The 206,862-nt window shown below is 39.9% G+C and overlaps 5 protein-coding genes and 1 long non-coding RNA gene across 11 annotated transcripts; 5 read left to right on the forward strand and 1 right to left on the reverse strand.

Moving 5' to 3' along the window:
* Positions 1–5,611: 5,611 nt before the first annotated feature.
* LOC119543927 lies at positions 5,612–9,330 on the forward strand. The gene is made up of 3 exons (XR_005218705.1): positions 5,612–5,655; positions 6,534–6,591; positions 9,142–9,330. It is a non-coding gene; the product is annotated as an uncharacterized LOC119543927 (long non-coding RNA).
* ZNF502 (zinc finger protein 502) lies at positions 9,331–22,188 on the forward strand. Of its 2 annotated transcripts, XR_005218703.1 has the most exons (4): positions 9,331–9,468; positions 18,153–18,266; positions 18,767–21,446; positions 22,115–22,168. XR_005218703.1 is itself a non-coding variant. In XM_037848763.1 (3 exons), the coding sequence occupies exons 2-3, from the start codon at positions 18,212–18,214 to the stop codon at positions 20,335–20,337; spliced, it is 1,626 nt and encodes a 541-aa protein (XP_037704691.1). In that variant the 5' UTR covers positions 9,331–9,468; positions 18,153–18,211; the 3' UTR covers positions 20,338–22,188. The 2 variants fall into 2 exon arrangements, 1 of the variants encoding a protein (XP_037704691.1); XM_037848763.1 differs by having other exon boundaries at positions 18,767–22,188.
* ZNF501 (zinc finger protein 501) lies at positions 18,198–39,874 on the forward strand. Of its 5 annotated transcripts, none has more exons than XM_037848781.1 (3): positions 18,198–18,266; positions 36,894–37,002; positions 37,564–39,874. In XM_037848781.1, the coding sequence occupies exon 3, from the start codon at positions 37,874–37,876 to the stop codon at positions 38,687–38,689; it is 816 nt and encodes a 271-aa protein (XP_037704709.1). In that variant the 5' UTR covers positions 18,198–18,266; positions 36,894–37,002; positions 37,564–37,873; the 3' UTR covers positions 38,690–39,874. The 5 variants fall into 5 exon arrangements, with proteins under 5 accessions (XP_037704709.1, XP_037704742.1, XP_037704729.1 ...); XM_037848801.1 differs by lacking the exon at positions 18,198–18,266 and adding an exon at positions 29,496–29,511; XM_037848791.1 differs by lacking the exon at positions 18,198–18,266 and adding an exon at positions 34,313–34,350.
* Positions 39,875–50,580: 10,706 nt separating this feature from the next.
* KIAA1143 (KIAA1143 ortholog) lies at positions 50,581–56,493 on the reverse strand. Its single transcript, XM_037848836.1, has 3 exons — positions 56,338–56,493; positions 52,653–52,797; positions 50,581–51,997 (listed from the first exon to the last, which is right to left on the reverse strand). Exons 1-3 carry the CDS (start codon positions 56,443–56,445, stop codon positions 51,786–51,788), a joined length of 465 nt encoding a protein of 154 aa, XP_037704764.1. The 5' UTR covers positions 56,446–56,493; the 3' UTR covers positions 50,581–51,785.
* A 125-nt stretch (positions 56,494–56,618) lies between these two features.
* Positions 56,619–159,016, forward strand: KIF15 (kinesin family member 15). Its single transcript, XM_037848847.1, has 35 exons — positions 56,619–56,718; positions 70,836–70,878; positions 71,399–71,582; positions 74,009–74,085; positions 78,869–78,906; positions 82,933–83,030; positions 83,635–83,814; positions 99,280–99,489; positions 103,398–103,523; positions 103,697–103,819; positions 107,307–107,430; positions 107,987–108,063; positions 108,316–108,525; positions 109,410–109,587; positions 110,969–111,110; positions 111,825–111,966; positions 118,221–118,418; positions 119,902–120,009; positions 120,441–120,546; positions 129,527–129,692; positions 132,058–132,208; positions 132,414–132,499; positions 136,086–136,155; positions 136,541–136,627; positions 139,936–140,040; positions 140,871–140,993; positions 146,037–146,183; positions 146,820–146,921; positions 147,216–147,380; positions 148,876–148,985; positions 151,454–151,526; positions 151,976–152,013; positions 157,563–157,728; positions 157,959–158,090; positions 158,435–159,016. Exons 1-35 carry the CDS (start codon positions 56,700–56,702, stop codon positions 158,495–158,497), a joined length of 4,167 nt encoding a protein of 1,388 aa, XP_037704775.1. The 5' UTR covers positions 56,619–56,699; the 3' UTR covers positions 158,498–159,016.
* Positions 159,017–164,378: 5,362 nt separating this feature from the next.
* Positions 164,379–171,781, forward strand: TMEM42 (transmembrane protein 42). Its single transcript, XM_037848859.1, has 3 exons — positions 164,379–164,623; positions 166,381–166,527; positions 168,708–171,781. Exons 1-3 carry the CDS (start codon positions 164,432–164,434, stop codon positions 168,846–168,848), a joined length of 480 nt encoding a protein of 159 aa, XP_037704787.1. The 5' UTR covers positions 164,379–164,431; the 3' UTR covers positions 168,849–171,781.
* Positions 171,782–206,862: the final 35,081 nt, after the last annotated feature.

Genomic DNA, 206,862 nt, shown 5'->3' on the forward strand with positions numbered 1-206,862 from the left:
TAGTGTGTGGGATGGGCAGTAGGAACATTAGAAGAAAATTAAGGTTCCTGGGCAACAAGGACTGCAGTTGAGGAATATGTATAACCCCAGTGTGTGAAATTGTTCTGGCTGGAGTGTGGAGACTGGGTTGGTGAAGGGAGAAAAGAATCCTGGAGGTCACACACGACAGCTTTTGTCACAATCTAGGAGACACATTGGGATTCTGAACCTGGGCAGTAGGAGGGGGCCAGAGGTGAAGGAAGAGATCTGATGTTTAGGAACTGGAATGAGCCGGCCATAAGAGGCATAGAAGATCAAGTAGCTAATTCCCAAGGGAGTCTGGGCCTTCATGCCCTATTGAGACTTAACTTGTGACAAATGGGGCAGGTCCACACCAGAAAAGTCCTGGTTTGCCTGTCCCTCCCTAGAGCTGTCCAGGGAGTTGAAGGAGAGGCAACCAAAGTCCCAGCAGGCTGCCTGGCTACCCCAGGTCAACTGGGGTGTGGGTTCCCATTTGTCCCCATGTATGATTTTCCCAGATACCTGGGATCTCACTGGTATTTTCCCTCCAAGGACCTCTGTTCCCATAAGACAAACCCCTCCCCTCCCCGCTGGGCCAATAGCTAGTTGTAACAACCACCACCTTTTGTTGAGGAAGCACCATCCTAAACGCCAAAAGTGCTTTATCTCATTTAATACTCACCTTAAAAGGAAAATTCTCTTATTATCCCCATTTTCAAAGCCACACAGTCAGGCAGGATTAGAATCCGACTTTGAGGCCAAAGCCTGTGCCCCTTCTCCCTCAACTCTTTCCAAGTGGGCCTCCAGGGGACCCCCTCTCCTCATCTTTCTGTTTACTTAATAGTTCTTTGTTAAATTGAAAGACGAATCTTGCATTTGGTAAAAAGTTCAAAAGTACAAAAAAATACAATGAAAAATGTTTCCCTCCTACCCTATACAAACAATCCCCTACCCTAGACGCAACCAGTGTTAACTTTCTTGAGGACCCTTCCAGATACTGTTAATGAGTTTGCAATCTTATGTATCTCCTTTTGAACACACACAAATACACAAATGGGAGCTTACAGTACACCCTGTCTATGCCTTACTTTTTTTCACTTAGTGTGTCATGGAGATGTTTCTATATTAGTATATAAGCTCTAACTCATTTTTTTCTCCCACTGCTGCTATGGTATCCCATTGCATGGATGTACCATACATAATTCATATAGTGAGTTCCCTATTGGTGGACACCTTTTGCTATTACCAACAGTGCTTTGGCAAACATCCTGTACACCATCCTTGGCATGTGTGTGTGTATCTGAAGGATAAATTGCTAAATCAAAGGGTAGGTGCATTTTGATATTTGTTAGAAATGTAAACGCAGTTACCAGTATGTGTGTGAAAAAGCTTGTTTCCCCAAATCCTTTATAATATTATGTATTTATTAAATGCTTTATCTTTTCTGATCTGATAAATGAAAAATGTTCTCATGTTTTAATTTGTATTTAATTATGAGTGAGACTGGATATCCTAGCCTGTGTTTAAAAGCCATATCTTTAGCAGTTTTTCCATTGGGTTGTTGATCCTTTTAAATTGGTTTGTACAAGCTCTCTATGTAGTAAAGAAATTATTCTTATCTGCCATGGGTTGCAATTATTTTCCCCAGTTTTTTGTTAGTCCTCTTACTTTTAATTTTTGCTGTTTGAATATTTACATTTTTTTGACACAAGAAAGATCTCCCCTCTTAAAGATTATACATTCTCCCATGATTTCTTCTAGTACTTTGAGAAAGGCCTATATGAAATTCATTTTGGATTAAGGAGCAAGTTGGATCCTGGCTCCGATCTTCCCTGGGTCCAGCAGGAGGAACCGATGAGGAAAACCACAAAGATAATGACACCTCCCAGCTTCCTAGAGCAGCCAGGCAAGAAGCATGCAGTAGGCTCTTCCACCCCGGCCGGACTCACTTGGCAGCCGACCGGCCAGAGGGTCCTAGTCCCAGGTTCCATCGGGCTACACTGCCTCTTTGTGTTCATAGTGAACCCTGATTGGGGGTTTGGTGTGAGAAGATCGCAGGGGAGGGGACTGTAGCCTGAGGTCGGGGGGAGAAGGGAGGGGAGGGGGTAAGGCTGTAGCCTTGGACAGGGATGGGGTGTGTTGGGGAAGAAGGAGAGGGAGTGGGGGAGATCAGGGTTATAGCCTGGAAGGCAGGGATGGGGAAGACAGGGCTGAAGTGGAGACCCAGAGGGGAAGTTTTGGGAAAGGGGAGGAGCTGAGGCCTGGGAAATAATATTGGTCTCAGAGTGGGGACTGGTGGAAGGGGAAAGAAGGTGTTGGGAGAATTTAGCTGGTGATAACAAAGGATAGATGGTCAAGAAGGGAGGAAAAGAAAGCAGCGAGACACCACAGGAGGCAGTTGGAGAAGTCTAGTTAGTTACATCTCAGACTCCTGCAGCTCCAGCAGGTGCTCCTCCTCAGCCAAAGGGGCTCACAAATATCTCTCTCTAGTCTTCATTCAGCTGACAATTTATAGAGCCCCTTGTATGCTGACAACCATGGCAATGAGGGAGGCCCATTTCACTGAGGCAGGACCTGGGACGTGAAGGAGGAAGAGGACAATAGAAATGCCTAGGACCTGGTGAAGACCCAGACCAGGGTGACAGGGTGCGGGGAATGGGAGTAGGCGGGAGTAATCTCCAGATAGGCTTCAAAAGGCAATGGTAGCAATTGAGCTGCAGAAGATGAACAATGGGCTGGAATCCCCTAAGGTACCAACCAAAATTTCTGGGCTTTCTGCTGTTCAGACACCAGATAGGGCAGATAGGGGTTGGGGTGGGACACATGAATAAACCGTGTCTAGTACAGTGTTGCTTAAGTCAGGTTTCTGGTGGTCACGCTCCCTGCCATGTGGCAAGGGGATACCTACATAATATGTGGGGACAGCACGCTTTTGACTAACAAAAATGAGAGACAAGACTGGAACTGAGGGCTGAGTCCTGTCTCAGACCCTGAGACCTCTGGCTCCTATGGATTCTGTATTATCTCGGTATGCTTCCTAGTTCCATTATCCATCCATCACCCAACAAATATCTGAGTTACCATCACTGCCAGTGCTGGTCCAGACACTGGGGATATTACAGTCAACAACACTGTTTATGCCCCCCTTGGATTTATCTTCTCGTGAGCTTGGGAGGCTAACGAACAGATAAACAGGATGGAGATAGGTATTATTGAGAAAATAAAAGGGAAGGAGGAAAAGGAATATCAGGCCCATAGATGCTACTGTATATAAGACCACGAGGAAAATCATCTCTTATCTGGTGATTTTTGAGCAGACTTAAGGGAAGTGAGGAACCAATATCTAGCAAATATCTGGGCAGAAAGCATTCCAGACAGGCTATAGCCAGTGCAAAGGGCTTGAGGTAGGAGCATATTGATGTATTCAATGAATGGCAAGGCCAGGTGTGCACTGGAGCATAGTGAGAAGCTGATAAATGAAGTAAGAGAAGACAATGGGAGGCCAGATCATTAGAGCCTTGTAGGCTTCTAAGGACTTTGGTTTTAACCATGAGGTGGGAGTCATTGAAAGATTCTGAGCAGAGGAGTGGTCTGACATCTTCTAAAAGGATCGCTTCAATTGCTCTGTTGAGAATAGACTGTAGAGAGCAAGAGTGGAAGCAGGGAAACCAATAGGTGGCTATTGCAATTATCCAGGTGACAGATGATGATGGCTCAGACCAAGATGGTAGCAGTGGAGGTGGTGGCAAGGGATGGGCCTGGAGGTGATGGCACTGGGATAGAAGATCAGCTTCCCTTCTGGACTTTTTGTTTTCCATCTTTCCCTTTTATCTCTTCCCATTTTTTCTCATACGTTCTTTCCCACCACTCACTCCTTCTCTTCCCTTCTGCTTTTCTCCTCTTTTCCTTTTCCCTTTTTTTTCTTCCTCAACTCATGTTGTCATTCTTTTCACTCCTCTCTCTTAAGCAATCACTTTCAGATAATTCATGTAAGTGCTTAAGGCTTCCTGGTGGGTTGTGGTGGGGAAGTAGTATTTGAACTGAGTCATGAAATGAGAATTTCAAAGGGTAGAAAGAACTCAGAAGTCAGGCATTCCAGGTCAAGGAAGCAAGGTGAACAAAGATACAATGGTAGTAAAGTAGAGTGTGCTGAAAAGGATGCAGTGAGAAATACGTTGGAATGGTAGACCAGAGTCAAATCACATTGGCCCTTGTAATGCCAGGCCAAAGCTTTCAAACTTGATTTAAAAGATCTGGAATTTGCATGGGGCAAATTCTCTCTGGTGTCTGAACAGCAGAAAGTCCAGAAATTTTGGTTGGTACCTTAGGGGATTCCAGCCCATTGTTCATCTTCTGCAGCTCAATTGCTACCATTGCCTTTTGAAGCCTATCTGGAGATTACTCCCGCCTACTCCCATTCCCTGCACCCTGTCACCCTGGTCTGGGTCTTCACCAGGTCCTAGGCATCTCTATTGTCCTCTTCCTCCTTCACGTCCCAGGTCCTGCCTCAGTGAAATGGGCCTCCCTCATTGCCATGGTTGTCAACATAACTTCATTCTAGTGAGGACCTGCCTGGGAAACCTTCTGAACTTCAGTGCCCTCTAGACTGACAGGGAGTGATCACCTAAGCAGAAAGATATCAAAAACCATTGTTGACAAAGAAAAATCGCTGACTGCCCCCCTCAACCCGCCCCCCTCCAAGTTCTGGGCCCAGCTAACCAAGGCCCCTCATTAGAGCCAGCCCCTGAATCCCAATTTCCAGGAAGAAAACCAGTGGCTGACACTGCTGAACGTCAGAACTTTGCTTAGCAGATCTCTCTTTTTTTAAAAAAAAAAATCTGACAATCTTTCACAAATTCTAGTGTATAAAATCCAGAGCTGCTCTGGTGAAAGTATGAGCAGGTAGCTCGTAATCTACATGCTTAGCTGCCTAAGAGCCTGCCCAGGGGCCCCAGAAGCATCTCTGATCACTGCTGGGCTAGGTTATCTCTTAGGTCCCATCTAGCCCTAATTTTCTATGACTTCCAGAAAAATTTGAAAACAAAAAACCTGACTCTAGGGTAAGAGAACCCCTCACAAATCTCCAATAATATGCATTAATTGATCCTATTGGCAGATAGGATCCAGAGAAGAACAGATATGGATCTTCATTTCCTCATTTCCATTGACCAGGCTTGCTTTGGATCCTAGCCCCATGGGGTATTGGAAGCCAAGGGACAGATGATTGAGGGGCACTGACACCCTCACTGCTACCAGAGGTAAGGGGGATGGGAGGCAGGGGAAAAAAAAGCACAGTTGGCTCTAAAATTCTGAATATTTGGGCAAATATTAGGAAGAACATAAGGGAAAAAATGGGAAGTTTTCCCTCAATTTGCCCCATGTTGTTTTTCAAGCTGCTGCCAGCTATGGCTTTCTATATGTTCAGTGTCTATTTGGTTAGGAGGCTTATCATTGTGTTCCCTCCGTGGTAACTACAGACCTTATATGGCAAGAGTTTTGTGGCACATGAAGAACAAGCTGTCAATGGAAAATGAAGCTTCTGGGGGAAGAGGTCCTAAGTGAGGAAGATTCTCAAAGGAAGAGGTGTCTCCATTGCTGTTCAAAGCCAAATCTCTCACCTAAGCTCTGGATCAGATTCCTCAGAAAACTCCACAAGTATGCACCTCCTTTCCTTCCTGTGTCACCTGCCTCACACTCTCCTGTCTGCCCATAAACATGCTCACATCTCATTGACTCTAAAAAGAATCCTTCTTTGACCAAACTTTTTCCTCTCGAGGTAGACCCTCATCTCTTCCTTCTCATCCAAACCTTGGGAAAAAAATAATTAGTACTTTTCTTCTTTCAGGCACTCTCAACCCACTGCAAACTGCCTGTCACCCCAACCACTCTAAGAGAAGCTACCGGAAGGTTGCCAGTGCCTTCCTAATTGTCAAGTCTAAAAGTCACTTTTTAATCCTCTCTTATTTGACCCTTGGGCATATATAACTACTTTGTTAAATCCCATACCCTTGAATGACAGTGTCCTTAAAACTCTATCTTAGCTCACTTTTTTCTCACTCCCATTCTTTATAGGATCTTGCTAAGTTGGAGGTTAAAGAGCCAATACCTTAAGGGCTAGGCAGGTAATATAAAGGAATAAAGAAACAAGCAGAACTATGTAAAATAATCGGGAGTGGGAGGGCCTGAGATGAACTGGAGAGTATATGCTCATCTAAAGGAGACACCTGCTGCTCACCCTAGTACACAAATGCCCTGCCGAAATGTGAGCAAGGTCTTGCCAGATCTTCCAGCTTTTCAAGAAACACTACAAATGTAGACTTTAACAAAGGATCTCATAATAAAAAGTTGGCAACTACTTCAATTTTTAAAAAACACTGTGCAGGCTAAACAAATCCTATCTGGGAGTCTGATCTGGCCCATGACCCTCTAGCTTGTGATCTGTGCCCTAAGCTATCTCATTCACTCTCATGGTTGTAACCATCACCTGTTAATTATGATTTCCAAACCTTACATCTGTTCAACCTTTCCCCTAGCCCCAAAGACATCTAGCCAGTGCCTCCTGGAAAGTGTTACCGGTGAATGTGTTCAGAGGTAAGCTGATTATCTTTCTCCTAAGAAATCCTGCTGTTCCTCTTATGATCTTCTCTCAGTTAACAGCACCATCACCTATCAGGCCACAAGTCAGAAACCTGCAGGATTCCTTACTTTCCTCTGTCTCACTCTTCAATCACAAGTCCCCATGTGGTTAAGAGCACACTCTGGAGGCAGACTGCCCGCGTTTCAATCCCAGTTCTGCCACTTAGTAGCTGTTTGACCTCATGCAAATTAACTTCTCTGAGCTTCAAACAGTACCTGCCTCATAGGGTTATGAGAATTGAATGAATCAAGCATTTAGAACAGTGCCCGGCACACACTACGCATTATACAGGCATCTGCTATTGTTTGTATCTACTTAGTGTCCCGTATGTATATTTATTTGGTCACTGCCGTAGTTTATTCTCACATTCTCTCAAACTAATGCGACAGTCCTCCGATTGCCGCCTCCACTAATATACCTTCCTCCTGCCTCCACCGCCAATTCCTAATCCCCAGTTCTTCCGTAATACAAGTCCTTGAAGGAGTTTACAGAAGACTCCCTCCCCACCCCGTCCCAAGGCCACCGCTCTCTACGGCCAAGTGCCACAGGGATTCCTCCGCTCACTAGAGTCAGCCAGCTCGGTGGAGGCGGCTCCGCTGCAAAGCGGAAAAGCCCGCAGCTGCCGGCAAGCCTGGGCTCGGATCCCGCGGCATTCTTGCCCCCCGGGCTCGCTCCCCACGGAATCCTGTCACTAGGCCCGACAGACCCACGAAACGCGGCCTTTACGAGTGAGCAAGGGTAAACCCTCCCTTGACCTTAGAAACAGACCCCTCCGCAAGTGAAGCCGGGGCTTCTTCCACGCCACTGGACCGACCGCTCTAGGAATCTCGGAGGTCTCTTGATCTCGACACCTCCCTGCATGAGCCTCGTGCATCCGAATGGGAAACGTCGGAATCCGTCTATGCCAATTAAAAATGTGCAGTTAGGGGTCGGGGAACAATCTGCAATCTACGTGGTTGCCACAGAAAGCGAAGGAAAAAATTAGGAGTGTTAGCAGTATGTTCCACTCTACCTGCTTTTCCTAACTAAAAGCAACTCTTGAGCATTTGGGGGGGAGGTGCTTATAGAGGTAGAAGATTCAGGTTGCCTTCCAAGACAGTGCTCTTCGCATTGCGAAGGGATGGGTAGGACAGTGAAGCTACCACAGGGATTCTTGTTTTGTCAAATCAAAAACAAATCAGGACTTCGGTAAGGAGAGCCTTATTCAAAAGGACAATTGCCAAAAAAGGAAAAGGACTGTTGCAATAGGGGGAGACAGACTATTGCAGAAGGAAGAATGCTTCCACCATAAGGTCTGCAAGTATCTCAAAGATCAGGCAGAAAGGGTGGAAAGAACAGGGTGTTAGGGAGTGGGATGAACAGGTGTCCTGATCAGACAATTGATCAAGGAGTATCTTTCCTTGAGGTCAACTGAGATGGGAAGGGTCATTAAGGAGGAGTTCTTCCACATTCTGCTGCTGGGTCAATCTGAGGGAGAGTGAAAGTTAGAATTAGATACAGATTAGAAGGAGAATTAGATACAGATAGGTCAGTGAATGCAAACAGTTCAGTTACTCATTTGTAAGCAAAGAATGAGAATTTGGAGGTCTGTGTCTGATCTTGTCACAGGTAAACAAGGCAGACATCCATAAGTCTTATCTAAGTCATGTGGGGAAAGGTGGCTCTTTCCAGTAAGCCCTTTCCTGGAACACAGAGGGTTGGAGATCTTATAATCCACGGCTGCTTTCTAGGAGCACAGGGCTCAGGTAAAGTTTAGCATTGCCAGACACTTGGAAAAAATCAGGTTATCTATTCTGTGTTGGTATTTAAAGGAAAAATATCAGATAAAAAAGAAAACATGCCCAAAATTGGTATTATTGTTTCCCATAACTCTTAATGCTGATGCCTTTTTAAAGCTATGTTGTGTGCTGGGTTCAAGGGTATACTTAGAGAGTTTGTATATATGTGAGTTATCTTCAGAGTTAAATTAGTAAACTGATCACTTGGCTGATCATTTGAGCCTGGGAAATTTGTAGCTCAAAGAGCCAAGATTTGCCAGAGGGTCTTTTGCCCAGGCAGAGGCACCTTCTCCCCCTAACCAACTAACATAAGTAACTGGTCTCCTTGGCATGTGTATGTGTTTTGAAGAATCAGTATGACTTGGATGGCCAAAGTGTGGAGAGAAAGGGAGAGGGGAAGAAGACTATTCCAAAAGGTCAAAAGCAGGGGAGAAAACCAGTCTCAGGAGCAGGCAAGGGATTTCAGGGGGCCAATGGGAATTCAGTTATGATAGAGGAAAATGTATATGATAGAATAAGAAATGTTACTAGTTGCTGGTTAAGGTCAGCGTGTGTGGGTCTAGATTGAGAGTTTATCCTTTATGCCAACTAAATAGGGAATCATTCAAAATTCTGAATTAGGAGCTCTGATCTCACAAAATAATTATTTGAAGCAGATGGAATATATTAGTCCTTTGCCGAGATGGGTCATTCTAACTCTCACCCAGAACTCTTCCCGTCCTTAAGGTCCCCATCTGCACTTTCCCTGAGGAATAAGGTAGTTACTGTGCACCGAGTCAAGGTGGTCTTTACTGGGATCTCAGGAACGCTGCTGAGTTGGAGGAGATAGAGGCCCCGCTCTTCTTCTTTGAAGTCCCCATCTAGATGCTCCTCCTCTTCCTAGAGAAGCGGCCGCTGGGCGCGCAGGCTGGGACCGCAAGGCCGCTGGTGACGCACTGCCGGCCGCGCCGCTGTTCTGCAGGCCCGGGAGGGCAAGACCTGCCTTGGGCTTCCGTGCACCTCGGGGCCCGCGGTCACCGTCCCGGCCCCGCGGGGGAGTCCGCGGATCTCGCGGTGAGCTGGCTGGGCCCCAAGAAGGGGGGAAAAAAAATGGTTCCGAGCGGGACTCCGCGGGGGCGGCGGGCCAGGGGCGCATGCGGGAAGCGCTGCTCCCGGCCTCGTTCTTCCCCTGGGGAGTAACCAGCGCGTGCGGCCGGGCGGGGCCCAGGCTGCAGCCTCAGGATTGCAGTCCCCAGGGACACAGTGCCCAGCATAGAGGAGATGGCCTAGAAAGATGGTGGAATGAATGAATGAAGGATGAAGCGCTAGGAGCCGTGTCGGAAAACGAAATCCCGCGGCTGAGATTTCTCTGTCCAGATACCAGCTTCTTCCCCTCCCCATCCCCACCCGCGACAGATCCTGCAGCACAGACACCGTCTTAACAGGAATCGGAAAACAGTGTAAAGCGCCCTAGGCTGAGAGTCTGCAGACCTGGGTTACAATTCCCTAGTATACAGTGTTTCCTAATTTCTGAAGTTGGATTGTCTGGTAGTTCGTTGTCTTGCTTTCTTCGCAAAACTCAATTGATAGCATGCATATGAGCATGCATGTCTTCCAATAAAATTTTACTATCAATGATATGCCAAACACAGAATTCAGGGGCGGTGTTACAAAATGAATGACTTGAGGGCCTGCCACATGGAAGATTATTTATCTAGTGCTAAGAAGATTATGTATATAGCCGTGCGAATATTTAAATGTACATTTATCCGGCATTTACCATCTGCCAGATACCTTTCAGATCAGTTGTGCTAATTTATTTAATCTTCACAAAAACCTAATATCTGTTGTTTTTAATGAGGAAATTGAGGCACAAAGAGAATAGCAAACTTACCCAAGAGTACATTGCTACTAAGTGACCCATGGCTGCAGAGGTGATAGGTACAAAGTGCTGCTGGAGCCCGGAGGGGTGTGTTACTTTGTGCTAACAGGCAAATCAAGAAGGGCTTCTGAGAGGAGTGACATTTAAATGTGGTCTCATTGAAGGCACTGTGGTTTCAAAGCCTTGAAAAACCCTATCTGCCTTGCCCAGACTCCTGTGGCTAATTATTTGGGGATAAAGAGATGGCAGTGGGGAGAAAGCTTGCAAGGGATGAGCAGGAAGCTAGATCCTTACCAGTTTTAGCAGGAGGTTTTCCCTTTTATCTTTCTATTTGGGGGTTTGGGGAAGGGAGGTAGGGAGGAGTCATCATTATACCCCTCTCCCCCCAAATCTGGATTCAGGTAGATTATTTTAGCATCTTAAAAAGAATCCAGATTATTCCACACTAAGCATTCTTTCCTTTCAAGGGAATTTATAAACCAGAAGTTGGCAAACCATGGCTCATGGGCCAAATTTGATCTTCAGCATTTTTTTTTAAGTGTTATTGTAACACAGCCATACTCATTTGTTTATGTATTGTCTATTTTTGCTTTCAAACTACAAGGGCAACTTGAACAGTTGTGACAGAGACCATATAGCCTGATAAAGCCTAAAATCTTTACTCTCTGGCCCTCTACAGAAAAAGTTTACCTACCCTTGATGTAGACAGATGGCCCACAATTGGAGGAGAGTGGTCATCACCCACATGTCTTCTTCATAGTTTTTAGTGTCAAACACAATGACACTTAACCCCTGTTGAGTGCCTGCCACGTGCAAGGCTTCTTTCAAAGTGCTCTATGTGAATTAACTAATTTAATCAAGGATTTGCAGAATGTTAGAGCTGGAAGGATTCATGGATATTATCTAATTTGCCATCTTTTTCAGATAAATAGCCTGTCATCTAGGCCCACTCATATAAGTTATGGCAGAGCAAAGTTTCCTGACTCCCAGTCAAATCCATTTTCATCCTATTCTGAGTGGGAGACCAATACCATATCCATTGGATCACTCATTTTAAATAATTTTTCTGATTATAAAGATAAGGTGTGTTTATTGTAGGAAAAGTGAAATATTTAGAAGAGTATAAGGACAAAGTAAAGGTGCCCATTAACTGGCCTAGAGATAAGTGTGTTAACATTTTGGTGACTGTTCTTCCTGTCCTTTTGGGTTTGTCTATTTTGTGTGTATCTGTGTATTAACAATAGTTTCTGCTTAATGATTGCTTACTTACTTATAGTATATGTGTGCATTTTTTTGGTTTATAGTGTTTGTATCTTCCAGTTTTAACATAATGCATTTCCTCATGAATATTCTTTGGAAATGTGATTTTCAATGGCTTCGTAATATTCTATCATATTGATGTATCATTAGTATTTGCCTCATTTTTACAATTATAACGACGTATTCTTTGTACATAAATCTCTGTGCCTATCTCTGATTATATTTTTTTACTTTCTTTCTCTGATTACAGAAGTTATTTGTTCTTGTGGCAAAACTTTCAAACATTGTAAGAAGATAGGCCCTAAAGGAAAAGTTAACCATAATATTATCCCTCAGGGATGATCGTGGTTAACAATTTGATGTATATTCTTAAAGGTTTAAGTTAATTTTTAAAAAATTAAGCAAAATATCAATAATATAGGAAGTTTGGGAAATAGAGGGGAAAATCATTCATAACTCACCATGTCACCACCTTTATTTTTCCTTCTCAATCTTATTCACATGCATATTTTAACATACACATATAATGTTATATTGTACTTGAGATTTTAATGTCCTTTTTTTTCACTTACATAAATATGTTTCCGAATGGTCACATATTTTCCTTTTTAAATGGTCTTAATGGCTATGTGATTTTTCACCAAGTAGAAGTACCATAATTTGCTAAACCCCAATGTCCAAAAATGGGAAAATAGTAACAACAGTTCAAGGAATATTTTTCACAGGTAGTGAATTCATGTTTTTTCCTTTCTGGGGAATCACTTCTTTATGAGAAAGTTCTTGTAGTAGAATTACTAGGTCAAATATACAGGCATTCTTATGATACAGTGATGACTTTGAGGAGATTCTGACATATCAGGTGTTGTATATATAGAATGAGTCTTCTATTCTGAGTCCCTATACCTACAGATGGTGATAACAACGTCCTAACTACAACTCATATTTTGCTGAATCACCTCCAGAAAGATGGTACCAGTGGTGTGTGAGAGGCTTTCTTTCTCTGCACCTGTGTTTTCTGTCCAGCAGTAACTACAGTGATGCAATGAATTACTCGAGACAAGAGTTAAGAGAGGCAAGAGTGAGAACAATTCAAGGGAGAGTGTCCTTCCCAGCAATTCTCATCTCAGTTTTTATTGAGATGGAATGTTGCTTTGATATGTTTTTTTGGCCTTTTGTAATTCTTGCTGTATTCATTGTGCTTTTCTATTTTTCTATTCATCCTTTTTCCTTATTTCTAAGGAGTTTTTATGGATTAAGTCTATCTACAACTTGATATTTAAATGAAAATTATTTTTTCTAGCTTGCTTGGCTTTTACTTTTATGTATGATTATTTTAGATATACAGAATAATTGTGTTTCTGTGACCAAAATTTATCTATATTTTCCTTTGTGGTTTTGTGCTTTTTTTGCATAATGCTTAGAAAGAATCTATCCAAACCCTAAAATAAACAAGCATTTGCCATATTTTACTATTTTGTGGCTTTCATTTTTTTATATTTAACTTTTTTAAATCAGTTTAGATTTATTTTGGTGTTTGGAGTGAGGAAGGAATTACCACCAAATGTTTTTTTCCAAATATTAAGCAACAGTCTCAACATAATTTATGAATAACCTATTTTTTTTTTGATGACTAGAAATCTATGCCAATCTTACCATGTATTAAATTCTTTTATTTATATCTTTTAGGGAATTAAGAATGGCATAAATCAAAAGCCGGAGTTAAATTTCAGTTTAAACATGTAGACTCACTTTTGAGGCTTTCCTGGTTGTACTCCTTTGATGATTTTATCTGTTATTCCCATTATTTCAATTATCATTTCTATGCCCAAAACTCTAAATATATGTTTTTGGCCCATACCTCTCCTGTACTACAGATATTTGTGTCCTACTTTCTACTTAGATATTTCAAAACTAAATGTATCTTCTTCCTGTGCAAGCCAGTGTTCCTACTCTCACTAAAGGGCACTGTCATCAAGTAATTGTTCCAGCCCCAGACTGGTAGGTTACCCTTGCCTCCTCCCTCTCCCTTACTGTTTCCCCCGATACCCATCCAGTCCTTAGGGTCCTGTCCCTTAGTTAGTCCAGTCCCCTCACTGAACTACTGAAACAACCTCCCAAGGGGACTTCAGTGTTCACCCTGCCTCTACTACTCCCCACTCCTTTCGTATAATCCATCCTCTGCATTATAGGTTGGAGGATACAGATCTAATCATGTTCTCTTCCTTTTCAAACAGTTTCAGATCCTTTTGATGGCTTTCTCCTGACTTTAGGGTTAAGTCCTTAAAATGGTTTGAAGGGTTCTGTACGATCTGGCCTTTGTTTGGAAGGGCTTCACGTCTCATTTCTGGTGCTTAATACTTTGGCCTTGCTGATACCTCTTTCATTCTTCCAATGCATTTTCATTTATTCTGTTCCATCTCTGATATATTCTTTTCCCTTTTCTATCTGTCTCCTATTTATCCCTTCTTCAGGGAAGCTTGATTTCCCAGACTAGATTGGGACCCCCTTACTTTCCAAAGCACTGAATATTTCCACTTTTGTAACTTTCATATTTGTAATTACTGGTTTAAGGTCTTTGTCAAGCTATGACATAAGCTTCCGGCAGGCAGGGACATGTCTGACTTTTTCTACTGTTTACACACAAATCTCACTGTACTGCATGGGTCTCCTTAGGGTTTTGTAGTAGTTGACAGGTCCCTTTTATACCCCTCCTATGGGAGAGGATCATGAAAACGTGGACAGGATCCTCTTAGACCTTCAAAACCCAATTGAGAGGCAAGGACTTGATGAGAAGGCCGCAGAACCTTCAAACACCCTCCTTCCATTCTTCTGAGATTTCAGGATCTTGACTCTGGTGAAAAAACCATCTCTCTGACCTTCATTTTCTTGAAATAATGCTACCACATTCTACTTCTCACTTCATGGTTACATGGAGAGACAGTCTAGGAGGAAACAGTTTATGTTTTGACATTTCTGATACCAGGGTATACAAAAGTTCTCTGTACTATTTTTTGCAACTTTTTTGTAAGTCAAGAATCATTCAAAGTTAAAAGCTTTTTTAAAAAACCCTGCAAGTCTACACTCTTATATTGAACCCTCCCTGAAGAAAAACAAATTGATAAGACACCTAGAAGAAAGGATAATCAATATATCTGTAGTTTGTATCAAGTAGGGAGAGTTCCTGAACCACTGGAAGTGAGTGGATCAGTCTTTTTCTTTTTTTAAGTTTTTATTTTGAAATACTTTCAGTCTTACAGGACAGTTATACAAATATCACAAAACCCATACAGAGAACTCCAACATACCCCTCGTTCTAGTTTGCTAATGCTGCCAAGAATGCAAACACCAGAAAAGGATTGGCTTTTATAAAAGGTGGTTTATTTGGTTACACAGTTACAGTCTTAAGGCCATCAAGTGTCCAAGGTAATCAGTAATCGGGTACCTTCACTGGAGGATGGCCAATGGCGTCCGGAAAACCTCTGTTAGCTGGGAAGGCACGTGGCTGGCGTCTGCTCCAAAGTTCTGGTTTCAAAATGGCTTTCTCCCAGGGCGTTCCTCTCTAGGCTGCAGTTCCTCAAAAATATCACTCTCAGTTGCTCTTGGGGCATTTTTCCTCTCTTGGCTTCTCTGGGGCAAAAGTCTGCTTTCAATGGCCGTCTTTAAACTGTCTCTCAGCTGCAGCTACTCTCTCTCAGCTCCTGGATGTTCTTCAAAGTGTCCCTCTTGGCTGTAGCTTCTCTTCAAAATGTTGCTCTCAGCTGCACCCCCGTTCCCCCTGTCCATCAGCTCATTTATATGGCTCCAGTGACTCAACTTAGTCTCAACCCGAATGGGCGGAGCAACACCTCCGTGGGAATTATCCAATCAGAGTCATCACCCACAGCTGGGTGGGGCGCATCTCCACAGAAACACTCAAAGAATTACAGTCTAATCAACACTGATAATGTCTGCCCACACAAGATTACATCAAAGGTAATGGCGTTTGGGGGACATAATACATTCAAACTGGCACACCCTATCTTGCCAGATACCCAGCACCACCAATTTTAGCATTTTGCCACATTTGCTGTAACTTTCTATGTATCCATCTAGTTATCTGTCTGTCTGTCTATATATCTATCCATTTTCTAAACACTTGAGTGTAGCTTGTATGCATGATACTCTTGAACACTTAACAGGGAATTTAACATTGATATATGCTTATAGTCTATATTCCAATTTTTCGTATGTCCCAATTATGTCCTTTTGAGCCTGTTTTTTTTTTTTTTTTTTTTTTTCTGTCCTTATTAGATCCCATCCAGGGTAATGTATTGCATCTAATTGTCATCTCTTTAGTTGCTCTTTCTTTTTTTTTTTTAATTGTGGGAACATATATACAACTTCAATTACCCCATCTCAACCACTCCCAAGCATACCATTCAGTGGGATTAATCACTTTCACAATGTTTCGGTACCCTCATAACCTTATATTACTAAAACTTTCCCATCTCCCAAAACAGAAACTCTATGTCCATTATGCATTAACTCACCATTCCCCCTGCCACCCCCACCCTTGGTGACTTGTATTCTAATTTCTTTCTCTATCAGATTACGTATATTCTCTGATATTTTCTTAAATTTAACATCTCATTTACTTTGATGTCAACCTAACTTCAACGATATATACAAATTATGTTCTTATGCCCCTCTGACCCCACACCTTTATGTAGGTCTTGTCACAAATTACATGTTTATACATTATGAGTTCCAAACCAACTGATTTATCATTACATTTATACATTTGCCTTTTAGATCCTGTAGGAGGTAAAAAAGAGGAGTTAAAATAAAAAACAAACTAGTACTGGTATTTATACCTACGTCATTGCCCACACTGGAGATCTTTATTTCTTCACCTGGCTTTAATCTATTGTCTATTGTCCTTTTCCTTCTGCCTGCAGAACTCCTTATTTAGCATCTCTTGTAGGGCTGATCTAGTAGTGACAAACTCCCTCAGCGTTTTTTTTTTTTTGGTTTTGTTTTTTAATCTGGGAATCTCTTCTTCATATTTGAAAGACAGTTTTGCCAGACACAGAATGTTTTCCTCTCAGCACTTTACGTATGTCGTTTCACTGACTTCTTACCTCTATGGTTTTTGAAGAGAAATCAATATTTAATCTTAATTGAGGCTTCTTTGTATGTAATATGTTACTTCTCTTTTGTTTCTTTCAGAATTCTCTCTCTCTTTGGTGTTAAGTAGTTTGGTTACAATATGTTATATTGTGGGCCTGTTTGGTTTTATTCTTTTTAGAGTTAGTTGAGCATCCTGGATGTTGATATTCATGTCTTTCATTAAATTTGGGAAGTCTTCAGCCAGTATTTCTTGGAATATTGTCCCTGCCCCTTTCTCTCTTTCTTCTCCTATGTATTTTGGTATGCTCCTACAATGTGTTCCACAGTTTCTCTAGTCACTTTTCTTCAATCGTTTTTCTTCTCACTCCTCAGACTAGATGATTTCTATTGTCTTATCTTCCTGTTCACTTATTCTTTATTCTGCCAGCTCCAACCTGCTTTTGAACCCCTCTAGGGAATTTTTAACTTATGTCACAATGGGCTTTGGCTCTAATTAGTTCCTGTTCATAATCTCCACCTCTCTATTAATATTCTCTTGTGTTTATCTGTCATTTTCCTGATTTCCTTTAGTTCTTTGTCCATGTTTTCCTTTATCTCTTTGAGCATATTTATGATCATTTTTTCAAAGTCTTTGTCTGGAATTGCTCAGGTCTGGTCCTTCTCATTTAATTATTTTTCTTTACATGGGCCATTGCTTACTGTTTCTTTGTATGTTTTGTAATCTTTTGTTGAAACTGTAGGTTTTGCTATTTTAATGTGTTATCACTGGAATTTATGTTCTGAGGCATCTGTACATTAAGCTTGTACCCAGCTAGTGTTCTGACAGAGCTTTTCTTGAATGCCAGGAGTTAACCGGAAAAAAAAAAAAAAGAAGGAAGAAAGAAAGAAACACAATGCTTTTCACAGTCTTTTTCTTGATTGGGCACTTGCCTGTCAATGCAACCCTTTAACTGTTTTCTGCAGCTTTGAGAAAGGTATTTCTGTCGGTTCTTGTTGGTTGTTCAAAGCATCTATGAGGGGATGCAGCCCTGAAGTTTTTCTCTGCCATCTTGATTTGGTGGGTCTGGATCAGTCTTGATGCGTTCACTTGGCTCTGAGGTCATTTCACAGGCATCTTTTGATTATATTAATTGATATTTCATACCAGTCATTGTATGATAGACAGAATGCACTAATTGGCATTAATATTCCTATCTATTTCATAATTATCCTTATAAGGTAATAAATGCCATTCTGATTTATAGATTAACCTCTTCATTATTTGGTACTATAGCAGTCTATCTGAGCCTGCCACTTTTGGGACAATGAGAAGTGGAATATGTGAACCTGGTAAGCTGCAAGCTAACCCTGATTCTAGCTGATATATTCACATTCCTATCCTGGCTGGTTTGGGATGAGTGATTAGATAGCATCCATAGCTAACTGCTTTTTTTTTTTTTTTTTTTTTTAATCATTTTGCTGTTTATTGGGACAGTTATATCCCACCCTCCTTTTTTCCTATGAGCAGGGTTCCCAGTTTTCCAAACTTGAAGTGTTTTCCAATCAAAGCAAAGAGAAAATTTGTGGATGTCGAATATGCAAGGAACTGAAAAGAGCAAGAATGGACGAAATACCTGTCCAGGTGAGTGAGCAAGAGACAACCAGTGGGAGAAACAGCAAGGCAGGAGGAAGACTTTGAAAATCTTGTAGAGAAACTCTGAGTGAAGCTCAGGAGAAATCAATGTAGGGATGTTGGGACAGGTAAATGTGAACATCTCTTGGGGCTAACTTTCCCCCACTGCTCATTTTATCTCTCATTTTGCCCTTTTACATTCTCTACTATATAGTCTCTTAATATACACCATACATATTTCCAGTGTTCTCCTAATTATAGCCTGCTGTTGTTTGTTGTATTCCCTTTCTCTCCATTGCCTTTGATTCTCTCATTTCCTGGGTCTCTGTAGCATGCTTTTTCATGGGGATTTCTCATTAGTGGTGATTATTGACTTTCTTGCCCCATTTACTTTTACTGACCATATCTCAAAAGTCATGACTGAGATCTGTCATAGTCCGGTCCCCCAAACTTCAGAGGCCTCCACTCTGCTCTGTACCAGAGACATTTACTGTAATGCTTTTTTACAGGTTGGGAGAACAGGCCTGCTTCAAAGCAGGATGTCTCTGAAGTTGATTCATCAGGAATAGTAGCAGAGAGATTCCAAGAGAATAAATATCAGGATTCTACATCTGAAGAAAAATATGCATGTGAGAGCATGAAGGAAAACTCCCCTGGAGAGGTTACTGGACCATACCTTTTCCAGGAAGGAGGTTTTGCAGGAATAACTTTCATCCACAAGGAAAGACACCCTGAAATGATAACCCAAGAATATAATTTTGAGAAAAGCTTGCTTTTGACCTCTAGCCTTGTTACACATCTTAGGGTTTCTACAGAAGAGAGCCTGCATCAGTGGGAGACAAGTAGCATGCACACTGAGATTTCAGATCAAAGTAGATGTCCAACCCTCTCTACACAGAAAAAATCTTGGAGATGTAATGAATGTGGAAAAACCTTTACTCAGAGTTCATCCCTTACCCAACATCAGAGAACTCATACTGGGGAGAGACCCTACACATGTGAGGAATGTGGGAAAGCCTTTAGTCGTAGCTCATTCCTTCTTCAACATCAGAGAATTCACACTGAAGTGAAACCATATGGATGTGAGCAGTGTGGGAAAGCATTTCGATGTCGATCATTTCTTACTCAGCATAAGAGAATCCACAGTGGAGAGAAACCTTATAAATGTAATGAATGTGGAAATTCCTTCCGCAGTCATTCGCATCTCACTGAACATCAGAGGATTCACGCTGGAGAGAAACCTTACAAATGTAACAGATGTGGGAAAGCATTCAATCAGAACACACACCTTAAACATCATCAGAGAATTCACACTGGTGAGAAGCCTTATTTATGCAATGAATGTGGTTCTTCTTTCCGCAAACACTCAAATCTTACACAACATCGGAGAATTCATACTGGAGAAAAACCCCATAAATGTGATGAATGTGGGAAAGCCTTCCAAACAAAGGCAAATCTCTCTCAGCATCAGAGAATTCATACTGGAGAGAAACCCTATAAGTGTAACGAATGTGGCAAAGCCTTTTGTCAGAGTCCATCCCTTATTAAACATCAGCGAATTCATACTGGAGAAAAACCTTATAAATGTAAGGAATGTGGCAAAGCTTTTACTCAGAGCACCCCACTCACTAAACATCAGAGAATTCATACCGGGGAGAGACCCTACAAATGCAATGAATGTGGTAAAGCCTTCATTCAGAGCATTTGCCTTATTCGGCACCAGAGAAGTCACACTGGAGAAAAACCCTATAAATGCAATGAATGTGGGAAGGGCTTTAATCAGAATCCCTGCCTCACTCAGCATATGAGAATTCATACTGGAGAGAAGCCCTATAAATGTAAGGAATGTGGGAAAACCTTTGCTCATAGCTCATCTCTTACTGGACATCACAGAACTCATACTGGTGAGAAGCTCTATAAATGTAGTGAATGTGAGAAAGCTTTCCGCAAGTATGCACACCTTAGTGAACATTACAGAATTCACACTGGTGAGAAGCCTTATGAATGCATTGAATGTGGAAAATTCTTCAGACATAGTTCAGTCCTTCTGAGACATCAGAAGCTTCATGGTGGTGAATAATCTTGACATTTTTAGTTATGACCATTTGTCTAGAGATAATGACTAGGAATCTGGCTTGAGAGATGGTGGGCAGGTAGAAAGGTAGAGTTCCTAGAGGGAGGGATGAAAGAACCCTGACTACTGCCTTCTGAGAAGAGTATTTCTAGAAATGGAGGCAGGAGCTTGGAAAATTCTGGGCCTACTCTTGGTGGGCATCTGAAAATACAGGGTAGATACAAGGAAGTTCCTGCTTTTCTGATAAAGCCCTGCTGGTTGCCACTCCTCCCTTCCCATGTGGCTCTTCTACCTATGAGTTGACATTTCAGCTAGCACGTGTGTTTCCTATACTGCCCCAACCTTCCCACTTTGTCATCTGTGTTCACTGGCTGTAGGTGAGATGCTTTTCCACACAATATCATTCTGAAAGTGGTGACAGCTCTGAGGTAGTACTAGACAGCCTCCAGATATTTGAGGCAGTTGTGACCAAGCTGCTTAGGGGAGGCTGCCCACACTGTGAAGTGGGAAGTTGCCCATGAAGGGGAGAGAGAAGCAAGTGAAACCAAAAAGAAACAAACAAACAAAAAAAAAACAATCTAATATGTGAATAAAGGAATATGTGACAAGAACTGGGCTGATCCTTGCATACATGCTGGCAAAGAAGGCTTTTAACAGGGTGAGGAAGGACTTTCCTTATCCTTTCAAGCTTGTGGAGACTTGGGGTTAAGAAAATAAGAGACTTCATTGGGAAGTAGGACAGATGTGCTAAGAGGGCCTGGGAAAGGAGGACCAATGCTCTGTCTTAGAGGAATGCTGACTTACCCAGAAGAGAAATTATCTGTCCTAGGTTGATGTGGTAAGAGGCCTTGGAACAGGAAACCTACATGCAACAAACAAGTCAGCTATTTACCCCTACCCTGGATTTAGGTGTATACCTACCTCTCATATGTTTGGCCGGGCCACTGGTTAGCAGGGACCAGGGAAGAGAGACCCACTAGAGTAACAGTGTCTAAAAAGTGGGACTTGGCTTGTTGAACTGTAGGGAGGAGAAAACATTAGTGAAGAAGGAAGAAGACTCTAGTTTGGCTGGAGTTGAGGCTCTGCTGGACCACTTCTAAAGAGAGTGTTGACAGGTATGTCTTGAAGGGCTGGGTTTCCATATTAGATTTCAGGTGTTTCTCTTTTTATTAGGACTATTATATTCTTGGATATTTGCCCTTCCCTGCATTTAAGGAGTATCTTGGAAAACACTTCTCATTGAATAAATTTGGAAAGAGTCCTGGAGAGAATTACTTGTTTTTCAAATCCCTGAAAAGATAGCATGGTTTGCCACTGACTGTGATGATATTTTATTATTTTGAGGGAAATGGCACGGTTTTCCTTTTATTTCCCGCATTCCCGTTCATGTTCTTGAGTCCTACCCAGCAATTGAGCTCCAGAAGATTATGAGGTTAGTCTTTGGCCAGTATTTGAAAAAAGTTTCTAAGCTCTCAAGACTTATAGAAGTTGAAAAAATATGACTATTAAAATCAACTAAGGTAAGTTGATTCTGGCATAGTTGATAGTTCGGAACTCAGCATTGATTTTTCCAAACCAACTATTTTGTCAGCATTGGTTTGGGCCATTAATTACCATTAATGGGAATGCAGCAGAAATATCGTATACAATTTTCCCTCTCTAGTTATGAATATTATGTTCTGAAAACTCTCCATAAAGGGATTCATCATTGAGGAAATTACTACCTTATGGGCAAAAACAGCCCTATGAACCCTCTCTCTCTCTAACTGAGCCATCTCGATAGGTGAACTCGCTGCCCTCCCCCCTACGTGGGACCCGACTCCCAGGGGTGTAAATCTCCCTGGCAACGCAGAGTATGACTCCTGGGGATGAATGTGGACCCAGCATCGTGGGACTGAGAGTATCTTCTTGACCAAAAGGGGGATGCAAAATGAGACGAAACAGTTTCAGTGGCTGAGAGATTCCAAATGGAGTCGAGAGGTCACTCTGGTGGACATTCTTATGCACTATATAGATAACACCTCTTAGGCTTTAATGTCGGGGAGGGGGGGTGGACTAGAGGAAGTTGAACCCAAATCAAAAGACCAGAAGAGACACAGCACCTAGAGCAGCTACTCAAAGAACTAAAGATGAACAATGAGACCATAGTACGGGATATGAAGGAAATCAAGAAGACCCTAGAAGAGCATAAAGAAGACATTGCAAGACTAAATAAAAAAATGGATGATCTTATGGAAATTAAAGAAACTGTTGACCAAATTAAAAAGATTCTGGACACTCATAGTACAAGACTAGAGGAAGTTGAACAACGAATCAGTGACCTGGAAGATGACAGAAGGGAAAATGAAAGCATAAAAGAAAGAATGGGAAAAAAATTGAAAAACTCGAAATGGACCTCAGGGATATGATAGATAATATGAAACGTCCAAATATAATTGTTTTTTTTTTTTAAATCCTTTTTGCTTTTTCTAAAACAATTACTCTAAGAAGCTCAATACAGAAAGCTTCAAAGAATTGAAATTTGGGCACGTCAAGTCAAGAGCAGAACTAAGAGAGCTCTGAGACAAAAGGCAATAATCCAGTGGCTGAGAAAATTCACTAAACAACACAACTTCCCAAGAAAAGGGGGGTGTCCGCTCACAGCCACCATCCTGGTGGACAGGAAACACTCCTGCCCATCGCCAGCCCCATAGCCCAGAGCTGCCCCAGACAACCCAGTGTGACGGAAGTGCTTCAAATAACAGGCACACACCACAAAACTGGGCGTGGACATTAGCCTTCCCTGCAACCTCAGCTGAATGTCCCAGAGCTGGGAAGGGGGAGCAGTGTGAATTAACAGAGCCCCATTCAGCCATCATTTGAACAGACTGGGAGCCTCCCAACACAGCCCAGCAGCCCAGAACTGCCCTGGGGGGACGGCACTCACCTGTGACATAGCACAGTCATCCCTCAACAGAGGACCCGGGGTGCACAGCCTGGAAGAGGGGCCCACTTGCAAGTCTCAGGAGCCATACGCCAATACCAAAGACTTGTGGGTCAGTGGCAGAGACAAACTGCGGCAGGACTGAACTGAAGGATTAGACTATTGCAGCAGCTTTAAAACTCTAGGATCATCAGGGAGATTTGATTGTTAGGGCCACCCCCCCTCCCCGACTGCCCAGAAACACGCCCCACATACAGGGCAGGCAACACCAACTACACACGCAAGCTTGGTACACCAATTGGGCCCCACAAGACTCACTCCCCCACTCACCAAAAAGGCTAAGCAGGGGAGATCAGGCTTGTGGAGAACAGGTGGCTCGTGGACGCCACCTGCTGGTTAGTTAGAGAAAGTGTACTCCACGAAGCTCTAGATCTGATAAATTAGAGATAAGGACTTCAACTGGTCTACAAACCCTAAAAGAACCCTATCAAGTTCAGCAAATGCCACGAGGCCAAAAACAACAGAAAATTATAAAGCATATGAAAAAACCAGACGATATGGATAACCCAAGCCCAAGCACCCAAATCAAAAGACCAGAAGAGACACAGCACCTAGAGCAGCTACTCAAAGAACTAAAGATGAACAATGAGACCATAGTACGGGATATGAAGGAAATCAAGAAGACCCTAGAAGAGCATAAAGAAGACATTGCAAGACTAAATAAAAAAATGGATGATCTTATGGAAATTAAAGAAACTGTTGACCAAATTAAAAAGATTCTGGACACTCATAGTACAAGACTAGAGGAAGTTGAACAACGAATCAGTGACCTGGAAGATGACAGAAGGGAAAATGAAAGCATAAAAGAAAGAATGGGGAAAAAAATTGAAAAACTCGAAATGGACCTCAGGGATATGATAGATAATATGAAACGTCCAAATATAAGACTCATTGGTGTCCCAGAAGGGGAAGAAAAGGGTAAAGGTCTAGGAAGAGTATTCAAAGAAATTGTTGGGGAAAACTTCCCAAATCTTCTAAACAACATAAATACACAAATCATAAATGCTCAGCGAACTCCAAATAGAATAAATCCAAAAAAACCCACTCCGAGACATATACTGATCACACTGTCAAACATAGAAGAGAAGGAGCAAGTTCTGAAAGCAGCAAGAGAAAAGCAATTCACCACATACAAAGGAAACAGCATAAGACTAAGTAGTGACTACTCAGCAGCCACCATGGAGGCAAGAAGGCAGTGGCACGATATATTTAAAATTCTGAGTGAGAGGAATTTCCAGCCAAGAATACTTTATCCAGCAAAGCTCTCCTTCAAATTTGAGGGAGAGCTTAAATTTTTCACAGACAAAGAAATGCTGAGAGAATTTGCTAACAAGAGACCTGCCCTACTGGAGATACTAAAGGGAGCCCTACAGACAGAGAAACAAAGACAGGACAGAGAGACTTGGAGAAAGGTTCAGTACTAAAGAGATTCGGTATGGGTACAATAAAGGATATTAATAGAGAGAGGGAAAAATATGGCAAACATAATCCAAAGGATAAGATGGCCGATTCAAGAAATGCCTTCACGGTTTTAACGTTGAATGTAAATGGATTAAACTCCCCAATTAAAAGATATAGATTCGCAGAATGGATCAAAAAAAATGAACCATCAATATGTTGCATACAAGAGACTCATCTTAGACACAGGGACACAAAGAAACTGAAAGTGAAAGGATGGAAAAAAATATTTCATGCAAGCTACAGCCAAAAGAAAGCAGGTGTAGCAATATTAATCTCAGATAAAATAGACTTCAAATGCAGGGATGTTTTGAGAGACAAAGAAGGCCACTACATACTAATAAAAGGGGCAATTCAGCAAGAAGAAATAACAATCGTAAATGTCTATGCACCCAATCAAGGTGCCACAAAATACATGAGAGAAACATTGGCAAAACTAAAGGAAGCAATTGATGTTTCCACAATAATTGTGGGAGACTTCAACACATCACTCTCTCCTATAGATAGATCAACCAGACAGAAGACCAATAAGGAAATTGAAAACCTAAACAATCTGATAAATGAATTAGATTTAACAGACATCTACAGGACATTACATCCCAAATCACCAGGATACACATACTTTTCTAGTGCTCACGGAACTTTCTCCAGAATAGATCATATGCTGGGACATAAAACAAGCCTCAATAAATTTAAAAAGATTGAAATTATTCAAAGCACATTCTCTGACCACAATGGAATACAATTAGAAGTCAATAACCATCAGAGACTTAGAAAATTCACAAATACCTGGAGGTTAAACAACACACTCCTAAACAATCAGTGGGTTAAAGAAGAAATAGCAAGAGAAATTGCTAAATATATAGAGACGAATGAAAATGAGAACACAACATACCAAAACCTATGGGATGCAGCAAAAGCAGTGCTAAGGGGGAAATTTATAGCACTAAACGCATATATTAAAAAGGAAGAAAGAGCCAAAATCAAAGAACTAATGGATCAACTGAAGAAGCTAGAAAACGAACAGCAAACCAATCCTAAACCAAGTACAAGAAAAGAAATAACGAGGATTAAAGCAGAAATAAATGACATAGAGAACAAAAAAACAATAGAAAGGATAAATATCACCAAAAGTTGGTTCTTTGAGAAGATCAACAAGATTGACAAGCCCCTAGCCAGACTGACAAAATCAAAAAGAGAGAAAACCCATATAAACAAAATAATGAATGAAAAAGGTGACATAACTGCAGATCCTGAAGAAATTAAAAAAATTATAAGAGGATATTATGAACAACTGTATGGCAACAAACTGGATAATGTAGAAGAAATGGACAATTTCCTGGAAACATATGAACAACCTAGACTGACCAGAGAAGAAATAGAAGACCTCAACCAACCCATCACAAGCAAAGAGATCCAATCAGTCATCAAAAATCTTCCCACAAATAAATGCCCAGGGCCAGATGGCTTCACAGGGGAATTCTACCAAACTTTCCAGAAAGAACTGACACCAATCTTACTCAAACTCTTTCAAAACATTGAAAAAAATGGAACACTACCTAACTCATTTTATGAAGCTAACATCAATCTAATACCAAAACCAGGCAAAGATGCTACAAAAAAGGAAAACTACCGGCCAATCTCCCTAATGAATATAGATGCAAAAATCCTCAACAAAATACTTGCAAATCGAATCCAAAGACACATTAAAAAAATCATACACCATGACCAAGTGGGGTTCATTCCAGGCATGCAAGGATGGTTCAACATAAGACAAACAATCAATGTATTACAACACATTAAAAACTCGAAAGGGAAAAATCAATTGATCATCTCAATAGATGCTGAAAAAGCATTTGACAAAATCCAACATCCCTTTTTGATAAAAACACTTCAAAAGGTAGGAATTGAAGGAAACTTCCTCAACATGATAAAGAGCATATATGAAAAACCCACAGCCAGCATAGTACTCAATGGTGAGAGACTGAAAGCCTTCCCTCTAAGATCAGGAACAAGACAAGGATGCCCGCTGTCACCACTGTTATTCAACATTGTGCTGGAAGTGCTAGCCAGGGCAATCCGGCAAGACAAAGAAATAAAAGGCATCCAAATTGGAAAAGAAGAAGTAAAACTGTCATTGTTTGCAGATGATATGATCTTATATCTAGAAAACCCTGAGAAATCAACGATACACCTACTAGAGCTAATAAACAAATTTAGCAAAGTAGCGGGATACAAGATTAATGCACATAAGTCAGTAATGTTTCTATATGCTAGAAATGAACAAACTGAAGAGACACTCAAGAAAAAGATACCGTTTTCAATAGCAACTAAAAAAATCAAGTACCTAGGAATAAACTTAACCAAAGATGTAAAAGACCTATACAAAGAAAACTACATAACTCTACTAAAAGAAATAGAAGGGGACCTTAAAAGATGGAAAAATATTCCATGTTCATGGATAGGAAGGCTAAATGTCATTAAGATGTCAATTCTACCCAAACTCATCTACAGATTCAATGCAATCCCAATCAAAATTCCAACAACCTACTTTGCAGACTTGGAAAAGCTAGTTATCAAATTTATTTGGAAAGGGAAGATGCCTCGAATTGCTAAAGACACTCTAAAAAAGAAAAACGAAGTGGGAGGACTTACACTCCCTGACTTTGAAGCTTATTATAAAGCCACAGTTGCCAAAACAGCATGGTACTGGCACAAAGATAGACATATAGATCAATGGAATCGAATTGAGAATTCAGAGATAGACCCTCAGATCTATGGCCGACTGATCTTTGATAAGGCCCCCAAAGTCACCGAACTGAGCCATAATGGTCTTTTCAACAAATGGGGCTGGGAGAGTTGGATATCCATATCCAAAAGAATGAAAGAGGACCCCTACCTCAGCCCCTACACAAAAATTAACTCAAAATGGACCAAAGATCTCAATATAAAAGAAAGTACCATAAAACTCCTAGAAGATAATGTAGGAAAACATCTTCAAGACCTTGTATTAGGAGGCCACTTCCTAGACTTTACACCCAAAGCACAAGCAACAAAAGAGAAAATAGATAAATGGGAACTTCTCAAGCTTAGAAGTTTCTGCACCTCAAAGGAATTTCTCAAAAAGGTAAAGAGGCAGCCAACTCAATGGGAAAAAATTTTTGGAAACCATGTATCTGACAAAAGACTGATATCTTGCATATACAAAGAAATCCTACAACTCAATGACAATAGTACAGACAGCCCAATTATAAAATGGGCAAAAGATATGAAAAGACAGTTCTCTGAAGAGGAAATACAAATGGCCAAGAAACACATGAAAAAATGTTCAGCTTCACTAGCTATTAGAGAGATGCAAATTAAGACCACAATGAGATACCATCTAACACCGGTTAGAATGGCTGCCATTAAACAAACAGGAAACTACAAATGCTGGAGGGGATGTGGAGAAATCGGAACTCTTATTCATTGTTGGTGGGACTGTATAATGGTTCAGCCACTCTGGAAGTCAGTCTGGCAGTTCCTTAGAAAACTAGATATAGAGCTACCATTCAATCCAGCGATTGCACTTCTCGGTATATACCCGGAAGATCGGAAAGCAGTGACACGAACAGATATCTGCATGCCAATGTTCATAGCAGCATTATTCACAATTGCCAAGAGATGGAAACAACCCAAATGTCCTTCAACAGATGAGTGGATAAATAAAATGTGGTATATACACACGATGGAATACTACGCGGCAGTAAGAAGGAACGATCTCGTGAAACATATGACAACATGGATGAACCTTGAAGACATAATGCTGAGCGAAATAAGCCAGGCACAAAAAGAGAAATATTATATGCTACCACTAATGTGAACTTTGAAAAATGTAAAACAAATGGTTTATAATGTAGAATGTAGGGGAACTAGCAGTAGAGAGCAATTAAGGAAGGGGGAACAATAATCCAAGAAGAACAGATAAGCTATTTAACATTCTGGGGATGCCCAGAAATGACTATGGTCTGTTAATTTCTGATGGATGTAGTAGGAACAAGTTCACTGAAATGTTGCTATATTATGTAACTTTCTTGGGGTAAAGTAGGAACATGTTGGAAGTTAAGCAGTTATCTTAGGTTAGTTGTCTTTTTCTTACTCCCTTGTTATGGTCTCTTTGAAATGTTCTTTTATTGTATGTTTGTTTTCTTTTTAACTTTTTTTTTTTCATACAGTTGATTTAAAAAAGAAGGGAAAGTTAAAAAAAAAAAAAAAAGACAAAAAAAAAAATAGATGTAGTGCCCCCTTGAGGAGCCTGTGGAGAATGCAGGGGTATTCGCCTACCCCACCTCCATGGTTGCTAACATGACCACAGACATAGGGGACTGGTGGTTTGATGGGTTGAGCCCTCTACCATAAGTTTTACCCTTGGGAAGACGGTTGCTGCAAAGGAGAGGCTAGGCCTCCCTGTATTTGTGCCTAAGAGTCTCCTCCTGAATGCCTCTTTGTTGCTCAGATGTGGCCCTCTCTCTCTGGCTAAGCCAACTTGAAAGGTGAAATCACTGCCCTCCCCCCTACGTGGGATCAGACACCCAGGGAAGTGAATCTCCCTGGCAACGTGGAATATGACTCCCGGGGAGGAATGTAGACCCAGCATCGTGGGATGGAGAACATCTTCTTGACCAAAAGGGGGATGTGAAAGGAAATGAAATAAGCTTCAGTGGCAGAGAGACTCCAAAATGAGCCGAGAGATCACTCTGGTGGGCACTCTTACGCACACTTTAGACAACCTTTTTTAGGTTCTAAAGAATTGGGGTAGCTGGTGGTGGATACCTGAAACTATTAAACTACAACCCAGAACCCATGAATCTCGAAGACAGTTGTATAAAAATGTAGCTTATGAGGGGTGACAGTGGGATTGGGAATGCCATAAGGACCAAACTCCACTTTGTCTAGTTTATGGATGGATGTGTAGAAAAGTAGGGGAAGCAAACAAACAGATAAAGGTACCCAGTGTTCTTTTTTACTTCAATTGCTCTTTTTCACTCTAATTATTATTCTTGTTATTTTTGTGTGTGTGCTAATGAAGGTGTCAGGGATTGATTTAGGTGATGAATGTACAACTATGTAATGGTACTGTAAACAATCGAAAGTACAATTTGTTTTGTATGACTGCGTGGTATGTGAATATATCTCAATAAAATGATGATTAAAAAAAAAAAAGTAGGTGCTGGGAAAAAAAAAAAACAAAAAAAAAAAAAAAAAAAAAAAAAAAAAAACCCAGCCCTATGAAAAGTTTAGAAATACTTATGTTCAAAAAAAAAAAAAAGCAAATGCCAATGTATTTCTACTATCTAAATGAAAAATAACACTCTAGAATTATTTACTGGCACATTTTAATGTTCCATAAATACTTATTTGTTGAAGAAATATATTTCAGTCACTCTTTGCCCACCAAAAACTTTTCAGGAAATTCTTTGATATATAGGTATTACATAGTAGTATTTATACATGACTGTTTTTGGAGTCTTGAGTGAAAAGTAGAGAGAATAGGGAAAGAATTTTCTCTAGGAAGAAACTGAAAAGCCCTAAGAGTGAATGATATAAAAAAGATTTTCTAAGATAAAATGAACATGACCCTGAGTTTTTAATACTCAGGCTAAGGGAGTCTGGCACATACTCACTTCCTGGGGAAATAGGAAGGAAAAGAACTCATCATCTCTCTAGTACCATCACCCTGTATTCTCACACTTGCATATATTTGCCCCTCCTGATTTTGTCTCATTTGCTGGCCTGTCATGTGCCTAGTCACTCCAGCTGGGCCCCAAACCTAGAAATTTCCTCTTCCCTCAATCCTTTCTCTTTTTCAATCTTCATGTCAAACCGCCTACTATATCCTTGTTCTGGTTTGCTAATGCTGCTATTATGCAAAATACCAGAAATGGATTGGCTTTTATAAAGGGGCTTATTCAGTTTCATATTTACAGTCCTAAGGCCATAAAAGTGTCCAAACTAAGGCATCAACAAGATGATACCTTCACTGGAGAACTGCCAATGGCGTCTGGAATACCTCTGTCAGCTGGGAAGGCATGTGGCTTGCATCTGCTGTTCCTTTGCTCCCAGGTTGTGTTTCAAAATGGCATTCTCCAAAATGTCTCTCGGCTTGTCTCTCTCAGCTTCTCCTGAGCAAACTCTGGGCTAGCATCACTTAGCTAAGTATCTCCAAACATCCTTCTGTCCGCATCTCCAAGCATCTCTTAAGTGTCAGCAAGAATCTGGGTCTTGGCTTAGCATATCCCGGGGTGTTTTCGTCTCTCTGCTCTCTGCATGAGCTCCCTTTAAAGGACTCCAGTAGACTAATCAAGACCTACCCTGAATGGGCAGGGTCAAATCTCCATGGAAACATTCAATCAAGAGGTCACACCCTAATCAAAAAGATTAACAACTCTGCCCCCAGAAGAATGCATTAAAGAAAATGGCTTTTGAGGGGACATGAGATATCCAAACTGGCACAATCCTATTGACCTATTTCCCAAATCTGAAGGCCATCTTCATTGCTGTTGCTTAGTTCGGGTCCCAAGAGGTTATTTCCTAGACTGTTTTCCTATTCTTCTAACAAGTCTTCTAGTCTCTTGCCCCTCTAGGACATCTTTCACATTTCTTCTGGATGATCTTTGTAAGACATAACTGTGGCTGCTCTGTTCTCTCAGAATAAAGTCCCACCCCTTTAAGGAGATGCCCCACATCTGGCCCATGGCTACATCTCTAGCCTAAGCTACCATTTCCTATCTTGCACATTCTGTTCCATAGTACAAATTCCTTATGAGTCTACAGCATCACCACTGATTCTGTACTTTGGTTCCTTTGCACATACTGTTCCTATTGTTCCAGATTTCCTTCTTTGCTCCTCCTGGCCTGAAAACCTCCCAGTTGTCTCTTAAGAATGTACTCAGGCAACATGTCCTTAAAGCATTCTCGCATCTCAATTATATTGCATTATTCTGCATCATTTTATGGATCATGCTGTATTGAATGGTTTGTTTACAAATATTTCTCTTCTCACTGGAATATCAGCTCCCCAGGACAGGTGGATAAATATTTGCTGAACTCAAGTAGAACACTGAGTCAGACATTTTTCCATGGCAGCCAGCAGGTTGTGACTTAGACCTACGGTTAGTAGTAGAAAGAAGTTATGGTGTGTGTGGTGCCATAGTGTTTGTCAGGAGGAAGAATTCTGAGCCTTTCCCCAAGATACAAAGTATGGTTGTATTAAGCAGAAGATCCCATAAGAAAAAGTGATATTTTGAGGCAGTGAGACAAACCAAGAATTTAAAGTCCCATTGCGGTTTAACAGAGTGGCTTCAGATGTAGATTTGATAGGAAAAGGGAAATGCATGTAGCTGCAGAGGCGCTTTTATGTCAACTGGATAATCTTTGAAATAAGGTAGGCAGTAATTGAACAGTGGTGCTGGCTTGGCATCAGAGCAGCTGGACCTTAGAAATTGCAAAGAAGAAGTACTTTTTGAGCTCATGGCTTCTACTGGGTGCTGGGATGATAAAGAACTGATATGTGATGCTCATTCTCAGTGTACTGAAATTTAATTTCTAATTCCAGAAAGGCATAGTGGTAGAAGGCCATTTCAGATCCTCAAAATGACAGAAGAGAAAACAGAAATGTAGTTAGACTTGCCCACATTCACACAAACAGGAAGTGTTGGGTGAAATTTAAATTCGAGTGTCCCTTCTCCCTTTCATTTAGATTTCTCCCTTTATTGGGCATATCTTTGATCCATGGTGCCGCTTTACTTGTGTCTGTAATATTGATGAGTACTTATGGCTCCAACCTTGCCCCACTACTAAGAATGGAAGGAGCTCACATTAGATCAAAAAACTTTTTCCTCTTAGAATCTCAGACTTTCTTGTGTGTAAATGAGAGAAGTCGATTTTGCATTTTGACCATTCCTTACTTCCTTCACAATGAAGAAACTTAACTTTGATCTCACGTGACTCCAGGTTCACTCTCCTTCACCCACTGGCCACATTAAGGCTAAGGATATTTTAGTTCTGTGGAATATTTTTGGTGTCTGTCCTTTCCATTCATTTTCCACATCTCATTGAATGGCTCTCAGCCCAAACTGCTCTTAAGCCCCAAATTCCTCTTTCTAGTAGCCTGCTTTGCCTATAGTACCCCACTCCAGGGTTAGTTTCCACAAAGCAGAGGCATCTGATTAAGAGATTCTTTGAAGACAAAAAGGTTAAGACAAAATGATTAGACCAAGTCTCTTTGGCCTATGGAGAAGTTAGGACTGGAAGGAAAACTTGCTATCTGATTCCAAAGAGCTAAGAATGTGACTTGGCTAAAATATAAGGTGAGCTCAGCATGTTCCCTGGCATGCCAGCTGACAGTTCTACAGAGGGCCCCTTTCTAGCTGGAGATGGTCAGTGCAATTGGTGATGTCTTCAGCTCGGTCAGCTCCACTCCTGATTTAAGCCTCCCCAAAGACTCCATTCTGGGAAAACAGTCCATTAGAAATTTGAGCAGATAACTTTACTTCTGCATCTCATTCGTTGATTCAGCAAGTATTAACTGAGTGCCTGCTCTGTGCTACACACCAGGGCTATGATGCTAAGCAAAACACCTCATTTTCCTGAGCTTGCAGACCGTTAGGAATGCCTGGGGATGGGTCAAGTGCACTGCTGCCCAAGCATTCATCCCTGGAAGGCACCTGTTAGGTTGAGCACATGGGTGCAAATATTTTCCAAATGAGACCGAGCAAGACTTGAAGTTTTGCAGAAGTTGGAGAGCTGTTCCTGCTCTGCTGAGGGCTGGAAATGTAGCTGAAACCAAAGGGAGATTGGGGAAAAGAGCTGGGATTTGAGGAAGTGGTGACAGTCCTACCATTTACTGAACATTTTTAAAATGCCAGATGTCGTTCCTGGTAATTTACATGTAATACCTCGTTTAATCCTCACAATTCCATGAAATTGGGTACCATTATTTTATCTTTATTTTAAAGGCAGTAAAACAGGCAGAGAGGTAAAGTACCTTGCCCAAGTCTACGCTGAGAATCTGGAATTTAAGCCCCAGTAGTGAATCCAGGTCTCATACTCCCTTGGCCAAATTTTGAACAAGCATCTCGAATAAGGAGGAAGTAAGGTCTTTGGGGTTCCTGTGAGGAGGTCAGTTTTGTGGCAGGTAGGATGTTCTTAAGGAAGAATGAGGCCAACTAGTGAAAACATTTGAGAACCTTCAATTGGTTACTGACATGAAAAAGGGAGAATTTTAGGAAGATAAATGTGACCAGGGTGCAGGGTGAACTGGCACCTAATAAGAACTTCCTGCGGCCGACACCCTCTCACTTGCATTCAGCTTCCTTGAACTGCAGAGGGAGGGTTTGCAGGGAATTTCTGGAGTAGGGGCTCCTGGACCCGGCAAGGCACAACCGAGATGATTTTCCGCGTTCCTAGAGAGGAGACAGTAGTTGTTATTGGCAGGCGCAGTCTGGTGACGTCACGCTAGCCGGGCGCGTTTTGGGTTTGTTCCTAGCTACCTGGGAGCACCCGAGGACTCGAGTTTGGCGAGGTTCCGCGAGCGTCTGGTGAGCGGTGCCGACGGTCCCCAGCTTTGCGTGTTCCGTCCCGTCCTCTCCCTCGGGCCCAGGGGGCCGACCACCCGCAGCGGGCGAATAGGGACTTTGGGGGCGGAGGCCAGGGGTCTGGGGAAAGCTTGCTGTGAAGGGGGTAAGGAGAAAGCTGTTCAAGAGCCCTGATGTGGGAGTCGGGAGACCTGGTTTCCAATTTAACAACTTGAGCGAGTCAGCGAACTTCTGAGCGCTTCAATTTTCTTATTTACAGTAACCGCCACTTCACAGAGTTGTGCGGATTGAATGAGAATATATAGTTGCGAGTTATCTCCTTACTTTCATTAAGCATTTTTCGTCTCTGATAGCAACAAAATAGGTAGCGTGCGAAGACATATAGATAATAGTTTAACATTAGTTATTATTTATTGACTGTTTACCGGCCAGGCACTCTTCTAGTTGCTTTCCATATATTAGCTCATTTATCAGCACAACCCTATGAACTTACTGTTATTGTCTCTGTTTAATAGTTGAAAAAACTGGAGCACAGAGAAATTAAGTAACTTGTCTAAGTTCACTTGCTTAATAAATGGTGGAAGGTGGATTCTAACCCAGAGAGTCTAGTCCTGGGTTAGAAGTATGGCCTGTGCCATACTTGTGTTCAGGTTTAGTGGAGGAAGACAGAAATGTAATCAGAGAGTCAAAACGGGAAAGTGCTGTGGTAGAGAGATGCGAAGATCTGAGAGCATGTGGAAGAGAAAGGGCCTTCCAAAAGTCAAGAAAGAATTTCTACAGGAAAGAGATGCGGTGCTTCATATTTGAGTTGAGTATTAAAGTTTGACTGGAAGTTTGGGGAAAAAAAATTTGTTCTGTGTCAGATAAGAGGTGCTTGTGTATAGGGGTGGCTTAGACTATGGAAACAAGGTCCTTGCCTTCTAATATAGTGTTCTTTCCTTTAGGAGGGGTCCTTAACATCTTTAAACAGACTTGCCCCTGATAGTAAGTAAATTATTGGAAGATTCATTTGCAAAGGTGATTAAATGTTTCCTCAAAGAATGTAGAATGGCTCCTGGGCCTGTTTGGAACAAGAGCTTAAGTAATCACAACTGCCATTGTTATTGGCTATCAGAAGGCAATGTGGAGCCTAGATGCCTGTCACATCTAGTGAAGAATAGTATTGGGTAAACTAGATTCTTAGATTATGGGAACTCTGTGAGTAGATCATTAATTTATGTCTGGAAAAATTCTCTATAGTCTAATGTGTATATATCTATGTCTGTCTATCTGTCTTTATCTATCTATCTATCTATCTATATCTATCTATCTATCTATCTTATCTATGTTTGTGTGTATGTATATGCATTGAGAGATTACTAGTAGAAGGTTCACCAAAATACCAACTATTTTTTCTGGGAGCTAGGATTTCAAATGATTTCCTTTCTGGACTAATTGTTTAATTGGATGAGCATGCATTCTTTGTATGATTAAAAAAAGAATTTTTCATTTTCAAGAAAAAAGTAAAGAAAATAAAAGTTTGGTTAGCGTTTTGGTTTTACAATTAGCTGTTTAAATCACCTGGAGTTTATTTTTGTATATGGTATGTCCATACTGGAAGTTTATACAGCCAATAAAGACAGAGAGGTAGGTTCAGGCAAGATATTCAATATATTTTAACAACCAGTGTGGTACAGGCTTTTCTCAATCAGATCAGTCTCACCGTAAACAATTGGTGTACATATACCAGTGTGTGCCAGCTGGCTCTCAGCCCCATTAGATCATATGTACCAACATGAAATGATCTCTGAGACACATTCTTAAGTGTAAAAGATAAATAAAGCTGTAGAGCAGTACCTATAGAACAGACATAGAAAATATATATAGAAAAATGACTGAAAGACTATGTACCTCAAACTCAATAATTATCTATGGGAAGGGAATGGGTTTGTTTGAGTGGGATGGGGTGGTAATGGCTATAAAAATGACTTTGTTTTACTTATTATATTTCTATATTATCTAAATATTTTACAGTGAGAATTCTGCTTCCCTCAGAGGCAGTCCTCTTTATTATTTTCCAGAAATAGAGAATAAGAATATGTCAGTGTCTACAATGTCATCCAAGAAAGAGGTTGCTCTGATGTTCAGCAACTGAATATCTACTCTCCGAGTCCATGTGCCCATATTCTTCAGGGCATCAGGGTTTCAAAGTTTGATGCCATTAAGATCATCCAAGTATTCCTCGTTTTCTGTAATTAAATGCCTCCCAAGGGGTGGCCTGATGATAATGATTTGGTTCCTATATGATTGATTTTTCAATAGTGGAGAGGGTAAAATTTTTTCATTGTAAATTAGTAGCTGACTTTCTGTTTTTTACATCATTCCCCTTATGAATTTGGTTAGTATACATCAGATTCAGAAGCATTTCTTTGGCTACAAAGATGAGGGCCAGATCCTGGACCATGATGTTATGGTCAAGTTACTGCCCTATGAGAGGTTCTTCCCTAGGGACCACCTCTATCTCACTTTTTTGTAAACACAACAGTGATTATTTTATTTTCTTTCAGTAAGAAAGACTCTAGTTTTCAAACCTTGAGATTTCTCAGTTGGAATTAGTGGAAGAGCTATAAATGCTGAATGTTTTGGAAGAAAGAACAATCCAAAACACCTATCCAGGTGAGTGAATAAGGAAGGAATGGCGAAACTGAACATAGTGAAAGTTAAAGCCTGGATCACTTTGAAATCTTCGAAGGAAAACTCTTCAGGTATCACTAGTCTGCCAAGATATTGCTTGCAGGCAAGCTAAGGAGATATAATTACTTTCACCTGTTTTTTTGAGCGGTAGTGACAGTAGGTGGGCAGTAATTTCTCCCGACACTTAATATACCCATGTCTAGGACACCTGTCCTTTTCACGTGCTCCTACTGTTTTATCATTGTGTGTGCAAATATGGAGGGTCTCAAAATATCAGCATTATTTTTTAGTATTTGATTGTTTCAGAATCAACCACTATAGTGAATTTTAAAATTCCCAAGATCTGTCACCATTAAATCTCTTTGATGTCTTCCTGCCTGTTCTTTGATTTCTCCCTTCTTCTATCAGTTATTCTAATCTTCGCCCCAGGTCACTGTGATCTTCTTTCTCTATTATTGAGAAAAGGATAAGAATCAAGATTATGCAATGCAGGTTCCCTGTTTTGCAGAAGGGACATTTTCTTTTGTGATTTTTTTTTTTCAGGCTAGAAAACCAAGCCAGATGCTTCATTGTTAAGTGACCTGGAGAAGAATTGGAGAATCACAGAATTTGTTGATCAGAACTTCCGATTTGCAGGAGTTGAAAATGCAAACTGAATAAGGAAGAGGGAAAATCCTACAGGAATGATTGACAGGACAACACATTCACATGCACCCACATATACCTTTTCAGGGAAAAAGTCTTACTTTAAGATCTTTAAGAAAATACCTGGTAAATACCAGGAATTTGAGAGAAGGCTTCATCTGAACCTAAACCTATTGGAGAGAAGCCCCATCAGTGTGTTATAAGCAGCATGAGTTCCAGCCAGATTTCACTCCAAAAGAAATATCAGAGTCTTAATATGCAGAAGATAACTTCAAAGTGTAATGAATGTGGGAAATCCTTTACTCAGAGATCATCTCTTACCCAGCATCAGAGGATTCACACAGGAGAGAAGCCCTATGTATGCAGTGAATGTGGAACTTGTTTCTATAAACAATCAAATCTTACTCAACATCTGAGAATTCATACAGGAGAGAAACCTTATAAATGTAATGAATGTGAGAAAGCATTTCTAACAAAAGCAATCCTTGTCCAGCATCTGAGAATTCATACTGGAGAGAAACCCTATACATGCAATGAATGTGGAAAAGCCTTTTGTCAGAGCCCATCCCTTATTAAACACCAGAGAATTCATACTGGAGAGAAACCCTATAAATGCCCTGAATGTGGCAAAGCATTCCGTCAGAGCATATGCCTTACTCGTCATCAGAGAAGTCATTCTGGAGTTAAACCTTATAAGTGTAATGAATGTGGGAAAGCCTTTAATCAGAGTGCATGCCTCCTGCAGCATCAGACAGTTCATTCAGGAGAGAAACCCTACACATGTACTGAATGTGGTAAAGCCTTTAGTCAGAACTCTTCCCTTGTTGAGCATAAGAAAACTCACACTGGAGAGAAACTTTATAAGTGTAGTGAGTGTGAAAAGACTTTCCGCAGGCAAGCACACCTTAGCGAACATTACAGAATTCATACTGGAGAAAAACCTTATGAATGTATTGAATGTGGAAAATCCTTTAGGCACAGTTCAGCACTTGTTCGACATCAGAGACTTCATGCTGGAGAGTAAAACTTGGGATATAGTGAGTGTGGAAGATTTCTATGAAAATGTAATTGTTTTTGTAAATTCCTGGGAGTTTAAGACTCATAGTCATCAGCTGGGATGAATGTTCTGTATTTTGAGTAAGAGTAGTGTCCTAAAAGGTAAAAAAAAATTGGTCTCAGAATTAGATAATCCTGAGTTTGATGCCTTCTCTTACGCAAATTACTTATCTTCTCAGAGTTTCACTGTCCTTGGCTCTAAAAACAGGAATAATGGAGACACTTCCTAGGGTAGTATTGAGAATAAAATGAGTCATATAAAATAGTTAACTGCCATTGTTTGGTTTTGAGTTACAGATGATGCAAAATTTTTAAAAATCTAAGTCTGGCTGTGGAAAGCAAGTGAACTTCAGCATTAGGTTTTTTGGTTCTTATAGTGTATTTTTTCTTAAGAACATTCTTTGTAATTAGACTGAGACTTAATGCTTAATCTACTGAAGCCTATTTAAATTATGTCCAGATTTAAATACACAATTTAAGACCAATGCATCCTTCAGGAAATTCAGACCTCATCAGAGAAAAATGAAATTATTGGGATTTCAGTGGTGTACTTCTGTACTTCAAGAGTTTTATTTAGCTTTTGATAGCTCCCATTATTGGATCTATCACTTTTAACTTTAGGCTTCTCTTTTCCATGAATATTGGAGGTGGGGGTGGAGGGAGAAGCCCCAATGACATTAACAATAAAAACTCTTGGTTAGGAAATTTTGTGTTTTTAGTGGGATTGGGAGGCACATGAGTGTAGAGATATTCCTTTTGTTAAATAGTAGGATATAGAGGACAATGCAAGCATGTTGAACACATGGCCATACTTGTTTTGAATTCTAGGAGCCCAGCACTAAAGGAACTTTTTCTTAAGGGAAGAGGAGGGTAAGACACATTGAGTACGCAGATGCTAGCAGGTGGTGCCACTGATCACCAGTTAGTTGCCTTTCAAAGGAAGAGGAGAAGAGTGTTTTGAGGATGTGTGTGGGTTGAAGGTATCTCATAAAGAATGACTTTTTTAAGCTATGAAAAATTTGCACAGAAAACAAAGGATACTTTTTAATGGTGCTCAGGCAGTGCTAAGCTCTTTTTTTTTTTTAAATATTCATTTTATTGAGATATATTCACATACCATACAGTCATACAAAACAAATCGTATGTTCGATTGTTCAAAGTACCATTACACAGTTGTGCATTCATCACCAAAATCAATCCCTGACACCTTCATTACCACACACACAAAAATAACAATAATAATAAAGTGAAAAAGAGCAATTAAAGTAAAAAAGAACACTGGGTGCCTTTGTTTGTTTTTTTCCTTCCCCCATTTTTCTACTCATCCATCCATAAACTAGACAAAGGGGAGGGGTCCTTATGGCTTTCCCAATCCCATTGTCACCCCTCATAAGCTACATTTTTATATAACTGTCTTCAAGATTCATGGGTTCTGGGTTATAGTTTGATAGTTTCAGGTATCTACCACCAAGTGCTAAGCTCTTTAATGTAAATAAGCACATCTAATGCTGAAAGTACTTGTTAAAAAAGTAGAAGTTATTATCCACATTCCAGAGTCAGGGAATCAGAGAAGTATTTGACTTGCTCAAAGTCAAGCTGATAATGCCAGAGTTAAATCTCAAATCTAGATCTTCTTACTCCAAGTGTAGCCCTGGTTTTTATAGTACCAAACTCATATACAGGTAATTTTCCATCTTTGAACATTTACTGTTATTAACATGTAAGATAGAAAATTGTAGAAACCATTTTTTAAAATATAGGGTTTTTGTTTTTTTTTTCAATTTAATGTGTGCCCTTAGAAATACATTTATAAAATTAGAAGAATGGAAAAATTAAAACTATATGCTTTCCCCATTCAATTATATTCATTTTAATATATTTTCTTCTTGCCTTTTTCTCTGCTTAGCTTTTTTCTTTCTTCTCTTTATAATTGATAAATGTAAATAAATTACTAAATCCATTTTTTAAATTTTAACCTAAGAATTTAGCTATAATATTACAGATTTTCTATAAACTTCCTTTTAATGTCTGCCTAACACTTAATTGAATGGTTATTAATAGGATAACTTACTGACTCTTTCCCCTACTGTTTAATCTTTAAGTTAATACCATTTTTTCTTATAAATCAGCTAATCCATTTAGGGCAGTGCTAGCAATGAAGCTTTTTGTATATAGAGCTTTTTCATCATTTAAAACTATTACCTTAGGATAGTCAGAGGATATATCTTTTTGTTTATTTTAAAAATGTTATACACTTTTTTGACTGAAGAATACAAACTTATGATCTGAAATTCTAAAAGTACAAAAAGTTGACTAGTGAAGAGCCTTTCTCCCACCCCTGTTCCCTGGCCTCCCAGTTGACCCTCCACTCCATCCCAGACATCCAATATTATCAGTTGGTTTTTATTCCTGATATAGATAAGTATAAACAAACAGATGTTTCCCTCCCTTTTTCATACGAAAAGTAGCATAATTTATACAGTTGTCCAATTAGTTTTTTTTCCACTTACTATATCTTAGAGATTGTTCCATATCAGTAAAAGATCTTTCTCCCCCCACCCCACATAATAAGTAGACCATTATTTAATTAGTTCCCTATTGATGGATATTTAAATAGCTTCCATTTTTCTATATAAGCATTACAGAATATACAACATCCAGTGATACTGATGTACTCAAATGACCAATTCTTGAAACACCGGGTTTCAAACAGAGAAAGAGTTTATTGCCAAGTGCGAAGCAGGAGATCAGATGGCCTATCAGCCTAAAAATCTTTCTCCCTGAACTGCAGAAACTCTGGTAGTTTTATAGTATCAAGATACGGGTAGATTTTAGGTTATTGAGAACAGTGGCTCTAGATGATATAATTAGAGGTGACCTAATTATTGAGTGTGTGCAGATGGATTACAGGCATAGTCACAGAATGTTATGTAAGAAAATGGCAGCCTTAATATGATGATGGGCATGATTTTTAGGATTGTAATGAGGTAGCGGTCCCTTACAGATTAAGATACTACACATGTCTGGCAGGCCAGTTTGGTTAGATTCAGCTTCATTTAGCAAGACAGTTTCGGAAATGGGATGGTTAGTTCTGGGCTGACTCATGTTCCTTCATTAATAAACATTAGGGGCTGTCTTTTGTGATCATAAGACTCTAAAGTTGAAAAACAGGATTAGGGGGTACATATGGGGGCCAGTTATAAGATCTTTATAATCACAATATAAAGGTTATATAGTTACACAATCATTATCAATGATTAAGTCAGCTGGTTTACAGTTCAGTAATTTCAGTTGTTTCCCTCTGGTTATTCTAAAATACTAGAAAGTAAAAAAGAAATATCTTTATAATGATTCAGTAATCATAATCATTTGTTAAATCCTAACTTCTAGGTTACACTAGTCTTTAGATACAGGTGCAAATTATTTTTAAGATAATTTCCAAAAATGGATTTGCTAGTTAAAAGTGTGCCTTGGTAGTTTTGAAAAATACTGCCAATCACTTTCCATAGAGGTTGAATCATTTAATCCTCCCACTAGCAATGTTTGAGAAGTGGGATCATTTAAAGATATATCACATGGATCACACCCCCTTTATCTAGTGTATGGATGAGTGGAAGAATGGGGATAAAAACTAAAGGACAAATGGGGTGGGATGGGGGGCTGATTTGGGTGTTCTTTTTTCACTTTAATTTTTTATTCTTGTTCTGGTTCTTTCTGATGTAAGGAAAATGTTCAGAGATAGATTGTGGTGATGAACGCATAACTGTTATCATACTGTGGACAGTGGATTGTATATCATGGATGATTGTATGGTGTGTGAATGTATTTCAATAAAACTGAATTTAATAAATAAAAAAAAAACACCAAAAAAAATATATCACAAAAGGTACAGATTAGTAACAAATATTCCACAATTCTCTTACAAAAATAATAACTTAAAAAATACCAATGCCACATCACTGACAGAACTGCCAGCTGTGCTGTTTTAGTCATCAACACATCTGAATCCATCTGCATTTGTAGCTGTCACATTCGCAGTGATTCTGCATAGGAGCAGACACTTGACTACCTCTCTCTGTCTCCTACTGTAGTCATACCCAAGCCTTTACATATTGAATTATTTATTATTTTACTATAAATTGCATTCTGTAATTCTAAATATTAAGTTAGGGCAGTTTATTGATTTTTAAAAAATTATATGTGTAGGTAGTATATAATTCCTAGGACTGTCATTTCATGGTAGAAAAGAAGGTGTTATAAAAATAAATGTATAATATGGGCTATGAGTTTGACAAGTTCTTAGTGAAAGTTCCCTGGCATCATGAGACTAGAATTTGAGCCCCAGCAGTGTGGCCCTAGGCAGGCTAATAAACCTTGCCTCCTTTTACTCATTTGTAAAATGGAAATAACACTGATACTCCAGGACTTCTGTGAAAATTAAATTCGCAAAAATAAATTTGAGATGGATCATAGACATACATAAAACCTAGAACCATAAATCTAATTCCATACCAAAAATTTGGAAGAATATCTTTAAGAACATTAAGTAGGTAAATATTCATTGGACAGGGTACAAAAAGTATTAACTACAAAAGAAAAAACTTGATAAAGAATTCAGAAAATAGATGAAAATGAAAACTATCTGCTCATCAAAAGACACCTTTAAGAAAATGAATCGACAAGACAAAGGCTGGGAAAAAATATTCACAAAACATATATTAACAAAGATCTTATATTCTGGATGTATAAACAGCTCCTGCAAAACAACAATAAAAAGATGAAAATGCAATAAAAAATAGGCAAAAGACTTGAAGAGATACTTTACAAAAAAAAAAAAAAGATATCCCTGGCCATTAACACATGAATATGGTACTCAGAGTCTTTGGTCCTTGGGGAAATGGAAATTAAAACACAATGATATACCAGTCACACATTTTAAAATACCTAAAAAGAAAAGGCTTGTCAACACTTATGTATTAGTTTTTATAGCCACTGAAATTACCACAGACTTGGTGGGTTAAAGCTACTGAAATCTATTCTCTGTGTTCTGGAGGTTTGAAGTTTAAAACCAGTTTCACTAGGCTGAAATTAAGGTGTTGGCAGGGCTCTACTCCCTCTGGAGGCTGTAGGGGAGGATCAGATTCTTCTCTCTTCCAGCTTCTGGTGACTGCCAGATCCATCACTGCATCCCTCCAATCTCTCCTTCCATCTCCACATCCCTTTGTGTGTCTAACCTCTCTCTGCCTATTTCTTATACAGATATTTATGATGGCATTTAGGGCCCATCCAGATAATTGAGGATAATTTCATCTCAAAATCCTTAATTTAAACCACATCTGCAAAAACTTTACCATATAAAATAACATTCACAGGTTCTAGGGTTTAGGCCTGATATCTTTGGGGGACCACTATTCAGCCTGCTACACCTTATTAATGTAGAATTTGCCAAATGTTGATTTTGTTTTCATAATTCCTTCTACATTATTACTTGGAACTGTACTGAAGGAAGAGCTATCCCTGTTTGTTTGCTTATTGTTTATACCAATAATAATTTTATTCCATGGCTTGTAATCCATTGCTATCATAATTTAATTATTCAGATCCTGCCAGATTTGACCATTGGGAACTCCTTCAAGTTGTCACCTATTACTTTTTTTTTTTAATTGTTGATTTCTTTCCTTTCAGCTTGTTATTTTGATATAATTTCACACTTATGGAACAGTTGTAAAAATAATACAAACTCTGTGTAGAGAACTCCAATGTATCCCGTCCCCAGATACCCAGAACCAAGTTTTAACATTTTGCCACATTTGCTGCATCATTCTATCTATCTATTCTGTCTGTCTGTCTATCTATATCTATCTATCCAATCTATACATCCATCATTAATCTGTCTACAATCTAGCAATCCATCTATCCATCCATATGTCCATTCATCTGCCTGCCTGCCCATCTATATATTTCTTTTCTGAACACTTCAGAATATGTTGTATATGTCCTGCTCCTTGAACACTTAATACTTCTATGTACATTTCCTAAGACAAGGATATTCACTTATGTAATCACCTTAAGTGCAGTCATCAAGTTCAAGAAATTTAACACTGATACTGTAACCAGCACCCTGCTGGCAACAGTGCCAGGCAGAACCCTGTTCCTGGTTTGGGACTCTAACCATGGAAAGAATTCAGAGATGTGAGGGTCTGGTAGGTATAAATAGTAAAGCTTATTAAAGAAAGAGAGAAAAATACATGTTAAAGCGATAACCCGGATGTGTTAAGGGAGAATCTAGCCCTGAGTGGGAGTGGGTTAGCCTGTTATATCGGGAAGTTTTGCAGTGATTTTCTTATCTTGAGCTTTGAACACCAGGTGTCTTCTTTGTTCTAGGAGGAGACAGCTATCAGAACATGTGACCTGCCATCACATATCTAAAATTTGTCTTTGGGCAGACGTTTAACAACCTTTATGACCCTATTCTTTCTATCATTAACTAAGAATTTGTTTTGGGCCCATGATTTTACAAGCTTTTATGGTTTGGGGAGGTTTAGGAGCTTTAGGGGAAAGTTTTGTCCTATGAGGTTTGCAGCTGAAGTTGCAGCTCTACATTAACTCTTTCAAAACTGAATAGAACTTTGAAGGATTGTATATTATATGGATATATCTCAATAAAATTGCATTAAAAAAAGACTGAATAGAAGACCAGGGACCAAAGCCTTGATGCCCTATTCTATCCTGCCTTAATCAAAAGTTTACAGTCTATATTCCAATTTTTTCATTTGTCCCAATAATGTCCCTTTGAGCCTTTTCTCCTGTTATTAGATCCCATCCAGGATCATGTATTGCATTTAATAGTCAGTGTCTCTTTAGTTGTTCTTTCTTTTCTTTTTAATTATGGAAATATGTACAAAATAAAATTTCCCATCTCAACTACTCCTGCACATACCATTTAGTGGGATTAATCATACTCACGATGTTGAAGAACCCTTATCTCCGTGCATTACTAGAACCTACCCATCACCCTAAACAGAAACTGTACACCCCCAGCTTTTTTTTTTTTTTTTTAATCTAGGAATGTTTTAATATCTCCCTCATTTTGAAAGACGGTTTTGCTGAATATAAAATTCTTTGTTGGCAGCTGTTTTTTTTCAGCACTTTAAATATTTCATCCCACTGCCTTCTTGCCTCCATGGTTTCTGATGAGATATCAGCACTTAATCCTATTGGGGCTCCCTGTACATAACACATTGCTTTTTCTCTTACAGCTTTCAGAAGTCTCTCATTGTCCTTGACATTCAACAGTTTGATCATTATGTGACTGCTCACTGTTCTCTTCCAGTTTATCTCATTTGGGGTTCATTGGGCTACTTTAATGTGTATATTCATGTCTTTCATTAAGTTTGAGAAGTTTCCTGCAATTATTTATCTGAATATTCTTTCTACTGCTTTCTCTCTTTCTTCTCCTTGCAGGACTCAAATAAAATGTACATTGGTAATCTTGACGGTATCCCACAGGTCTCTTGGGCTCTGTTCACTTTTTTTCTTTCCTTTTTTTTTTTTTTTCTACTCAGTCTGAATCATTTCAATGCTCTTTCTTTGAGTTCACTGATTCTTCTGCCAGCTCCAATCTGCTATTGAAACTTTAGGGAATATTTCATTTCAGATATTGTGGTTCTTTAACTCCATTATTTCTGCTTTGTTTCTTTTAAAAATCTTTTTTGAGATTCTCATATTGTTCATTCATTGTTTTCCTCTATGCCCTTGAGGATTTTGAGGATCATTTTTTAAAGACTGTCTGGAATGTCCAAATCTGGTCTTCTTCCTTGAAGGTTTCTGGATTTCTATCTTGTTCCTTTGGATGGGACATAATTTCCTGTTTCTTTGCTTTCTTGTAATCTTTTGTTGTACACTGTACCTTTTAATATTTTAAAGAGTTAACTCTGGAATTTAGTCCTTGATAACTAAAAATAGGGATTTAGTCCCTATTTTTTAATTTTGTTTCTAGCTGGTGATATGAAAGAGATTTCCTTGAGTGCCAGGAGTTAACAAAAACAAACAAGCCAATGCAAAACACACCTTTCACAGTCTTTGAAATTTGGCTCTGTGTTGGCTGGCACTCTCCTACAGACTAGCTCTGCCATCAAGATCAGCCCAAGGCAAAAGTGAACTGCAGGGTCCTCTGTGTTTTTTTTTGAGCCTGTATCTTATCCTGGGCTTGTGCTTCTTTGTGGCTTTAGGAATTCCCCTATTTAAAGGAATTTGCATGTCCCCTCTAGTCCTTATGAAATACCCCCCCCCCCCCAAGGTGCTCTACTGTGTCTTAAAGTCTGTAATCCTTTGTTCCAGGCTTCTTTGACTTACATTTTTTTAAAAATGTAAGTTTATTGAGATATATTCACACACCCTACAATCCATCCAAAGTATACAATCAGTGGTTCACAGGATCATCATATAGTTGTGCATTCATCACCATGATCATTTTTAGAACATCTGCATTACACCAGAAAAATAAATAAAAAGAAACAAGAAAACCTCACACACCCCATACCCCCTACCCCCGTCCCCCCCCATTGACCATTAGTATTGTGCTTTACTCAATTTTAAGACCTACAATAGAGGTAGGTTAACTATGACAATGTAGTATTGTCAGAGATAGACATATAGGCTTGCTTGTTTCTTACTGCTTTAGCTGTCTTCAAGGTGCTTCTATCTGCAGGGCAAATTCTGGGAAGGCCAGCCAGAGAAGTTTCCTGGTTGTCTTTCAGGCTGCCATCTAATATATATTATCATTTCAGGAAATGCTTCACTGAGCAGCTAAAGAAAGAAGTGAAGGTTCTCTAACCGTCCGGCTTATAAGCCTCCAACTGATCACCCGGACCAAATCCAGCCAATTGCATTCTCTGACTGTGGAAGCACGCCCCTTGATGAGTCATCAGTCAGCTGCAGTCAATTGACTGATGATCCGACAAACCAGCCCGTTGGATTATTAACCAGCCTCAAATATCCTCACAGCAATCGTCAGGCCAGTGCCACCTAGCCAAGTTGACACATGAACCCAACCATCACAGGTACCCATATATATACACCCTAGTATGTGCACAGGTATTACTCTCATCCCTCTGGAACAGGTCAGGGACCACATTGGAAGTGCAGGCTGGCTCCACAGTGTGCTTGGGAAGGAATTGGGGAGGGTCCAGCAAGTGTGCAAGAAGCTCCTCCTACCATTTTTAAAGCTGTTTTCTTGAATTGGCAGTTGTCCAGTTACTCCAACCCTTTAACTGTTTACTGCAGTTTTGAAGAAGATGATTTTGCCAGTTTTTGCTAGTTATTCAAAGATTCTGTTGGGGAATGGCACCCTGGAGTGCCTTACACTGCCATCTTGGTTGACTTTAAAGCCCAAATAGGTTTTAAAAGGTCATAACTCTTGATTATAGTTTTGTTACAGTAAAAGGAGACACATAAGAGGTAGCCAGGAGAAGAGAAACATAGGGAAAAGTCTGGGAACGTCTCAAACCCAAGCCTCCATGCCCTCTCCATGTGCAGTCAGAAGATGTGACCCCTCCCTGTATGGCAGTGATGTTATTTTCTGGGACATGTAAGCATCTCTGAAATTACTTTAAAAAAAAATTTTTTTTTTAAATTAAGAGTTGTAGATTTACAGAAAAATCATGTAAAATAAACAGCATTCCCATATACCTGCTCCTATTATTAACACTTTGCATTAATATGGTACCTTCATTACAATGATGAAAGAATATTATAATTGTACTTTAAGTACAGTCCATAGTTTACATTAGGTTGTATGCTTTTCCCCCATATACCACCCTATTATTAACACCTTGCACTAGTGTGGTACATTTGCTATAATTCAGAAAGAATACTTATATAATTGTACTATTAACTATAGTCCATCATTTACAATAGGGTTCACTATGTTGTACAGTCCTATGTTTTATCTTTTAATTTTTATTCTAGTAACATATATAAGACCTAAAACTTTCCTTTTAATCACATAATTCAGTGCTGTTAATTACACTGAATTAATTACAATTGATAGCACCTTTTAATAATTGTACTATTAACTATAGTCCACGGTTTAACTTTGTGTTCACTGTGTGGATTTTTTAAAAAAATGTTATTGTTGCCAATATATAATCTAATATTTTCTTTTAATCATATTCAGATATATATTTCAGTGCTGCCAGTTACGTTCACAATGTTGTGCTACCATCACCACCATCCGCTTCCAAAACTATACAATCAACCCAAATAGAAATTCTGTACAAATTAAGCATTAATTCCCCATTCCCTACCCCCACCCAATCCCTGGTAACCTATATTCTAGATTATAACTCTATGAATTTGCTTATTCTATTTCATATCAGTGAGATCATAAAGTATTTGCCCCTTTGTGTCTGGCTCATTTCATTCAGCATGTCTTGAAGGTTCACCCATGTTGTCACGTGAACTAGAATTTCATTTGTTTTTAATGTTGAATAATAGTCCACTGTATGTATATATCACATTTTGTTTATCCATTCATTGGCTGATGGACACTTGGGTTGCTTCCATCTTTTGGCAATTGTGAATAATGCTGCTATGAACACTGGTGTGCAAATATCTCTTTGAGTCCCTGCTTTCAATTCTTCTGGGTATATACCCAGCAGAGGGATTGCTGGGTCATATGGTAATTCTATATTTTGCTTTCTGAGGAACTGCCAAACTATCTTCTACAGTGGTTACACCATTGTATATTCCCATCAGCAATGAATGAGTGTTCCTATTTCTCCACATCCTTTCCCACACTTGTAATTTTCTTTTTTTAAAATAGTAGCCATTTCAGTGGGTGTGAAATGGTATTTCATTGTGTTTTAATTTGCATTTCCTTAATGGATAATGATGTTGAGCATATTTTCATGTGCTTTTTAGCCATTTGTATATCTTCTCTGGAGAAATTTCTAGTCAACCCTTTTTGCCCTTTTTAAAATTGGGATGTCTTATTGTTGAGTTGTAGAATTTCCTTACATATCCTGGATATTGAACCCTTATCAGATATATGATTTCCAAATATTTTCTCCCATTGAGTAGGTTGTCTTTTCACTTTTGTGATAAAGTCCATTGATGTACAAAAGTTTTTAATTTTCTTGATGGTCCCATTTATATTTTCTTTTGTTGCTTGTATTTTGGGTGTAAAGTCTAAGAAACCATTGCCTACACAATATCCTGAAGATGCTGCCCTACATTTTCTCTGAAATCACTTTTAAGCATTTTTTACTGAAGGCACTTAAAATGGGGGAAAGAAATGTGGTACCAAAGTCATAATATGGATGTTTTGAAAGTCACAATTTCAGATGGGTGTGGTTAGTAAAGTATGGGATCTGAACACACCCCAGTTTGAGTGATTTGTTATAATGAGGAAAATTGTTATGATTAAGCAGGGTCTTGAGGAATCACCTGCAAAGGCTCAGATTTTCGAGTGCTTCCCTCTCCTCCTCACCCCAATGCTTGAATCTCCTTTCTCTTCACCCAACTGAAATAAAAATAAATAGATTTTATGAGAAATCTTTCATTCAGGTTTCTTTTCAAGTGAGTGACAAACAGATTATGGTTCTAGGAGAACTGATTATTCAAGAAAAAAGTATATCAGAATAAATTTCAGATGGAGTAAAACTAAAAATGTATAAAATAAAAACTAAGAACAGAGAGTATAGGTGATTCTTTATCTGATACAGGGGTTGAGAAACAGAGAATCATCACCAAAAAATAAAGCAAAGGATTGACCGAGTACATAATTTATAAATTAGTAAAGAAAATATGACAATAATGGAAAATAAAAAGTTAATTCAAAAAAGAAATACAAAATTGTCCCTTACCATATGGAAAAGTTTAATTTCTGGTAGACAAGAAAAAAGGCCAATTAAACGATAAAATACCATTTTCAATACATCAAATTGACAAAATTTAAAGGGGTAGTGCCAGCACTGAAATCATGGTTGAGGTGAAATGGATTCTCATAGATAGTGGAAGAATAAACTGATAAAACACCTCTAGAATGCAATTTGACGGTAAGCATAAATAGCTTTAAAAATATTCAAATACTGTGATTCAGTACATCTGCCTCTAGCAATTTATTCAAAGGAAATCATCTGAAGTGCACGTGAAGATTTCTGTATAAGCATGTTCTACTACAGTTACTTACTGTATCAGCTAGGAATGCATTTGGCTGTTTGTAACAGAAAACCTAACTGAGGCTTAAATCAGCATGGTGTTTACTGTTCTTATGTATCAAGCCCAGAGGTCACCATCCAAGGCTGGGACAGCAGCTCCATGAAGCATGCCATCAGGGATCCAGTGATGCTCCTTGAATCTTTCCACTGTATCATCCAGAACAAGTGGCTGGCTTCCTCATGCCTAAACATGTCTAGGTACTTCTAGGTTCCAAGTCCGTGCTCCAGGCAGTATAAAGGGAAAATGGCAAAGGTTCAGGCTTTCCCTTTTGTACAAAAAAACCCCAGTAGCTTTACTGAGCAGACTTCCACTTGTAGCTCTTAATTTTGCCAGAGCTGAGTCATACGGCCTCCCCTAGCAGGAGTTGGGGAGGTATTTTTAATTAGGCACATTATCATCTCCCTCACCCTAAGCAGGGTTCCACTAATAAGAAGGATGCAATAGGGGTTCCATTTAATTTTGAAATCCCTTGTAGCTATAAATGTCAGGTTTTAAAGTTTTTTGACCTGGAAAATGTTCACAGTTAATGTCAAGTGAGAGGCAGGACACTGAACATATACAATAAAATCTCAATTTTGTTTAAAAAATATATAATTTACAGGGGCACACCCACACATATGAGAAATAAAATATTAATGGTAGTTAACTTTTATACTGTTAGCATTTCAAGTCAGAGGGGTATTGAAAGCTGGACATAGTTTTTATCTTATTAAACTTTTTTCTGTATTTTCTAAATCTCCTATAATGAACTTGTACTACATCTTTAAAATAGGAAAAAAAAGTTATTAAAAAAAAAATACCCCTTATACTCCCCAAGGAGACTAAGTCCAAAATGTGTATGCTTATTCATTTTCATCTTCATTATCAAAAGAAAGGAGGCTATTGTTTTTTATTTGCTTTTGTGAGTTCTTTTTAACTGAGTCCTTATTTATTTCATCTTCATTTGCCATTTTCTTTTTTGAGCTTGCTGTTAAACCTGAATATTTTTCATCTGAGGGACGCTTGACTGGTTTTCGATACATGATTCTTCCATCAGCTGGAGCTGGTTCTTCATCTGCAGCAGAAACAAAGTTAAAGAACTTTCTCTCTCCTCATTATTTCCCCTTTACTGGAGAGTCAAATGACAAGAAAATCTCATATTGTACTGAAGGTCTGAGTCAATTCAGTTCAGTTGTCTCCACTGCCTCTAGCTATAAGTGTCACAAGACTGAATAAAAACTCAGTGAAGCATTCCATACTCTCGTCACAGTCCCCAATTAATTACAATCAGGTTGTATTTTATATTTTGAAAAAGTGATTGTTTGGAACTCCAGTATTTCCCTCTAAAACAATGTAATGAGTTTTAAAGAATGATGAAAAATATACTAAAAAGGACCCTTTAGGTACTAATTAAATGGACCTTTGTTGATTGGTTTGTAAACCTAACCACCTTTTTTTATTTAAAAAAACAAAAGGATTCTTTTAGTTAAATTCACATTTAATACTCATAACAAGTCAATAAGGTCAGTATGACTATTGATTGATGAGAAAATTAAGGCTCAGAAGTGAAATAAGTTGCTCAAGATCACATATAAGTGTTAGAGCCAAGGTTTCAACCTAGGACTGTCTCCTTCAAACGTGTTTTCTTAACACGTCACACTATTAAATAAAATAAAATAATTTCATCCTCCAGACTCCTTAAATTGTTAGAAAAACCTGACTACTTATACCTGCTTTGGCAGCCTTTATCTCTGCTTTAATTTTCATGACTTCTTCAGCTGATAGGTCTCCCTTTTTCAAAACCACCACTTGAGGTTGTTCATCTTCCTTGTCGCTGTGATCACCATCTTCATCTGGGAGCTGAGGCTGGATTCTCTAGGGGAAAACACAAACACAGTCTGTAGGTTGCTGACCTTGACCCAAATATACCCACTCTGTCTGTGAAAAACTATATTTACTGAAGACAGAAGGGTCTTTATTAAATAAATGTGTTTGGCAATGAATTCTTAAGTAACTCCAAAGAGCCTAACCTCACCCTACCAGGGAAAAGGTTCATCTGCCACTTACCTGGAATGCCCATTCAGTGGGATTCATTTCCATTTCAGCAGGACCCCAGCTTGCAGTTCCCAGTGTCAGGGTCCCTTTATTTTTTGTACTGCCGTTATTCCCAGCCTATCCAAGGCAGCACTGAACCACTTCAGTTTTCTCTGCTCCTTATCAACCCCTTTCACCTCCATTTCTTCTCAAAATTAGACAAAAATTAACCAAACAGCACCAAAGTACATAAAGCAGCAAGAGGTTCTCTTTTTCCCACTTCTGCTTTTCCCTTCTCCCTTCTGGCAACCTCGGTTTGATGGGTATCCTTTCAGCTGTTTACTAAGTGTATAAAACATTTAGTACATAAATAGGATACTGTACATACTACTTTGTGACTTGTTTTCTTTCTCCTTATTAAATTATGAAATTTCACAAAGTACAGAGAATAACATAACCAGGTACACATTATACACACAGAACATATGGTAACATTTTGCCAGCTGATTCAAATTAAAAAAAAAGTTGTGAGACCATAAAGCCCTACTTCCCCAACTTTTTTTTATTTAAAAGTATCTTCTTATGACACTTTGAGAGACACAGCATTTTTAAAAAACACTGACTGGGTTTTAATTATATATATGGTCATTTCATGATTTGACCAATAAGGACTCTGTAAATAAAAATTTAGGTTGTTTTCAATTTTTATTAATGATGAAAAAACATCTTACACATTTTTTTCATTTTTGCCAACTTATACGTAAGTTCTTGGTGTACTTGATGAGTTTAAAATATATATAATAAAATGTGTTTCCACACATTATTCAAAAAAGCTTCTGTTACTCCACCGCTGACAAGCCTTTCTTGTGTCCCAGTCAGGGGAATAAAGCCCTCCATAATCTGTCCTCGGCCAAGAACGACAGTTTTATCCTCTACCACTCTCTCCAGCCAGGTTTCAGTACTTGGAGATGGAAGAACCTATCAGTGTCTCTGCTCCCCCATCTCTCTTCAATTCCCAGTATCTTTGCCCAAGGTCAACTCCTACTCAAGCTGCCTTCGAGACTTAGATCCTCTAGAAGTGGTTCCCTGAGGTCATCTCCTCTTATTTCTTACACCATGAGTAGCATGTATCACATTGTGTTATAAATGTTTTTCTGTCTCCACCAGATCTCCTTCTAGAGAAGTACTGTGTTTCATCTTCTGTCTAGAAAGACATTGCCTAGAACAAAGCAAGGATTCAAGAAATATCCGATCTACTCATGAATAACCACTAGGATGAAATGCGATGAACTACCACCTGAAGCCTAGACAATTTGTTCACAAGCACATTCATCCATTTTGTTACCAAATTTCTAGCTCTGCTGTTACTCCACAAGTACATGCTCTTCAATGATATCCATTTTAGTTCATTAATTATTAATCAGTTTCTGCCTATTTTTTTCTGAAAGTTTCCAATAAATGACCACAAACAAGTGGGTAATTAGTGAAAATGTTATCTACGAAAATGGAGAACTAAAACAAAATCGTTCCTGGTGTTCATCAGACTAAGAATCATACTTCTGATTCTCTTTTTTTATGTAACTGGCTGGAAAACAAGAGAAACAATATAAGAACACTGGGAACTGCTGCTGCTGAAGACTGTTCAAAGTCACGCCCAGCTCAACTCTCAAGAAGGCGAATAAATTACTTCAATAACATAATGATATACCTTGAAATCTTTTCTTTTTCTTAACAGAGTACTAGAATGCTAACTGTATTGTCAAATATTTGAAGTTTGGTCTTACAAAAACAGGAACACAAGATCCATAGGAACCTGGGGTACTAAGGAGAAGTTTCTTGATTAAATTACTGAACCTAAATCACTGATATTAATTGGAAAGATTTCTCCCCCCAGAGTGCTCTTAAGACAGCATTCCAAGCTGTAATCTTGAAGATGTTAACGATCGTCACTAGGACTCAAACAAACTGTCAAGTTAGGTGTAGTTTTCTCCCCTTTGCTAAGCCAAGTCCATTTTCTCAAATCTCATCCCCTTTTTCATCTTCACTGATCCTTAGGTTTAGTCACTCCCTGATCACATTATCTCCACCCAAAAATGGTTCCTTGTTGCTACATAAAACCTCATCTCAAACAGTTCCTCTGTAATTTCTAAATGCTGTCCCTGCCTTATCACCTCTATCTATACATGCTAACCTACCCATGCTCAAGATTCAATCTAAATATTTCCTCCTCAATGAAGTCTTGCCTGACTAGTTACAAGCACAGTCATCCAACTAGTACAAATGATCACTCATTACTTGGTGCCAGGCACTGTGCTAGGTGATGGGAAAGTACAGAGTGGTGGAGACATACAGGACAGCAAGCAGCTGCAATACAAAATGATGAGTATTACAAATGAGATAGGGACAAAGTGATGAGAACAGAGGAGAAATTAACTGTCTTGGAGAGATTTGAAGGGTTTCACAGAAATGGTGGCCCTTGAAGGCAGAGATGAGGCCAGGCAAGAAAGTGTTAAAGAATATGACATTGTGGAGATCCATCTCTTTGTCCTTTCAGAGCTTAGCACCATGCCTCCGTTTTCAATACTCACCAAATGTAATAATTTCAAGTGAGCCAGGCAACTTGCCTCCTTTACTACATTGTAAGTGAACTGAGGGGAGGTCTTAGTACAAATGCTAAATAAATCCTTTATCTCTCCACACACAAACATAATGGATCTTCTTACTGAAGAAGGTAGGGTAGGTTTTGGTTTGAACCTGTTGGGGTCAAAGCCTAGGAGGGCTCAGAAGTTGATTCTCACCGACTCCCATGCCTAAAACTAGTCAAGTGTAGCTCTATCCTGAAGCTTCTTTTTACGTACAGGACTTGACTCAGTCAGATCCACTCCTCCTGAGGCTTATTATTTTTTTTTTTAAACAAAGCACAGGGCTAGATCCAGGGACTTCTTCCAAACATGTTTCAGACAAAGTCCTAGTATTATGTTCGGTAATATTGTGATCGAGTGGCCTCAGTTTCCTTATCTGAAAAACGGGGACTGTGCTACCACCCACAGTGCTATCTCTAAGGTTTTGAAATAAACAAGTACAACCAAGACGAAGGAAAGTGATTATTTCTTAAGCATCTACCAAGAACCAGGCACTTCATTGGCGTCAGGTCATTTTCAAGAATACAGCAGTGCTCTGAAAAGACAAGAGGCTTCCCGTGCGCAAGAGGCTGTGGTTGCTGGAAGAGAGACAGTCCGGGGTCCGAGGTCCGCCCTGATCGGGGGCTCGGCACGGGTGACAGGGGGTACCGATTAGTACCTGGCTTCTAAGTCAAAGCAGAAGCCGGAAATGGCGCGGTGGGACGCGATATCTTAGGTATCGCTACTGACAGGCACTCACCTTGGTCTCAACAGTGGGTCCTTCCCTGTAACCGACCCTTTCTTTGAAGCGAGCCAGGAAAGTCGGCTCGGCGGGCCGCACGTACGACACTTGGTTGCGCTTGCTCATGGCTGCTCCAGAGAAAAAACAAGCTCCCGGGGCCGCCTCGTGACGTTAGCGAGGCGACGGCACCTCCCCACCTAGGCCCCGCCCCCTGAAGCAAAGGCCCGGCAACATGGCGGCCTCCATGCTGGCGTCAACGTCTTTCTCGAGCGCCAAATTCAAATTCCGGCCATCTTGACCGGGCGGAATCCCGGCGCGCTGCAAGGCTTGGAGGCGGGGGCACCGCGGCATTGGTATCTGGATCGAGGGGTGACGGTGCCATGGCGCCTGGTTGCAAAAGTAAGTAAGGAGTCCCGGCTTCATGATCCTGTATTTCCGTCCCCAAATCCAGTTGTGAAATGACGACCCACCGGAGGGTTGTCTGCTGGACAAGAAGGGCGGGAGTTGACTGAGTGGCGGGACGGGAGGGGGTGGGTTGCGTATGGAATCTCTAGCTCAGAGAAGGTGCACTGTTGGAACAGTTCGCATCTCTTCCATCTGTGTATTGGACGCATGCTGCGAGCCAGGCAGTGTTCCAGGCGCTCGGGTGAACAGTGAATCGGCAACGAGAGAGTCGTTATCGAGAGACTGGTGCACAGCAACGCGATCGTTCTTTCCCTTGGTTCTCCCGGTCCTGCTTTTTCTTGTGTCCCGACCCTGGCTACCTCACTCAAAGCCTTGCTTGAGCGTAGGCCATCTCTCTCCTCACCTTCTACGTATCTCCAGATTTTGATCTTCATGTTCCAAACACTTCTTTCTCCTGTTGGAGATCCCGCTATAACCCCTCCTTAGATAAGGGAATTTTAAAGCCCAGATTTCATCAGTGTGTTTGTTCTCACAATCCCTATTTTCTCCTCAAGGAGATCAGTCCGATTTCTTTTTTCTTTTCCTTTTGTCAGCGGGGAGCGCTGTCGGTTTTGCTTTTGATTAATCCTTCAATATCATATCCACTAATTTCTACCCTGGGGCTGTTCCTTTGTAAGTGCTCCACTTTTCCATTTCCTCATCCCTTAAAGAGTCTTGCTTTTTAATACTGATTTTGAGCATTTGCTGGATCTCTGTTTGGTAGCTAATGATAATTAGGAGAGAACTGTGTTAAAAGCTTGAGAAAATTGTGAAGTTTTTTTGTTGTTGCGATTAGAGCAACAGCAAGTTATTTTAACAAGGGCTTTTTATGCTTAGAATAACTCAAGGCTGCTTGAGTGAAGTGATCTTAATAAACAGTTTTTTTTTTTTTCTATTGGCTATTGAAGACTATACTAAGCATTTTCCAGCTAAGTAATTATGTTGTGTATTTTCTACTTATCCAGCTATCAAATCCCCCCTTTTTATGAGACATTTTCTTATTCTTAAGAAAGGGTATCTTGTGAGCATCTCTTATAAAAGGGAAAGTGGGCGAAGGTCTGTCTTCTGTAACTGCTTCCTGCTGAGCAAGGGTAAAGAGGTTCTTATATTAATCTGGAAGATGGTCTGGACATAAACCCACAGTTACAATACAGGCAACAACAAGACAAACATATGGCAAGCAGAATGAAAGTTATGCTAATAAGGGCTATTCTCCATTTCATAGGTAAGTTCATTAACCACTCAGAAAATGAGTTCAGTCTACTGTAATTTTTAACATGATCAATATCATCCTGCATATGATTTAATATTGAAGAGACATTATTATATTGATCTGGTATATAGGTGCAGCACTTAATGCCACTGAGAGCACAGGTCCCTCCTTGAGCTGCTGTCAGTAGATCTAAAGCTATTTTATTTTGAAGAACAACTTTTTTCATTTGAGCAAATTCTTTATTTAACAGACTGAGCCCTTGCTTGGTGTTTTGCATAAACTGAGCTGTGACCTTAGCTAAGGCACAAACTTGTGAAAGGGCATCTAATGCAACCCCTCCTGGGAGGAAGATAGCTAAAGGCTGTTCCCACCACCGCAAGGCTTTTTATTTTATTTATTTTTTTAGGGCTTTACCTTTTTATTTTGAAATGTCAAACTTACAGAAAAATTATGAGAATACTGCCCAGAATTATTGTATATCCCCGCAAGGCTTTTTTGGTCCTACCTGAGTATAAGGCCTTCTTATGCAAACTTAAACAGGTCTCTAAGGCCTTTATATTACTTGATGTTTTAGGTAGACTTTTAAGTATTTGCCCAGGCAAAAGGGGGTATCTGATGGTGCATCTCCCAATCCAATTATATGGCAAATACGGCCAGAAGTTAGACCCGCAGAGCCACCTGGCTCCATCTGGGGGCAAATAGGCTGGTAATTCTTTTCCTACGGAGGCTAGCTCTGGAATTAGATTCTATGGCTTTAATGGTTTCACACCTGGCCATTCATCTTTCTAAGGAGAGATGATTATATCACACTTAGAATGGGGTATATCTCCTACAAAGCTAGGTTGGGCAGAGGTGTTTCTTGTTCTACGCAAAGGGGGACATTACCATGTAGTCCCTGCTTTCTACTATTAGCCATCCTTTCCCATCCCGAGCTGAAGTATACAAGGGGGGACTTGGACTGGATGTACTTTTCCTGGGTTGCTGTGAAGTTAAACTGAGGACTTTCCCAAGGGCTTATGTTAGGGCCCAGGCTGGGTGTTGAAAGGTCCCATCGTGTATGGAAAAGCGGGATAGTAGGATGAATTAGGATTAACCAATCAGACTAATTTTGTGTTGAGAAAGGTAGGATGGCTCAAGGCAAACTTGTGCTTCCAGCAGGAGGCAAATAAGTACAAACCCAGCAATCATTCCTCTGGTGGATATCTGCTACTGTTGTGGTCTATTTTAGGAGGTTATTACCTTGCACAAAATAGAATAGGAGAAAAAGGCAAAAGGTGTACAACTTAATCCTTATAATTATACTGTTTTAGGCAATTTATGGGAGAGTAATTTTAAATCAGCAGCAGGGATACGTGAGGAGGTGTCATGGTCTACTTCTTTCTCCTCTGGGGCTGGCTTAACTTGCGAATGGTGAATCCAAGGCTTAATACCCTGCAGTTTTAGAGAAGAGTGAGTGATTAGCAACACAATGTAAAGTCTTTTCCACTTGGGGGTAAGTTGATCTTCGGGGTGTTTATTCTTCCACGTTTTCAAATAACACTTGGTCTCCCGGCTTGTAAGTGTGTAAGGCTATATCTGTAGGGAAAGAAAGTCGATTATCAGCAGACTCAGAAATCATCTTAATAGTTCTCTCCAGGGAGATGACTGCATCCCTTTGCAATTTATCATACAGGGTTTGCATAGACATATTTTCAACTGCATTTTTGAGGAAGGGCCTCCCGTAGACCATTTTAAAAGGACTCAAATTTATCTGCTTCTAGGGGGTATGCGGATTCTGAGGAGAGTAATAGGCGAGACCTTGTCCCAGGTGAGGTTAGTTTTTTTTTTTTTTGACATATTTTAGCAATAGTCTTTTTCAGAGTATGATTCATTTTTTTTTCAGTTTTTTTTTCAGGTGATCGAGGTCTCCAAGATACATGTAATTTCTACTTTATCCTAAGTGCCTGTGAAAATTCTTGAGTTATTTTTGAAACAAAGGCACTGCCATTATTGCTTTAAACAGTGAATGGTACCCCAAATCTGTGTATTATTTCTTTTAACAATACTTTTATGACTTCAGTTGCTCTTTCAGTGAGGGTGGGGAAGGCTTCTACCCAACCCTAAAAATGTGTTAAACATCAGGAGATAGTGGAAATTTCTAGCTGCTCGGGGTATCACTGTAAAGTTCATTTGCCAGTCTTCTCCGAGTAACCATGAGCATGCATCCCTACTGTTAAATGGGGTCTGCTAGTTTTTGGGTTCTTTTTATGATCTAGGACACATTTGCTCATCACTTTATGGATTGTTGCTTGGACTTTTGGTCCTGCAATATGCCCTCTGACCCAGGTTGCAAAAGCTTCTTTTTCATAGTGAGTTCCCTGGTGCAAATACAACAGCACAGGTTCTACTAGTTTTTCTGGTAGCAAAATTCAGCCTAACTTTGATTGCAGTCATCCTTTTTCTGTCTTGATATTAAATCCCCATTCTTAAGCTCTGTTTAAGTCTTTCGTTTCATAAAGTGGGGTGAATGATCAGAGGTCTGCGGTTGGGATAAGAGCTAATTCCTTGGTGTTTTGGGGTTCAAAAAGTATCCTAGCAGCTGCCTTTTCTGCCAAATCCGCTTTATGATTCCCTTTTGCTAGATCGCTCTTTGACTTCTGGTGCCCCAAACAGTGCATCATAGCAACTTCTGATGGTAGCAGTACAACTTTTAATACAGCTAATGTAGTCTCTGGGTGCTTAATTTTTTATTATTTTTGGTTAAAAGTCCTCTTTCCTTCCAAATTGCACCATGAGCATGCATTACAGAAAAGGCATAATGAGAGTCTGTATAAATATTTATTTTCTTACCTTGTCTGATGATTAAGGCTCGGGTCAGGGCAATGAGTTCAGCTCTCTGGGCTGATGTACTTTGTGGCAGGGATTTGTGTTCTAGCACCTCTGTTAGGGTTACTGTGACATATTCTGAATATCGATGTCCATGGTCCATAAAACTGCTTCCATCTGAGAACATTTCCAGGTCAGTTTCCTTTACAGGGGTGTCCCCCAAATCTAGTTGACTAGATAACACTTCCTGAATCACCTGAAGGCAGTCATGCAAAGCAGGTCCCTCAGATTGAGGTAACAATGTAGCTGGATTTAAAACTGTAAAAACTGTAGAACTTGAGTATCGCACATTAGGGTTATCTAATAATATGGCTTTATATTTTCCCAGCCTGCCAGCATTTAGCCGATAACTTCCTTTCTGCTCAAGCAGAGAGAGCACATTGTGTGGAGTGTGTACTATAATCTCCTGACCCAAGGTAAATTTTGTAGCTTATTGTAAAATATTACAAGTGGCAGCCACAGCCTGAAGACAAGGTGGCCATCCCCGTGACACTAAATTCAAGTTTCTTTGAAAAATATGCTATAGGTCGTCGATGTCCCCCGAAGTTTTGTGTCCCCCAAGCTCTATTCCCTGCCTTTCATGTACAAACAGATCAAAAGGCTTGTGCACATTACGCAGTCCCAAGGCTGGAGCAGTGCTCAGCTTTTCTTTAATTTGATGAAAGGCCTGGTTACATTCTGCAGTCCATTCCAGGGCTTCTCCGTCTGAGCCCTGCACAGTGTTGTGCAACAGTTTGGCAGTAAACCCAAAATTGGGGATTCAGATGTGGCAGGAACTGGCCATTCCTAGAAATCCCTGTTACTGCCTCTTTTTGTTTTAGGGGCTTGGCGCCTATGAGGCAGGAGGGCTCTCTGACCTTGGGAAAACAAATATCCTAAATACTTTACACAGGGCTTAGTGATTTGAACTTTCCTCTGAGACACTTTATATCCCCTAGCATTCAGAGAGTTCAGTCTTAATAGTATTTGCTTCTGCATCTTCAGCAGTTTTGCTGGCTATTAAAATGTCATCTATGTATTGCAAAAGGACCTTTTGATGCGATTGCAAATCACGCAAATCTTTCTAAGAATTCTCCAAAGAGTTTGGGAGAATTCTTAAATCCTTGTGGTAAAACAGTTCGTGTAAGTCGCTCTTTAACTTTAGTGTCTTGGTCTTCCCATTCAAAAGCAAACGGTTCATGGGATTCAAGGGCCACAGATATGCAAAAGAAAGCATCCTTTAGGTCTAATACAGAGAACCATTTGAAATTTCCAGTCAGGGTTGTCAGTAGAGTGTAAGGGTTGAAATTGATGCTGCAAATATTCTTTTCCAATTTTATAATCTATAGGCTGTAGGAGCACCATTTGTTCCAACCATCATAATTTGCTCATTTGTTTCAACGGCCACTTGCTGGTTTATCACAGAATAAGTTGCTCCTGTATCAATTAGAAAGTTCACTAATTTACTTCCCACGTTTACCAGAGGTTCTTGGTGGGATATAGGTATGGCAGAAGAAAATGCTGCCAATGCCCTCGGGCACCGCTAATCACGTTCTTCTAGTCCGGATCCATGGGCCATTAATGCCATTTCATTCTTTTCTTTTTTCTTATTTGTCAGTTTGGGACAGCTTTTCTTCCAATGTCCTTCTTCCTTGCAGTAAGCACACTCATCTTTATTAGATTTCTCTTTTTTTTTCCTCCACCATGACCTCCTCGTGCCCGGCTTAGAACAGCTGCCAGAAGGCAGTCTGTTGCTTCATTTGCTGTTTTTGCTGAACTTGTTCCCGATTGTTGAATACCTTGAAAGCAACATCTATAAGCATTGCTCACCCTCTAGCTTCTGTAATTTACATCGAATGTCCAGAGAACTCTGATAATAAAAGTCATGTTAATTATTCTGGTATTTTCTGGACTTTCCAGATCTATATCAGAATACATGTGGTATGCTTCAAAGATTCTTTCTAAGAAAGCAGAGGGATTCTCATTAGGCTCCTGCTGCACCTCCCATATTTTGTTCAGAGATTTTTGTTTTGGGGCCCCGTTCTCAAGGCCATCCAAAATGTATGTTTTACAATGCTCTAAACGAGCATGCTCCCCAGGGTCTTTAGGATCCTACTGGGGATCCGCTTCAGGGACAGTGGCACTGGGGAGGGCAGCACTTGGGACGGCATAAATGGAGTCCTGGGGAGACACCTCTTGTAAGCATTCTGCCTTCTGCCTTGCTTTATCTAACACCATTTGTCTTTCCTCCAAAGTTAGCTACACATTCTTCAATTACTGAATATTGGCCCAATTTGGGATGTGTTTGGCAAAAATGGACACAAACAGTTTTTTTTCATTTGGTCCGGATCAGCCCTGTAACCAGGCGTGCTATTTCTCCAGTTTAACAAGTCAGATATTGAAAACAGTGTGTGAACCAACATAGCTCCCCAAAAGTGTCCCTTCTCACTAACTCCTAAAGGGACCTGATGCATTGGAAATTGCCCTGCTCCAGAAGCAGTAGCACTCTGTCCAAGTTGCACACCATTAAGGGTATGAGATGGGGAGGTCATTCCTCCAACAGGATCATATGGGAATGCCGGAGGAATGCTAGGGAGCTCAGCCAGGCTCACTGGTGGCAGAGGAGGTGGGAATGGCACTGCCATCAGACCTGCATCTGCTGAGCTTGCAGGCGGTGATGGCGCTGCTGCCAGACTTGCACTGGGAGGCATCACTACTCCCCCAGAGGTCAGAGACAATGAGTGCAATACTCTCTCTGCACAAACAGGTGGAGGAAGTGGAAGGTAAGGGGGAGGAAAGAAAGTCATCCAACGGGTCCTGCTCACAAGTGAGGGTTTCATGCAAGGCTTTTAATATCCACCTCTTTACCCCTCGGACCTCGTTAAGGGGCTTCTTTTTAAATACCTCATGATGTTTTAAGGCCTCTTCTATAGGTTCCTTCTCTCTTGCAACAGGCGTTTCCTGTATAGCTCCCTCTGAGTCCTCTAAGTACAGTAAATTAAGTCTCTTTACAATGTGTTTATCTTTACACAACCCCACAAATGGTTGACTATAAAGCACTTACTCTAGTCTCTTGTTTTTCTTGTATTATGTCTCCAATTGGATAATCACCTGGAGGTCAAGAGTCCCATTCTCTGACCACTCCACCCCTTAGCTTAATTTATGTTGTGGCCACAGAGTTGCAATAATGTACTAACGATTCCTTCATTAAATGACACTCTCCAAATTTAGGCCAATCATTAAGAATAGTTTCCCAAGAGAGATGTAGCCAGCACACTTTGAGGTTTCCCATGGCTGGGCAATACCAACAGAAATCACGAAGACAGAACACCAGAGTAGGAGCTCCTCAAATACAACTGGGTCCCCACACAAATGCAAACTGTAAAACTGCACAAAATTCAAAAGGAGAACCACAAATCCTGAGTCACGGATAGTGGAGCTCAAACCCACCAAGTCCGCATGTACAACCCCAGATCAATTCAATTAGCCTTGTTACACAACAGACTAATTGAAATAAAAGGAAGCAAAGTGAACACAACAAACAAAAAATCACACACTTAACCCAGCACAGGGCAAGTCTTGATTGCAGTCACCTTCACCCAGATGTGCCTGGTGTCCATCCACAGCAGGTGCCTCCACCTGGATCCTCCAGTCCCAGTCCTCCAGGAAAATCCCCGGCCAGCTGCTAGGCACAGAGCCAAGGGGTCCAGAGGAGCCCCGTAGCTGACAAGACACAGATCAAGGCTGCGTTAAGGCAGCGGGTATCCCACTGGGGTTGTCAGTTGTCACCGTTAGACAATTAGTCAGACCTGCCTGATCCTGCATCAAACAGAGAAGTGAGTCTCTTTGTTTTGGTTAGAAGGTAAGTTTGTTGTTGCTGCATCAACAAGGAACTGGAGAGGAAAAAAAAAAAAACCTTTCCAAAACCAGTTCAGAGTGAGAATTGTTTGGGCTTTATAACCCCAAACAGACAAAGAAATGGCTAGAATCCTGAAGAAAGCAGAAAGAGGGGGAAAATAGAAGAGAGAAAGCTGTTTGGTTAGCATCTCCTGTAATCTTGAAGTCCTCCCCTCATTCAGGGTTGTTTTTCAAGAAGGTACTGCTTATCAGACTATATGGTTATCCTCCTGTGGGCAATGCTGGGAAAGTTCCTGGGAACAGAGAATGTTTTTTTGTTGTTGTTGAGATCGGAGCAACAGCAAGTTACTTTAACAAGGGCTTTTTATGCTTAGAATAACTCAAGGCTGATTGAGTGAAGTGATCTTAACAGCTTTATTTTTTTTTCCTATAGGCTGTTAAAGACTGTACTAAGCATTTTCCAGCTAAAGAATTATATTGAGTATTTTCTACTTATCTAGCTATCATTTGTATGTGACTATTAAAGGACTCTATCCTGTCTCTAAAGCCAAACTTGAAAACCTTTCTAAAACTGATAACACAGGGAACCCTATTATAAACAATGGACAATTATAGATACTAATATATACTTAATTTATATAATTTAAAGCTCTTATATCAAATATTAATGTAAACATGTTAATTTAAATTATTAATATTTATTTATAAATTAATACTTATTTGTACATATTAATAGTACAATTATAAATCTGTTCTTTCATGAATTATAGCAAATGTACCAGACTAATCCAAGGTATAAATAATAGGGTGGTATATGGGCACTGTGTATTTTATGCATGATTTTTCCATAAACCTACAACTTCTCTAATAAAAAAACAAATAAAAAGTGATGGGAATAAGGGTATTCACAGCTCCTCCCACTCCCTTAAGTTTGTTTGAAGTTGAGGTTAATGATATCCCAGGTGTGCCAGTTTGAATGTGTTATGTCCCCCAAAACGCCATTATCTTTGATGTAATCTTGTGTGGGCAGATGTATCAGTGTTGATTAGATTGTAAGTCTTTGAGTGTTTCCATGGAGATGTGATGATTCTGATTGGATAATTTCCATGGAGGTGTGGCCCCGCCCATTCAGCATGGGCCTTGATTAGTTTACTAGAGCACTATAATAAGCTCAGACAGAAGGAGGGAGCTTGCTACAGACAAGAGGGACACTTTGAAGAAGGCACAGGAGCTGAGAGAGGAGCTTCAGATGAGAGACAGTTTGAAGATGGCCGTTGAAAGCAGACTTTTGCTCCTGAAAAGCTAAGAGAAGACATATGCCCCAAGAGCAACTGAGAGTGACATTTTGAAGAGGAGCTGCTGCCTAGAGAGGAACGTCCTGGGAGAAAGCCATTTTGAAACCAGAACTCTGGAGCAGTTGCCAGCCACGTGCCTTCCCAGCTGGCAGGTGTTCTGGACGCCATTGACCATCCTCCAATGAAGGTACCCGATTGTTGATGACTTACCTTGGACACTTTATGGCCTTAAGTCTGTAACTTTGTAACCAAATAAAACCCCTTTTATAAAAGCCGATCCATCTCTGGTGTTTTGCATTCCGGCAGCCTTAGCAAACTAGAACACCAGGTAAAATACTTCTTGGGTTCCCAGCAGAACAGAGGCCTGGAGTATGAAGTGGAAAGTCAAGGGAAGAAAGGGGGACTAGCATTCGTGCATGTGGTGCTCTCTGCAATGTTTATTTTTTTTGCCAATGTAGGTCATCTCTTGTTACATCATTAGTACCGTGGGTTGGTGACTGTTGTTATGGAGTGAGAAAATGAAATGTAACCCTAATGAAAGTGACTGAGTTTAAGATTCCCTTTCTGAACTTAATCATGTTTGGTCAAATGATGGATAAGTATTTATCTAGAGAGTAGAGGAGTAGAGTAAAGCATTTTATGATCTTTTTAAAGCAAGAAGACTTTTTTTAAATTGTAGTTTTATTCAGGTAAAACTTACATACAGTAAAAGGCAAAATCTTAAGTGTACTGTTCAGTAATTTTTTACATGCAAATATATCCAGATCAAGAAATTGAAAGTTTCTTGCACCTGAGGTTACTTATGCCCCTTCCTAGTCAACAGTTACCCTACCCCTAACTATTACTCTGATTTCTATTGCCTGTTCTTGAACATCATATAATGGAATTGTACAGGTATGTAGTCTCTTTGTTCTGCCTTGTTTCACTGAATGTTATGTCTGTGAGCATCATCCATATATTGTATAAGTAGTTAGTTCTTTTTAATTGTTGTGTAGTGTTCCATTGTGTGAGTATACCACAGTTTGTTTATTCTCCTGTTGATGGCCATTTGGGTTTGTGTAGAGTGGCTATTACGAACAAAGCTGCTTGAATATTCTTCAATATATTTTTAGGCAGACATATACATGATTTCAAAGTTGCAAGAATTTTTACAGTGAATGCCTATAAAGGACTTCCTTACAATATTAAAATTTGATGGCATCCACTTGGTAATCAACTGTTAAACTCCCTGCAGTCTTTGATCAAGAGGCAGTATAATGAGGTGGTGAAGGGTATGAGCTATGGATCCAGAGTACCTGAGTTCAAATCTAGCACTTCTCAATGACTAAGTTTCTTCATATCTCAGTTAAGAATACTGTCAGAATGATCTACCTCTATGCAATTTTTTATTTCATTTTATCTCCACTATTGTCCTATTAGCTTTCTTCATTTTTTGTTAATAAATTTTTATTTTGGTATAATTTTAGATTTACAGAAAAGGTGCACAGTTATCCAGATCAGTATTCATCCAATCATTTGGGGAGTCCTCTGAAGATATCGAGAGCTTACTCTATGAACCTCTCTTCTCCAATATTTTACAGTACAAATGCCAGCTGCCATGACTTTCCCAAACTCCAGACTCTTTCTCTTCAACCCAACAAGATCACCAAGCTCTCTTTGGACTCTGCTCCCTGTGCTGTGGCCTGAAAGTCTAGGCATTTAAGCTGGGGCAACTGAAGGGTTCACTGCCTTTGTTCCCTTTCTCTCAGGATCACTTTACTGTGCTGCCTGTTGCCCAGTGTTTGAAAACTTGTTGCATATATTTTGTCCAATTTCCTAGTTATTTAAATCCAGTCGCTGTTACTCATGGCAAAAAGTTGAAGTCCAGGTGTCTTTTTGGTGTATCTTTACTCCCAGGATATAGCCTTTCAGTTTCCCATTTGAAACCCTGGGCCACTTACTAGGCATCAGAACACTAATTCTCTAGTCTGTGAGTCTGTTACAAATTCCACTCAACTTCTCAGCTTCTCGGCAATACCTTTCAGAATCAGCAATCCTTTCAGGAGAAAATGCCACCCATGATGCTGAATTCACAACTCTGGGCCTCCATCCTCTCTTGGATTTTCGACCCACATTTCTTTGCCACCTTAGTGGGTTTCTGGTGCTTCAAATAGCTGTTTTCTATATTTTGTCTGTTTTTCTAGTTGCTCTCAGACAGGAGGACTGGTCTAAAATAAACTATTCTTATAGTTTTGGATGCAGAATCCATCAATGGGACTGTGAAAGTAAGGAAAGCCTTGCTCTAATAAATTACAGTTTTACTCTATTAAAAAAAAAAAGTATATCTGAGGAAGCATTAAAAGTAGAAAAACGATTAAAATAAGTCCTATTGACATAAGCAAAGGCTACAACTACTGCCCATTGTGGTGCCATCTTTTTCTGCTATACTCTAACGTATCAATTCAAATCCTGGGTGTACAACTGCCAGTGCTGCTGTTTGGGGATGGCCTGAAACTTTCAATTTCAAATAATTAAAAAAAACGAAAAGAAAAAAAAAATGCATTGATAAAATGTACTCTCTTCTGTTGTCTTCTTGACGATTCTTGGTTTTTGTAAATGATGATGATGAAAGAGGTGATTTGTCCATTTGTATAGCATAAAGAGCTCAACTGCATTCATTGACTGCTTTTACTGTGGTGTGTTTAAGGACAGCTGAACTTTAGGTACCCATTCTGACTCTCCTTTCCTATACCTCCAAAACATTCATCTGAGTGTCTACCTGACTTAAGCCTGTGTTTCTATTTGTTAACAACCATTTTGGCTGTCAGGATATATGCTGACTCTTGCCCTTATTATATATTCTAATCTAGTTTTCTTCTTTCTTCAGCTTTTCATGAGGACTAGACCTCATCTTTCCTAACCCGAAAGCATTCCTATTGTATTTTTTGGGTCTTTTCATTTGTTTTAATTTTTGCTAAAGGTGCAGAGGAATTGTTTCTTTGCTGCAAAGATTCTTGGAGGAATTGTGATGGACAGGTGGAGGACTGGGTGGTCAGTGATCTCTTTCCTGCTTCACAGACATTCATTTGCCTGAGGGTGCAGCTGGAAGAGCAGTCTCCAGAAATCAAGTTGTTCTGTCGTAGCTTTTTTGCTTTGAGCTTTTATGCTGTGAGCAGAATAGAAATGATATCCTTTTTACTGCTGTACTAGTATTCATTCATTCAAAAATAGATATTGAGTGTTTACTCAATTTATTGAGTGTCAGGCACTGTTCTAGATAATGCCTTATAGTCTATTTGGGAAAGACAGAGAATAAACAAATTTTATGTCATAAGATATCTTATGATGGCAATAATAAGTTCTTTGAAGGAAAATAGGGCCAAGGAAAGGTAGTGAGAGTGAGAAGTGGGGAAACATGCTGTTCTTTCATATAGCGGGTGGTCATGGAATATCTTAATGAGGTGATAATTGAGTAAATACCTGAGGAAATTGAGAAATTGAGACTTCCAGGCAGAAGTCACAGCGCTTGCAAGTTACTGAAGTGTGTTATGTTCAGAGAAGAACAAGGAGTCCACTTTGACTGGAGTGGAACAAGGAATGTAGTAGGAAATGAGTTGTGGCGGTGGGGGAGGAGATGGCACCAGGTCATGTAGGGCCACATAGGACCTTGCCTTTTACTCTGAATGAGACGGAAAGCCACTGCAAGGTTTTTGAACAGAGGAGTGACTTGCTATGACACACATATATTTACTTATTTTAGTAACTTTTAATTTTGATATAATTTAAACTAATAGAAAAATTACATGACTAGTACAAGAAATTCTTGTATAATACCTTTTACCCACATTAATCAGTTTACATTTTGCCCCATTTGCTTTATCATTCTCTCTTCCCCACTCCCTCTCTCCATATATAGACATTATTTTTAATATTTGTATTTAGGCCTATTGTTTTTTTCTGAACCATTAGAGAGTAAACCTGGGACATCATTTACCTTTACCACTAAATGCTTCAGTGTGTAATTTCTAAGAACAAGGACATTCTTTTACCTACTCACATTGCTTGATAGTCAAAATCAAGAAATTCTACATTGATCTAGTACTGTTATCTATTCTATAGTTTGTATTTTACATTTGTCAAATGTTCCAGTTATGTACTTTATAGCTATTTTTCTCCAGACCCAGATCCATTATAGGATCTTGTAAGCATTTAGTAGTCATTCAGTTTTGTGGGTTGAGTATAGATGGAGATCAGGGTAAGGATGTGTGAGAGAAGCAGGGGAGAGTGTTTTAATAACCCAAGTAAGAGATGTTGGTGGGTTAGATCCAGTGTGGTGGCAGGAGATTTGGCAAGAAGCTATGATTCTCAGATATTTGTTGAAGGTTGAGCCAAAGGAGTTGCTGATAGCTTGGATATGAGGGGTGAGAAAAAACAACTCAGGAATGTCGCCAAAGTTTTTGGCCTGAGCAACTGCAAAGATGAAGTTGTGATAAACTGAGATGGAGAAGCAAGTTTGAGGTGAGGGGAAGATCAGGAGCTCAGTTTTGGGTGTGTTAAATGTGAGACATTGCCTGTTGGACATCCAACTGGAGGTGTCAAGTAGACAATCAGGTGTATAAGTCTGGAGCTCAGGAGAGTGGTCCAGGGAGAAGGTTTAAATTTGGAAGCCATCAGCATATAAATAGGATGTAAAACCATGAGGCGGGGTGCCATTACCAGGGGAGTGGGTGTAGATAGAATAAAGAGGATCAAGGCCTGGGCCTTGGAGCACTTCATTGTCAAGATGTTGGGAGGATAAGCAATTGAGGAGCAGGCTATATATGGATAGGATTTTTATAATGAAATTGTAAATAACTTTAATAATTTCTCATCTTGCTTTCTAGCTGAGTTACGGAATGTGACAAATACTCAGACTAACCAACCAAGGTAAGGAAAAAATCTTACAACTTTATGAGGATTTAATTCCTATCAAATCTTATGATGAGCCCTAGAGAATTAGACATGTAGTAGTCCTAAAATAGCCATGTAGTGTAATAAGAGATACATGTTTGAAAATTAAACTTGGTCCTAAGCTTGCTGGAAATCTGGGGAAATAATATACCTCCCTTATACTCTCACTTTTCAGGCTGAAAGATGGAATTAATAATATAATTCTCCCTTGGAATGACTTATTTTATTATTGCTATTAAGAGGAAACAGAGACAACCAGGGCTTGGATCCCCTTGAAATGACCTCCCTTTGACACAGTAAATGGTTGTGAACAGGATTATGAAGTAAATCAGTAAAGGGTCATGAGAAGCTCAAAATAGATAAATATCAATGGGGTAGATCTTGGGCTTTGTTGGGAAAGCTCCTAATATAGAAACATTACAGGTATTATGAGACTCAGACCTTTTTCAGTTTTCTTTTTTCCAGTAAATTTAGCTTTTCCATTTTTTGTCTTTAGTAACGAAGGCGATGCCATCAAAGTTTTTTTGCGAGTTCGTCCACCTTCAGAGGGTCCTGGATTAGCTGATGGAGAGCAAAGCTTATGCTTATCTGTGCTCTCCCCCACAACTCTCCGCCTGCACTCCAATCCTGAGCCCAAGACCTTCACGTTTGATCATGTTGCAGACATGGACACCACTCAGGTAATGGTAACGTTGGAAACTTATCTTTTCGCTTAGAACACATAAGGCTTTGTTATTTGTAAGGATTTCATTTTTGGTAGATGTCAGAAAAGGAGGCTTAAACATTCCATAATGTGTTTTTCCCCCATATTTCTTTTATTGTGGTAATATATATATTTATCATATATTATATATTATATAAATATATATAATAAAACAAAAAATTTGCCATTTTAAATATATAATTCAATGGCATCAGCTACTTTTATAATGTTGTGCTACCATCACAAAACATATTACTAAAACTTTTTCATCACCCAAAACATAATCCCATTACCCAATAAGCAATATCTCCCCATTTGCCCTCTCCCCAGCCCCTGATAACCTTTAATGTACTTTCTGTCTCTGTGAACTTGCTTATGCTAGATATTTCATATATGTGGAATCATACAATATTTGTCTTTTTGTGTCTGGCTTATTTCACTTAGCATAATGTTTTCAAGTTTCATCCATGTAGCATGTGTCAGAACTTCATTCCTTTTTATGACTGAATAGTGTTCCATTGTATGGATAAACCACATTTTGCATATTCATTCATCTGTTGATGGACATTTGAGTTGTTTCCACCTTTTGACTATTGTAAATAATGCTTCTATGAATATTGGTGTACCAGTATCTATTTCAATCCCTAGTGTCAGTTCTGTGGCATGTATACCTAAGAGTGGAATTATCGTATGATTTAACTGTGGTGTATATACCTAAGAGTGGAATTATCGTATGATTTAACTGTGGCGTATATACCTAAGAGTGGAATTATCGTATGATTTAACTTTTTGAGGAACTGTCAAACTGTTTTCTGGGTGGCTGCACCATTTTACATTCCTACTGACAATGCACAAGAGTTCCAATTTCTCCATATCCTTATTTTTTAAAAAATAATAGCCATCCTAGTGGGTGTGAAATGGTATCTCATTGTAGTTTTGATTTGCATTTCCCTAATGGCTAATAAGCATCTTTTCATGTGCTTTTTGGCCATTTCTTTGGAGAAATCTCTATCCAAATCCTTTGTCCATTTTTAAATTGGGTCATATGTCTTTTTATTGTTCAGTTATATTCATAAATATGTTTAATTTAATTTTATTAATTACCTTGTTTCTTCATAAAAACTTTGTACTAGAATGATAGAAGCCTGTTTTACTTTCCCTTTTCATCCAGTGATGGAGGTTAGTGAGGATATACTTTTCAGAGTCACTTAGATGATTGATAAATACAAGTGAACTGCCTAATTTAAGAAGAGTGATAGATTTAGGATTACTCTGATGTCAACAGTTGCTTTTCTAATTATGGACAATTTAGTTAAGATCTAGTCAGTGCTGTCTGATAGAACTTTCTGCTGTGATGGAAATGTTCTGTATCTGCTCTGTCCAAAATAGTAGCCTCTAGCCACTTGTGGCTATTGAAGTTTAAATTAATTAAAGTTACTAAAATTGAAAGTTCAGTTCCTAGATACACTAGTTACATGTGGCTATTGAGCACTTGAAATGTGACTAGTGTGTGTGAGGAACTGAATTTAAAATTTTATTTAATGTTAATTTAAATTTAACTAGCCACATGTAGCTAGTGCCTACTGTATTGGACACCACAGATCTAGATTGTTCCCTTATACTAATGGATGTTTTTGGTGAGGTACTTAAGTCGTTAGAATTTCTTTTTTCTTTTCATCTAGGGAGTGCTTGCCAATAGAAATATTAAGTGAGCCACATATATAATTTTAAATTTTCTGGTAGCCACATTAAAACAAAGTAAAAAGAAACAGGTGAAATTAATTATAATAATGTGTTTTATTTAACCAGATATATCCAAAATATCATTGCAACATGGAATCAATGTAAAACAAATTATTGGTGATATTTTTTATTCTTTTTATTTTGCTCAGTCTTCCAAAATCTGGTGTGTGTTTTATACTTAGAACACATCTCAATTTGGAACACCACATTTCAGGTGGTCATGTGGCTCATAGCTACTGTATTGGACAACACTGGTCTAGGAGTTTTTGCACTGTATTTTACTTATATGTAAAAATGGAAATAATCAGAGTCTGATTTTTATAAGAAATCCCTGAAGAAAATAAAGAACTATGTATTTCATGCTAAAACCGGTATAATATTTGCATGCATATACTATTCAAATTTCTATATAAAGTTTAGACGTGAGCTTTAAATCTATAATTGTCTGTATAGGGGATTAATGGGCAAATTATGTTTAAAGTTTTATCATCTTAGATGTCTTAGATATTTTTCTATAGTGGGTGTAATTTTCCTGTTACTTTATCACAAGTGTTGAAATATCTAAGCACACAATTTTCATTGTTATATTATAGAGTGTCATTTAGGAAAAATGTTTTCATTTTTCTGCATTGTTAACATGTTCAGTGCTTACATTTACAGGAGTCTGTGTTCTCAACTGTGGCCAAAAGCATTGTGGAGTCTTGCATGAGTGGTTACAATGGCACCATCTTTGCCTAGTAAGTTGTTGACTATGTCCTTATACAAGGGTACAGTACAATAGTAGGTGCTTGTATGGGTATTCTATGGCTGCTATAACAAATTACCACAAGCGGAGTGGCTTGAAACAATGCAAATTTATTATCTGTAGGTCAGAAGTCTGACATGGGTCTCTCCAGGCTAAAAAAATCAAGCTGTGGGCAGGGTCGCATTCCTTTCTGGCAGCTCTAGGGAAGAATCCATTTTCTTGTTTTTTCCAGCTTCTAGAGGCCACCCATAGTACTCAGTTTATAGCCCCCTTCCTTAGTCTTCAGAGCCCACAACACTGTATCTCTATGACCTTTCTTCCTTAGTCACATCTCTGATTATAGCGGGGAAAAGGTCTCCATTTTCAAGCACTGTGTGATTAGATTGGGCCTACTTGGATAATCTATTTTAAAAACCTTAACCTTGATGACACTTCAAAGTCCCATTTGCCATGTAAGGTAATATATTTGAAGGTTCCAGGGATTAGAATCTGAAATTCTGCCTACCACAGTGCTCATCCAGAAATATGAAGGTATTGAGATCATTTTTTATCATGTTTTGAATTGGTGACTTTAATTATTCACATATACATGCATACTACATACATATATAAGTATACACACTCACACATGCATCGTTTTTGTTTTTCTGTAATGCAGTTTTTTAAATTAATTAGCTTTTAATTTGGGAATAATTTTAGATTTAAAAAAAGTTGCAAAGATAGTACAGAGAATTTCTGTGTACTATTCACCCAACTTCCCCTAATGTTAATGTCTTATAGAATCAGGTACCTTTGTCAAAATTAATAAACTGGCACTGGTACATTATTATTAACTAAACACCAGACGTTATTTCGATTTCATCAGTTTTTCTATTAATGTCCTCCTTCTGTTTCAGGATCCACATAGCATTTAGTTGTCATGTCTCCTCACTCTTCTCTGGTCTGTGACAGTTTCTTAGTCTTTGTTTTTTTGTGACTTTGACAGTCTAAAAGAACAGTGGACAGGTATTCAGTAGAATGTCCTCCAATTTGGGATTTTCTCATGATTAGATTGGGGTTATGATTTGGGGGAAGAATACCTCAGAAATGAAGTGTCCACCTTTCACATCATAGCAAGAGATACTTGATACCCCAGACATCACTGATGATGTTAGCCTTCATCACTTGGTTAAGGTAGTGTTTGCCAGGTTTCTCCATTATAAAGTTACTATTTTTTTTCCCTTTCTATGCTTTTCTTTGGCAGCAAGTCACTAAATCTAGCCCACTGTCAAGGTCATGCGTGGAGTGGGGAGAGATTAAGCTCTACCTCCTAGTTTAGAGGGTATTGACATAGAGTATTTGGAATTCTTTTGTAAGGAAGAATTCTTTTCCCTATTTATTTATTTACTCATTATTCATTGATATAGCCTGAACCCGTGTATATTTACTTTATACTTTGGATTTTAATCCAATAATCATTTATTCATTTATTTTATTGCTTAAATTGTTCTAGTTTTGGTCATTGGGAGCTTTTTCACATTGCTTTCTATGTCTCTTTGACATACCCCATCTTTTGTTTTTTTTTGAGCACTTCCTTACTTCCTAATCCTACAAGTTTCTTCTACCTTCATTTTATATATTTCCCTGTTCCAAGCTAGAATCAGTCATTTCTCCAGGGAGGCCTGGTTTCTTTTATCAGAGATTGGTTTTAGAAATCAAGGTTTAGGCACAATTGCTACTGGCGTGTCATTGCTTCTAGGCTTCTTCTGCAGACAGAAGTAAGTAATACAGGTAAATATACTAAACTGTGTATGCACACATATCCATAATTGTTTCTGTCTCTCTTTATCTACATATAAATGTGAGTTCATCTGATGTCTCCAATTCTAATCCAAGTTACACAAGGTTCTTTTTAGCTTTCCTTTCTTGTTTATCTGTAACTTTGCTTTCTGGCAGTGAGAAATCTGGTTCCCACCTTCCACCATTTACATATTTGTTCAACCCTAATACACATATAAAGCAATTTCAGAATTGTTAACCCGTATCTCTGTGGGAAACAAGTTTACCAACTATAGTATAGTGTTTATGTATAGTTGCTTTTTTTTAGCCCTATAGTTTTCATCAAAACGCCATTCTTTTTTTTTCAAGTTTATAACATTTTTAAATTTAATTAATTTTTTTCAAGCATTGCATTTTTTTTTGGAGTGAAGTTGTAGGTATGCAGAAAATACAGAGTTCCCATATACCCCTCCCCTCTTATTAACATCTTGCATTAGTTAAAAAATGCGTTTTCTAAAATTACTTAGGTCAGCTCTTCCCTTCCCCCCATTCAGTGCAGTTATGCCATATATTTGTAATACAGTTAGATTCATTCCATTCTGGAATCCCTGACATCCTGGTTGATGTGTTTTGTTTCTTTAGTTTGCATACTTTAAAGTTCACCATTGTCAATATACAAATTGTTTTGACAAATGAATAGAGCTATGCATCTATCACCTCAATGCCATACAGATCAGTACTCTCACCTTGAAAGTTCCTTATGGTCCTTTCTGGAGTCAACTATTGCCCCCTTCTCCCACAACCCCTGGCAACCATGTTACACTGACAGTTTTGCCTTTTCCAGAGTGCCGCATGAATATAATCATACAATCTGTAGTCTTTTAAGTCTAGCTTCTTTCACTTAGTAAAATACATCTAAGATTCATCTGTCTTGTTACATGAATTAATAGCTCATTCCTTTTTATCACTGAATAGTATTTCATTGTATAGATGTACCACCATTTATCTATTCCCCTGTTAAAGGACATCAGTTTTTAGCAATTATGAATAAAACTGCTACAAACATTTAATGTCAGTTTTTGTGTGAGCGTAAGTTACCAAATCACTTGGGTAAATACTTAGGAATGTGATTGCTGGGATATAAGGGTAAGTCTATGTTTAACTTTGTAAGAAGCTGCCAAACTTTCAAAGTGACTGTGCCATTTAACATCCCTACAGTCATATGTGTTTAAAATGAGTGATGATCTTGACTTTCTAAATGTTGGTAACCTCAACACATTGCCATAGGTTTGAGTTGAAATATAAGTTAGAAGTCAAGAAGGCATTGTGATGGCCTTGCGGTTATACAAGGTGATTTTTAGTATTGTTTCAAACTTTATCTCATAAGTAGGAACACAATTTTTATTGTAATTATTGAATTATTGAAGCACTTTTTCTTTTAGCAATAGGCTTTCTAATTCTATTGCGACTAGAGGTTTTTACTAGGTAATAATGAATTGTATAATTCATTTTGAGCAGCAGATGCTTCTTTTTTTGTGTGTATGTGCCTCAGTGTTTTGTCTGTAATTTGCTCAAAATGTAAGAAAATATTAAAAAATACATTGTGATGTTAAAAATCTGTTTTTATTGTGTACACATTTTACTGTGAAAATTTGCCTAAGTTTTTCATGCTTATTTAACAAGGGAGTAGTTATTTGTTCAGAATTAAATTTTCTCTCTTGAGCAATGAGGCAGATAACAATTTTCTCATATTTTCTCAAGGGAGTAAAGATTATTTTTTTACACAATAGTTTGAGTGGTGAAGTTCAAAAATAAATTTGAAATAGCAGCCACAATTGCCAGAAATTATTTATCTTCAAAGGTGTTTTCTTTGAAGACCACTTAGGCATACTAATTGTAATGTTTAATTTTGTGATATGTTTTAATGACTAATTGCTTTTGGAAGTTGGTTGATATAAGAAACACTGGAGAGAAATGAGTATTTTATTGGTTGGATAATATACTTTCTTGCTTACCCAGGACATCTCAATTCTAGAATAATTCTTAACAGTGTCCCTTTCACTCTCAAGTATTGTTTGGGCAAATAATTTATAGGGTCACTCTACTTGGAGGGAACTCAGTATCCATTTTCATTCTACATTAGTAAAGAACTTTTTTCCCCTACTTCAAAAAGAATTAGATAAAGTACTAGTTCCTACTGTTCTAGGGGCATTTAACCAAAAAGTAAATTCAAAATTTTATATTTTTGTTGTGAATTCAAACTGAAGTCGTTTGATGCCCTGCCTGACATCTATCTTTAACAATAGTTTTTTGGAGACTTATCTTTCTGTTAAGTGGGATTAACAGAGTAGATATGACACTACATACACAAATCAAACCTATAGCTTAAGGATTTTTTTGTTTTGCTTTATTTTTAAAATAAAGACATTTTAGTAATTTTTAAAGACAGAATTTAGGAAAAGAATTGCTGTATTATTTAGAATATCAAAACTTGGAAACAGAAGTCCAATTGGTGGCTGTAGCACCTTCCTGAGCTAGTTTTCTCATGGAATATTTACCACCGACTCCTCAAACAAAAAATAAAAGTCCAGTTGGTTGTGGTTAAATAAAATATGCTACATCAACAGGATACTGTATAGCTATGAAAATAATGAGGCAGATCTCTACTGACTTAGAAAGATGTCTGAGATAAAATTGAGGGAAAAACCAAGTTGTAGATTAGAATGAAAAGCATGATCCCAATTTTTGTAAATTAAAATTAAATGAAAACTCTTATGGCCTGTGTTTGTGTAATTTGGAAGCGTTTATTGGACAATTAACAACAGAGAACTCTTGGGGATGGGATTACAAAGAAAGAAGGTGGATCATTTACTTTTTATTTCATATAACTTAAGAAAAGAAAGATTATAAGCTAATTTGGGGGGGGGATTTATACACTAGTAGACCATATTAAAATAAGAGTGTAGATTTCTAAATTTTATGTATAAAAATAATATGTATAACATTCTTTTTTCTAGTGGACAGACTGGCTCAGGGAAAACATTTACAATGATGGGTAAGTAAATTAAATGTTAACATTTTCTAGTTTGCAGTCTTAATCTATTCCTTTTCTTATGATAGCACTAAGATACATTTTTGGGGAAAGGCATAATTTCTATTTCTGATATTGACTTTATAAAATTAGGACTATTCCCCAGGCTTCTGCCAGATTGTGAGTTCCTTGATAGCAAAGGCTATATATTGATCATATCTGTAATTATGTTCACCAGCTTAATTCTTAGCACAGAGTAGATGCTCAATAAACATTTTAAAAATTGAGTTGAATGAATTTTTATGTATTTATACAACTATGTAATGCTATTCAGATCAAGATTCCTAGTCAGTAATTACCCCCACCCCTTGTCCCCTGCAGTCTCCATTACTCTGACTTCTGTGACTTCTATCATCTTTAGTTTTGCTTGTTCTTGGACTTCCTACAAATGGAATTTTTTAGTATGTACACTTTTTTTGTCTGTCTTCCTTCTCTCAGCCTTAAGTTCATAAGATTCACTCATATTGTTACATGTAGTATTAGTTTATTTCCATTGCTATGTAATATACTGTTATATAAATGAGTATACAAATTTTCCATTCTACTGTTTATGGACATTTGGATTACTTCCAGTTTTGGACCCTATAAATAATGCTTCAGAGAACATTTTTTCTTGTACCTAGCTATGTGTCTTTGGAAACTTGTTTTTATTGGGTATATCCCTAGGAGTAGAATTGTTAGGTCACAGGGTATAATATACTGTAATAATAATAAAATATACTAAATATATTCAGCTTTAGTAGATACTGTCAGTTTCCCAAAGTGATTATTCCAGCAGTATATGGAAGTTCCAGTTGCTCCACGTCCTTGTCCACACTTGCTATTTCAGTTTTTAAAATTTTAGCCAGTCCAGAATATGTGTAGTATTAACTCATTGTATGTTTTATTTGCACTTCTCTGATATCTAATGTCAATTGAGATCTTTTCATATGAGTTTTGGACCTTTGGATAGCCTCTCTGAAATGCCCATTCAAATTTTTTCTCATTTTCAAAATTAGCTTGTCTTTTTCTTACTGATTTGTAGGAATTCTTTATATAATAGAAATTAGCCATTTGTCTATAGGTTACCAAATTTTACCTAGATTTTTCATTTGTCTTTTGACTGTACCTAAGATTTTTTTTTCTGTGTTGAAGTTTTTATTTTTATGTGATCAAATTTCAGGGTTTTTTTTTTTTTTTTTTATGGTTTCTGAACTGTTAGTTGTAGTAAGAAAGATCTTCCTCTTTCTGAGGTTATAACAACAAATAATCGAGTGCGTACAATATGCCAAGCACTCTTCAAGGCAGTAGTGGTCTATTTGAGTACAAGGCAATGTCCAGGCTCACATCGAACTTGTATTCTTGTGGAGAGATGTACAGTTAAAAACAAATACATCTATGGCCCTCTCTCTCTGGCTAAGCCAACTTGAAAGGTGAAATCACTGCCCTCCCCCCTACGTGGGATCAGACACCCAGGGGAGTGAATCTCCCTGGCAATGTGGAATATGACTCCCAGGGAGGAATGTAGACCTGGCACCGTGGGACGGAGAACATCTTCTTGACCAAAAGGGGGATGTGAAAGGAAATGAAATAAGCTTCAGTGGCAGAGAGATTCCAAAAGGAGCCGAGAGGTCACTCTGGTGGGCACTCTTATGCACACTTTAGACAACCCTTTTTAGGTTCTAAAGAATTGGGGTAGCTGGTGGTGGATACCTGAAACTATCAAACTACAACCCAGAACCCATGAATCTCGAAGACAGTTGTATAAAAATGTAGCTTATGAGGGGTGACAATGGGATTGGGAAAGCCATAAGGACCAAACACCACTTTGTCTAGTTTATGGATGGATGTGTAGAAAAGTAGGGGAAGGAAACAAACAGACAAAGGTACCCAGTGTTCTTTTTTACTTCAATTGCTCTTTTTCACTCTAATTATTATTCTTGTTATTTTTGTGTGTGTGCTAATGAAGGTGTCAGGGATTGATTTAGGTGATGAATGTACAACTATGTAATGGTACTGTAAACAATCGAAAGTACAATTTATTTTGTATGACTGCGTGGTATGTGAATATATCTCAATAAAATGATGATTAAAAAAAAAAAAAATAAATCAAATGAGAAAAAAAAAAAAAAAAACAAATACATCTAATAATTATGCCAGAGACAATAAGAAGAAAAAGAAAACAAGAAGACAGACAAAAAAAGAGTACATACTATAAAATTCCATTTATAGGAAGTCCAAGAATAAGCAAAATTAAAGATGATAGAAGTCACAGAAGTCAGAGCAATCGAGACTTCAGGGATCAAGGGGTGGGGGTAATTACTGACTAGCAATCTTGATCTGAATAGTATTACATAGTTGTATAAATATGTGAAAATTCATTCAACTCAATTTTTAAAATGTTTATTGAGCACCTACTCTGTGCTAAGAATTAAGCTGGTAAGGGAATGGAAAATAGGTAGGCAGGTCAGGAATTTGAAGGAAGTACTTAATGAAATAGAAGTGAATTGTGAGACTGTCCTGGAGAAGAATCTCCCAGGAAGAGATACAGCCAATGCACAAGTCCAAATTGGGAGCATGCTCATGAATATTCAAGAAATAGCAAGAAGACCTGAGGGCTGGATTGTTGTTTTCCAGAATAAGGGTCTAGTAAGCACGGAAGTCAAAGCTATAGCCTGGGGCTGGGTCATACAGGATCTTATAGTCCCTGGTGAGGTGTTTAAATTTTATGATGAGTGGGATGTGAAGTCATTGGAAGGAAGGGTTTTTTGTTTTTGTTTTGTTTTGTAAAAAAAGAATTACATGATCTGATTTACAATTAAATGGATTGCTTGAGCAACTAAATGTAATAGACTGTAGGAGGGTCTAGAGTGGAACAGGATTCAGAGTTACTGCCGTAGACTAGGCAACAGATGATGAAGTTAACCTTTAAGAATACATTGAATATCTTTGTTTGATATTTAACAGGATATGATATAAAATTATCTGTATACACATATTCTTTGTCTTCTTTGTTAATTGACATACATTTTTCTACCTTTGTTTTATGTTTTGCCAAAAATAGTTTACAAGGGCCATTTAAAATATTCTAGCCAAGGATAAGGCCTTTACAAGACACTATAATATTTTAAAATTTATTCTCAGTGCCTTTCTTCATATTAATTATTATTTATAATAACTTCTAGATCTTTTCTAGTTAAATATTTTTTCTGGTAAATATAGTTGTAGTTTGAATTAGTATTCCCTAAAATCCCGCTATTTACATATTCACTCATATTTTCCCCTGCCCTCAATGTAATAAGGTAGAGATAGGACTACTCTGCATTATTCTGTGTAGAAATCTTGTCTGTCTCACCAGTTTGGCTTTTAATAACCAATTAAAAAAAAATACTAGTGAATGTTAAATTTTAGTATTTAATGTATTTTTAAAGCACTACTCTAAGCACTTTACCTTTATACTATCAGTTTATCCTTTCCGACAGCCCTGTAAGGTACTTATTACCATTATCCTCATTTTATAGTTGAAAACACTGAGACTTAAGAGATTAAGTGATTAACCTATGGTGACACAGTCAGTGTAGGGCCTCAGCCTGGACCACAGGTCAATGTGGCTTCAGATTGCTGTTACCCATTGGAACTGAATATCATATGCAGTAATACACAGTAAATAAAGTACAGTTGTTTGGTATTTCTTTTGATTTTGGTACCTGGTATTAGGAACATTTTCAGACTTTGTTCCTAGATGGATTATTTTGTTTATCAAACAATAGCTACTTAAAATTGGTTGGAGTCTGTTCTGTGACTTTCCATCATTCCCACTGATAGGCAGTTTCTATTATAGTATCTTTCACAGACCTAAATTTATCTTGTTTTAGAGCACCAGTAGAAAACTGATTATTCTATGTTTCAACCCATTTCGGTGTAAGTGGCCTTTTGGTGTTGCCAATTTAAAGTGCTCCTATAATAGAATAAAAATGAACAGCTTTTTAAAAAAAATATTTTTTTTTTTAGGACCATCTGAATCTGATCAGTTTTCTCATAACCTGAGAGGAGTAATCCCACGAAGTTTCGAATATTTGTTTTTCTTAATCGAGCGTGAAAAAGAGAAGGTAAAACTTAGTAAAAACAAAGTGTTTTTATGAAATGTCTAGTTTTGAGGAGTCAGTTATTAATAATTAGCTCATAATATATGAAAAGGACATGGGTGGTATTCTACAATGTGGATAGGCTAGTGTAGTATAAAAAATAATTCTTAAGATAAAAGGATTATATTATTTTCAATTTTAATTGGGTTTCTAGATTATAAAAGATATATCACCCTTTAACCCAGATTGCTGGTTTAAAAGAAAGAATAAAGTAGTACTTCTTAGGCCCTCAGATTTTACAAGAGAAAGTCTGAAGAAAATCTCAAGTGAGGAACATGGAGATACACTGAGCCCCACCACCTACCTGTCTGACTCAGATGACTGCAGGTGTGCGCAGATCCTCTGGAAACCTCTAGGGCTCCTAGGACCACAGTTTGATGTTGCTTAATATGAAATGGTGTGTTGAAACTAGTTATCTAGATTTTTAAACTGATTTTTAGGTATCTTATATTAAAGAATAATATGTAGAAAAATTATATCATATGAAGCAAGTGAAAGATTAGCTCTCAAGGAAAATAGGGATGAACACATGAAAACAATACATCTAATTTAGACTTCTCTTTTACAGGCTGGAGCTGGAAAGAGTTTCCTTTGTAAGTGTTCCTTTATTGAAATCTACAATGAGCAAATATATGACCTACTGGACTCTGCATCGGCTGGACTGTATTTAAGGGAGCATATCAAGAAGGGAGTCTTTGTTGTTGGTGCAGTGGAGCAGGTGGTAACCTCAGCTGCCGAAGTCTATCAGGTACTGTGCCTTGAGCTATTTGATGATTAGACAATGTGGTATGCTATAAAAGCATCTGGATCTCCAAAAAAGCAAGAATTGAGGTGTTAAAAATGTTTTGTAAAGGCATAACACAAAATGTTCATGAGAAGTAAAGAAAAAGGAATATGACAGTGTTGTATATCTCTCCCCTTAGTTCAAATAGAACTTTGAGCCTCTTGATTTTGCATTTATCTTTGTGCTATTCATTCAAATCAGAAAGTCTTAAAAACCATAATGCAGGTCACTGGGAGTCAGTTGCATCAATATGCCTATTTTTTTAGTGCTTCTTCCTGGCTGCTGCCTGTTTGTATGAGGGACTCCTTGGGAGCTCTGGGTTTTAAACCAGCTAGCTGTTCTCTTCTTATTATTTTCTACCATTTCTTACTTGTTAGGTTTCAAAAGCACTTCTAGAGTCAAAAGCCAGGTTTTGAGCATTCAGCGCAGGACAAACCCCTTGATAGCAATTTTTATAGACTCTGACCTGTCTAGTTGATTTTAAACAATTTTTATTATGTATTATTTGATTTTGGTATATACAAAACATTGACACATGCATGTAAGTTACTAAGCATAAGGTTAGTTGAACCTGAACCCTCCCACTTCACTGAGTTCGTTTGTTAGCTCTAGTGGCTTTGTTGTGGACTTTTCGGGATTTTTCCATATATAGGATCATGTCATCTGCAAATAGGGAAAGTTTTGCTTCTTCTTTCCAATTTGGATGCCTTTTATTTCTTTTTCCTGCCTAATTGCTCTGCCTAGACCTTCCATTACAATGTTGATTAACAGTGGTGTCCTGGTTTGAATGTGTTATTTCCCCAGAAAAAGCCATATTCTTTGATGTAATCTTGTGTCGTCAGACATATGAGTGTTGATTAGATTGTAATTCTTTGAGTGTTTCCGTGGAGATGCGCCCCACCCAACTGTGGGTGATGACTCTGACTAGATAATTTCCATGGGGGTATTACCCCTCCCATTCAGAATGGGTCTAAATTAAATCACTGGAGCCATATAAATGAGCTGACAAACAGAAGGAACTCAGTGCAGCTGTGAGTGACATTTTGAAGACGAGCTACAGCCAAGGGGGACACTTTAAAGAAAGCACAGGAGCTACAGATTAGAGACAGTTTGAAGATGGCTGTTGAAAGCAGACTCTTGCTCCGGAGAAGCTGAGAGAGGACAAATATCCCAAGTGCAACTACGAGTAACATTTTTGAGGAACTGCAGCCTAGAGAGGAATGTTCTGGGAGAAAGCCATTTTGAAACCAAAACTTTGGAGCAGACGGCAGCCACGTGCCTTCCCAGCTAACAGAGGTTTTCCAGATGCCATTGGCCATCCTCCAGTGAAGGTACCCAATTGCTGATGTGTTACCTGGACAGTTTATGGCCTTAAGACTGTAACTGTGTAACCAAATAAATCCCTTTTATAAAAGCCAATCCATCTCTGGTGTTTTGCATTCCAGCAGCATTAGCAAACTAGAACAAGTGGTTAAGTGGACATCTTGTCTTGTTCCTGATCTTAGAGGGAAAGCTTTCACCATTGAATATGATGATATATTCACATACCACGGAGTCATACAAAACAAATCGTACTTTCGATTGTTCATAGTACCATTACATAGTTGTACATTCATCACCTAAATCAATCCCTGACACCTTCATTAGCACACACACAAAAATAACAAGAATAATAATTAGAGTGAAAAAGAGCAATTGAAGTAAAAAAGAACACTGGGTACCTTTGTCTGTTTGTTTCCTTCCCCTATTTTTCTACTCATCCATCCATAAACTAGACAAAGTGGAGTGTGGTCCTTATGGCTTTCCCAATCCCATTGTCACCCCTCATAAGCTACATTTTTATACAACTGTCTTCGAGATTCATGGGTTCTGGGTTGTAGTTTGATAGTTTAAGGTATCCACCACCACCTACCCCAATTCTTTAGAACCTAAAAAGGGTTGTCTAAATTGTGCATAAGAGTGCCCACCAGAGTGACCTCTCGGCTCCTTTTGGAATCTCTCTGCTACTGAAGCTTATTTCATTTCCTTTCACATCCCCCTTTTGGTCAAGAAGATGTTCTCCGTCCCACGATGCCAGGTCTACATTCCTCCCCGGGAGTCATATTCCACGTTGCCAGGGAGATTCACTCCCCTGGGTGTCTGATCCCACGTAGGGGGTAGGGCATTGATTTCACCTTTCAAGTTGGCTTAGCTAGAGAGACAGGGCCACATCTGAGCAACAAAGAGGCATTTGGGAGGAGGATCTTAGGCACAACCATAGGGAGGCCTAGCCTCTCCTTTGCAGCAACCGTCTTCCCAAGGGTAAAACCTGTGGTAGAGGGCCCAACCCATCAAACCACCAGTCCCCGTTGTCTGTGGTCATGTTAGGAACCATGGAGGTGGGGTAGGCGAATACCCCTGCATTCTCCACAGGCTCCTCAAGGGGGCACTACATCTTTTTTTCCTTGTTTTTCTTTTTTTTTTTTTTTTAACTTTCCCTTCTTTTTTAAATCAACTGTATGAAAAAAAGTTAAAAAGAAAACAAACATACAATAAAAGAACATTTCAAAGAGACCATAACAAGGGAGTAAGAAAAAGACAACTAACCTAAGATAACTGCTTAACTTCCAACATGTTCCTACTTTACCCCAAGAAAGTTACCTAATATAGCAACATTTCTGTGAACTTGTTCCTACTATATCCATCAGAAATTAACAGACCATAGTCATTCTTGGGCATCCCCAGAACGTTAAATAGCTTATCTGTTCTTGTTGGATTATTGTTCCCCCTTCCTCAATTGCTCTCTATTGCTAGTTACCCTACATTCTACATTATAAACCATTTGTTTTACATTTTTCAAAGTTCACATTAGTGGTAGCATATAATATTTCTCTTTTTGTGCCTGGCTTATTTCGCTCAGCATTATGTCTTCAGGGTTCATCCATGTTGTCATATGTTTCACAAGATCGTTCCTTCTTACTGCCACGTAGTATTCCATCGTGTGTATATACCACATTTTATTTATCCACTCATCTGTTGAAGGACATTTGGGTTATTTCCATCTCTTGGCAATTGTGAATAATGCTGCTATGAACATTGGCGTGCAGATATCTGTTCGTGTCACTGCTTTCCGATCTTCCGGGTATATACCGAGAAGTGCAATCGCCGGATCGAATGGTAGCTCTATATCTAGTTTTCTAAGGAACTGCCAGACTGACTTCCAGAGTGGCTGAACCATTATACAGTCCCACCAACAATGAATAAGAGTTCCAATTTCTCCACATCCCCTCCAGCATTTGTAGTTTCCTGTTTGTTTAATGGCAGCCATTCTAACCGGTGTTAGATGGTATCTCATTGTGGTCTTAATTTGCATCTCTCTAATAGCTAGTGAAACTGAACATTTTTTCATGTGTTTCTTGGCCATTTGTATTTCCTCTTCAGAGAACTGTCTTTTCATATCTTTTGCCCATTTTATAATTGGGCTGTCTGTACTATTGTCATTGAGTTGTAGGATTTCTTTGTATATGCAAGATATCAGTCTTTTGTCAGATACATGGTTTCCAAAAATTTTTTCCCATTGAGTTGGCTGCCTCTTTACCTTTTTGAGAAATTCCTTTGAGGTGCAGAAACTTCTAAGCTTGAGGAGTTCCCATTTATCTATTTTTTCTTTTGTTGCTTGTGCTTTGGGTGTAAAGTCTAGGAAGTGGCTTCCTAATACAAGGTCTTGAACATGTTTTCCTACATTATCTTCTAGGAGTTTTATGGTACTTTCTTTTATATTGAGATCTTTCATCCATTTTGAGTTAATTTTTGTGTAGGGGGTGAGGTACGGGTCCTCTTTCATTCTTTTGGATATGGATATCCAACTCTCCCAGCCCCATTTGTTGAAAAGACCACTATGACTCAGTTCGGTGACTTTGGGGGCCTTATCAAAGATCAGTCGGCCATAGATCTGAGGGTCTATCTCTGAGTTCTCAATTCGATTCCATTGATCTATATGTCTATCTTTGTGCCAGTACCATGCTGTTTTGGCAACTGTGGCTTTATAATAAGCTTCAAAGTCAGGGAGTGTAAGTCCTCCCACTTCGTTTTTCTTTTTTAGAGTGTCTTTAGCAATTCGAGGCATCTTCCCTTTCCAAATAAATTTGATAACTAGCTTTTCCAAGTCTGCAAAGTAGGTTGTTGGAATTTTGATTGGGATTGCATTGAATCTGTAGATGAGTTTGGGTAGAATTGACATCTTAATGACATTTAGCCTTCCTATCCATGAACATGGAATATTTTTCCATCTTTTAAGGTCCCCTTCTATTTCTTTTAGTAGAGTTATGTAGTTTTCTTTGTATAGGTCTTTTACATCTTTGGTTAAGTTTATTCCTAGGTACTTGATTTTTTTAGTTGCTATTGAAAATGGTATCTTTTTCTTGAGTGTCTCTTCAGTTTGTTCATTTCTAGCATATAGAAACATTACTGACTTATGTGCATTAATCTTGTATCCCGCTACTTTGCTAAATTTGTTTATTAGCTCTAGTAGCTGTATCGTCGATTTCTCAGGGTTTTCTAGTTATGAGATCATATCATCTGCAAACAATGACAGTTTTACTTCTTCTTTTTCCAATTTGGATGCCTTTTATTTCTTTGTCTTGCCGGATTGCCCTGGCTAGCACTTCCAGCACAATGTTGAATAACAGTGGTGACAGCGGGCATCCTTGTCTTGTTCCTGATCTTAGAGGGAAGGCTTTCAGTCTCTCACCATTGAGTACTATGCTGGCTGTGGGTTTTTCATATATGCTCTTTATCATGTTGAGGAAGTTTCCTTCAATTCCTACCTTTTGAAGTGTTTTTATCAAAAAGGGATGTTGGATTTTGTCAAATGCTTTTTCAGCATCTATTGAGATGATCAATTGATTTTTCCCTTTTGACTTGTTAATGTGTTGTAGTACATTGATTGATTTTCTTATGTTGAACCATCCTTGCATGCCTGTAATGAACCCCACTTGGTCATGGTGTATGATTTTTTTAATGTGTCTTTGGATTCGATTTGCAAGTATTTTGTTGAGGATTTTTGCATCTATATTCATCAGGGAGATTGGCTGGTAGTTTTCCTTTTTTGTAACATCTTTGCCTGGTTTTGGTATTAGATTGATGTTAGCTTCATAAAATGAGTTAGGTAGTGTTCCATTTTCTTCAAAGTTTTGAAAGAGTTTGAGTAAGATTGGTGTCAGTTCTTTCTGGAAAGTTTGGTAGAATTCCCCTGTGAAGCCATCTGGCCCTGGGCATTTATTTGTGGGAAGATTTTTGATGACTGATTGGATCTCTTTGCTTGTGATGGGTTGGTTGAGGTCTTCTATTTCTTCTCTGGTCAGTCTAGGTTGTTCATATGTTTCCAGGAAATTGTCCATTTCTTCTACATTATCCAGTTTGTTGCCATACAGTTGTTCATAATATCCTCTTATAATTTTTTTAATTTCTTCAGGATCTGCAGTTATGTCACCTTTTTCATTCATTATTTTGTTGATATGGGTCTTCTCTCTTTTTGATTTTGTCAGTCTAGCTAGGGGCTTGTCAATCTTGTTGATCTTCTCGAAGAACCAACTTTTGGTGATATTTATTCTCTCTATTGTTTTTTTGTTCTCTATGTCATTTATTTCTTCTTTAATCCTTGTTATTTCTTTTCTTCTACTTGGTTTAGGATTGGTTTGCTGTTCATTTTCTAGCTTCTTCAGTTGATCCATTAGTTCCTTGATTTTGGCTCTTTCTTCCTTTTTAATATATGCTTTTAGTGCTATAAATTTCCCCCTTAGCACTGCTTTTGCTGCATCCGATAGGTTTTGGTATGTTGTGTTCTCATTTTCATTTGTCTCTATATATTTAGCAATTTCTCTTGCTATTTCTTCTTTAACCCACTGATTGTTTAGGAGTGTGTTGTTTAACCTCCAGGTATTTGTGAATTTTCTAAGTCTCTGATGGTTATTGAGTTCTAATTGTATTCCATTGTGGTCAGAGAATGTGCTTTGAATAATTTCAATCTTTTTAAATTTATTGAGGCTTGTTTTATGTCCCAGCATATGATCTATTCTAGAGAAAGTTCCATGAGCACTAGAAAAGTATGTGTATCCTGGTGATTTGGGATGTAATGTCCTGTATATGTCTGTTAAATCTAATTCATTTATCAGATTGTTTAGGTTTTCAATTTCCTTATTGGTCTTCTGTCTGGTTGATCTATCTATAGGAGAGAGTGATGTGTTGAAGTCTCTCCCAATTATTGTGGAAACATCCATTGCTTCCTTTAGTTTTGCTAGTGTTTCTCTCATGTATTTTGTGGCACCTTGATTGGGTGCATAGACATTTACGATTGTTATTTCTTCTTGTTCAATTGCCCCTTTTATTAGTATGTAGTGGCCTTCTTTGTCTCTCAAAACATCCCTGCATTTAAAGTCTATTTTATCTGAGATTAATATTGCTACACCTGCTTTCTTTTGGCTGTAGCTTGCATGAAATATTTTTTTCCATCCTTTCACTTTCAGTTTCTTTGTGTCCCTGTGTCTAAGATGAGTCTCTTGTATGCAACATATTGATGGTTCATTTTTTTTGATCCATTCTGCGAATCTATATCTTTTAATTGGGGAGTTTAATCCATTTACATTCAACGTTATAACCGTGAAGGCATTTCTTGAATCAGCCATCTTATCCTTTGGTTTATGTTTGTCATATTTTTCCCCTCTCTCTATTAATATCCTTTATTGTACCCATACCGAATCTCTTTAGTACTGAACCTTTCTCCAAGTCTCTCTGTCCTGTCTTTGTTTCTCTGTCTGTAGGGCTCCCTTTAGTATCTCCAGTAGGGCAGGTCTCTTGTTAGCAAATTCTCTCAGCATTTGTTTGTCTGTGAAAAATTTAAGCTCTCCCTCAGATTTGAAGGAGAGCTTTGCTGGATAAAGTATTCTTGGTTGGAAATTTTTCTCACTCAGAATTTTAAATATATCGTGCCACTGCCTTCTTGCCTCCATGGTGGCTGCTGAGTAGTCACTACTTAGTCTTATGCTGTTTCCTTTGTATGTGGTGAATTGCTTTTCTCTTGCTGCTTTCAGAACTTGCTCCTTCTCTTCTGTGTTTGACAGTGTGATCAGTATATGTCTCGGAGTGGGTTTATTTGGATTTATTCTATTTGGAGTTCGCTGAGCATTTATGATTTGTGTATTTATGTTGTTTAGAAGATTTGGGAAGTTTTCCCCAAGAATTTCTTTGAATACTCTTCCTAGACCTTTACCCTTTTCTTCCCCTTCTGGAACACCAATGAGTCTTATATTCGGACGTTTCATATTATCTATCATATCCCTGAGGTCCATTTCAATTTTTTCAATTTTTTTCCCCATTCTTTCTTTTTTTTTTTTTTTATCATCATTTTATTGAGATATATTCACATACCATGGAGTCATACAAAACAAATCGTACTTTCGATTGTTTCCAGTACCATTACATAGTTGTACATACATCACCTAAATCAATCCCTGACACCTTCATTAGCACACACACAAAAATAACAAGAATAATAATTAGAGTGAAAAAGAGCAATTGAAGTAAAAAAGAACACTGGGTACCTTTGTCTGTTTGTTTCCTTCCCGTATTTTTCTACTCATCCATCCATAAACTAGACAAAGTGGAGTGTGCTCCTTATGGCTTTCCCATTCTTTCTTTTATGCTTTCATTTTCCATTCTGTCATCTTCCATTCTGTCATCTTCCAGGTCACTGATTCGTTGTTCAACTTCCTCTAGTCTTGTACTATGAGTGCCCAGAATCTTTTTAATTTGGTCAAGTTTCTTTAATTTCCATAAGATCATCCATTTTTTTATTTAGTCTTGCAATGTCTTCTTTATGCTCTTCTAGGGTCTTCTTGATATCCTTTGTATCCCGTACTATGGTCTCATTGTTCATCTTTAGTTCTTTGAGTAGCTGCTCTAGGTGCTGTGTCTCTTCTGATCTTTTGATTTCGGTGCTTGGGCTTGGGTTATCCATTTCGTCTGGTTTTTTCATATGCTTTATAATTTTCTGTTGTTTTTGGCCTCCTGGCATTTGCTGAACTTGCTAGGGTTCTTTTAAGATTTGTAGACCAATTGAAGTCCTTATCTCTAATTTATCAGATCTACAGCTTCGTGGAGTACACTTTCTCTAACTAACCAGCAGGTGGCGTCCACGAGCCACCTGTTCTCCACAAGCCAGTTCTCCCCTGCTTAGCCTTTTTGGTGAGTAGGGGAGTGAGTCTTGTGTGGTCCAATTGGTGTACCAAGCTTGTGTGTGTAGTTGGTGTTGCCCGCCCTGTATATGGGGCATGTTTCTGGGCAGTCACGGAGGGGTGGTGGCTCTAACAATCAAATCTCCTTGGTGATCCTAGAGTTTTAAAGCTGCTGCAATAGTCTAATCCTTCAGTTCAGTCCTGCCACAGTTTGTCTCTGCCACTGACCCACAAGTCCTTGGTATTGGCGTATGGCTCCTGAGACTTGCAAGTGGGCCCCTCTTCCAGGCTGTGCACCCCGGGTCCTCTGTTGAGGGATGACTGTGCTATGTCACAGGTGAGTGCCGTCCCCTCAGGGCAGTTCTGGGCTGCTGGGCTGTGTAGGGAGGCTCCCAGTCTGCTGAAATGATGACTGAATGGGGCTTTGTTAATTCACACTGCTCCACCTTCCCAACTCTGGGACAATCAGCTGAGGTTGCAGGGAAGGCTAATGTCCACGCCCAGTTTTGTGGTGTTTGCCTGTTATTTGAAGCACTTCCGTCACAGTGGGTTTTCTGGAGCAGCTTTGGGCTATGGGGCTGGCGATGGGCAGGAGTGTTTCCTGTTCACCAGGATGATGGCTGTGAGCGGACACCCCCCTTTTCTTGGGAAGTTGTGGTGTTTAGTGAATTTTCTCAGCCACTGGATTATTGCCTTTTGTCTCAGAGCTCTCTTAGTTCTGCTCTAGACTTGACCTGCCCAAATTGCAAGTCTTTGAAGCTTTCTGTATTGGGCTTCTTAGAGTAATTGTTTTAGAAAAAGAAAAAAGGATTAAAAAAAAGGGCCCTCCTCAGAGATCTAATGGGCTATTGAAATGCTAAGAGACAAAGCAATTAGGGCCATTAAGGAAAGGTACACAGGGCAGAGAAATCAGCTTTTCTTTGGGATTTGCATATTAGCCTCAGGGCTTGAGCTCTGTCCTTCCCCTTTCTATGTTCACCAGAACTCCAAAAATCCTCCGCTTTTATTTTGGAGTTTTTCGTGTTGTTTTTTTTCTATGCCTTTCTCCTCTCTGCTGGGCTGGCTGCTCTCAGATTCTCTGGTGTCTGGTCTCAGTCTATCTGTGGTTGAAGTTTGGATCAGTAGAATGAGTTTCTGATAAGGGCTGCCACTGCGGTTCTCCCTTCTCCTTCCCGGAGCTGACAGCCCCTCCTCCCACGGGACTGAGCCTGGCAGGGAGGGGTGCGGGTCCCCTGGCCCCAAAAACTTACAGATTTCGCTGATCTCAGCAGTTCCACGTTTTCATGAGTGTTGTATGAAGTATGCCCAAAGTCAGATTGCTCTGTGGTGTCCAGTCCACGCAGTTCCTGGCTTTCTACCTACTTTCCTGGAGGAGTAACTAAAACATACAGCTCACCAGTCTGCCATCTTGCCCCGCCTCCTGAATATGGTGTTTTATGGGATTATATATATATGCCCTTTGTCATGTTGAGGATGTTTCCTTTTATTCCTAGTTTTCTAATTTTCTAAGTGTTTTTATTAAGAAAGGGTGCTAGATTTTGATGTGTTAATTGAGATGATAATGTGGTATTTTTCCTTCACTCTATTATTATTGTATGTGACAACTGATATTCTTATGGTGAACTACCCTTGCATTTCTGGGATAAATCCCACTTGACCATTGTATTAGGGTTCTCTAGGGAAACAGAATCAATGAGAGTTGTCTCTGACTATAAAAGTGTAAAAGTGACTCACGCAACTGTGGGTATGCATGAGTCCAAATTCTGTACAGCAGTCAGCAAACTGTCAACTCCAAGGAAGATGTCCGATGAACTCAGGAAACGAACCGGCAACTTCGACGAACTCCTCAGGAAATGAACTGGGATCTTCGACGAATGTGTTCGATGAACTCCTCAGGAAACGAACTTGCAACTTCGACGAACTCCTCAGGAAATGCTTCATTTGGGCAGCTGAAGAAGAAGTGAAGGTCCTCTATCTGTCTTGCTTATAAGTCTTCAACTGATAAATTGGATTAAATCCAGCCAATTTCATTCTCTCATTGTGGAAGACACGCCCTTTGGTGAGTCATCAGTCACAGCTGCAGTCAATTGACTGATGAGTTAATAAACCAGCCTGTTGGTTTATTAACCAGCCACAAACATCCTCACAGCAGTTGTTAGGCCAGTGTTTGCCTGACCAAACAGCTGGGTACTATCACCTGGCCAAGTTGACACATGAACCTAACCATCACAACCATGGTGTATAATTCTTTTACTGTGCTGTTGTATTTGGTTTGCTGGTATTTTGTTGAGGATATTTGCATCTTTATTTATAAGGGATATTGAGCTGTAATTTTCTTGTGATATCTTTACCTGGCTTTGGTATTAGGGTGATGCTGACCTCATAGAATGAATCAGGAAGTTTTAAAAATATACATTACCTAATATTATGTTGCTTTTCACCGATAAGATTCGTGACTGATGCTTTTCTTTTTTTTATGGATCACTAATTTTCAGTAATAACAAAAAGACCCAAATGCCTGAACCAAAAACTATTCATTAGTTTGAAATAGAAAGCAATCTCCCTAGTTTTCTCTCTCCTGACAAGGGACAGGCCCTTTTTTGTTTGAGTAATTTAATATTGACCATTAAAGATAAATAGACTGACAGATGATGACAAAAATAACTAACAGAGAAATTTACAGGAATCCAATAGCTTTCTTTTAATCCAGATGTACGGTCCATGGTTCTTAACTCCCCTCTCAGGAGGTACTGAAAAATCTCTTATTTCCAAAAGTGAGGTTCAGCAAATGCTTTCCAACTTCCCCTTCCACGTTAATCTCTCAGCACTTACTTTAGCAAATGCCTTATGTCCTGGCTTCCCACATCAAGGGCCAAAGATAGTATTTTAGCCCAAGCCAGTCACCAAGAGGGCAAATAAAGAGACATCTACAGCCTAGATACATTGTAGTGAAAATGCAAAACACCAAAGTCAAGCAGATATCTTAAATACACCCAAGAAAGAAGGCAGATCACCACAAAAATCTACATGTAGCTTGACTCCAGATTTTCAACAGCAACAAGCCAGAAGAATCTAAAAAATATGCAATAATCAACAGTGGCATAATAGATGTGGATCCTCTTGTCTCATCAACTCCTGGCACTCTTGTTTCATCTGCATCCCCATTTACTTCTGCCCCTTTGTATTATTTTGAGGCAAATTCCATTATCATATCAATTTATCCATAAATATTTCAGCATGTATTTCAGAGATAAAGATTCTTTTTAAAAAATATAACCATAATACCATCATCACACCTAAAAACTTAACCTGTAATTCTTTAATGTCATCAAAATTCAGTCTGAATTCAAATTCCTAATTCTGTAAGGCTTTGTGTGCACATGTGTTTTCACTTCCCTTTGGTAAATAACCTAGGAGTAGAAAAAGTGGCTAATATGGTAGGAGGATTTTTAACTTTTAAAGAACTACCAGAATGTTTTCCAAAATGGTTGTAGCATTTTACATACCTGCCAGCAATTGATGAGAATTCCTGTTCCTCCACATCCTTGTGAACACTTGGTGGTATGGTCAGTATTTTAAAATTTTAGCCATCTTAATAGGTGAGCAGTGATATCTTGTTGTGGTTTTAATTTGCCTTTTCTTGATTGAGCATCTTTTCGTGTGATACTGGGCATTCATATATCTTTTGTGAATTATCTAGTCAAATCTTTTTCCTATTTCTTAATTGGGTTGTTTGCCTTATTGAATTTTAAGAATTCTTTATAAATTCTAGATACAAGTTCTTTGTCTGATATATGTGTTGTGGATATTTTTTTCCCAGTTTATGACTTATCGTTTCATCATCACACCTAAAAACTTAACCTGTAATTCTTTTGAAAAGCAAAAGTTTTAAATTTGATGAAGTCCAATTTATCAATCTTTTCTTTTATGTTTCTTCCTTTTTGTATTCTGTCTAAAAATTGTTGTTTACTGCATGGTTGCAAAGATTTTTTCTTTTTCTTTCTTTTTTTTTTTTTTTTTTAGAATAGCTTTTTGTTTTACAATTAGACCAATGATCCTCTTCAAGGTCATTTTTGTGTATTGTGGAGATGTGTCAGTATCCATTTTTTTTTAATTCATGTAATATTTTATTTGCTGACCTCTTTAAAACATTCCAGAATTCATAATGGCCAATGGAATTTTCCATGCTAAAATGTTGCTCAACATGACAAATTTTTAACAAAAGATATTTTAATGTATAGTGCCTTCATTTTACTCTTGAGGAATCAACATGTGAAAATTACATTTAGATGGTAAAACTCAGGTTACAAATACAAGATAAATATCAACTAATATCATATTTCTGGTTTACTGGAAAAGATAACAGTTTTGAATGATGCTTAACACCTTGGTTAAATAAAGGGAAAATGGGCAGGGGTGTCATGGGGGTATGCAAAGATTTAACCGTTCAAATAATACTTAGCCCTTCTGAGAAATTATAGATAGGATATATGTAGTAATTATTTCTCTAATATGGTGATTTCAGTCATTAGTGACCATCATGTGTTCAAAATAATTGCAGTTATTTTTGATCACTGAAAACTGGTTTCAAATAAATTACAGCTCAGTGAGCTAAGGGTACTACAAATACCTTACATTCAAAAATATAGTTTAAATCTGGAAAGTTTAAGGTAAGGAGTATTTGTAATTCATAATTACCTTTAGATATAATTGAGACTACACTACTATACTTAATTAGGCGTATTACTATGCATAGTTAATCCCAATTACCGTATTATATATTTATGATCATCAACAGCACAAAATTTTATGCTCCAAAAGAATTATCAATCCAGTAAAATGGCTATATTTAATTTTCTTTTAAAAACAGATGAACTGAATTGAAGTAAGATTGGCTTCTCTTAATATCTTTTTCAAATTCCTGATATAACTTTACCAAAGAAATAATTATATATTTTGCCTAAAATCAAATAATCTGCACAAAGTTTGTAAGATAGGCGTATTTCATGTTCAATTTCCAAAAATAAATAGAGGCTTTCTAACTGAAAGCATTTACATTCCTAGGTCTCTAAAGTAAACATTAAAAAACAAAATACAAAAAATGATCTCTTGGCTTTTGAATATCCCACTTAGTTAAATAAAGTATTTTCTTTCCCAACACTTCCTCAAATTCAAAAGATATTTATTTACTTTCTAAGAACATGACAGTCTTCATTTCAAACCATTCAGTCAGTTTCCATGGTAACACTGCAGGATTCCTTGGCTACCATAAGTCACATTAGTTGACTGTGGATTTTCTCAATCTTCTTGACATCTCGAGCTTAGTCTGTTCTATACACCAAACAAACTAAATCATCTGTTACTTTAATACACAGACTCCCATCAGAATTGAATCTATAGATCAATTTGGGGAAAATTGACATTTTAACAGTATTGGGCCTTCCAATCCAGAAACATTCACTGAATATCTTTGTTTCTTTTTTAGTTTGATCTTTTTATTTGCTTGTGTATTGTTAGGGTTCTCTAGGGAAACAGAATCAATGAGCGATATCTATAAATATAAGATTTATAAAATGTCTCACGCAACTGTGGGTATGCACAAGTCCAAATTCTGTAGGGCAGGCAGCAAACTAGCAACTCCAATGAAGATGTTCGATGAACTCCTCAGGAAATGAACTGGCAACTTCAACGAACTCCTCAGGAAATGCTTTGCTGGGCAGCCGAAGAAGTGAAGGTCCTCTATCTGTCTCGCTTAAAAGTCTTCAACTAATTAATTGGATTAAATCCAACTAACTGCATTCTCTCATTGTGGAAGACACATCCTTCGTTGGCATTATCAGTCACAGCTGCAGCCAATTGGTTTATTAACCAGACACAAATGTCCTCGCAGCAAGGTTAAGCCAGTGCTTGCTTGATCAGACACCTGGGTACCGTCACCTGGCCAAGTTGACACATGAACCTAACCATCACAGCTTTTTTTGCTTTCTTCCCCTTATGTTGCACAAATGATAATATACTATGCAAATTTTTGTTCACTTGCTTAGTTCTATGTAAGTTATTTTTTTACTATATGAATCTATCATTTATTGAATATTTAATATACAGTATTGAATATGAATAGGAAGCATAAAGTACTAACAAAATATGCAAATAATTGTAATTTTCTACTGTGCCTGGTTAATTGAGATGGTTATAGTATCTGGTGTCTGTGGAATCCTTAGTATGTATTTGGCAAGCACTGTGCTTGTATACATTATTTCATTTTTTCAATATACTCTTTTAGAGGTACTACTTTCCCCATTTTACCCTATACATATTATGACCTTGCTATTCAAAATGTGGTTCTCAGGCCATCAGCATCACCTGTGAATTTGTTCAATATATGGAACCTCAGAGCCCACCTCAGACCCACTATATTAGAATCTGCATTTTAACAGGCTCTCTAGGTGATTCATCACACGTTAAAGTTTGAGATGTTCTGCCCTATGGAGTAGAAACCCATACTCCCATTTTACAGATATGGTGACTGAACCTTGAAAAGGTTAAACTGGCTCTATACCACTTAGCTAATTAATGATAGAGCCAGGGTTTGAATTCATCCTCATCCGATTCTGGAACCTGGAGTCAGAACCTTCATGTATCTTGTAGGGAAAAAAAATCCTTTATAGAACAAAGAACTGACAAAACTTTTGGCTGGAAGATAATTTAGAGATTTGTTTAGTTCAACTTTTTCATTGTCTAGGTAAAGAAAGAGGTTCAGAGAGATTTTGTAATTTACAGAAATAAAGAGTGACAACACCAATTCTGGTTCCTAAGCCTTCTGATTTCCTTTTCGTTCTCTTTCCATAACATGGAGAGGAAACAGAAAGAGGACAGAGGAAGGATAATAATTTGAGGATGTTCCCTAATGGACCAATATGCCTTCTCACCACCCCTTACTAATTTCTTAGTAATGATTTTGGGGGCTGTTGTGTACCACTTGTAGCTTGTGATAACATAAATTCATTTAAAGAGCAAGATAACAATTGCAAGGCCATAGGTTCCCACCCCTGTTTTAGAGGGGAAATATGCTTTGTATAAATATTGTGTAAGTAGATAATTAACGATATGTCAGTGTTTTTCTTATTAAAACAAGTGATTCTCACGAGCTTATTTTCTGTCTTAAGTTTTTCTTAAATGTACTTTGTTGCTTCTTTCAACATATTTTCCTTTTGCCTAGGTGTTGTCTGGAGGATGGAGAAACAGACGTGTGGCATCGACATCAATGAATAGAGAATCCTCTAGGTCTCATGCAGTCTTTACAATTACTATAGAGTCAATGGAGAAAAGCAATGAGACTGTGAATATACGGACTTCCCTACTCAATCTGGTGGATTTAGCAGGATCCGAAAGGCAAAAAGATACCCACACAGAAGGGATGAGGTTGAAGGTAAGAATAAAGTTATGGTCTTCAGTTAACTGAGTGAATTCAAACTAAGTTGTGTGAGGGCTACATAGGAGTAAGAAATTGCTCCCATTTACAGGAACAGAAATTTTTGTTAAGAGGTGGGGACAGTAAATATCCATGGAACGGGACAAATCTGTCAATAGCAAAAATGTTTGATTTCATGCTGGAAGAGATGATGGTCACCGGTGGCAGGGTTGAGAGGAAAAAGGGAAAAAGGGTATGACATGGAGTGCTTTGGGAAAGTGTGGGAAAGAAACGGTTCTTTTTTTTTTTTAAATACACAAGTACCTTTATATTGTCTCTGATAAAATGCTTATAAAATTTTGCATTAAAACAGTATACATATTTATGCGACACTTAATGTAGCAATTGAGATTTTAAAGCAGACACAGAAATTCCTCAGTTTACTTAGATGCACATGTTCAATTTAAAGAAACATACTCCACATAGAAAAAGTACATTATCATTGTTTATCATAGTATTTAATTAAATATATTATTTTGAGTTTCTAATTTGTCATATGCTTTTAAGTCACCACATATGTTTGAATGCCTTCTTTTTTCCTCGCACCTTAAGGGATTCAGAGTCAGGCATATTTAGTCACATTCCAAAGACACAAGACCATTAAATAAACACTGAGGTAAAACTTCACAGATATTATACTTTCAGCTTGTTGCTTGTCTCGTTAATCAAAACTCTTTCTTTCGCCTTTTAAAATATGTAGAGATAAACCCTTTAATATGATACTAGGCTTTATTTTCATAGATGTAATGAATTATACTCACATTATTAAAAAAAATCCAGTATTGTACATAATGAATTCTTCTCATTCTCTCTGCACCTGTTCGCTCTCATTACATCAAAAAACTTGGGATCATCCCAAGTGCTCTGTAATGACTTTTTTTTTTAAATTCAGTTTTATTGAGATATATTCACATACCATACAGTCATCCATGGTGTACCATCAGCTGTTTGCAGTACTATCATGTAGTTGTGCATTCATCAACCCTATCTCTTTTTGACCATTTTCCTTACACCAGAAGGAATCAGAATAAGAATAAAAAATAAAAATAAAAAAGAACACCCAAATCATCTTCCCCATCCCACCCTATTTTTCATTTAGTTTTTGTCCCCATTTATCTACTCATCCATCCATACACTGGATAAAGGGAGTGCGATCCACAAGGTTTTCACAATCACTGTCACCCCTTGTAATCTATATTGTTGTGCAATTGTCTTCAAGAGTCAAGGCTACTGGGTTGGAGTTTGGTAGTTTTAGGTATTTACTTCTAGCTATTCCAGTGCATTAACACCTAAAAAGTGTTATCTATATAATGTATAAGAATGTCCACCAGAGTGACCTCTTGACTCCATTTGAAATCTCTCAGCCACTGAAGCTTTATTTCGTTTCATTTTGCATCCCCTTTTGGTCAAGAAGATGTTCTCAATCCCATGATGCCGAGTCCAGATTCATCCCTGGAAGTCATATCCTGCGTTGCCAGGGAGATTTACACCCTTGGGAGTCAGGTCCCATGTAGTGGGGAGGGCAGTGAGATCCCCTGCCAAGGTGGCTTAGCTGGAGAGAGATGACCACATCTGAGCAACAAAGAGGCACTCAGGGGGAGACTCTTAGACACAGTTATAAGCAGGTTTAGTGTCTCCTTTGCAGTAACAAGCTTTATAGGGGCAAGCCCCAAGACAGAGGGCTCAGCATGTCAAGCTGTCAGTCCTCAATAAGAAATGGTTCTTGAGTGTGGTCTCAAAGGGAACAGAATTTGGGTAGAGAAAAAGGAGCAGGGAATACCAGTCTGGTCGGGGGACATTTCAAGAGTTATTGTGGATATAGACTCATTATGGCATTTCAACATGGACCCAGTGCATGGGTTGGAGTTAAATAAGCAGATAAACCCAGATCACTGAGCACCAGGTGTGTGAGGCCAAGTTTGCATTCAACTCTGCAGACACTGGGAAAAACTTAAAAGTTTTGAGCAGATGAGTAATTTCATGAAGTAAACTTGTTTTATAAAATCTTTGCCATCTGGCCCACCAATGCCAGATTCAAGAAGGGAGAGTCTAAAGAAAAAGGAGACCAGTTATGCTGTTTCATATTTCCGGTATGAAGAGTTAAGGACCTAGTCCTTGTCTAAGGTATTAGCAGTGGGACCAGAGGTTCTACATATGAATTGTCAATGTTTATTGTATGTATTGTAATATGTGTTGTCAATAAAATACATGTAGATTCTATGGTTTAGGAGGTATGGAGATCAGGAGAAAGGTGTCAGGAATGGTGAAGGAGAAACTTATTTTTTTGCCTTAAAAGTTAGGATTTGAGGTTGTGCTTCTATTGAGATATAAAGCACAATAATAGCATATGATTATAATGGGACAAATGCCAGGCCTGTTCCAAGTGCTTTACATATATCAACTCATTTAACTTGCCCAGTGTTCTGGTTTGCCAATGCTGCCACTATACAAAATATAAGAAATGGATTGGCTTTTATAAAGGGGGTTTATTTGGCTACAAATTTATAGTTCTTTAGCCATCAAAGTGTCCAAATTAAGGCATCAACAAGAAGATAGCTTCACTGAAGAATGGCTGATGGCATCCAGAACCCCTCTATCAGCTGGGAAGGCATGTGGCTAGCATCTGCTGTTCCTTTGCTCTTGGGTTGCATTTCAAAATGGTGTTCTCTAAAATGTCAGTGGGCTTGTCTCTCTTAGCACCTCTGGAGCAAACTCTGGGCTAGCATCTCAAAGCATCAGCTCTGGGCCTGTGTCAGCTCTTTTTGAAGGATTCCAGTAAACTAATCAAGACCTACCCTGAATGGGCAGGGTCAAATCTCCATGGAAACATTCAATCAAGTGGTATATCCTAGTCAAAAAGATTAATCAATCTGTCCTCATAAGATTGCATTAAAGAATATGGCTTTTTCTGGGGGACATGTTTTATGCAAACCAGCACTCCCAGCAATTCTGGGAAGTAGTCACCATTATCCTTTCTATTTTACAGTTAAAGTTAAAGAAACTAAAGTAAATTGTCCCACGTCTCATAGCTAATAATGGTAGAGCTGAGGTAGTGCAGCTCCATAGACAGTATTCTCAACCGCTTTATCGCTCTTTGAATGGTAACAAATAGTAGCAACTCTGAATTCAGCACATCTTGCTTTATAATCTCCATTATTTTTCTCTTTTTACTATACTTCCACCACTGCAGATTGAGATACCAAACAAAATATGCTACCTACATTAAAAATCCAGTGTAACATATTTAGCCTAGACATTTTTTCTCCTTGCCCCAAACCACTGTATTAAAGGGATTTTATTATACTTCACAGAATTAGACTGAATATTCTCTTGTAATATGTTCATCAGTGGCTTTGGGTGGCGAGAGGTGAGTTATTAGTCATCATATACTGATAATTTTTAACATACAAGGATGGGAAAATATTTCTATTAAATATATTTCTATTAATATACTATTAACATACTACCCCAACTTTTTATTTTTTACTATTTTTACTATTAACACATTACCCCAACTTTTTTCCTCTGGGTGTTTTTTTTTTTTTGATTTGATTTTTGTTTTTTGTTGTTGTTGTTATATTGAAGGGGGGTAGTATATCCTTACTTATAGGTCAATTTTAAATTATTATCATCATGAGGTAACATTAATATTTTTTTTCACATGATTTTGGTGTTTGTCTTTGGATACTAAAATTGCAGTGTACATCAAATAGGAGCAAGTTAGGGGATAGTTAGTTATCCTTCACTAATGTTGTCCCTTATTTATCTTTGTCCAAAATTGTCATCCTTACTAGGTATATTTTATTTCAAAATACCAAAAAGTAACCAGTCTCCTAAATGTTTGCTCTTTTTCCCCAATGCCTTAGGAAGCAGGTAACATAAACCGATCATTGAGCTGCCTGGGTCAAGTGATTACTGCACTTGTCGATGTGGGCAACGGGAAACAGAGACATGTTTGCTACAGAGACTCCAAACTTACCTTCCTACTACGGGTGAAGTAGATCATTGGGTTCCTTGGATTATTTTGTTGTTGCTGTTATGTTCATTATGGTTGATAGTGGGACAGTCTCTCTGGCTTACTAGCAAGAGTATGCGTTTTCTCTTGCTGAAAATACATCTTTCTATTTCTCATCTGAAAATGTACACCATTCTTGTCACTAAACAGGATTCCCTTGGAGGTAATGCCAAAACAGCCATAATTGCAAATGTTCATCCTGGATCCAGGTGTTTTGGAGAAACCCTATCAACGCTTCATTTTGCTCAAAGAGCCAAGCTGATTAAAAACAAGGTAAAATCCTTCTAAGTATGCTTTATTAAGTAAATTAGAAAAATACTTAAGCTTGCAGTGTCCCATTTTTGTGATTGCCCTAATATTATTATTAACTTGTATTTATTTCTCTCTGAAAGCTTATCTTAACTTTAAGGAAGATACGCATTTCATCTTTCCTAGTCCTCTGTATTACAGATATAATTCAAGACTCAGCTTAGATCTTATGGTTGCAATTGTTTGACTAGCTTTTCCTTAATGGAAGGCAAAGTTTTTCCATAGTAATTGGGTTGTAGACTTAATTTATTTGCCTTAACCATGTTAGCAGATTTGTGTGTGTGTTGTATGTGTGTATGTATGTACGTATGTATGTATATGAATGATGGGGGGGTATGCTATGAAAATAATTTGTTAACATTGACAAAGCTCATCTTTCAACTCCAAGGAGTCCCTATTTTACTTTTAATACACAAAGCTTCCTTGATGTTGGTGTACACCAGGGTCAGCAAACTTTTGTATGAAGGGCCAGATGGTAAATAGTTTAGGCTTCTTGAACCAGATGGTCTCTGTTCCAACTATTCAACTCTGCCCTTGTAGTGCAAAAGCAGCCATAGAAATATGCAATCAAATGGGCATGGCTGTGTTGTTCCAATAAAACTTTACTTACAAAAACAGACAGCGGGCTGGGTCTGGCCCATGAGTAGAGGTTTGCCTAACCCTGCTGTAGACTGCCAAAAGACCAAGGAGTCCACCACTTGTTCAGGAGAGACTGGAGAGCCTTTGGTTCCAGACAAAAGAATCCTAGTGCTGTACAAATTGGTAGATTAATTTCCTCTCTCCTGCGAGGGGAAAATCAGTCATTTCTGACTGAAAACTAGACACCATAATCATCTATCGTTTGATTAATATGAGAGTGAAGAGGTCCACGTTGCTGCCCGTTTCCCTTCAGCTAGAACAGTCTCTTCAGTCCCTGAGGTGGTCACTGACTATATTCAAGAGAATGAAGAAGAGTATAGGTCTGGTCATTCATTTTACTTCCTTGAATTATGATCTCTAGTGGCGTATTTGTAATGTGGTGAGAAAAAATCATTAGAGGTCAAGAAGCTGGGGTCTTGTTTTTGGTCTTTGAAGAATAGAGTACTGTAGTGATAATTAGAATTATGATATCACTGATGTGACTGATGTCAGAATGTGCAGGAGTGCTTTGACATGCAGCTGGCCATAAGAATCAGAGGCAACTAGAAATGGTTTCTTAACACACGAAACAACAAACATAGGAGTCTTAAACTAGTCACTATCAATGGTAAGTCCCCCGGCTACAGCTTAGCAGTGGGAATTGTCTCATTGTCACTCACCAGGATATCTGGGACTTGTTTAAGGATGAACTATTTAAATATTTCAGTGGGCAGGCTGGACCTATGACAAGAAAGCAGAGGACCTTGGGGTTTTTAGATTTTTTTCCTCCCTAGAGCATTGTTTATTTCAGAACTGGGTACTTTTTTTTTTAATTCACTTTTATTGAGATATATTCACATACTTTACAGTCATCCACGATGTACAATCAACTGTTCACAGTACCATCCTATAGTTGTGCATTCGCCATCCCAATCTATTTTTGAACATTTTCCTTATACCAGAAAGAATCAGAATCAGAATAAAAAATAAAAATAAAAGAGCACTCAAATTATCCCCCCCATCCCACCCTATTTTTCATTTAGTTTTTGTCCCCATTTTTCTACTCATCCTTCCATACACTGGATAAAGGGAGTGCAATCCACATGCGATCCACAGGGTTTTCACAATCACACCATCACCCCTTGTAAGCTACTTTGTTATACAATTGTCTTCAAGAGTCAAGGCTACTGGGTTGAAGTTTGGTAGTTTCAGGTATTTACTTCTAGCTATTCCAATATATTAAAACCTAAAAAGTGTTATCTATATAGTGCATAAGAATGTCCACCAGAGTGACCTCTTGACTCCATTTGAAATCTCTCAGCCACTGAAGCTTTATTTCGTTTCATTTTGCATCCCCCTTTTGGTCAAGAAGATCGTCTCAATCCCATGATTCCGGGTCCAGATTCATCCCCAGGAGTCATATCCCACGTTGTCAGGGAGACCCTTGGAAGTCAGGTCCCATGTAGCGGGGAGGGCAGTGAGATCACCCACCAAGGTGGCTTAGTTAGAGAGAGAGGGCCACATCTGAGCAACAAAGAGGCACTCGGGGAGACTGTTAGGCACAATTATAAGCAGGTTTAGCCTCTCCTTGCAGCTACAAGCTTTATAGGGGCCAGCCCCAAGACAGAGGGCTCAGCACATCAAGCAGTCAGTCCCTAGTGTTTGTGAGAACATCAGCAACAATCCAGGTGAGGAAGTCCAACACCTCTGCATTCTCCCCCAGCTCTTCAGGGGGGATCCGAATATATATTTTTATTCTCCACCCAAATTACTTTAGGATGTGTTGCTATTTCATTCTAATCTATACAGACCTACCATAGCTCACTTCCTATTCAAAGTTCCAGTTAATTGTAGTGTTTGAACAAACTGACTGTAGAAGTTATATTGTTTAGAAAATATAGATCTTACACCAAATAAACATCTCTTCCCTTGGTCTCACATGGAAGTTGAAGTTTGAACACAGTCAGTTTCAACCTTTACCCTTTGGCCCGATTTGCCCTAGTCTTAACGAGATCTGCTTTATTCATATCTCTGATGTCTGGGCTCTAGTCCAGCTTTTTTTTTTGAACAGTTGCTGTATGCCTAAATACTAATGTTCATATCTGCAGCACTCCATCTCTGAGTTTCAGGTGTAACACAGATACCCAATGCCAGAACTGGGTACTTTTGAACTGGGTGGTACTTAGTTGCTGGCACTTACCACCCTGGGTTTTTTTTAAACCATTTAGAAGTCACCTCAAATGAGACATTTCTTTCAGTAAATGAAGATAGCATTTAGTATGGTGCAAAAACAGAGATAGTGCTGTCCAGCCAACCTCTTCTTCCAGGAGGACTATTGGAAATACATGTTTGGATTTCTCTGGAGAAGGTTGTTTCTGCTTAGCTGATGGACTTCAGAGCAGCTCTACGAGTAATCACACCCTTGCAGCAAGGCTCCCTTTCCACTGTATGCGAGGACAAAGAGGAAATGACACCCATTGAGGTGTTTGCCCTGGAGCTGTTCTCCTCTGGGAGGAGGACATGCTAATTGAACATACCAGGGCTGCTCAGCAAAGCAGGTGTTAAGAGGGAGCCTTGGGGAGGAGTAGGGGTGGGGCAGGGATTAGAGCTTGGCACAAGGTGTGAAGGCACAAGGAAGGGGAGCTTCCTCCACACTCCCACACTCCAGCACACTCTGATTCTGGTGGCCTGTTGATTGCAAGACAGAAGTGCAGTTTTGTTTAGGGTTCACCACTCCAAATCATACAAACAAACGTAAACATAGGACTGTACAACTCAAAGAGCATTCTTTTAATGTTTTTTTGTTTGTTTGTTTTTTTAATTCTTGAACTAGGCAGTGGTAAATGAAGATACCCAAGGAAATGTGAGCCAGCTGCAAGCTGAAGTGAAGAGGCTCAAAGAACAACTGGCCCAGCTTACTTCAGGGCAGGTACTATCAGAAAGCATTCAGATCAGAGGTAAGATAAGCAAAATGTCCTTTACCCTGGGGAAGAACCTGTGCTCATATTAGTATGGGAAAACTCCAATGATAGATGGGCATAACATGACAAGACTACCCAAACTTCTCATAAGTATCTGCTCCTATTTACTCCTTTTCTGTTTATTTCACCTGTATAGGAACATGGTAATTGGTCTGTAATCAGATATCAGAGGCACTGAGTTTTGTGAGATATGGTGGGAAGGGGGAATCAAAATGATTTTGAATAATTCATCCCTAATAAGTGCTAAAAAAAAAACGAATAAATTTCGTTAGAACCATTTTCAAAATTCTGCCACACCATATGTAATCTATATATGGTTACTAAACAAACAGAAACTTACTTTTCTTCATAAAATAGCTAATATGTAGAATGGGTTAACTTGAAATCCCTGATCTAGTGATGACAGTCTAGTTCTTTGAGATTAATTTGGAGCAGTCAAAGTCTGCCTATTTTTGCTCATCTCTTAGTTTTAAAAGTTTGAGAAAGAAACATGTTTTCTCTTTCCCTTTCTTTCTTACTGGGTCAATTACAGACAATGAGAAGGCTAGTTACATGAACTATTTCCGAGAGGCAATGTTATTCTTTAAGAAATCTGAACAGGAAAAGAAGGTAGGAAACTTAATTTAGTATAATGGGGATTTGAGATATTTTAGGTTGGGGGTATGTGGTTTTATTGACTTACAAAGTGAAATAAATGGCACCAAGTAGATAAAGAAAACAAAGGAAGGTTGTGAAAAAAAGCTAATTTTGCCTTTAAAATTAAATGTGAGGTCAGTGTTTGTTAGGGGGCTTATGAAAATTTATGGAAGCTGAATTATTTTTCTTTTTTAACCATAATTAAGAAATTATGAATTTCTCAAGTGTCTGTTAGAAAAAATTAGCCAACTAGAAGACCTCACCCTCAAAAAAGAAAAATTTATTCAATCAAATAAAATGATTGTGAAATTCCGAGAAGATCAAATAATGCGCCTGGAGAAGCTCCACAAGGAAACCCGGGGAAGTTTTCTGCCTGAGGAGCAGGACCGTTTGCTCTCAGAATTAAGGGATGAGATTCAAACTCTGCGAGAACAAGTAAGTACATGGCATTTGCAGTATTTCTAAAAACAAAAGAAATTGAAATGAAATATAACTTTGTCAATGAATACTTATAATTTTTAATGCAGTGGAAATAATTTTAAATAAATTTACCTGACAGAGCATGATTGCGTAATTCCTTTTACCCCCTTTTTCAAAATAGTAAATCCTGAAAGGAAAAGGGAGGAAGTTGCAGTGGTGTTGCTACCATAGCCCTCAGCCCTAGCAGGCCAAGCAGGACTTCACCCCATGGGCAGTTATGGTTTTTAGAATCAGAAGTTTCTTTAGAGTTGAGAATCTTTGACGTTTTTGTTGTTGTTGTTGTTGTTGTTGTTGTTTTCCTTTTCCCTGGGGAGAATGGATGGGTAAAGAGGCAGATTGTTAAAAAACAAAGATAATCTGTTTTGTGTGTGTGTGTGTATGTGTGTCTTTCCACAGTTTTTTATAATACTCAAACTAATAGGATAGATATCATTACTTTTATTCCTTCATACCACAAAAGGCAGCAGGCTGTATGCATTTTTCTGTATCTTTCCATTTTTACTGTTATTTCTTATAGGGCATTCAATCATGGTTGACAGAGAGGTTCCTTATTTATTTATTTTTTATTTTTGTATGGTAATTTAATCAGTACCTTTTGCACGGGTTGTCTGCTGCAGTACACAGCCTTGTGCTTACCTCCTTGGGCTCCTGGGTGAAAGGAGACATAGAATACACATTTTCGATCTGATCACAGTTGCCACATTGCTTTCCACAGTGGTTGCAGCAGGGCACCAGCAGTGCATGCAGGTTCCACATCTTTTCTACAGGATTTTCAGAAAAACATGTTCATTAAGGAAATGTATATAAATACATATGTCTGTAATTCTTCTATGTCACAGATAGATCACCACCCAAGAGTTGCAAAGTACGCTATGGAAAACCATTCCCTCAGGGAGGAGAATAGAAAACTGAGATTGTTAGAGCCTGTGAAAAGAGCCCAAGAAATAGATGCCCAGACCGTTGCAAAACTAGAAAAAGCTTTCTCCGAGGTATCTGACACAGAGAAAATCGACAAAGGTAAGAAATAATTGTTGCGTACGTGCCTTGTAAGGAGAGTCTGTTTTAAAGCACATTTATAGTGCCTTGTAGTTAGAGCCTTCATTTTCACCTCCAGACCTGGTCTGCTAATTTCTTATATGCATACTTATTCTTTTAATTTTTATTAAATTGAATTTTCCTGTATAAAGTATTTGAAATGAAAAGTGCTTAACCATTCACAACATGCATAAATGCAGGGTTGCAATGTTTATCAGCCTGGTGAAGGTCTGTGCAGTGTCGGAGAGCACAGGGGTCAGATTCACGGTCCACCAAGCACAGTGTTTTCGCTGTGTTATCGTGGCTGCCAGTCATACTTGCCAGCGTAGACTTTCTTACTTATTCATTATTTCATACATATTTTTACTGTATGAAAAACGGCTTAGTTAGTGTTGAGTCTGATTTACAGGCTTGGCAGCTATCAGTGTTAATGCCCTGGGATTTGGTAACAAAGTCTGTGTTTGCCCCATTCTTAGAGTTAATATTTTCCTGGTCTTTTATCATACCATGCCTCTACCTTTGTTTCTTTTTAGGCTGAAATTGAAAAAGCCTTAATCTTTTTTATCTGCACTCATAAAGAAGCCTGTCTCCTTGCCTTTAAAATTTTCCTTTTCCAAGCCTGCTTCCATTCTGTTATGACTTAATGAAAGAATACAATTCACTGTGTTCAAGTGTAGAGAGTAGGTTTTAGATGCAAAGCTAAGAACACTTTTTGTTTACTATTTCAACTATTTTTTCCTGTAGTCTTCTGTATTTTGTTGATCATTTTGGCTTCAATAGTACCTTGACTTACTGCTTCAAAGATACTAATGATAATTTCTAGACCCCACCAGTTTGTAAACATCCTTTGTCTCTAAACTACTTTTACATGATATTTTCCCACGCTGAAATTCAGTGCCTCTCAACAGATTCTGTCTTCTAAGCAATTCATTAAAATTAATATTTTCTTCCTGGTGCTATTGCTGCCTTACTATTTCTTTCTTTTTCTAAATAATTTGTAGTCTTAACATTAGCTGCTAGTACTAATTCCTGCAAGATTCATCTTTTAATGTTTTCTCCATCCAGGATTATGCATCTTGTGCTTCATTTTTCATTCTTTCTCCTAATGACAGTGTTACCTTAAATATGTCCCCCCATCCTGTGGCCTCTCAGCTTCTTAAACACAACTTCTAACATTCTTTGACGCACTGTGTTGTATCCTGTGTCTCCTGAGTTACAGGCTCTTGTAGTTCAGGGCTTACTTTAGAACCCATTTCTCATGTTTCTTCCTTATGCTTCCACATTGATAACTGGCAGGGCACTTGGAAAATGTGTACTGTTATTTTTGTCATTTCCAAGACTGGTGTTGTTTCTTTATTATCAGGTCAGCAAGGATACTCTCCTAAAGCTCCGAAAGAGCAGTGTTCATTGGCAAACAGTGAGAAGTTAAAAACACAGCTCCTACAAATTCAGACAGAACTGAATAATTCAAAACAAGAATATGAAGAATTCAAAGAATTAACTAGGTAAAATGTAAATATACATGCATGCTTACCTATTTAATACCGTTTAGTGTTCATTTGCTTAATGTTTAACAGACAATTTAATTAGGCATTTCTCTTTAAATAGTAAACTCTTGTACTAGCAACTAACATGTTTTGACATGAAGTAAAAGAGCTTGCTTCTAGCTCTTTAATATATTTAATGAGCTAGATGAGGCGAATGTTTTAAGTGATACTTTGGTTGAGATGAGTGTCTATTGAACTTACATTATAAATTCTTTTTCTGGTTCCCTAATTTAAATTACTGGTGTTATGAACTAAATAAGGAGTTTTTGAGATTATAGTCTATTAAACAATATCTTATTTGACACAGATTGTGTAAAAGAAAACAAATATAAAAACACATTCATATTATAACTAAGATTAAGCTTATCCTAAAATATAGTTGAAGAAGTGAAAATGCTTGTTTTAAAAATACCATCACAAATAGTTCAAATCATGGACTATTTGGGCTCTTTAATTTGAGCTGTATTATTTACTAGTTACATACCTTAAACAGTCAACAACCTCTTGGAGCCATATTTTACCCAACTGAAAAATGAAAGTAAATTATCTGAAAGAATATTTCTTATTAAGAGTTAATTAACTATAAAGTTATGTGAGAATATAAACTGTAAAGTATTCTATATGTGTATATTATTTATTACTTGAAATACTCAATTTTATAATATCTCTTAGGAAAAGGCAGTTAGAATTGGAATCAGAGCTTCAATCTTTGCAAAAAGCAAACTTTAATCTTGAAAACCTCTTGGAAGCAATCAAAGCCTGCAAGCGGCACGAAGTTTCTCAGCTGAATAAAATTCATGCTGAAACAATTAAGGTAGGGAATGTGGAGCAATACTTTCATCTTAATCAGTGCTGTCTCATTTTGTTAACAGTGGAGAAAAGGTATGAATGATTTTCTCTGTTCATCTCTGGATATAGACAGAATCCATTTCAGACAGTTTATCCGAGGTGTCACTGGTCCTAGGATTCTGATGTAACCCCCAGGGGCAGGGCAGAATAGGAAAGAATACAGCATTTAGAATCACACCTGGATTCAAATTGCAGTCTACCCTTACTGAGCCACATATTTGTTGTCTCTGAATTTGGGGATCGTATTAGAGTTCTCCAGAGAAATAGGACAACAGTTCTATTAATTAATTATAAATTATATAGTTTATAATTATAATATATTTTAATTATAATACAATTAAAAATAATTATAAATTAATAATAAATATTGAGGATTTATTATAGGGGATTGACAAGTCTGAATTCTGTAGGGCAGGTCTTAAGGGGGAAACTTCAAAAAAGATGATTCTGAAATTTGGCATGTCCAGCTCTGTAGGGCAGGCTGCAAGCTGGATACTGATGAAGGTGAAGTTATTTTTCCCAGGAGAAGCTGGCTGGCTGGAGAAGGGGCAGTATTTCTTCTTTCTGACTTCTGAAATTATTGGTTCTGGCTTTGAAACCTCCAATGATGGGATGAAAACACTCCCCTCATTGCTGAGGGCAATCTCCTTTGTTTATTGTAGATGCAATCAGCTGTACATGCAATCAACTGACTAACGGTGTAAACCCATCTACAAAATACCCTCACTGTAACAATCAGGCCAGCACTTGCTTGGCCAAGGAACTGGGCATCATATCAAGTTGACACTTGAAATATTAACCATGACAGGAATAAAGATAATTTAATTGTAGGTTTGTTAGAGCATTAAATGAGATAATTGATAAAGTGCCGGGTACATGGTGGATATTGGTAAATTGCAGCTGTTTTACAATGTATTGTGTGCTCAAAGTTTTCAGTGGAAGAATAGAAATCCTAAGAACAATGGCTACTTAATGAAAATAGGTACCACTGGGAGTAACAGGAGGTCCCCACCCCAATCCCCAACCCCAAATAACCTATAGACCTCAAAAAAGAAAAACTGTGCAAGCCTCTGAGAATGAGGAGAGAGAAGGGAAAATATACAAGGAAAGCAAAAGTTTGAGAAGGTGATGATGATGATGAGTTCAGATTCTCTGAGAGTTAAAAAAAACCTTAATGCATCTTAAGCTTAAAAAAGGTTTATGTATCTATAATGGTTATTTTTAGCAGTGATGCTTCTTGTGTCATTTAATAGAAGACTGATTTTTTTTAAATTCAGTTTTATTAAGATATAGTCACATACCCTACAATCATCCACAGTTTACAATCAGTTGTTCACAGTATTATCATACAGTTGTGCCTTCATCACCAAAATCCATTTTCATTACTCCAAAAAAAAAATAATAATAAAAACAAGAATAAAAATATAAGTAAAGAAGAACACCCAAAACACCCCATCCTCTCCATTCCCCTTATTATTCATTTATATTTTTTTCCCATTTTTCTACTCATCTGTCCATACCCTGGATAGAGGAAGTGTGAGCCCAAGGTTTCCACAATCACACAGTCACACCATGTAAGCTACATAGTTATACAATCATCTTTAGGAATCAAGGCTACTGGGTTTCAGTTCAACAGTTTCAGATATTTCCTTCTATATTCCAATACACTAAAAAGTAAAAAGGGATATCTATATAACGAATAAGAATTACCTCCAGAATGACTTCTCGACTCCATTTGAAGTCTCTCAGCCACTGAAACTTTTTTTGTTTCATTTTGCTTCCCCCTTTTGGTCAAGAAGACTTTCTCAATCCCACAGTGCCTGGTCCAGGCTCATCCCTGGGAGTCATGTCCCATATTGCCAGGGAGATTTACACCCTGGGAGTCATGTCCCACTTGGTAGGTAGGACAATGAGTTTACTGCAGAGTTGGCTTAGAGAAAGAGGCCACATCTGAGCAACAAAAGGAGTTCTCTGGGGGTGACTCTTAGGTGCAATTCTAGTAGGCTTAGCCTCTGCTTTGCGGTAACAAGCTTCATGAGGGCAAGCCCCAAGATCAAGGGCTTGGCATAACAGAAGACTGATTTTTAAAATAATTTTATTTGAATTTTTGTGGAGGTAATACATTCACATGACTGAAGGTCATGGATATACAGAAGGTACGTGGATATACTGAAGGTACAAAGGATACACAGACACAAGTCTCTTTCCTTTTGCTTTCCTTCCAGACAACCAAGACCCTCCTTAGAGGCAACGAATGCTACCAAGCCTTTTTGATTTCTGTTTTCCTTCTTGTTCTTATGTTCTTATTTTACACAAATGGTAGCATACTGGGCACTTTGTTCTACACCTTGGTTTTTTATTTTTTATTTTTTAACAACAATATTTTTAGAGTTTGTCACATGTCGAGGGGGGGAGTTTTCTCTCTGTTTTTTATTTTTGTTTTGGCAGCTGAACAAGAATCTTTTGTGGGTTTTTTAATGATTTATTTAATCTAGAAAATGAAACTTTTTTCTGATAAAGGTACAACATGGCTTTTTCTTTGCTTTTTAAAGAAAGTGGTCCTTAAAATCTGTTAGTGAAAGAAGTGACTTTAAAAGCCTTGCAGAATTGAATATATTTCATTAAAACTGAATTAAAAAAAAAAAAGCCTTGCAGAATATTGCCAAATATTTTATAATCCTATGTCTGTAGCATTTTAGCACAGTAAAATTACAGAACTTGAAGCACCTTGGCATTCTAGTCGTACCTCTTCTATTTATAGCTGAGCAGACAGTACTAAGGGGATTAAAAGGTTTACCAAGGTTGGCATAGCAATTCATATCTTTTGTTGTTAATTTTTAATTACATGAATACTTAACGAATATATTCTCCTTGTTTAAAAGCAATATACATATATGTGTATATATGTATATGTGTGTGTATATACGTATGTAGGTATATATGTATGTGTGTATATATATGTATAGGTATATAAAAGTTAAGGTTTGAAAGAGCCAGGAGAAATTAAAGCAAAGCACAAAACAAGACCATCCCCCAAACCACCTTCTTCTGTAGAGGGGCCATGAAGTTCATGTTTGGTTTGAGCATGGTCAAGATTCCCAAAAAGAGAAACAACACATAACCAAGCAAATAGGTTCACAATGCTACCAATTTCTGTATGAATGTGGAAGATGCTCTTGAAGCCAGCTTGAAAGCAGGGCATGAACAGTCTGTGGCCATGTAGCAGGTAGCCATTGTACTTCAGTCAGTTGGGGTGCCCTTCCAACATCCCTTCCAGATCTTGTATATAAAATCCTCCATCTTCTTCATGGCCTGGTGGGCTTCCAGGCGAAGTATCAGTACCCACACTACCTCCTCTTTTTCCTGAGCTACTGGGCATGACTGCTTTTCTTCAGCTTTTGTTGGGTTGGCAATTACTCATTTACCCTTTCTCTTCTAGCAGGAGTCCTAGATCAGCCAGTTACACCATGCCAGTTTCCCTGTTACTGGTAGGAGACCCATTTCCCTGTGCCACCACAGATCCTTTGTGGGAAGATAGCTGACTGGTATCTCAATACCATGAAGCTTCCGCTTGAAAAAAGTATAGGGTTTCTCAGCCCCTGGGAGCAGAGATTTCCCTATTGTTGTAGACACACCCAGAAGGCAGGCTCCACTGTAGTCAGGGATCCTAGTGGCTACCAGATCTTCAGCCCTCTCCCTTGGTCATGTATTTTTTTTCCTTTCTCAAATGCTACATACCCATCACTTTTCACAACCCACAAGATTAAATAATATTTATCCATATAGAATGCATTTTAATAAAGCATACTACCTCAATTTTCCTACACCTTCTTTTATTTCTTGAGAATTCAACTGCACAACAAATATATATATATATTTTAAATTTTTAATACAAGCATTTAAGTGTGGAATTTAGATCAGTCAATTGATATTTGACCATTGCTTTATTGATATTTATTGATATTGTTTGCAAGTTTGTTTTTTTTTTCTTTTTGTCACTATTTTAAAAATGAATGCTGTAATAAACAGCCTTGTCTTTTTAATCTGATATGCTAATTCTTTTTGTTTCTCAAATAAATGAGCACAGGTTCTTCCATTAAAAAAAAAAAAAAAAAAAGTTAAGGTTATAGTTTCTTTTGAGCACCACTGCCAATTGGGTCCAATCTATTCCTTCATCTCCCATCCATGGAGATAATTTATCAATCCTTTTTCTTAGCAATCTGTTCTCTTAGCATTTTTTGTATAGTAATCCTTTTTCTTAGCATTTTTGTACAGCACATGTACATGGACTGAGAAAATAATGTCAAGTTGTTTCACAGATGGTTGTTTTTAAAAAAACAAATGATGACATACTACACGTTATTCTGCAATGTGTTTTTTTAATTTTTAAAATTTAAAAAATTTTTTTATTTTTATCATGTTTTTTATTGTGGAATATAACAAATACATAAAAGTGACAGCTTTTCAAGTGCAATTTAACAAGTAGCTAGAGAGCAAATTTCAAAGAATATTATAGGTTACAATTCCACAGTTTCAGTTATTTCTTTATTATGAAATATAACATATACAAAAAGGTAATATCTTTTAAAGTATGATTTAACAAGTAGATATATAGGAAATTTCCAAAGTTATTATGAGTTATAGTACCATAGTTTCAGTGATTTCCTTATTGTGAAATATAATATATACAAAAAGTTATAGCTTTCAAGTTACAATTTAACAAGTAGCTATAGAACAAATTTCAAAGGATGCTATGGGTTACAGTTCCAACATTTCAATTCTTTCCTTCTAACTATTCGAATACCCTAGCAACTAAGAAAAACAAACTTATACAGAAATCCAGTATTCATAATCCTTTGTTAAATTCCATCTTGTCTGTTGCTACTCCTACCTCTAGTTTAATCACTTTCCCCATCTTCAGAGATTGTGCTTCTTTATTCAACTCAGTGATGTAACTTGAGTCTTATCACGTTAGCTAGTACCTAGAGCTCCCGCTCCTCATTTTAAACGTAGGCTTCCATGGATTAAATGGAATAACCCGTAGCTTATTTAGGTAATTTCCAGGGCGAGCCATCTTGGGTAGATTTTGCAAAAGAGAAATGGTAGTCTCCTTGTGGTAGGATGTCTCATCATTTGAGTTTGTCCTGATAAAGTACCCTCCACGTGGCTGCACTATGTGCCTTCCAGAATAGGAGCTCTCATTCCCCAGCATTGTCCCCACTAATTGGCATTGTCAGATTCTTAGTTTGCTAGTCTGGTGGGTGAAAATTTGTCTCCTTAAGTTTTAATTCTCATTTCCCTCATTTCTAGTAAGATCAAAATCTTTTCATATGTTTATTGTCCATCTTACGTCCTTTTCAATGAAAAAAAAAGCCCTTTTTCCAATAAGCCATTTATCTTTTTCTTTTGATTTGTAGTCTTTATGTATTAATCTTTTGTTTGTTGTATATACAGACAATAGATTCTGCCATCATGTTGCTTATCTTTCATTTTTGCATGTGATCCCTTTTGTTACACAGAAGTTTAACATTTTTGATGTAGCCAAGTTTATTGGTCTTTTATCTTTGTGACTTCTTCTATGTGTTCTTTTATGTGCCTTCTTTTAGGTCTGGGCCTTAAAAGCCCAGACAACCCCCAGATCATCAATATGTTCTTTTTTCTTTTTTTTTTTTTAACTGCTTTTATAATTTTTTTACTTTGAAAAGTTTAATGCATCTACTAACTTGTTTATTAATGGTGTGAGATAGGGATGTTTTTTAATAGTCCATGTTTTTCCATGAAAATTTGAAATTTTTTATATAAATGGATCTATTTTTGGTCTTTGTATTTTGTTCTAATGTTCTCTTTGACTATTTGGATGCTTATAATGCACTGTTTTAATGATCATATCTTTATAATGTGTTTTTTTATTGGCCAGTCGAAGTCTCAGTTTTCTCTATTTTTAATCATCATGTCTCCTCTTGCACACTTATTCTTTGTATGAAGTTTGAAATCAGCTTATCAAGTTTCATTTTTTAAAATTCTTACTAAAAATTGTCTTGAGAATGCATTGAATTGATAGATTTGTTTCCACCTGGGCATTTCCATGCTACCTCTGAAGGACACTTTCTTTTGATGAGTAGAATTTCACTTTTATCCTCTCTGTTCACAAAATTGCTAAAGACACTTTTATTCCCCTTGTATGCTAATGTTATTTTCCATAATCGTTTTTTGCTGCAGATTATAACTACACCGACTAAGGCTTATCAGCTTCGATCTCGACTCGTACCAAAATTAAGCCCTGAAATGGGGAGCTTTGTGTCTGTAAACACTCAGAATTCTAGCAAATTGGATAATGATATCTTAAATGAGCCAGTTCCACCTGAGATGAGTGAACAAGCTTTTGAAGCTATTTCTGAGGAGCTTAGAATAATGCAGGTAATGTTTAGTTTTAGAAAAAATAAATATTTGGATGTTCACTTAAACAAATTTCTTTTGTCTATCATTTTAACTTTATAATTTACAGTGTTCAAATCTATATAGTATTAAACTCATATATATATGTAATATTAAGAGAAAATACTAACCTTATCAGGAACAGTTTGAATGCTGCACGTAATAGGATCAGAGGCCAAATTACAATAAAACTAGGAGAAATATGTATCAAGAAAGTTGAGATCCCAATATAAATGACTCTTTCAAGTAGTTTCATCGCAACGGATAAAAATATATTTTTAAGTGTAGGGAGTGAACAGGTCCCTGACTTGGAAATCAGCCCATTGTTTTTCATTACTTAGTTTTAATTATAGAAGTTGTAGGTCTACAGAAAAATCATGCATAAAATACGGACTAACCATATATAACCCTATTACTAACACATTGCATTAGTATGGTACATTCGCTACAATTCATGAAAGAACATTTTTATAATGATATTAATAACTATAGTCCATCATTTACAATAGGGTTTGTTTTTATTCTAGTAACATGTATACAACCTAACACTTCCCCTTTAACCACATTGAAGCATATAATTCAGTGCTGTCAATTACATTCACAATGTATTCACCATCTGTTACCAAAACTTTATGATCAACCCAAGTAGAAACTCTGTACGATTTAAGCATTAACTCCTCATTCCCTACGCCTACTCCATCCCTTGATAACCTTTGAGTTTGCTTATTCTAATTATTTCATATCAATGAGGTCATACAATATTTGTCAGCCATTCTTGTTCTTTTAATTTGCCTTGTAATATTTAGCAAGTTACTCTCCAGTTTCTTTGGGCTTTGGTTACTGCATGTGTAAAATGACCAGTTTGCCATTATCTTCAACATCCAGAACTGGTTTATGTGGCAGAATGTAGAATCTGCCATTGAAAGTTAAAATAGTTGAAAGAATCTTACACAGATAAATTTATAGATAGCATTTGGCTTATTTGAAAGAACATGAAGTTTGATCATCTCAGAACACCAGTTGAACTCGGATGATTTCGTGATTTTTTAAAAAGCATTTTATACTGTCCAGTAAAGTTTGGAGTAGACCAGACCACCCCAAATCCCAGTAATTTGCACTTTCATGGGCTTGGAGTCTTTTCTAGAAAGGTCACTCCATGTACCCCAAGGAAGCTTCTTAAGAAGTCTTGAGATGGCGCTATTATTTAATCCAGGATTTTAATTTTAATATGTAATTTTAATCATTTCTTACCTTTGTGTTTAAAATTTCCACTTTGATGGAACCCAGGTATAATTCTGAAATATGGGATATCAAAATAGTTTTCTGGCTTCAAACAGGCATTTGATACTTGGGGCATATGAGGTTTGTTTTGAGTGTGTGTGCTGTTTTCAGTGCAGAAGAAATGGGGGAATTTTAGAAAATTCCATTAAAAGAATTTCTGACAGCTGAACTTTTTATGTTTCAGGAACAAATGAGTGCTCTCCAAGACAAGGTGGATGAAAAAGAGCATAAAAACCTGAAACTTCAACAGCATATTGACAAACTGGAACATCATTCTACACAAATGCAAGAGGTGAGACGGAAAGTATAGCCTCATAAAATATATGAAACATATCCGCAAAGTAAGAGTATTACTGGTAGAATATGACTTCCTTTTAGTTAAGCCTTAGTTAAGGCTTCTTTGGGTTTTATTCTCTACTTGATTCCTTAGCTTACCTTTTTCGATAATGAGACAAACATCCCTAGACTGAATTCTGTCTAGATTAGTCAATATTGCAAATGGATCCTTTGAGTTGTTTGGAATTAAGCAAAATGAACAGGCCAGATTCTTACAATGCTCCTTTACTTTGTTGATCATCCTCACTGTAGTTGACTAGGACAGACAATTTTCTTCTGTTCAGAGACCTTAAAACTAAATTTTAAAAACAATAGCAAGTTATCAGTTTGGAGTGTGTCTTAGCATGCCAATATTCCTTTTCCATTAAATTTATCTTTTTCCCAAAGCTTTTCTTATTAGAAAGAAATGATTGGACCAAAAAGCAGCAGGAGCATCTCTCACAGTTAAATGTCCTTGAAAAGCAGCTGCGAGAAACTGAAACTAAGAATGACTGTAAGTTTGAACAACTGGGAGCTTTGTGATCAGAAGGAATACTATAACTCAATATCTTTTTACTTATATAAATAAGTCCCCTATGCTGTTTGTTTTAAATTAGACAGGCTAGACATGAGTTTGCACAGCAGTAGTAAGCAACTGTAATATATCCTACAGGATAATTTTCTTTAGGACTGCCCACATTACATATGATAAAAATTTTTGCTGAACATGTTATACTGTTTTGAAAATGAATAAATGGTTTTGAATTTATAAGATGAATAATGTTTTAATAGTGCCAAAATAAAACATAATTTATGTATCTGTATATGTGGTAATATTATTTGATTCCTAGATTTTCAATTTTTTTCTCCCTTCATCAAAGTATTTGCCTTAGTCTGTAATAAAACTAAAACAAAAGACAGCCACTGTATTTTCTTTGACCTAAAAAGTTACCTAATTTTGTTTCCAATTGGAGTTTACTTAGAAGACTGGAAGTGTTTAACCCATGTTGGGAAATACTGGGAAATTTCCAAGGAATTTTTATTTTTTAATAAGTAAGATTAAGTCACTTAAAATATGTTAAAATTCTATTTTTTCCTTATATTAAGAGTTTTATGTTTTTCATCTCTGCCCCCTTTATCATTTATTTATTTGTTTTTATTGTGGGGACATATGTACAACATAAACTCTACCGTTTTAACCACTTTCAAGTATACAGTTCAGTGGTGGTAAATATATTCACAGTGTTGTACTCCTGTCACCACCATTCATTCCCAAAAACATTTCCATCACCCCAAACAGAAATTCTGCACCCATTAAGCATTAACTCCCCATTCACCTTACCCCTGGTAACCTGTAATTTTTCTGTCTATGAATCTGCATTATATTAAGACTTTTGATCCATACACTACTGGAAAAATCTAGAAAAGCCAAGTGATCCACAGTTTACCAAAGACCATGAGTAAGGGACAGAAAAAAAACATATCTCAGAGCTCCTAGGGACCTAATGGTTAGTTGTTCAACCTCTTCACTTAAAATGGTCTCTTCATCTTGTTTCTGCTGATTATTAGAAGAGCACCTATCAAATTTTATTTCCCTAGTTTATAAAAATATTTGTAGAGAGGCGGGGCAAGATGGCAGACTGGTGAGCTGTAAGTTTTAGTTACTCCTCCAGGAAAGTAGGTAAAAAGCCAGGAACTGCGTGGACTGGACACCACAGAGCAATCTGTCTTTGGGCATACTTCATACAACACTCATGAAAACGTGGAACTGCTGAGATCAGCGAAATCTGTAAGTTTTTGCGGCCAGGGGACCCGCGCCCCTCCCTGCCAGGCTCAGTCCCGTGGGAGGAGGGGCTGTCAGCTCCGGGAAGGAGAAGGGAGAACTGCAGTGGCTGCTCTTATCGAAAACTCATTCTACTGATTCAAACTCCAACCATAGATAGACTGAGACCAGACACCAGAGACTCTGAGAGCAGCCAGCCCAGCAGAGAGGAGACAGGCATAGAAAAAAAACAACACGAAAAACTCCAAAATAAAAGCAGAGGATTTTTGGAGTTCTGGTGAACACAGAAAGGGGAAGGGCGGAGCTCAGGCCTTGAGGCGCATATGCAAATCCCGAAGCAAAGCTGATCTCTCTGCCCTGTGCACCTTTCCTTAATGGCCCTGGTTGCTTTGTCTCTTAGCATTTCAATAACCCATTAGATCTCTGAGGAGGGCCGTTTTCTTTTGTTTTTTTTTTTAAATCCTTTTTGCTTTTTCTAAAACAATTACTCTAAGAAGCTCAATACAGAAAGCTTCAAAGAATTGCAGTTTGGGCACGTCAAGTCAAGAGCAGAACTAAGAGAGCTCTGAGACAAAAGGCAATAATCCAGTGGCTGAGAAAATTCACTAAACACCACAACTTCCCAAGAAAAGGGGGGTGTCCGCTCACAGCCACCATCCTGGTGGACAGGAAACACTCCTGCCCATCGCCAGCCCCATAGCCCAGAGCTGCCCCAGACAACCCAGTGTGACGGAAGTGCTTCAAATAACAGGCACACACCACAAAACTGGGCGTGGACATTAGCCTTCCCTGCAACCTCAGCTGAATGTCCCAGAGCTGGGAAGGGGGAGCAGTGTGAATTAACAGAGCCCCATTCAGCCATCAATTGAGCAGACTGGGAGCCTCCCAACACAGCCCAGCAGCCCAGAACTGCCCTGGGGGGACGGCACTCACCTGTGACATAGCACAGTCATCCCTCAACAGAGGACCCAGGGTGCACAGCCTGGAAGAGGGGCCCACTTGCAAGTCTCAGGAGCCATACGCCAATACCAAAGACTTGTGGGTCAGTGGCAGAGACAAACTGTGGCAGGACTGAACTGAAGGATTAGACTATTGCAGCAGCTTTAAAACTCTAGGATCATCAGGGAGATTTGATTGTTAGGGCCACCCCCCCTCCCCGACTGCCCAGAAACACGCCCCACATACAGGGCAGGCAACACCAACTACACACGCAAGCTTGGTACACCAATTGGGCCCCACAAGACTCACTCCCCCACTCACCAAAAAGGCTAAGCAGGGGAGATCTGGCTTGTGGAGAACAGGTGGCTCGTGGACGCCACCTGCTGGTTAGTTAGAGAAAGTGTACTCCACGAAGCTGTAGATCTGATAAATTAGAGATAAGGACTTCAATAGGTCTACAAACCCTAAAAGAACCCTATCAAGTTCAGCAAATGCCACGAGGCCAAAAACAACAGAAAATTATAAAGCATATGAAAAAACCAGACGATATGGATAACCCAAGCCCAAGCACCCAAATCAAAAGACCAGAAGAGACACAGCACCTAGAGCAGCTACTCAAAGAACTAAAGATGAACAATGAGACCATAGTACGGGATATGAAGGAAATCAAGAAGACCCTAGAAGAGCATAAAGAAGACATTGCAAGACTAAATAAAAAAATGGATGATCTTATGGAAATTAAAGAAACTGTTGACCAAATTAAAAAGATTCTGGACACTCATAGTACAAGACTAGAGGAAGTTGAACAACGAATCAGTGACCTGGAAGATGACAGAATGGAAAATGAAAGCATAAAAGAAAGAATGGGGAAAAAAATTGAAAAACTCGAAATGGACCTCAGGGATATGATAGATAATATGAAACGTCCGAATATAAGACTCATTGGTGTCCCAGAAGGGGAAGAAAAGGGTAAAGGTCTAGGAAGAGTATTCAAAGAAATTGTTGGGGAAAACTTCCCAAATCTTCTAAACAACATAAATACACAAATCATAAATGCTCAGCGAACTCCAAATAGAATAAATCCAAAAAAACCCACTCCGAGACATATACTGATCACACTGTCAAACACAGAAGAGAAGGAGCAAGTTCTGAAAGCAGCAAGAGAAAAGCAATTCACCACATACAAAGGAAACAGCATAAGACTAAGTAGTGACTACTCAGCAGCCACCATGGAGGCAAGAAGGCAGTGGCACGATATATTTAAAATTCTGAGTGAGAGGAATTTCCAGCCAAGAATACTTTATCCAGCAAAGCTCTCCTTCAAATTTGAGGGAGAGCTTAAATTTTTCACAGACAAAGAAATGCTGAGAGAATTTGCTAACAAGAGACCTGCCCTACTGGAGATACTAAAGGGAGCCCTACAGACAGAGAAACAAAGACAGGACAGAGAGACTTGGAGAAAGGTTCAGTACTAAAGAGATTCGGTATGGGTACAATAAAGGATATTAATAGAGAGAGGGAAAAATATGGCAAACATAATCCAAAGGATAAGATGGCCGATTCAAGAAATGCCTTCACGGTTTTAACGTTGAATGTAAATGGATTAAACTCCCCAATTAAAAGATATAGATTCGCAGAATGGATCAAAAAAAATGAACCATCAATATGTTGCATACAAGAGACTCATCTTAGACACAGGGACACAAAGAAACTGAAAGTGAAAGGATGGAAAAAAATATTTCATGCAAGCTAGAGCCAAAAGAAAGCAGGTGTAGCAATATTAATCTCAGATAAAATAGACTTCAAATGCAGGGATGTTTTGAGAGACAAAGAAGGCCACTACATACTAATAAAAGGGGCAATTCAGCAAGAAGAAATAACAATCGTAAATGTCTATGCACCCAATCAAGGTGCCACAAAATACATGAGAGAAACACTGGCAAAACTAAAGGAAGCAATGGATGTTTCCACAATAATTGTGGGAGACTTCAACACATCACTCTCTCCTATAGATAGATCAACCAGACAGAAGACCAATAAGGAAATTGAAAACCTAAACAATCTGATAAATGAATTAGATTTAACAGACATCTACAGGACATTACATCCCAAATCACCAGGATACACATACTTTTCTAGTGCTCACGGAACTTTCTCCAGAATAGATCATATGCTGGGACATAAAACAAGCCTCAATAAATTTAAAAAGATTGAAATTATTCAAAGCACATTCTCTGACCACAATGGAATACAATTAGAAGTCAATAACCATCAGAGACTTAGAAAATTCACAAATACCTGGAGGTTAAACAACACACTCCTAAACAATCAGTGGGTTAAAGAAGAAATAGCAAGAGAAATTGCTAAATATATGGAGACGAATGAAAATGAGAACACAACATACCAAAACCTATGGGATGCAGCAAAAGCAGTGCTAAGGGGGAAATTTATAGCACTAAACGCATATATTAAAAAGGAAGAAAGAGCCAAAATCAAAGAACTAATGGATCAACTGAAGAAGCTAGAAAATGAACAACAAACCAATCCTAAACCAAGTACAAGAAAAGAAATAACAAGGATTAAAGCAGAAATAAATGACATAGAGACCAAAAATCAATAGAGAGGATAAATATCACCAAAAGTTGGTTCTTTGAGAAGATCAACAAGATTGACAAGCCCCTAGCTAGACTGACAAAATCAAAAAGAGAGAAGACCCATATAAACAAAATAATGAATGAAAAAGGTGACATAACTGCAGATCCTGAAGAAATTAAAAAAATTATAAGAGGATATTATGAACAACTGTATGGCAACAAACTGGATAATGTAGAAGAAATGGACAATTTCCTGGAAACATATGAACAACCTAGACTGACCAGAGAAGAAATAGAAGACCTCAACCAACCCATCACAAGCAACGAGATCCAATCAGTCATCAAAAATCTTCCCACAAATAAATGCCCAGGGCCAGATGGCTTCACAGGGGAATTCTACCAAACTTTCCAGAAAGAACTGACACCAATCTTACTCAAACTCTTTCAAAACACTGAAAAAAATGGAACACTACCTAACTCATTTTATGAAGCTAACATCAATCTAATACCAAAACCAGGCAAAGATGCTACAAAAAAGGAAAACTACCGGCCAATCTCCCTAATGAATATAGATGCAAAAATCCTCAACAAAATACTTGCAAATCGAATCCAAAGACACATTAAAAAAATCATACACCATGACCAAGTGGGGTTCATTCCAGGCATGCAAGGATGGTTCAACATAAGAAAAACAATCAATGTATTACAACACATTAAAAACTCGAAAGGGAAAAATCAATTGATCATCTCAATAGATGCTGAAAAAGCATTTGACAAAATCCAACATCCCTTTTTGATAAAAACACTTCAAAAGGTAGGAATTGAAGGAAACTTCCTCAACATGATAAAGAGCATATATGAAAAACCCACAGCCAGCATAGTACTCAATGGTGAGAGACTGAAAGCCTTCCCTCTAAGATCAGGAACAAGACAAGGATGCCCGCTGTCACCACTGTTATTCAACATTGTGCTGGAAGTGCTAGCCAGGGCAATCCGGCAAGACAAAGAAATAAAAGGCATCCAAATTGGAAAAGAAGAAGTAAAACTGTCATTGTTTGCAGATGATATGATCTTATATCTAGAAAACCCTGAGAAATCAACGATACACCTACTAGAGCTAATAAACAAATTTAGCAAAGTAGCGGGATACAAGATTAATGCACATAAGTCAGTAATGTTTCTATATGCTAGAAATGAACAAACTGAAGAGACACTCAAGAAAAAGATACCATTTTCAATAGCAACTAAAAAAATCAAGTACCTAGGAATAAACTTAACCAAAGATGTAAAAGACCTATACAAAGAAAACTACATAACTCTACTAAAAGAAATAGAAGGGGACCTTAAAAGATGGAAAAATATTCCATGTTCATGGATAGGAAGACTAAATGTCATTAAGATGTCAATTCTACCCAAACTCATCTACAGATTCAATGCAATCCCAATCAAAATTCCAACAACCTACTTTGCAGACTTGGAAAAGCTAGTTATCAAATTTATTTGGAAAGGGAAGATGCCTCGAATTGCTAAAGACACTCTAAAAAAGAAAAACGAAGTGGGAGGACTTACACTCCCTGACTTTGAAGCTTATTATAAAGCCACAGTTGCCAAAACAGCATGGTACTGGCACAAAGATAGACATATAGATCAATGGAATCGAATTGAGAATTCAGAGATAGACCCTCAGATCTATGGCCGACTGATCTTTGATAAGGCCCCCAAAGTCACCGAACTGAGCCATAATGGTCTTTTCAACAAATGGGGCTGGGAGAGTTGGATATCCATATCCAAAAGAATGAAAGAGGACCCCTACCTCACCCCCTACACAAAAATTAACTCAAAATGGACCAAAGATCTCAATATAAAAGAAAGTACCATTAAACTCCTAGAAGATAATGTAGGAAAACATCTTCAAGACCTTGTATTAGGAGGCCACTTCCTAGACTTTACACCCAAAGCACAAGCAACAAAAGAGAAAATAGATAAATGGGAACTCCTCAAGCTTAGAAGTTTCTGCACCTCAAAGGAATTTCTCAAAAAGGTAAAGAGGCAGCCAACTCAATGGGAAAAAATTTTTGGAAACCATGTATCTGACAAAAGACTGATATCTTGCATATACAAAGAAATCCTACAACTCAATGACAATAGTACAGACAGCCCAATTATAAAATGGGCAAAAGATATGAAAAGACAGTTCTCTGAAGAGGAAATACAAATGGCCAAGAAACACATGAAAAAATGTTCAGCTTCACTAGCTATTAGAGAGATGCAAATTAAGACCACAATGAGATACCATCTAACACCGGTTAGAATGGCTGCCATTAAACAAACAGGAAACTACAAATGCTGGAGGGGATGTGGAGAAATTGGAACTCTTATTCACTGTTGGTGGGACTGTATAATGGTTCAGCCACTCTGGAAGTCAGTCTGGCAGTTCCTTAGAAAACTAGATATAGAGCTACCATTCGATCCGGCGATTGCACTTCTCGGTATATACCCGGAAGATCGGAAAGCAGTGACACGAACAGATATCTGCACGCCAATGTTCATAGCAGCATTATTCACAATTGCCAAGAGATGGAAACAACCCAAATGTCCTTCAACAGATGAGTGGATAAATAAAATGTGGTATATACACACGATGGAATACTACGTGGCAGTAAGAAGGAACGATCTTGTGAAACATATGACAACATGGATGAACCCTGAAGACATAATGCTGAGCGAAATAAGCCAGGCACAAAAAGAGAAATATTATATGCTACCACTAATGTGAACTTTGAAAAATGTAAAACAAATGGTTTATAATGTAGAATGTAGGGGAACTAGCAGTAGAGAGCAATTAAGGAAGGGGGAACAATAATCCAAGAAGAACAGATAAGCTATTTAACGTTCTGGGGATGCCCAGAAATGACTATGGTCTGTTAATTTCTGATGGATGTAGTAGGAACAAGTTCACTGAAATGTTGCTATATTATGTAACTTTCTTGGGGTAAAGTGGGAACATGTTGGAAGTTAAGCAGTTATCTTAGGTTAGTTGTCTTTTTCTTACTCCCTTGTTATGGTCTCTTTGAAATGTTCTTTTATTGTATGTTTGTTTTCTTTTTAACTTTTTTTTTCATACAGTTGATTTAAAAAAGAAGGGAAAGTTAAAAAAAAAAAAAGAAAGAAAAAAGACAAACAAGGAAAAAAAAAAAAAAGATGTAGTGCCCCCTTGAGGAGCCTGTGGAGAATGCAGGGGTATTCGCCTACCCCACCTCCATGGTTGCTAACATGACCACAGACATAGGGGACTGGTGGTTTGATGGGTTGAGCCCTCTACCATAAGTTTTACCCTTGGGAAGACGGTTGCTGCAAAGGAGAGGCTAGGCCTCCCTGTATTTGTGCCTAAGAGTCTCCTCCTGAATGCCTCTTTGTTGCTTGGATGTGGCCCTCTCTCTCTGGCTAAGCCAACTTGAAAGGTGGGATCGCTGCCCTCCCCCCTACGTGGGATCAGACACCCAGGGAAGTGAATCTCCCTGGCAACGTGGAATATGACTCCCGGGGAGGAATGTAGACCCGGCATCGTGGGATGGAGAACATCTTCTTGACCAAGAGGGGGATGTGAAAGGAGGTGAAGTGAGCTTCAGTGGCAGAGAGATTCCAAAACGAGCCGAGAGATCACTCTGGTGGGCACTCTTACGCACACTTTAGACAACCTTTTTTAGGTTCTAAAGAATTGGGGTAGCTGGTGGTGGATACCTGAAACTATTAAACTACAACCCAGAACCCATGAATCTCGAAGACAGTTGTATAAAAATGTAGCTTATCAGGGGTGACAGTGGGATTGGGAATGCCATAAGGACCAAACTCCACTTTGTCTAGTTTATGGATGGATGAGTAGAAAAATAGGGGAAGGAAACAAACAGACAAAGGTACCCAGTGTTCTTTTTTACTTCAATTGCTCTTTTTCACTCTAATTATTATTCTTGTTATTTTTGTGTGTGTGCTAATGAAGGTGTCAGGGATTGATTTAGGTGATGAATGTACAACTATGTAATTGTACTGTAAACAATCGAAAGTACAATTTGTTTTGTATGACTGTGTGGTATGTGAATATATCTCAATAAAATGATGATTAAAAAAAAAAATATTTGTAGAGACACCTGTTGAGGATTTGCTTTATCTCTTTTTTTCAGTTTTGAAAAGTGAGGTGCATGACCTGCGAGTGGTTCTTCATTCTGCAGACAAGGAGCTGTCTTCAGTGAAGTTGGAATATAGTTCATTCAAAGAGAGTCAGGAGAAAGAACTTAACCAACTTTCAGAAAAACACATGCATGTACAGCTTCAACTGGATAATGTCAGGTAGAGTTGGTTTATTATGGTTTTGTTTTGCCTGATTGACCTGTAATCCAGGACTATTTGAAGTGTAAGTGCTATAAGCCCAAATCAAACTTGTTAAACAAACAAAAAGGTAAGTTATTGGCTCACAATATTTGGCAGCTCCAGGGGTGATTTTGGTTTTAGAGACAACTAGATTTTCAAACAATATTGTCAGTGCTCTTTCTTTCAGCTCTGCTTCTCTCTGCATGTTGCCTTTATTCTCTCCCACTACAAAGGGACCTCTTCTGTGTGACAGGGACTAGATTGAAGCAGACACCTCCGTGTTCTGGTTCTCAGCATAACAGCCCCTGGGAAGAAATCTCTCCCAACAGCCATCTATCAATCCCAGGGAAAATTTGAATTGGTCTTGCTGGAGTCATTTGCCCACCCTTGGACCAGTCATTTAGCAAGGGTTTAAAGTGGTATTGGCTCCTCATGGGGATGTGCCTGCTCCAAAGATAAAGGCAGTGCAAAGTGCAACAAATGAATAGCGTTGCTATTGTCCACAGTAACAGGCTGCTTGGTTGGTCAAGTACGGTTGTGTTGAAGCCAAAATAATCTAAAAGGTAAATAATGTTTTTCCTGTTTCTTTTTTTCTTGCTATTTTCAACTTTTTGTATAACTTAACAAAGCCATTTTGTGTTACTGTCTCCTGAATTTATGGCCACAGTTTAATAAGGGACATTTTGATCCTGTGAATGTGATATGAATGGGACTGTTCACTATAGAAAAGCTGCTAATGGGAAGCCTTGAATTTAATTTTTATAGAAGTTGCAAAAATTAAAATCTATAGCTGCTGAGTATTTTCTGAATACACAAAAAGATATTAGAACAGCAAGATTTGGAATCTGCCAAATCCACCCAAAAGCATACTTTTTGTTGGGCCTGCCCAGCATAGTTTTAAAAAAAAGTTAAAAGAGCATTTTAAAAATTGAGAACTTTTTTAACATAAAAATCTGTATTTCAGCATCCTCTTGGAAAATCAGATGATTATGTGGCACTGGGCCCACATTCCTGCATGGCGGCCCCTAGCTGTGGACTGAATCACAGCCTTCCCTTTAGAGGGGTGCAAGTGCTGCCTGGGACACAGTCTCCGCCACTCCTGTGTCCTTTGCCCAACACCAAGGTTGCATTCAGTTGCCATTTATCATCACAGGTGCACTGTTGTCTTTTCTTATGCCTGGTTTTTGTTTGTCACCCTGAATCACTGAATCAAATCTCCTTGGCTCCACCCCAAACTAATTTTGTATGATTTTTTTGAAAAGCCACTCCATTAATTTCTTTGGATCTTCATTTCCTTGTGCTTACAGGTTAGAGGTGATCTAGATCTAAAATGTTAAGAATCTACCATTTATACCTATTTGCTTAAATTCTATCTTAAAAGTATTAAGTATTTCCTTGCTTTTTAAACATCTTGGATAGAATTTAATTTTTCTCAGTGTCTCATGTTTAACACCGACTACACTGGTTCATTGTGGCATGTTCAACAGCACCACACTGCTGTGTCTTCCTTGAGTTAATTTGCCTGCTTTATATATGCAGTTATTATTGTAAATTCATATATATTCTTTCCCTTCATACTTTCTATATGTCTATCTTTATGCCACTTTGTAATTTGCTGCTTCTGCTCTTCTTTGAATTAATAAAGCAGGTAGATCAGTATCTAATAAGCTTTGTACAAGCTGGAACATTTGTTTTGGGTGGCCCAAAGGGCAGGCTGATTGCTTGCTAGTTCTTGGCTGAGCTCTAGATGTGTGGATGTGTTGCATTATGTTGGGATGAGGAACAAGGGGATGAAAGCCTAAAAGCAGTAAATTATGTGAATTAAAACATAGTTCTTTGACGAGAGAATTTTCTCTTCTGCTCAGATTGAAACCACATTTGCCATCTTAAAACATGTTCCTGGAGTTGGAAAATATGTGATGAATGCATGGAGTTAAGCTATCAACAAAACTGTAAACTAATGGCTTTCAGGAAAATTTAGGTTCCCCATTAGACTCATTAAACTCTAAATGAGTCTAATCATCCTAAATTGCCAATCAAATATGTCCTGTTGAAACCATTTGAGAATGGAGGCGCAAGTGGCTATAGGCTATGTACCCTATGTTACAGGGTAATGCCCTCACCCTTCCTTTTTCCATCCCCACCAATCCACTCTGAGGTCTAGTGTACATGTGTTTGTACATCATGGACATTTTACACAGTTCATAAGGAACTTTACATAAGTCAAGGCTTATCTAATTGGGAATGGTCTGTAGAATGGATAAACTGGAATGCAGATAATCTGTCTGGCTGAAATGCATTCAATATTTATATCTACCATTGTTGAAACGTTTTCCTGATAAAGATTAGAAAATGAAAAGCTTCTTGAGAAGAAAGCCTGCCTGCAGGATTCCTATGACAACTTACAGGAAGTAATGAAGTTTGAAATGGACCAACTTTCCAAAAATCTCCAAAGCTGCAAAAAAGAGAATGAAACTCTGAAATCTGATCTGAGTGTAAGTTAAGAAGGGTATTAATTATTGGTGAATGTGTTCTGGATGTGTGGCTGCATCTCTTTAGTGGAGGGCAAGGACTGTTTTTGACCTCTTCCTACTGTTTTTGACCTTTTCCATGTAAAAGGTACTTGATGTGTTTGTTGAATGACTAACTACACATCGCTAGGAACAGCGACTTAAAATCTAATATAACTTCATCTTTCAGAATTTGATGGAGTTTTTTGAGGCAGAAAAAGAACGCAATAACAAATTATTATTACAGTTTGAAGAAGATAAAGAAAACAGTTCTAAGTAAGTGCTATTTATCTTTACTGTTAGTTGACTAGAATATTGTTGACTACCATGTTCCTTATCGTGTGTGTGTTTTATTGCTAATATCCTGTGAAGAGTTTTACAAAACATTCAACAATTAGCTATGATACTTGTTAGCCTAATAACAATTTGTGGTATATCAGAACTCACGGCCTTCTGTAAAGAAATCACAGTATGTACACTATATTGACGGTGACATCTATATACAGGTGCCTTCTAACTGTGCCTTTTCTTATTAGAAATTGGGGACTGACTTTTATTTCTGTCTCCACTGTTCTTTTTCTAGCTGCTCTTCTTTTCTTCTTGGACCTTGTTCTAGTTTGCTAATGCTGCCAGGATGCAAAACACCAGAAATGGATTGGCTTTTATAGAGGGGGTTTAATTGGTTACACAGTTACAGTTTTAAGGCCATAAAGTGTCCAAGGTAACACAGCAGTTGGGTACCTTCACTGGAGGATGGGCAATGGTATCCAGAAAACTTCTGTTAGCTGGGAAGGCACATGACTTGCGTCTGCTCCAAAGTTCTGGTTTCACAATGGCTTTCTCCCAGTTCTGTGCATTCTTCAAAGTGTCCCTCTTAGCTGTAGCTCCTCTTCAATATGTCACCCACAGCTGCACTGAGTTCCTTCTGTTTGTGTCAGCTCATCCATGTGGCTCCAGTGATCTAATTTAGACCCACCCTGAACTAGTGGGGTAACACCTCCATGGAAACCATCCAATCAGAGTCACCACCCACAGCTGGGTGGGGCGCATCTCCATGGAAACACTCAAAGAATTGCAATCTAATTAACACTGATAGGTCTACCCACACAAGATTACATCAAAGATAATGGCGTTTGGGGAGACATAAGACATTCAAACAGGCACATTTCACCCCCTGGACCCCAAAATTACATTATCTTTCCATATACAAAATACATTCATCCCACAATAATATCACAAAAACTTAAATTATTTCAGTAACAATAGTTAAGTACAAGATTCCATCAAAATCAATTATAGGCGTGGTCGGTCTTAAGTCATAATTTTCCTTTAGCTGTGGATCTGTGAACTTAGAACAAGTTAGGTGCTTCCAGTATACAAAGGAGGGACATTCATAGGATAAACATTCCCATTACCATAAGGAGAAACAGTAAGGAAAACAGGGTTCACAGGACCAAAACAGTTCCTAAAACCCGCAGGACAAATTCCATTAGATTTCAAAGTCTGAGAGTCATTAACAGAACGACATTGCATCCTTCGGGCTTGAGAGAGCAGGAGTCTAACCCTTCCTAAGGGCCTTTTCTGCAGCCCTTTCCTCTCCAAACTCTGGGGTGAGTTCTCCAACATATCTACACATTGGAGACCACCTTCTTGGCCCCACCCTCCTCAAACAGAGGCAGCACCCGGATTCCCTTCCATCTCCGGGGCACTCGCTCAACCCTGTCAGAACAGTGGGGTGGCAGCCAGGCTCTCCCCAATTCCCTGGGAATGTGCTCCATCCTCTTGGGGGCCTGGGGTGGCAAAACTCTTCCAGAGCATCGAGGCGGAAGGCCCACCCTTGACCTCCGGGGCAAACTCACCCTTTCTATGCATGTGGGCCACTCTGCTCTCCCAACTCAAGGCCTCTTGACTCCAGACCTCAACCTCCATGGCTCTGTCTTTGAAGAAATCTTTCCTTCAATTTGTTCCTTGTCTGTCTTCTCCAGTTCAGACCAGCAGTGGCTCCGTCTATAAAGATCTTGCAAAAATTCTGTTGGCTTCGCATGAAGCACACAGGGGTCAAAGCCATTAGACAATAGGACTTTCCACAAATCCTTTCTGTCTAACTCCGTCTCCAATCTTGGCTTGTTCTGAAATGGTGGTTGGGTTCCATGTTTGGTTACAGCCTCATGTTGGGCTGTAGCTTCTGGGATTCCACCCCCTGGAAGCCTGTAATTTCCAAGCCATCAGCTTCTGGTTTCTTTGAACCCAAGAGTTCAGTTCTAAGTTTCTCTCTCTCCACTCTCATTTTACTATAAGCTGCAAGGAGAAGCCAGGGTACATCCTCCACACGTAGTCTGGAGATCTCCTCAGCTAAGTATTCCAGGTTGTCGCTTTCAAATTCTTCCTTCCATCTGACATCAGGACTCAGTTTTGCCAAATTCTCTGCCACTTTAAAACAAGGACCACCTTTCTTCCAGTTCGCAACAACACATTCATCATTTCTGTTCCAGACCTTGTCAGAAGTATCTTTAGAGTCCATGTTTCCACAAACAGTCTCTTCAAAGCAGTTTAGGCCTTTCTATCAAGCTCCTCACAATTCTTCCAGAATCTTTCCCTTATCCATTTAAGAAGCCATTCCAACATGTTTGGTATCTGCAAACTCAGCAGCACCCCACTTCTCTGGTACCAAAGTCTGTTCTAGTTTGCTAATGCTGCCGGGATGCAAAACACCAGAAATGGATTGGCTTTTATAGAGGGGGTTTAACTGGTTACACAGTTACAGTCTTAAGGCCATAACGTGTCCAAGGTAACACATCAACAATTGGGACCTTCACTGGAGGATGGCCAGTGGTATCCAGAAAACCTCTGTTAGCTGGGAAAGCACATAACTGGCGTCTGCTCCAAAGTTCTGGTTTCAAAATGGCTTTCTCCCAGTTCTGTGCATTCTTCAAAGTGTCCCTCTTGGCTGTAGCTCCCCTTCAATATGTCACTCTCAGCTGCACTGAGTTCCTTCTGTTTGTCAGCTCATCTATGTGGCTCCAGTGATCTAATTTAGACCCACCCTGAACTGGTGGGGTAACACCTCCATGGAAACCATCCAATCAGAGTCACCACCCACAGCGGGGTGGGGCACATCTCCATGGAAACACTCAAAGAATTACAATCTAATTAACACTGATAGGTCTGCCCACACAAGATTACATCAAAGATAATGGCGTTTGGGGGGACATAATACATTCAAACTGGCACAGACCCTTAATATAAATGTTGTTGTTTTTCTTCCCTCTCTAGGTTAATTTCTTGGTTATTGCAGTCAGTCTTATGGCCTTAGCTGTAGGCTGGTTATCACTTTAATGAGAAGAATTTAAATAATTCAATAGTTATTTATAGAGTTCTTACCTTGAGAGAGATTCCCTTCTAGGCCCTGGTATAGGGTAGCAAACTCCTAGTATGGAGTGTACATCTAGTTGGGAGACAGACAAGTTAGTCATTCATTCAAACATTGATATCCTATGAGCCAGAACAAACCAGAATGCAAGAACATTTCAGGGTAAAACAGTGAACAAAACATCCTTGTCTTCGTGGATTTTACATTCTAATGGAAGGAGACAGGCAATAAACAAGAACACATATAATTTGTTAGAGGGTACTAAGCTCTCTGGAGAAAAATAAACTGTCATGGCACAAAACTGGGTTCTCATTAAATAGTTGTTGAACAAACAAGATCAAATTTGTGACCCCATTGAAGTACAATGCCTAACACCAAGTTGTGTGCTTAATAAAGTTCTGTTGTTCGCATCGAATGTGTTCTATACTAGTAGGCTCAGTTCCTGTTTCCACTGAATAAAGTCAGGGGTAAAAGACAGTTCCTCTCTTCCAGAGAAATCTTAAAAGTTCTGGATACTGTTCGCCAGGAGAAACAGAAAGAGATGACCAAATGTGAGCAGCAGGTAAATGTCCTTTTACTCTTACTCCAAATTGAGGTTTGTGACTTTATTCATGGAGTATAAAGAAGTTTATTATAAAGAATATTTTCAACTTTCAGATGTTGGAAATTGGTAATAAAAAGGTAGAATTTTTGACTGGGTCTATTATTTTTCAACTTCTTGTTTTTCTAACTGCCAGATGGCTCAAAATGTAGTTTGTTGATAGTCTCTTGGTAGAAACTACAAAATCATTGTCTTTCATTTTTCATTTTCATGTATTGCTCATAGTATAGACTATACAATGAAAAACATGTATCAACTCATTTTTTATGTGTGTGTGGTTAACTTTGTGATTTAATTCTGTTTCTAAAAATATCTACTTTGCCAAGGTATCTATTCTTCTCTGTAGATGGCACAAATACAGAAACTAGAAGAGAATTTACTTGCTGCTGAAAAAGTAATCAGTTCTCTGGAAAAATCTAGAGATGCTGACAAGGTAGGTGGAGTTTTAAGTTATGTCCCTCTAACATTCCTGTCTCCTACTGCCCCATCTCACCCCTCCCAGGGTGACCATGGTTGTCTGATAGTGAGCATTTCTGAATGCAGTTAGGCCATTTTCACCATCCAAGGATGCCAGAAAATGAAGCCCTCCAGCTAAATTAGTTTTCGTTGTAACTTCAATTGTCAACTATTCCATCACTCATGATGACAATGTTTCTAAAACACATCCTGCCTTCTTAAATAGGATGCTGATATTAGTGTGACCTCTCTTATTGATTCTTGAGTTCCGTGATACAAATTCTCAAATCCCTCGTGTCATTTTTTGTGTAACAAAAATAATATGTCCAAGTATAAAATTAGATATATGTTCCTTATATGTATAGTCCTGATTTGTTCATAATACCTAAGCAAATTTACAGATTAAATAAAATAGTATAAGATCAAGATGGTGCAGTGAGATGCTTCAGGGCTCCATCCCCCATAGAAGCTTGGAACAACCAGCAAAAACAGGCAGAAACATCTTTCTCTAAGCTCCAGAAAACAGTTAAAGGACTGCAGTAACAGGGCAAGCAGAGAATCAAAAAAAGGACACTTAAAAGTGATAGGATCTCTGGTCGCCCTGGCTGCCCCTCCCCCATCCCTCACTGGCTTGAAACGGAGCCGGCCAGTGCTCCCAACGTGGATTCCCAGCCCTAGTTCCAGAGAAAGCAGAGTAACCCTAGTGCACATATCAGAAATTTGTATGTCTGGCTCAGTCTGTCTGGAGGAGGCCTGAGGGACTTGCTGTCCCAGAACTTCCCCTGCATGTAGAAAGCAGCTCACTAAACTCCGTTACATAATGCCACTGGAAAGCAGTCAAGTCCTGCTGCCTGGAGCAAGGGATTTCTGGCTGTAGGACATACAGTGTAATGAGGAAACTGTTTTCCTAGAGCAGAGGGGTCATTCATATCCGTGTAAACACGGAATTCCTAGGACCACTCATGCAAGCACAAGATAAGACATTAGCAGAAAGGAACAGGGAGGCCCCTATGCTTTTGCCTGGAGCTATTCTCTAAATTCTTCCTATGGATAAGTCCTGAAAGTGACCACTTGCACAGGTCAGTCTGGAAAAACTAGGGAAGATGTTTTTTTTCCTTCTTTTCTTTTCTCCTTCCTTCCTTCCTTCCTTTCTTCCTTCCTTCCCTCCCTCCTTCCCTCCCTCCTTCCTTCCTTCTTTCTTTTGTTTTTAGTTCCCGGCATTCAAGTAAAGCTCTGTTGTAACACTAGCTGGATACAAGCTTAAGGAACAGATGCCTCAGAGTCTAAATTCAAGCAATAAAACATTAAAGTATCAGAATGTCCAGGTTTCAACAGAAGATTACAAAACACACAAAGAAACAGGAAGCAGTGGCCCAGCAAAGGGAAAAATAAAGCATTAGAAACCATCAATGAGGAGGACCAAACACGAGACATACCAGAAAAAGATGTTAAAAAAAAAAAGTCCTAAATATGCTCTAAGAGCTAAAGAAAAACATGTACAACGAATTAAAGGAAATCAGGAAAATGATGGATAAACACAAAGAGAGCATCATTAGAAAGATGGAAATTATGAAAAAGAACCACTCAGAGCTGAAGACCACAGTAATAGAAATTAAAAATTCCCCAGAAGGGTTCAACCAGATTGGAGCAGGCAGAAGAAAGAATCAGTGAACTTGAAGGTAAGACAATTGACATCATCCAGTCTGAGGAGCAGAAGGAAGAAAGAATGAAGAAAATTGAACAGAGCCTGAGGAACCTGAGGGACACCATCAAGGGAACCAATATGTGCACTGTAGGAGTCCCAGAAGAAGTAAGAAAGAAAGTTGCGGAGAGACTATTCAAAGAAATAATGACTGACAACTTGCTGAATTTAATGAAAGACATGAATATACATATCCAAGACACTCATCAAACTCCAAGCAGGATAAACCCAAATAGACCCAGGCCATGGCATATAATCAAACTGTTGAATGCCAAGGATAAAGAGAGAATTCTGAAAGACAAAAGAGAAAGCCATATGTCATGTACAAGGGATCCTTATTAAGGTTAAGTGCCTGTATTTCTTGTCAGAAACCATGGATGCAAGAGACATTGGGATGGCATATTAAAGTGTTGAAGGGGAAATATTGCCAACTCAGAATTCTATATCCAGCAAAACTGTCTTTCAAAAACGAGGGAGAAATTAAGACATTCCTAGATAAACAAAAACTGAGGGAGTTCACCACTAGACTAGTCCTACAAGTGATGATAAAGAGAGTTCTTTAGGTTGAAAGGAAGGGACAATGGACACTAGATCAAAACTGCATTGAAGGAAATAAAATATCTCTGGTAAGGGTTATAACGTGGATAAGTATAGATGCCAGTACTATAGTACTTTTTGTTTGTAATTCCACTTTTTGCCTCCTAAAGTATCATTGTAATATCTATGGTTTGGGACTCATAATGTATAAATACATAATTTGTGACAAGAACTACATAAAAGTGGGTGGGTTGGAGGAGTATCAGAACATAGTTTGTGTACACTATTTGAAGTTAAATAAGTATCAAAGCAAAGGAGATTGTTACAGATATGCAATGTTAAATTTAAGCCCAATAGTAAACACAAAGAAAATACCAGAGAATATGCAAGCTTATAGAGACAGAAAGTAGGGTAAAGGTTACCAGGGGTGGGGGATAGAGGAAATGGGGAGTTAATACAAAACGAGTGTAGGATTTCTGTTTGGGGAGATGGGCAAGTTTTAGTAATGGAAGGTGGTGAGGGCACTGCAACATGGTGAATGTGATTAATCCTACTGAACGGTATGCTTGGGAGTGGTTGAAAGGGAAAGTTTATGTTGAATATATGCTCCCACTTATAAAAAATTTATATGCAATTAATAAAAAAAGAGCACTAAAGAGAAAATGACCATTAAATGCAATGCATGATCCTGGAAGGGATCTAACAAGGGAAAAGGCTTAAAGGGACTATTAGGAATAGGCTGTGAGCTACATATCCACGTTAAATTTCTTGAGCTTGATAACTGCACTTAAGGTGGTTACATAAGTGAGTATCTTTGTTCTTAGGAAATGTACATGGCAGTGTTAAGGATTCAGAGAACACTCAAGTTTAAATTAAATAAATTAGTATAAAGCCATTCAATTTTAAATGTAATATGACATATGATATTTTGCTAAAATAAATTTGAATTCTTTTGCCATTAGGAAAGATAAATGATTTATCATTTTAAAAGTTATCTCATCCTTAATGGCATTGGGTATGAAGAGTTTGTTTCTGTTCCTCCTCAGGAAGTTGTGGCTGGCCTCATGAGCCAGATCCAGGAACTAAGAACATCAGTCGCTGAGAAAATGGAAATTATAGACACCCTTAAGCAAGAACTGAAGGACATCAGTGTAAGTTCTTTCACAAATGAGATGTTGAATTTGAATATGCGCCACACTTCACAGATGCCTCAAGAAGTTAACAAATGATCCCCCAAAAATTATTCTGTGGTCAAATAAATTTGGAAATGCTGGTTAAAATTTGACAGGTTTCTGTATTTGCAGGACTTGCAGACCCTTTAATATGCCTGCAGGCAGTATGCATCCTGGGAGGCAAAGTAGGCCAGCAGTGCTTCTCAGCTTTCGCTGACCTGGGAGCCAAGTTTTCTAAGCATCGTTTGGGAATTGCCAATCCAAACTAGCTGACAGACTGTTTGTTGCCCGTGACACTTAAGAGTATGTGGTGGTCCTTACTTGCCTCAAGAAAAAAAAATACCACATTTTAGTTAAGTTCAAAGATATTAATTATATAGAAAGTGAGTCTGTTTTCCCAATATTGAACTTAATAGGTTTCCTAAAGTAACTATTTATTTCTCCAGCCCACATCAGAGTTGAATGTTGATGTATGGGTCAAAGTGAAGGTTTTTGTCAATGTTCTTTATTTCTCTGCTCTAAAGAGAACTTGCTGAACTCCATGTTTATTTCCGAAGGCAGTCGCCTAATAAAAATGACAAAACCTGATATTTTTTCATTGATTCCTGTGAGACTTTTTTTACTTATCTTTACTATTTAAGATTTATTCTTCCGTGCCTTCATTGAACAAGTATTTATTGGATTAACTTGCCTGGAAATGGTATCTGGTTATCTCCTTGGAACCCAAACTCATTTTTAAGTTATTTTAGTCTACAGATAAACAGATAATAAAGCAGACAGCTCTTGTATCATGGCTTTCTTTTCTGCAGTGCAAATACAACTCAGCTTTGGTTGACAAAGACGAGAGCCGGGTGCTGATTAAGAGGCAGGAAGTGGAGATTCTCGATCTGAAAGAAACCCTTAGACTGAGAAAACTCTCTGAGGACATAGAGGTAGATGTTAATACATCATGACTTTTTCTTTTTTGCAGTGTTACTTGTCAATATGTATGTTTGTGCATAGAGGTTATTAATGAATAGAGGATGTTTTAACGGAATACTTAATAGAGACTTTTCCTCCTAGAGTAGTCAGGAAAGTAAGAGATAAGACTAAAATTATTATATTTTATCTAGTTAATCTCTTTGCGTTCACTTGTGCTGACACCATAGTAAGTTCGTGTAATTGACCCCTTCTATGGAGGAGCAGAATGGAAACTGCTTGGATGCAGTGGGAACAGCAGGGAGCAAGAAGTCTGGTTAACAGGGTTCTCTTGTGATTTAACAAAAGTAGGATTTTTTGCTGCAGTTATTGGTATAAATTTATCTTTTTAAAATTAAGCAGTACTGTTACATGGTTCAAAATTCAAAGTACATAAAGCAATATACATTCCCTCCTACCCTTCCCTGTCCCTCAGCCAGTTTCTTGTTTAGCCTTCCAGGGCTATTTTAAGCAAATCGTACATACTTTGTGGTTTCCTTTTTTCATGTAGATGGTAACCCACTGTGTATACTGTTGTACACTTTCTTTATAAATAATGTATTCTTGCTAAACTATGCTACCGTTGAAACAAATTCAACAAATACCTATAGAGTCCACCTACTACCATAGGACCTGTACCTGGCTTGGCATTTGGAATAGAAGAATGATAGAAACACTGTTACTTAAAGCATGCAATCTAGCTTAAGAGATGTGTATTATAGTGAAATAAATGACCCAAGAGCACAGAAGAGGTGGGGAGAGGAGAAATTTTGCCTGAGGAATTCCAAAGAGCTTCCAGAAGAGAATATTTGTATAAGACTTTGCTAGGGAGGGAAGCTTGGCAGTCTTGAATGTATGTGAGGTGTCTCCAGCATGGTGAGCAGTAGGATGTGGCTGGCCTCAGGTGTGGGAGCTGAGGTAGAGACAGATTGAGACTGTAATGAAGAGCCTTGAGGAGCATCAGCTATGTCTTTTAAGAAACAGGGACTACACAGGCAGAAGGTGATGCTGTCTGAACCAAGAAGAATTAGTGGGAGTGATGGGTGAGATAGCATTGAGAAGTGTTTCGAAACTATAGTTGTCAGTTGTTGGTGTCCAGTTGGGTGTGTGCTATGAAGGAAGGAAGCAAGCGGTCAAAGTAGGCACCGAGGTTTCTATCCTGGGTGACTGAAGATGGTTCTGTACACATCTAAGATGGAGAAAATAGGAGCCCAGGAAAGCTAATGAGATAAGTTTTATACATATCAGTTTTGAACTGTAAGAACTGTGCAGATTGGCTTTCCTATCATGGTCCAAAAATGATTTGAAGCCACTAACATACATACAATGTAAGAAAGTTGAAACAGACAACCAAAATCAGAGTAAAAGGAAAATAAGAGTAGAATAGTAACAAATAATTAAGAGCACAGGCTGTAGAGTGTTTGAGTTCTGGTTGAGTTACATTTCCCTCTGCCTCATTTGTCGTATGTGTAGAGTGGAGATAACAGTACTGCCTATTGCATAAGATGTTACGAAGAGGAAACAAGGCAATACATGTAAAGTGCCTAGAATATACTGCCTGGCACTTTGAAAGTGTTCAATACATGTTAACTGGTAATATTTTTAGAAGGCCAGTTGAAAAGTAAGTACATAAAACCTATACCTAGGGTCTTATACAAAGTATAAAACGTGGGATAAAACTTCAGTTCCACACTTCCTATGGCCAAAGTAAAAAGGGAAATCTAAGTATTTGGGTGGGAGTTCACCTAAAAATTCTATTCTTCCTTTTCTCCTTTCCTCCTCTCTCCTCTCTAATCCTCTTCTTCACCCTTAACCTTTCCACTCCCTGCCCCTTCCCTTTCTGTTTCTGTTCCCTTCCCATTCTCTTTTCTTTTCCTTCTTAAAAAAATTGTGACAACACATATTGAAGTATTTTGGATTCAAGGGGAATCGACCCACAAACATTCAGTATCTCCTATCTTTATTAGCTGAATTTTCGATGTATTGTCATCCAAATTGTTTATACCTCATTGCTTTTCAACACTATGAGTTCCCAGCCAATGTAATAAAATAAAACAATAAATAAAATACAAATATTATAAAAACTGATGAAAATGACGATTGTTTGCAGATGACATGGAAACTCCAAAGTATTGTCTTAAGCAGAAATGTAACAATTGTTAAGGCCATAAAGTGTTCTAAAGGCTAGGAAAAAAAATTAAGTATAAAAAAGAATAGCTTTACTATATGTCAGCAATAACCAGTTAAAAAATTTAACAGGATAAAAAAAATCTCATTCACTAAAACAATAAAGAGTATCAAAACCTTAGGGAGAAATGTAACAAGTGGAAAGGATATAAAACTTTCAAATGGATTTGAAAAGAGACTGTTGGGAAAGTACAATATTGCTGAGACATTTATGTAATTCCAAGCAAAATTTCAATTTCTAAAAATTTGACAGGATAACTTCAAAGTTCCTTTGAAATAAATACACAACATTCCTTTGGAATAAATACACAAAATAAGAATAATGTGGAGGGACTTGAAACCTAGATGGTAGCCATATCCAGTTTGGGCCTGGCTATAGGAAGAGAGAGCTCATAGCAACAGCTTGGAAGATCCAGAAATAGATCACAGTGAATGTGGAGGGATTTTGGTAATGGTAAAGGGGGTATTTCACAACAGTGAAGAAAGAATGCATTGATTCAGTAAATGTTGGGGGCTGGGGGATTGTCTGACAATTAGAAAAGATAAGGTTGATTCTTAACAAAACCAAAATAGCTCACCCAAAGAAAATGAGGTAATAAAGGAGTCAAAGTGAGCAATGTGGAAGAATGTTTGTGATATATCAAGTATTAAAAGCAATTTGTAAAAAGCGTGTAAAGGATAGTATATGTACATGCAAACACACACATGTGGAAAGGAAAGGAAGGGCAAGCAGATTCTGCTCTAATTTGATAAGGACTACATTACACTGCAATATGTAAGAATTACCTGTGCATCCAATAGGACTTCTAATTCCCTCTACCACTTTACATCAAACTGCTTCCCTGAAGCTTCGATGGCCTATGACAGTGGATCATAGTTTGGAGGACTGCCCAGCTCCTCCCCATCTGGCTGAGGGGGCCCATCTTTACAGCTATTTACTTTTCAGTGCATAAAGGACTAAAGTTAATTGGTGAGACAACAAGCGAGCTAGAGACCTATGCTTCAAGTCCTTCCCAGGAAAGGTAGATAGGCTTTAAATTCCTGGGGATGAAGGGAGAGGTTTGTGGGTAGGTTTCTGGTTTGCTAGAGCTGCAGTTATGCAAAATACCAGAAATGGATTGGCTTTTATAAAGGGGATTTATTAGGTTACAAGTTTACAGTTCTGAGGCTATAGAAGTGTCCAAACTTAAGGTATCAACAAGAGGATACCTTCACTGAGGAAAGGCTGATGGTGTCCAGAACACCTCTGTCAGCTGGGAAGGTATGTAGTTGGCATCTGCTTGTCCTTTGTTCCTGGGTTCTTGTTTCAAAGTGGCTTTCTCCAAAATGTCTCTGAGGTTCTGTCTTTGCTTCTCTCTCTCAGCTCCTGTGCATCCTTGCTTCTTTTCCCAGGGCATTTCTCTCTCAGCGTCTGGAGATTCTCTCTTAGCTTCTCTGAGGCATACTCTGGTCTTAATCTTTTAGCTTGGCATCTCCAAACGTCCTGCTGCATCTCCAAGTGTCTCCAAGCATCAGCATTTGTGTTAATTCTTAGCTTGTCTCCAGATGTCTCGCTCAGCTTCTCTTTGTCCTCTCTGGCTCTCTGTGTGTGTTTTCTTTAAAGGACTCCAGTAATCTAATTAAGACCCACCCCAGTTAAGAAAATCTTCTTGACCAAAAGGAGGAAGAGAGATGAAACAAAATAAGGTTCCAGTGGCTGAGAGATTTCAAATGGAGTTGAGAGGTCACTATGGAGGGTATTCTTATGTGCCATATGGATATCACTTTTTGTTTTTGGTGTGTTGGAATGGCTAGAGGGAAATATCTGAAGTTGTAGAACTGCAACCCAGTAACCTTGATTCTTGAAGACAATTGTATAACTATGTAGCTTGCAGAATGTGACTGTGTGATTGTGAAAACCTTGTGGCTTGCACTCCCTTTATCCAGTGTATGGACAGATGAGTGGAAGAATGGGGACAACAATTAGATGGAGAATAGGGTGGGATGGAGGTGATGGAAAGTTTTGAGTGTTCTTTTTTGCTTTATTTTTATTTTGGAGTAAGGAAAAGTTTCAAAATTGATTCTGGTGATGAACGCACAACTGTATGATGGTGCTGTGAATAATTGATTGTACACTGTGGATGACTGTAGGGTGTGTGAATATATCTCAAAACTATATTTAAAAAAAGTAAATGAACAATGGGGGAGGGGGGAATGGAATGTTTTGGATATTCTTTTTTATTTTAAGTTTTATTTTTTGGAGTAATGAAAATGTTCAAAGACTGTGGTGATAAATGCACAACTATATGATGATACTGTGAACAAATGATTGAACACTTTGGAGGATTGTATGTTATGTGAATATATCTCAATAAAATTGCATTAAAAAAAAAAAAGACCCATCCTGAATGAGTGGGGCCACACCTCCATGGAAATAATATAATCAGAGTTCTTACCCACAGTTGAATGGGTCACATCTCCATGGAAACACTCAATCAAAAGGTTCCAACCTAATCAAAAGACTAAGTCCACCCTCATAAGACTGCATCAAAGAACATGGCTTTTCTGGGGGACATAAAATATCCAAACCAGCCCAGTAGGGGAGAGGGGGCCAGAGAGCAATTAAACCTCAAATGGGATACCTATATGAATTAACTGTAACAATATTTATATCTAGACCTGTTCTCTGAAATATTAACTGGTTGGTTTGTCTTGGAATGGATTAACACAGAAGCAAACAAAGTTAACTGAAGCTTTCTTAACCTTTTCAAAATTGTATGAAGTAATTACAAACCCTTATTGGAGTATCACAATTAAGAAGTTCTTCCTTTGTGGGGATTGTACCCTAACAGAGAGATATGCTCTGTGAGGATCTGGCTCATGCCACTGAGCAGCTGAACATGCTCACAGAGGCCTCGAAGAAGCACTCGGTGCTACTACAGTCTGCCCAGGAGGAGCTGACCAGGAAGGAGGCCCTCATCCAGGAACTTCAGCACAGGGTGAGAGGCACAGGTGTCACTCATGCTGGAAGGTGAGAGGAATTCCTGCTGGAGGGTTTCGTGACATTCCTGCCTGGAGATATTCCTGGCTGATTTACCTGTGTACAAGAGGTAGGCTAATGTAGCTTTCAGGTAGGCTGGTGGTTATGTTGTAGATTGTTAACTTGGAATTTCAACTTGGATTTGCTCACATGAATGGGGACTTGCTTGACTACCTCCCCATATAGTCTGGATCCTTGACAGTTAGCAGCAAGTTCTAACCACCGTGGTATGGTTATGGCTGATTTTTATTTTCTTTTTGGCTGTTTTTGTTATTGTTTTGTATTTTTCCTCAAATGAGCCTTTTGTTACTTGTGAAATTTTAAAAGAAAGTTTTTAAAAAGTGTAAATAAATTTGGGAGAGAAAAGGAGATGGTTGGGTAGCAACCAAGGTAAACGCACAAAAAGGCAGCCCAAAGTTCATAGTTTATTCCTTTTTAAAATGCCGTGGTGTTTTAATATCTCATTGCTGTTAAAATTATTAACTCCCGAAAAACTAACGTAGGAAGGATATTTCCTTGTATCTTGAGAAACTTGTCTTTTCTAAATGGACCATACTTTCTAACTTGTAACTTGACATCTGTTCAATTCTCTCAGCTAAAACAAAAGAGAGAGGAAATAGAACAGAAGAAGAATGAATATAACTTCAAAATGAGGCAACTAGAACATGTGATGGATTCTGCTGCTGAGTATCCCCAGGTACTTTTCAGAAAAAGAGTGCAGTTTAGGAGGAATAAACCGTTTTATGAATGACAGAAGTGTCGTTTGGAAATTACTAAGACCATAAGTTTGTCTTTTTAAAGAAAAAGATTTCCACCAATACCCTCTGTCTGCTTTTTACTTGATGAAGGTATCAGTCTTGTTTGTTTTACCTAGACAAAAATTAGAATAATAAGCTAAATAACCTGAGTACTTTCTATGTGCCTGCCACATACATTTAAAATGAAATCTTTATAACGTCACTTAATTGGAAGAGAATTGATTCTATTTTAGAGCCCTAAAACACCACCTCACTTTCAAACACATTTGGCAAAACTTCTGGAAACACAAGAACAAGAGATAGAAGATGGAAGAGCCTCAAAGATTTCTTTGCAACACCTTGTAACAAAGCTAAATGAAGACAGAGAAATAAAAAACACTGAAATCCTCAGAATGAAGGTAACTGGTTAATTTTTTTAATAAATAATTTAAAATGTTTTACATAAGCAGTATCCTTATGGTTACCAAGGATACAAAATTCAAAAGGCACAGCACTGAAGGACAGAAAAGTCTTCCTCCCATCCCTGGCCCCAAGCACCCTGTTACTGTCCCTGGAGGCTCCGGTGTAACCAGTTTCTTATTTCTCTTTTTCAAGCCTTTCAGTGCATACACCTCCCAGTTCGTAAGCATTCCCTCTCCATCTGTATGTCTTACACAATGGTATATCACATAGGCTGTACCAGCTATGTCCTCATCAGCAATGAATCAGAGAGCCTCTTTCCTTAAACCTCACCTTGTTGTGTTATCCAACTTTTAAATCTTTGCCAGTAGGTATAAAATGTTATCTTAGTATAGTTTAAGATCTGTATTTTTCTTATTAGGAGTAAGAATTATATTAGTAGTGTGAACTATATTTTTCACTCATTTTTCTATTCTTGGACTTTTTCTTATTGATTAGTAGAGGTTCTTTACATATTAGAAAGATTTGCTTTTGTCTATGGTAGTTAAAAATATTTTTCCCTTATTTGCCATTTCTCTTATAACCTTCCTTAGAATATTTTTCATCTAAGTACTTGGGGGTATGGTGTTTGTGTGAGGGTGGGGTGGGGTGGGGGTATGTTTGGGGTGTCGTTTAGGGGTGGGAGATGTGTGGAGGAGTGTCTAGGTGGGTGGTATGCATGTACACATTGGGTTGAGGGTGGTGTTGGGTAGGGAGGGTGTGATGCACCATAGAAGATGGTACTTAGCCTTGAGGTCATTGCTCTGCAGTGCGTTTCTTTGTTTAGGAACAAAATCAGCTCACTTTAACTGAGTGGTGTAAAGCATATGAAAGTATCACTCTTAAGCTTTGTTGCTCACGGAGAGGATCATTCCTGGCCTTTTTATTTAAGGCAATGTCAGTATGCTATCTTAAGAATTTATGGCTCTTACCCATATCAACATGACTGTGGTACTTAGAAGACATGGAGTCAGGTTAAAAGAAACCAGGCAGTAAACAAAAGGGACGCTACTTGCAGACAATAATTTATTTCCTTGGGATGGTTATGTTCATGATTTTAAAGTTAGGATTCAATTGAGTCTTTAGAGGGATAGACTGTAGCATCAAGTTTTTTGTTTGTTTTTAATTAGAATTTATTAAATAAAATCAAAAAGTTGAGAACATTTACCAAAGTAGAGGCTTTTTGTCATCTTTTCTCGTAAAGGAATTTTAATGAATTATGGAATATTGATAAGACTTTATGTTCAAGGCACCATGGAGATGAAAGTGAATCATAATTCCAGGCCTCCATAGTCTTATCATAGTCTACTTTTTACCAAGTGCTATCCAGTACTGTGTTCTGTGCATAGGAAGAGCTTGAAAGAGAAATAACCCATCACAGTCAGGGCCTTGAGGAGCATAACGACATGCACTGTAATGTGTTTTCTGAAAGGATATGTTTTGATATGTTATTAGGAGCAGTTGTGTGAAATGGAAAACTTACGCCTGGAAGCTCAGCAGTTAAGGGAGAAAAACTGGCTCCTGCAAGGTCAGCTGGATGATACTGAAAGACAAAAGGACAGGAGGTGAGAAAGCTGCTAAAACTCTGTGGGCTGAATCTTGGCCTGCCTGACTGTTGTTAAATGAATGATGGAGCAGGTTTTACAATGTATATAATGTTTCCCACTAACAGGAAATGCTCCTCCAGTGGCTTATGATTCAGGTATGATGCAGATATTCCTGCTTGCACACTGGGAGAGGGAGAATAATGCATTCATGATCTTGCCTACTTTGTTAACCTTTGCATTGTTGTAGAGCTTTTGAAATGAATTTAAAATGTGAAATATTTGAACTGTACTGTGTCTACCTCTATGAAAAAAAAAAAGTCAACAAGACAAGGTTCAAGAAGCACTGCAGAAAAAGAATTTCCTACCAGTTGGCTTTAGAAATAGATTGTTAGCATAGCTTCATGACTCGTGGTCCTGGGAAAGCTCCTGGGCAGGACAGGAACATCCTTAGCTTTTTACAGAGAATATTCCCTTGGGTTCAGGTATCTGTGTGTGTGTTTATCTGTGTGTTTTGGCTTCCACTAAGGCAGTTTTCTAGTTGGGTTTGTAAAGCCACAGCAGGGTACTGGGGAACATCCACACCCAGGATTACATCCTATCTCTGACACTTAAAGTTGGGTTATTTTGGACTTATTTTTTAACTTCCTTGTGCCTCAGTTTCCTTAGCAATAAAATGAGGATAATGATGTTTTCCTCCTCGCAAAGTGTTTTAAGATTATAAGTAATTTATATAAAATTCCAGTTCCAGTGCTTGGCAGAGGGGAGTCACTCAATAAATCGTAGTTATTAAGTACACAAGTAGAATCAAGATCCTGCCAATTGCCAACTTCTTGAGTGAGAGATTAGAGATGAGGGTGGCCTGTAAAATTATTCAGTAAGTTGAGGTGGAGGCCCTTGCTGAATTCTACTTTCCAGATTACGTGTGTCTGCTGTCCCTTCTGTTGCCAGAAAATCTTTGCCAGAAGGCTTCCAAGTCCTTCAGAAAGGCCAAGGAACAGCCTTCTCAGCTGCTGGGATGCAGCTTCACATCCCTGGCCACGAGCAGCCTGAGATGCACTGTCCAAAATCTAAATAAGACAATAGATATTTGAGGGTTGTGATGGTAGCTATACTAACAATCCAATCCTAAATGACTCTCTTCAAATTTTAGAGATCTCATTTAACAGGGCTGGAATAAAGCCCAAATATTTATATTTGAATATGCAACTCTCTTCCCTTCCAGGTGATTCTGATGCAGGTAGTCCATAATCTGCTCACCTGGTTTCCATATGCTCCACCCCATGTCCAGCCATATTAAAGAAAAGCCTTCTGCTTAGTATGCTCTCTTTTATCAAGGTAGGAAGCATGGAGCATAAGAATGTTTTCAGATCATTTGTAAAATTAAATTAAAAGCACTTTTATTTTATAGCCCTATGTCCCTTATATGAGGATCCATGCGGAACCTTCTTGAAAGTTTGTGTAGGGATCAGCAAACTATGGCCCAGGAGACCAAATCCAGTCCACAGCCGGTTTTTGTAAATAAAGTTTGGTAGTAACACAATCATACTCTTCATTTACAAACTGCGATGGCCGCTTTTGCACTACAGCAGCCAAGTTGAATAGGCTGCAACAAAGACCGTATGGCCCAGGAAACCTAAAATATTTACTGCCTGGTCCTCACTGAGGTTTCATTACCAGTTTGTCTAGGCTGCCAGATTCACTAAGGAGAAGAAACCTACTGTAGCTTCCGTTTTTCTTCAAAAAGCTTTTACTCACCAGTAAGAGAGATGTCCCTAGGGAAGCCTGCAGCACACTTCAGGCAGATTCTCCAAGAGGGCTCTCTCCCTGGTCCAGGGCTACCCACAACTTTGTTTATATAGAAGTTGAACTTGTTATTATCCTCACTGGTTAGACACACAGAGTCCCACTAATCAAATTCACATGAGACTGATATATCATCTGTAATGAAATTGTCCTATTTTATATAGAGGAGCATTCCATTTCTGTGAAAAGATTTATGTCTCCTATTCAGGGCATCCTCTTCTTGGTGTGAGCGTACATGGGAAGCCAGAAAGGTCATCAGAAAATTTCCAGCTCCCCTCAGCAAAGGTGGAGTCGGGAGCTTCGGGAGCATGGCCAGCCTGAGGCCCGAGCAATCCTTCCCATCCCCAAAGATGCCTCCACCCAGCTGGTCACAGTCATATCACTGTCTCAGCCTCCCTTTGCTTACATTTGGTCTTCAGATATTACTACTCTTGACTAAGTTTCTGTCTCATTTTATGTTCAACCAAGTCTTGATTAGATTTCCCAGCTCTGCTCATCTAGCTTTTCATCTGAGTTCTGGGGAGGTACCTTATTTTATCCCCATGTGTCAATCACATTTATCTATGCTAACTTGATCTAAGAAACTCAAACTTGTTAGCTTTCCTTTGCCAACTTGCATATAATAGATATGAAATTGATACTAGAATATGCTTGACAGTGTTTCTCCGTCCTAATCTGTGCAGTGATCAGAATGATCCAGACAATGAACAGCTGAAGAATGAACAAGAAGAAATTATCAAAGAAAGATCTGCTAAAGTATGATTCTATTTTTTTTTTTACTTAATAGCTGTTTTTGTCTAAGAAATGTTTTAAATTACCTTTTATAGTTAGTGTTTATGGTTATGTTTTCGATTCCATTTTTCTCTGTATTATCACTGTTTGAGTATGATTTTTACCATCAGTATGTTACACATATCTGAGAATAAGAGTAAATTAGTCTTCATACCTAGATGGTACTGCTCAGCATATCCAGAGTTCTCCATTTAGAAGCAAGTATCAAGTGCTTATTTGAAGCCCTGGAGGGCACAGTAAATTAAGTCTTGTAAATACCCCCATTATGTGCAAGTAGCTGAGATTGTGGAAAAGGGTGTTGCTTTAATTGATTTTATTACCATGAAGGAGAATTAACTGGTTACTTTCAATCTTTTATTTATCAATGTTTCTAAAGAACTTATGTCATCTTTTTCTATTTTTACCTTATATAGACTAAAATGGTTGAAGAAATGCTGAAAATGAAAGCAGAGTAAGTGAATTATTTTGTAATTCAAGCTCTTGATGATCTTTGTTCTCCTGTGAAGGAAAGTAATATTTATTATATCCACAAGGTAAATATCTCCTTTCATTCTGCAGATATGTGAACATAATACATGTTTCATGTTTACAAAATTATTTTCCTAAATACCAGTTGCTAAAGGGGTTCCTCATATGAAGCCACTCCAAAAAAAAAAAAAAAAAAAAATTTAAAACTGAAAGAAATTAGTGCCAGGGAAAGTTTAGCATCCCTTGAGAAATTGTTGGGTTTTCTTCTCATGGATAATGAGAACAATGTAGCTGACCAGGTCTCCCTTTTCACTTCTGCTTCTGGTTTCCTCTGATTTAAAATCTTAATACTAGCAAACTGAATCTAACAATACATTAAAAGAATGTTACACCATGATCAAGTGGAATTTATCCTAAGTATTCAAGGGTAGTTCAAAATAAGAAAATCAATCAATGTAATATACCACATTAATAGAATGAAGAAAAAAAATCCACATGTTCATCTCAGTTGATGCAGAAAAGGCATTTAACAAAATCCAGCATCCTTTCTTCATAAAAACACTCAGAAAACTAGGAATAGAAGAGAACTTCCTCAAAATAATAAAAGGGCATATATGAAAATCCCACAGCTAACATCAAACTCAACAGGGAAAGAAGGAATGCTGTCTCCCATAGATCAGGTACAAAGCAAGGCACTTTCACCACTGCCATCAACATTATACTGGAAGGTCAAGCCAGAGCAATTTAGGCAAGAAAAAGAAATGAGGCATCCAAATTGGAAAGGAAGAAATAAAACTAGCTCTATTTGCAGATGGTATGATCATACACACATACACACATAATGGAAAATCCCAAAGAATCTACAAGAAAGCTACTAGAGCTAATAAGGGAATTCAGCAAAATGGTGAGGTTCACAGTCAACAAAAAGAATCAGCTATCTAGGAATAAATTTAACCAAGGATATAAAGGACTTGTATATGGAAAATTACAAAACATTGCTTAAAAGAAATTAAAGAAGAATCTAAATAAATGGACAGACATTCTGTGTTCATGGAGTGGAAGACTCAACATTAAGATATCAGTACTATTCAAAGTAATTTACAGATTCAAAGAAATTCCAATAAAAATTCCAACAGCCTTCTTTGCAGAAATGGAAAAGCCAATTATCAAATTCACGTGGAAGGGAAAGGGACCCTGAATAGTCAAAAACATCTTGAAAAAGAACAAAGTAAGAGGACTAACACACCCTGATTTCAAAACGCATTACAAAGCTACAGTAATCAGAACAGTGTGCTATTGGCACAAGGACAGACATATAGACCAATGAATAGAATTGAGAGCTCAGAAATATACCCTCACATCTATGCCCAATTGATCTTTGATAAGACTGCCAAAGTATATTCAATGAGGAAAGAGCAGTCTCTTCAATAATTGGTGCTGGGACAATGGAAATCCATGTGTAAAAGAATGAGGTTGGACATCTACCTCTCGCCATACACAAAAAATAACTCAAAAAGAGATCAATAACCTAAACAGAAGAGCTAAAACCATAAAACTCTTAGAAGAAATTACAGGGTTGAATCTCTAAGACCTTGTATTCGGCAATGGATTCTTAGATGTGACACCAAAAGCACAAGCAACAAAAGGAAAAAAGATGAATTGGATGTCATCCAAATGAAAAACTTTTGTGTATCAAAGGACATAAGAAAGTGAAAAGAAAACCTACAGAAGGGGAGAAAATCATATATCTGATAAGTGTTCAAAATTGAGACTATATAAAGAACACAACACCTACAACTCAACAGAAAGACAAAACTGGGCAAAGTGCTTGAATAGACATTTCCCCAAAGAAGACATACAAATGGATAATAAGTACATGAAAAGATGCTCAACGTCATTAGCCATTAGGGAAATGCAAATCAAAACCACAATGGGATATTACTTCACACCCACTAGAATGGCTATTGTTAAAGAAATTGAAAATAATTAGTGTTGTTGAGGAGTTAGAGAAATAGGAACCTTCACGCATTGTTGATAGGAATGTAAAATGGTGCAGCTGCTATGGAAAACAGTTTGGTAGTTCCTCAGAAAGTTGAACATAGAATTACCATATGACCTGTCGATCCTACTTCTGTTTATCTACCCAAAAGAACTGAAAACAGAGATTTGAATAGATATTTGTACTCTGATTTTCATGACAGCATTATTTACAGTAGTCAGAAGGTGGAAGCAACCCGTGCCTGTCAGCAGATGAATAGATAAAATGTGGAATATACATACAATGGAATGTTAGTCAGCTGTGAAAAGAAATGAAGTTCTGATACGTGAGACAACATGGATGAACCTTGAAGACATTGAGTGAAATAAGTCAGACACAAAAGAAAAATAGTATATGATTTCACTTATATGAAATAACTAGAATATGGGAATTGATAGAGACAGAAAGTAGATCATAGATTCCCAGGGCTGGGGGGTGGGGTGAGGTAGGGTTGGGAAGTTAATGCTTAATTGGTACCAAGTTTCTGTTAAGGGGAATGCATGAGTTTTGGTAATGTATGATAGTGATGGTAGCATAACATTGTGAATATAATTAATGCCACTGAATTGTATCCTTGAAAGTGGTCAAAATGGGAATTTTTATGTTGTATATATGTTTCCAAAATAAAGTTTGAAAAGCCAAAACTCCTTAATTCCCTCTGAGATCTGTAGATCAATACTCTGATTTCCTTCGGTCTTGAACTAGATTATATGTTTTCTGTAGACATGAGTTTAATTTATTCATACAGTTTCATAATTTAATCTTATAAATTGCATCATTCTTTGATGATTGTGGTGTATGTATTTTCTATCAAGTTCAAAAGTCAACTGATCAGAATTAACAAATAAAATGATAAAACAAAAATAGATCTCTTTGTGGATACTTTCATCAGGAACAGAGATCCTCAAATGTTTTCACTTGTCAAACCTTCCAAAATAATATTTGAAACACCATGTACCCTCTTGCACATTTTTAAAATTGACTTTGTCTAAGTTTTTTATTGTAAGTTTAAATTGTTGCAAAGGGTAGACATTCCACCATATTGAAAGTAGTGACATTTTAAAATAAAGTGTTTATGGAATGCTTTTTATCCTTCTGGTTTTTTATCTTCTAGACCTTTAAAAAAAAAAAAAAGAACAAACTTCTAAGTCTGACATTTTACATCATTCTTTTTTCCTTTGAAATTGAGTTTCCATTGTACTCTTGGATGGAATTTTATCCTACTTTAATATATTTGGGGGGAAGTTTTTTTTTTTTATTGATTTTTCTGTCATACTACTTAGCAATGAAAAAATATATATTTCAATTTATAAATATATATATAAATATAAGTAATTTTTAAAACTTATTGTAAACACATCACTTTACACATTACATTTCTTCTGGATTAAGTCCTCATTGCAATTATTATTAGTACCCAGTTAATCAAAGTATCCTAAATTTATGATAAATTTTCATAAATAATTACTATCCTTAGAACATAAAATTTTAGTGGAATTGTGTATCTTGATGCATTTTATCTTAAAGTCTTTTCTTCAATTAGCTCATTATTCTGCTATACTTAATTCTGGAATAAGACAGGATACAGTCATTTATGTTCCTATCTTTTGTTTTTATAGATCTAAGTGCTGAGAAAAATCTTACTTACATAGTAAGTACGTGCAATGGAAGGAGTTTTATTAGAGTAATGTCATCCAATTGCTAAAATTTTGTCCAGGTTATGTGCCAAAAATTACAGAGTGATCTATCATCAAAAATTATTTTTAATGATCAGCTGACAAAGATTACCCAGCTTGTGAAAAGATTTATTGTCCAGTTGTTGAGCCATTTGCTTCTTAGTATCAGAGAGTATAGATGTGGAACAGAGCTTGTTCAACCCCTTCAAATTCTTCTGAGCAGTTCAGGGACCTGCTCCCAGTCAGTGGTAGAGCTATGAAGGAAACCTGGGTCACTTATAGGCTCTATGAGAATCCAGCGGTATAGTTCATAGAATTTCAGCTATAGTAGAAATAACATCCATTTGAGGCCTTCTAGTGAAAAGAGTGAATGCTATGTAATTCATTTCACAGTCAAGTAATATCCAGAATAGGTGATTCATATTCTGTCCCTAGAACACACAGGAGCCCGCACGTGTGGATAAGGAAGCTATACTCCAAGAAATAGCACACATAATTGTATCTGTCCCTTGGGAATAGGGTGTGTCTCTCCCCCTTCTCCCCCGATAAAAGTGGGTTTACATCAGCAAGGGAGAAGCAGAGGAGTGGATGTTGGGTAGGCAACTACAGTGCCTGCTACGCCATACTGAAGCAAAATACATAAGACAAAAATGGGAGCTGCTCTGAATGAATTGGGAGAGCATAAATGCCCTTTTCCCCACATCCTCCTTCTAAGGTTCCACAGAGTGTATTCAAGAAACAGTTGCCCTAGAATGCAACTGGCCGTGAGTGGTATATTAAAATCTGTGTATTACATCATTTCAATAATCAACATTCCATATGGAGCATTGTAAAATAAAAAGCATTTGTTTCTTTCAGGAGACTCCTAGGATTCAGACAATTTTATGAAGTTTGTGAAATTCCATATGTAATAGTAACCTTGTTTCTTATGTTTCTTTTCAGTTAATGGTTTTATTGAGTTTGTAGTTCTAAATAGTACATTTTTAAAGAAATGAGTAGTGCCTACTACTCTCTGAGGAGCACTGTTTGAATCAGAAATTATTCCTCTAAGATGTAGGGCCCTTAATAAACCATGCAAACTTTATTACCTAAATTGTATTTGGTCCAAGTAGGCTGAGTCTAAAAGAATTTCCATTCTAAATTTTTATTTTTCTAAAAATGGTCTGAGCAATTTTTAGGTTTTAATGTATTGGAATAGCTAGAAGTAAATACCTGAAATACCAACTCCAACCCAGTAGCCTTGAATCTTGAAGATGATTGTATAACAATGTAGATTACAAGGGGTGACAGTGTGATTGTGAAAACCCTGTGGATCACACTCTATTTATCCAGTGTAGGGATGGATGAGTAGATAAATGGGGACAAGAACTAAATGAAAAATAGGGTAGGATGAGGGGGATGATTTGGGTGTTCTTTTTTACTTTTATTTTTTATTCTTATTCTGATTCTTTCTGGTATAAGGAAAATGTTCAAAAATAGATTGGAGTGATAAATGCACAACTATAAGATGGTACTGTGAACAGTTGATTGTACACCATGGATGATTGCATAGTATGTGAATATATCTCAATAAAACTGAATTAAAAAAAAAAAAAAACGGTTTGAGTAGTTGTCCAAATGAAAGTCTTGGGCAAAACAAACAAACCAAAAAGCACACCTGACAAAGGACAGCATGCAGAATATTCTGTTCCAAGAGTTGAATATTAATGACACTTTCAATTCAGAATTCTGGGCTTAGGGAAAAAAATGTCTAATTTGAGTGATGTTTTTGTAATTATGTTCCTTTGGAATACCATAAAGTGATGTTTATTCTTACAGCCTAGAGGAAGTCCGAAATGTCCTTCAGAACAAAGAGATGGACTGCCTGAGAATGTCTGAGGAACTTGAACGAACTAGAACTTTGGAGTCTAAAGCATTCCAGGAAAAGGAAGAACTGAGATCAAAGCTGGAAGAAATGTATGAAGAAAGGGAGAGAACATTCCAGGTATATTCATGTGTCTGTGTTTTCATGGTACTTAGGACACTCGAATTAAAAAAACTAATCAGTGTAAAATTCATTTCTGTTATTGGGTGTCCTCCAGTACAGAAGTGTATGGTGATGGAAGTTGAGAATCTGGGCTCTCTCTCACTCCCTATACTCTTGGAAAGTGTGAAAGAAAAAAAAAAATAAGACTTTCTCCTCATTTTCCCTCCCTGGATTGATTTTACTTGCAGACAATGGAAACGTTAAGGAAGCAGGTGGCATATCTCGCTGAGGAAAATGGAAAGTTGGTAGGTCACCAAAACCCACATCAGAAGATTCACTACGTAGTACGGCTGAAGAAGGAAAATGTCAGACTGGCTGAGGTAAACTCTGAAAATTATTCCAAATAAAGTCCCTCAGATTTAAAAATGATTATGTTTTAAAAATTAAAATTTAATTATTGAATCAATAATTGCTTACTTCAGGGAGTTTCCTGAATTCAAAAAAATTTCTCATTGCTACTCCAAGCATACTTCAGTCAGTTAAATTATCATAAGCATCAGATTCTTGTTTGTTAGTTTAAATAGTTTATGAATAAAAAATATTGTAGTCTTAATTTGGAATATAAACTTAATGAAGGCCAAGAAGAATAGCTCTTCCTATAAGAATTAGAGCCTTAACTTTTTTTCTTTTCTTTTTCTTCTTTTTTTTTTTAATAACTTATCAGGAGTCAGAAAAGTTGCGTGTTGAGAATATCTTCTTAAAAGAAAAGAAAAAGAATGAATCATAATGACCCTGGTCAACTACCTATCTTGCTTGGAGATTTTTTTTCTGTTATAAAAGTAAGACCTACTCTTGTCCCCTCAAAAGAGCTGAGTTGAGAACTTTAATTACTGAATCTGACAGTGATGGCTGACCCTCAAGTTTTTAACAAGCATTTCGTAATCACATGTGACCTGTGGCTGTCTGCTGTTAACAGGCTACCATCTCATTTCAAGGCTTTTAATCAATTGTAAATACTGTGAAACCCTTGCCTTTTTTTAAAATAAAAGGCTGTGGCTAAGGTTTTCCATGGATGTAGGGTCAGAGCAGACATTTTCTCCCTAGATAATGCCATAATCTCCTTTAAATCTTACATTAAAACCTCTAACAACATAAAGTGGTTCCAAAACAATATAAAGTAGGTTTGATGGCTAATTTTGCAGCATGTAAAAAGCAGACTTGTTAATATAGATTATTTTTGTATTTCAACTTTGAGTATTTTCATGACCATTTACTATGACTGTAAATAGGCCATTTTTCCAATGTATAGAACTTTAAAAAAAACAATGAACATTTAATAAAGTGATTTACATTGTTCATTCACTTGTTCATGCCACAAATACTTAATGAGCACCTACTGCTTGCCAGGTACTGGTCATCAGTGAACAAATCAAACAAAAAGCCCTGCTCTCGAGGAACTTCCATGTATCAGAATTGTATTCTTTTACATTGTGAACAATATTCCAATGGATAGCTATGTGCCCCATTTTATTTATCCACTCACCAGCTGATGGACATTTGAATGGTACACTACTTGGGGCTACTACAGATAATGCTGCTGTTAAGCATCTACAAATATTCATGTAGAAGTCTTGGTGTGGACATATATTTCGTATCTCTTGAGTAGATTCCTAGGTGTAGAATTGCTGGGTCATATGGTAAGTATATGTTTAACTTGATAAGTCACTGCCAAACTGTTTCTCAAAGGGGCTGTACATTCCCACCAGCAATGTATTCCAATTTTGCCACATCCTCCCCATCACTTGTTATTGTCAGTTTTTTTTGTTACGGCCATCCTAGTGGGTGTGTAGTGGTATTTCACTTGCATTTTCCTAACGAATAATGATGCTGAGCATTTTTCCATGTTTTGGAATACTACTTAGTAGTAAAACAGGGACTTTTTTTACTACTAAAATGCTACAACATAGGTGAACCTTAAAAAATATGGTAAGTAAAAGAAGCTGAGCACAAAACACCACATACTGTGTGATTCCATTTATGTTAAATGTCCAGAAATGGCAAAACTATAGAGATAGTTGCCTGGGGATGGGAATGGGAGCAGAAATAATGTAAAGAGCACAAGAGCCCTTTTTGGTGTGGTGGTAATGCTTTAAAATGGCTTTGTGGTAATGGTTGCACAACCATAAATTTACTAAAAATTGAATTGTACAATTAAAATGGGTGAATTTTACTGCTGGAAAGTTATGCCTCAATTAAAGCTGAAGAAAAACTTAAATCAATGCATAGTTGAACTCAAGAAATAATAGTAAATCCCCAAGAGCAGAAATGAAAAAGGAACTAAAATTCAATGTAAGGTCAAGAGCAGACCATGTAACTGCCTTGGAGAGTGGAGAAGATGGAATATTGAAACTTGTAATAAAGAGGCTTGGGTCTTATCTCCCATAACAAGGAAAGGAGACAAGGCCTCGGGCCAGCTCAGGAGAGGAGGTTGAACTGAGATTTTTCCATAAAGGTAGGACCCTAGCAGGGCAGGGATCTTGTCTTAGGCATCCAGGCAACTCTGCTGCTTGGAACAGGGCCTGGTCCAGAATATGTGCTCATTTGTTTAACTGAACAAGCAAGAGGGAGCAGAGAAATGGAAACAGAAAAGAGACACAGACAAAGGGAGGACTAGAGAGAGGTGGTGGTGGTGGGGGTTGTGGAATCAAGGAGAGAGGAAGATAGAAGACAGAAAAGGAAGGGAGAAGAAAACAATAGAGAGAGAGAAAATGACCTGGGAGAGAGAAAATAGTGTTGGAAGGGCAGGCAAGAATGAGAGAGGCTGGACAATGGGGTAAGGGCCTTGCCAGATGAGGAGAGACCTGCCCTTGGCATGAAAAGGTCTTGGAAGGAGGTGGTTGTGTTGCTGAGCAATGGGCCTGTTGCCCGATGCATACAGAAGCCAATGCCATGACACTGGGATTTTGAGGAAAGAGATTTATTGTAAGGCCAACCAGCAAAGAGACAGGAGGTAACACCCAAATCTCTCTTCGATCCAACAAGTAAGGGAGATTTATAGGATCGGAATTAAGGGATGTGGGGATAGTGGCGGGATTCAGGTTGACATTTTCTGATAGCTGTTTGTAGAAATATGCCAGCAGGTTGCATCTTATCTTCCTTTTGAGAGACCCCTCGCATTTTATTGCTTCCAACTGACTTCTCATCCCTGTAATCTTGGTTCTGAGGAGGAATTTTGAAGGAAAGATTACTTGAGGTTATATTTGGCAGCAACTATGCATATGTTTGGCGGGAGAGTTTTTACAGGCCAGTTAGGACCAGTTTCTGCCAATGTCAGGCAGTTTGTGGTTAAGGTATTGTGGCAATTTATGGAGAGGGAATTAGGGCAGAGAAAGGGGGAGTTTCCATGGCTTCATTTGTTCTTTCAGTAACTTTTGAGCATCTGTGTCAGTTGCTATTCTAAGTGCTGCAGATGCAGGAGGGAAAGGGAATGTTATATGTAATAGAAATAGGGAGGGGACCTATTTAAGGTAGGATGATCAGGAAAAGCCCATGTGAGGAGCTAACATTTAAATTGAGATCCGAAATGTGAGAAAAGTCTGGCCACTTGAAGAGTCAGAGAAAGGATTCCAGGTAGAGGTGAGACATAGCTTGGCTTCTTAAAGGAAGAGAAAAGAGATCTGTAAGGTTACAGAACCATGCATGAGCGGGAAAACTGGTAGTGGATGGCAAGGGAAGGACAGACAAAATGTGAGTTTCAATTTTATTCTAAGATAAAAGTGGAAGTGGGGAAATCTGTTAAGAGGCCAAAAGGTGAATCCAGGCTTTTTTGGGCCTGAAGCATATATATTTTGAAGGCCCTCTTAAAGAATCCAAAATAATGAATACAAAATTGCTAGGGCCTTGAAAAGGGCCTGTGAATGCAAGGGACACTTAAGCTTCATTAGTTTCATGGTGACTGTTTCCAGAAGGCTATTATGGAAATCCAGGCACAAAATAGCAGCCACAAAATAGGATGGTAGAGGAGGATGAGGAAAAGGTGATGGGGCTAAGATGCAATTTTGGCAGAAGTGAACCTGTGCATGGATTAGGTGTGCAAGATAAGGGGAGAAGGGAGGATTCAGAGATGCCACCTCAGTTTTGAGCTTGAGCATCTATGTGGTACCATTTACTGAAATGGGGAACTCTGAGGAAGGAAGGATGGAGGTGGGGATCAAGGTTCATTTTGGACATGTTAGATTTTGGGAGCCTATTGGATACCCAGGTGGAGATATCAAAAAGGCAGTTGGAATTTGGACCATGTAAATCTACAACAAGAGTGTATCTTGAAGCCATTTGGACTGGGTGAGTTCTCCTTGTGAACAGCACTGACAGTTGAAAGCCCTTCGTGGATGCTGGGGTCAGCCGACTTTCAGATGCCAGGAGGAAAACCAAAGAATGTGGTGTCCTGGAATCCTTGGGAGGAAAGTGTTTGAAGAAGGGAGTGCCCAACTGTGTGGTGCTGAGGTAAAATGGTCAAGTGGGATACCCCAGAAGCATCTCCTAGAAGTGTTCACAGAGGACACTGATTACCTGACAAGTGCAGTTTCAGTGACTCGATATGTAGGAAAGCAATAGAGAGCAAAGTGGCTTCAGAGGGACTGGATGGTGAGGAAGAAGAGACAAGTATGTTGAAAAGCTTTATCTTGAAGTGGAGAGAAGAAATATGGAAGTGAGGTCAGTGGAAGTGAGAGATAGAGAAGGAAGTGGAGTCTAGGAAGGATTGTTTTATTCAGGGCAGAAGATGGTCCAAAAGAGCACTTGTGGCAACCAAGAGAGACTGGTGATGCTAGAGAGGATGGATAACTGTATTACTGAGCAAAGGCTTGCTGCCTGATGCACACAGAGGCCAATACTATGACAGAGATTTTGAGAAAAGAAAGAGCTTTAATGCAAGGTTGACTGGCATGGAGACAGGAGCCCAAGTTCAGGTCTGTCTCCCTGATCTAAGAGTTAAGGAAGATTGTATGGGAATGGGAGGTGAGAAGTGAGGACAGAAGTGGGGAGGTTTGACTTGTCCAGTTGGTTAATTATAGAGCTGGCCATATGTTGTAGAGTGGATTTTATGCTGGATCTTCCTTATTGAAGACCTCTTGCTGTTGATTTGCTTCTGGGAGCCTGTTAAAAACAGAATAAGCCCATCTCCAGACCTCCTGAATCAGAAGGTGATATGAGTGCACAGGAAAGTTTGAGAAGGACCAGTGTCTAGGAGACAGAAATAATTTTCTGGCAGAGTGTTCAAGAATGGTGTCAATTCAACCATCATCATCAGACCAAGACCCTGCACTGGGCACTGGAAACCTGAAGGTGAAAGAAAGATGTGGTCTCTGGCCTCAATGAGCCTACAAGTAATAGGGAGACAAACTGGCACAAGAATAACCACAGGACTAATGTGAAGGTAGGGATGTAGCTGAGGAGGTGGCTCTGTGCTTTTCAACCTCTTGCACTCGTAGAGGCATCATTTGTTGTAATGATTTTCAAGCATGCAGTGGATCAGGCCCAGCATCACTTGCTTTCCTGAAGGTTCAAAGTAATGTAGGAGCTTTCAGAGGGGCACACCTTTGAGTTGGGGTTCAAACAGCACTTTGCTCACTGGCATGGCACAGTGAGGTGTCCTCATCAAACAGTTGTACAGTTTGTACCAAGTAGGGGTTATAAGGGTTATCTGCTTTTATTTAAGCCACAAACTACCGTGTGAGAGAAGCAGAATGACATGGAAAGACTTCCATGGTATCTTCCAAAGGGGGAAAAGGAATGCTGCTGAACAGCATATGTACTTTGAAATCGTTTGTTAAAAAATAGTCTCATACATATGAATATAACTTACATACAGTTGTACTATATATAATTCAATACACATAGGGAAAAAAATACTCTTAGTGGTTTTCCTGGACAGTGGAAGTGGGGGGAAAGAATATACACTTCTAACAGCAGTTTATTTTTAAAGAGAGTGTACGACTTTTAAAATTAAAATATTTTAAACATATAGTTGCATAGGAAATTAGAAGTAATGTTAATCCTGATTATCTGAGCGAGGGGGTTGTTATGGATCATTTATTTTCTCCTAATCTCTTTCTTAATTTTCTACGACTGTGTACAAAACCTCCTGGGTCTATTGATTTACCTGAAGCCCTAACGCTGAGGCCTGGATCCTTTCTTCGTCTGGAGATCTCCGGCGCCCCCGGCCTAAGCATCTCTCCATTCCCCATTCTCCCTGCATTTCTCAAACTGCAATGTGCACATGAATCATCTGGAAGGCTTGTTGAAATGCAGATTTAGATTTCGGTGGGTCTGGACGGGGCACGGAACTCTGCATTTTTAACAAATTTCCACGAGAGGTCAAGCGGCAAAGAGTTCAACTGCTAAACTACGTGCGGTTTACATTCTACAACAGCAACGGCATTCTCCGCCTCAAGCTTCCGGTCCCGGCATCCCCCTCTGCGCACAAACCTCCCAGAACCAACGCCCGAGGGCGCTCGCGCGCTGGGAAGGGGCCAGAGGGCCCCAGCGCGAGGCTCAGCCCTGGCGGCCACGCCTCTACACGCCGAGACCCTCGGGGAGCGGGAATTGGCCGCCCCGCTTACGTGAGCGCTGCGTCACGTGAAGCCGTCATCCAATTGCGGCGCGCGCTCGGTCCCGCTGGTGGCGGACGCGGTGGGCCGACGAGGCGTCCGCCGTGGGCAATATGGCCGAGAGGCCGGTCGGCCCGCGCGGTGCGGTGTCCTCAGCCGTCTACCCCGACACCCCCGCCGACTTCCCCCCGCACCTCCAGGCCGGCGCGATGCGGCGCCGCTTCTGGGGCGCGTTCAACTGTCTGTGCGCCGGCGCGTTCGGGGCCCTGGCCGCCGCCTCCGCCAAGCTGGCCTTCGGCAGCGAGGTCGAGCCCGGGGCGCGGCTGCTGCGGGCGGGCGGGTGGTGCGGGGTGGAGGCAGGGCACCGCGAGGCCCCCGGGGTGGGACCGGGCTGTGGGCGCAGGATGCCTCCTCACCCTCGCCGGCTTTTTCGGCCTGGTAGCCGGACCGGCGCTGCAGTCAGCCGGGATGGGAGAGCATCCTTCGACTCTGAATCACGTTGAGCCCTCGTCCCGTGTAGGCGGTAAGAGATATCAGGGACCGAGGTCCGTTCCCTTACCAGGAACCTAATATCTTTCCTCCGATTGGGCTAGTTCGCTCTCGGGGAAGACGTACGTCTCCTACATCCACTCTACCTCTCGTTTTAAGTCCCTTGTGCCTGAACGTTTCTCTTCACGTTGACTCTTAAGGTGAGAAACCTTTGCCCATCTCTTTACTTTGTAATTTACTGGTGTTCTGACCAGTTTACCTTGCTGCCGGGAAAATGAGAAGCTTGGGGTGTCCTAGATAAAACATACTGAGAAACATAACTGGATGCTCTCCTGATGTAGAGACCTGCTAAACTGCTTCCCACGTCTGCTAAGGAATCCGTTCCTCCTTGCATCTCGGATCCCGAGTCATAGGCCAGCCTCTACTTGCTAGAGGGATTTCATTGCATCTGCAAGCCAAGGTTGGGCTCTGACCGGGACAGTGAACCGACTGAAGGCCAGTATTATTTAGGTTCAAGCCTATTTAGTGCTAATCCAGTGGAAGCAGCCATGTTTGAGGTTACTGTCCTGTTGGGTGTAAATTTTGAAGTAAGTGGTCCAAAGTAAATGAGTGTTATGAGCCATGAGTTTTTCTAGTCTACACTTGTGAACCAGGTCTGTAGTCTGTTATGTAAGCAGGCTGCCCCTGGCCCTTACAGTGCCTTTTTGTAAATTATAAGAAAGCACCTCTTCCTTAAGATACCAAATACTTAGCTGCTGGAAAACTCTTAGAAGAAATATTCAAGAGTATGTTCTGATGGCTTAATCCTCAGAGGAAGCAGTCTTGCCTAGGAGGATACAAGGGGTCTTTATGTCCCTTGGGCAGGGGGCTTCTAAAGGTCCTCTTTTCTCTTGGGACTCCTTCATGAAGCCACACTGCCTGGGTTTGAATCCGGGGGCTCTCTCAGGAGCTGTGGCACTTTGGGCAAGTTACTTAATCGTAATCTATGTCTTGAGTTCTTTATCTGTAAAATGAAGTTAAGGAATAAATGAAACTGAGAATGCACTTAACACAGCATCTGGCAAAAGCTAAAGAATGCCCAGTAGGGCCTGCCTCAGCAGGCTGTAACCTGCACAGGATCAGGGTCAGGTGGGGAGACATGGCTTACTCGTGCTTTATTTGGTCCCCAGAAGTGAGGACTCTACTCCTGTCTTGCTCGTACTACATACCAAATATTGGCTACTTGGCCTTCTGGGACTGATTCAAGCACTGGTCACTGTGGGATCAATAAGGGACTGGTATCTGACAGGAAATACTGATTATGAATTAGCATTGTGCTTCTGCCCAAGGTCACTTGGCCAGCAAGATGGCCAAATAAGTATCTTCTCTGAGTTTGTTTCATCTGTAAAATAGGCCTGCTGCCCGCAGAGGGTTAAGTGAGGTGCTCTGCAGGAAAGCTCTGAGGACCCCCTGGGTGGTGGTGGGATTGCAGGAGAGGCTGGGCTGTGGGAGACCATGTCTGGATGTGTTGTGAGTGGGGTTGCAGGTCCTGCTGCTTGGCTGGGCATGGCTGTAGTGACACTTTCTCCTGCAGGTGAACATGGGCTTGTGCATATTAGGCATTATTGTGATGGCGATCACGAATTCTCTGATGTGGACGTTCTTTAGCCGGGGCCTCAGTTTCTCCATGTCTTCAGCCATTGCATCTGTCACAGTGACTTTTTCAAACATCCTCAGCTCGGTGAGTAGTGTTCTGGGAGGTAAAGCTTGTTCCTTATTGTAACCGGGGTGAGTTGTTCTTGGGGCACCCCTCCTTTCCAAGATAGGAGGAAGGACAGGAACTGAAGCAGAGGCTGGGTAGTTGGTCAGACAGGACCTTCTGACCAGCAAGTCAAATCCTGGGCAACTGAATGTGACTTTATGACTTCTTTGCGGGGCCTCTTCTAGTCCTGGCTGGCTGCTGACTCGCATGGGGGCAGTGGACCAATCTGGGCAGTCCTTTCCTCTTCCTTCTCCCTCCCCCAGGTCTCTCTATAGCCACTTGCTGATTCTGCTCCTTAACCTGTCTTTTACTTAAAAAACAGAATCATCTATGCCAGAGAGTTTGCATGAACGGGCCTAATAGGGTAGAGAATGAATTATTCATTCTCGAGCACAGAAAAGAAACCAGTGTGGATACCAAGCTGCTCACAGACCAGGGCTGACCACATTGTCAGGCCTGCCCCAAAACTACGGTCAGAATCTCCAAGTTGTGGAGCCTAGAAATTTCTGTTACAAGCCCCTCTAGTATTGTGACATGCAGCCAGGTTGGGGAGTCCCTACCTATGATGCCTCGACAGATTGGGCTCCCAGCAGTCCTACTTGAGTCACCACTGAAGGACTTGGCTGCTGGGATGTTTATGTGCCTGAGCACATGAAAAGTGTATGTTCTGGTGGACATGGAATCACACTGGCCTCATGTTGTCTCAAGCCTCTAAGACACAGTGGCCTAAAGTTCTTATGTGTAAGCTGGGATAAGTCTTTTCAGGGAAAGTTTCTCTTTAGCTAGTAAGTGTCTTTGGCACTGCTTGAACCATTTAAAGTTTTCTAGCAATAAAGTTTCCAGCTCATATTTTTTCTTAGAACTGGCTCCCTAGCTAGGGCCGTATGGCTCCTTTGCGGCTGTCATAGCCAGCCCTGGTGGCTCCTGGATATAGAAGTTGAGGTGACTTCGTTTTTCTCTTGCCTGTGGTGTTTGCTTTTGCAGTAGCAGTTCCCACTCAGCAGAAGGCTGCGAACCTATTCCCAAGGACCCCAGAGTCAGATGATGGCTGGAGGGCACAGAAAGGGAGATAGTGCTGAATATCTTCTTGCCAGTATGCCCGGTAGAGAACTATTTGGCATATTCCAGGATTGGAGTCCTAGTGCTTGGAGAAATGGGTCCTTATATTGCAATTTGGTCCTACCTCCTCATCTTGAAGATGGAAACTGATGAGCCAGAGAAGAGCACTAGATTTGGTATCAGACCTGCCCTCAGGTTAGGACAGAGGCAGGGGAGGTGGGTTCTTAGGCTGTATGCACCTCATGTATGCCTCAGGGTTGACAAGCCACCAACTCCCCTGACAGAATTATGGTCCTCAGGTGTAAGTCTACTTGCTTAACCTCTAAGCTTCTTTCCTCACCTGTTGGTCAAGGCTGATGCCCAGGTCACTGGGTGAGGGTGATGGTGATGGGTACAGACTGCAAGTAGTGCTCCCCTTTAAAGTCACACCACACAACCAAGGCTCAGAACTGAAGTGACTCAGCATAACACCAGGATGGCAGCTTATTGATCACAGCTGTAAGGCGGCTCTTCCAGTCTCCCAAACATGGAGGAATTCTCAAGTTAGATGGGAATGAAATCCAACTGTAAAAAGCCTACGTGCTTGCTGCTGCTTTGTGGTGGAGCCTTCATTTTAAAGTCCCCGGGCAGTCCAGCAATCTGCTAGGGGCTGTGTAGTCAGGGCTCCCTGAGGCCTCTCTTCTTGTGGTATCCTGAGGGCAGCAAGGTGGAGCCGCTTGCTCCTTGCTAGAGCTGAGTGTACCCAGTCTCGAAGTTTTGGGATGAACGACTTGGTAGCCAAGGCTCCAGTTGGTGAATAAGGCAGCAGCCATTTGCTGGGCCTACCTGCCTGCCCACTGCTGGGATCCTTCTCATGTGGCTTGGTGGGACCCAATCCCGTGAGGAAGGTGGCTTCCATGCTGCTACAGGTGAACAGAGTGAACAGAGTGACTTGCCCTTGGGTGCAGCTGGGTTTCAGGCCACAACTTCCGGCTCCAGGCCTTTCCTCCCAACCCCCTAGAGGAAGTCAGCTGCAGGGTAGTGAGGTGGTGCCCGCCTGCCTCGGTGAAGCCCCTCCAGCACTGGTCTCCCCTTCCTCACATTTGCCTTCTGTCCCTCAGGCTTTCTTGGGCTACGTGTTGTATGGAGAGTGCCAGGAGGTCTTGTGGTGGGGAGGAGTGTTTCTCATCCTCTGTGGACTCACGCTCATCCACAGGAAGCTCCCACCAACCTGGAAGACCCTTCCACACAAGCAGCAGTAGCTCCAGTTGGCTGGACAGACCAGCTGGAAAGATAGTGATGGTGCCCCAGGCTCGGGTCGGCAGGTGGAACTGCTGCTCAGGTGACCTTGGTGGGCAGCTTCCGACAGTCACCATCACCAAAGGGAGATGCTGGACCGGTGGGGCGTTTGGCACCAGCCCTGCTCCCCAGGAAAGCATGCTTCTGACCGAGCAGCCTTGAGGGCGGAAGGCTCTGACCTCTGCAAGGGGAGTCACAATCGCAGCAGTGTTCTGGCTGAAGCTTTCATGATAAGATGTGCGTAGTGCATTTGACCTGCACACTCCTGGGCATACCCTGGTGGGCTTCCTCTTCATGTGAGCCTTGGCGGATGCTGAAGACCCTGGGGTTGGTCTGCTTCATGTATGGTACTTGAAACCAAGCTGTAATTATTGTCATGTTGCCTCACAAAGGCCAGTCCCATAACACACAAGAATCAGTGACTGTTGGGGCTTTCTGACAACTTCATGCTGATGTATCAGGCCAGGTCATCCATGTCATGCTTATGTATTATGGCAGAAGGAAAACTGGATTAATAAATACTTTTTTTTTTTTTTTTTTTTTTTTTAATTAAAACTACTAGGTATGGAATCTTACTTTCCTACTTTTGGGGGTAGAAGGTAGCAGCTAGAGTGAGCCTAAATGCTGAAATTCCTACAAGGGAGGCAGGAAAGTGTAGAGATTCTGGTCCCAGAGGAGCAGCCTCAGCAGCTCTGCTGCCTGCCCCACTCTGTGTTTCCTTCCTGGGGTCACACACGCTGGAGCTCTTTGCATTTCAGGAGCATCTGTGCATTCATTCTCTTGGTGCTCCCAAGGAGAAGAGTTTGACCTCACTTTGAGGACTTTGTTTTATTTTACTTACTAGGAATGAAAACTGACCCAGAAGATTTCCATTGCCCCCTCACCCAACTTGTAACTGTGTGGCCCCTGAGCTATTCTCTAGGTCTCTTTCTTTTTTCTTCTTTGTAATTGACTTTTTACTTAGGCATAACTTCAGATTACTGAAAGTTTGTAAAAATCATAAAAAGAATTCCCATATACCCTTCACCCAGATTCCCCAAATGATTACCATATTTGTTTATCCTTCTTGATAGATTAGTAGATAGATACAGATTTTTTTGTTTAACTGTTAAGGGTAGATTGCAGATATGATGTCCCTTTACCACTAAATACTTTGGTGTATATTTCATAAAAACAAGGACATTTATTAAAACCAGGAAACGAGTACTGACATGATATATTAATTAGTCTTCCAATCTTACTTGGGTTTTTCCAGTTGTGCCAATAATGTCCTTTATAGCAAAAGAATGACCTAGGTCACACTTTGCATTCCATTGTCTTTGGTCTCCCTTAATCTGGAGCATTTCCTTAGTTCTAGACTTCAACAGTTTTGAAGAGTGCTGGCCAGTTTCTAGTAGAGTATCCCTCACCTTGTGTCTCATCCTTAGGGTTGCTTGGTGAATTTCCCCATCCCAGAGGGTCGTCTATTTTAAAACAGTGTCACTGCTTCACAGAACAGGGAACAGAAAAGGAGGGTCCATGTGCCAGGCTCTGTTTCCCATGGGAAGCCTCAGTCCTCTCCCACCACCATGGAGAGGCACCATAACCTCATGTTTTAGATCAGGTTGCTGCCCAAGGTCACACTAAGGATCAGTGGAGCTGGGTTTGAATCCGCTTTGCAGACTCTCCAGCCCCCAACCCTCTGAGCTCCTGGCAGGATTTGTTCAACAACTTTCTTGCTTGAGAAGCAGTTCAATAGGCAAGGGGTGGCTACTTTGAAGTTCTGCAAAGGGACTAAATCAGGTTCTCCTCCTTTTATTCCAGTGACATTTAAGAGGAAATGTGACTCCCTTGTTGAGTCCCAAAGTCATAGAGTTCCTCTTCAGGTGGCTGACTGCTCCTGACCTCTGACTTGGAGAATGAGAGGCCTTGGGACTAAAAAGGGGAGTGTAGAGTGACCTTGTGAAAGGCTATCATTTTACAGAGGAGCACCTGCTGCTCAGGGACATTTAATGACTTTCCTGAGGTCCCTGCTGGTGAATGGCAGAGCTGGGACCCAGACCTGATGTGTGTCCATTTAATGCGGCAACATGCTGCCTCCCCTACTGGGTTACAATTTGGCTTTACCTTCAAGGTCAAAATGACCAGATACAACGGCCTCTTGGATACCAGTGTTGGGACAATGGTGGGAGGGGCTGATGTGGCTTGAGATGGCCCTTTGTGCTGGGTTCGTCCAAGTAACCATCACGCCCACCGTACATCAGAATTGATGGATGGGTACCTGCCTGGTATTTTCATGAGTAGTATTTCATTTGTTCTTCTAACCACTCTTGGAAGTCATGACATCTAAATAGGGACCTGGACAATGTGATAGGTGTGGGATAAAGGTACTATTTCTTATTGGTAGAGGAAGGAGAGATTGTGCAATTCAAGGTGTTGGGACAAACGTTTAGTAGTTAGAGAAAAATAAAGGTGGATCCCTACCTCATTTCTTGTACCACAGAAAATTCCAGAAAAGCTAAAGATGAAACTGTAAAAAGATTACAGGAAAATGAGAGACAATATGAAAACAAATCTTTGAATGGAGGTGTTTCAAAGGAAAACTCAAAACCTAGAAACACAAAGGGAAAGATAGATAAAAACTGACTATATAAAGTTAAATGTATATGTGGCAAAACTTCCAGAGTCAAGATACTGGAACTGTGAAAAGTACTTTCAGCACATCTGGTAAGCAAAAGCTATTTTTAGTGTAATGGGAGCTCTTCTATAGATTTATAAGAAAAAGATCAAAAGATAAATGTGCAAAGAATAGAATTAGGTAGTTCAAGGAGGAGAAAAATACATAATGATTTATAATACATGAAAATATGCTCAACCTTTTTTTGTAATGAAAGAAATAAAAATGAGATGTCTATTATATGTGAATATATCTAAATAAAATTGCATTAAAAAAGAAAGATGTCACCTTTTCACCTGTCAGATTGGCCAAGATTAAAAGTTTAATAGTAAACAGGCTTTTAAAAAAAAACAGGCATCTTCTCATCTTCTTGCGGAAATGTCACTGGTGCAATCTCTGGAAGGCTCTTTGGCAACATCTACTGAAATTAACGGTGCCCATATCCTGATGCACAGCAGTTCCACTTTGGAAATTTCTCTTATGTTGTCACACAAGTTCAAACACACAGGTACAAAGAAGTTCATTGTAGCATAGTTTATAGTAAAATTCTATTTGACACCATCTAAATGTCCATCCATAGGGGATTTGTAGCCTCTGAAAAGAATGAGATAGATCTACTTGGGTGGTTAGAAAATAAATTCCAAGATAGGTTGTAGAGAAAGAAAAGTAAGATGCAGAACAGTATGTTAAGAAAAATTCCATTTGTGTAAAGAAACAAGTATTTGCTTATGGCAGAGAAACTGGAAAGATTCTGAGACACTTTGTAGTAGTCAGTATAAAGCAAAATCAGCAAAGGGAAAAATGCACAGAAGCTGGTTGAAGAAACCAGCTTCCAAAAGATCTCTCAGCGGGATGTGTTTGACTTTTCCAGCAGTGAGTTGTGACAACACATGAAATGTTCTACCAGGGAAGCCCATTTCAGACACAGTGTCCAGGGTTTTTAGTAGGAGCTGGTCACATAGGCACCCTCTCCCTAGCACTTACCAAAATTCCAGACTCCCAAAAGAAAGCAGGGGTTCAGCAGAAACCATGTTGCTTATACAGACAGTTTAGGCCCAGGGAACCACTCCTACCAGGAAATGGTGAGAACCCCACCCCTCCCCAAAACTCAAGTTCCCAGATGCCCACCAATGGCCCACCTTGCAAGCAGACCTTTCTAAGGATAGTACTCTCAGACCTAATAACATTAACTACTTGGCATAGTCCATCCCCTCAATCTTTGGCAATGTGCTTTCCCAGCAAAATTATCAGTAGAGTCCCACACAGCAGATTAACTTGCAGTACTGATCTCAGTTATGCCCTTCAGGGGTCCTGGACTCAGCCAGTTAAATCAAATCCCCTTACCCATAAAGAGCTACCTTAGAAAGCCAAGTGGCTTCCTCAAGTTTCTGTATTGGCCTTTTTTTTTTTTTTTTAACCTGAGGCACCAATTCAGGTGCAGTGCAACTCTGGCAGGTTGAAGCTGACCTAATGCTTCTCAGGGCCGAGGGAGGTTCCTGATAATCAGGATTTATACCTAAGAGGTATGGTCCCAGAGGGAACATGAGGTATCCCTGTAAACAGAGTTTGCAATTGTTGGGGCACCCCAAGCGAGGCATGTATTAGGCAGCAAAGGCTAGTAAAACCTGTCCAGACAAGTTGTATGTAAGAAGAATGTTTTAGTTTTCTAGTTGCTAAGACAAATACCATTCAGTATGTTGGCTTAAACAATAGGAAGTTATTGGCTCACAGTTTCAGAGGCTAGAAGGCTTGCTTCCTCTTTGGGTTAATGTCTTCTGGCGAGCCCTTGGCTTTTCTGTCCCATGGCAACGCATGCAGTGGCATCTTCTCTCTCTTCTGGGTTTGTTGCCTTCCCACTTCTAGTTGCTCCCCGTGGCTTCTCTCTCCTTACTTTCACTGCTTTTAAAGGACTCCAGTAATCCGGGTTAAAGCCCAACCTGATTGATTTGGGCCACACCTTAACTGAAGTAATAATTTAAAGAGATCCTATTTACCATGGGTCCACACCCACCAGGATGTGGAGCAAGAACAAATCCAAACTGGGATCCGCAATCCAATCCACCACAAGGGACAAAATCATATTCTCAGAAATAGAATTTTTTTATACAGAAACACACATCATGCTGAGGAATTGGTAATGACACTTGTGTGTCTTCTAAGTCCAAGTGATGAGCAAAGTTTTCCTAAGCACTTTCTGGCTTGTCATTTTTAGAGTCCAGAACATCAGGCTGGAAAACATCAGCCTCTCGTGTCAGGCATCTGATTTCACAAGAGCTCATTAGCAACTAAACATTGCTTTTCAAAATTCCAAAACTATATCTCTAGCTAGAGTTTGCCTGTCTTTTTGTGTTGTCTCCCTTTTTCCAGACGCTCACAGGCAAAAAATTACAGCAAAACTCACCAAGTATGGAGACTCATTTTGTTTTTAATACTCAGAGTTTAAATTCCATCCTGCCCACCGGCAGCAAAAAGCAATGAAATTGCATCCCACTTAAAACTTCTTTGCAGCTTTCCCTGATCAGGATGATCCCTGTAATGATCCCTGTAGCGTTTATGAAATCACAAACACATTCAACATTTTAGATCACTTTTTACCATACATCCAGATACAATGGCTGTAAAATACAAAGCCGTTTTTTTTTTTATTGTTCCAAATATATATTTCTTTAAGGCTACATCATAAATAGTCCCATTTCAATATATATGATACCCTTCATGGTAAAACAAAGGGATTGGGAATACTCAAGGAATTCTGGCAGACAGACAACATTTTGGAATGTGAGCCAAAGAGATTTTAATGAACTCTTTTCGAATGAACGGAAAATCTCAAAGTAAAATATGCATTTCTATGAAAAAAACTAAGCCTATTTGTAACTTTAACAAAATATGTCTTTTTTTCCTTTTTGACAAGATAGAAAGTAGGACATCTACAATCTGAATTTTTCCTTCTCTCAAAAGGTGCTTCCTCTCTTTATTCAAGTAATCTATCTCTTATTGTCATAACTTTTTTCTTTTTTTTAATTTAATTTTATTTTTTTTCCTTGTTAATTTTTATTGGGATTGTTCAGATACCATACAATTGTCCAAAGATCTAAAGTGTACAATCACTTGTCCCTGGGTACCCTCATACAGCTGTGCATCCATCACCACACTTAATTTTTGTTCAATTTTTAGAAACTTTTCATTACTCCAGACAAGAAATAAAGTGAAAGATTGAAAAAGAAAAGAAGAAAAGGAAACTCAAATCCTCCTCTATCCCTAACCAACTCCCCTCAATTGTTGACTCCTAGTATTGATATAGTACATTTGTTACTGTTTATGAAAAAATGTTGAAATACTACTAACTGTAGTATATAGTTTGCAATAGGTATATATTTCTTCCCTATATGCCCCTCTATTATTCACTTCTAATTGTATTGTCGTACATTTGTTCTGGTTCATGGAAGCGATTTCTAGTATTTGTACAGTTGATCATGGACATTGCCCACCATAGGATTCAGTTTTATACATTCCCGTCTTTTGACCTCCAACTTTCCTTCTGGTGACATATATGACTCTGAGCTTCCCCTTTCCACCTCATTCACATGCCATTCGGCACTGTTAGTTATTCTCACATCTTGCTACCGACACCTCTGTTCATTTCCAAACATTTAAGTTCATCCTAGTTGAACATTCTGCTCATACTAAGCAACCACTCCCCATTCTTAAGCCTTGTCCTGTATCTTGGTACCTTATATTTCATGTCTTTGAGTTTACATATTACAATTAGTTCCTATCAGTGAGACCCTGCAATAATTGTCCTTATGTGTCTGGCTTATTTCACTCAGTATATTGCCCTCAAGGTTTTGTCATCAACCCATTTTTTTTTTTAATATGGTTTTGTTCACTCACCATACATTCCATCCTAAGTAAATAATCGATGGTTCTCTGTATGGTCATGTATTTATGTGTTCACCACCTTCACCATTATCTATATAAGGGCATCTACATTTCTTCCACAAGGCAGGAGGGAGAGTCAAAGAAGGTAGAGAGGCAAAAGAAAGAGGAAGAAAAATGACAACTAGGAAGCAGCGAAAGGAAAAATAACCTTAAATCAAAGTAAAGAATCAGACAATACTACCAACGTCAAGTGTCTAACATGCCTCCCCTATCCCCCCCTCTTACCTGCATTCACCTTGGTATATCACCTTTGTTACATTAAAGGAAGCATAATACAGTGATTCTATTAATTACAGTCTCTAGTTTATGTTGATTGCATCCCTCCCCCAATGCCTCCCCATTTTTAACACCTTGCAAGGTTGACATTTGCTTGTTCTCCCTCGTAAAAGAACATATTTGTACATTTTATCACAATTGTTGAATACTCTAGATTTCACCAAGTTACACAGTCCCAGTCTTTATCTTTCCTCCTTTCTTGTGGTGTCTCACGTGCTCCCCACCTTCCTCTCTCAACCGTATTCATAGTTACCTTTGTTCAGTGTACTTACATTGTGCTACCATCTCCCAAAATTGTGTTCCAAACCGTGCACTCCTGTCTTCTATCACCCTGTAGTGCTCCCTTTAGTATTTCCTGTAGGGCGGGTTTCTTGTTCACAAAGCCTCTCATTGTCTGTTTGTCAGAAAATATTTTCAGCTCTCCCTCATATTTGAAGGACAGCTTTGCTGGATATAGGATTCTTGGTTGGCGGTTTTTCTCTTTCAGTATCTTAAATATATCACACCACTTCCTTCTTGCCTCCATGGTTTCTGCTGAGAGATCCGCACATAGTCTTATTAAGCTTCCTTTGTATGTAATGGATCGCTTTTCTCTTGCTGCTTTCAGGATTCTCTCTTTGTCTTTGACATTTGATAATCTGATTATTAAGTGTCTTGGCTTAGGCCTCTTCATATCTCTTCTGTTTGGAGTACGCTGCGCTTCTTGGATCTGTAATTTTATGTCTTTCATAAGAGATGGGAAATTTTCATTAATTATTTCCTCTACTATTGCTTCTACCCCTTTTCCCTTCTCTTCTTCTGGGACACCAATGATACGTACATTATTGTACTTTGTTTCATCCTTAAGTTCCCAGAGACGTTGCTCATATTTTTTCATTCTTTTCTCCATCTGCTCCTTTGCATGTAGGCTTTCAGGTGTTTTGTTCTCCAGTTCCTGAGTGTTTTCTTCTGCCTCTTGAGATCTGCTGTTGTATGTTTCCATTGTGTCTTTCATCTCTTGTGTTGTGCCTTTCATTTCCATTGATTCTACTAGTTGTTTTTTTGAACTTTCGGTTTCTGCCTTATGTATGCCCAATGTTTTCTTTACAGCCTCTATCTCTTTTGCAATACTTCTCTAAACTTTTTGAATTGATTTAGCATTAGTTGTTTAAATTCCTATATCTCAGTTGAAGTGTACGTTTGTTCCTTTGACTGGGCCATAACTTTGTTTTTCTTAGTGTAGGTTGTAATTTTCTGTTGTCTAGGCATGGTTTCCTTGGTTATCCAAATCAGGTTTCCCAGAGCAGAACAGGCTCAGGTCCCAGAGAGAAGAAATATTCAGTATCTGGTTTCCCTGAGGGTGTGTCTTAGAAAATTGCTCCACCCTGTGATGCCTCAGGTCACTGTGCTTTTCTGCCCAGCAGGTGACGCCTGTTAGCCTATAATCCTTGACTGGTGTGAGGAGGTGTGGCCGTGTTCCCCCAGGCTCTGGGGTCTGGTTCTGAATGGAAAGGGCCCCACCCCTTTCCTCTTAGAGAAGACAGACCCCTCAGGTGGAGGTCATTAGCATTTCAATGGTCTCTCTCTCTTCTTGTGCTGTCTCCACCCTTCCCTGAGACACAGCCCTGGAAACTGAAAATGACTGGGGCTTTCTCCACTGAGCCGAAAAAGAAACAGATAGTCCCCTTCAGACCCAGTCCAAGGCGACCCTCCGGCTCTCCAAGGTCAGTCGTCACCGAAAGCCTCTGTCTGTTTTTTGGGGATTCGTACCTGTAGTGAGCAGTTCACACTCTCTACTTAAAACCCCAGTTGGAGCTCAGCTGAGCTATATTTGCTTGCTGGGAGAGAGCTTCTCTCTGGCACCACGAGGCTTTGCAGCTCAGGCTATGGGGGAGGGGGCTCGCGACTTGGATCCGCAGGTTTTACTTACAGATTTTATGCTGTGATCTTGGGCATTCCTCCCAGTTCAGGTTGGTGTATGATGAGTGGACGGTCTTGTTAGTCCCCCCGCAGTTATTCTGGATTATTTACTAGTTGTTTCTGTTTTTCTGTAGTTGTTCCAGGGGGACTACTTAGCTTCCACTCCTCTCTATGCCGCCATCTTGATCACTCCTCCTACAAAGCCATTTTTAAAATCACAGTCCTGGTGTGACTTCCAGTGGTCCCAGGGTCCTCACTGCCTCCCAGACCTGCCTTTCAGGGATGCTCAGGTCTCTGCAATGCCCCCAGAGGGAGCGGGGAAATCAGAGGGGAGCTCCAGGACTGGATGTAGATGATGTGTGCTTATTAATTTCCTGTGGCTGCTGTAACAAATTACCACAAACCAGGTGGTTTAAAAATAACAGGAATTTATTCTCTTACAGTTTGGAGGCCAAAGTCTGAAATCAAGGCATCGGCAGGCCACGCTCCCTCCAAGGCTCTAGGGAGAAGGCTTCCTTGCTCTTCCATCTTCTGGGGGCTTTGGGCATAACTACACTGTCCACCTCCGTCCTCACATGGCCATTTTCTCCTGGTGTGTCTCTGTCTTCACAGGACATTTTCCTCTTGTCTGTGTTAAATCTCCCTCTGCTTTTTCTCTTAAAAGGACACCTGTCACTGGAGTCAGGGCCCACCCCAGGTAATCCAGGATGATCTTGTCTCAAGATCTGTAACCTAATTACATCTGCAAAGACCCTATTTCCAAATAAGGTCATATTGACAGGTTCTGGGTGGACATATCTTTTGGGGGAAAACCATGCAACCCACTATATGTGGGCAGAATCCAGATATGCCAGACACTAGGAGCAGGTAGCATTTATTAAGTGCCTGCTGTATGCTAGGCACCATGCCAAGCACTCAACATGCACATCAACCAATGAGGGAAGGATTGCTTTTCAATCTTCTGAGGCGAGAACATGACACTGGGGACTTATGGACCTGGCTCAAGGCCCCAGAGCGGGAGTGGGAGAACCGGGACTCAGACCCAGAAATGACTGCGCTTGGCCCTGGACCCTTCTTGACCACTCTTTCCTGATTTCTGACACCAAAGCCTGTGTCCTTGCCCTTGGCCATCCTGGACAGGCTGGCTGCCGAAGATACCAACCTATTCAGTTCATAGGGGAGCAGAAATAAATCAGAAATGTGGGGGTACCTGTAAATCCATCTTCCAGCCATGTCCACTGGCCCTGGCTCCTTCGGCAGGGAGCCATCAGTGGCTCCCACCCCACAAAAATGTGGGCCCACAGTAGGGTACTCACCCAGGAAGGGAAGACACCTGTACAGGGAGTTCTCTCTGCCAGGTGAGTTTACCCGGCCATGGAAGAACACCGGGCCAGATGCTGCTCCCTCAAGCAGCAGAGTAACAAGAGCTGCTCCAGCCCGAGCATGCTGTACTGCTTCCAAACCCATCATCCAATCCAATTCCCAAGGCAACTGTGCAATCTGGGTGCAATCACCCCAGCCCAGGCTGTCCCATTAATCGCTGGCCTCTGCTCTCTGCAAAAGATGGGTTCACCTGTCAGACAAGCCCTTCTGCTTCTCACCTTGCTTTGCTTCATGGGCTGCTCTGGAGCTTTCCATGCTGTGGTTCTTAAAGTATGGTCCCCAGGCCAGCAGCTTCAGCAGCAGGGAACCTGACAGAGAGACCTATTCTTAGACCACACCCCAGATCTAATGAATCAGAGACTCTGGGGGTAGGGCTGGCAATCTGTGTTCTTAAGGAGCTCATGTTTGAGGACTGCCATGCCAATGCAGTGTTCTGCTGGGTTCTTAACCCCTCTGAGCCAGTGGTTCTCAAACTTTACCTGGGAAGTGCAAAAAAAAAAAAAAAGAAAGAAAGAAAAATCAGAATCAATCTCTGGGGGTGGGATTCAGGCATCAGTATGTTTTAAAGTTCCCCTGGTGGCTCCAATGTGTGTCCAAGATTGAGAACTGCGGCTCAGGCCCTCACTTCTTGCTTCTGTGAGGTGAGAGCAGCCGAGCTACCAGAAGGTGTTTTATCGGGGTCCCTTCCCTTCAGTGACAATGAGCCTGTGAGTAACTTGGATTCTGGGTAGAGAGAGGGGTGGGGTGGTTCCCAACCTGAGAGAACACAAAGAAATTTCATCATAAATACATGGTGAGACCCACACATGTGAAAGAAAAGGGTGTGCATGTGTGTGTGTGTGCATGGAGGGGGCTTCTTTTAGGGAGTGCACTTTTCACTTAGCATCACAGGGAAAGTTCTTTCTATAATGTAATATGAGGTGCTCCTTCCTGCCTCTATTTGGGTAAGAGGGCACCAGCCTGGCCTTGCTCCATCTTCATCTTTTGCTTCAGAGTGTGAACCTCCTGCCTTAGGATGGTGCACGGATTTCCTAGGGCTACTGTAACAAATTGCCACAAAACCACAAAAATTTATTCTCTCTTGGATCTGGAGGCCAGGATTCTGAAAGGAAGTGAGGGCAGCACTGCCTTCTGGAGGCCTCTGTCCTGGCCCCTGGTGGCTGCCAGCACTGGCTGGCACACCTTGGCTGGTAGCTGCGTTCCTCCGATCTCCGCCTCCATCATCACGGCATCTTCTCTGCTTCTCTGATCTCTCCTTCCTCCTACAAGGACACCAGGCAGTGGATTTAGCACCCATCCTCACTCCAGGGTGATTTCATCTTGAGATCCTTCATTATATCTGGACGCATTCACGGGTACTGGGGCTCAGGACTTGGCACATCTTCTGGGGGGACATAATTCAACCCACTCCAGGTGGTGTCTGATTTGCAGCCCCCCAGAGTCTTGGCTGACCAGGAAGGGGGGGGGGGCTCAGCAGTTGTCTCTTTCCACCCTGTTTTTAAGCTCCCCTCTTTTTCTCCAGTGGCTCTGTCATGCTGATAAGGGGAGAATACCCTGGCTATGGCTTTGGCTCCAAGGGGCCCTGCAGTCCCTGGACTGGTGGGAAATGGGGGTAGGGGGGCGTCTAACAGGCGTTGAGAAGCTACTGTGCGCAGGCCAGGCCTGGGCTGAGACTTGACATCCTGTGTCTCCAGCTCATCCTCATGAAACCCAGCAAGGTAGTTTGCACACCCCAATCTTACAGGGGAGGAAACTGAGTCTCAGAGAGGCCCACAGCCAGCAAGAGGCAGAGCTGGCTAGAAACCCATTTCCAACTGACTCCAAAGCCCAGCTCCACCTCACTGCCCCATCAGATTGTGAACCCAGAAGGAGATAGGGAATAAGCATTCTCTTTTCTTTCTCTCCCAACCTGCTGTGTTTCTGACAGATCTGAAGGTTCTTCATGTTTACTTCCTAAAAGAGCAGAGCACCATTTCTCACCACACATGGGATTTGCAGCGTCACCAGCTTGTGGTCCTGTGAGGGCAGGTGTTTTACCTGTGGCCAGTGCTCAGCCGGGTTCTGGAATCCCAGGACTACTGGGGCCCTCCTCCCAGGCTTGGGGGCTGGAGGGCTGGCTGCCGTCCTGAAGTGGCCCTTCCAGAGCAGTGAGGCCAGGAGTGCCCTTGCCTCCCATCAGTCTCCCCATCTGGAAAGTGGGAACAAGGATCCTGCATCACAGGTGTGGTGAGGGGGAGCTGGGCTTGTGGTGAGCTTCTTCTGCAGCAGCTGGGATGGCTGAGGGGTGGTGGGGGGAGCAGAGCCCTCCAGGGGTCTGGAACATTTTCTAGAGATGAATCATATAGCCGAGGCTTGCTGACACCATAGCTGTGGGGGCTGGAGGCAAGCCAGTAGTGATTAAAAATATCACACTTTGGATGCAGAGATAATAGGAAATGTCTTATTCACTGGTTGCAGTTGGGTAAATATATATGCACAAGTACAAATGACTAGGGGAAGAGGAATAAATTGTATTAGATCTTGAGACAGGTGGTGGGATAATGGAGGGGGTCTTGCTTCTTTAATGATGTCTTTAAGTGTTAAAAATAGATCAAGCTTATAACAGGATGCATGATACAACTTCTTCTCCCAGTGGAGGACAGGCGGAGGGGCTCCACAGACGTGCTGGTGGAAATTCCAGTCAGGACAGCCTCCATTCCCCTCAGTCTGGATAAAATAGACACCTATTACGTGCCACTCCATGGGCCTCACAGGGAACCAGGCCTGCACCACCCCTGGCTTCAGAGACTTTATAGGGTTTTTGGGTGCTTCCCCCACAAATATTTACCAGGCACCTCTGCATATGTGACCTTGTACCATTCACTCACTCACTCAGCAAATATCTGTGGATTACCTACTCTGCATCATCCCGTTTCCTGCCTTCCTGGACCTGACCGCTCTAGTTGGAGGCAGATGGACAGTAAACACACAAGAGAACAGGATCATCTCAGGTAGGGACAAATTCAGTGAAGAAACTGAAGCAAGAAGGGCCTCTGAGCAAGAGAGAGAGCTGTGGGTCAGAGGTGGGGCTGGTTCAGTTGGGGTGGGGGAGGCTTCCCCGGGAGGTGGCCTCCCTGCTGAGACCCGCATCCTCTGTGGAAGCCAGCGGGGCAAAGGGCTGAGAGCAGAGCACTCCCGGCCGGGGCCTTAGCAAGCGCAAGGGCCCCGAGGAAGTCACACATGTGGCCACGTTGGCATGAACCATGTCTCTGAGGACCAGAGACCCCGCCACAGCAGGGGGTGTGCAGCTGGGCTGGGCCTCCCACAGATCCCAGAAAGGGTTTGGATTTGATTCTAGACACAAGGGGGAGTCCCTGGAGAGTCTCCATCAGGGGAATGACATAATCTGACTAATGAATTTTTTTTACAGATATCCTTGTTTTTTTTCTAACTCTTTATAAAAATACAAAAATTATTTTAATATCTAGTTTCATTTTTAAATTAGAGCTGTTGGACAACTTTCTGTAACTTATACTTCATATAAAAAGTGAGGAAAACATTAATAAGTTATTAAAGACTGACCGAGAAAAAAAATTTTAGAGCACATATTTACAAAAGCTATGTTTAATAGTAAAAATTCCAGTTATACTACTTACTGAGAAATAGTCTTTAGCTCTTTACTTCTAAATGTAACATTCTCATTTATCTCAGTCATCTTGGCCAATTTCCAGGATAGTACAGCACTTGCTAGGAACAATGGAGTAAGGGCCAAAATCACTGTCGTAAGGAGGCCCTATGGGTCCTTGACAGCCCATTCCACAACATACTCAGCCCAGGCCTTTATATCAAACATCTTTGTAGTGGTCTTAGGAAAACTTAAGCTTGAGTTGTAATCTCTAACTATGTCCTGGGATTATTAGAGAGCCAATCACAATTTCAGATGACCCTTGGTTGTCTTCTTCTTTAGTTCTACCATACACTTCTGAGAGAAGGTTTAAACTCGTCAGAACAGAAGCACAAATATCCTTGTTTTTTGTTGTTTTTTTTATTCAATTTTATTGAGATATATTCACATACCATACAATCATCCAAAGTGTATAATCAGTTGTTCACAGTACCGTCATATAGTTGTGCATTCATCAACCCAATCTAGTTTTTGAACATTTTCCTTGTATCAGAAAAAGTGAAAATAAGAATAAGAAATAAAAGTAAAAAAGAACACCCAAATCATCCCCCCCATCCCACCCTATTTTTCTTTCAGTTTTTGTCCCCATTTTTCTACTCATCTATCCATGCACTGGATAAAGGGAGTGCGATCCACAGGGTTTTCACAATCACACAGTCACCCCTTGTAGGATACATTGTTATACAAATGACTTGAAGAATCAAGGGTTGCAGCTTGATAGCCTCAGGTATTTACTTCTAGCTATTCCAACACATTAACACCCAAAAAGTGTTATCTGCCTAGTGCGTAGGAATGCCCTCCAGAGTGACCTCTCGACTCTGTTTGAAATCTCTCAGCCACTGTAACTTTGTTTCGTTTCATTTCACTTCCCCCTTTTTGACCAATATTTTTTTCAAAAGGGCCTCCCATTGGCTTCAAGGTAGGTGGTGGTGTCCGCTTCCGCCAGACGAGAGAAAGGGAGGTTGAGAGGGTTGACGCGGGTCGTACAGCCAGAAACCCAAAAGGTCCATCTGAGGCACGAGCCCAGCGAGGCCGGCAGGAGCAGGAACGCAGAGCAGATGGGCTGTGCAGGACACAGGCACAGGCCGAGTGTCTCCTACACACAGAGGCAGGAAGGGAGGCCTGGGTTTCCTTGTGGTGATCAGGGAGGACGCTGGAGAGGAGGAGATGGGGGTGCTCATCTAGGCTGAGCCGAAAGAAGGGAGGCCTGGGTTTCCTTGTGGTGATCAGGGAGGACGCTGGAGAGGAGGAGATGGGGGTGCTCATCTAGGCTGAGCCGAAAGTTAAAACTGGGCGTTTGTGGCAGACGGGAGGCCTTGAGGGCCCCAGAGTGGAGGGCAGCTGGATCCTGGGGAAGGCTGCAGATCGAGGGGCTGGGGCCCAGGGCCTTTGCCACAGAGGGTGAAGGAGGAGCCTGGAAAGGTGGCGAGGGGCTTCCCTGAGTTGGCAGTAGGCTCTCCTGAAACAGGGGGAGCTTCTCTTTGTGGAGGCCCATGGCTGGGGCCAACGTCAAGACTCTGTTCCCTTTGGGTGTTTCCAGGGCCATATCCAAGTTTCTACAACAACACCCACTGGTACGTAACCCAAAGGCATCCTTGAGAGTTAATAACTGTAGGTGGTCATCACAAGGCATATGGGCAGAGTGAGGGCTCCCTGTGTTGCAGTGCGGGAGGCTAGAAGTCTTCTAGCAGACTCCTGGCTTAATCTAAAAAGCTTCTACCCCCTTCCTTGGGCTTTCTGAGCACATACCCATGATGTTGTCGATACCTACGCCCCAGACTTGTGGTGCCTCATGGGCCAAATGCTTTCAGGAGGGAGGCTGATCACCTTGTGCCCCCACCCACAAAAACACCTTCACTTTTCAGTCTTCACATCCCAGGAATGTTCGTAGAACTTACAGTCAACAACAGTTCTTAAAACCATCCCATGGAAGATGGTGGAGTGAGCCGCTGCAGGGCTCCATACCCCCACAGAGGCTTTGAACAACCTGCAAGAACTGGCAGAAACATCTTTCCCAACTCCAAAAAAGTTAAAGGATTGCAGTAACAAGGTGAGAACCAAGTCAAGAAAAGGACTACTCAAGAAAGGTAGGATCTCAGAGTGCCCTGGCTGCTCCATCTCCCACCCCTCACCAGCTCAGCATGGGACCACCCGTGCTCCCAGTGCGGATCCCCGGTCCTGGTTCTGGAGGAGCAGAGTAATCCTTGTGCCCTTACTGGGAATATGAATGTCTGGCCCAATTTGTCTGGTGGTGGCCTGAGGGACCTGCCGTCCCAGAACTTGCCCTGTGTGTAGAAGGCAGATCACAGAGCTCTACTATAGAACACAGGGGAGAGCAGTAAAGTGGCTGCCTGGGGCAAGGGATTGCTATCTATAGGACATACAGTGCAGGGTACAGGGCCATGAGGAAACTATTTCCTAGGGTAGAGGGGACATTCATATCCATGTAAACAGGGGAATTCCTGGTGTCACACACACATGCCCAAGACACATGGCTCAGAAAGGATCAGAGCAGCCTCTGTGTTTTGACATCAAGCTATTTTCTAAACTAATGGAATGGATAAGCTCTGAAGGGGAGCATTCACATAGGCCAATCTGCAAAGACTGGAGAAGGTATTTTTTTTCCTTCTTTTTTTATTTTTAATTTTTTGTTAGCTCCTTGCATTCAAGGAAATTTCTTTGCTAACACTAGCTGGATACAAACTTAAGAAACAGACTCCCCAGAGTCTAAAGTCTGGCAATAATACATTAAAATATCAAAATATCCAGTTTTCAACAAAAGATTATAAACCATTTAAAGAAACAGGAAGTGATGATCCAGGCAAAGGAGAAATTTAAAGTATTTGAACCCACCAATGAGGTGGCTCAGACCTGGGACACATCAAACGAAGACTTTAAAAAAATGGTCCTAATTATGCTCCAAGAGCTAAAGGAAAAGGTACACAAAGAGCTAAAAGAAATCAGGAAAAAGTTAGATAAACAGAAAGAGAATATCAATAGAGATATGGAAATTATGAAAAGGAACCAGTCAGAGCTGAAGACACAGTAACAGAATTAAAAATTCCCTAGAAGGATTCAACAGCAGATTGGAGCTGGCAAAAGAAAGGATCAGAGAACTTGGAGACAAGAAAATTGAAATCATCAGGCTGAGAAGCAGAAAGAAGAAAGAAGAAAAGTTCGAACAGAGATTGAGGAACCTGTGGGACACCATCAAATGTACCAATATACACATTGTGGGAGTCCCAGAAGGAGAAGAAAGAGAGAAAGGGGCAGAGGTAATATTCAAAGAAAAAAATGGCTGGCAACTTCCCAAATTTAATGAAAGATATGAATATACACATCCAAGATGCCCAACAAACTCCAAACAGGATAAATCCAAATAGGCCCACCCATGCCATGTTATAATCAAACTGTAGAATGGAAAAGATAAAGAGAGAATTCTGAAAGCCGCAAGGGAAACTCAATATGTTTAAATTCTGATTTCTCCTCAGAAACCAGGCAAGATGGCAGTGGGATGCCATATTTAAAGTGTTGAAAACAAAAAATTGCCAATCAAGAATTCTAAATCTGGCAAAACTGTCTTTCAAAGATGAGTGAGAGATTTAGAAGTCCCAGATAAACAAAAGCTGAGGGAGTTTGTCACCATTAGATCCACACTACAAGATATGCTAAAGAGAGTTCTGTAGGTTGAAAGGAAAGGACACTAGACAATAGATTGAAGCCACATGAAGAACTAAGAATCTCTGGTTTTGGACTCATAATGTATAAACATGTGACAAGAACTACATAAAGGTGAGGGGAGGGAGGGGTACAGGAACATGGTTTGTGTGTACTATTGGAGTTAAGTTGGTATCTAAGCAAAGGGGATTGTTATTGATTTAGGATATTAAATTTAAGCCCTAATGTGACTACAAGGAAAATATTGGAGAACATGCTAGCTCATAGAGACAAAAACTAGAGTACAGGTTGCCAGGGGTGGGGGCAAGGGGAATGGGGAATTAATGCATAATGGGTGTAGGGTTTCTGTTTGGGGCGATGGGAAAGTTTCAGTAAAGAAAGGTGGTGAGGGCACCACAACATAATGACTCTGATTAACACTATTTAGTGTTATGTTTGAGAGTGGTTGAGATGAGAAAGTTTATGTTGTATACATGTTCTCGCAATAATAATAATAATAACAACAATAACAATAACAACAATAATAAAAGAGCAACTAAAGAGACAATTAAATGCAATATGTGATTCTGGACAGGATCTAACAAGGGAGGAGAGAAGGTTCAAAGGGACATTATTGGAAATAGACTGTGTGTATCAGTGTTAAATTTCTTGAACTTGATAAATGCACTTAAGGTGGTTATAGAAGTGAATATCCTTGCTTTTAGGAAATATGCATGGAAGTATTAAGGGTTCAAGGAGGACGATGTGTACAACCTCCACTCAAGTGTTCAGAAAATGGATTGATAAACAGACAGATACATAGATAGACAAATGGGTAGCACTCAAGTGTTCAGAAAATGGATTGATAAATAGACAGACAGATACATAGATAGACAAATGGGTAGATAGACTGATGGATAGGTAGATAGAACAATTCAGCAAATGTGGCAAAATGTTAAAATTGGTGGATCTGGGTCACTGGGGAGGTAGGGGTATGCTGGAGTTCTCTGTATAGGGCTTGTATTATTTTGGTAACTGTCCTGTAAGTTTGAAAGTATTTCAAAATAAAAAGTTTAAAAAAAAATACAAAAAATCCACAACCATCCCATGGAATAGGACAGCAGAGATCCCTCCGCCCCCTGCAACCTCGCCCAGGCACGCAGTGGATCTGACTATGGCCAAACCTCCTACATTTCATCCTTTTCCCTTTTAATTTCCAAAGGGACAATATTCATTGAAGGAAATAAGCAAAGAGAAGAAAATAAGAATCACCCACCATTCCACCAATTAAAAGTTGTCAAAGCTTCCTTCCAGTCTTTTTGTCTATGATTATATAACATTTAAATAAAAAATGGAGGTATTTTGTAACCTACTTCATTCACTTTTCAAGATATCATGAATGTTCCCCTTTCTTTCAGTATTCTCCTGCAACAGAATTTCCCATGGAGGCTTCCTGCTAGAGTGTGTGGGATTGGCCCATCCCCTTTGGGAAGACATTAGCAGGTGAGGAGAAATTACGTTGCCTGTAATTGAAAGGGCCTGCTGGGCTTGGAGCTCTGGCAATTGTATCACAGGAGGGATGGGAAAATGCCTCAGTTGTCCTTCTGGGCCCAGGAACACCTGTCATGTAGCACAGGCCCCAGCTGTGGTGGCCCTTTGGGCTGGGGGCTGGGGCTCTTGTATCCTCTGAGGGGCTCAACCTCCTTTCTCTTGCTGGAAGAGGGTGTGGGGAGTTTAGGGTAGTGGATTCTGGAGTCAAATAACAGGGAGTTTGGTCCCAGCTCCACCTCCTGTGGTGACTGTCTAAGCCTCAGTTTCCCTAGGGGCGAAAAATCATAACAAATGTGACATATTCAGGAATCTCAGAAACCCAGCAGACTTTGGAGACCCTCACTTTAGGCCTGGCCGCTTTTCCCCCCACCAGGTCCCTTGTTCATATGCCTTCCCCCACGTGGAGAGGGACGTGGCCATCAGTAGCCCTGCCTGGATTTACGGTGAATGTACAACCACAAGGCAAAGCTTCTGGATAGGGCTGTCTGACTAGAGTTTCCACCCCAGGCAAGGAAACCCAATGAGGCAGTTATGTCAGTGTATTAGTTATCTATTGCTGTGTAACAAATTACCCTAAAACAGTGGCTTAAAATAGCACACATGTATTATTCCACAGTTTCTGTGGGTCAGGAAACCAGGTACTGGTTTGGCTGGGTGTTTGGGTTCAGAGTCTCCGCAGATGCCATCGAGTATCAGCTGGGGCCACAGCCACTTCCCAGCTCCCTGGTGGTTGTTGGGGTTCAGTTCCTTGCTGGCTGTTGGCCAGAGGCCACCCCCAGTTCCTTGCCACATGGGCCTACCGCGCAGCTGGCCACATGGCCCCCGGTTTTCTTGGAGTGAGGGAGGGAAGGAGGGCACCCGAGACGGAAGCCACAGCCTCGCAGTGACCTAAGCAGGAGCGAGACGCGGCATCCCTTTGTCGTATTCTGTCATTAGAGTTTTGTCATTAGGTCCAGCTTACTCACTAGAGGAGGGGACTCCCCAAGGGCAGGGACACCAGGAGGTGGGGATTGCAGGGGCCACTGACCACAGCTCAAACAGGCTCTGCCTTGTTCCCAGGCCATCAGAGAGCTCAGCACTGCCCCCCACGGCCCCACCCCTCCCTCTACCCATAGCTGGGGCTCCGGGAGGCACAGACAGGCGGGGGCCACCAGATGGGGCAGGGGAAAACCCGCAGGGGGCCCAGAGCAGAGAGATGCTGGGGGATGAGCTAGGATAGGGTTCAGTGTGGAGGGCGGGGGGGATGCTTTGGCCACACCCCTTCGCCTGTCTCCCTTCTGTCTGTCTGGATTCCTTCTGATTATCCTTGTGTATGGGGTTGGCCTTTGCTTTCTCTGGTTTTGATAAATGAAAGAGTTGTCCAGCTCATTTACCTGTCAGGTCTCAAGAGGCCCATTTTGTTGAGACTCCTTGTAAATGAAAACAGAACAAAGCCCAAAACAGGGTTCAGAGATGGTGGCGTATTGTAAAAGTTTTCATTTAACCAACTGACACCTTTAGCAATGGGGAGACACGTTGCAGTGTAATTGTGCTTTTCGAAAGCCATGAAGGGATTCTCAAAGAATGTTAATTTACAGGCCAGGAGGGGGTGGGTGTGTGAGGTTGAACCTGGACCATGGTTCACCTGCCTGTACAACTTTTTTCAGAGATTACCTATAAAGTGTAAATTAGGGCCCTTTGCTAACTTATTAATTTTTAAATTATCTATATAGCATTTACCATGTGCAAGGAACTGTTCTTTTTTTAAAAAATACTTTTTTTATTGTGAAATTTAACATATACAGAACAGTGATAACTTTCAAAGTACAATTCAACGAGTAGCTGTAGAGCAAATTTTAAGGAATGTTGTGAGTTACAGTTCCACCATTTCAGTTATTTCTGTCTAGCTATTATAATATCCTAGCATCTAAAAAAATAATAAATATATATATTTATATAAAGATTCAGTATTTGTACTCCTTTGTTAAATCCTATCTTGTCTGTTCCTACCCCTTCCTCTCATTAATCACTTTCTCGATCTCAGGGATGTCTAGGCAGTGAACACTCTAAATTGTTCATGTTGTAAAGGGGTGTCAACATTATGGGGAACGGGGCTGCACCTGGTTGATGTTCTTAAACAGGCTGTTGCCTCTGGGTTTTAGGACTTATCTGGCATAGGAACACTGGTAGATTTAAGTTTCTGAAAAATAAACTTAGTGAGTGAAACTTTTATAGCATCCAAATAGGGACCTAGGTATTTCGGGACTACTGTTGGTTAGGGCATGGCATAATTTGACCATTTCGGATGTCAAGCTGAGGCTTGCATAAGAGTAACCTCCAGGACAGACTCTTGACTCTATTTGAAATCTCTTGGCCCTTGTAACCTTATTTTGTTACCTTTCTTTTCTCCCTTTTGATCAAGAAGGCATTTTCAATCCATCAATGCCAGGGCCAGGTTCATTCCTGGGAGTTGTGCCCATGTCGCCAGGGAGACTCACTCCCCTGGGAGTCACGTCAGGCACTGTTCTTTTAAGGCACTTCACTCCTGTGGCTTTGCCCTTTCTTGGGTTTTAAAGAAGTAGAAAGTTTTGCCCAGCCAGGGCTCCTCAGTGGTCAAGAGAGATGCAAGCTACTGCCAGTTAATTGAAAAACAAAAGATACTTATGCTTAACCCATGTCATCCTCAAAGCAGCTCTAGGGGTGGGTGTCATTATTATCACCATTTCACAGAGGAGGAAACTGAGGCCCAGGGCGGCAGAGCCCCTGCCCTTGGCCACATGGCTGGGATGCTCTTGGCCCTTCCGGGCACCTGCCTGCCTCAGGCAGACACATCCTCTGGGTGCTCTGAGGTGCGCTGTGGGAGTGTGTGGGGGCTGCGGTGACCAGGCTGGGCTGGGCTGGCAGCACCTTGTTCCACAGGGGGTGGGCACTGACCCCACCCTCCACGTGCCTGTCCCATGAGCGGTCAGGACCACCAAGGTGTGCTTATCAGGGACTGGTCAGGGGACTGGGGGCGTTGGCCCCACACTTGTGGCCAGGAAGCCCCCCCATCCTGCAGCAGCACCATGTCATGTCACACAGAAGCCCGTGGCCTTTGACCAGCGCAAGGTATTCTCCAGGATCCTGACCACAGGTTTGCAGGAGGGGCCATGGGGAGAGGACCCCCAGCCCCACAGTCCCTGATCCCCCCAGCCTGGGGTCATTTCAGTGCTGAGATCCTGGGCCATCCCAGCTCTCAGTGTGACTGCCTTTGAGGCAGCCCACGACACAGAGAAGAACCTCATGGAGGACACCCACCTGTCTCGTTCCCATCCCGCTCTGCCCCTGCCTTCCCTCTCCTAGGAATTTTCTAGCCTAAGCCCAGTCCAGACCTCCCCACCCTGAGACTCCACTTTCTTTGGGGTTCCTCCACCCTCTTTCAGCAACTGATTCAACTCATAGGCACAAGCCCACTACCCTTGAAATTCAGTATTTTTCCAAATTTGGCCTTGGACAATCTGCACAAGAATCACCTAGGGGTGTTTGTTAAAAATGCAGATTCCTGGACTGGAGCCTTCACCTCTAGAGGCTGAGGGCAGGGATCTACATTCAGTGTAAACACCCGCCCAGGAGATTCTGGCACAGATGCTGTCTGAGAACCTTTGACGTAACTGGTACCCATTGGCCACCATGAAGCTCTACTTCCTTTGCTCTTTGACCCAGAGCACTCAGCCTCCTTTTTTTTTTTTTTTTTATTTCTTTGTCTTGCCGGATTGCCCTGGCTAGCACTTCCAGCACAATGTTGAATAACAGTGGTGACAGCGGGCATCCTTGTCTTGTTCCTGATCTTAGAGGGAAGGCTTTCAGTCTCTCACCATTGAGTACTATGCTGGCTGTGGGTTTTTCATATATGCTCTTTATCATGTTGAGGAAGTTTCCTTCAATTCCTACCTTTTGAAGTGTTTTTATCAAAAAGGGATGTTGGATTTTGTCAAATGCTTTTTCAGCATCTATTGAGATGATCAATTGATTTTTCCCTTTTGAGTTTTTAATGTGTTGTAATACATTGATTGTTTTTCTTATGTTGAACCATCCTTGCATGCCTGGAATGAACCCCACTTGGTCATGGTGTATGATTTTTTTAATGTGTCTTTGGATTCGATTTGCAAGTATTTTGTTGAGGATTTTTGCATCTATATTCATTAGGGAGATTGGCCGGTAGTTTTCCTTTTTTGTAGCATCTTTGCCTGGTTTTGGTATTAGATTGATGTTAGCTTCATAAAATGCGTTAGGTAGTGTTCCATTTTTTTCAATGTTTTGAAAGAGTTTGAGTAAGATTGGTGTCAGTTCTTTCTGGAAAGTTTGGTAGAATTCCCCTGTGAAGCCATCTGGCCCTGGGCATTTATTTGTGGGAAGATTTTTGATGACTGATTGGATCTCTTTGCTTGTGATGGGTTGGTTGAGGTCTTCTATTTCTTCTCTGGTCAGTCTAGGTTGTTCATATGTTTCCAGGAAATTGTCCATTTCTTCTACATTGTCCAGTTTGTTGCCATACAGTTGTTCATAATATCCTCTTATAATTTTTTTAATTTCTTCAGGATCTGCAGTTATGTCACCTTTTTCATTCATTATTTTGTTTATATGGGTCTTCTCTCTTTTTGATTTTGTCAGTCTAGCTAGGGGCTTGTCAATCTTGTTGATCTTCTCAAAGAACCAACTTTTGGTGATATTTATCCTCTCTATTGTTTTTTTGTTCTCTATGTCATTTATTTCTGCCTTAATCCTTGTTATTTCTTTTCTTGTACTTGGTTTAGGATTGGTTTGCTGTTCATTTTCTAGCTTCTTCAGTTGATCCATTAGTTCTTTGATTTTGGCTCTTTCTTCCTTTTTAATGTATGCGTTTAGTGCTATAAATTTCCCACTTAGCACTGCTTTTGCTGCATCCCATAGGTTTTGGTATGTTGTGTTCTCATTTTCATTCGTCTCTATATATTTAGCAATTTCTCTTGCTATTTCTTCTTTAACCCACTGATTGTTTAGGAGTGTGTTGTTTAACCTCCAGGTATTTGTGAATTTTCTAAGTCTCTGATGGTTATTGAGTTCTAATTGTATTCCATTGTGGTTAGAGAATGTGCTTTGAATAATTTCAATCTTTTTAAATTTATTGAGGCTTGTTTTATGTCCCAGCATATGATCTATTCTGGAGAAAGTTCCATGAGCACTAGAAAAGTATGTGTATCCTGGTGATTTGGGATGTAATGTCCTGTATATGTCTGTTAAATCTAATTCATTTATCAGATTGTTTAGGTTTTCAATTTCCTTATTGGTCTTCTGTCTGGTTGATCTATCTATAGGAGAGAGTGATGTGTTGAAGTCTCCCACAATTATTGTGGAAACATCCATTGCTTCCTTTAGTTTTGCCAGTGTTTCTCTCATGTATTTTGTGGCACCTTGATTGGGTGCATAGACATTTACGATTGTTATTTCTTCTTGCTGAATTGCCCCTTTTATTAGTATGTAGTGGCCTTCTTTGTCTCTCAAAACATCCCTGCATTTGAAGTCTATTTTATCTGAGATTAATATTGCTACACCCGCTTTCTTTTGGCTGTAGCTTGCATGAAATATTTTTTCCATCCTTTCACTTTCAATTTCTTTGTGTCCCTGTGTCTAAGATGAGTCTCTTGTATGCAACATATTGATGGTTCATTTTTTTTGATCCATTCTGCAAATCTATATCTTTTAATTGGGGAGTTTAATCCATTTACATTCAACGTTAAAACCGTGAAGGCATTTCTTGAATCGGCCATCTTATCCTTTGGTTTATGTTTGCCATATTTTCCCCTCTCTCTATTAATATCCTTTATTGTACCCATACCGAATCTCTTTAGTACTGAACCTTTCTCCAAGTCTCTCTGTCCTGTCTTTGTTTCTCTGTCTGTAGGGCTCCCTTTAGTATCTCCAGTAGGGCAGGTCTCTTGTTAGCAAATTCTCTCAGCATTTGTTTGTCTGTGAAAAATTTAAGCTCTCCCTCAAATTTGAAGGAGAGCTTTGCTGGATAAAGTATTCTTGGCTGGAAATTTTTCTCACTCAGAATTTTAAATATATCGTGCCACTGCCTTCTTGCCTCCATGGTGGCTGCTGAGTAGTCACTACTTAGTCTTATGCTGTTTCCTTTGTATGTGGTGAATTGCTTTTCTCTTGCTGCTTTCAGAACTTGCTCCTTCTCTTCTGTGTTTGATAGTGTGATCAGTATATGTCTCGGAGTGGGTTTATTTGGATTTATTCTATTTGGAGTTCGCTGAGCATTTATGATTTGTGTATTTATGTTGTTTTGAAGATTTGGGAAGTTTTCCCCAACAATTTCTTTGAATACTCTTCCTAGACCTTTACCCTTTTCTTCCCCTTCTGGGACACCAATGAGTCTTATATTTGGACGTTTCATATTATCTATCATATCCCTGAGGTCCATTTCGATTTTTTTCAATTTTTTTCCCCATTCTTTTTTTTATGCTTTCATTTTCCATTCTGTCATCTTCCAGGTCACTGATTCGTTGTTCAACTTCCTCTAGTCTTGTACTATGAGTGTCCAGAATCTTTTTAATTTGGTCAACAGTTTCTTTAATTTCCATAAGATCATCCATTTTTTTATTTAGTCTTGCAATGTCTTCTTTATGCTCTTCTAGAGTCTTCTTGATTTCCTTCATATCCCGTACTATGGTCTCATTGTTCATCTTTAGTTCTTTGAGTAGCTGCTCTAGGTGCTGTGTCTCTTCTGGTCTTTTGATTTGGGTGCTTGGGCTTGGGTTATCCATATTGTCTGTTTTTTTCATATGCTTTATAATTTTCTGTTGTTTTTGGCCTCGTGGCATTTGCTGAACTTGATAGGGTTCTTTTAGGGTTTGTAGACCTATTGAAGTCCTTATCTCTAATTTATCAGATCTACAGCTTCGTGGAGTACACTTTCTCTAACTAACCAGCAGGTGGCGTCCACGAGCCACCTGTTCTCCACAAGCCAGTTCTCCCCTGCTTAGCCTTTTTGGTGAGTGGGGGAGTGAGTCTTGTGGGGCCCAATTGGTGTACCAAGCTTGCGTGTGTAGTTGGTGTTGCCTGCCCTGTATGTGGGGCGTGTTTCTGGGCAGTCAGGGAGGGGGGTGGCCCTAACAATCAAATCTCCCTGATGATACTAGAGTTTTAAAGCTACTGCAATAGTCTAATCCTTCAGTTCAGTCCTGCCACAGTTTGTCTCTGCCACTGACCCACAAGTCTTTGGTATTGGCGTATGGCTCCTGAGACTTGCAAGTGGGCCCCTCTTCCAGGCTGTGCACCCCGGGTCCTCTGTTGAGGGATGACTGTGCTATGTCACAGGTGAGTGCTGTCCCCCCAGGGCAGTTCTGGGCTGCTGGGCTGTGTAGGGAGGCTCCCAGTCTGCTCAAATGATGGCTGAATGGGGCTTTGTTAATTCACACTGCTCCACCTTCCCAGCTCTGGGACATTCAGCTGAGGTTGCAGGGAAGGCTAATGTCCACGCCCAGTTTTGTGGTGTGTGCCTGTTATTTGAAGCACTTCCGTCACACTGGGTTGTCTGGGGCAGCTCTGGGCTATGGGGCTGGCGATGGGCAGGAGTGTTTCCTGTCCACCAGGATGGTGGCTGTGAGCGGACACCCCCCTTTTCTTGGGAAGTTGTGGTGTTTAGTGAATTTTCTCAGCCACTGGATTATTGCCTTTTGTCTCAGAGCTCTCCTAGTTCTGCTCTTGACTTGATGTGCCCAAATTGCAATTCTTTGAAGCTTTCTGTATTGGGCTTCTTAGAGTAATTGTTTTAGAAAAAGAAAAAAGGATTAAAAAAAAAAAAAAAAAAAAAAGGGCCCTCCTCAGAGATCTAATGGGTTATTGAAATGCTAATAGACAAAGCAACCAGGGCCATTAAGGAAAGGTCCACAGGGCAGAGAGATCAGCTTTTCTTCGGGATTTGCATATGTGCCTCAAGGCCTGAGCTCCGCCCTTCCCCTTTCTGTGTTCACCAGAACTCCAAGAATCCTCTGCTTTTATTTTGGAGTTTTTCGTGTTATTTTTTTTTTCTATGCCTGTCTCCTCTCTGCTGGGCTGGCAGCTCTCAGATTCTCTGGTGTCTGGTCTCAGTCTATCTATGGTTGGAGTATGGATCAGTAGAATGAGCTTCCGAGAAGGGCCACTCAGCCTCCTTTTAAACTGAAAATGGCGATGGAGAGAAGATGGAGGATGAGAAGTGACAGAGGGAATGGAGGGGCAGGAAGATCAGCGCCCAGTTGTAAATCCCCAAGGGGTTCCAGTTGTTGCAGCTGGACAGGGGTGCCTGCTTTCACTACTTTTCTTCAAACGTTGCCTTGAAATTCTAGCTCATGTACCAAGACAAGAAAAAAGAGAGTGGAAGCTATTGGAAAGGAGGTTCTAAAATGTATTATTTGCAGGTGATATAATTGTCTACCTAGAAAAACCAAGAGAATCAACTTAAAAATAGCAAGAATTAATATGAGAGTTTGGAGACTGGCCAAGACAAAATTACTGGTCAACAAAATCAGAATCCCAGCAAGTGGCATTCCACAGCTCAGGAAAGGATTAAAACTGATATTTCATTCATTCATTCATTCTTTCATCCAATGTTTATTAGGTGACAATCAGGCCTCAAATACTGCCTAGGCATTGCAGATGTGAAGAAAAATAAGATTTGGTCCCTGCCTTGAGGACTTCACTGTATCTAGTGGTAAAAACTCTGGGGCTCTTTGGGAACCACAGGCCAGGGTCTGATGAGATTCCCCCCAACCCCACCCACTTGTACCTGGCTCTGTGCCCATAAGGCTGTCAAGGGGGGCAGGTGGGACTCAAGGACAGGTCCTCCCTTAACTGTTATGATAAAGTTTCCCCAATCTTAGGGCCACCTCAGTGGGTCCTTGATGATGAAGATGTCCTGGCAATTTTGGCATGTTTATCTCAAACTGTGCTTGGGTGAGCTGGGGTGGGGCCTCTCCCCAACCTGCTGCAGGAGTTTCCACATTGGACAGATGCCTGGATGACGGGGTGAAGGCCTGTGAGGCTGGCAGGCAGTGGCTGGCACCCTGCAGGAGACTGGCCATGGTGAGCGGGGCAGGCGGGAAAGGGCCCTGTTTCCTTGATGCCTTCCTGACCTGGCCCTGACCCCAGGGGGTCACATTGTGCAGCCAAGCAAGTGCGGATAAAGCTTTAATAAATAGTTCCCAGAAAAAAAGCATGCCCAATCATTCCTGCCATTTCCACTGATCAGAGTCTTCCATTCGCCAGGCATTTTATAAAGATAATGCTAATAATAATAATAACTAATGATAATGGTAGTAGTTAGGAGGTCGCTGCTGTGAGCCCTGTGTGGTACATACATGATTCTTTAAACTCACAACTAACCTTCCAAGATAGGTTCTGTCATGAGCCCCATTTTTTTTTTTTATTAAATTCAGTTTTATTGAAATACATTCACACCATACAATCATCCATGATATACAATCCACTGTCCACAGTATGATTACATAGTTATGCGTTCATCACTACAGTCCATCTCTGAACACCTTCCTTACATCAGAAAGAACCAGAACAAGACAAAAAATAAAAGTGAAAAAAAACACCCAAATCATCCCCCCATCCCACCCCATTTGTCCTTCAGTTTTTATCCCCATTCCTCCACTCATCCATACACTAGACAAAGGGGGTGTGATCCACACCGTCTTCACAATCACACTGTCACCCCTTGTAATCCACATTATTATATAATTGTCTTCAGGAGTCCAGACTGCTGGGTTGGAGTTTGGTAGTTCCAGGTATTCACTTCTAGCTATTCCAATACATTAAAGCCTAAGAGGTGTTATCTATATAGTGCATAAGAATGTCCACCAGAGTGACCTCTCGACTCCATTTGGAATCTCTCAGCCACTGAAACTATTTCGTCTCATTTTGCATCCCCCTTTTGGTCAAGAAGATACTCTCAGTCCCACGATGCCGGGTCCTCATTCATCCCCGGGAGTCATACTCTGCGTTGCCAGGGAGATTTACAACCCTGGGAGTTGGGTCCCACGTAGCGGGGAGGGCAGCGAGTTCACCTGTCGAGATGGCTCAGTTAGAGAGAGAGAGGGCCACATCTGAGCAACAAAGAGGTACTCAGGGGGAGACTCTTAGGCACCATTACATACAACTTTAGACTTTCCTTTGTGGTAATGAGCTTCATAAGGGCAAGTCCCATGCTTGAGGCATGAGCCCCATTTTGCAGACAAGGAAACTGAGGCTCAGGGAGGTGAGATGAGTTGCCTGAGGTCACGTGTTTCAAGTGGCAGAACCAGGATTGGAACCAAGTCAGATGGAAATGGGGTGATTAATCCACTTGGTCATGGGCTACCGAGTCCCGGGTAAGACTGCAGCCCCTTGGAGCTAGAAGGGCCTTGGGGAGTGTCTTTGTGCAGCTGGGGAAATAGAGGAATTGGGGTGGTCTGAGGTCACTTGGAAAATCTATGGAATCAAAGCAGCTTTATCTTAAACTGTGAGTTCTAGTATTGTAGACAAAAAAAAGAAGAAAGGAAAAAGTCTGCCAAATAAGAGGATTTTTTTTTAAACAAACCCTTCAGAAGGAAACTGCATGACACCCCATTATGCAAGCAGAACTGCTCTAGTTAGGGTGTGCCTGGGGGCCCAGCCTGCCTGTGGGGCCCTGTGAAGGGACCTGAAGTAGGGGCCTCCAAAGGTCCTGCTAGGAACAAGATTCTGTTTGGCCTTGAATCTCTTCCAGGGAATAGCACGTTCACGCTCCAATAGGCGACAGAGGACATCCAGACGGAGGATGGAAGTGTGCAAAACGGGCAATTGGGAAGGGGGCGTGGCGTCCAGAGCATGAGCATGCAGGGCTCCCTGAGGCATCCAATATAAACATTTAAAAATAGTGTGTCGGCTCCAAACCCCTCAGCCTGGGACCCCTGATTCCTCCAGCCATGTTGTGGAACCCTTGGCCTGAAGTCAAAAGTGCTTTAGCTCTGACCACAATGGAATACAAATAGAAGTCAATAATCATCAGAGACTTAGAAAATTCACAAACAACTGGAGGGTAAAAATGAGGGGCAGATGAAAACATTCCCAGATAATCAAAAGCTGAGGGACTTCATCACCAGTAGATCAGTCCTATAAGAAATGCTAAAGGGAACTGAGCAGGCTGAAAGGGACACTAAACAATTGACTGAAACCACATGAAGAAATAAAAATTTCCAGTAAAGATCACATGGTAAATATAAATACCAATACTACTGTATTTTTGATTTGTAACTCTAGTATTTACTTTCTACAGGATCTAAAATACATAAACTGTAATGATAAATCAGTGGTTTTGGACTCTGTGAAATATGTAATTTTTGACAAGAACTACATAAAGGTGGGGGACTGGAGAAGTATAGGAACATAGTTTACATGTCCTATTGAAGTTAAGTTGGTATCAAAGAAACCAAGATTGTGATAGACTTAAGATGTTAAATTTAAGCCCCATGGTAAACACAAAGACAGTATCAGAGAATATGATCACAGAGATGAAAAGTAGAGTATGGGTTATGAGAAGTGGGGGAAGGGGCAATGGGTAGTTAATAAGAAATGAGTGTAGGGTTTCTGTTTGGGGTGAAGGATGTAATGGATGGTGGGAAGGTGATGGCATTGCACCATTGTGAATGTGATTAATCCCAGTAATGGAATGCTTGGGAGGGGTTGGAATGGGAAGATTTAGGCTATATATATGTTTCCACAATTGAAAAAAAAAGACAGTCTAAATAGATAATGACAATTAAATGCCATAGATGATCCTGGATGAGATCTTAAAGGAGAAAAGGCTCAAAAGGACACAATTGGGACATAAGGAAAAAAATGAAATATAGAATGTAAGCTTTATATCAATGTTAAATTTCTTAAACTTCTTAACTACACTTAATGTGATTACATAAATGAATATTCTTGTTCATAGGAAATGTATATGTGAATTATATTATTTGTTCAAGGATGTGTGCAACTTGCTCTCGTATGTTCAGAAGACAGAGCAATAGATGATGGATGATAGATAGGGAGGGAAAGAAAGAAATGGTAAAGTGACAAAATATTAAAGTTGGTAGATCAGGGTATCGGGGGTGGGGGTTCGGGGTATGCTGGAGTTCTGTGTATGGGGTTTGTATTATTTTAGCAACTGTTCCCGTAAGTTTGAATTTATTTAAAAAAAAAAAGTGCTTTAGAGGTGAAACCAGTCTCATTTCTCCAGGGATCGAGCTTTACTCTCGTAATGGGGGTGAGGATGGTGGGAGGTGTCCTCTGGAGGAGGGAAGGGGCTAGGAATACGCCCGTGCCCCCTGCGCTCTGTCAGAAGATTCCCAGCCAGGAGGGCTCGGAGGCGCCTGGGATCCAGGGAGTCCCAGGAACGTCTGCTGGGGTGGAGACGGTAGCCATGGCAACGGGGCGGTGAGCAGCTGAGCCGCCATTGGCCTGCGCGAGGCTGGGGAAGCCCTGTCCCCTGGCCAGAAAAGGACTTTAGAAGCCCACTAATGTGCTCACTTTGTAGGTAAAGCCAGAGAGGCAAGTGGGGATGCCCAAGGGTGTTCAACAAGTAGAGCAGAGCCGGCCCCAGGTTGGGAGTTCTGGTCTCCTGAGTCCTCTGCTATGCTGACTTCACAGGTTTGGGGGTTTTAAAGAGGGAAAGGAGAGGAGCCTCGTGTGCTGATGATTATATAAAATAACAGAAGCACCAAGCCTAATACCTGGAATACAAGGGTAAAGACCAAAATTACCACAAGCTGTCACTGTAGAACATGAGCCGATAGACCAATTCTCACTAAGCTGTTGAGTTGATAAAGGGGGTTCTCTGTCCACAGGCCAGAAATTTAGGAGATCTTAGAACAGAAATGCTTTTATTAGTCCAGCTAGATAAGAACAGTTTACATTTGTTCCAAGCATAATGCTAAGTGCTTTACGCGTATTATATCATTTAATCTTCACAGTAGCCTTAAGAGGTAGATGCTGTTTTTAGCCCCATTTTCCAGGAAATGGAGGAACAGAGCTAAGGTAACTTGCTCAAGGTCACAAAGCTCCAAGGTTTGAAGCCAGGATTCAAACCCAGATCACAAAACTCCATGTTCTGTTGGGCCCAGTGCTCTGGGACGAGTTTAATGGTGGCAGCGTCACTTCTAGTTGCTACTAGGAGGGAAGTTTCCCTAGAACTCTTGAAGTGAAAGCTGAAAGTGCCCTCTTTTCAGGATAGTTAGGGGCAGCCTAGGAGAGGAGCACCTCAGGTGGCTCTGCCTTCTGGGCAGAGCTTGCCTGCCAGTCCTGCTCGGGTTTGGGAGTCCTTGTCATCACTGTGGATTTAGGGGTGGCTGTTGCTATGCAGTGAAGGCAGGGGGCGAGATGGGGAAATGGAAGCAAGGTCTAGGCCATGTGGCCCAGGGAGTCCCCTGAGAGTGCTCCTCTCTGGCTTCGCCTTAGGGATCCCCACTGTGGGCCATCTCTGCTGACTGCCATCTGCAGAGGCAACATGACACCAAGTTTGTCTTCTCAGGAGTAAGCCCCGACAGGCTCATCCAGGTTGGTGAATGGGAAGGAGAAATTTGATGTAGTCTCAGTGGAGACCATGGGTGCCCAGGTGGTGGGCCACGATGGCTGGATGATCTCACGTGTGAGCACAGGTACCCAGAGGGTGGCCAGCGCCACAGGCCTCACTCAGGCCCTGAGTCACCAAGATCATAGCAGTCAACAGCAGGTGTCAGCAAACGTGCTGTGAAGGACCTGATGGCAAATATCATAGGCTTGTTGGGTCCCATGGTCTCTCTAGCTTTGCCTGGCCAGTCGGCCTCTTAATTGGCTCTGGCTCTATTTCAGGAATTACGAGGTTTTAGATAATAGATCTCTGTTGCCAATGGGATGGAGAAACCATGAGGTGTGGCTGAGGATTGGGAATTGTGTTGGAATAGTAGATATTTGGATACAAAAAATAAAATGAGATCAAGCCTGAAACGTGCAGAATAAAGTACAAGCCCAGGGATGCCTTGGGGGGCAGGGGTGGAGGGTGGGGCCACAAGGCCTGTGATGGGGTCTGGGGAAAAGGGGCTCACTCGGTGCCAGATGAGGGAAAAGTGGGTGCAACAGTATCCAGTGCTTGGGTCTCAATACGTTGGGTATAAGTTCTCGGAGGGAGGAGAAACAGAGCCTGGTTTCAGCTCTGTTTCTTTTCTGAGCTGTTCAGTGAGGCACCTTGGCTGGAAAGCCATTTTGGCGTTTTGGGCTTTGTTTGTGAGGCAGGACTGATATGCAAGGGTAGGGAAGGGAGCCCCGGAGTGGGAGGAACCTGTGCTTGGCGCAAGCGAAGCACGCCTATCTGTTTAACCCTGAACTCAGGAAGAGCATCTGTGGGTACCCTTCCATGCTGACTTCCCTTGTTTCAAGGACCCTTCTGGGGAGGCCTGTTTGCATCCATCCTTCCTGCTAGAGGGGGTCGCAGAACCTCAGGCTGTATCTGGGACAGGACAGTGCAGTTTTGTCAAGAGCGATTGGGACGTGGATCTGGCTGGGACCTCTGGCTGGCACGGGATTACTTTTTCTTGAGTTCCTTAAAAAGTCTCTGACAAACCTCAGGTTGTGGGGCTGCTTTTGGTGCTGCTGTTTCTAGCAGGCTACAAGTCTATGAGATATATGTAGTCCACAGGGTGATACACTCATCATCGTGGTTCTACTTCTCCGCTGCAGCTTGTCGTGAAGACGTGCACGTGACTCGTGTTCTCTCTGCCTCCCTCCCTTCCTCTCTCTTTCTTCCTCCCTCATCCCCACCCTACTATAGGTGACTAACACAGGCAGAGCTGGCCACCTGCTTATCTGCACTTGTGTATTCAAGAATTCCCTGCACATCCCTTTGATGAATGCCAACTTCTCTTTGGAAAGCCTGGGCATCTTTAGCTTTGGACCTAGGGTGAGTCTGCCCAAGTGTTACAAATAGGACAAAAATGAGCTCTCTGGACATATTTCTTTGCACAGGTGTGCAAGATTCCAGAGTAGGAGTCCCAGAATGGGATTGTAGGGTCACAGTGTAGTTACATTTTGATAGTGCCAAAGTGTTTTCCCAAAAGATTGCATTGATTTATGCTCCACCAATAGATCTTTTTTATTTTTGCCAACTAATGGGTAATCACACTGTTGCTTTACTTTGCATCTCTGATTATTTGCGAGACTGAATATTTTTATGCTAATTGATTATCTCCTGTGAATTGCCTATTCATATCCTTTGCCCATTTTTCTACTGAGTCATTTATCTTTTCATAGTAATTTGTGTGTACTCTTTACACAGAAAGGAGTATTCTGTAGCAAATAGTTTGTCATAGTCTTTATTTTCTTAAACTCTAAGATGTCTTTTACCATTAGAACTTTAAAATTCCAATGTAGCCAAATTTGTCAGTCTTTTCCTTTATGGACACTGGGTTTCATGTCACCCCAAGAATATAGAAATATTCTCCTATACTTTTCTTAGAATTTTTGGCTTAATTTTCACAACTAGTTGTTTATCTGGAATCAAAACTTTTCGTGTATGGAGTGATGTAGAGTTCCAACTTTATTGAATAAGCTAATATTTTCCTAATGCTTTGAAATACTACTTTGATTATATTGTTAATTCCCATGTATCTCTGGGTTTCTGGACTCTTTAATTTGCTTATTTGATTTCCCTTCTCCTACCATAAAACCATGTCATTTAAATTATTGTTTATATTGATATATAGTAGGCAAATGCCCTCTCACTCTTCCTGTCCATAGAACTTTAGAATTGTCTTGTCATAGCTCATTTAAAAATTATTGGTACTTTGATTGGTACTGCACTGAATTTACTGATTTATTTGGGGGAGGATTGTGCCAAATGACAATTAGACAATATTGAGTTTTTTCATTTGGAATGTGAGATATTGTTCCATTTATCCAGGTCTTCTTTATGATCTTTAGAAGAGCTTGACTGTTTTCTTCATATATAACTTGCACGTTTTTAGTTGGATTATTCCAAGATATATTGTAGCTTTTGTAGCTCTTGGGAATGGAATATTTTTCATTTTATTTTTTAATTGCTCTGTGTTGGACTATATGGAAATCACTGATTTTGGTAACTGGCATATCTGGCAAAGGACTTACTGAACTCTAATGGTTCCTGGGAGAAGGTTTCTGATGATCTAGTTCTTACAGAATTTCTGAATCTTCCAAGTAAAGAGCAGCAGATTTCTATTTCCCCTGGACCAGAGTTTTTAAAACTTTAATGTGCATACGAATGACCTGGGGAACATGTTAAAATGCAGATTCTGATTCAGCAGTTTGGGTTGGAGCCTAAGATTTCTATGTTTCTAACTCCCAAGTGGTGCCACATCTCCTGGTTCCCGAACCACACTTTGAGTAGTGATGGGCTAGACAACTCATTTCATGTAAATTACGTTTTAAAACAGATTTTCCTCTTGGATTTCATATGGGACAACTGTTAATACTCATTAAGCAAGATCATCTGTAAACCCAGGCAGGGCTCCGAGGAGGATTTGTAAAATGCCAGAGCTGGAATAGTCAGTCCTTAGAAACCAACTGGTCCAACCACCCTGCTTTACATATGAGAAATCTCTGGTATCTGAGTTGTCTAAAGTCCCAAAGCTGATATTGGAGAGTGCCAGACTGGAGTCTGAGTGCCAATTTTTGGCTCAGCTAGTCACGGGAACTTGGGCCAGCCTCAGAAACTCTGGGCCTCGGTTTCCTTGTCTATGAAATGGGGATAATAATGTTTTCTGCCCCGTCTATCTCAGAGGACTACTAGGGGAGTCAAATGGGCCCTGCCATAGAGTGCCTAATGTGTCTCAGGCCTGTCTGACTCCAGGGCCATGCTCGTTCCCAGCCCCACGTCTTCTTCCACTATGATGATGGTTGGAAAGGAAGTCTGTAAACTAGGGTGCACAAACTCAGTGGGCCAGCCCGTTGAGGGGTACCAAGGAAACAGCTGGGTGTCGAGGACAGACAGGAATGGAGGGGCTGTGGTGAGCATCGAGGCTATCTGGGAATTTGGGCCTAACAGTGTAGGATCTTCTGAATTTTCAGAATAAGCCAAGAGAGTGTGTAAAATTTTTTCACAGTGTAAAGCTGCTAGCTCTTAAAGGGTGGCAACTAATTCAAATTGTAAAAATCACCCTTTGGATCAGACACAAGTCTGAGGCTGAACTTTGTCCTCAGCCTGCTGGTTTGTAAACAATGTTCTCAACAACCAAGATGCTACTGGTGATCCTCCCAGCTGGCTGCACATTTCAACCACCAGGGACCTCCAACCCCCAAAAGACTGAGTCTGAATCTTTGGGCACAGTGCCTAGACATCAGCATTTGTCTGTCTGTAGCTCAGAATCTCCCCAGGTGGTTCTAACAGCACCTAGTGTTGAGGTCCACTGTGCCAGGTCTTTTCAAAGACATAGGGCTAAGGCTGGGACTCCGGGTTCCTCACACAGTGTACCCTCCCGCTCTCCCCACAGCATTCTTGACTGATTGCATGTCTGTGTACCTTTGAATTTTCCAGGATGATGCAGGCTAATGAGACCATCAGATTTGAAATAAAACACACCCCGGTGAAAGCTGGATCCAAGAAATTTATCATCAAGTTTAGTTCCAACTAAGTGAAAGAGGTTCTCATGCTAAGAAGATCGTTTTCATCATCAACCAGCCTATCCCTGATACTGTGGAAATGGAAGCAGGGGCTCTGATTGGCTCTGAGGCTCGGCTGAGCATTTCAGATTTCCTACTTTGCAACTGGTTTTCAGATCATGGATGATTAGATTTGGTTTTTCATATGAGGGCAGAGTCAGACCAACTGGGTGTAATTCAGGAGTTCAAAGGCCAACATGACTAGAACCATAGGCAGTCAGACCCACTAGGCCATGTCATATGGAATCACAGGGTCACCTCTTTTATGGCTAGAAATGCCCAGCCTGGGCCATGGAGCACCTCCCCCCACAAATGGCATTAAGAGCGGAGCTACTATTTTCTAGACTCAGAACCACAAACATCCAAAGCCACAGATTTATGCTCTGGAGTCACAGACTATGGGACACCCAGCTACCAAGCCATATGAGAAGTTGCCACCTCTTCAGGACAAGAGTTCAGCTATCCCAGGAGGCACCTGCCAACTGGAGATATTCTTGCAACATTGGGTTGGGCCTGCTGGAAGTGCATTCACCTCCTCTCTGTTGCCTGCCTGAAATCCAAGCGTTTCCTCTCCTGGAACTCTTTCCTGGCCTCCTTAACTCCCCTGAAGGGGGACAAGTCAGGAACGACAGGTGGGCTGGTAGGGTGGCTTTTCCTTTGATGTTTGCTTGCTGTGGTGGCCACACACTGAGCCCAAGGCCAGGCCTGCTGAGCCACAGAAGCAGGACTGAGAGCCATCTGATGTGAGCTTGTCTTCCACCTTCTACAACTTCAAGCATCTTGAAACTGTGTGGTGTCTTGAGCCTAACTCCACGGCGTGTGCTCTTCCCAAGGATAGGTGAGCCTTGGAAGCATCTGCAGGATGTAGGAATTTACAGCCTTCCAGGTTCAAGAATCTCCAGCCCCTCAGTGGTGGTGGGTGTCCCAGGCCCCTCTAACCTGTGAGGGATGGTGTTGACAAGTTAAAATCATGACCCTTCAAAGAGGTCAGGGCAGGGAGGGAGAAGAGGGATGATAAATGGCCACAGCCCTCCTGCTGATGGTGCGCAGTCTCTCATGCCTGGCCCACGTCAGAGATGTTGAGCAGGTGCCCCACCCCAGGCCTGCTCCATTGATGAAACTTCTCCAGGGAAGTGCAGGCTCCTTCTCTACTTTAGTCCCAGATATCTCACTCTTACCTTCTCACACCTGAAACATCTCCCCTCCTCCAGGCAGCATTCAGAGTCGGTCAGAGAACCTGCTCTTCCTCCCCCAGCCCTTGCCGTACAGCAGGCCCAGCACAGGCTCTTGT

The sequence above is a fragment of the Choloepus didactylus genome, chromosome 1 (genome assembly GCF_015220235.1).
Source record: "Choloepus didactylus isolate mChoDid1 chromosome 1, mChoDid1.pri, whole genome shotgun sequence".
Lineage (NCBI taxonomy): Eukaryota > Metazoa > Chordata > Mammalia > Pilosa > Megalonychidae > Choloepus > Choloepus didactylus.

Excerpts from the sequence above, each read along its gene's own strand:
- ZNF502 (XM_037848763.1), top strand. The coding sequence starts at position 18,212 with ATGTCGAATATGCAAGGAACTGAAAAGAGCAAGAATGGACGAAATACC. Across the intron at positions 18,267-18,766 it reads TGGACGAAATACCTGTCCAG|GTTGGGAGAACAGGCCTGCT; the intron begins GTGAGTGAGCAA and ends GCTTTTTTACAG.
- ZNF501 (XM_037848781.1), top strand. The coding sequence starts at position 37,874 with ATGAGTTCCAGCCAGATTTCACTCCAAAAGAAATATCAGAGTCTTAAT.
- KIAA1143 (XM_037848836.1), bottom strand. The coding sequence starts at position 56,445 with ATGAGCAAGCGCAACCAAGTGTCGTACGTGCGGCCCGCCGAGCCGACT. Across the intron at positions 52,798-56,337 it reads GACCCACTGTTGAGACCAAG|AGAATCCAGCCTCAGCTCCC; the intron begins GTGAGTGCCTGT and ends GTTTTCCCCTAG. Across the intron at positions 51,998-52,652 it reads GATAAAGGCTGCCAAAGCAG|ATGAAGAACCAGCTCCAGCT; the intron begins GTATAAGTAGTC and ends TTTCTGCTGCAG.
- KIF15 (XM_037848847.1), top strand. Across the intron at positions 132,500-136,085 it reads GATAAAGAAAACAGTTCTAA|AGAAATCTTAAAAGTTCTGG; the intron begins GTAAGTGCTATT and ends CCTCTCTTCCAG. Across the intron at positions 136,156-136,540 it reads TGACCAAATGTGAGCAGCAG|ATGGCACAAATACAGAAACT; the intron begins GTAAATGTCCTT and ends TCTTCTCTGTAG.
- TMEM42 (XM_037848859.1), top strand. The coding sequence starts at position 164,432 with ATGGCCGAGAGGCCGGTCGGCCCGCGCGGTGCGGTGTCCTCAGCCGTC. Across the intron at positions 164,624-166,380 it reads AGCTGGCCTTCGGCAGCGAG|GTGAACATGGGCTTGTGCAT; the intron begins GTCGAGCCCGGG and ends TTTCTCCTGCAG. Across the intron at positions 166,528-168,707 it reads TTTCAAACATCCTCAGCTCG|GCTTTCTTGGGCTACGTGTT; the intron begins GTGAGTAGTGTT and ends TCTGTCCCTCAG.